This window comes from Zalophus californianus, chromosome 15 (assembly GCF_009762305.2).
Source record: "Zalophus californianus isolate mZalCal1 chromosome 15, mZalCal1.pri.v2, whole genome shotgun sequence".
Classification (NCBI taxonomy): Eukaryota; Metazoa; Chordata; class Mammalia; order Carnivora; family Otariidae; genus Zalophus; species Zalophus californianus.
In genome coordinates, this window is record NC_045609.1 from 43,372,325 (window position 1) to 43,660,682 (window position 288,358).

The following is a 288,358-nucleotide window of genomic DNA, read 5'->3' on the forward strand; positions in this document are numbered from 1 at the left end:
ACAGAAGACATGAACAAACATTTTTCCAAAGAAGACATCCAATTGGCCAACAGACACATGAAAAAGTGCTCCACATTGCTCAGCATCAGGGAAATCCAAATCAAAACCTCAATGAGGTACCACCTCACACCCGTCAGAATGGCTAAAATTAAGAAGTCAGGAAACGACAGATGTTGGCAGGGATGTGGAGAAAGGGGAACCCTCCTACACTGTTGGTGAGAATGCAAGCTGGTGTAGCCACTCTGGAAAACAGTATGGAGGTTCCTCAAACAGTTGAAAATAGAGCTACCCTACGATCCAGCAATTGCACTACAGGGTATTTACTGTAAAGATACAAATATAGGGACCAAAGGGGTACATGCACCCCGATGTTTATAGCAGCAATGTCCACAATAGCCAAATTGTGGAAAGAGTCAAGATGTCCATCGACAGATGAATGGATAAAGAAGATGTGGTATATATACACAATGGAATATTATGCAGCCATCAAAAGGAATGAGATCTTGCCATTTGCAATGACGTGGATGGAACTGGAGGGTGTTATGCTGAGTGAAATAAGTCAATCAGAGAAAGACATGTATCATATGACTTCACTGATATGAGGAATTCTTAATCTCAGGAAACAAACTGAGGGTTGCTGGATTGGTGGGGGAGTGGGATGCATGGGGTGGCTGGGTGATAGACATTGGGGAGGGTATGTGCTATGGTGAGCACTGTGAATTGTACAAGACTGTTGAATCACAGATCTGTACCTCTGAAACAAATAATGCAATATATGTTAAGAAAAAATAAAGAAGATAGCAAGAGGGGAAGAATGAAGGGGAGTAAATCGGAGGGGGAGATGAACCATGAGAGACGATGGACTCTGAGAAAGAAACTGAGGGTTCTAGAGGGGAGGTGTTGGGGGGATGGGTTAGCCTGGTAATGGGTACTAAAGAGGGCAAGTTCTGCGTGGAGCACTGGGTGTTATGCACAAAACAATGAATCATGGAACGCTACATCAAAAACTAATGATGTAATGTATGGTGATTAACATAACAATAAAAAAATTTAAAGAAAAAAAACTAATACATCTGTATGTCTGAATAATAATTTAAATAAATTTACAACCCTATTACATCTTCATTATGTTGTTTTTTTTTTTTTTTTTTACAAATTTTGGAGCATTTTATAATAATATCTAGTTATTTTGCCATTCCTATGGGCCAGGCATCGTTCTATGGGCTTACCTATATCAACTCATTATATTTTTATTACCACCTCATTTAATCCCCATTTACAGGTATAAACACTGAAGGACAGAGGAAAGCCTCACAGAGCAAAGTGTCAAGTGGCAGACAGGATTCAGGGCCAGGCGTTTCCATTAACACAGGGAAACTTGGTTTTTCACTTAAACTTACTTCCTGGTGGTTTTCCATATCAGTCCACATATAGTGACTGCTTTTGTTTGAAGAGCCATATGGAATTCTGTGTTTTATTCCAGGGTATAAAACTTAAACCTGCATTAGTGTCTTTGCTGCTTTAGCAAGTGGCCTTGTGCCCATAGTCAGAAACAGTGATTCATCTAGAAAGAATTAAGGCTTTTCTTCTCACCCCTACAGGAGCAGAGTGGTCATTGTGTTTCTAAGGATTGGTAGGCTCTCCTTAACTTAGCAGACACTTTTGCATTGCTAACAGAACTCCTTTTGAGAAGCTTTGGCTGAAAGGATTTTAAGCCACATTACCACCGAAAAGAAGCAAAATGAGGGTTTTTTTTTTTTTTTTTTTTTTTTAGGAGTGTTACTAGATGGATTTGGAGCCAGCATCCCAAGAAATGGCTGAGGGTAGAAGACAGGAAGGCCTTTCAGTCCTGAGGTCCAGTGCCTGGGCCATCTGTGAGTGGTCCCATCTGTGGTGTGTAGACTGGAAAGGGTCAGATTTAGTGTGAACAGGGCCAGAGGGGTTTTTTTTGAAGTGCCCAGGAAGGATATCGGACAAGAGAAGAAATAGCCAGGTCAGGCTGCCCAGAGGAGAAAGGAATGTACAGGTCTGCACTTGCCCTGCCTGCCCAGCCTCATGGGAGAGCCTACTAAGCCCTTATCCCACAGTGATTCATCTGCAGTGAGGGGCTTCTTCTTAGTATCTGAGGACTTTGGCCAACTTTCAGGAGACCTAACTAGATCATTTCATCCTGTATTCTCAATCTCTTTTTCTGTTTGTTATTAGTGTCTGTGAGATATTTTTTCAACATTATTTTTGATTCCCTCTGTTGAGTTTTCATTGTTGCTGTATCTTTTTCATTTTCAAGGGCTCTTTTGTGTTTTCAGAACATTTCTTTTTAATAACACCTATTCTTGCTTCATGGATGCAATATTCTTTCTTCTCTGCACATATTACTGATAGTTTTTTGGGGAGGAGAGTGTATGGAGGGGAGTTTTCTTCTTCCTGCAGAGTTTCTGGTTCCTTTCAGGTCTAATAGAACTAAAAGATCCTATAAAACTATACTGAATTCTGTACCTATAAAAAGAGACTATACCTTTCTTTGCAAGTGAATATGGAACATTCATAAAAATTGAGCAAATATTAGGCCACCAAGAAAATCTCAAGAAATTCCAAAGAATAGAAATATACAAATAACATTCTCTGGTCATAATGTAATAAAACTTTTAGAAATTAATGACATACTTCCTTAAAATGTTTTAATTTTCTTTTTCCTGGTAAGTTAAAACACTCTGTTAAACAACTAATGGGATAAAGAGAAAACAAAAAAAAAATAGTAGAATTTCTTGAAGATAATAATGAAAACAACGCAGAATCTCTGTCATACTGCTAAAGCACATATCACAGGGAAACTTAAAGCTGGAAATACCTGGTACAATTAAAATGAAAACATAAATATAAATTAATTTAACATCCAAATGGAAACCTAGAAAAAAATTAAGTCAAAAGAAAGAAGAAAGGAATTAATAAAGATACACTTATAAATAATAATTTGGAAAACAGAAAAGAGTAGAACTAATAAATCCAAAAGTTGGTTATTTGAAAAACACAAATACAGAAACCATTAGCTAATTTGAGCTTTGAAAGGGAGAGAGCACAGAGGTTCCTGGGTGACTCAGGGTTAAGCGGCTAGCTTCCACTCACATCATGTTATCATGTTCCTGGGATTGAGCTCCACACAGGCTCCATGCTCAGCCAAGAGTCTGCTTCTCCCTCTCTCTGTGCTCCTCCCCCTCACTCATTCTCTCTCTCTCAAATAAATAAATAAATAAAATCTTTAAAAAGGGAGAGAGAACGAGTATACAAAAATAGAAATGATAAGGAGGAAATAGCATAAAAACAGAGAAAACAGTTTTTAAGAAGAAAATACTTTTTATAACTCTATGCAAATAAATGTAAAAACATAGAAGATTCAATAGGTATATTTTTAGGCAAACACACCTTACCAAAACAGATCCTAATAGAGAGTCTAAAAAAACTAGTTAATGTAAAAGAAATGAAAAGGCTCTAGGTTATTCCACAAAAAGAAATACACAAAGAATCACAAAGAATATACAAAGAAGACAAATGGTTTCACAAGGAAATTCTACATAATCTTTAAGGATCAGATAATTCCATTGTTACTTAAATTATCTTAGAGCATTTTATTTTAGGAAGCACATATAATATTAATCCCAAACCTGATAAGGATTGCCAGGTTTTTATTCCAATAAACTTCAAATTTACTTGGAATAAGTTCCAAAGATTTTTATTCCAGTAAAAGGAAACCACAAGCCATTTTCACTTAAGAATGTCAATGCAAAAAACTTAATATAGAATCTAACAGCAAATTTAAAAGATACATTGTGATCCAGTGGAGTTTATTTCAAGAATGAAAAAGAAGGCAATATTAGAAAATCCATTAATATGTAAGCATTTCCACAGAGGTAGGAAAGGCACTTGATAGGATTCAACATCTATTTCTGTGTTTTTTTAAGTCAAAGCGCTTGGTAAACTAGAAATTGATATATATCCTTAACATGATAAATAAATAAATACATACATATATATATATAGAGAGAGAGAGAGAGCGCTATGGTAGATATATATATATGTACCATAGCTCAAAAGTTAGCTCCTTACTAGCTTTTCTACTAAAGTAATGAACAAAATAATGTCATTATGTCTTCTATTATATAATATAGAGTTGGAGGCATTAACCAGGAATATTTACAGAGAACAAATTGCATATGTGGAAAACCCCAAAGAGTTAATGAGAAAAGTAGTACAAACAAGATAATTTAGTAAGGTACCCAAAAAAGGCATCAAATTAACATATAAAACCCAATGACCTTCATCCATGCAAACAAGAAACAGAAGACATAATGGAAAATAAGTCGCCATATATTACAGTATATAAAATACTAAGGCATAAGTATAATACGTGCTATCCAAAGAAGGAAAGCTGAAATAACCAAGAAATCACAAATTTGAATGTGAAAAAATGGAAAGACATCAAGTTGCTGGATAGGAAGATACAACCTCATAGATATGTCAATTCTCCCTAATTTATAAATGCAGACCCGTTCCAATAAAAATATGTCTTTTTTTTTTCTGAAACCATGTAAGTTGATTGTAAAACTTGAGGAACAGAGGAGCAAAATTAACCAGCAAACCACTGGGGGGAAAAAAAGAGCAATGGAGAGGCTTGGAGTTAACCTTATGCAGCTTTTATATTTAAAACATTTTGATAATGGTCCATTAATGTGCAGAAAGATCAATAAAATAGAATTTAAAAATCCAGAAATAGACTCAATTCCATTCATAAAGTTAATATATGACAAAGGCAGCATCTCAAATTGATGAGATAACAAAAGGCAAGCTGAGGGCAAAAGGCAAACTGACACTTCACATACCCTCTGCCCGCAAGACGACAGTGCGATATATGCGACATTCCCCAGGCAGTCATGACTGCCCAAGAACAAAAAAAGGAAAAACAAATGCTGAACTGATAAAGATCACAGTCATGTGGAACACGAAACTGTCAGTTTGTCACTGTCTTAATGATTTACAAGAAAAACACAATCTTAATCATAGCCAGACCTCCAGAAACCTATAGATTCAATTTCCTGGAGCCCTAACATCATCTTCCCCCCTCCATAGGATAAGAAACCCTATGTAATTAGTCATTTCTCAGACTTATAATACAGATTTTTCTGCCCAGGGGTCTTGTCCCGTGCTTTAATAAAACCACCTTTTTGCACCAAAAACGTCTCAAGAATTCTTTCCTGCCATTTGCTCTTGGACCCAAACATCAAACCTTCATTATTTTGGTGCTCATTCTGGGGCTCAAGTCTTCTCATCTGGACTCTGAGCCTAGGGGCAAACTTGGTGAGTACTTCCTCTTCTCTTCCCTTACTTTGATTTCAGGGGCTTTTCAGGGAGTACAGTCTTATTGGAACACTTTCATGTTGATTGCTCAGGCTGCAATCCTCTAGCCCATGGCTACTCTATAGGGAGGAAAAAAGCCTGCCTTTTGGCTGGAAGTTACTACCAAGGCTGGAATGGTAATAAGACCCAGAAACTTGATGCCCTCTCATATTTCTGTCCTTATACAAAGTTGTCTTTTCTTGGGCAGAAGACAACCACTTAAGTCACTAGGACAGGTGCCAATCTTAAGACTCCCATGTGAGATTTCCTCCTCATTGGTCTAATGTGGTCCCCTTCACATCTCTGGTCTAACCACCTTTTGCCTCTGCCTGGAGCCAGCTGAAACCACCCAAGTGAATTAAAGCCCAACCAGGGTCCATTTCCTAGGGAAGTTGGCTGTAAGGACTACATGTGTTGAAATGTTGCTTAGATCATGGTGGATTTCTGTCTTTACTGTTTTTCATCAATGTCCCCTACTAACTACTTAAATTACAAAATTAGGTACCTTGTAAAACTTTTTTTGTGTGTTTTCCCTGAGTTAAAAATGGCAGGTTCTTCCTGGCACAGCATGGCATTTTGGTCCACTCACTGGCACCATTTGTAGCCTAAGATGCAATGGGGGATACCCACATCCCTCCCACAAGGCAGGGGCGGTGATCACAGCAATTTTGTTCGAGGGTCATCTCCAGTCTTTTTGACACCAGGAATCTCTGACATATCCTGCATGGGATGCCACCTGGGAGTCAGGGGTGGATTTTTTTTTTTTTTTTTTTTTTTTGGTAATGGACTTTCTCTACTTTTCTAGGAACGTGGGATCTTCTTTAGTTCCCAAGAATTCTCCCTTGGGATGCCTTTTAATCCCCTGGAATCAATTCAGATTGCAAGATTTAAGAAAGAAAAAGCTGATCTTCCATAACACTGCATGGCCTCAGTACTCCTTAAGAGACAAGGAAAAATGGCCCATTAATGGCTATCAGTTAGATCTCTTCTGTAAAAAAACAGGGCAAATGGACTAAGGTACCCTATGTCCAGGTCCTCATGTCCCTGAATCAGGACCCTGACCTAAGGGCCTCTTGCAGAATGTGTTTAACTACCAACCAGGTTAATAAACCCCCCTCAACATATTGGATGATGATTGTCTAAATAGGCCCATTCCTCCTAATATACCTGGGCTACTGGAGGAAACACCAGCCAGTCCAAACAAAGAGGACACCAGCTCTGTTGCTATCCTTTTTCCTTATAAATCCCAAGACCCCTCTGCTCCCAGCCCAGCTGGACATACCAAGAGTAGAACCCCCTATCATCTGGCAGCTCCATCTAAATCTCGACTGCATCCTCTTAGGGAGGTTGCTAATGGAAAAATGGGCACAATTATGTCCATGTCCCATTCTCCAAGGCAGACCTGACTCAGGTAAAACAAGAATTAGAATGATATTCCTAAAACCCTTCTCAATTTATGGAGGGCTTTCAACAATTATCTATTATGTTTGATTTGACCTGGCAAGATCTATACATCATATTAACTCATTGTTGCACCCCTGAGGAAAAGAACTGTATCTGGGCAGGGCCTCAAGAATTTGCTGATGATCTGGCAGCCAGAGATAGAAATTGTTATCGGGTAGGGGGCACTGCTGTTCCCAATATTGAACCTCACAGGAATTATCAAAAAAAAGACAGGAAAAGGAAAGATGAGACCATAATCACCTGTTTAATAGAAGGAATGGAAAAAGATTCTCTAAACCTGTAAACTTTGATAAAATTCAGGAAGTTACTCAAGGAGCTTGCAAGAATCCAGCTCTATTTCAGGGTCATTTGATAGAAGCCATCCATAAACATACAAATCTGGATCCAATCCCATCTGAGGGAACAACTATACTAAACATGCATTTCATGAGCTGGCGCCTGACATTTGCCAAAAAATGACTAACATGACTTTAGGTCCTCGAACACCCCCCCACCCCCAGCGCCTACTAGAGGTAGCTACTGGAAACTTTAATAATAAAGTTATGGCCTTACAGCAGGAAAAGGACTGGAGAGCTAAATTGCAGGATAAAATACAGGCTCAAATATGGGCTGCTGCTATTGCAGATTCCTCACAACACCAGACCAACCAGGGGCCAAAGAAAATGCCAGTATCAGACAAAGGACCAGGTAAGACCCAATGCCGTGAGTGTGGCCAAATCAGACACTGGAGTAAAGAATGTCCGAACAAATGCTTTCCACCAGGGCCATGTCCTGTGTATAAGGAAAAAGGACATTGGAAGAGAGACTGTCCTCAACTCCAGAGAAAGAGGAAGACAGGAACTCACTTCCCCACCTGAGAGCAGGCACCAGAGGATGGGGCCCTCAGGCTGGTCTGGCTCCCTTTGACATCAAGATGACTGAGCCCTGGGTTATCCTGGATGTGGGAGGTAAGTTTATAAATTTTCTTATTGATACAGGAGCCACTTAATCCATTCTTATTCAGCACTCTGGCCCTACTTGTCTTTCTAACCATACAATTGTCGGCATAGAACGATAAACTAAAATGTGCCACCAGACAATGCCTTTAACTTGTAAATATAGAAGTCAGTTGGCCACTCATATTTTTCTAGTCTTTCCATCTTGTTCCACTCCATTACTTGGACGAGACTTGATGTATAAACTAAGGAGCAGGTTTGCTCTTACTAAAGAAGAGGATGGATGGCGTGTTCTCTTTAACACCCAGAGAATTAAAAACTTACCCCAGTATCCTTTCTAATATCTGGAAGGAAGTAAATCCACAGGTCTGGGATTTCGATGTCCCAGGATGGGCTCTTAAAGCCCAACCAGTTAAAATGACCTCAAAGGACTCAACCACTATACCTCATAAAAACAATACCCCTTAAAACCTGAGGCAAAAGCTGGGTTACAATCACTTATTGATAAGTTTCTCAAACGTGGTATTTTAAAACCTTGTCAATCTCCTTATAACACTCCAATCTTACCAGCAAAAAAGTCAAATGGGGACTATCAAATGGTACAAGATATAAGAGCTATAAATGAAGCTGTTGTGCCTACTCATCCAATAGTGCCAAATCTATATACAACCTCACACAGGGCCCCGGTGATGCCAACTGGTTAATAGTACTAATCCAATAGCGCCAAATCTATATACAACCTCATGCAGGGCCCCGGTGATGCCAACTGGTTTATAGTACTTGATTTAAAAGACACCTTCTTGAAAAAATGAAGGGGGGGAGTTGGAGGGGGAGACGAACCATGAGTGACGATGGACTCTGAGAAACAAACTGAGGGTTCTAGAGGGGAGGGGGGTGGGGGGATGGGTCAGCCTGGTGATGGGTATTAAAGAGGGCACGTTCTGCATGGAGCACTGGGTGTTATATGCAAACAATGAATCATGGAACACTACATCAAAAACTAATGATGTAATGTAGGGTGATTAACATAACAAAATAAAAATTAAAAAATTTTAAAAAATGGGGTGCCTGGGTGGCTCAGTCGGTTAAGCATCTTGCCTTCAGCTCAGGTCATGATCCTAGGGTCCTGGGATCGAGCCCCACATCAGGCTCTCTGCTCTGTGGGAAGTCTGCTTTCTCTCTCCCACTCCCCCTGCTTGTGCTCTCTCTCTCTCTGCCAAATAAATAAATAAAATCTTAAAAAAAAAAAAATAAAAGGCACCTTCTTTTGCATTCCTCTAAGTGAAGAAACACAGCTACTACTTGCTTTTGAATGGACCTCACTTTTAAGCTCACAGTCTCCTCAATTAACTTGGACAGTCTTGCTGCAGAGATTTAGAGATAGTCCTCACCTATTCAGGGATGCCCTTAGTAAAGACCCCCATGCTATCTCCCTTTCTCAAGGGACTATAGGTTAATATGTGGATGATATTTTAATCTGTAGTCCCACAAAAGAAACATCTGATAGTAATTCTGTAACTCTACTTAATTTCTTGGCAGACAGAGGGTGTCACTTCTCCCCTAAGAAGGCGCAAATGTCTAAATAGAAAGTACAATATTTGGAATATGAACTAATACCAGGTCATTGGACCTTGTCTACTGACAGAAAAAAGGCTATATTAGATCTTGGAGCCCCAATTATGAAAAAACAACTCCATACTTTCCTAAGCATGCAGGTTTTTGCTGCCTTGGATTTGGGCTCTTAGCCAGACTATTGTATGATTCAATTAAAGACCCTGATGAAGAAACTTTACTCTGGACTAAAGCCCAGCAGACAGCCTTTCAAACATTCAGAGCTAAGCTTTCATCAGCCCCAGCTTTGGCTTTACCAAATTTAGAAAAACCTTTCATTTTACGTGTAACAGAAAAACAGACAAGCTCTGGGAGCTCTTACCCAGAAATTAGGAAGTGAAACAAGACTGGTGGGCTATTTTTCATAGTCGCTTGACAATGTAGCAGAAGAGTGGCAAGCTTGTCTTTGAGCAGTGGCTGCAACAGCTCTCCTGGTAGAAGCAGCTTCAAAACTTACTATGGGGCAATCCTTGACATTGATGACTCCACATCAGGTCTAAAGTGTCTTAGAGACCAAAGGCCACCAATGGATAATGGGAGGCTGACTTACTAAATACCAGGTGACGCTTTTAGACACACCTAAAATAATATTTAAAACCTGTCAAACTTTAACCCAGCTATCCTTATGCCTGTACCTGACCATCATACTTTTATGACTAGAACATGACTGCTTAGAGATTATTGATCTTGTTTCTTCCAGCAGACCAGATTTGAAAGATTTCCTACTGAAAATGTATATGACAACTGGTTTACAACCCACAGGTGCAGATGCCAGTAGCTTCATGAATAGGGAGAAAGAAAAGCTGAATATGCTATAGTTAGTTTAACTAAGACCATTGAGGCAAAACCCCTCCAATAAACACTTCTGCTGAAAAGGCTGAATTAATAGCACTTACCTGTGCTCTTCAGTTGGCAAAAGTTCTAAAAATTAATATTTATACTGACTCCAAATATACTTCCTGGTGCTACATCCCCATGGGGCAATTTGGAAGGAAGGGGAATTATTATCAAGCCATAACTCTCCAATCAAATATGTGCCTGAAATAATTACGCTTCTTAAATCTGTACACCTACCTAAGGAGGTAGCCATGATTCACCTCTGAGGACATCAAAAGGATATGACCTTAGAATCTAAAGGCAACAATTTGGCAGACGATGCAGCCAAGCAGGCAGCTCAAAATAAATATTAATTCATACCAGTCTTGACTCCAATAAAGTCCCTAACTTCAGTCTATTCAGACCAAGAAATTCACATAGCCCAGGAACAAGGATATTTAAAAAATGCATAGGACTGGGTTATTAATCATGAGGGAAAAATCTTTATACCCCAAAATAACACCCGACATTCAGGATGACTATCATTGGAAACATGTTCTCTGATCATTGCGCTCCAGACTACTGACTGGTTTGCTACTGATTGGATAAGGCGACCTGGAATTGGATGGCTAGCTCCAAATGGAACCCAATGGTTATGTGGAACTAACCTATGGCCCTGGCTTCCTCCAGGGTGGATAGGCCATTGCACCTTAGGTTTTACCTGGATTCATGTGCACATTATCAAAACCATCACTACCCCAGCTAATCTTCCCAATTTATTTATTTATTTTTAAGATTTTATTTATTTATTTATTTGACAGAGAGAGAGAGAGTGCAAGCAGGGGGAGTGGCAGACAGAAGGAGAGGGAAAAGCAGGCTCCCCGCTGAGCAAGGAGCCCGATGGGGTCTTGATTCAGAACCCTGGGATCATAACCAGAGCCAAAGGCACTTAACTGACTGAGTCACCCAGGCACCCCTAATCTTCCTAATTTTCTTTTTTTTAAAGATTTTATTTATTTGACATGGAGAGAGAGACATAGCGAGAGAGGGAACACAAGCAGGGGGAGTGGGAGAGGGAGAAGCAGGCTTTCCGCGGAGCAGGGAGCCCAGTGCGGGGCTCGATCCCAGGACCCTGGGATCCTGACCTGAGCTGAAGTCAGATGCTTAATGACTGTGCCACCCAGGTGCCCCATAATCTTCCCAATTTAAAACACAGATGAACATGATCGGTTTTCAATGGTATGACCATTTAGTATCCATTGTTGTTCCATCTGTAGGATTAGAAAGCACAATTTGGCATATCTAAGCCCTCAATAAGTACACCATGAAGGCACTCAGTGATTCACAAGACAGCATCTCCTTACTTGTTACTAAAGTCACACAAATGCACAAAGTGGTTCTACAAAATAGAATGGCTTTAGATGTCCTAACCGTGGCATAAGGAGGTACATGTGTCATTATTAAAACAGAGTGCTTTGTATACATCCCAGATCATCACAAAAATGTCACAGGACTACTAAAAGATATGAATACCCAACTTAAGGCTCTACAAAATCCTTCCCTCTCTTTCAATAATTGGTTAAGTTCCTGGTTTGGGGAAGGACTATGGTTGACTATTAAGGGTCTCTTTGTTGGACTTCTCATCCTTATAGCCATTTTAATTTTAATATATTGCCTTTTTCAAAGTTTCTCTGTTTGGTGCTGAGACTCCGTCGCTATAATAACTTCACATAGAGAGATGGCCTTACCACCCACAGAGATACTTCTTTGCTGTCCACATTGGACTCAGCTGCCTCCACCTTTCATAACTCCCCTATACATGCCCTGACTGATGTTGACCCATAGGTAGGGACATCTCTTTGCCCCTGTTTAGCAGAAAGAAGCTACAGAAGATGAGATCTTCCACCTTCAACAGTCTTAAAGATTTAAGGGTCAAAATTGTTCAGGGGGGAAAATAAGATAACAAAAGGCAAGATAATGGCAAAAGGCAAACTGACACTCTACATACATGCCCCCACCCCCAAGGTGGCAGTGGGATATGTGTGACATTCCTCAGGCACTTATGACTGACCAAGAACAAAGAAAGGAAAAACAAATGGTGAAATGATAAAGATCACAGTCATGTAGGACATGAAATTCTACCAGTTCATCACTGTCTTAATGATTTACAAGAAAAACACAATCTTAATCATAGCCAGACCTCCAGGAACCTATAGATTCAATTTCCTGGAGCCCTAACATCATCTTCCCCCTCCATAGAATAAGAAACCCTATATAATCAGTCATTCCTCAGACTTATAATGCAGCTTTTTCTGCCCAGGGGTCTTGTCCTGTGCTTTAATAAAAACCACCTTTTTGCACCAAAAACATCTCAAGAATTCTTTCTTCACCATTCGCTCTTGGACCCAAACATTAAATTACATCAGAATCTGTGAGGAAAGGATGGACTTTAAAAAAATACTCTCTTGGGGCACCTGGGTGACTCAGTCAGTTAAGCGTCTACCTTCAGCTCCAGTCATGAACTCAGAGTCCTGGGATCTAGCCCTGAGTCAGGCTACTTGTTCAGTGGGGAGTCTGCCTCTCCCTCTGCCCCTCCCCCTGCTCATGCTAGTGCTCATGCCCTCTCTCAAATAAATAAAATCTTTAAAAATGAATAAATAAATAAATAAATCTCTCTTTTTACCCAGAAATGATGATAGACTTCAATTTATAGTTTCAGGAAGCACAATAAACACTGCACAATATAAATAAGATGAAATCCATTGAAAACCACATAATAATAAAACTACAGAATGTTAAAATCAAAGCTATCTTAAAACATCCAGAGTGTATAGACAGTTTACCCCCAGATAATAAGAAATCAATAAAATATTATCAACAGTGAAAGTTAGAATACAGAATAATATCACCAAAGGTTTAAGAGAGAAGATTCTCACACTAAACTTTACCCCCAGCTTAATGTTAAATTCAAGAATGAAATAAACTAAAATATTTCATACTAAAAAAATAACAGAATTTACTATTAATGAACTTCACCTAAAATAACTTTTAAAGGATATACTTCAAGAAAATGGAGTATGATCCCTGAACAAATATGAAATGCGATAAATAGTAAGGAAAAGTGGTAAACATATAATTATAAGAAAACTTATACTGTATAAGACCAATTATAATGTCAAAGTCTGGAGGAAAAAATCCAAAGCTATTTAAAATATTGGACAGTCCTAACCTGAGAAAAAGCAGAGACGAAAGGAGTTACAGAGCTTTAAGATACTTAAGAGATATATATTTATGGTTTTCCCCTAAATATGTATACTATACTTTTAAGAACAATCAATAAACAATAGAATTCTCCTTAAATGTTATTTATTGCAGTTGAGCTGTTGATAAGTGTGGCCCACAAGGATTTCACTGAGCAGCTAGTCTATTTGCCACATGTAGCTTGCAGGCTTTAACACTCAGCCAGACCTCGGAGACCTCCAGGGTAAGAGCACTAGAAAGGAATGGAAGAAGGCTTGTGGGTGATGGAAGTTCCAACGGGAAGTAGGAACCGATTCCTGGCAATGGGAACTCAGATTGATGGTGCCATGGAAGATGCTGCAAATCTCAGCACTTGGGGGTGCCTCTTCCTTCCCCTCAGCCTCAGCAAGACCCCGTGTTTTGGTGTGGTGGGTTGGGTGTATGGTTCAGGCATGGCCCAGAGCAAGGGAGGGCAGGGAACAGGGATGGACACAAATACTGGAGATGCTCACACCACTGAAAAGGTGGGAGAGGAGCCCACGTCAGTCCTGAAGCTCAGACTATCAACTTCTCGGGGTCAGGAGGTGGAGTTGACAAGTTTGACCGCGGTCAAGCAGCAAATGTTATTAGTTCAAGGTGCCGGCTAAAGCTGAGGTCCGACGCGGTGCGGGCGTCACGGGTCCAGCCTAGCAGACACCTGAGTCAGGGGGCAGAGAGGCAAGGTCAGGGGAGGGGGGAGCGGGTCCCTAGGTAGGGGCGGAGCCTGGGAAAGGCCGGCGCGGGTGGGGGCGGGGCCAGAGGTGGGCTGAGGCTAGAGTCAGGCGGTGGGGGCGGGTCTGAAGGCGGAGCCTGGCCCCGTGGGGTTTGCGCCTGCGCACGGGGGTCCCGGGGGCGGGGTTGCGCGCGCGCGGTGCGCGGGCCCTGGAGGGCGGAGTCCAGGGCGGGCGCAGGCCCAGGGAGGGGGCGCGGTGTCTCTGGAGTCAGGCGCTCCCTCAGGCCGCGGGCGCGATGCTGGCTGCTGCGGGTTCCGCGGCGATGCCGGCGGGGATGTGACGGGCAGTCCCTCGCCTCACCTGCAGTCCTTGGACCCGTGGGTCACTGGGCGGCCCGCAGTCGGGCCGCAGCAGAGGAGGCAGCGTGACCTCCCCACGGTGAGAGTCGGGGTCGGGAGAGGGCCGGGGCCGGAGTCGGGGCGGGGCTGGCGTCCGCGACTGTCCAGGGCTGGGGGCGCGGCAGGTCTCGGGCCCAGGCACCTGGGGTGAGGCAGTGACGCTCTCCGGCCTCCCGCCCTCCCGGCACCTTCTTGAGCTCCCCGCGAGCCGCCTGAGGAGGGGCGAGCGTGGAGCCTGGAGGCCGGACGCCCCCCGCCCCCGGGCTGTGACAGGCGCGCCGGGGGCCTCGGGCGCTGGGGCTGTGCCTTTCTCTCAGGAGGACTCAGGGCGAGGCCAAGTTACCCAGGGATTTCAGGGCCAGGATGCTTGTGAGGGTTGACAGGGGAAAGTACCCGGGTGCCCCAGTGACGGTTTTTGTTTTTTTTTTTTTTAATTACTGGGCCAAAACAAAGACACACCCTAAAACACATCCTGAGATCAAACTTTGGTGGACCACACCGTTGTCACAGGTTCAGATGGTGCTTCTCTCTCCTTTTGACATCTGCTGTTTTTATACATGTATTTGTTTTTTATGCTCCTAGTTTTTTTTTTTTATCATAGTAAAAGGAAGAATGATTCCTTTGAGGTAGTCGTCGGTGGCTAAGCTTGAATTTGAATTTCAATAATTGCAAATTCATCTTTGTAGGCTACCCAGCCAGTTAGGCTTGCAGTTCCAAGACTAGGCCTTAGCAGTGTGGAAATTACTGATTCAGGGACTCTTCGTGGTCCCAGATTGAAATGTGGATGTTTTGCTCCCATTGGTGAGATAAAAATTGAGTTTTAGTCTTTTCAGAGTAGTCATTTGAGAAGGCATTCCTTTTCTCCTTTTTTTCTGAGCATTAATTTTGCCAGTTAAAAAAAACCATCATCTTTTAGGCTAAAGATTTTAGTGGTGGCAGCTCTTCTTTAACCAAAAGGAATTTAAGATACCCTTCTGCACAAAACATGTCTTATCTGCAATCAATATATGACAAGTATTTAAACATTCCTGAATGTTTACCTGAAGTCAGTCTTCTCAGACATTATTACTGTTTGCCTCTTGTGATTTTTTAAGCTAAGTATTATTTCATTGTTTTCTTTAGTGTTCTCAACAACATTGACTTCAAAGAATCTTTAGGTAAAAATACACACACTTTCTTGAATCCTTTAGCCATAATTCATACTCTTTCACTTCAGTGTGGTATTAATATGCTGTAGTAAGAAACTGCTAGAAGCCATCCGAAGTGCAGGAACTCTCCATTTGAAAAACAGCAACAACCAACCATTTATTCTCTATTTCCATATTGAGACCTGCATTTTTTTTTGTTTGTTGCTTTGACTCAACTCCTTTGACTGTATGCTAGAAGAAGGGGACTTTGCTTCCATCCATGACTCAGTATAGTTATTGAGTCCGTTAGTGACTCTCCATAATCTGTGTTTGATAAAAGTCGAAGTCCTTCACAATTTCTGATAACTTGTGTTTCTGATTTCATTTCTACCATTTTGCCTGCCTTTCCATACAAAGACTACATAAGAGTTCTCTGAGGATGACATCTTCCTTTGTGGTTTTACATTGTTCCCTCTGTTGAGAATTCTTCTCTACCTAATAAACAATTTGCTCTTCAAGACCTACTGAAAATATCAACTGTGAAAATGGTCCAGACATCTTATCCCCCTTGTCTTGACTGATCCAATATAGCACATCATATATTCTGCATTTAGCATTTGTCAGTTAGTAATGATTTGTTTATATGTCTGTCTCCATTAGACTTTTGGGTTTCTTCAGGGAAGGACCTTTGCAACTCTAGCATATACTGTTATGTAGTCAGGTACTCAACTGTTTATTGAATACATTTTTGAGAAATGCTCTTAATCCTGAATATAGGTTGAGGATAGGCAAACTTTGTTAACTATCTCTTTCAATATCAGAAAACATGGAAAAGATGGATGTGCAAGGTACTTTTAAATTTCCAAGAACACAGTCAAAATTGTTGTTGGTTGGGAATGAAACCCCAGTTATGACAGTGAAAAACCAATACATTTTATGATGCAAGATTAAAAAAGGCATGGCCAGTAAGGATTGCAGCTTCGTTGATTTTAGGACTTTATTTTGAGGCAAAGTAAATTGCCCAAGGTCATGCAGGTAGAAAGGGACAGACCTGGGATACAATTTTGACTATCTGTATTTTATGTTTGCTCCCATTTTCCTAATTCTAAGTCTTAATAATCGTTCTGAAATCTGAGTGGAAGGTTTTGAAAGTCATAGACATGTGTTAGTAAAGGGGGGTCTATAAATAGAATGTTGAATTTGAAGGAATTAGTACATTATTTGGTTCAGCTGTAAAAATTTTACCCATTAAACAACTAAAGCTCGAAAGGTAAGTGCCTTGTTTGAGGTTGCTTAGAGTCAGTCGTACCCCACATCTCCTGACCTCATGCTTGTGTATTTTTCATTACTTCATGGTGCTTGTGGGGAAAATGAGGAAGCTGCCAATTTTCAGAGGGAGAACAAATCAGCTTGTATTTTCTCCCTCTATGAATGCTTAGCTGCCATTCTTAGGAACTTAGAGCCCTTGAGTGATGAGAAACATGATTATTCATTTGGGGATAGAGGAGAAACCTGACCTTCACTACTCCATTGGCTGGATAGTTTTTAACCTCAGTGCTTGGGGCCGTCTTTCCAGATGCCCCATAACAAGTGGCTTCTGCTCACCATATGGAGATTCCATATACAGTTACGTTTTGATGGTAAAATGAGATTTTAATATAATAAGGTTACAGATGGTTAGTAGCATGGCTAAAATTACATGTATGGCTAGTCTGTATGTGAGAAGAGCCTATCTGATTACTCCTCTGTGATAGGTTTTTTTGGGGAAAAAAGTGGACAGTTGTGGCTTTATGCCTCTGAAAAGCCAGTTTTGAAATGTGTACTTATTGTAGTGGGCCTGATCAATAGCACATAAGAAAAAAAATAAACGTTTAGTTTTTCTTCTCATTTAATTCTTACCGTATATATGTGATTTTATACTATACTATTTTATACTATAATCAAAGCATAAATATAATGTTTAATATTTGTTTTCATATTTAATGTTTTCTTTTTGCTATAATTTTTGTACACTTAAATTATACATGTTACAGTGAACTGAGTTACTTATTTTTAATAGTTGGACATCTGAGTTGTTTCTTGTTTTGCAAGTAATGCAGTTATCATATAGCTGTGATGTTTTGCTTCTTTATTTTAGGCTAAAGACCCAGGAGGGGGAATTTCAAGGTCAAAGGGTATGAAGGTTTTTGTCACTTTTGAAAAATATTGCCGAATTTATTTCTGAATTTTTTTTTTTTATTGATTTACGCTGCCTCCTGCAGTTTGGTTGACCAGTTTCATCATAATTTTTTTTTTAAGATTTTATTTATTTATTTGACAGAGAGAGACATAGCGAGAGAGGGAACACAAGCAGGGAGAGTGGGAGAGGGAGAAGCAGGCTTCCCGCTGAGCAGGGACCCAGATGCAGCTTGATCCCAGGGCCCTGGGATCATGACCTGAGCCGAAGGCAGATGCTTACTTTCATAGGTTTTTGTTTTTAAAATTTGTGTTTTAGGGGTGGCTGGGTGGCTCAGTCAGTTAAGCATTTGCCTTCGGCTCAGGTCATGATCCCAGGGTCCTGGGATCGAGTCCCACTTCGGGCTCCCTGCTCGGCGGGAAGCCTGCTTCTCCCTCTCCCTTTCCCCCTGCTTGTGTTCCCTCTCGCTGTCTCTCTGTCAAATAAATAAATAAAATCTTAAAAAAAAAAATTAGGGGCGCCTGGGTGGCTCAGTCAGTTAAGCATTTGCCTTCGGCTCAGGTCATGATCCCAGGGTTTGGGGATTGAGCCCCACATTGGGCTCGTTGCTCAATGGTGAGCCTGCTTCTCCCTCTCCCTCCTGCTCATGCTCTCTCTCACTATCTCTTTCTCTCTCAAATATAAATAAAATCTTTAAAAAAAAGTTTGTTTTTTAAAAACAGGTGTAAGGGCATCTACTGTCTAACATCACTATCCACAATAGAAAAGCAAATGCAGTATTTTTCTAGTTTTACCTTCTCCTTTGTATGAATTGTCTTTTGCCCATAAATTTATTGGAACCTTTTTACCAATTTTCATTAACACTTAACATCATAAATATATGAACCTCTTAAAATATGTATCTGATCTGTTGTTATTATTGTGGACTTGGCAGTTCTTAAAATTATTTAAACCACTGACTTACAAAAAATTTTTGTGATTTCATCTTTTTGATTGTGAGGTCTAAGAATGAATGTCACTCCACAATCTGTCTGATATACACTTTTATTTTCTTAAGCTTCTAGAGTTTGTTTTGTTATATGTATATATCTTTAGAAAATTATATATGCAATTGAGATTGAATTTAGTTTATGTGGATTTTATACTATAGAGAATCACATTCTTAGAGATATCTGAGTTTCTATTGGTAAGCAGCTGTTTTTTTCCTTCCTGAACTTGAATAGAAAACCAAACATAAGTAATCTAGTTATTTTTTTTAATAAATGGATACTTGTTTTTAAATAAATTATAGTAAATTTCAACAAACGAAAATTTCAGGAAAGCATATTTTGGTTAATTGAAGTTTTTGTTGGTTCATTGTTAACGAGAAGGTCATTTCTGATTTAACTCTTATTGTTAATCATTCTAAAGTATATGAGAGTAAAACTTTGGTTATCTGCTTCCTTTGATGAGTGAGACATTCTAGACAGATGAGATATCCCAGGGTAGTAGTTAACATTAGTTGAATGCTGGATACTGTGCGGGTACTTGGCATGGAGTTGCTTACTTCATTCTCCTAACAACCATGAGTAGGTTGTTTTTATACCCTCACTTTGTAAATGAGGAAACTTAGAGAGGTAAAATGACCTGGCAAAGGTAACACAGCTAATGAACAGTGGAACTGGAACTCCATCTGCCTACTTTTAAAAGGCTCTGTTTGAGAACTGTATTATCTTATTTTCTGTGCTAAGGATTTGAACTTTATCTTGTAGGCATTGGAAAGATATTAGATGTTTCAAAGCAAGGGGATGATAGGGTATGTCATTTAGGGAGTTGGCTGATGTGGCAGTGTGGAAGTATATTGAATTGTGTTTCTGATAGGAAGTAGTTGAATAGGTCATATGAGAAATGAAGCCTGAAATGCAAAGTGAATTTGGAGATCAGGGGATATTATGGAAAGATACAGGACTGAGTAACTGATTTACAAGAGAGTGGGAAGCTGGAGTGTTGATTTGAAAGATATGGAGTAGGGTAATGACAGATAAATATCTGCTTCTAGCACTTGGTTGTATTTCTTTCATGGAACTGACTGTGATGTATTGTACCTAATCTAGTGACGCATCTACCTGCCCCACTGGATTATGTGCTTTTCAAAGACAGGGACTGAGTAGAAGGCATGTTCTAATACAGGATGAGCTAATACAGGAAGAGGGCAGAAGACTGAATTGGGGGTGGGAAACACCAAATCACCTAAATCAAGTAGTGCCTGGAGGAGAGGAGATCTAAAAAGTGGCAGCTGTCAGGGGGGAGCGGGGAGAGCCTTCAGTGCCAGACTGGGGAGGAGTGTTAAGGAGAGGGAAGTATTAGCACAGACGCAAATACAGAATGCCACTTTAGGCTACAAACAATTCTAGTTGTTGTGTCCTAGCAGTGATATGCTGCTGACCAGCAGTTATGTACGGCTAAGTTGTCTTTACTTTGTTACTGACTTTTTCCTCCCATACCTTTCTCAGAGCATCCTGTGGTTTCCTGCTTCTTTTAGCGTCTGACACACTTGCTACTGTGCTGATGCTGGGATGTGACTCAGCCTATGGAGAGCAACCACTCAGAACTCTCCTTCCTTTTTAAGTGAGTTGACAAATCAGAGTATGTTAGGTGTAATCTGTGAGTTTTCAGCTCTTCTCTGCTGAGTTGATTGCTTTTGAATGTTCCCCCAGTTACTTCTCTGACTTTCAAGACTTCTGATTGGTTGTTTTGAGATTTAGAACCTTGAGGAGCCAGAGGATTCTTAAAGACTGGATCCATGAAAGCTGAAGTTTTTTCACCTGTTTACTTTTCCATGTTGATCAGTTTGAATATAATTGGGTCATCTTTGAGGATTGTTGATCTTAAAAATGCCCCAGGACCATCATTCCAAATAGTTAAGAATCTCTGTTCTCTTTGTACAGTTCTGTAGTTATCTAAGGTGTGGGGGCTTGTTTTAAATTTCCTTGGTCAGTTCCTAACTTACTTCATATGACTGGTTTTCAAAGAGCCACTTAGAAAAGGAATTTGTGCTTGATTTCTTCTGCTGTTATTTGCTTCAGAGCATCCTCATTCTTCACTCTCTGCCTTCTTCCCGGTTTTCATCTATCTGGTTTCTATACTTGGTAAGTACAATAGGAAGGGGAAAAAGAGAAAAAAAAATGGGTATTACTTTTCTCTTCCCTTCTTTTCTGTAGTTGTTACCACACTCTTCACCCCAGTCACTGCTCCCAACTGTCCAATTTGTCATGGCCCCCTACCCCATATCTTCAGTTCTGTGTGTGGGAATGGGAGATGCAAGACAGCTTTTTAGCTGAGGAATGTGAATGTCTCAGGGTTTTGGTCCTTCTGTAATGTGATGTCTTATAGCTTAGTAGATGCTTTTCATTCCCTGGCAATCTACTTAAATAAATTTAGGCCCTATTTCTTTGAATTAATTCCCATTTATTCTCTCTCTCTCTCTCCCCCCTCCACTTCTCTCTCCTTCCCCTCCCTCCCTCCCCCTCTCCCTCTCCCTCTCCTCTGCCTTTCTCACTGTCCTCCCCCTAGCTTCCTCAAACGCACCCCTCCCCCCATACCAAGATACCATAATCTTGATGACAGAGCCCCTAGAGAATACACTAGGCACAGCTAACTTAGGCAGACACCAGAAGGTACTTTGAATTTTGTTGTCATCATATTAATGATATTTGGTTGCAGCCTGAGTGCTTTGGGGAAATTTGAGAGCTTTCTCTGACCATTATGTCTTGGCAGGCAGTGTTGGGGTTGGCAATTACAGTTTTCACTGACAATCATACTTTAGAAAGGCAGGAACTATTTGTAACAGCTATTTAAGTGTAGAATGGGTCTGGTGATGTTTTGGTCTGAGTTTGTAGGCCAGGTTATAGGAAACATATCCAGGGAGTGGGGAGGCAGAGATGGCCATTTTTTTCTTCTTCTTCTTTTTCCTTTTATTTTTATTTTTAAAAATTTTCTCAGGTTTATTTTCTTCATTTCATGGTTGCTTTTGGCAGTCAGCATTTTCCCAGGCCTTGAGAAGTTCTGCTGTATAAATTCCCTCAACCCAGTCTTTGAGACCAGATCCTGAGTCTAGATTTTCCTGATTCATGCCATCCATCCATTCAAGAAATACCCACTAAGCCCTTGCTAATAATAGTGCAGTGAAGAAAACATATTTTTTGCCCTGTGGAACTTTCATTCCAATGACAAGATACAGAAAATAGAGAAGTATATATGTAATATGTCAATTAATACAGTGCTGTGGAGAAAAAGCAGAATAAGGCAGAGAGGATGCAAGGAGGATGCTGCTGTGTTATGTAAGACGGTAGAGAAGGCTGCAATGATGAATGATATTTGAGCAGTTATATGGAAGAAGTGAGATTGTGATTTAATCTTTGCAGGTATTAAGGGAGAGTGTTTGAGGAAGATGAAAGGCGTGCAAATATCTTGTAGCTGAAGCATGCTTGTTTTGTTTGAGGAGTGGCAAGTAGGTCAGTGGAGGCATTGAGGGGAATGATTAGTGGAAGATGAGGTGGGGGGGCATAGGCAGTACTGGGAGAGGGGTATATGATAGATCATATATGGCCTTGTAGGCCAGTGGGACATTAGCTTTTACTCTGAAGGTGGGAAGCACTGAAAGGTTTTGACTTGTTTTAAATAGACCTCTCAACAGTTTTGTAGAGAATATCTGAGGCTAGGTATAATGAGATCATTCAGGAGGCTCCAGCAGCAATTCAAGCTGGGAGATGAAAGTGATTTTAGGCAGGGATTGGGAGAAGTGCTCATAATCTGTATACATTTTGAAAGCAAAGCCAACAAAATCTGATGGTGGATTGGATGTGGCCATTTGTCGGTTTTGTCCTGAACAAGTGGAAGAATGGAATGGCCGTTTATCAAGATGAGGAAGACTTCAGGAGAAGCAGGTGGGAAATAATGAGTTTAATTTTGGACATGATAAATTAGCAATTCAAGTGGAGATACTTTCCAGACAACAGGTATACAGGAGTCTGCAGTTCAGGCCAGAGGTCTGGGCTGGAGATACGTATTTCCAGTCATTGACATAGAGATAGTGTTTAATACCCTGGGAACTGATTAGGATAATCTAGAAAGGAAGTGTGGCTGAATAAGCCCAAAGATTTTGCCTTAGGGTCCTGTAATGTTGACAGGGAAAGGGAGAGGGAAAGGAAGAGCTAGAGCTGAGAGAGTAAGAGTAAGAAGCACTCCACGAAGGAGGAGAATTAAGAGTGAATGGTACAAATAATGCAATATATGTTAAGAAAAAAAAAAGAAGAAGATAGCAGGAGGGAAAGAATGAAGGGGAGTAAGTCGGAGGGGGAGACGAACCATGAGAGACGATGGACTCTGAAAAACAAACTGAGGGTTCTAGAGGGGAGGAGGGTGGGGGGATGGGTTAGCCTGGTGATGGGTATTAAAGAGGGCACGTTCTGCGTGGAGCAGTGGGTGTTATGCACAAACAATGAATCATGGAACACTACATCAAAAACTAATGATGTAATATATGGTGACTAACATAACAATAAAAAATTATTAAAAAAAAAAAAAAGAGTGAATGGTATCCCTGAAGCCAAGTAAATGTTTTAAGAAGGAGGGAGTGAGGGGCACCTGGGTGGCTCAGTTCGTTAAGCGTTCTGCCTTCGGCTCAGGTCATGATCCCAGGGTCCTGGGATTGAGCCCCACATCGGGCTCCCTGTTCTGCGGGAGGCCTGCTTCTTCCTCTCCCACTCCCCCTGCTTGTGTTCCCCCTCTCTCTGTCTCTCTCTCTGTCAAATAAATAAATAAAATCTTAAAAAAAAAAAAAAAAAAAAAAAAAAAGAAGGAGGGAGTGAGTGAATAGCTGTGTCAGATGTTATTAGATCCAGGACTAGGATATGACCAGATTGCTAGATTTAGCAATATGAAAATCATTAGTGACTGTAACAAGTTCCTGGTGGATTAGTGGTGATGAAAACTTCATTGGAGGGGGTTTAAGAGAGAACTGTAGGAGAGGATGGAGACAACTAATTCTTTCAAGGAGTTTGCTATAAACTGAAGATGAGAAAAACGGCGATAGCTAGAGGGGATGTGGAGTCAAGGAATTGTTTTTTTAAAGATGGGTGCTTTTCTAGTATATTTGAGTAAATAGAAAAATATTTATAGCTGATGTAATGATCCAGTAGAGAGAGAAGAAAATTGAAGGAGCTATTTCTTTGAAAAATAAATGAAATTAATTTAATCCTAGTCTGAGAACCCAGGGTCCATCATTGTCATATATATGTCCTTATGTATTGACCTATTTCTTTCAAATTAAGACAGTGGCTAGTGGGGAGAGGTGTTAAAGAATAACTTCTACCCCCAATTTGGCAAATTTTTATCAGTTCAAAACTAGTTTTTATATGTGAGTAACAAAGATTGTGTTTTTTTGTTTGTTTTGTTTTGCTAACCTATTTTTGTCTGGTAACTTCTCCCTGTTTATCGTTCTCAGCAGTTTTGCAGAGTGCTTGGCCTGTGGTTCTAAATTCTGTTTTGGTAATCTCTGTCTGATATGGTAGTTCCACTGTGAAGTATCTTTTTAAAAAAGGAAAAAAAATAGTTAATTAAAAAAAAACTTCATAAAGTGTAAGTGAAGTATTTTTAAGAGAAAGATTTGATGGCCATTCTTTTTCCTTTTTTTTTTCTAATGTACCTGACCACACTTTTTCTGTAATTGCTTCTGATTACTGAATTGATGTTTGAGATGACTTCACAAACTTATGTTGAAAGCCCATATTACAGTTACGTTACTTTATATGCCTCCTTCTGTGGTTCATTTATGTTTGAGTAAGTAGTTGTCAATATTTAGTGCTGAAGCATTACTGCAATTGCTTTTTAATCTTCTTCATTGGTTTGATTTTCATCCCTTAGCCACTTATCCATACTACTGACTTTTGAATTTCTGAAACACAGATCTGATAAGGTCTTATTGTTGCTTAAAAATCTTTTGTGGCTTTCTGTTGTCTTCGGAAGTCAGACACCTTTTTTTTTGCTTCTTGCCCACCTCTTGCCTACACCTGCAATCTGCTTTAGGGGATTTGCAGTGCTCCTTACTGGGTTCTAATGCATATCTGATGTTTCTTATCACAGGATAATGGTCAGATTTGCTGTCTGTGTACAGAAAAGTCCTCCATTTGCTGTGGCCCTTATCTTCTGTCATGGTTCCATGAAGATGAGAAACTCTTTGACATCTCTATGCTTTTGCACATAATATTCCTTTTTCCGGAATGCTATCCAACTTTTTAGCTACTTTGCTAATAAATCAGTTCATCTTTTTAAAAACCCAAATAAAAGTCTCCTCTTCTAGGAAAGCTTCTAGGCATATTTTTACCACGCCTCCTCTATCCATCCTCCATGGTACTCTTTGTTACCTGTATTTCTGTAACATTTTGCCGTTATTTTGTTGTAGTACTTGCTGTATTTTACTCTGTTTGCTGTCATGGCTGGTCTCCCTTGCCTCAACACCAAATTTACAGTCACTCAGTAAATTTTTGTTGAATGAATGATTGAGTAAAGCAGATGGTTATTCAACACTGACCCAGTTTTGATTGACCCATTTGGTTGTGCTTTTTACATCAATTTAATTTGTAAAGATTATACAAATGAGCAATTCTTTTTTTTTAAGATTTTATTTATTTATTTATTTATTTGAGAGAGAGAGAGCGAGCGCACAAGCTGGGGGAGAGGCAGAGGAAGAGAGCGAAGCGGGCTTCCTGGAGGGAGCCCAATGTGAGGCTCAATCCCAGGACCCTGGGATCATGACCTGAGCTGAAGGCAGATGCTTAACTGACTGAGCCACCCAGATAGCATTCTTAAAGAGAGTCCCATACAAAATGTATTAGGAAGTTAATATTTTATTAAATATTTGCTCTTCTGAGCAAATAATGAGATTTGTTGATTCCATTGTGTATCACAAATCTTTTTTTTTTTTGTCTGAATATCTGAATAGTTTTCCTTTGTGGTTTTAGTTTTTTCTCTTTGATGTTTCTATTTGGTTATCTTTACTCACCCTCTCTACCCTAAACATATCTTAAACTCAGTTTCTAAACTTGATCTTGACTTTTACATTAGTATTTTCTGTAGCACCATCTTGTAAGTTACTTAAGTTTCTGTCTAGCATTTTTAAGTCTCACTTCTGTATCTTATCGTTATTGAGTTCTATTCTAATTCAACACACATTTTTTGGCCACTTCTCTTGTTCCTGATTTGTTAGCACTTGTGATGAAAGGCTGAATAAGAGAAGGTCTCAGTCCACAAATTATTGTCATACATGATGAGTATAGTAATATAGTAAGAGTGGAATATTTAGGGCACCTCGAGAGTAGAGAATAGCTCTCTTTTATGTACTCCTTAATTCTTACTTTGGCTGCTACCAACCTCTGTCAGGCCCTAGATAATTTTAAGACTGCTTAATAGTTTGTCTTGCCTTAACTCTCCTGTCATTCCAGTTCATCATGAATGCTGTCATCAGATCAATTCATTGTCTTTGAAAGGAAAAAAAGAAGCTACCAGTCTTTCTTCTTCCTGCTCGTGGAATAAAATCCAAAATAGAATACAATCTGGAATGCAAAGGCTTTGGCCCAGACTTCCTTTCTTTTCTTCTGCTGCATGAACTCTCCATTCCAGCAAAACTCTTCTACATTCTGTTCCAAACATACTTCATACTTTTCCTTTTTTGCCTTGTTTGAGCCATTCTGCCATCCCAACAGTGTTGTTACTCATGATTCTTCTATTTACTGAAATTGTGTCTGTACTTGGATTTAGTTCCTGTTGTTAAATCTAGTGTGAACCTTTTAGATGATCATGCCAATGTTCGTAACACCCTCTCTGCCTTCATGACATCATTCCTGTTTCTCCTTCTTACTTATTCTTTCTCAGCTGTCTTTACCGACCCCATCCCTAAATGCTCGTGTTTCCCAGGGTTTTCAGTCTGACCTCTTTATCTTCATTCTGTCATGCTTTCTTGGAACACGTGTCGTTTTTCATTATCTCCTTTGTATTCATTTCTTCAGCCCTGTTTTCCTCTTGAGCACTCCAGTCCTTAGGTGAGCTACTTAGAATGCCCACCTGATTGTCTAGCAGAAAACCTGAAACTTAAAAACATCAAAAATGAAGTACGTGTTTTCCTACAGACTCGTGTATTCACCTCATTTTCCTATCTTGGTTAATGTTGCTGCCAATCACTCAGTTACTCAAATTATAAACCTGGGAATCATCCTGATTTCTGGTCTCCTATCCCTCATTTTCCATTAGCTGCAATGTCCTGTTGTTGGAGTTGTTCCCTCTCCATTCCCTTTACTGTTTCCTTGGTCCAGGCTCTATTATCCTGAGTAGACCATTGTAAAAAGTCCCTTTAAAGTAAGTTTTCTGCCTGATCCTGGATTTTGTGTAAGCAATGCATGTTGATTGTATTCTGGAGGAATGCCAAAGGCAAAATAATTTTGGGTCTTCTGCCCTAGAATAGCACCTGAACCATGGATTAATCTTTGTGTATCCATTAAAGGTCAATTTCGTAATATCTCTATAAAATGGTATTGTTAAGAAATAATTTATGCTTTGTACAAGAAATTTGCTTAAGGATTAAGAATGTTTTTTCTAAGGATTAAAGGGAAAAAGCAAGGAAAGATATAGGGAGACAGAGGTCTGGCTGGGACAAGTGCCAGAAATGATCTTATAGGGCATTTTCTTAATGAACTAGAAAAGAAATTGTAAGTTTGAAAATAACACTTGGTGCCTCGTGTCCAAATGCCAGTTAAAGAGCAGTTAACTACAGAAGGATCTTGAGACTGTGAATAGACAAAACTGAGAGCTTTAGGGTGGGGAATTATAAGCTAATATATTTGAGTAGTACTTTGAAGAGATGTTGTTTAACCATCAGTTAATACCCAGGAGAGACTCCTGATACCATTCTTGCATGTTCCTGGAAGATACTGGCCTAATGTGCTGATGCTACAGATATGGTACCATACTAACTACCTATATGTCATCTAATATATTTCATAAGCACAAGCCCTTTAGTATTGAATCATTATTTTCTGAATTCAGATATAGTCAAAGAAGAGCTCTTTAGTTTTTTGAATTTTTTCTTGGTTTGCTAATAGATTTTAGATAGAATTTGTCTTGCTTGTAACATTTTAAAAAGTCAGATTTGCAGAAGAAAGTACTTTAAAACTTGAGTCCTTTATGTTCTTTTTTTAATTTAAATTTTAGATAACATATTTGAGTCCCTTATATTCTGAATGAGTTAGCATATATTTCAAAATAATTGAATTTTATATATTGTGAATATTTTGCCAAGCTATTAAGTGTATTTTTATTAGTTTTTGCTGTTGCTGTATTGTTGATCTTTATTAATTTTCCAGTGAATTTCGGGTTTATGAGGCTGGCACTAGATCCTCACTTGGAAGTTATCTTGGAAAATCTATTTGAGCATTCTGTATTGTAGCATTTTGAAGTTGAGAATGGGGTGTGTGTATCATTTTGGCTTATGCTGTTCTGCCTCGGAGTTCCTCTGCAGAGGAAAGAAAGGAAAAAGGCTTCAGAGAGAGTTCTCAGGGTAGACCAGAGTGGCATTTTGAGCAAGGGAGTAGTGTGTACTCTGGTAAAGAGTCCTGAAAGATCATAGTCATAGTGTGAGACTGGGTCTTGGGTAGTTTGGCATGAAGTGGAAGGCAGGGTTTGTTGGGTAGTAGTCAGAGAGAACAGCTGCAAAGGAATACCAAAGCCATGTTTGGAGTCTTAGCTGTTCTTGCTTACTATCTGTGTGTTTGGGGACAGATTATGTGATTTCTCCATGTTGCAATTTCCTTAAATCTGCAAAGTCAGAATAATAAAATTACCCATGTTGTAGGATTGTTGTGAGATTTAAATGAGGTAATAGGTACCTCGTACACAAGTGCTCGGTAGGTACCAGCTGCTGTTGTTTGTACTGTTGAAAGGCATTTTTTTTTGAGAGCCATTGAAGGATTTTAAATTGAAGAGTGACATGATCAGGTTTATAATTTTGAATATTAAGTCTGGGAAAAGTATAAAGGGTGGATTAAGGGGAGGAAGCCAAAGGTAGGGAATTAAGGAAACTTATGCTAGAATACTGGCTAGAGATGATAAGAGTCTAGATTAAGTGGTGTTGGAGAACACAGGATGGATTTGAGAATTATTAAAAATTGACATGTGTGGGACATGTGACACATGTTAAGTGTTTAACTCTTGATCTCGGCTCAGGTCATGGTCTTGGGGTTGTGAGGTTGAGCCCTGCTTTGGGCTCTGTGCTGGGTGTGGAGCTTGCTTGGGATTCTCTCTCTCCCTCTCCTGCTCCCTCTGTCCACCCTCCTCCCCACCCCCCCAAAAAAATTGACATGTGCATTATAGTCTATGAGTTGGGAAAATCTAGAGGGAACTAGAAAAGTAGACAGCAAGGATGTAGACAGAGTACCCAGCTGGGTAGGAGACATTGTATTCTTTCTTTCTTTAATAGGAGAAGGCGGAAGAGGATGGTTAGAGGCACATGCTCACAATTGCCAGGGATCTAATGGCTGAGCTGGGCTGCCTACTGTTCTCCAGATGGGGCTGGAGTATTTGGGCAACTCAAGATGAGTCCAGAGCAGTAACTCGGGCAGCACAGAGGGATAATGTACCAAATAGCAGGAAGCTCTCATGAGTGCAGGAGAGACATGATAATAAACCACACATAGAGCTAAAAGCAGTACTAGGCTTGAAACAGAGGAAGAGCTAAGGTCCAAGGGACTGGAAGGAGATTTGAATTATGTTTGGATTTGAATCTCTGGGTTCTGTCCTTTCTAAGTGCTAAAAGAAGGTCAGGCCCTACTAGGGACTTAACTAAGTTTTGTTAATTTTACAAGTTCAGAAGTATCTTTTAAGCATTTGGTATTGTAGCATTTGATAGTTGGGACATTTTGAAAATGTTAACATATAGTCATTTTGCTTAAGGATGCATATCTGCTTTATAGTTTTGTTTTTGGAGTACTTAATGTATATTCTCATTTAATCACATATTCTTTGGCAAGATTAATTGTAGCATTTAAAAAATGCTGCCTTTCACAGTAAAATGATTAGTTTTTAATTTGTTTTACTAAAGTTGAATATTCTTACCTTACATAATTTTACTTAAATACTCTTTGATAATAAAGAACAAAGTTCTGCCTAGAATATTATGACATGTATTTTCTTGTCACTGAAGTGTTCCTTGCATTGATTGACCAGTAGCAAGTATAGGTTAAATATAAATGTACTTTGATTTTAAGGTGTGGTTGATACTTAGGCATCAGCCTACAATACCCTTTTACTTTTTATTAATCGTATTTTATAAAATTATAATTATCTGTGTTGTTGAAGTGAACAATATTTGGGGATTGTGCATAGTGTTACTGGCATTTTGAGTTCTTTATCAGCAACACTTAGATATTATGTCTCCGTTGCTATGGAATTAGAGTAAGACTCTTTCTATATACTGCTATGTCCAAGGGGAAGAAATGGAATACCTTCTAGTAAAGCTGCAGTCATACATATTTAGATTTTTCAGTAACTTTCATTTCTTCACTCATTAGCTTTCATTGAATGTTTTTTTTTCTACATATTATGATACTCTTTAGGAATTGAAAAAAAACCCAAATATATTATGGTCCTTGTTCTCAAGGAGCTCCCAGTCTAGTAGAGAAAGTAGAACATATGTAGATATGATTTTAAAAATAAAATAGGATGACAATTGCTATACCCAGAGATGTATGGGAGCATACAGGAGGAGCACTTAATCTAGGCAGGAGTCACATGAACATGCTGATTCTATAGTGAGCCTTATTGCTATTTATTACATGAGAAGCGAAAATACAAAACCTAAGAGCTGTCATCTAGCAGCCTGATATAGATCAGGCCATAGGACTTAGTACATTCCAGAGAGCAGAGGTATAGATATTGTATGTCATGGGAAATTGCAAATTGCAAGAAGCCTGTTGTTATAGCCCTCACTTCTTGTCGTGCTCTCTTTGTGGAGCTATTGTGTATGCTTCTTATCTCCCTGATGGAGACACCACTCTTGGTAATGGAAAAGACAAGATGGCTGGTTGGGGGGAAATACATATGAGATGGATCGAAAAGAATTAGAATTAGTTAGCATGAATAAGGTAAGTGTAGTATTGACTGCCTAACTTTTTTTTAAATTTGGAAATAATTTCATACTCAGAGGAAAGTTGCAAGAATGAAAATAGTACAAAGAATATTCACATAGTCTTAATCCACATTCACCTGTTGTCAAAATTTTATGCTGTTTATCATTTCCTCTCTTCCGTATACACACATGTACATATACATGTACATATATGTGTGTATACATACATATGGTCTTTTGTACACACATGCATGCATACACACACACACCACGAGCATTTGAGAGTAAGTTGCATATATTATGACACTTTACTCCTAAATACATCCACATGTATTTCCTAAGAATAGGGATTAAAAAAAAAGTCTAACCACTATGCAGTTATGGGTTTGCTAAATTTAACACCAATACAATAATCTACCATTTGTATTCCAATTTTTTTTTTTTAATTTTCACTGACCAAGTCTCCTTTATAGCATTTCTCCCCTTAAACAGACTGGCTTTTATTTTATTTTTATTTTTTATTTATTTTTTAAAAGATTTTATTTATTTGACAGAGAGAGGGAACACAAGCAGGGGGAGTGGGAGAGGGAGAAGCAGGCTTCCTGCCGAGCAGGGAGCCTGACATGGGGCTCGATCCCAGAACCCTGGGATCATGACCGGAGCCGAAGGCAGACGCTTAATGACTGAGCCACCCAGGCACCCCCAGACTGGATTTTAAAGAGCAGAAAATGAAGAATGAGATTTTTTTGATAGATAGTTTTTATTAAGGGTCTAAAGAAACTCATAGAAACTTGAAGTTGGATTCCCCTTTTACTCCAAATCTGTCTCTCCCCCATTCTTTCCATTTCAGAAAATGGCAGCACCATTTGATTATTCAGGCACTCAGAAACCTGAGTGTCATCCTTGATTTCTCTCTTTCCCTTTTTCCTCATCCCATGCATTTAATCTGTCAACCAAATGCTATAGCTCCTGTTTACCCCTGCCTGCATCTTCAGCTCTTTTACTCCTTTCCATCCGTCCACTTCAACCTGCCCAGACCATCATCATTTCTCATCTGGGCTCCTTCCTACCTAGCTTTTTTTTTTTTTTTTTTAAGATTTTATTTATTTAAGAGAGACAGAGGCAGAGATAGTGAGAGAGAGCACAGGTGGGGAGGAGAGGGAGAAGCAGGCTCCCGCTGAGCAGGGAGCCCGACATGGGGCTTGATCCCAGGACCCTGGGATCATGCCCTGAGCCGAAGGCAGACACTTAACTGACTGAGCCACCGAGGCGCCCCCCTTCCTAGCTTTTTAACTAATTTCCCTGCTTCTGTGTTTTCTCCCTTCCAATTCATTTGCCACAAGGCAGCCAGAATGATTTTTTAGAAATGAAAGTCAGATCGTGTCACTCTCCTCATAACCTTCAATGGCTTTCTATTGGGCTAGAGCACTAGAGTCTAGCTGGCTCTTCTTTCTTTAGGTTATAACTTCAATCTTTTTCCTCTGAGATGCCTTCCTTGATGCCCATTTTTCTCCAATAGCATTTTGTTGTTTTCCTTCAACAGGACTTATGATTTGTAGTTACTTTTTTGCCTGTTTTTTTTTTGTTGTTCTTTTTCTTTCTCTTTTTCTCTGTCTCCTACACTAGACCGTAATTGCAAAAACCATAGAGGCCATGTCTATTTTGTCTTCTTTTGTATATTTAGCAGCTAGCACATTGCTGGGATCATGGCAGGAGATTAAATATTTGAATATGCTTAGTGAAAGGAAACATGAGAGATTATCTGGTCCTACTGCCCATCCAGTGTAAGAGTCTGCACTTTCTCTGGCAGGTGATTATTCAGCTTGTTTTTGAACGTTTTCAGATGTACAGCTTAGTGTTTTATGTGGTAGTGCATAACCTTGTTGAATAATTCTGATAGTTTAAAAGGTTTTCTTTACTTTGAGCTGAAAACTGCCTTTCTGTTATTTTTATCCATTGATCCTAGTTCTGTCCCTCTCTGACATCTTAAACTATTTGATAGTAACAATCATATATTCTATTGGTTAGGCTAAAACATTTGTAAATGCTTTACATTATGTAACATGGTTCTTCACTTCTAGCCCCTCTGAACATAACCATTTTGTCAGGGTGACTCTAAAAGTGTGGTATATTGAAGAATAAAGATGTTCTTAATCTTTGGTCTAGTAATTTGTGGTTAAATGATTTAAGCATATTATCTTAATGTAATAAAGCGATTGAAATAATAAGTGTAACTATAGTAATATGGGAAATACTTTAAAATAATTTAAAAAGTAAAATGTTAAATCGTATCTAGTTTTTATAGCCAACTGACTAGTTTATAGTTAGTTTAATAAGGGGAAAATGTAATGCTAAGAACTATTAGTGTCATTCCAGCTAGAGGTAAGTGAGCCTTCAATAGTTGGCATTAACTCCTCTCGGCATTAACTCTTCTGATTTAGATAGTGTGTTTCTTTTAGTGTAGTCTAAGATTGCTTGTTTTGTGGCCTTATCACACTGTTAACCCCTTTGACCTCAGCAGCTAAAATTACTAAAGTTAAACTAAGGAGCAAAATTTGTTTCCTTGAGATTAAAAAACATTTGAATTTTTCATGGTGACTTCAAATTGGGTTAGAGACTTGAGGTACACTGAATGACCAGGGGATTATTTAGGGCATTTTTTTGCTGTCTAAATTATTTGTTGAAGGTACTGCTCGTATATTATTTGAATATTCTGTACCAATGCTGTAATTCCTGTTGTCCTGAAATAGGTTAATATTTTAATATTATTTTTAATCAAAACTAATAAGTAGTAATTATAACTAGAGTTTAGACAGTTATTTTTGAGAAAAGGTTACTTAATATGCTAAAAGTAGCATATTTAAGAGCAAACTTAAAAATAAATCCATACCTTGATTTTACAGAAAAATGTCTTTAGAATTGAATTATTTAATATTGTCCAAACTTGGAAAGCTTTTTTTCTCATAAAGACATTATTTTATATTTGCCAACCAAAAATAATAGAAAATGATACCACTGTATATTAGTAATTTAATGTAGAAAATAAAATTGAAATTATTCTTTTAATTGATATGTGAAGAAAATCAAGTTTTATTAGAGGAGCATTAAGGAGATAGGTGGACACTTGGAAAGAATGGGAGCAGGGTTTCTTATTATTCTTTGGATCTAGTAATTTGCTTAAGTGGTTGTTGAGTGAATTCAGAAAGAATTGCTGGGCCCATCCAGTATCAGAAAGGCTGGCTTTGTGGTCAGCAAACTCTGAATGGCAAATCTCTTAACTTTTCTGGACTCAATTTCCTGTACAAGCTGTAATTTCCCAGTTCTAAAATTCTGGTTTATTGAAGTACACTGTATGACAGGGTGGCATTTTCAAAGGTATAGAGGTTAATAGCACTTTTATTTATTACATCTAATTTCACTTCAAAATATTTTTCTTGCTAAGAAGTTATTTTTATCTGGTTTATCTATTTTTTTAATGTCCATTTTATATTTTTCATATGGAGAGAGTAATAAGTTTGTGTGTGTGGAAAGTTTTCAGTTTTCTAAAAGGTTTAAGAGGAGACTCCATTTCTGGTTCTCATGAGCTAGGACATTCCAGCCAACCTTCCTTCTAATAATAAATAAGCATGCTGGACAAAATATTTTATTTATTTAATCATTTTATTTTTTTAAGTTTTTATTTGAATTCCAGTTAGTTAATATACAGTGTGATATTATTTTCAGGTGTACAATATATGATTCAGCAATTCCATACATCATTCAGTGCTCATCAGGACAAGTGCCCTCCTTATTCCTCATCACCTATTTAACCCATCCCCCCATGCCCCTCCTCTCTAGTAACCATCAGTTTGTTTTCTATAATTCAGAGTCTGTTGATTTGCTCTCTCTTTCTTATTTTTTCCCCTTTGCTTGTTTGTTTTGTTTCTTGAATTCTGTATATGAGTGGAAATAATATTGTATTTGTCTTCTCTGACTTATTTCACTTAGCATTATACTCTAGCTCCATCCATGTCAACGCAAATGGCAAGATTTCATTTTTTATGGCTGAATAATACTCCATTGTATGTTACATCTTCTGTTTTTTTACTTTTTAAGATTTTATTTATTTATTTTAGAGAGAGAGAGCAAGTGCAAGTGGGGGGAGGGAGAGGGACAAGCAGACTCCATGCTTAGCATAGAGCCCGACGTGGGGCTTGATCCCAGGACCCTGAGACCATGACCTCAGCTGAAACCAAGAGTTGGACATTCAACCTACTGAGCCACCCAGTGCCTGTATGTGCTACATCTTCTTTATCCATTCATCTATTGATGGACACTTGGGCTGCTTTCATATCTTGGCTATTATAAATAATGCTGCTATAAACATAGGGATGCATGTATCCCTTTGAATTAGTGTTCTTGTATTCTTTGGGTAAATACTCCATAGTGTGATTGTTGGATTATAAGGTGGTTCTATTTTTAACTTTCTGAGAAACCTCCATACTGTTTTCCACAGTGGCTGCCCCAGTTTGCATTCCCACCAACAGTCCGTGAGTGTTCCCTTTTCTTCACATCCTCACCAACACCTGTTGTTCCTTGTGTTGTAGATTTTAGCCATTCTGACAGGTGTGATTTATCTATTTTTCAAGCTGTATCTATCTTCCACAGGCACATTTTGTGATTCATAACCAGAACGAAAATAAATAAGAGGTTTTTTTCCTCTGAATAATAACTGGTCAAGAATTTGAAAAGACAGAAGGAGAGAAGGATAAATATTTAGCTTTTATGTTTGTGTATAAGACTGTGCTTTCCATTATAGTAGCCACTAGCTGTGTACGTAGAGCTATTTAAATTTAAATGAGTTAAAATTAAATAAAAGTAAAAGTTCAGCTCCTTCGTCACCCTAGCCACATTCTTAAGTGCTCGATAGCCTCGTATGGCTAGTGTCTACAGTTTTGGATAGGGCAGATACAGAACATTTCCATTATCACAGGAAGTTCTATAGATAGTGCCATAATAAGAAATTGTATGGGATAGGATTACTCATGAGAGTGAAGACAGACAAAATGGTGACTTGTGTGCACACTCCTTTTAAGGCAAAAGAGACTCAATCTTGAAGGTAGAATGAGGGAGAGGTTTATGAGCAGGGCCCCAAGACATACATACATTTCTTTGTACTGGCCATAAGGTGGCAGTGTCCACTCAGATCAGCTGGTTACGGGACAGTCACTGGGGAAAGAGGAAGTATGAGGGGAGCAGTCCTCTGGATGAGTGGTGGCCAATGAAGATTTCTGTATATGCAAAAGTTTGTTGATAAGGTCTTTACATTTTAAGGAATACCTATGCAGAAAAAAGTTTCTTAGACATTACATAAAAATGTTTTATCCTTGTGTATTTTAAATCTTAGGATGTTCAGAACATATTACATGCTGCGCATGTCTATACACACATAACTAAAATGTCGTGAAATGCTGTGTATGCATGATGCCTTCTGATATTTTTTATTCTGTTCTGTTCTTGTATGTGTAGCAAGGATTTTATTACTAAAATAGGACAAGTCTGCCTTAGGATATTACTACAATAAATCTAATTTCCAAAATATAAAATGACTGAAATGTTGCAAAATTAATTTTGAAAATCCATCTGAACATTATAGAAACTGCTGAAGCTATAACCATCTTAGGTTCTGTATTGGTTTTCCTTATGTGAGATACTTACAAAAGCAAAAATGTTTACATGAAATAATTTTATTGTACTGTTTCAGGTTTTAAGAAACATAAGTCAGCAAGTTTCTGACTCTGAGTCCACTGAATGTGACATGCCTTGGTTTTTTGATCTGATAATAAGACCAGTACCAGGGGCACCTAGGTGGCTCAGTCGGTTAAGTCTGTTCCTTCAGCTCAGGTCATGACCTCCAGGTCCTGGGATTGAGCCCAGCTTTGTGGGCCCCCTGCTCAGCAGGGAGTCTGCATCTCCCTCTCCCATTGTCCCTCCCCCAACTCATGCTGGTGTACTCTCTCTCTCCCCCTCTCAAATTAAAAAAAAAAAAAAGACCAATACCACACACAAATGGAATCACTCCACATGAAGAAACTGAGTCTGTCACCACTTTATAATCCTTAATCTACTTTAATATTTCATTGACAGCTTGATTTATAGAATTATTTTGTAATTCACCCCAAATAAGATAATTCTTTTTCACCTTCAGAAAGTTTTGATTTTGATTTCTCACTTACATCAGAGTTTCTATTTGATGTTTTTTCTCTTTCAAACAATAAATACCTACATGTATGTGTATACTTTAACATCTTTTTGCCTTCTGTTTGTTCTTTAATGAGAAGTTTTAGATTTCCCTGAATTTCACCTGTTTCCTCTTTGCAAAAATATCAGTCTTCCTTCATCTGTCTTGTCTCACTGAAAATTTTCCCAGTTGTCATTTTATAGCTACTGTTTTCCTTATTTGTTCCTTAACTTCCTTAAAATGATGGAGCTGACTGGTTTCCAGTTCAGTGTCTCTCCTTTTGCTTAAGATTTCTTTCTCAAGGGGCGCCTGGGTGGCTCAGTTGGTTAAGTGACTTGCCTTCGGCTCAGGTCATGATCCTGGAGTCCCAGGATCGAGTCCCACATTGGGCTCCCTGCTCAGCAGGGAGTCTGCTTCTCCCTCTGACCCTACCCCCTCCCATGTGTGTGCGCTCTCTCTCTGTCATTCTCTCTCTCAAATAAATAAATAAAATCTTAAAAAAAAAAAAGATTTCTTTCTCAGACTGCTTTTCAGAACTTTTCTCTGCATCATCTGGGTCAGCCACGTCTGCTTCTAGTGCTCTCTTGTCATCTTCCTGTTTATGTATTATTATTTTTAATTATTTTTATTTTAATAACAGTATAGGTAACACACAGTGTTATATTTGTTTCAGGTGTACAATATAGTGATTCAGCAATTCTATATATTACTCAGTGCTCACCAAGATGAGCGTGCTCTTAATCTCCTTCACCTATTTCACCCATTCCTCCTCCTCTGATCTCTCTGCTGGTAACCACGTTTGTTCTCTATAGTTGAAAGTCTCTTTTTTGGTTTGTCTCTCCCTTTTTTTCCTTTGTTCATTTGTTTTCTTAAATTCCACATATGAGTGAAGTCATATGGTATTTGTCTTTCTCTTGACTTATTTTGCTTAGCATTATACTCTCTAGCTCCTTCTGTGTTGTGGCAAATGGCAAGATTTTATTCTTTTTTATGGTTGAATAATGTGTGTGTGTGTGTGTGTGTGTGTGTGTGTGTGTGTGTGTGTGATGTATACGCACAGCATATCTTCTTTATCCATTCTTCTATTGATGGCATTTGGGCTGCTTCCATAATTTGGCTATTGTAAATATTGCTGCAATAAACATAGAGGTGCATATATCCTTTTGAATTAGTGTTTTTGTATTCTTTGGGGTCATCTTCCTACTTAGAGCATTGCTTTTCATTTTCCTCTGCTGATTTCTTAGCCACCTCTAATTTCTTTATGGTGAGAAGTATCTTCTTTGGCTTAATGTAGAAGAGACTTTAATTCTTTTTTTGTTTGTAGTATTCTTATTTATATTTCATATTTCATTTTCTTAGCTTTAGCTATGTTTGCATAAAGAATTTTTTTAAGATACGTGGGGTGCCTGGCTGGCTCATTTGGAAGAGCATGTGACTCTTGATCTCGAGGTCGTGAGTTCAAGCCCCATGTTGGGTGTAGAGATTACTAAAAATAAATAATCTTTAAAAAAAAGTTATTTTAAGATACAGTTCCTGCCCATGTTACAATTCACTGTTAAAAAGTGAATTTTTTCATACTATGATATTCTTGAGAAAAATTGCAGTTTGTATATTGTTTGTTTTCAGTTCTTTAAAGACTCTGGTAACTGGTTCTCTTTTTCATTCTTTTAATTTTGCATACTTGTGTTCAGTGGCTTTGTTTTTTTTTTTTTCTTATTAGAGTTAAATTGAACGTCTTCAGCTTTCTGTTCTCAACTCCCCACCCTTTTCCTCATATTCTTCTAGAAGTTTCCCTGAAGTGTTGATTTCTTTAAAAAAAGTTATTTTTTGTTTCTTTACAGTTACTTTACAGTTACTTTGAATAACCCTAAACATTTTCTCTTATCTATTCCACAAAATTTTTATACTCATAAAAGAAGAGAGAGATTTTCTGATTTGTGCTCCATGAATAAGTTCTTGAATACTTCTCCACTGTTAAATTTGCTTCCTTCCCTACCCATTACAGAGCTAAACACATTCATTACTTAATGCTTTTCCTGCAGTTTGCCACCTCCAGGATCTCAGCCATTTTGTCCAGCACTAGAGAAGGTACTGGGAAAAAAACTGGAGGGGGGGTTCCATTTTATTTTAGTCTTTTCATTTACAACAAAACTTGCTTGTCGTAAACTAATAAATTTATGTCATGATCAGCAGTTTGTAAAACACAGGTATATTGAGTGTTAGCTTAAGAAAATGAATTGGAGAGAGGCTGTATAAGGTAATGGTTAAATTTGAATGCTAGCCCCACTACTACTAACTGAACACCTTGGGAAAGCTACTTAACCCTTCTCTGTTTAGTTTCTTTGTTTGTAAAATAAAGATCGTATTTACTTCTTAAAGTTGTTGTGAAGATTAAATAGGTTAATATATGTGAAATCCTTAGAACATTGCCTAACACACAGTAAGAGCTATGAAAGTATTAGATGCTGCTGCTCTTGCTCCCACTCCCACCACTACCACTACCACTCCACTCCACGCCGAGTCCCACTGACGAGTTTAGTGGTCTTGGTCCTGAATAGCCGTATGAACTTGGACAAGTTACATGATGTCTGCAAACCTCAGTTTCTTCAACTTTGAAATGAGAATATATGTACTTCTAATGTGTTGTCATGAGGTTAAGATATGATAATTCTTGTAACTGCTTAACACAGTACCAAGCACATACCGTTCTTGATAAAAATTAGCTGTTATCATTAAGGCCCCTCACAATCATGTTCTCTCTTGTCTTCAGCAGGGACAATTAGGTCTTTCCACCCTCCTGGTCCCAGAGGAAGAAGTGTTTCTTGTTCAAGTCATGGGGACACTGCAGAGCCTATCTTCCACTGATTTTTCTGTCTCTTGGGATTTTGGCCTGAGCTAGCCCTAGAACATCATTCATTTGTATGCACTGTTGTCTTTTATGTCAGACTCTATGCTAGATGCTGAGAATTTTAAAAATGAGTCTTTTAATTAAACTACTGATTATAGGTTATAGGCATTTTCATTATACTTACATTTTTTAAATTATTTGTATTGAGCACTTTTCCTGTGTGCTCATAACATTTAGTAAGACCCTACTTTCTCTACCACCATTCAGCTGCAAGCACAATTCCCATACCCTACAGGTTCAGCCAGTCCTCACTAAGGTGGGCTGATGGGACCTACAATCAATGTGGTTACTGTACTTGCAGTGTTCAGTGTTCCTGGGGGCTAGAGCCCTGAACAGTATGCGTTTTAAGCTGCCACCTTCTTTGCAGCTCAGCTATAAATCAGGACCTCTGCCTTGTCTTCTTGTCTAACATTCCAAGTCTTATAGTGGGACTGATGTCCACCTAGATCTTGTATCCTATGTGAGTTTGCTTTACCTATTGTTCCCACCATTTTTAAAAAAATTTTTAGCTTCCTCTTTTAGCTCTTTCCCTGCATCTTAGAAACAGAAATGAGAGCACAAAATTAGAAAAAAAACAAAACTATTGTCTTTTTCTTTGTCTTTAAAAGAATGGGTTATGTTTCCTGACTTTTTTTTTATTCTTGTGCTCATTGTAGTCATTTGTCTGTGCCTCATCTTGCATCCTGAAACTGCTCTGGCAAAAGTGACCAAATTTGTAAACTACTGAGTCAAATCATTCTTTTTAGATTTTAGATTTTCTTTCCTTATCAGTGGAATTTGACACTACTGTCACTACCATTTAAAAATTCTCTTCCAGGGGCTCCTGGTGGCTCAGTGGTTAAGCATCTGCCTTCGGCTCAGGTCATGATCCGAGGGTCATGGGATCGAGTCCTGCGTTGGGCTCCCTGCTCCGCCGGAAGCCTGCTTCTCCCTCTTCCTCTCCCCCTGCTTGTGTTCCCTCTCTCGCTGTGTCTCTCTCTGTCAAATAAATAAAATCTTAAAAAAAAAAATTCTCTTCCAGTTCTTTGCTTTCCTTTTGGATTATACATTCTCAGCCTTCTCTGTTGCTTTTTTTTTTTTTTCCTTCTGTTCATTCCTTAAATGTTGGTGATCCTCTGGACAGTGCCCTTAGCCTTTTTCTCCTTGTTCTTTTTTTTTTTTTAAGATTTATTTATTTTGAGAGAGTGAGAATGAGAGAGAGAGAGCGAGAGAGTGTGTACATGAGAGTGGGGAGGATTAGAGGGAGAAGCGGAGCCTGATGCGGGACTCGATCCTGGGACTCTAGGATCATGACCTGAGCTGAAGACAGTTGCTTAACCAACTGAGCCACCCAGGTGCCCTTTTTTCTCCTTGTTCTACATCTACCGTAGGTGGCCTCAACTGTTTCCGGTGGAACATTTGACCATTATCTCTGTGCTGACAATTCCCAAATCATCATCTCCATTGAGACGTTGTTCTTGGATTTTAGACTCCTTTACATGACTAGTAAACATCCCCACCTGTACCCTCTGTAGGTACCTCAAAGTCAGGTTGACATGCTAAGTTCATGATCTCTTTTTCCAGACATAATGTTTGCCCACTGTCAGATCAGACAGCCTGAAATGTTGAACCCTATTTTCTCTTTCATCTTCTACATTTAATCACTTACTCAGTTACTCATCCATTTATTCCAATTAAATATTGTGCTCTCATTTTATGCCCACTATTGTGATAAAATTCTTAAGATTCAATATTAATATCTTTTGTGTTTGTACCTTTTCTCTAACCTTTTTGTTACAGTCCTTGCCATCGTTCTCATGTTATAACCTGACCTATCTCCCTTTCTTCCTCTAGTCCATCCTCCATACTGAAATCATTTCACAGTTTCAAACATTTCAAAATTGAGGTCAGATCACTGTTTTTCTGACTTAAAACCCTCGATTTCCTAACTCCCATAGTAAAGTCCACATTTCTTAGTATGGCACATAAGGCTTTCCGTGGGCTTGTTTTCTCTCCAATGTTCTCTTTTCCTGCTGCATTTCTTTGAACCCTGTTCTCTACTCTTGTTTAATAATAGTTAATGACTGTTTCTTGAATGTGCCATGATGGTTCTGTGCTTTTGTTTATGCTCTTAGGCTGTATTACTTTTCACATTCAGTGTCTTTATTATTATTTGCTATTTATCATTTGAGACAGCTTAAACATTGCCTCCTCTATGAAGCTTTTTATGATATCCCCTTCTCCCAGTTAAGGAATTTTTTTGTGTTTTGTGTGTACCCCCATGTACTACTACTCTGTACACTCTCCTATAGCCATTATAGAGCTTCATTGCCCTTTTCTTGTCTATATGTCTTTTTCTCTGTGTGGAATGTCTTGTATTTGCACCCTCAAACACAGAACCTGACTTGTAATAGGCTTTCAATAAAAGTTTGATGACTGAATGAATATAAGTTATTACCATAATGAGACATTCTTTCCTTAGATAGGAATTCCTTTACTAGATCTTAAGCTTCTCCTAGCAGGTACTTTATCTTACTTTGTCTATTTTTCAGGATCTTGCCTCGTAGCTGCTTAATAAAAAAGTATTGTAGTAGTCAGAGGTGTAGGTATGCAGTGGCTTAAGCAGGATTTTCTTGCAGAGGAGGAAGTTGAATTGTGTTGGTCTTAAGCACAGTAGGATTGTTCTTATATTTAATGGTCCTTATGTTTTATCCATACGTCTTGATCAATTTATAGATGGAAACATTGCTTTGATATTTGCCAAATCAAGAAGATTCTCAGGGCAAATACTCTAGGGATTCATTAAATGCTGTTAACTAGGTTGAGGATTTTTACTTTTTAAAACTGTTAAAGTGTGGGTATCCTAGTTGCTGTTAAAAGTTGTGGGGTAATTATCTAAAATACTTTGTAACTAGGGGGACCTGAGTGGCTCAGTTGGTTAAGCATCCAAGTCTTGGTTTCAGCTCAGGTGATGATCTCAGGGTTGTGAGATCAAGCCCCACATAAGGCTCAGTGCAGAGTCTGCTTTGGATTCTGTTTCCCTCTCCCTATGCCCCTCTCGCTCATGCTCTCTCTCAAATAAATTAATCTTTAAAAAATAAAATAAAAAATAAAACACTTTGTAACTAAATCACACAAGGAGTTAACAGGTAAAAAGCACAATCAGACTGAGACTGTGTCATGTCCAATTTCTTTTGTAATTTAGTTTTTTAAGTGATGTTTTATACGAAAAATTGTAGGTTTCTTCTTGAAAAAGACTAAAGAGTTAGGCATCATGGATATGTGTAGGGATTGAGATTCCAAATTGGAATCAATTATTAAGCCAGAAAGAAGCTATCAGGAAAGAGATTGGTTTGTTAATTGGGTTTCATAACCCAGGGTGGTTTGTGGAGGGGTGAGAAAAAAACCAATATCATGAATTTGGGTACCTTTTTTGCCTAGGAAAAAAGGAACTTATAAACAGAAGCTATAAGCCAGTTCTGTAGGACCTCAGATATTAGTTGAAATATACTGCCTGTTTTCTGTCAAGCTGTCTTATGCTTTTTATACAAAAATGTTAATATTATAGGTTTGAAGTAAAACTAACAGTTCTCAGCAAGACACTGTTAAGGGATATGCTGTTCATTTATAAACAACCTACATTTATAAAACACCACTTTTGTGCCAGGCTGTGTCCTAGGGCTGGAGTGAAGAAACAGATGAGTGAAAGGCATAGTCTGGTTTCTAAAAGAACTTGGCCTCCAGTGGAGGGAGCATAAACCTGAAGTGGTATGAGGAGCATCTTGGTTTGTTGACAAAACGGAAGCCTACAACTTTAGCCTGCTGGACTGTGCCCTGCAAAGGTTGCTTGATACTATGAAGAATGTGTGAAGGGTGAGGGGTTGTGCATTCCAGGTGGAAGAAACTCTATGTTTAAACATATGGTAGTGGGAGACCTTGCTATGTTGTGGAAGCTTTGGGTCCCAAAACTCAACAAATCATCCATGAGCCTTTATAAGCAATTAGTGGAATAATCCTGGCCTGATGACTACCTACACTATCCATAGAAACCTTGAAAATGCCCTCATCCCCCCTTACCCTCCCATTGGACTTGGTTCCCATTGTATGTCCTGATACCATCTTTTATAACACTAATTATATTTTTATGCATGTTTTACTGTCTTCACATGCATGTTCAGTCTTTGCTGTGTGAATGCAAGGTTTATGTCTGTTTTAGTCACAACTGTTTCCCCAGAACCTTGTCCAGTGATTGGGTTGTAATGCGTGCTCAGTAAATACTAGGTCAACAAATAAATGATATTAAAGATAACATTGTAATAGTGTTATGGAAAGCATATCGTAATAGTTTTGTTGGAGAAGGGAGTGTGATTTAATGCATATTTTTAGCTGTGGGTTCTTTTCCTTTTAATTTCAGGCCAGATTTCTTCCCTTACCTGCTGGCTGTAGTTTAGCCATTTAGACTTCATAGAGAACACCCGTGTATCTTCAGTTGTTTATCTTGATTTCCTCTACCTCTAGTGATTCAGAAGACACGTGTAACGACAAAAGATATCTTGTTTGAAGTTAGGTTCTAGTTAGCGTGGAGGTTAAAAATCTTGTAATGTCACAATTGCCTTTGAAAAGTCAGATGGTGACCTAGGGTCAACCTAGTTCTTTTCTGAAGCTTTGCCTGAGCATTAGTTCAAGTAGTTGGCTTATGCAAGAAAACTCTACCTTCAGATAGTATCGCATTCCTGGTAATGTGCTCATGCCGACGGACATGTGCAAACGGAGACTTACTGAAGAAAGAGACTCGTCTCTTCCCTCCTATGTCCGCTTTGCTTCCTTCACATGTATAAAAGCTTGTGAGTTCAAAGCGGGTAGAGGAGCCTCTGTAGGTAGGTCTGTGAACCTATTTATTCTCTTCCCTGTGGCCCCAGGACCCCGACTGGCTTTGTGAAGTTTGCTCCTCAAAAGAATTCCTGTAACCTCTCTCCACTATTACCGATTCAAATGATGGGAACATCTAACTCCCAGCTATAGGTAGACCTTTTTTTTAGAGCTTTATTTCTAAAGGATTAGTTAATTCAGTCATTACTAATACTAATGTATATAATTCAAGAATTAACCAGAAACTTGATTTATCTGCTTTATGGTCACTTGCAACTCTGAAGGAACTAGAAAACATGAATGACCATTCTTTTAAAATTCTGTAAGAGTGGAGGGCTGCAATCCAGCTATTCTTTTAGCTAGAAATCTCTAATCAGTGGAATCTCTGTTTCAGTTTTTCAATGAAGTAACTGAATTTTGATAACTCTGAGAGAGATCCTGTGGCCTTGAGGTGCTTCCTGAATCATCAGAGAAAGCTTACATTAGGTGTTACTATAGCTCTTGCACCAAGTGTATACTATTCAATTCTGTATATTAGTATTTGGTTATCAGAACAATTTGTTACCTAATTTACCAGGTTGGTTTATTATTTCAATATTTGTTGTTCAGTTATATTTGAGATTAATATTAAAATATGAGCTTTATGGTATAATATACTGTTTTATATTAAATACTTTTTAAAATACTATTCTTAAAGCTTAAATATAGGAAAGAAGCTGGGACTGTTATAGGAAGTTCTGTACCATGCTGATAATGAAACTGAAAATGGATACACTGCATTGTGACCTAGACATTTTGGTGAAAACATTTTGTTTTACTTAAAAAATAATGAACCATGAGAGACTATGGACTCTGAGAAACAAACTGAGGGTTCTAGAGGGGAGGGGGGTGGGGAGGATGGGTTAGCCTGGTGATGGGTATTAAAGAGGGCACGTATTGAATGGAGCACTGGGTGTTATACACAAACAATGAATCGTGGAACACTACATCAAAAACTAATGATGTAATGTATGGTGATTAACATAACATAATAAAAGAAAATGACAAAAAATAAATTATTAAGTATCTCACTTTTGTGAACCACAAAGTAATGTGTGACACAGCCACTTCTGCATCATTTCTGAGCTTTGGAGTGGGGTAGCACTTTGGTGTGGTAAGGGTCAAGGATGCCTATTGTTCTTTCTACTTGGTAGTGTTTTCAGGAAATATCTCTTTGCAAATGTTAAAACAGCAGGTCCAGACTGGCTTCATCAGATTAGATTGTTATGTTAATCTAAAACAGCATAGCCTAGAAGAAAAGCCCTGATTAGGTACTATTATTTATCCATCATTTACATATTAAAAAATGAAATTTAATGAGAGACCACACTCCTAGGAAGTGATCTGAGTGTAAGATTCTAATCTGGGCAACTCCACAGCCCTCTTAACCATTACCCTTTACCACTTTACAAGATAGTTTTTCTCTTGATGGAAACTCTCAAGCCTTTAGGCTTATGGTACTGCTAAATCAAGACGCCTTTGTGGGAGAAGTTAAACGTAGAGATCCAGACATTGAGAGTTCTCTGAATGGAAGTACAAACTGAGACTTATTGAGGGGAAAAAGAGAAGTGCTCCTGAGTTGGTTGAGGGGAAGGGAAGAAAGAAAGGGAGAGGTGGGAGGGGGTTGGAGAGAGAATGAATCCTAAGAGGAGGAGGGGGAACATGTAGAATGTGTTGTATTTTATTACACCTCTTTTCCTCTTATGGAAACATCCTTATTTGAGGTTTACTTTTTTAAAATTTTACTTTTTATTTATTTTTTAAAGATTTTATTTATTTGAGAGAGAGAGCACACGGGGATGGGAGGAACATCTGGGAAGGAGAAGGAGGGAGGAAAGAATTTCAAGCAGAGTCTGCTGAGTGCAGAGCTGGACCTGGTGCTCAGTCTCAGGACCCTGAGGTCATGACCTGAGCCAAAACCCAGAGTCGGAGGCTTAACCAACTGAGCCACCCAGGCGCACTTCTCTTTTTTAAAGAAAGAATTATATAGAGAGTATCAAACATACTTCTCCACAGTATGGTGAATCCCCCACCCCTCCAGTGTCATCACTCAGCTTTTAGCAGTTGTCAGTATTGTTTTATGTATAACACTTTTTTTTATAAGGTATGAGCATTATACTCTTTAACACTCCCAACAACAAAAATAATAAAATCCATAATATGATCCAGTGCCCATTTCATGCTCAATTTCCCTGAATTGTCTCAAAAACAATTATTACTGGGGGTTGGATCTGTTATGATCCACACAAAGTCCACACATTGCATTTGGTTAATATATCTCTTAAACTTGTAACATTTTCTTCCTATTTATTTGCTGAGGAAAGAAACTTAATCCGTCCTCTTGTCACATTTTCACATTCTAGATTTGGGTGATGATGTCCTAATGTTTAACATATTTTTCTATCCCTTGTCCTTGCTGTAAACTGGTAGATCTAGAGGCTTGAATAGATTCAAGTTGAGTTTGTTTTGGCAAGAATATTTCATAGATGGTACTGTGTAGATCCTCTTGTCTTATGACAGGACGTTAAGATTGATTCAGAATCGGGTTCTTTTCACTTAATGGATTTAACAGTCATTAGTGATTGCTACCTGGATATATTAATTCCTTAGAGATTGCTTGCTAACCAAACAAGTATATCTGGTTGTCTTTATTTTGTGATTCCATCATTTTTTCTGCATTTGTATGGTTCTTCTGTAGGGAAAACTTTCATCATCAATTATTTGATTGCTTTGAAATATAAGAAATACTAGTGTAAAGACTTTTAATTCTTTAGAGAAGCTTTTTTTTAAAATTGAGTTATAACTTACATACAATAAAGTGCATAAATCTTAAATGTTGTACCTCTTAGTGAATTTTTACGTAAGTGTTCACCTGAGAAACACCATCCAGATTAAGTTACAGACTGTTAACCAACACCTCAGCCAACCTTCTCATAGAGGTAGTCTCTATTCCAAGATGCTAACCTCAGATCAGTAACTTCAGTATCACCTAGGAACTTGTTAGAAATACATGTTTTAAGACCCCATTTAGAAATATTGGCTTAGAAAGTGGGGTGGGGGTGGCGCAACAATCTTCTTTTAATAAACCCGCCCAGGTGATTCTGATGCACACCAGCATTGGTGAACCACTGCTCTGTCCTAATCCTTATTATCATCATTAGTCTGTTCTTGACCTTCCCTTTATATGAATGGATCAACTGAACGTTTTTTATGTTCCATTCTACTTCCCCAAGTGCAGTGGATTTTTCCCTGTGTCCCAGGGGTAAGAGGGTTTGCTGCCCCTTCCCTGGGAGTTTAAGGCTTTGCTGCATAAAATAGAAGGATGCATAGAAGCTAGTGGGGCTTTGTCCTTGTTCCAGCTTAGCGTCTTATCTCCTGCATGCTTGTGCCCTTGAGAGGAGGCTCTCTGGTGTAATTTTCCTTGAATAATAGGTTGAGGCCCATGGAAAAAAGCTTGCTATTCCAAGCTGACATTTTACTCCACATTTGGCTTTTAAGCATCCATGAAAATGTGAGGGTATTACTTACTCCTTATGATGGTCACTTCTTTCTTTTATGCTCTGCCAGAAGTGAAACTGTTAAAAAATGTCTTGTCTCTTCTTGGAGGTTCTTGGCCCCCTTTGGAATTTGGCTTACTTGGTTGTCTTCTGATGTTGGCTCTCCGATGGGCTCAAGAAAAGTTAGGATTTTGAAGACTATCTAGCTGTTCCAGGTTGTTAGGTAGTAGTGACATTCATTGCAACTTTCTGCATCCTAAGTGGAAGTGACATTCTGATCTTTCTATAAATGGAACCACAGTATATGTACTCTTAAATATCTGGATTGTTTTGTTTAAAGGATCTTGCTAGATTCATCGATATTGTTGCATGTAACCAGTAGCTCCTTTTTTAAATTACAATGTTGTATTCTATTAAGTCAAAATTACTAGTAAATTTATTTTTCTATGATACTCTTTCAGTACATCTAAATCTTAACAAAATGTTTCATTTTGGGCTATTTATTGAGTGTCTGCTATATATTGAACGAGCTTAGGGTTGCGTAATGTATACTGGTGTATCAAACTCAGCCTGTGCCATTCTTGAACTTTTATAGCCTAGCAATGATCCATCTGTGTTAATGTTACCCCTGTCACTTTTCTCCGTGACACTTGATTCTCTATAGCCCTGCTCTCGTTGCCTATTTAATTTAAGAACTTTGCTTGAGCAAGTCCTAAATAGACCAAAGTGCTAAAGGATTGCATACCGTGATTTTTCAATACCCAGTGTCTTATAAAATGTCTGGTTAATTGTTATGCATGTATACTATTTTAAAAGGCAGTGCAACTACTCAGGTGTTAGGGTTGGTCATTATTCAAGCAGCTTGGCACCTGTCATCTTTACTTAGCCCTTAGCACCTTAATGTCATTTGCATGCCCCACACAGTTATTTAAGTTTATCGGAACTAAATGGTAAAATTTGGAGAGAATTTTTGTGGTTTGGCCAGGGGAGCTTCTGGTTCCTCTTTATCTGCTAGTGTTCTCCTGTTCCTTAAATTAAAACTTCAGAAAGTAATATGCCTTGAATCTACATTTAATAACATTATTTAATGTTCCTAAGCCACAAATTAATTTAAAGCCTCACTTTCATGAGTTGCTTTGATTCCCATCTGCTGAGTAGTAAGTTGTAGCTGGAGGACAAAAAGTCAGCTTGATACAATAATGGGGCTTTCTATTGAGCTTGGTGTGCTCTTTTTAAAACCACAAACAATCTGCAAGGAATGAAGTACTGTTTTAAACCTTTACTTTTAGCTGAAGGTGTCATTTTTGTTTATTTGATTATTGTAATCAAGACTTTGAATCAGTTTATGCCACAGATGAAAGCTAGGAGAAACAGGGCAGAAGGGGATTTGGGGGAAGTGGTTGAGTAACACAAGGTTAAAAAAAAAAAATTAAATTAAGGTATATATATCTGAATGTGAAAGCACATATTAAGAAGTGACTGGTTATGGATATGCAGTCATCACCATTGCTGTTCAGTTAATTGCGCTGGGTCTCAGTAGTGAATTTATGCCTTTGTAAATCCCCAAAATGCAGGTAGTTCATACCTTCTAAAAAGCTATTTGAAAAACTAAAAAAAGAATGTGAGTGGGTGGTTCCTCAGATGATAAGGTAATGGATATGAAAGGAGTTTGAAAAGGTGAAAGCTTCTACTGTTGCTCTGCAAAACTTCTCATTTAATTATACCTAGGTTCCTTGCAGTCTTTATGCTTCCCTAACCTTAATTATCCAGTCCCTTCCTTCACTTTTGTACCTCTCAATAAGGCTTTCAGAATATTTCATTCCTGAGGTGCCTGGGTGGCTCAGTCAGTTAAGTTTCAGTCTCTTGATTTCGGCTAGGGTCATGATCTCTGGGTCCTGGGATCCTGCAGAGCCCCATGTCTGGCTCTGTGCTCAGCGGGGAGTCTGCTGGAGATTCTCTCCCTCTGCCTCTGCCCCTCTCCTGCACCCACATGCACTCTCTTTCTGTCTTTCTCTGTCTCACTCAAATAAATAAATAAATCTAAAAAAAAAAAAAAAAACACTCATTCCTTTGTCAGGAAGGCAGTCTGCATGGATCCTGGAATCAGGTAGACTTGAAACTGAATCCTTTTCAGTAGTTCATGATTTTTTGGACAAGTATTTTAGCTTTTCCAAATCTTGGTTTATCTATTTAAAATGGTAGGACATCTACAACCTTATAATGTTATGATGATTAAACAAGGATAGAGTGGTAAGCATGATACCCATCATGTAAATGCTCAATGAAGTTTGCTTTTTCTTTTCCCTTCCCATCCAATTGTGGATTCCTTTTAAAAGCATAAAACAAACAAACCAAAACCAAAAAAAACCCCAAAAAACTTTTATTTACTAGATTTATTTATGGGGGGGAGGGGCAGAGGGAACCAGAGAGTGAGAATCTCAAGCAAGCTGACTCCCTGCTGAGCACAAAGCCCAACATGGGCTGGATCCCAAGACACTGAGATCATGACCTGAGCTGAAATCAAGAGTTGGAAGCCTAACTGACTGAGCCACCCAGGTGTCCCTGATTTACTAGTTTTTTAAAAAGGAATTTATATGTAGTTTTGAAATGTGAAATACCAATACTGTAAATGTGCTCTACTTCAAAAATCATTTTACAGAAATTAAATCAGAAAATCTCAGGTATTTCCAAGCCCTGTGCTAGGTGTTATTCTTAGTTCAGCATTAAATTAAAGCTCACAGACAATATTGAAGTGTTTCAGAGATGATATCATTAGATTTTGTAGCCAGCATGTACTTTTTCAAATTGTTACAACTGCATTCTTTAATCACTTAACAGACTGCATATCAGGGAAAGTTCATCAGAGGTAGCATAGCTACTAAAATGAGGCAGACTCACAATGTTTGTTTTATTTCATTTCATAGTTACATAAGCAAATATAGGAGAAAGTTTCATGAATATTTAAAGATAATAGGTAGTCAATCAACTAATGAAGTGACAGTATTCATAATATAAGCAGATATGCAGGCTTTACAGTTGAGCCATCTGATTAGTTTATACTTAAGACCACAGCCCAAATGATTGATTTCATTTATTATAATCATTTGTGCATTTAGAAATAAATAAATACTCTTGATGGGAAATAGTGTATTCAGGTTCTAATAAATTTTTCTTGTTTTTGTTCTGAGTGGTGGCACCCCAAACACTTTGTAGCAATAGTGTGTCTTTCTTGTGGGCTTATTCTTGTGCCTCTAAATTATTAATACTTAAGATATTCTTGGGAGATAATATATATTACTCTCATTTACACAGTAAAATAGAGGAATAGAGAAGTGAGTCTACTTGTGATAGGGAAATGTTAAAGCCTTTCTGACTCATAGACTGACTCACCAGAGGACAGAATCTTTAATGTGTGTTATTCAGTGATTTGCAAAATGACCCTTATATCTAATATCGTTACCAGTTTCCTTATGGTTATCCTGAAAGTGTTTGTAGGTGTGGACGTATGTTTTGTGGTACAGACTATTATAAAAAAAATGGGATGGCCGTCATCTGGCATGGATACTCCTTCTGTCCTTTTTTTCTGGTCATGGCATATATTGCTGTTTGATCATGATAATTTATCAAAGAGTCTAGATTTTACTTTAGAATCTTTTTCAACATAATCCTCAGGGCAGCTGCTACCAGTTAATCACAGGCTTACAAAACAAAGTTATTTTTCAGTCTTGATTTAGTATTTATTAAATTAACTTGCACTAAGAGATTATGAATTTACTTAAAAGTTGAGGATCTTTCAAATTTGTGGTCCTGTGGGGCGCCTGGGTGGCTCAGTTGGTTAAGCGACTGCCTTCGGCTCAGGTCATGATCCTGGAGTCCCGGGATCGAGTCCCACATCGGGCTTCCTGCTCGGCGGGGAGTCTGCTTCTCCCTCTGACCCTCTTCCCTCTTGTGCTTTCTATCTCTCATTCTCTCTCTCTCTCAAATAAATAAATAAAATCTTTAAAAAAAAAAAAATTTGTGGTCCTGTGGCAGGCCCCAAAGTATATAACACTTAGTTTATGCTCTTAACAGGTTTACTTTCTAATAGGTCAAATAGACATGCCCACAGTTATAAGACAGACTCAGCTATATTATTGATGCGAAGGGAATAGAGAAAGATGAGAATCAGTTTTAACTGGAAAGGTTTGTGGATGTAGGGATTTTGAACTTTGAGCATGGGGCCTTCGAGGTGGTCTTTCCAATAGCAAAGGCATAGAAAGTAGAAAATACAGGATAGATTTTGGGGAATGACCAACAATCATCTTGGCTTGAATGTATAGTACTGCAAAGATAGTGTAGAACCAAATAGAGAAGTTTAATCTCTGTAGTGGATTTTGGTTTTTATTTTGTTGTTCCTGGCCATGCATAGTTTTTAATTGGTAGAAGGATATGATCAGATCTGTGCTATAAGAGTGTAACTGTTGACAGTTTGAATCAAAGTGAGATGGGAGTCTTAATAATGTAGGAAGCCTCTGTAGTAATACAGAAAGACATGATGAGGGTAAGAGCCAGAGTTACGGAATGGAAATAATGCATTTAGAATAGATTTTTAAAGATAAAATAGATAAGTAAAACATATTAAATTGAGGTTTAGGTCTGGAGAAACTGAAATGGTAATTTATGAAGATGTTCTATCTATTGAATAAAAAAATCTTTTGTTTTTTATTCAGACATCTTCTATTTTTGTGCCTTTTAAGTATGTTTTATGTAATATTAAACTTAGTTTTGAATAATTGTTTTGGTTAGATTAAATTGTTAAGTCTTGTTTTCATATTGAGGGGTGCCTGGCTGCCTCAGTTAGAAGAGCATGCAACTCTTGATCTTGGGGTTATGAGTTTGAGCACCCCATTGAGTGTAGAGATTACCTAAATAAATAAATAAATCTTAAAAAAGAGAATCTTGTTTTCATATTGAATAAATGGTTTTTATTTTTAAGACAGTTTTTTAGTTAAAACTTTTTAAATTGCAAAAATATGGGCATGTTTAAAATATTTAAATAGTAAAGATTTAAAGGTAAAAAGAAGTCTTCCCTTCACTTAATTCTCACTTCCCTAATGGTAACCACTATTAACAGTTTGTTGTGTTCAAATGTATGTGTGCACTCGTGTCTTTATGTGATTTCTATCATGCTACCTTTATAAAAGTGGGATCCAGTGTAGTTTCTCAAAGTAGCAAAAATAGTTGTGTTCATTTACATGTCCCAAATCTAGTCTTTCTCTATAGTAACAAGAAGCTTCTGTAATAATAAGAAGTGAAAGCATATAAACTTGAAATTATGCTTTGTAATCAGTGTTTTAAGCATTCTGTTTTACTTAGAAATGATCTAGTAAGTCAATGATTATTCATTAGTTAATTCAGTTTATTTTTTAAGTTACCTTTAAAGTTCTTGAAAATTATGAGTAAGCTGACACTATAAAACATAATTACTGTTGAAATAAAAAGCTTGTCAGAATAATCATTCAAATTATTTTTTTAAAGATTTTATTTATTTATTTGCCAGAGAGAGAGAGAGAGAGAGAGAGAGCGCGCGCACGCACAGTCAGGAGGAGTGGCAGGCAGAGGGAGAAGCAGGCTCCCCGCTGAGCAGGAAGCTGGATGCTGGGCTCATCCCAGGACCCTAGGATCATGACCTGAGCTGAAGGCACACGTTTAACCTACTGAGCCACCCAGGCGTCCCAAAATAATCATTCAATTTAAACACAGATTTACATTTTCATAATCTTAAACATTGTTGTATGAGTAAGAATGGTTTATTTGATCATCAAACGTATATGTGTTTCATTAAAGTTACTCTACTGGAATAAAAACAGATGCTTATGTTATATTTAACGCTGATAAAAAATCAGAAGACAGACTTGTTTCATTAAACTAGTTTTGTTTGCCAGATACTTAACCTTAATTATGTGAACTTGGTTCTTAAAACCTTTCTGAGTTAGTTTCTGTAAGAATAATTTTTAAAAGTATAACACATTTAAAATATTAGAAGATCAATTTTCTTATTTTCTGGGAATTTTGATAATCTGTATAAATGCATATTTATCTCTATAGGCTAATCAGAACAGAGCTGCTTTAAGAGACTTTATAATCTAATTTATTAATAACCTCCAGGGGTAGGAAAGTAATATGTACTTGAGATGAGAAATAAAAGACCTTTCTGAATTATAGATACATAGCCTTACAGACACTCAGAGAGTTTATCGTTTCCAATTCTACAATTTTAACTGTGGCTACAGAATTAACACAGAAATACAAAACCTGACCTGTCTAGATACCAAAGGGCTATTCTTCTTTCTGGTCCGTGTGAGATTCTTAACTGATTTGAATTCAGAATAGGTAAACAGAAGAGATAAATGAACAAATCACCAATGGATCAAATTCTCCTTTTTGTCTCACCCAACACAGAATAGGTCTCTATAAACCATCAGGGATTAGTAAATGGCAGTCCATGAAATCAAACTCTCAATCATTGTTACAAAGTAATTTTTTTTTCTGCCTGCATTCCTGGAGAATGACTTCTTTATCCATCCTTGATATTTTATTAACCTAGATATGTACTTAGATCTGTGGTTTAATTTTCCTTCTGTTCTATAGATTTTTTTTTTCTCCTTTATTTTTGGGACAGTTTCTCTTATGTCTACCTGCTTTTTCTCTTCTATTTGTTTAGTTTTTCTGTGTCAGGGATACTAATGATCTTTACATTCAATCTCTGTCCTACATCTTCTATCTCAGTGCTCTGATATCTTTTTTCCTCCTCAATACTCAGGTTATTTTAAGACTTTTCTCCTTGCCAATTAGTTTGATTTTTAGTCTTTGTTTCTTTACTTCCTAATTGATTTCCTTAGCTGATTTTAATTTACCTGTTTTGTTTTTTTATCTTTGAATTCTTGTTGTATTAAATGTTTGTTGTTATTAGGTTGTTCTTTGTTAGAAAGAACTCACTGGGAATTTCCTTATTTCCTTTTGTGTTTTCTTTCACTCTGGGTTCTTCCTTTGTTCTGCTTGCTATAGTCATTATTTGTTTCTCTCCTTCCTTCTACTCACTTGTTTATACAGTTGTGTGGCCATTTCTTTTTATCTTTCTAGGTAGAGACTTAACTAGCTAGATCAAGACTTGTATTTGCCCTGATAGAACATGGGTGAATTCCCATTGATTCCTTTTTCATCTTAGCTATGATTTTGTCTCCTCCTTTTACTGCACCCCCTCAATAGACCTTTTGAGCAGTTGTATGCTGTTCTCTGTCTGCTTCTCTGTGATCGAGGGGTATAAGGTGGTGTTGTGGGAAGAACTCTTCTGATGCTCCAAGCTCTCCTGTCTCCTTAGGTTTTGTTAAATGTCTACTAGCCTCACTCCATCCTGCTGAGGGTATAGTATAATTTTAGGGGCTTCAGACCCTTCCCTCAAGTCAGAATAGTGCCTTGGTAGTTGATAGGTTCTGGTCCCACTGTGCCTCAGCTGAGATTTCAGAGCTTCTATGCTGAAGGTGTTTTCCTGGACTTTTCTAAGGCATGCCAAACCAGTTTCTATCCAAACTGGAGGATGCTTATTAAAACCTTGAAGTTTTATCAACTCACCTATTTTCCCCATTACTGCTTTCAGGCAGTGTCATCAGGCTAGGAACCAGACCACATTGTACAGAATCTTTTTCTGTCCACTAGTTTTTAAAGTTTACAGGTTAAAGTTCAACAATTTTTGTTTGAAGCTGGTGACGTTTTGGCTAAAAATTGTATACACACACATGAATATATAATCTTTCTCTTTTATTAGTTACTGGGGATAGGAAGTTCTGAAATTCTGCTTCACCCCACCATCTTTACTTGAATGTCTGTATGATTTCCTAAATATTTACTTTTGACATAATAGCATATACATACTCTAGAAACTCTCAATTTTTAAAGTATAGGGATGGCTTACTAAAAAAACGAAACCAACAAATTACAGTGTTGTAAGAAAATGATTTTAAAAACCATCGGTGACCCTAAGGCATATATTTTTCTTTTATTCACATTTTGTACTTGTGTCTGCTTTTGTAGAATTTTTATGTAATCGCAGCGAGCATATAGTGAGCAGTAAGCATATAGCATATTATATTTCTGTTAATGTTAGGATAAACATTTTAATATTTCTATCTCATCTTTGTAATCTCATCATGTGACCATGACATAATGTCCTACCTTATTAAACAGTTAAATAAAGAACACTAGCTGTTTCTAGTTTTATGTTCTTGTCTGTGCATTGAACCCTTTTGTGTTTGTTGTTTTGTGTTACCTTTAAAATAAATTTGGAAGGTTGAGATTAGTGGACTAATCAACTTTATTAAAACCATTATACCTTTCACCATGACACCTACTGTAGTATCTATTTATTTTACCAGTTGGAAATTTTTTTGAGATAGTTGCTTAAAATGATACCTGATATCTCCACTGTTAATGTCACAGAATTTTTTTGGCATTACTGTATTTTTTTTCCTACATCCTACCATGATTTTAGTAATGAATTTTAAAAATGTATTCCAGTTTTTATAAGATCACATATGCTTTAAAAAATAACAAATCACATTTTCTTTTTTAAAGGAGATAATACTATCCAAAGTGAAAAAAATAATTCGGATTGGAAATTGAAAGATGTGTTTTTTATAGAAGTGTTTCTTTTTTTTTAAGATTTTATTTGTTTATTTATTTATTTATTTATTTTTTAAAGATTTTATTTATTTATTCATGAGAGACAGAGAGAGAGAGAAGCAGAGGGAGAAGCAGGCTCCCCTCAGGGAGCCCGATGTGGGACTCGATCCCAGGACCCTGGGACCATGACCTGAGCCGAAGGCAGATGCTTAACTATCTGAGCCACCCAGGCGCCCTTATTTGTTTATTTGACAGAGAGAGACACAGCGAGAGAGGGAACACAAGCAGAGGGAGTGGGAGAGGGAGAAGCAAACTTCCCGCAGAGCAGGGAGCCCGATGCGGAGCTCGATCCCAGGACCCCGGGATCATGACCTGAGCCGAAGGCAGACGCTTAACGACTGAGCCACCCAGGCGCCCCCGAAGTGTTTCTTTTTTTAAAAATACAGTCAACATAGAACACTACATCAAAAACTAATGATGTACTGTATGGTGACTAACATAATAAAAAAAATACTGTCAAAATTGGCGGTCTAGTTTCATTAATTCTGGATTTTGCTATCATGCATAGCTTAAGTTTATAAAAGTATTTATAAAAATGTTCTTTAGTTTCTCCTAACATTAATTTATTAATTACTGCATTCAATATTTATTAAGAGTTTTGTAGGAATCATAAGTAGGTTTTGGGCTTTGCTGCATTTCATTGTCTATGAATATACTTATTATGTAATAACCCATGTAATTTTGCTTATTTAGGAACATTTAATCTACTTTTTTGTCTCCTCAGATTCTGTCAAATTTTAAGAACAAATGCATTTTATAGCTCATGGAAGAAAAAACACAAATCAAGACATTTTTGGGTTCCAAATTGCCAAAGTATGGAGCAAAATCTGTGAGAAGTACACTGCAGCCAATGCCAAATGGGACACCTGTTAATTTATTGGGAACTTCCAAGAGTAGCAACGTCAAAAGTTACATCAAAAATAATGGCTCTGATTGTCCATCATCCCATTCATTTAATTGGAGAACAGCAACTAAATACCAGCTCAGTGCACAGAGTGTTGAAGAGCGTAACAGTACTCAAATTTCACACGATAAAGTAATTGATCCTGAAAAGCATGCACCTACTCAAGGAATGTTTGATAAAAATGGGATAAAGGGAGGCTTGAAAAGTATTTCTTTACTCACATCAAAGTTAGCAAAGCCATCCACTATGTTTGTGTCATCTACAGAGGAGTTAAACCAAAAGTCTTTGTCTGGACCATCTAGTTTGGGTAAATTCACCAAAGGCACATTATTAGGAAGGACTTCATATTCTTCAGTCAGTGCTCCAAAATCACAGTTGAATGGATTGTATGGGAACCGTTCAGCTGGTAGCATACAAAGGCCTAGAGCAAACTCCTGTGCCACCAGAAGCAGTTCTGGAGAAGGCTTAGCACAGTCCCTAGACAATATTAAATCTCTTACTTGTGAAAAAATGGTAAGGTCACAAAGTTTTTCACATTCCATTCAGAATTCATTCCTTCCACCTTCATCTATAACCAGATCACATTCCTTCAATAGAGCTGCAGATCTTACAAAGCCTTATCAGAACCAACAGCTACCCATTAGAGTGCCTCTGAGGTCAAGTATGCTAGCAAGAAATTCCCGACAGTCAGAAGTACTCAATGGAAATGATCACTTAGGGTTTGGATTTAATAGGCCTTATGCTGCTGGTGGAAAAAAGTTGGCTTTACCAAATGGCCCAGGTGTAACTTCCACTTTGGGTTATAGGATGGTTCATCCCTCTCTACTGAAATCTAGCCGACCTCCATTTTCTGGCACTATCACAGTTGATGGTAATAAAAATTCACCTGCTGATTCATGTGTAGAAGAAGATGCTGAACTTACGGCTGAGGACAGAGCTACTAATAAGGACCAAGAACTAATTGAAAATGATAGTTATAGAACAGAAAATGACCAGACCATGAAGCATAATGCTAAAATTAGATACCTGAGTGATGATGTGGATGATATTTCCTTGTCGTCTTTGTCATCTTCTGATAAGAATGATTTAAGTGAAGACTTTAGTGATGATTTTATAGATATAGAAGACTCCAACAGAACTAGAATAACTCCAGAGGAAATTTCTCTCAAAGAAGAAAAGCATGAAAATGCACCATCGAAGGATGTATTTGATTCCCCCAAGGAAAATGAAAAAAGTAAAACTGACGAGTGGATAGATATAAGTGTCTCTGGTAAATATTAATATTCTTAAGTTTGTTTGCTTTTTCTTAGATAATATAATTGAACTTACATTTAGGATTACCTTTTGATTAATTCCAAGATACTGTCAATTTTGTGGAGGGATGGATCTAGATAAAATTGGGGTAGGGCAACTTTTATCTTCCTGTGACTTTTGCTCCCGGTCTTATTTTTCACTATTTAAAACAACAATAAAAATATTCTTCCCTAATGTATCTTAACTTTGTTCTTCTTTGACTCTCATGTACAGGCCTATTCCTACTGCTTCAGAATTTTTTCTTTTCCCCCACTTCCCTAAACAGTGGCATGCCATTTTAGACCATCTCTTCCCTTATGGTAATAGATGCTGTTTGTTTAGAGTAAAGCTGTGCCAAAGGGTGAATTAGCTAATAATAACATAGGTTATGTCCAACCTAATGAATGTTTTTATCCTAGGAAATTTTCATTTTTTTTAAAGGAGAACTTAGATTTCTTATAGTTATACCTTCAGGGGAACTTTATTTTTTTAACTGAGGAAAGTGAGATTAGTACCTATTAAACATTTCCTCTTATACTTGGTCATCCTGGTACTAAAAGTCTGGAGAAAATATATCTTTGTGCCCATATAGCCTGAAAAAGAGCAAACTGAAGGGATTGGGTGTAGGCATGTGATCTCGTCAAGGGTCTAGGCCATGAGATGTGCATAAACCCTTGACTGTCTGAGGGTCTTCTAGTTAGAAGTAAATACCAGAACAAGTGTTTCTTTTATAAGGAGGCAACTGCAAGGTTAAATGATATATACAGAGTAAGGAGTCTCATGGCCAGTGTATAAAAGTAAATATCTTAGGAAATATTAAAAGACTATGAAGCTTTATAATTTTAGAAGTGTTGCAGAAGTGAAAGATGGCTCCATGAATTTTCTTTCACATAATGTATTGGGAAACATTTCAGTAGGTTATTTAAGATTTTATCTCTGGATCTTTTTTATTATTTAGGATTTAGAAAATGCTATAGTTACTAATACTTTTTTGCCATTTTTTTGCTATAATATGTTAAATTATTAGAGTTTATAATTTATTTTTGAGAAATGTATTTTTGTGAATTAATAACCTTTTTTTTCTTTTTCTTCTTAAAAAATCACTTGAAGACAGGAGTGAATGTACAAAACATACTTCTGGAAATAACTTGATTTCACCAGATACAGATTACAGAGCTGGTTCTTCATTTGAGCTCTCTCCATCTGATAGCTCTGATGGAACATACATGTGGGATGAAGAGGGTTTGGAGCCCATTGGAAATGTCCATCCAGTTGGGAGCTATGAGTCTTCAGAAATGAATAGCATAGTACGTATGAATTTATATATTCTTTTGCAACATTTTGTTTACCTTACTATGGAAAGACTTGTGATACTGCTTGGATTTTAAGTTTATAAATAGCTCTCCTAGTTTAAGAAAAGGAAATTCATATCTGTTACGAGCCTACAAAACATCTGACCTTAATACATAATAAAGCATATATTTGTGTCACATGACACGAGTTAAATACACTGTCATACATTATATACACACATGTATATATAAATAGATATACTGTATTCAGGTTAAGCTAAGCTAGTGGTTCTCAAATTTGGGGAGGAAGGCCACGTCTGGATCTAATTTTGGTTGTCATATTGAGGGGCGCTACTGACAGCGGGAAGATGCCAGGGATGCTGCTTAATGCCCTACAGTGGTATCCACAGCAAAGGATTATCCAGCCCAAGATGTCAGTAGTGCCACTATTGAGAAATCCTGGGCTAGGCTATGCTGAGGTAACATTTAAGTGCTAACTCAGTGGCTTAACACAATGAAAGCTTATTTTTTACTCTTCCGAAGTCTACTGTAGGTCTGGAAAACTATATAGGGCAACTTCAGTGTTCTCAGCTGCGTTCATCTTCACCATCTTCACCATCACCAAAACTAGGTGGCTTCACCATTGCCTTTTGAGGCCCCATCAAAAGGTCACTGTTGTAGAGGAAGAATGCTGCTAGGTCTCACATGTTGCAATTACTTGCCGTGGCCTGCAGATGGCACGTGGTACTTTTACTCACAACCTATTGACCCTATTAAGTACTAACTGGGCAAGAAGTGTAAATTTTCCTGTGTGCCTGGAGGGCAAGGGAACCAGATATGGGTCAGCACTAGAAGACCTACCATACATTATTATGTGCATATTTTAAGAGACATTGCAAGTAATGTGGTTAATATGCCACATGAGTAAAGTGTAGTTGGGGTGTTTAAAGTGACTCATTGTAATTACTCAGTATATAAAATACGATTTTCCAGTAGTTGTATGGGAAAACTGGTAGTCTTCGTGGATATACTAAATTCCAAGTGGATTTTTGGCAATGTAATTTTCTGTGCTCTCATAAACCTGTGCCTTGGAAAAAATAAACATTACCAGGGAATTGTTAAATTGCACAGACATAGAGAGGACACATATTTAATTTAGAGAGAGTATCTCTATCTCATTAGATAAAGGAAGTTTAAAAAAGTTGGTAGTTTTAGGGCCTTATGTGCTTGCTTACCAGGACTTTTTAAACCAAGTATGATCAAAGTGGGAGTGAATATTGTGTCCAGCAGATGGCAGCAATAATCCACTTAGTACCTGACATTTTTCAGAGGTTCCCACTATTTTCAGTTCACTGTTCCTATAACTTAATGATGCCTCTAAAAGAGTTCAGAATGCACCTCGAGGGGCACCTGGGTGGTTCAGTCGTTAAGCGTCTGCCTTTGGCTCAGGTCATGATCCCAGAGCCCTGGGATCGAGCCCGCGTCGGGCTCCCTGCTCGGCGGGAAGCCTGCTTCTCCCTCTCCCACTCCCCCTGCTTGTGTTCCTGCTCTCTCTCTCTGTCAAATAAATAAATAAAATCTTTAAAAAAAAAAAGAATGCACCTCGATTGACCATTAGTCTTTAAGATTTCAGAGCTTCTGATTTAAGAGGAAAACAGTCTGAGAAAGGATGGAGAATTGATGGTAGATGTTCAAAAAAGTGTTAAGATCTCCTACTGGGATGGTGGACTTAACATTTTTGTTCTGAAATTCTATCAGTTTTTGCTTTTTATATTTTGAGTGTATTTTGTTAGGTGTGTACCTGTTTAGAATTGTTTTCTTGGTGAAATTGGACTTAAAGTCATAATTTAGTGATCTCTATTCCTCATGCTTTCTGTCTTAAGGCCCTTTTTTCAGGTATTAGTATATTTTATCATTTTTATTTATATATGTTCCATGCTTTTACCATCAACCTTTTGATACATAGCAAAAAGGTTACAATTTTTTTAAATTACAATTTCTCTTTTTCTTTTAACCTGTGAATTTAGTCCTTTGATGTTTGCATTTATTGATATACTTGGACTTCATTCTGCCATCTTACTATTTTTAATTGTCTCACTTTTTCTCCTTTTTTTTTTGCCTAGAATAGTTTAAATGAATATTTAAAACTTAATCCAAAAAGAACTTTAACATATTCTCATTTTTCTTGGTCTCCCTGTCCCTCTCACCAAAGCCCATGTCCCCACCCCCTTCACCCCTAGTTCCCCAGCCACCATCATGGTTGTTCTCTACAACAGTGCTCCTTCCGGTCCAGGTCAAGATAAGGAGCTTTCATTAGAATGTGAGTCAACTGTGTCACTACTAACACAGTTTAGTTCAACCCACTATTTAGTTTAGTTGATATTGTTTTCATAGTAAAACTTTCTCTTTGAAAAAAGCAATGCGTTGATATGCATTTTGGTGGAAGCTCCTCATCTTTGTCATGGACCCTAACAAACAGTTTGTAGACTACTTTGCATAGTGCTTATCTAGAATCTAGGTGATTTTTTTTTAAATATGAAGAGTGTTTTGTTGAGGTGTAATTTACATTAAATAAAACGCACAAATATTTTTCATACAGCACAGAGAATTTTGAATATTTTTATATAATTGTTTAAGTTATCCACATTGTGATAGAGGATATTTCTATCACCCCAGAATGTTTCCTGTGCTTTTCAGTCATTCAACCCCTACCCCGAAGGCACACCCTGTTTTGATTTATATCACTGTAGATTAGTTTTGCCTATATTTCATATAAGTAGAATTATAAACATGCCTATTTTATATCTGGCTTCTTTGAGTCAATATTTTGTACTTTTTATAGTTTGTTTCTTATTATATGATACTCCTTTGTGTGAAGGTAGTACAACTTACTTTATCCTGCTTATTGATAGACATTCAGGTTGTTTCCAGTTTTTGGCAACTGCTACTGTTGGGAAGATTTTGCTACATGTTTTTGGGTAAACATTTATGCATTTCTGTTGGTAAAATGTGTAGGAGGCGCACCACTGGATTATTGGGTATTTATGTATATAGCTTCAGATGCTATTAGTTTTCCAAAGTGGTTGTACCAGTGTACAGTACCACTGGTAGTAAATGAGCATTCTAGAAATTCCACTTTCTTTTGGTGTTGTCTGTCTTTTTTCATTTTTGCTATTCTGGTGGGGGTATAGTATTGCACTGAGATTTTTGTCTTGCGTTTTGTGATAACTGCTTGTTGAGCACCTTCACCTATGTTTATTCACCCTAAGATATCCTCTTTTGTGACATGTCTTATATTGAGCTGTATTTTTTCTTTTTGGTTTGTAAAAACCCCTTCGTATATTTTGGATATAAATTTTTTTACATACATATATACAAACACATTTATATACATGTATGTGTATATATTTCATACATATGGGTTGCTTTTAAAATCTCTTAATAGTGTCTTTTGTTGAGTAGAAATTAACAATTTCAATATAGTGTAGTTTACATTTTTTCCTTTGTTGTTAGCTCTGTTTTGAACTGCAAAATTTTCGTTTACCCCAAAGTCTTAAAGATATGTTCCAGTGTTTTCTTCTAAAAGGTTTGTTTTTTAGCCTTTTACATTTAGATCTATGAGACATCTGGAAATTATTTTTGTGCATGTTATGAGGTAGAGGTCAAGATTAATTTTTTTTCTTTTTTTGAAAAGTTTTTGTTCCCTACTCTACTGCAGATTTATCTTTGTTTTAATCAGTGATTGTATCAATATATTTCTTGAGTCTCTTTTAGTTCATTGGTCTCTTCTTTTATCCTTGGGTCAGTGCTATACTGTTTTTATTTCTGTAGCTTTAAGTATTGACATCTGGTAATGTAAGTCTTACAGCTTTTTCTTTTCCAAGGTTTCCCTAGCTCACCTTTTGCAATCTCTTTAATTATTAGAATGAACACGTCAATTTCTACAAAGAACTTTCAGGGATTTTGAATGGGATTACATTAACTTTGTAAATCAGCTTGGGAAGAATTGACACGTTTACTATAGTGAATCTTCCATTCATGAATATGGTGTGTTCTTCCATTTACTTGGGACTTCAGAAATATTTCTTGCTAATGTTTTCTATAAAAATTTATACATATTTGCTTTATTTTTAGGTATTTGATTTCATCAGTATAAATGGTACCACTTTAAATTTTTATTTTCTTCTTTTTTGTTGTACGTACAAATATATTTGATTTTTGTATTTTGAGTTGTTTTTCCAGTGACCTTGGGGAATTCACTTATTAGTTTTAATAATTGCCTGGAATTTCTACATATATTGTGACATCATACTGTTTGCAAAGTCTCCATCTTCCCATCCTCCCTTTTATTGGATGTGTTAGGACCTCCAACATAATGTTGAATTGAAATGGTGATAGAATTTCAGCAAGGTTTTAATAGTCCACCATTAAAATTTCTGTGTGGTGGGGGTGGTTATAGATATCTTTCATCAGATTAAGCAAGTTCCCTTTTGTTTCATTTGATTTTTTTTTTGTGAGTAGATGTTAATTTTTCTCTACATTTATTAAAATCATCAAAATTTTTTTTCCTGTTATATGTTATCTGTTAGTGTGGTAGATTACATTTCTTAATTTTCAAATGTTAAACCACCTTCTATTCCTTCTATTCCTGGAATAAATTCACTTGGTTGTGATGTATTATTCTTTTAAATGTTGTTGGGCTTGATATCCTAATAGTTTATTTAGATTTGTTGCATTTATGTTCATGAGCAGGATGGCTCTATCTTTTCTTTTCACATTTGGTATCAGGGTTGTGCTGGCTTCATAAATGAGTTGAGAAGTATTCCCTGTTTTTTTGCCCTTTCAAGGAATTTATGGACGGTTGATATTCCCCTTTCTTAAATATCTACAAATTCACCAAATAAAACTTTAGAACCTGGAGTTTCCTTTGTGAGAGGTTTTTAATAACATATAATGTTTTAAGTAGATATGCCCATTAAGATATATAGGTATAGTTTTTTGTGTGTTGCTTTTTGAGAATTTGTCCATTTCATCTAAGTTGTCATTTCTTGGTGAAAGTTATTCAGGGAGCTCCTGGATGGCTCAGTGGGTTAAGTGTCTGACTCTTGATTTCAGCTCAGGTTATGATTTCAAGGTCGTAAGATCCAGCCCAGTGCTGGGTGTTGCACTGGGTGTGGAGTATGCTTAAGATTCTCTCTCTCCCTCTCCCTCTGCCTCCCCCCACCCCACCCCACTCATGTGCATGCTGTCTCTCTAAAAAAAAAAAAAAAGTTACTCAGGATTACCTTATCTTTTTTTTAAGATTTTATTTATTTGAGAGAGAGAGACAGAGGTAGTGATAGAGAGCATGCGCAGGGAGGAGAGGGAGAAGCAGGCTCTCTGCTGAGCAGGGAGCCTAATGTGGGGCTTGATCCCAGAATCCCAGGATCATGACCTGAGCTGAAGGCAGACGCCTAACCAACTGAGCCACCCAGGCACCCCCAGATTCTCTTATATTTTAACATCTTTATGGTATTGTAGTGATGTCTACTGAGCTCTTGCTATAGTCCTGGCATTAAGTATCTTATGTGTATGACCTTATTTAATCTTTATAGCAACCCCATGAGATAGAGATGATACTCAAAATACTCAACACCAGTATCACCATGGCTATTACACTATTCAGGCATGTACTTCCTAATACCAGCCCAAGAGGTAGGTGCTGTTATTATCTCCATCTTATTAAAAAATGGAATAAACATAGAATCCAAGGATACATAGCTAGTACATGATAGAATGGGATTTTTTAATTTAGCTTATTCCAGAGCCCTGGTTCTTAATCACTGTGCTATATTGCCTCTCAATATACAGTGACTTGAGCCGAAGGTAGCATTTAACCGACTGAACCACCCACGTGCCCTTAATGTCATTAAATTTAGTAATTTTTTTCTTTATGGTTTTTAGTCATGATCTCACGGTCCTGGGATTGAGTCCCACATCAGGCTCCCTGCTCAGCGGGGATCCTACTTCTCCCTCTCCTTCTGCCCCTTCCCCTGCTCATGATCTCTCTCTCTCTCAAAGAAATAAATAAAATCTTAAAAAAGTTAATTATATCAAAATTTAAAACTAGACATAGATAATAAAAAACGAAGTTAAAAGCTACTGGCTAAGAAATTATTTGTGACACATTTAATAAGAATTAGAAGTCAGACCACATGATAAATTTTCCTTATCAATAAGAAAAAGGCAAAATAATACAACAGATAGAAGATAATAAAATAGTAAATAGCTAATGTGTACTGAGACATACAATTTCATACTCACCAGACTGGCTAAAATTTTAGTCAGATAATAGCAAGTGCAGTGAATATGACGAACAATAGAAATCTTTCTTCACTGCTGGGAAGGATAAATTGCTAAATCATTTTTGGAAGGCATTTGGCAAAATCTAGTATAGTTGAAGATCCAAATATGCACTGATCCAGTAATGTTACTCTTAGGTTTATATCCTAAAGAAACCCTAATATATATGATCAGAGACATGAATAAGAATCTTTGTTTGCTGTACTGTCTTCTTCTTCTTAGGGATAACTTAAATGTCCATTAGCAGGGAAACAAATTAACATATTTAAGTGGTATTATAACAGTATATTATATATATTATACAGCAGTAAAAATGAATGAACTTACACTTATAGTACACATGTACCACAAAAATGTAAAGAAGTTGCAGAACATTATGTATCACTTATATAAGCTGTAAAAACACATATAAAACAATATTATTTACTGTTCACAAGTACATAAATGTATTAAAGGGAAAGAAAGCCATTCCTCCAAGAGCCCTGGTTCCTTTTAATGGAAAATGCTGTTTTTGAAGCCGAATTCTGGGAACTAGAATTCGGCTTCTGTTGTTGAAAAGTTGCTGCTCCCAGGCATCTTCAGTGGACAGAACTAGGGAATATAAGTGTGTGTGTTTATTTATATACATACACATTTACATCAATATTTGTTTCTGCTTTAGCTGTATATATTGAAAACCATGAGTTCATACTAATACCTCCAGTTCCAATCCAATGCCACAGGATTCATTCAAGTTTTCTTTCTATATTTGTAACCTCCCTTCTCTGATGGTGATAAACCTGGCTTCTGTTATCCTTAAAATACTTACTTATTTGATCTATTTCCCTCTTATGTAACTGATTTCTGTTCTTTGCCACCACTTCCTCTTTCCCATTTATGTCTTTCTCATCCTGCTTGGGCTCTGAAACCCCTACAGTGGGTCACACACCATGCATGGATAATGTTTCTACCCTGTTTGGGCTCTGATGTACCATATCAAGCCATCCCCCACATATATTCTGCTTAAGTTCTCATATCTCATACCAGGCCAACCTCCTGCCTCAAATGTTCCCTCTTCACTCTCATCATTACCCTAATGTGCCTTAAGCCCTGATGTACTAGGCCCACCTGGGCATGGATGCTCTTTTCACATTACTTGGGTTCTAATTTCCCATGTTCACTGTCCCTCTGTATGTATGCCTTCCTTAGCTTGCTCAGTCTCTGACTACTCATGCCTCACTCCTCCACTCCCAATCCTACCTGCCAGTTTGAAAGAATATTTATGAAGATGCTCTTGGACATGTCAATCTTAATAATATAGGTACAAGATAAACGTTCCCAGACCTGTACATGTATCTGTTTTATTATCAAAGCAAATGATAAAAAATTCATAAAAATCATGAAAAATGGTTCTATATGTAGTAAATTTTATAGAATCTGTATTATTTTATGTGACTAATATGAAAATTTGGGTCTGGAAGTATCCAGACAGCTAAAAGTTTCATTTTTTCAAATAGTTAAATTCTAAGTTTGACGTGAACTGCTCTGATTTTTAGAAAATGTGAATTCGATTATTATAATGGTCAGTGAAATTAATTATAACCAATGAGGAAAGTGAACGGTGTCTTGTGTTGGAAGGATTCATGAGAATCTGGGATTGTCTCAACCATAAAGATTTAAGAGGCATCTATTGCAAAACTGCTTTTCAAAGGGGAAAAAGTAGTATTTATTTGGAAAAAATATAGCACATATAATACTATCTTTGTTGTGTGTTTGTAGCAATAAAGAACTACATAATTGTTGTTCTTAGAAAAATCTCATTAAGGTTGCTGGGCATTCTGATTTTTATTGTTTTTGTAATCAGATTCAGACTTTAATTAAAAACACATTTATAAATCTATAGGTATATTAGTTTTTTCTTATTGCTGTGACAAATTACCAAAAATCTTAGTAGCTTGAAACAACACAAACTTATCTTACTGTTTTAGGACCCAGGCCCTCACTGGACTAAAAAAAAAGGTGGGCAAGGCTTCCCTTTTGAAAGCTCTAGAGGGTAATCTCTTTCCTTGTGTTTCTAGCTTCGAGGCTGCCACATTGCTTTGCTCATAGCCCCTTCCATCTGCAGAGCCAACAATGGCAGGTTGAGTCTCACCTCATGTTACTATGACCTTGTCTCCCTCTTCTATTTAAGGACCCTTGTGATTACATTGGGCCCAACTGGATAATCCAGTATACTGTCCTATTTTGAGGTCTCCTCATTAGCAATCTTAATTCATTTGTAACCTTAATTCTTCTTTGCCATGTAACCTAACATATTCACAGGTTCCAGGGATTAAAATATGGACATCTTTGAGGTGGCCGTTATTCTTCTGCCTAGCCTTAGAGTTTTTTTTAAATAATACGATTATTAATTTAAAGAAATTATTCTTTTGAAGTTGGCAAATTCAGCTCTAGAACTAAAAATAAAATAGTAAATTTTAAGCACAGTTTAGCCAAACTCATTTTTTTCAATTTAAGTTATTCTAAACTGATGACATAGTTATTGAAGTGGTCTTCACTAAGGTTTGTCATCACTGTAGCTAATCATAGGATTTATTATTTGGAGATATTTGAATATTTTTATTTGTAATATTTGATATCTTCCAATAACTGGAAATAACTTACAGCAGCTTGTGTGTGTGTGTGTTTGTATTTTCTGAAAATTGGTATGGAATTTAAAGATGACTGATTTCTAAGAAAGGCAACTAAGGGGATGATGGAATCATTGGTCTGTTAAAATTTAGGTATTTTTGATTCAATTTGTAGGAAAAATTATTTATAAACACTGACTTGAAAACGGTGTCCAGTACTGTACAGAATGTGTAACACTAATTAACAGTGTTGATTACAAAGTATAATATACTTTATTTGCTAACAGTGCACATGATAAATGTATCTGTTTGATATTATTGATTGCCTTACATCAACAGCTGCCTAAAATAACTACAGATATAGATTCCTTCTGACAGAGGTAAAAGCATTTTTTGTTGTTTATTTGTTCATTTTTGTCTTGTTCCTATGGACTATTTTCACTCCTTTGATTATTTTAATTGTCCTATGTTTCTGTTGTGTTTCTGTTGAGATGTATCTGTTCAGCATGCTAGGTGTGCTGCACTATGACCTATGATTTTAAATAAAAGGAGGATGGGATTACTTTATAACTCCCAGCTTTTGTTTTCTTGGACATTGGACCAGTATATACTCTGGCAATTTATACATTTACTCTGAATTTTCATTTTAGATCTGTTGGTCATACCTATCACAATGGAGATTGTATCCTACCCTTTCCCACCCTTTGTTATTCAGTTTTATGAGATTTTGCATTTGTTTCCATTCATCCACTTGGCAGTGCTATGTTGAGTCTTTTGTATACAGAAAAATTAGATGCTATAGAATTGAGGACATAGAGATCATTTACTCTTATCCACTAATTTTATAGAGAAGGATACTGAAGCCTAGAAAAGTTAAGTCACACAATCACTTAAGAGACACAGAGGAATTAGAAGTTGGAATAAACCAGCTCCCAGTTTATTGTCTCTACTGTATGATGTGGCACCATAAATTTATACTGGGTTTCTTCTTTAAGGTAAAGAAGGTGCTATTCACTGTTGTATTCTGTTTTCTCTTTGTTATTAAATGTCTGTCTGCCTTTTGGAAAATTGTTCCTTTTCAGTCTTACTGGAGAGTATCTTTTTTTATTTTTAATTTTCTTTACTTATTTGACAGAGAGAGAGCATGCACAAGCAGGGGGAGTGGCAGGCAGAGGGAGAAGCAGGCTCCCTGCTAAGCAAGGAGCCTGATGCAGGACTCAATCCCAGGACCCTGGGATCATGACCTGAACCGAAGGCAGATGCTTAACCAACTGAGCCACCCAGGTGTCCCTATCTTTTTTGAAAATTGAAACATACAGATTAATTGCTTCTCCTCTTGTCTCTGCACCAAACTATAGTAGACTAGAAGAATGAAAAGGGGAAAGGCTAATCTATGGTTGGGTCATTCATTTGTTCAGCACGTGTTTTAAATTTCCACTGTGTGCTCTGTACTCTAGTTACTGAGAAATACATATGAATAAAGAGACAGTTGCTGCCTCAGCATAAATTTATGATCCACGTTAAGAGAGGAGATATACTTAATTCTGACCATTAAAGGAAGATTCCATGTGTGCTTTTAATTAATACATGTTAACCCATTTTGAGTTCAAAGTTTGGGGAAAAGTTTGTATGGCATCTCAAGAAAAGCTTCTTTATGAGTTTAAAATGAAAGAACAGTTTTATTTTTTTTATTTGTTTAATTTCTTCCTCCTCTTTCTTTGGGATGTATTAATAGGGGCCAGCAAAGCCGTAGCCTTAGGCTGCCAACCTGTTTTTGTAAATAAAGTTTTATTACAGTGCAACCATGCCTTTAATTTATATATAGTCTGTGGCTGCTTTCATGCTGCTATGGCAGGATTGAATAGCTGCATCAGAGACTGTATTGCCCACACACCTAAAATACTTACTATTTGGTCTTTTTTTTTTTAAGATTTTATTTATTTTTTATTTATTTGGGGGTGGGTGGGGGACAAGCAGACTCCGCAATGAGCGCGGTGGAGCCCGATGTAGGACTCGATCCTAGGACTCTGAGATCATGGCCTGAGTTGAAATCACAAGTCAGATGCTTACCTGACTGAGCCACCCAGGTGCCCCTACTATTTGGTCTTTTAAAAAAGTTTGCTGACTCTTGCGTTAGAACATTACAGATAATTTTAAAGATTCAGAAATTAATTTTTCAAACTCAGTATAAATCTATGTAAGCTCTTTAGGCTTTCACTTTTCTTTTTGTTATTTCTAGCACCATTCTTTCTCTGGCCTCCAGTGGAAGGCATCCATCAATCCATTCGACATATTTGAATGACTGTTATGCACAAGATGTTGAGGATACATCGATCAGGCAGTTATAGCTTTTATTTTAGTGGTGCTTGTGTCCTAATGAGGCCGATGTGGTTGAAATATTTAGCTAACTTAGAAACTATCTTCAGTTAGTAAGTGGGGAAAGTTCTACAGAGGAGCATTACAAAGTAGCATGTTATTGGAAAAGCATGGTCTAGTGTGGGTGTTAGGTAAGGCGTTTTTGGAAATGATATTTAGGCTAAGTTGCCCTAGGGTTAAAAGGGTATATGTAGTTGCAAAGATGTTACCTCTTTTAGTAAACAGCACATGAGAAGGCCTTGAGGCAGGAAGAGATTATGGAATATTTGAGGAACTATGAGAAGGCTACTAGCACTGACATGAAAGGGAGGAGTGGCAGGAGAGGAGGCTATAAGTACAGGCTCTTATGGCGCTCAAAGGATTTGGATCTCTGTCCTAAAAATTGAAGGGGAACTGACGGAGGGTTTTAAGCTTGAAAGGGACACAATTTGATTTACATTTAAAAAATGCTCTGTATGAAGATTGAATTAGAAGGGAACTAGACAAGATGCTGGAAGCTACTGTTCCTGAAGATGGGTGGTAGTGGCTTGAGCTAAAGTGGTGGCAAAATGGAGATCTAGAGGGGTGGGTGATTTTGAAAACAGGTTTAGTGGGTACAGTTGGTGAAATTGGATTATTTGTTAACTGTAGGGGAGAAAAGTGTTACCTCCTCACTTTTAGAAGTTCTGACTAATATTGTTGGTTCTATTCATTCTGCCAAAATCATCCTAAATTGTTGGTTTGACTTGTTATTTTTCTGTTGGTTTTCCCATTACTTCTAATGTCAGATCTAAACTCCTTTGACTGGTTCTTATGCTGGTCTGTCTGGTTGCTTTTAATCTCCTATTATTAGGAGAATATACTGGAATATACTTGATATTTCATTATCTCTCTCATCACTCTTAGGTTTCTCGCACTAAGTGCTCAATATATACTTGTTGAAATGGGTGCTGTGATGACATGCCATTTAATTTGAGATAAATAGAAAAACTTAAAGGTACTGTTTAATGCTATTCAGTATTTTTCCATTCATATTGTGACATAACCTATTTACAAAGTAAGTTTCTAAGGTACCACGTGTCATAATAGCAAGGTACAAGTAACTAAGAATGTGACATTAGCATGGATGTCATAGTGGAGGGACAGCTTACAGAAAGTTGAGACCGTCTTAATATAGGTAAATGAAAATTTCAAACTGATACTGATACTTTCAGCTGTGCTGTGATATAGAATACAGAACTTGAACAGATAGAAGGATTTAATGCAACTCAGCTTTTGTTTTTTGTTTTTTTCTTAAGATAAGGGGATAAAATGAGATAAGGAAACTAAATTTTTTTTAATTTATATTTTTTTGCCAAACTAGTAAATCTTCCATTTGCATTTAATTATTAATGTAGGAGTTTTTTTGACCTGTTAATGTAACTTTTATATATGAAAAAAAGTTTAAATTTGTCAAATATTGTTTTGATGACCCTTTAAACACAATATTTTCCTCACTTTATTTCTTATAGATTGTTTATTACAATCTGAAGTTTAATTTAGTAATTATGTATTGAGCTTCTACTATGTTCCAGACATATTGTTAACTGCTGAAGTTACTGATACAGATAAGGTTATCTTTGTCCTTAATGAATACAAAGTCTAATATGATTGGCAGATATAAATAAATTATCATACTGTAATTTTGTAAGTGATGTGCATGCTATGATTAGTATGCATGTGGTCTCAAAATAATGCAGATGGGAGGTTAACTCCATGTTTGTGTGTTTGGAAGGTTTCAAAGAGGAAGTTATGTCTGAGTTGAGTTTCAATAAATGAATACAAAGTTGACCGGTTGGCCAAGGAAAAGAGAGGGTGAACATTCATTTTAGGCATTGAAAACAGCATATTAAAGTCCATTTGATGTAATGTGCAATAAGTCTGATGCTCAGCTAAAATGGGCACTCAGTGATGCACTGTAACTTGACTGGTTTTAAGGACAGAAAATTGAATCTCAAAGAAGGAAATTCAGACTACTGAAGGAGTTGGGGCCATTAAATACATTTCATTTTTCCATCATCCAACAAGAGTACTACACTAAATCACCAATGCATTTGGCATTTCAATTTATTAAACATTGTTATGATTTTGTTAAATCAACATTTTTAAGTAGAGCCCCCAGGATGCTGGATGGTGAGCCAAAAGACCACAAGAGAAGCAAAGAGAAGTTTACTACTCACAGGCCGTGGAGGAAGTATACCCCTTGTCTTGAGGGACCACCCAAGAAGGTCAAGGCAGGGTACAGGCAGAAAGTGTGAGGAACTGGGGCACATGCCTTTATTAGGGTCTATGGGTGGAGTGCTTTGGGGTTCCTGGGGTAAGGTGGATTGTCCAGTCAGACCATAAAGAGCAAGGGTTTTGGTAAGCTTCACAGGAGTTTTACCTAAGGGCCACACAAGGGGAAGGTGTTGGGAGGCAGGGAACTTAACATTTGCTTGTGACTGTGGGCTGTTATCTAGGGCTTGTACTTGTACAAGGGATTAGTGTCAGTTTAAGGCCCTTGCAGGCAGCTTGGCCAAAAATGTATGCCGAGGCAGCAAATGATGGAATAGCTCAGCTAAGCTCTCAACAAACATACATGTTAACTGAAATCTGCCACCCACCCTTATAATCAGTGTGGCTAAAATTATTCATCTGAAACCTGTAAAGGCTAAAGTAAATTTTAAAAAGATCTAAGTCAAGTCAAGCAGAATTTGACTTGGATTTTTTGCCAAAGTCTACAACGTATTACAAGACTGGCAGGGCAGACAGTTTACCCACCTCCAGGAGAAGTCCCACACAAGATCACACACTCATCTCTCCTTCCTTTTCATCAGGTGATGTGCTTATGTGTTGGTCTTTGTCTCTTTCAGCCCACTGGGAAGTACCACAGAAAGGAGGGAACAGATACTTAAACTATAAAGTTCTCAGGCAGTAGGAATAGGATTGGATTTAAAACAGAAGAAACATGGGGCACCTGGGTGGCTCAGTTGTTAAGCGTCTGCCTTTGGCTCAGGTCATGATCCCAGGGTCCTGGGATCAAGCCCCACATCGCGCTCCCTGCTCAGTGGGAAGCCTGCTTCTCTCTCTCCCACTCCCTGCTTGTGTTCCCTCTCTCACTGTGTCCCTGTCAAATAAATAAATAAAATCTTAAAAAAAAAAAAACAGAGGAAACAGAAGTAAGTCTTACTATAGAATTTAAAGAAACAGAATATATTTGATTTCTCTTGCTGTTTTCACAGATTACCACAAACCTAGTGTCTTAAAACAACACACATTTATTATCTTACAGTTCTGTAGTGAGAAGTCAGATACAGGTCTCAGTGGGCTAAAATCAAGGTGTCCGCAGGGCTGTGTTCTTTTGGGAGGCTCAAGGGGAGAATCCTTTTTTTTTTTTTTTTTAACTTTTTCCAGTTTCAAGTGGCTGCCCTTGAATTATGACCCTCCCCACTTCCTCCATCTTTAAAGCCAGCAACACTGCATCTCTTTAACCACTCTTCCTCTGCCTCCGTCTTGCACTCTAAAGATAATTACAGTGGACCCACCTAGATAATCCAGGATAAAATCCCTATTTTAAGGTCAGCTGACTGTCAGCCATAATTCCACCTGCAAACTTAATTCCTCTTTTGCTGTGTAACTTAACATATTCACAGGTATTATTCCAGGGATTCTTTTTATCAAGAAAATTATTTCATTTCTCCGGAATTCCTATTTTTATTGCAGTAGAATTCTTAAAATATTTTGTGAGAAATCATAATTTCAGCATGGAGATCCCAAAATGAACCAGTGAGTAGTCATTTCTTCCTCCGGAGCTCTTAGATTTGTGACCCTGTATGCTGTGTTTATTTTTGTAAGGTGTTCCTGGCTATTAAGGTAGGTTTGTTCCTGGAAAGAATGGAGGAAAATCTAAGATGAGCGTTTCTTGAGGGCAAAAGAGAAATTTATAAAGCATTGAGCTATAGCTGAAGTCTTCTCTTTCTAGTTGCATAATTCACAGGAAATACAGTGATGAACGGTCATTTAATTTAAAAAAAATTTTTTTAAGAGTTTTGTGTCATAGGGTATTCTTTGTAAAGAATTTGTGTAGAAATGTCAATAGAGCCCTGTTGTTCTGTTCTCTTGGTCTGGGAACAGGCTCTATTTTAAGGAAATTTCTTCTGTAAAATGTTTGTATTGTAGTGATATTTTATAAGCTTATTTAAATTTGGTCACTGTCATCACATCTGGCCATTGGAGTTTTGTTTACGGTTAGACTAGCTGCCTCAGCCTTTATTTCAGGTAGTCTTGTAGCAGTACTACATCTGAAATTTCTCTGAGCAGGGATTTTTTAATATTGTGGTGGGAGAGACAAGGAAGAACTCTGGATTAGAAGTTACTGAGGCTGAGTGTTACTCTGGATTCATTTTCACTCACTATGTTTTTGGTATCTATGAGATGATAATCACAAACAAGAATTTTTGAAGCTTTCTTAAATGAGTTTGATCCATTATACTTTTCAAATCTGGAAATTTTTGTTTTCTTTTTTTATTATTTTATCCCCTCCATTGTTTCTGTGCCCTTTTCCTAGAACTTCTAATAGTTGGTTATTATATCTCACATGAGCTTATGAGCTTCCATTCTTTCCTGTTTTTCTATTTCTGTTCATTCTTCTATTATTATTATTATTATTATTATTATTTTGTCCTTTGTCTTTCTGAGAGATTTCTTAGAGTCTGTCTTCTGGCCCTTTCTGTTAAATTTTTAAATCAGGCAGTTACTTAATTTTTTATAGAAAATTTCACACCTATTCCAACCTAGAGAGAAGAGTCAAGGGGGTTCACTATACCAGTTATTCAACTTAAAGGATGATCAAAATCATGGCCTTTTTTCATTTATATCGCTATTCACCCACTCCTCTCCCCGAACAGGATTAATTTGAGTGAGTCTTACACATCATCATGATTTATGTGATATAATAATGTAATATAAAATATTTATTTATTTATTTAAATTTATTTATTTATTTATTTGAGAGATAGAGCATGAAGGGGGGCGGACACAGAGTGAGAGGGAGAAGCAGACTCCCCGCTGAGCAGGGAGCCTGACACAGGGCTCGATTCCAGGACCCTGCGGTCATGACATGAGCCAAAGGCAGACACTTAACTGACTGAGCCACTCATAAAATTTTTATATGTAAATGTACACTTGTACATTTATATATAGATATTTCACTATGCCTTAATAATTAGTTATTTCTCAATGTTTTACTAATAGATGAGGACTCTTGTTCAGACATAGCTAAATTTCATTACTATACCTCTAAAAAATTAAGTCATTTCTTAATATTATTAAGATCCTAGTAAATATTCAATTTTTAGTAAACTTTTTAGTTTTAGGGTTTTTTTTATTTGAATTCAATCAGCCAACATATAGTACATCATTAGTTTCAGACGTAGAGTTCAATGATTCATCAATTTTGAGTTTCAGATTTACAGAATTATTGCAAAGATAGTATAAAGAGTACTGTTATATCCCACATCCAGTTTCCCCTATTATATTAATATGGCATATTTGCTACATTAATGAACCAATATTGATATTTTATTACTTAGAGTCCATATTATTTGGATATTCTCAGTTTTCCCCTTCTTTTTCTGTTCTAGGATTCCATACAGGATATGTATTATAATTAGTAGTCATGTCTTAGCCTCCTCTTGGTTGTGACAGTGTCTTGGACTTTCCTTGATTTCGATGGCCTTGACAGTTTTGAAGAGTACTACTAGTTAGATATTTTCTAGAATGTTGCCCAACTGGGATTTGTTTCATGCTTTCCTTATGATTAGACTGGGGAAATACGTTTTTGGGCAGAAGACCACAGCTTTTAACTTGTTTGTTTTAACTCTGGATCGTTAGCATGATAAGTCACTGGAGTTTGTGTTATAAAAAGTGAAATTTGCTTTATCAACCCTGACTCACTGAAACATAATTTGAGAAGAGAAAGGATGAAGGGGCAAAGGAGTGCAGAATTTTTTTATTTTTAGATGGCTATATATTCACTCATGATATGAAACTGTAGCTGTGCTGTGATCCATTACTAAAGGCAAAAGTTATGGGATGGAATTTAGAAATGATAATAAATTCAACTCCCAATGAGATGGTTCACTGGATACATACATAAGAAACAAACTAAATATATAATTTCTTGATTATTGTTATGTGTAATAGCTAAAATGAAAATAATGTAGAGTTCTGGAGCTGATTCTGATGCTGAGGCAAGCTTAGATTTCGGTCAGTTTGAACTGAAACCAGTAGTCTTGAAGCCACCTGCAATGGGAAAAATTATTCTAGGACAACACAGTATTGCTATGACCTCTGGTTAGCAGAAAAGTAGTCCAGTTGGAGGGAGGGCAAAACTAAGAAACTTCTGAAACCAGTGGTTATAGTGCCAAGGAGTTGTCTCATTTTGTGGATCTGTTCATCATCAGCTTCTTGAAGAATTTTTACTGAAATGGATTGTGAGAGTGACTAATTTAGGGATAGTATCTTTGGTTTTGAATGTTATAAAGAGGAAGAGAATGGTTGATATAAGACCCACAGCTTACTATATAACAGTCACAAATGGCTATATCCAGTGGGTTATTCCCAAGGGAGCAGGTAGCCTGGTGGACTGGATAAAAACTGCTGTGAAGTTTGTTTACCTGAAAAGAGAGACTGTCTTTCCTCTGTAAATGCCTAGTGGAAAACCCAAGATGAAGTGGCTGTACACCTTATAGCGAGCCATCCTGGACTGGCTTTATGGTGATTGGGATAGTCATCTACTGAATATGTTCCTTACCCAGATGATGGTAAGTGCTATGATTAAGGGGGCCCCTTTTACATGGCCATCCTATGTAACCATGCTGTAAAACCAAGCAACTGTTCAAGAAACTTTGTCATATTTGCTGTCTCTGTTTCCCTTATAGGTACTAAAGATCAAAAAAAAAAAAAAAAGAATCATTAACAAGAAAGGAGGGAAAGACAGAAGGGGAGAGAGCCTAGGGACTTGTTCTTTCAGGGCTGGATGTTTATTAGAAATGGGATGAATATATCAAACATTGATGAGGTTGAAGCAGAGGTGTTAATGCAGCACTATAGAAGATTAAATGTACCAATGGAAGCCAGTGCTGGTCCCATAACCTTAAAGGGCCCTAAATAAGTACCCCCTATTTATCTTAGTTTGGGAGAATTTAAAAGGTGAAAGGCAGAGATGCAAATGAGAAACCTGACCTGGAATTACCTGGGACAGTGGTCTGGTAGGTTAGTCAAAGTGAAGATTGAAGAAGGGTCTGGGTCCGTTGGCTCTTAATTCTTCCCCTCTGGGGACCTAAGGCCTTATGTATACAAATGGGTAAAATGGTGATTGGGTGTAAAGGAGACCTTTCTGGGACTCTTTAACATAGGAGCCCCATGTGCTTTGGTATCAAAACCTGTTGATGGGGCACCTGGGTGGCTCAGTCATTAAGCATCTGCCTTCAGGTCAGGTCATTATTGAGCCCTGCATCGGGCTCCCTGCTCAGTGGGAAGCCTGCTTCTCCCTCTCCCACTCCCCCTGCTCGTGTTCCCTCTCTTGCTGTGTCTCTCTCTGTCAAATAAATAAATAAATAATCAATCAATCAGTCAATCTGTTGATGATGTTCTAACTGTGGCTACTTTTAGACTGAGAGAATATAGTAATGTATGGATTGATGGGATTAAGGTAAAAGTTCAGATGAAAACTGGAATGTTTAAACAGGTTTTATGTGAAATGATTGGTTTTCTTTACCTGAATGTTTTATGCAAAATAATATGCCTTACCTAGTATTATAAAACCAGAACTGCTTGGTGAAGTCTTAATGATAGAGGCTACCATTGGGGATGCAACAGTTGATGGGATTGTCTTGTTCTATGAAGGTTTCAGAATAATAATTCTACCACTGATGATATAATTACTGAAAACAGTTTGAGGATTTTTTTTTCTTTTTTTCCTACTTGAAATAGTTTCTCCCTGAATCGTTATTCCATTAACTTGATATATAGTTGGGTTTGTGTATATCATTTTACTTTAGATTTTTAGGGATTCATTCAAGCATTGTTTGTATTAGTAAGAAGATTGGAAACAACCCAAATATCCAAATAATATCTCTATTACATAAGAATATATATTATGGAGGCTAAGTAGTGGAAGGGATATGAATATACCTATTTTTGTTTAAAATTTTTACCTTTTTTTGTTACTCCAGTGGTTTTAGAAAAAGTAAGCCAATATGTATATATTTACTTCCCCTCAACTTCTATGCATATGTAATATGCTTTTGCTATTACAAGTAAATATTTGATAAATAACTTTATCTTTCTGTATTTTGGGGATAGATACTTCGAATTATGGTGTTGAATCAGAGGTTAAACGCACAAGTAATTTTGTAAGATGTTTGAGCAATAATTTTTAATTTCCAAAAGCTTTTCTTCCCTTTAGGTGAAATTCACATAACATAAAATTGACCATATTAAAACAAACATCTCAGTGGCAGTACACTTTGCAATATTGTACAGTCACCACTCTGTCTAGTTCCAAAATGTTTTCATCACACCAAAGTAAACCTTGTATCTAGGTATTAAGTAGTTACTTCCCACCTGCCCCTCCCCCGCCTCTGGAAACTTCCACTCTGCTTTCTGCATGTATGGATTTACCTATTTTGGATATTTCTTATAAATCATACCTACAATATGTGACCTTTTCTGTCTGGCTTCCTTTACTTGCCATGATGTTTTTTTAGGATCATCCACATTATAGCATGTATTGGTAGTCCGTTCCTTTTTAAAGCTGAATAATATGCATCATATGTACATCCCATTATTGATGGACTATGGGTTGTTTCTATCTTTTGGCTATTGTGAATAGTGCTGATATGAACATGCATGTATGCTGATATGAACATGCATGTACATGTTTTTGTTTTGAGTACCTGCTTTACATTTTTGAGGGGCATGTACTTTGTAGTAATTCTGTCTAAGTTTTTGAGGAACTACCAAACTTTTTAAAGCAGCTGAATCATCTTATAAACCACCAGCAATGTATAGGGCTTCCAATTTTTCTATATCCTTGACAGTAGTTGTTTTCTACTTTTTTCCTTTAATTTTTTTACCTTAAAAATTTTTTTTAATTAAAGCCATCCTACTAGATGTTAAATGGTATTTTATTGTGGTTTTGATTTACATTTCCCAAATGAATAGTGATGTTAAGCGTCTTTTCATGTGCTTGACGACTATTTATATATCTTTTTTCAGAGAAATGTCTATTTAAGTTCTTTGCCCACTTTTTAAAAAATTAGTTGCTTGTGTTTTTACATATTCTGGATACTAGACACTTATCAGATACATGATTTGCAAATATGTTCTTCCATTCTGTAGGTTGTCTTTCTACTTTATTGATAATATCCTAAGATGCACAGTTTTGATGAAGTCCAGTTTATATTTTCTCTCATTGCTTTTGCTCTTGATGCCATATCTTAAGAATTCACTACAAAATCCAAAGTTACAAAGATTTACCTCTGTGTTTTCTTCTAAACATTTATGGTTTTAGTTATTATATTTAGGTTGTTGATCCATTTAGTTAGTTTTTGTGCAGGTTTATTATGGTGTGAAGTAACGGTCCAACTTCCATCTTTTGCATGTGGATATTTACCTCTCAGCACCATTTGTTGAGATGACTCTTTCCTTATTGAGTGATATTGGCACCCTTGTCAAAAATCAGTTGGCCATAGATGTATACATTTATTTCTGTTCTCTCAGTTCTGTTCTGTTGATCTGTATGTCTATCATTGTGTCAGTAGCACACTGTTTTGAATACTGTAGTAATCTGTAATCGCATGTTTTTGATTACTTCATCACAAAGATAAGTTTTGAAACCAAGAAGTATGAATCTTCCAAATTTGTTGTACTTTTTCCATACTGTTTTGATATTTGAGGCGCCTCACACTTTCATTTGAATTTTAGAATCAGTTTTTTCATTTGTACAATAAAGGCCATTCGAATTTTGAAAGATTTCATTGAAAATATAGATTACTTTGATTAGTAGCCATTTTAACAACATTAATTCTTACAGTTTATGAACACAAAATATCTTTTTATTTATCTAGGTCTTTTTTAGTTTCTTTCAGCAATATTTTGTACTTTTCAGCATGTAAGTCTTTTACCTCCTTGGTTGAATTTTTTCTAGGCTTTTGTTTTGTTTTGTTTTTTTGGATGCCATTGTTAATGGAATTGTTTTCTTAATTTTTTTTTGATTGTTCCTTTTGGTATATAGAAAAAAAATAACTGATTTTTCAGTGTTGATATTGTACCCTTCAACTTTGTTGAGTTTTTTACTAGCTCTAGTAGTTCTTTTGTGAATTCTTTATATCATCGTATATATGTGTGTGTATATATATATATATATATGGTGCCCCAAATATCAAAACAGTATTGAAAAAGGAAAATGATGTCATCTGTGAAAAAAGATAACTTTACTTCTTCTTTTCCAATTCAAATGCCTTTTTATTTAATTTTCTTGTGTGATTTTTCTGGCTAGAACCTCCAGTACATTGTTGAATAGCAATGGTGAAAGCATACATCCTTGTTTTGCTTCTGATTTTAGGGAAATAAACTTTTAGTCCTTCTCTATCGCGTGTGTTAGGTGTGGGTTTTTTATAAAAGGTCCTTTATCATGTTGAGAATGTTCCATTATATTTCTGCTTTTCTGGATATTTTTGTTATGAAAGGATGATCATTTTGTCTAATGTTATTTCTGCATTAATTGAGGTGATGTGGCTATTTTCTTTCCTTCTATAAACGTGGTGTATTATATTGATTGATTTTCATATGTGGAACTATCTTTGTATTCCTGGGGTAAATCCCAGGCATATAATCTTTTTGATATGCTGATTGGTTGAATTTATTAGGATATATTTATATTTTTATATCCATATCAAGGATATCAGTTTGTAGTTTTCTTTTTTTATAATTTTTTTATTATGTTATGTCACTATACAATACATCATTAGCTTTTGATGTAGTGTTCCATGATTCATTGTTTGCGTGTAACACCCAGTGCTTCATGCAATACATGCCCTCCTTAATACCCATCACCAGGCTCACCCACCCCCCCACCCCCCTCCCCTCTAAAACCCTCAGTTTGATTCTCAGAGTCCATAGTCTCTCGTGGTTCGTCTCCTCCTCTGATTTCCCCCTTCATTTTTCCCTTCCTTCTCCTAATGTCCTCCATGCTGTTCCTTATGTTCCACAAATAAGTGAAACCATATGATAATTGACTTTCGCTGCTTGACTTATTTCACTTAGCATAATCTCCTCCAGTCCCATCCATGTTGATGCAAATGTTGGGTATTCATCCTTTCTGATGGCTGAGTAATATTCCATTGTATATATGGACCACATCTTCTTTATCCATTCATCTGTTGTAGTTTTCTTTTCTTGTAGTATTTTTGTCTGGCAGTTGTATCAGGGTAATTCTGGACTCATAGAATGAGTTAGGAAGTGTTATTTTTTTTTTTGAAGAGTTTGAAAAGGAATGGTGTTAATTCTTTAAATTTTTGGTAGAATTCACTAGTTAAGCCATCTGATTTGGTAGTTTTTTTTTTTATTGGGAGGTTTGTGATTACTTATTGTGTCTCTTGTTTTAAGTTTGTTCAGATTTTCTATTTTTTTTTTTGGAGTCATTTTGGTAATTTCTATGTATCTACAAATTTTTCCAATTATTTTAATTGTCTAATTTTTGTACTGTTGTTCATAGTGTTTATAATACTCTCTTAAAATCCTTTTTATTTTAGTAAGTTTGGTAGTAATGTCCCCATTTTTGCTTCTGATTTTAGTTATTTTGTATAGTTTTGTCTTTTTTTCTTTGTCAGTATCGCTAATGGTTTGTCATATTTGTGCTTTTCAAATAACCAACTTTTGGTTTCATTGAGTTTTCTGTTTTCTATTTTATTTTTTTCTGCACTAATCTTTATGTTTTCTCCTCTGCTAACTTTGGGGTTTAGTTTTCTATTATTTTTCTAGCTCCATAAGCTGTAGTTAAATTATTGAATTTTAGATTTTTCTTCTCTTTTTAAGGTAGGCATTTGCTGCAAAAAAATTCACTCTGAGCACTGTTTTTGCTCCATTCCATAAGTTTTGGTATGTTGTATTTTCACACTAATTTTTCTCTAAGTATTTTCTATTTCTTCTGTGATTTTTCTTTGATCAATTGATTAAGAATATGTTGTTCAGTGCTCGCTTCAGCAGCACATATACAACAATTTGGAGAAGATTAGCATGGCCCCTAGGCAAGGATGATATGCAAATTTGTGAAGCATTCCATATTTTTAATAAAAACATATTGCAAAGTTCTTTAAAAAATGCATTGTTCAATTTCCATTTTTTGTGAGTTTTCCAGGTTTTTTCTGTTATGATTTGTAATTTCATTACGTTTGCACCAAGAAGATTTTCTTGTGATTTCAGTTTTTAAAAAAGTTATTGAGGATTATTTTGTGAATAACATGTTATATCCTGGAGAATATGCCCCATGCACATAAGAAGAATGTGTATTCTGCTTTTGTTGGGTAAATTTTTTTATTTTGTGTGTATACAAATGTATGTATGTCTATATAATTGAATTTTTATTTTATATATAATTTGTAACATGTAATATAAATATTATATGTTTAAAATTATATAAATATAAATCTGTATCATGTGTTATATATATTTAAATATTACATATCTGTATCTGTATATATCTTTCAGGTCAAGTTGGTTTATAGTATTGTTCAAGTTCTCTATTTCCATAACAATCTTTTATCCAGATATTCTATTCATTATTGCAAGTGTAGTATTGACATTTCCAGGTATTATTGTAGAACTCTCTATTTCTCCCTTCAAATTTGTCAGTCTTTGCTTCATATATTTTGCTCTGTTGATTGGTATATACATGTCTGTAATTGTTATATGTTCTTGATTAATTCATCTATTATCAATATATAATATCCTTAAAGTATTTTGTCTGATATTAGTGTGGCCACCCAGCTGTCTTCTGGTTCCTGTTTGCATATTTACTTTTAACCTTTATGTGTCTTTAGATACAGTGTGAGTCTAAGGTGACTATATGTATATTTACATATGGATTTTTTTTTTTTAAACCACTCTGCCATTTGGAGTATTTAATCCATTTACAGTAGTCACAGATAAGGAATTCCTTACCTGTATCTAATTTTGCTGGGTTTTTTTTTCTGCATGTCTTATACTTTTGCTTCTTATTTCTTCAGTTGCTACTTTATTGAGTTTAATTGATTTTTTTGCAATATACCATTTTGATTCTCTTCTAATTTTTCAAATGTGTGTATCTAAAATATTTCTTTGGTTACCTAGGAATTACAATGAAAATCCTAAATTTATGACAACCTAGTTTGAATTGATACAAACTTAGCTTCAGTAGTATAAAAAAACTCTATTCCTATATAATTTTGTTCCCCTTTTTTTCATGTTATTGTCACAAATTATATCTTAATACATTGTGTACACATTAGCATATAATTCTTATTTTATGTATTTGTGCCTGAATGACTCCCCTTAGCATTTTTTGTAAGGCAAGCCTACTAGTTACAAACTCAGTTTTTCGTTTTTGTTTTTATTTTGTAATCTCTTAATTTCTCCTTTATTTTTGAAGGATAGTTTTCCTGGATAGAGATTTCTTGGTTGAGTGTTCTTTAAGCACTTTAAACATGCGATCCCATAGGCTTCTGGCCTCCATGCTTTGTGATGAGAACTTGGCTCTTAATCTTACTGTGAATTCCTTGCATACGGTGCATTGCTTTTCTCTTGGTGCTTTATCTTTGGCTTTTGACAATTTGAATATAATGTGTCTTGGTGTGCTGTCTGCATTTATACTTTTTGTAATTCAGTTTGTTTCTTCAATGTGTAAATCCCTGTTTTCAAATTTGAGAAGTTTTTGGCCATTATTTTTTCAAATATTCTTTCTGCCTGTTTTTCATTCTCCTTCTGAAGTTCTTATCATGCATATGTTGGATGCCTTGACAGAAATCTATCAGGCTTTTTAAAAATTTTTTTATTTAAATTCAATTTAGTTAACATATAGGGTATTATTAGTTTCAGGGGTGGAATTTAGTGATTCATCAGTTGCATATAACACCCAGTGCTCATTACATCAACTGCCCTCCTCAATGCCCATCATCCAGTTACTGCATCCTCCTTACCTACCTCCCCTCCAGCAACCCTCAGTTTGTTTCCTATAGTTAAGAGTCTCTTGTGATTTGCCTCCCTCTCTGTTTTCATCTCATTTTATTTTTCCTTCCCTTCCCCTATGTTCATCTGTTTTGTTTCTTAAGTTCCGCATATAAGTGAAATCATACAGCATTTGTCTTTCTCTGACTTATTTTCCTTAGCATAATAACCTCTAGTTCCATTCCCATCGTTGCAAATGGCAAGATTTCATTCCTTTTGATGGCTAATATTTCATTTTTTACACACACACACACCACATCTTCTTTATCCATTCATCTGTTGATGAACATCTGGGCTCTTTCCATATTTTGGCTATTATGGACATCGTTGCTATAAACATTGGGGTATATGTGCCCCTTTGATTGACTATGTTTGTATCCTTTGGATAAATACCTAGTAGTGCAGTTGCTGGGTCATAGGGTCATTCTGTTTTTAACTTTTTGAGGAACCTCCATACTGTTTTCCAGAGTGGCTGTACCAGTTTGCATTCCCACTACCAGTGTAAAAAAAGTTCCCCTTTCTCTGCATCCTTGCCAACATCTGTTGTTTCCTGACTTGTTAATTTTAGCCATTCTGACTGGTGTGAAGTGGTATCTCATCGTGGTTCTGATCAATCTTTTTATTTTTATTATTTTTCTTTGTTCTGCATAGCCTGAATAATTACAATGGACAAATCTTCATATTTGTTGATTCTTTCTTCTCCCTGTTCAGATCTGCTATTGAAATTCTTGTGATTTTTTTTTTCACGAGGACCAAATCAAGGTAATTTATTTGAAATGTTTATCACAATACCTGGCATCAAGTAGGTATGCAAAAATATAGGTTTACAACTGTATAATCTCTTAATTCTCAAGAGTTAACAGTTAATTGTTCTTTCTTAATTTTTAATTGTGGTAAAAAATTACATAAAATTTACTATTGCAGTTTTAAAGTATAGTTCAATAACATTAACGATATTCATGTTGCTGTACAACACCTTTGGAACTTTTTTTTATCTTGCATAACTGAAACTCTGTATCCATTGAACAACAAGCTCTTCTTTTCCCTCTCACCTCCAGTCCCTGGTAACCACCATTTTACTTTCTGTGTCAATGAGTTTGACTATTCTAGATATTTCATATATGTGGAATCATGCAGTATTATCATTTTGTGACTGGCCTATTTCACTTAGCATAGTGTCCTCAAGGTTCATCCATGTTACTGCATTTAATAAGCTTTCCTTCTTTTTAAAGGAGAATAATATTCCATTAAATGTATATACAGATTTACCCATTCATCTTTTGATGGACATTTGGATTGTTTCCACCTCTTGTCTATTGTGAATAATACTGCAGTGAATGTGGGTGTGTACATAGCTCTTTGAGATCCTACTTTCAGTTATTGTGGATATATACCCAGGAGTTTCAGCAAATTTTTCATTTGTTATACTTTAACTCCAGAATTTCTTTTTGTTTGTTTTTTATATTCCTTCTTTACCCATGTTCTGTACTTGGTTAGATATTCGTTGCCTGTGGTTTTCTTGAGTTCTTTGAACATATTGTTGTTCAAAGGTATGTTCAAAGATAAAACAAAGACTGTTTTAAATAAGTCCTTGTCAATAGACAAAATTCAGTGCTTGAGCTTCTTCAGGGATCATTTCTATTATTTATTTTTTCTGTGAATGGATGATACTTTCTTTGCGTGACTTAAAGTTTTTGTTGAAAACTGGACATTTTGAATATTTTAATGTGGTAGAACTGGAAATCATATTCTTTACTCACCTTAGGATTTGTTTTGTTACTTGCTGTAGGCTATCGGTGTTCGCTTTTTAAGTAGTTTTTTTAAAACTATTTTTGTATCCTGCTCTCGCTGTGTCTCTCTCTGTCAAATAAATAAATAAAATCTTTAAAAAAAAAAAAAAGGGCGCCTGGGTGGCTCAATCGTTAAAACTATTTTTGTAAAGTCTTCTTGCTTGTCATGTTTGGTCTAAGAAGTTTGTGTTACTTTAGCATGTGTTTCTTTAGTGTTTTATGCAGGGATTTCCTTGAATGCCAAAAACAAACAAAAGAGACAAAAGGAGGAGAGAAAGAGAGTGAGAGTAAGAGAGAAGGGAAGGAGGGAAAGATGAAAGGAGGTTGACAGAGAAAGAACAAAGAATTCAAAGCAGGAGAATAAAAAATTCTCAAAGTCAAAATTAAAAAACCTTGTTATCTTTATCTTTGCATTTTGGCTCTTTGTTCGTGTACTCCTTCAGTGCTTAGCCTGATGATTTACAACCCTGCCTTAACCTTCACTTACTACTTTTTCTGAGCCTAGAGATTAGCTAGAGTTGAAAGCTTTGGGTCCTCTTAGGTCTTTACTGAGAATGCATCCTGCCCTGGGCTTTTTTGTGGCTTTCTAAATTCCTCACTGTAGGGGTGTCTGGGTTGCCCAGTCGGTTGAGTATCTGACTCTTGATTTGAGCTCAGGTCTTGATGTCAGGGTTGTGAGATCAAGCCCCGTTGCTAGGTGTGGAGCCTGCTTAAGATGAGAATCCTTCTGCCCCTCCCCCGCCATGTGCACATGCACGCTCCCTCTCTCTCAAAAAAAATAAATGATAAATTCCCCACTATACATGGCACCTCTGAATTATCTAATTTCCCAAGGGAACACTCTTTCTAGCCTTTTTCTCAGTCTTTCAGTATTCAATTATATGTGTCAACTATAATATTTTGCTCCAGGGTGATTGTGGATTGTTTGCTTCACAGTGGTTTTGAGCAATGTCCATTACTTTTCTACTGTGTGTGAATTCCAAGTTAGGCAAAACAAAGACATGCACTTTGTGTCAGTCATTCAGGTAACACCAGACAGGTTGGAACAGAGAAACACAATTTTTTGGAATAAGGTCTCCACTGAGCTCTTTGGAAACAGGGACCAAGGTCCCCTAAACTGGGAACAAGATCTGCTGTCTTCAGATTTGCAGTCAAGCTGTAGAGGGGCATATAGGAAAGGCCAGTTTCAGTGATAACTAGAATGCAGACCCTTAGAGCTACTCTGAGAAATGGTTTAGAAGTTTCTTAAGAAGTTAAACATATACTTACTATGTCACCCAGCAATCCCACCACTTCTGGAAATGAAAGTTTATATTCACATAAAAACCTGTACATGAATGTTCATAATAGTTTTATTTATAACAGCTAAAAACTGGAAAAACCAAAATATCCTTCACTGAGTACATGGATACACAAACTGGTACATCCATGTAATGGAATACCACTCAGCAATAAAAAGTAATGCATTATTGATGTATTCAATGACTTAAGTGAATCTTTTTTTTTTAAGATTTTATTTATTTATTTGTCAGAGAGAGATAGAGAGAGGGAAAGCACAACCAGGGGGAGCGGGAGGCAGAGGGAGAAGCAGGCTCCCCAGTGAGCAAGGAGCCTGATGTGGGCAGAACTCGATCCCAGGACCCTGGGATCATGACCTGAGCCGAAGGCAGATGCTTAACCAACTGAGCCACCCAGGTGCCCCGACTTAGGTGAATCTTAAAGGCATTCTGTTGAGTGTAAGAAGCCAGTCTGAAAGGGTTAAAAACTGTATGATTCCATTTATATGACATTCTTGAAAGATAAAACTGTAGTGATGGAGAACAGATCATTGTTGGGGATATGGGTGGGCAGCGGGTGTAACTATAACTGGATAGTACAAGGGAGATTTTTCAGGTGAAGAGACTATTCTGTGTCCTAATTGCATTGGTGTTTACACAAATTAATATGTATTTTAAAATTCATAAACTGCATACCATAAAAAATTTTACTGCATGATAATTACAGCAGATAGTGATAGTGCTATTCATTTGTCAAAAACTTGGAGGCTTTTGGGGAGCCTGGGTGGCTCAGTTGTTAAGCATCTGCCTTCAGCTCAGGTCATGATCCCAGGCTCCTGGGATCGAGCCCTGCATCGGGCTCTCTGCTCAGCGGGGAGCCTGCTTCTCCCTCTCCCACTCCCCCTGCTTGTGCTCCTTCTCTCGCTGTGTCTCTCTCTCTGTCAAATAAATAAATAAAATATATAAAAAAAAAAAAACTTGGGGAGGCTTTCTCCAATTTATTAGTGAAGGAGGGATTCATGGGAGGAAGAACTGGCACACCATCTCATAGCTCGCTCTATTTTTTTTTAAGATTTTATTTATTTATTTGACAGAGACACAGCGAGAGAGAGGGAACACAAGCAGGGGGAGTGGGAGAGGGAGAAGCAGACTTCCCGCTGAGCAGGGAGCCCGATGCCTGGCTTGATTCAGGACCCTAGGATGGATCTTGACTTGAGCTGAAGGCACATGCTTACTGACTGAGCCCAGGTGCCCCAGCTTGCTCTATTTGAATGGAAAAGTATTCTCTTCTCAGAGGTCAAGGAAATTCTGTGATGATTCTGCTAATATGTATTCAGAGTTTTAATTCCAGTGAGGCTTGTGGGAAGCCTCTGGGAGCCAGAATATACAGATTTAGGTTTTCTTTGTCATGCTCCCAGCTAATGGTCTTATTAGATGGTCTCCCAACCAAAACAGGTAGAAGTGGATATTGGCTCTCAATAAGTGCAGGCTTGCCAGTGAGAGGAGCCTGGTATAACAAACATGGGAACAGAAACTCTTTCTCACATTAACCAATCTCCATGCTACATGGTTTTCTTTCTTTCTATAATAATGATACAGCTCCTAACCTGTGCAGACGATGGATTTCTAAGTTGGTGAAGAGAAATTACAGTAGATCAATTTTTTTTTCTTTCTCTCTTTGCCTGGTTCCTTACTGAAAAGTCTCAAATAATATCTCTGATATAACTCAGAGAAACATAGACCTCCTATAAAGATGAATAGGGGGAAATTGTCTAAAACAGATGTTAGAATTCAGTCTTCAACTCTGTACTGTCCCTCTTGTGAAACTCCTTATTCAGCTTTCTATGTCATCAGTGTGGTGCTGACTCCCACACCTCAAATCTCTTTGCCCAACTCCACACTCATATACTGTCATCTGCTGAACATGTCTTCTCAGAGATGCAGTAAGCATGTCAAAATTACCAGGTTCTAAAATTATATATTAATTCTTTTATCTCCTACTAGATTTGGTTTTCCTTTTTTTATACTTTATTTCAGTGAGTAGGAATTATCCATTTGTTTCTTAAGCCAGGAACCAAGGAGCTATTCGTGGCTCCTTCCTTACCTCTCAGTGAGCTTTGGTTCTATAGATCCTAACTCCTCAGTATGTTTCCTAACTGCTTATTTTTCATTCTCACTGACACTGATTAATGTCAGACCACCATCATATGTCACATGCATTCTGCAATAGCCACAAAACTGCTTTTTCTTTCCTACTTAAATTCATTTTGTACACAGCAGCCAGAATAATATTTCTTTAATGTAAATCTCAATTTACCACTTGTGAAAGCTCATCAGTCATACCGCTTTCATTGACATAAAGTCCAAACTCCTTAATGTGGCCTAAATTGTTGTTCACGATATAGATCTACTTCTCTGTTTGAGTGTTGTCTTAGTCATCTAGGGCTACTATAACAAAATACTGTAGACTGAGAGTGGTTTAAACAACAGACATTTATTTCAGTTTTGGAGGCTGGAAATCCAAGATCAAGGTGTTGACAAATTCATTTCCTGGTAAAGACCCTCTTCTTGGCTTTCAGACAGCCACCTTCTTACTATATACTCACATGGTGGGGGGAGAGAAAGTGTGTGCTCTGGTTTCTTTCTCTTCTCTTCTAATCCCATCATGGGGTTCCCACTATCATGACCCTGTCTAAAACTAATTACCTCCTGAAGACCCTACCTCCACATACACTCATATTGTGGGTTAGGGCTTCAGTATAAAAACTTTGGGAAAATACAGATACTCGGTCCATAACAATTATTAACGAACTACTTGCAATTATTTGCATTGAGCAGGTCAGCAAACTGTGTCATATAAGCCACATCTGGCCAACCACCTTGTTTTTTACAGCTTGGGGAAAATGTTTTTTATATTTTAGGTGGTTATACTTTAAATGGTTATATAAGTACCTATATAATATACTGAGTTTGTCTGTGGGCCTGTAAAATCTAAGTATTTACTTTTGTCTTTTAAAAACAAATTTGCTAACACTTAGAATAGGTTATGCTTTTTGATTCCTTGCCTTTAGCATACTGTTTATGGATAAGGTATTCTCCTCTTCCATGTTCTAGAGGCCATATTTGCTTGTTCTTTAGATTTTCTCTGATTTGACTTTGTTTTAGGCTTTTTCTGACAAGCTAAGACTTAGATATCCATCCATTGGGCTTTCATGGTAGTTGAGCCACTATCATACTGTAAAGGAACTGTTTGAGGGAAGACAAGTAGCCTTGGAGGGTTGTTCAACTTTGTTAAATTAACATTTGTGAAGTAGAGCCCTGGAGTGTTGGATGGTGAACCCCAGTTCAATAAAAGACCACAAAGGAAATTGAAATAGAGAAGCGTTTATTACTAACAGGTTCTGAAGGAAGTATTTGGCATGCCTGAAGGGGCCATAAAAGTGCAGATAGGGAGTCACAGGATCTGGGATATGTGACTTTATTAGGGTTGATGACTAGAGTGCTTTGGGATTCCTGAACTAAGTCTGAATTGGTCAAGTCAAACCAAAAAGAGCAGGGTTTTTATAAGTCCCATGGGGGCTTATTTAAGGGGTACACAAGGGGAAGGCCCTGGGAAGCAGGGTGATTATTGCTTCTTATGGAGAAGTCATATCAGGAATTTACATTTGCTTTTGATGCTGAGGCTGTTACGTAGGGCATGAACTCATGGGAGGGGCTAGTTTCAGTTCAAGACCCCTGCAGGTCCTTTGACCACACTAAATGGATGCCAAGGCAGCAATATCATAGAGTAGTTTAGCTAAACTCTTGACAAAGACGTGCCTTCCATATATTGGTTTTTTTTGTGTTGAGTTATTGAGAGTGTGTCTTTCAGTTGCCACATGGAGGGACAGGGTCTACTTCCCTCCCCCCAAATTTGTTTAGATGTCAAGACTGTATACTGAGAAGGTATGAAACAATTTATTACTCACATAATGATGCTTTATGGGGAGAGCAGTGCAGGTACCCAACGTGGTCCAGAATAGTTTGAGTGAAGTTAGGAGGGACAGATAGCTCTGGTTTTTATTGTTGTTAAGGGATGTGCCAGGTTGATGGGTTCCCACACTCAGGCTAGATTTGTGTGGTTTGAACTTCTCTGCTGATCCCAAGAAAGGTACGCTTTTTCCAACATGAAGTTTTGCATATTATAAAAGCTTACTACAGAAAAAAAGAATATAAAGAACATAAGTACATATTATCTCACATAATGGAAAATTATAATAATCCTTTGGCTTTTTCAGTATTAAAGATGAAGTTATATTGTACATATGCAATCTTCTTTCCCCTATCCCCATGTTACAGACCATCTTCCCACGTGACTAAATTTATGAAACATCATATGCAGTGATTTATTGTGAGTGTTAAGTTGAGGCATAAATGTGGATGGTTTTTCCTCTCTTCTTTTCTCCCTGTAACTACAGATAACTGTGTTCCCCTTCCTTTTCCACTGGGTTTTCTTAGTACTTTCTCAGTGTGATATCATAATTATTCTATTACTTTTACGTTCATTGAAACAGGCTCATTCTCATTCTTTAAGATTAATTTTTAAACCTTTCATTATAAAATAAAACCTACAGAAAATAACACAAAACAAATGTAGGGTTTAGTTAGTTATTAAAAGTTGAACATCTTTTTGGCAGTGGTGACAGGGCTGCTTTTGCTGATTGGTGTGTCTCAGCAAGGCAAGTAAGTCCTGCTCTGGACTTAGAAAATGAGGTTCTCTATTGCCTTTGATTCTTTGCTGCATCCTTATTTATCAGCGATGGCTTGGGGCACCCAACATTATTTTGTTTCACACATACTTATATATACACAGACAGCCAAATGTTTTTATAGGAGATAGGATTTTTTTAGTAAAACTACATGTCAGTGCTTAATGCAGAAAATGAGAAAATGCAAGTACTCTAACAAAAACAAAAGAAAAACTCCATAACCCATGTTTTGGCTTCCTTTCAACTTTTTTCTTTGAATTTATACAGTGTTTTTTTTTCCCCATAAAATGTATAATTCTGTACATACTGTTTTACAGACCTAGTTTTTTAAGTTAATATCTAGGCCTTTTCAGTGGAAAAAATGTATTTTCTCATTTAAGATTAAAAACATTTTGTGTTCATACCATTACTTTGCACTTATATTCAGGAACATAGGGTTTTAATTTAATTTCATTGTTTTTTTACATCCTTTTTTCTTTTTCCTAATATGAGAATCCACTTTTCAACAAACACCAATATAACCGTTTTCATTTATACCCATGTATACACAACTAGAATAATGACACCATACTACCATCCATAATATAATTACTGAAAATAGTTTGAAAATTTTTCCTCACTTGAAACAGTTTGAGTATAATGCCATAAACTTAATATACAGTTAGACTTATGTATTTTAATTTACTTTTGACTTATAGGGGTTCATCAAAACATCTATAAGAGCAAAAGATTAGAAACAACCTAGTCTGTTTTCTCCCCAGTTGACATTTTTCCATGTCTATAAATATATTTTCATTATTATTTTTTAATAAAACATAATATTCTGTTGTATAACTGTGTCATACTTTGTGTTTAGTCATTTTTCTGTTCTTGGGCATTTCTACTTTTTTGCCATTCTAAATAATGCTGCAATAACCATATTTACACATATATTTTTGTTTATTTCTGAGGGCTAAAAAGACAAAGGAAGAACTTGTCTTTTTAAAAAGGTTTTAGTTAGGGGCGCCTGGGTGGCTCAGTCGGTTAAGCTTCTGCCTTCAGCTCAGGTCCTGGGATCGAGTCCTGCTTCGCGCTCCCTGCTTCTCCCTCTCATTCTGCCCCTCCACCCAACTCATGCTCTCTGTCACTCACTCTCTCTCAAATAAATAAATAAAATCTTTAAAAAGAATAATTAAAAAAAAATAAAAAGGTTTTAGTTAAATTTTGACCAATTGTCTTCCAGGAAGTTTATGAATCTAATCCTATCTGCAATATTAATGAGTACTAGATTCTTTTCAATTGTGTTGTCGCCATGGGTGTTAGCATTTTTTCCTACATCATATTTATTGGCTGTTTATTTTATATTTTGTGAATTGTCTATTATGGCCTTGCCAGTTTTTTTCCATGTCCATCTTTTTTTTTTTTCTTGGCTTTTAGGAAGACATATATTAGGGACAGCAGGTATTTCATGATGGAAAGAGGTTCTGTGAAATAATCCCTTTTTGTGTCAAGATTAAATAATTATCCAGAGGTGTTTTTTGTTTCTGCTTTTTCAGAAACAATTATTCCATTTGCTTTAGTCATCAGTGCATCCTGGAAGGAAGGCCAACAACACAAAACTGGAAAGTTTTGGATGGAATACCCAACATAGGAAACAAATTCTAATTTTATTCATATCATCTGTAATAAAGTAGATATCCCCCTTCTATAATGGTTTTTCAAGCCCATAATCTCTAAATTGTTTAAAAATTTGTGGATTTTTTTTATCTTTTTTTTTATATATACTAATGAAAGGTCTTGCAGTATTGAATCAGTTCTTGGATTGGAAGGATCTGCTAGTAGGCTACAGGTCAAACTAAGTCCTGACTTTAAACTTAGTTTTTATTTTGCTAATTTGACTTCAGAATAAGAGTCTTTGAAAGCAAAACATTACTTTTCTCAGGATAGGTGAGAGCTGGCGAGGTTGCAAATAGAGCCCAGGAGTGGCTGCTTATACCAATTTGACTAGTCCAGTACTATTTGTCTTTTATAGAAAAACAAAGTAAGGCAAACCAAGCCAAGGTAATAGTGGTACTGAAGTTAAGAGTAGGTGGGTTTGGCATAAGAAAGGAAATGGAATAATCATGTAGTTAAATGCTTTTGTTATTTACATGAGTGGTCCAATCCCTATATATAATCAAACACAACCTCACACCAAATATGAGTAAATTTTGGGAGATTCTTTACCATCTTTGATTATTCAAGGAGATTGGTAAAAGCATGGACTCAGGAGGTAGACTTTTTGTGTTTGCATCCTATTTTGGCTCTCTGTACATTAATTTCTAGTAATCATACTAGTCATTAAATCATAGAGTTATTTTGAAGATTAAATAAATGAGTTAATATTTGTAGAGTACTAAGAACAACATCTTGTGGACAGTGAGCATTGTGTAAGTTTTTAAAAATGAATTAAAAATTTCTTGGTGGGAGGAAGAGTAGGAGAAGAATGTTACAAATAGTTTAACAAGTAAACCAATTGAATCTTTTTTATTAAAAAATTTTTATCTTAAAAATTTATTTTTACAACACAAACATTGAGTAAATTCGGACTATCATGAGTGATGTTTTCAAAAGTAACGATTACATACGTTTCTTGAGGGAGGTTATAGCATTTTTTACTGCTTTTGTTCACAGGATATTCTGAATAATCTTGAATCATGTGACCTTGAGGATGATGACCTTATGCTTGATGTGGATCTGCCTGAGGATGCACCTCTTGAAAATGGTAAGTGAGGACAATATTGAAATTCCAGAGGCGTATATAGTTGAGCTGCTTGTCTAGGGCCAATTTACTATTATTTACAAACTTCTTAATCTCAGTGAAGGAAGTCTTTCAGACTGAGAATCAGTCTTAAGTGATATTAAATAAATTCATTTGCAAACTTATTTAAATGTTTAAAACCTCGATTTCGTAGGTCTTAGATATAATTCTGTATGATCCAATAAAATTGTATATCTATATTATAAAGTAAGTAGTAGATAGGATGTGTCCTTTTTGCCCCTGTGTACATATCCAGCTTTTCTTCCCTTTCATTTTGATTCTAAGAAGAAATACATTTAGAGAAACAGATATCATTTGACTTGTGATACAGCAGTAAAACTCATTAAGTTTTACTTATGATAAATAAGTTTTACTAAGAATAAATATTTTTAAAAGATCAATTCTGAGAAAATTTTAAAAAGATTAATTCTGGGAAAATGGTGACCTTCTGAATGAATCATTCCACTTTTTTTTTACTCCCAAATCCAATCTCTCATCCTCTCTGGATCCCAGTAATGCTGGAGTAGGGATTTAGACAATCCATATGCAAGAGAGGCCTAGGTACTCTTGCCCCCACTGACTTAATATTTGTAGGATTTCCTATCTTAAGGACTGATCTAGAATCAGATAGCAGCCTAAAAAAGCCCCTGGGGCAAGGGTTGAAATGGGAATTCTCTGGAAAGAGGAATGGCTCCAGAAGATCTGTGGATTCCCTGTCAGTCAACATTTGCCTGGTCTCTCAGGCCTCCCAGGGGCAAGAGATGAACCAAAGAAGGTGGTGAAGTCCTTTTTATACATGATGCTAGAAAAATGCAGGGATATTTTGAAGAGGGCAGGTGTTTGTTCTGGTGCTATTGAAGGTACTAGGAGCTCATGTTTGTCACTCCTCCCTCCCCCGCCCCATGCTGCCAGGATGCTCTGTTAACAATCTCAAAATCTCAGTGGCTTTCAAAATAAACATTTATTTTCCGTATTCATGAATCTATAGATTAGCTGGGACAGCTCAGGCTGTAGGATTGAGTTCAGATCTACTCCTTGTTTCTTCATTTTGAGACCAAGATTACCTGGAGCAGGTTGCTCTCATGGCAGATGGCAAAAGGACAACAGGTTGAACAGAAACGAAAATATATTATCTCAGGGTCTTGACTTAGAACCAACACACTGTTACTTCTGCCCACATCTGTTGGCCAAAGCAAGTTATTTACCAGTGGGACTGGGAAGTGGATTCTGTTTGCAGTTAGAAACTCTGTGGCAGAGGACACTGAATATATAATTCTACTAAAGGAGAGAGTGAAGAGCTGAGAACAATATCTACTCTACCACAGGGGTAGAGACTCTAGCACCTTCTCGTGGTTCTGCTGTCACCTGGGATACTCTGGCAACCAGAGTTGAGTTCCAGTCAACTGAGAAAGAAAAGTCGCAGCCAACATCCAGGAAGAAGAATAGGGAAAACAACAGAACTCCCAGGATTAGAGTGGCCCAAGGAAATAATAATGAAAGCACTTAAGGAAATAACAATTGCAGTACAGTGCTTTCTGGAGCTATAAAAGATTTCCTAATAGAACAGTTCAGTAGATGACAGAAAGCATAGCTGCTGTTGAAATCCAAATTAGTGTCCTGGGAGATCAAGTGGAAAAATACTGGAGAACAGGGGGAAAACATAAACCATTGACAATTATGGGGGGAAAATGAGATGATGATCTAGGAGAATTCATGTGAAGTTTTAAGGGCTGGTAGTGAGGAGTGAGGGATATACTTCCTTGAAATAAATCACATCCTAGATAATGCATTTTACTTTGACAGATTTTAACTTCTCTTTGGAAACTTTATACCCTTTCTGAGCTATAGGAATTGGTATTAGAACCTGCCTCATCTTTAGAGGACAACATAAAGTTATCCTCATGATAGATAAAATTGGAATCATAGGGAAATTTAAAATCTTCGAGGTCTTGGTTGGGGACTTATGAAAAGTAGTAGGGAACCCCTGAGGTATAACATCTCATATATATTGTAGATTTTCCTCAGAGAAGGCAAACAGATTTTGACTGTTTTGAGCTAACTGAACACTGAAGAAAGCAGAACATAAGTCTAAAATATGTAGCCTTCTGAGGCACCAAACATAAAATAGTATTCAGGTTTGGTACTACTGGGGAGTAAGGAGTGACTGTTCTCTTTATAGCTCTGAGGTCCTGGATGACTATACCCCCCCCCTGAGTTTTTTGATTGGGAGGATAGGAATGTTACAAGGACTGGTACTAGGTTTAAAGGAGTTTTCTAATATACTTTTGACTATTGATTTTCATTCCCTTTAGCTTCTGGTTTTGGTGGCTATTATTCAAATTTGGGTAGAGTTTTGAATGGGTCACTCTGAAGCTTGGTGTGTTCAGCATCACTAATTCTGCCAATATCAGTGGAATTTTTACCAACAAGAAGTCTGAGACTTTGTTGAGATCTTTAGTTTGGGTTTGACTTTGGACACAAGCTTGTTATGACTTCATTGTGAATAAGGGATCTTCTGGGATTTCAAGGAAAAGGCCATGAGAATATTCATCTGGCAATTATATTTGTGTAGTAAGTCATGACCTATTAGGTAGCATATGTGATAATACAGAGGAGGAAAGAATGTTTGTTGGTCAGGTGTTTCTTGGATTGTTATGGGCTAGGATTTGGGAAGTGAGAGTTTTCAGAAATATCCATAACTGAGTTGCTTGGTGACACTGAGGGGGGCGATTATACAACTATAGTAGGATTTAAGGTTGATATCATAGTGCCTGTAGCAATAAAACATTTGCAAGATTTTCTTTTAATATTTAGAGAAAATTTGGGGCACCTGGGTGGCTCAGTTGTTAAGTGTCTGCCTTCGGCTCAGGTCATGATCCCAGGGTCCTGGGATCGAACCCCGCATCGGGCTTCCTGCTCAGCGGAAAGCCTGTTTCTCCCTCTCCCAATCCCCCTTGCTTTGTATTCCCTCTCTCACCGTGTCTCTCTCTGTCAAATAAATAAATAAAATCTTTAAAAAAATATTTAGAGAAAATTATCTTTTGAGTGCAAGGATAAAATTGGAAATTGAGTACTTGATCTCCCCTTCAGAACACTTTGATTAATCACCTACTTTATTTTTTCTTTTATTTCATAGGTGATGCAGGACACTTGTTTTTCCAGTGCCCTGCTGTTGTAAGTGTACTAAGAGACTTCTTCCTCTAGTGTTTAATTGGCTGTGGTGGAAGCATCTAGTTGTGATATATGAAGAATATCATTTTATTCTGAATTGTATTCTACTTTTTTCTAAGGCTCTTTCCAAATATTAGAAGTCTGGCAATGAGGCTATATTTATCCTATTTCTGCCTTAAAATCCTTTATAGAATGTGAGAAGAGAGACTGGTCACATCTCTTTCAGAATCTACCCCTGAATGCTATCTAAAGGTGTTAGTCTACTCTTGAAGTCTGCAGTGGATTTATCCTTTCTTTCCTTACAGAACTGAATCAGAGCCCAATCTACATTTATAGAGAAGACTTTGTTGACAGCCTCTGAAAGTCCTTTTCTAACCTCTTCTAGTTTCTTATAAAATTGATGGAGTTCAGTATGGTACTACCCCAAAATATGGCACCTGGCATATTGAATAGTTTAAGCTCAAGGAGTTTGAGAAAATGGCAGAAGCAAGAAAGTCACTTTGACCTCCTCCCCACCTCACCCTCCTTCCCTGAAACAGATCATAAAACCCTTATGTGAGAGGTACCCTCCCTATACCCAGAGGAAAGGCGCATCCTTTTTTTTTTAATTTTTTATTGTTATGTTAATCACCATACATTACATCATTCGTTCTTGATGTAGTGTTCCATGATTCATTGTTTGTGCATAACACCCAGTTCTCCACGCAGAATGTGCCCTCTTTAATACCCATCACCAGACTAACCCATCCCTCCACCCTTCTCCCCTCTAGAACCCTCAGTTTGTTTTTCAGAGTCCATCGTCTCTCTTGGTTCGTCTCCCCCTCTGACTTACTCCCCTTCATTCTTCCCCTCCTGCTATCTTCTTCTTTTTCTTTTTTCTTAACATATGTTGCATTATTTGTTTCAGAAGTACAGATCTGTGATTCAACAGTCTTGCACAATTCACAGCGCTCACCATAGCACATACCCTCCCCACTATCACCCAGCCACCCCATCCCTCCCACCCCCCCACCACTCCAGCAACACTCAGTTTGTTTCCTGAGATTAAGAATTCCTCATATCAGTGAGGCCATATGATACATGTCTTTCTCTGATTGACTTATTTCACTCAGCATAACACCCTCCAGTTCCATCCACTTTGTTGCAAATGGCAAGATCTCATTCCTTTTGATGGCTGCATAATATTCCATTGTGTATATATACCACCTCTTCTTTATCCATTCATCTGTCGATGGACATCTTGGCTCTTTCCACAGTTTGGCTATTGTGGACATTGCTGCTATAAACATTGGGGTGCACGTACCCCTTCGGATCCCTACATTTGTATCTTTGTGGTAAATACCCAGTATTTGCAATTGCTGGATCGTATGGTAGCTCTATTTTCGACTGTTTGAGGAACCTCTATACTGTTTTCCAGAGTGGTTGCACCAGCTTGCATTCCCACCAACAGTGTAGGAGGGTTCCCCTTTCTCCACATCCCCGCCAACATCTGTCGGGAAAGGCGCATTCTTAATTCCAAGACAAAGAGACTCCCAAGAAGAATCCTAAAAAATAGGGCTTGCTAAGTTTCCCTCAGTTTACTACAGTTACCTCGTACTCCTTAACCTGTCATATTCCTCCATGACTGACCCCTTTTTATCAAACCTAGCATAAAAATACACAGGTCTGGGGCGCCTGGATCGCTGAGTCATTAAGCGTCTGCCTTCGGCTCAGGTTATGATCCCAGGGTCCTGGGATTGAGCCCTGAATCAGGCTCCCTGCTCAGCAGGAAGCCTGCTTCTCCCTCTCCCACTCCCCCTGCTTGTGTTTCTGCTCTCGCTATCTCTCTCTTTCAAATAAATAAAATCTTTAAAAAAAAGTACACTGTTCTAACTCTTTCTTTGGGTCTTTATTTCCTTGTGAAGGCTCCCCTGTTACATATAATAAATAAGTTTGTATGCTTTCCTTCAGTTTAATTTTCTGACCCTACAAGATCAAGAAAAACTCTTTCCTCTTCTACACAATCAATCATGGTTCTTAAGTTACATGACCTTCAGATTCTTCACACTGTGCCTTTTCCATTTTATTTTTTGCACCTGGGTTTCCCTCAGTATATGAACTAATAATGTGTAATAGGGATCCTGGATTATCAATTCCTGAAACTATTCTAAATTCCTCTGCAAATTTCTCCCAATCTTATTTAGATCTTAGAAAACATGCAGCCATGACTCTCAGCTTAGAATGAGTCCAGGTCTTAAAAATCAATCTTATGGGGTTTTCCCTCTTCTGAAAGAGGTTTAACTTTAAGAGATAATGAGACTGAGGTTTCTGGCCAGCTTCAGGGTAGGGAAACGGGTCAAGGGAGAGATGGGGCAGAACAAAATTGAGGAGCGTAGAATGAGGGAAAAAGAATAAAACGAGAAAGGACTTTAGGTTTCAGTTGTGATTAGGAAGGATCTGAAAGACAAAATTGTTTTAATTCTTTTAAATTTTTTCTTTTACCTTTGTCAAGGAATCTCTTAAGGAAACAGTTTTGGTTCTGAATTTCTTTTGGCAGACTGTTAAGTATTTGATATTTTCACCTTTTTTGTTCTAAAGTGTCTCACAAATGAACTGTTCAGGTTGTATCAAAAACACAATTGTATGGCTTTTTTCTCTTGCTGTGGAACATCTAATAGTCACTCATTGCCGACAGATTAAAGCCTAGCATTTGGCATATTTATAGTTTAATCTTCAGGTTTATGATGTTTCCATAGTATATACCTTGTTACATGTGCTATTTCATCTACTCCTTCTGTTTTTAAACTTTTCTCTGGAAAAAGGTGTCTTCTGGGGCGCCTGGGTGGCACAGTTGGTTAAGTGTCTACCTTTGTCAGGTCATGATCCCCAGGTCCTTGGATCAAGCCCTGCATCAGGCTCCCTGCTCAGCAGGGAGTCTGCTTCTCCCTCTCCCTCTGCCTCTCCCCCCCACCTCGTGCTCACTTAAATAAATAAATAAATAAATAAATAAATAAATAAATAAAATCTTAAAAAAAGAAGAGACGTATCTTTCTAATTACTTCCTGAATCCCACACCACAGCAAGTTATGGTTCCTATTAAATTGTACTTATTCTGTGTTATATTTCCTAAGGCCACATTTTTGCTTTTATTGAATTATATGAGTTCTATAGTATTATCCTTGATCACTTTCCAGTTACTGTGTTTTCTTCTGGAAATTTCTCTTTCTTTTTCAGTGCTAATTGTGTTTAGTAATAACAAGGCTCGCGATTATTATTATTATTTTTTTAGATGAGCTTTTCTTCTTTTGAACCAAATTTTAGTTCAGAGCTTTTCTGATCAGACTGTAAAACCTCCTGCAAAGCACATTCTTTCTAGGCTTTGTAATGTGTAATTTCTTCCTGCCATCTTCATAGCCAATTGTTATTCACAGGTGGAAATAATACCTATGTCATCCATTACCTTCCTATGACTTTAAATAATCAGAGAAATAATCTAGGTTACTTTTGGTGTTATATTTTTTCCTTTATCAAATCAGAAGAAATGAGTGTGATGAGTGGTAGATCTAGGCATCCCAAGTCCCATACCTTTCAGTTAGCTATCTATATTAGATCCTCTTTCCCTACTCCTACTCACAGTAAAAGAACTAAAATCTGCTGCCTCTTACTTTTGGGCGTGGAAACCTCCTTCACAGGCCCTTTCTTTTCTTTAAAGATTTTATTTATTTATTCATGAGAGACAGAGAGAGAGAGGCAGAGGGAGAAGCAGGCTTCCCGCAGAGCAGGGAGCCCGATGTGGGACCCAATCCCAGGACCTGGGATCATGACCTGAGCCGAAGGCAGATGCCTAACCATCTGAGCCACCCAGGCGCCCCAGGGCCTTTATTTTCTAGTCCTAAATGCATAGTTAGGGCAAAATCTGGTGTGTAGAGAGCTGTGATCAACATACTGGGTTAAAATTTTTCAAACCAGGATATGTTTTGGTTTGCCTCATCATGCCTTATGGTATTTCATGTTTAGAGGGATTTATTTCCTTTCTTAGTCTTCTTTGTCCTGTTCCATCATTGGCTATGGAAGTGGTTTTGATTTATCTCCATCTTGTAATTTTGCTTGCTTTCCATTTTCTTCTCTATGTTATTTCTTTCATTCTGTCAGAGAACCCCCTAATCTTATCTAAGAAACCACCACTAATATTATTTCACATTATCTTCTTAGTAACATTTTAAAGTACATAAATATATGTTTGATGGATGCCTCAGATAGGAGTATAGTTAACCCTTGAACAACACAGGTTTGGAATGTGTGGGTTCATTTATATGTGGGTTTTTTCAATTAATAAAGGACAGTACTGTAAATGTGTTTATTTTCCTTATGATTTTCTTAATATTTTCTTTTTTTGATACAGTGCAGTACTGTAAATGTATTTTTTCTTAAGATTTTCTTATTTACATTTTATTTTCTCTAGCTTATTGTAATACAGTATATAGTACATATAATGTACAAAACATGTGTTAAATGACTATGTTATTGGTAAGTTTTCCGGTCAACAGTAAGCTATTAGTAGTTAAGTTTTGGGGGAGTCAAAAATTATACACGGATTTTTGACTATGCAGGGGGTCCCATACTCTAACACCCACATTGTTCAAAGGTCAACTATATAAGCAGAAACCTTAAAAAGTCTTGGAGCAGTCTTTTATCTGAGAATTTAGGCCCGTCTATCTCAGTGTTTACCAGTAGTCTTTTGTGGTCATGGCAAATGTTTGTTTCCACCATTTATTTGCCATTGTGTCTGTGGTTGAGTTCTTGTTTCAATAAAGGGGCTTTAATTTGTAGCCTGTGTGTAGTATCAACAACCTCTTTAGCAAAAACAAAAGTGGCACATCAATTTTATGCACTTTAATTTCCCACAGTATTTAACCCCATCTCCTGGCCTATTTGCCTGGTTCATTTGCTTCTTGCTACTCTGTATGCACTGTGTTGATGATATCCTAATTACATATCAGATTTTTATTATGACAGAATTTCTTGTTTGGGGAGTGGAATTTTACTTGCCTGAATTAAATATGAATTCAGATAAAAGTAGATACAGATTATCTCTAGCTTTATAGAATTGCTTAAACTAAAGTAACATTTTAATGGCATGTAGAAATACTTGATGAGCTTAACTGAGTCTTTGCGTGTAATAGAAATGTGAACTAAAATCAGTTTTAAGCCTTTCTGGGATATTTTTAAATTTTTTTTTTTTTTTCCGATCTCATCTTCTACTCCTTATTTTTTTCATTATAATGGTCACCATGTCTTTATCTAAGTTAGGTTTTCTATAATGAACTTTAAAAAAAATAGATTGTAATTTATCTCAATAAAATGACAAGAAATTGAAATAATTTCAAATGTAAGGCTTCTTTAGAAAATGTTTTCTTTAAATTTGTTTGAACTATAAAATGTATAGTTTTCCCCCAAAATTGATTTCTTTAATGGTTATAAACAAAATTTCAAAGTGTTTTAAAAAGTTATACAAAATTATTATGCATTTAGAAGAAACTATGTTACAGTGAGTTTAGTGTATATGAGAATTGAACATCTGCACTTTAACTACTTTTTTGGAGTGGGGTAGTTTGTTTTTATCTGGTATACTGTAATGAAACACTTCCCTATTTCAAATTCAAGTTTTAGGTTAAGTGAAAATAATCACTTAAATAATGAATTTTTTTAAAATTGGGGATCACATTGATTTCTGTAGCTTCTTTATTCTAAGCATTCCGGATTTGAACTTTCTCATGTAATAATTCTAAGACTAGAGAAACCTTTTCTGTTCCTGGCTTGAGTTAGTGTTTAGTTGTATTTTTAGTAACAGTCCTAACTCAGTAGCTATGTAACCACTGAGCGAAGATGGAGTCACAGGGTAAACTGGGCTTGCTTCCCACAGGGAGGGCTGGGAGTTGAGCAGGAAGGAAGGCCTGTTTGTCAGTGCCCTGTATGCAACTATGTCTGAGTAGGCAGCCGGCGACACAATGTCTCCCTTGTACAAAGTAACTCTCTTAGTGAGTGCTCAGATATGTGAGGAAAAAGTGTTTGGGTAAGTGAAGGAGAAGCTTGGGGTGTTTGAAGGAGGTTCTTCTCGTGTTTTTGTGGCATTTGGATTTCAGGGAGTGTACTATTTGTTGCGGCAAAGTACTGGCTTTGTTTTCAGTGACATTTTAGACTTTTTGAACAAGCTCTACAGTAGGCATATTGAAGCTTCTTACTTTCTAAACTGTGAGTTTAATTTAAAAAAAATATGATTTGTTTGTGATGAAAACTTAATCTGTGCTTCTTGAAATCAGTGAAAGCTAATTGTGGCATTTATTTTTGGGAACAAGTTCTCTGCTAGACTTAAAATCTTATACTTTTTCTAATCATTTTCATTCTGAAGTCAGAACCAGCTAGTGATAATGATGAAAACCACTAAAAACTAATTAGTGGTGTTTAAAATGTATACTGTTGATAACAAGGGTAATTTGCTTGTTTTAAAACACTGGGATAGTTGTTACTTAAGTGCCTATGATATGAAAGTTTTATAATTTTCAGTTTGAATACTATAAAGTTCAGTTTTCACCAAAAGAACTGGTTACTTTTCTTCTGGATATTTTGATTTTGTGATTAGCTAATATAAATGGCTGGTGTTTTTAGCATATCATTTTTATATTCTGAGCAGCATTTAATTATCAAGCTATAAGTAGTTAACTTTAAGAGTGTGTGCATGTTTATAGTGTTTTGCTTTTGAATCTGTCTAGTGGAGTGTGACAATATGAACCGCTTTGACCGGTCAGACAGAAATGTTCGGCAGTCTCAGGAAGGATTTTGGAAAAGGCCACCCCAGAGGTGGAGTGGACAGGAGCATTACCACCTCAGCCATCCTGACCACTATCATCACCATGGAAAAAGTGACTTGAGCAGGTGAGTCTAATTTAGATTATATTCCCTATCTTTTGATTAATTTTGAATCCTAATATTCCCCTGCCCCCTCAAAACTATTTTTTAATTTGGTTTTTAGAGGCACCAAAAAATATTTCAAATTATATATGGTACTAATTGGAATAATTTGTCCAATTCTTTCCTTTTGGCCCAAATCTTTTTTCATTAGCTTTATCATAAATAAAAGTATTTTATTTATGTCTGCGATTTGTACTTCATATTTTGGTGTGATTTTCTAGTTCTCCTTTGGGAATGATTATATGTTGAATTTGTTAAAGTTAGTTATTTTTAAAATAATATATGAAATTAGTGCCAAGTGATTTGTCTTCTTTTGCTTATATAATAAATTAAAACTTAAAAGTTCCTCAAGTACTGTTAGAAACGAAGATACTGTACAATGCCAGGATTCTTTTCCTTTTTGAAGCATAGCATAGTTTTTAATTTGATAAGGTATGTAATATGGCTCTGTAGTCAGTCAAACCTGAGGTCAAACCATGGCCTGACACAGATTAGCTTTGTGAGCTTAAATAATTTATTTAAACCCTCTTTATTTCAGTTTATCATCTGTAAAACATAGTTAATAATACCTTTCTCTCACTGTTCAAGGATGAGAGACAGAAGTGCTTGAGCAGTATATGGCTTAGAGTAGGCACCCAGTGATGGTAGTTATTATTAATTTTTTTCCTTTTCACTTCCTCATCTCATTTCACTAGGGATTTGAGATCATTTGGGGGCACAGTTACCAAGCAGATAATAAAATTGGATAAAGAATCAATGGAAGGGAAATGTGTGGGCCCATATAGTTCTTGAAGTAAGAAAAAAAAACTGGCTCTAAGAATCCTTGCAGCAAAAACAAAGAACAAACCTTGATGCATTACAAGATTTATTCTATACATAAGAAAGAATGTGTTTCTCCTGAACTGATTTGCTTTCATGAGACAGAAACCTGAAAGAAGTTGCTTTGCATGAGTTCTTAGAGAAGGGGAATACTTTGTGATATAGTGAACAGGTCTCAGCTTCCCAAAGTAGAAATGATAAATTCCTTAAGTCAGTTTTTTACTTATGTTCTCCAGTGCAAGCTACAAAGAACTCTAGACTAGTGAGAAAAGGCAGTTCTGCAATGGGCACAAAATAATGAGGTTTAACTAAGGATCCCTTTGTTGGTATAATTGGATAAAATGATAAAATGTAGAAGATCTAGAATACACGGAGTATATATTTTTCCAGGCATTATTTTGGCTGTTGTTTTTTTATAGCAGCTTTTGATAAGGAGTGGACATCAGAGTTGTTATTGTCAGGCAAGAATATGATGTAAAGATAGTCATGATTGTAAATAATGAAGATTATGCTTCCCTTACTTTTGATGGTTGGTTTATAAGAAGGTAAATTTGAGGCCAACTTATGAAAATTTAGAAGCCTAACTAAAATATGAATTGCTTATACTTCTGATAATATTTATTCATCCATTTAACAAATATTCATTGAGAACCTATATGTTGAACTCTGTGCTAAATTCTCAAGCTGGGTTGAATTTGGAAATAGTGTGAGAGGTGATAGCTGTGGATTGGTAATGGCTTCTTAGAGCATTGTTCTGAGGATTCTAAAAACAATTATGTAATGCATGAGCTCAGTTGGAGTCATTACAGTTATTGGTTATGTAGAAGATTCATGTTCCTCTTCCATACGAAGTTGAGTAGTAAATATTTCTTGGATGTTGAGTCTGTGGGAGAGGCAGGTATATTACAATATTAGTGCAGTACAATGATGATGGGTGCCTTAATTAAAGTGATTTATATAGGACTCCAGAAGCATGCAGCATCTGTTTTTTGTCTAAGGTAGTGGTGTGTAAAGGAGGTTACTATTGAATGGGTAAGTGTGACTGTAGAGATTGCAGAGGAGTGGTTTCTATAGGAGAAGGATGAGTATTCAGATGGAAAAAAATAGCATGTACAAAACCATATATCAGTACTGTGGCATTTTTGGAGAACTAAGTTCATAGCTGGATTGCTAGGTCATTTGGAGGAGTGAATAGATGTGCTCTCTAACTCTAACAGCAAAACTCTCTATTTTAAGATAACAAGTGACAAATTGCAGCTTAAAATGGGATTATAAATCAGACTGTCCCAAATGGAAGGAGTTACCTGGATGGAGGTAGTAATCTCTGTCCCTGGGAATGATCAAGCTGAGACTGAGTAGTCATCTTTCAGAAAAGTTAAAGAACATTTTCCAAAAACCATATTCCTAGATGTTAATAGGTGTAGAAGAGCAATTATCTGATCAAATAAGTACAGGAATAAACAAATTAATATTAAATGAGTTTTTTGTAAAGTGGACTTTGCATTGCCTTTAATATATATAGTACTATGATTTTGCAAAATGTGGTAAAAGATACAATATGTAGCCATTTTGTAAAACATATGACTGCAGATTCCTTTTACACAGTGTATTTTGAGGGACTAGTAATTTGTGGATCACACTGTTGATTCTCAGGGAGGAGAGAGAAATGCACCATATTCTTGGGGGTTGCTCATTTGACTCAATGCAGAACTTCCCAACAAGTGGGCACACTGGTTTGTCATGAATAGTTATAGGTTAACCGTTTTATTGATCCCTTCAGGCTTTCGGGTGGCCAGCTGGGTTTGGGTTATCTAGATTCCCTAGAACTAGTTATGAAGTTGGGTGGTACAGAGGGAAACCCCATTTAAGACAAGGCTTACTCTCCAGTATACCTTAAAACTATTCTTTTCTCTCCATGCCTTGATTTTTAAAAGCTTGGATACACTAATCCCAGGGCCTTTTTGACATTACATGTGTAAAAGTATCTCTTCCCATTCTATGACTTCTTGAGTGTAAGTTCCCTTTCCTTTCTGTCCTTTAATTCCCATCATTGTCTTTTTTTTTTTTTTAATTATAGGAATCTGTCTTATCCATAATTTAGGGGACTGGTAGTTCAGTTTCCTTTATATTTTTATCATAATACTATGCTCTCTTTTCATCTGGCCTAAGCTTTCACTCCTTTTTCTCCTGCAACCTCCTTCTTTCCCTGTACTTTTCATTATGCTGTATGGAATTCTCTCACATCCTAACAAACTCACATTTTTTACCCCTTTGCCTACATTCTCCTGATTGCAACTGAAATCTCACTCTTTCCTAAATGTACTAGTTCCATAGTAGTATTTTTATATGAAGGATTCTTATTTTCCAATCACTCTAGTACTTTGCTGTTTAGAGGTGGGGTCTTTGTCCTCACTCCTGATTTGCTTCTAATCAAAGTATTCTTCAGTCTCTTTCCTCGAGACTTAGGGCATTTGGCTGTATCAAATCCTCCTTATTGGTCCCTACCCCTCGCTCACAAAAATCTTGACCCTTGGCTTATTTTCCCTCTTCATTGTAAGCTTTGCTGCAATCCTGAATGCCTCCAGCATTCATGTACATGATTCTTTAACCTCCTGGCTCCTTAGTTTCTTAGAATTCTCTGTATATGAGATCATGTCATCAGAGAATGGAGATAGTTTTACTTTTTTCATTCCCATCTGGATACTTCTCTTTTTTTACTCCTGCATAATTCCTATGGCTAGAACCTCCAATATAGTGTTGAGCAGGAGTGGTGAGAGCAAACATTTGTGCCTTTCTAATATTACGGGTAAAGCATTCAGTCTTTCACTGTTAAGTATGATGTTAGCACTGCTTTTTCATAGGTAGTCTTTATCAGTTGAGGAAGTTCCCTTCTATTCATATTTTGTTGAGTGTTTTTGTCATGAAAGACAGTTGGAGTTTGTCAGATGATATTTCTGTGACTATTGAGATAATCATTTTTTGGTGTTCATTCTCTTAATGTGGTATATGACATTGACTGATTTACAGATGTTGAACCAGCCTTGCATTTCTTGGATAAATTCTACTTGGTCATGGTATATAATCCTTTTTATGTATTGCTAGATTCAATTTGCTAGTATTGTGTTGAGGATTTTTGTGTATATATTCATAATAAGTATTGGCCTATAATTTTATTTTTTTGAGATGTCTTTGTGTGGTTTTGGTATTATGATCATATAGATTGAATAGGGAAGTGTTTCTTTCATTTCTGTTTTTGGAAGATCTTATAGAATTCACCAATGCTGTTATTTGGGTTTAGGCTTTTCTTTGTGGAAATTTTTTTGATTACTAGTTTAATCTCTGTAGATGTTCTGTAGATATCTATTGGGTTTTGTTAGTTTGTGTATTGTTCACATCTTCTATTTCCTTGCTGACCTTTTTTCTAGTTCTGTCCATTAATGAGGAAGTATTAAAGTCTCCAACTATAGTTTATCTTGTAGGGAAGGTCTGATAGCAACACATTCTCTCAGTTTTTGTTTATATGATGATGTTTTAATTTCTCTTTAATTTTGAAGACTAATTTTGCTGGATATAGAATTCTTGGTTTACAATCTTCCCTTTAACATTTTGACCCCCATGCTTTCTTATGAAAAATCAGCATGTCTTCTCATGAGTCATATTTTTCTTGCATTGTTCAGGATTCTCACTTTTTCTTTAGCTTTTGATAGTTTATGATGTGTTTCTCTTAATATATTTTGGAGTTTGTTGAGCTAATGACTAAACAATTTTTTTTTAAATGTTTTGAACCGTAAGTATCCCAGCCTTTGCCAAGGGGCTCTATATGTGTATGTGTTTAGGGATACTTTGAACAACCTGGTATTGCAGCTCTGCCTTAGCCTTCGTTTCCTCCTTGCTCAGAGACTCACGGTCAGTCAAATGTGAGAGGTGAAGGTCTTTCCATGTATTTCCTTGGCATGCATAGCCCTACATAGGTGTATGGCCTTCTCTATGTCCAAGAATATGTTGGGGCATTTCAAAGCCTCCTGTAGGCATCTCCTTCCTCAGGTTTTTCTTTAAGTTTTTCGATCACCATCTCTGGCAGCTTGAAATTTTAAACAATTGCACTGATTTTTTCCAACAAATGTGCTAGAGATAAGGCTGTTCCCACTGAGAAACCTTGGAATTGGGTCAAATAAAACAACTGAGAATGGGCCTTTTCTTAGGGAGGTGCTAGTTAGGTCAAATAGTAACTATTTTCTGGAAATGGTGCTTTTCCAAGAATTCCAAACCCAGTTTACCATTCACCCCTCCCCCTAGTGATTGCTGAATTTCACTGCTATTATGCTTGTAAGGCTCTTGTTTTTCAAGCTACCACGGAGCTGGGGAGATAGGCATGGCAATAGAGTAAATTAAAATCCACAGAGCTTGTTCTCACCAAGATTCAACTTTTTTTTTTTTTTTTTTTTGGTAAGTGCTCCTTGGTTGTGGCAGGCATTTGGTTGATTTCCATAGTACTGAATAAGTTGATTTTGACAAATTCGCCAGTGTTCTCAATGCTTTTATGGAGGAGTGGACTTTTTGGAGATCTTTATTCTGCCATTCTAGAAATACTTCCTTCTGTCTTTTTTTTAATTAATGGACTTCATTTCTTAGAGCAGTTTTAGTCTTAGCAATATTGAGCAGAAAGCACAGAGAATTCTCATATACTCCCTCACCTTCTTTTATACAATTTTTCCTATTATTAACATCTTGCATTAGCTGTTCCAACTGATCAGTCAGTATTGATACACTTTTTTTTTAAGATTTTATTATTCATTTGGGACACAGAGAAACAGAGAGAGAGAGAGAGAGAGAGAGCATGAGCAGGGGGAGAGGGAGAAGCAGGCTCCCCACCGAGCCAGGAGCCCGATTTGGGGCTCGATCCCAGGACCCTGGGATCATGACCTGAGCCGAAGGCAGACGCCCAACCATCTGAGCCACCCAGGCACCCCAATATAGATACACTGTTATTAACTAAAATCCATAGTTTACATTAGGGTTCACTCTTTTGTACATTCTGTAGCCTTTGACAAATGCATAATGATCTGTATCTACCATTACCTATCATACAGAATAATTTCACTCCCTTAGACTACCACATCCTCCTTGTATTATCCCTTCCTTCTCCCTCAACCCCCACCAATACTAATGGCAACCACTGATCTTTACTGCCTTCATAGCTTTGCCTTTTCCAGAATGCCATATAAGTTGTAGTCTTTTCAGATTGGCGTTTTTCACTCAGCAATATGCATTTAAGTTTCCTCCATGCCTTTTCATGGCTTGATAGCGCATTTGTTTTTATCACTAAATAATAGTCTATTGTGTACGTGTACTATATAGTTCATTTATCCATTCACCTCCTGAAACACATCTTGATTGCTTCCAAAATTTGGCAATTATGGATAAAGCTACTCTAAACCTTTACGTGTGTAAGTTTTGAACTCATTTTGATAAATATCAAGAAGCACAGTTGCTGGCTCATATAGTAAGATGTTTAGTTTGGTACAAAACTGCCAAATTGGCTGTACATTTTGCATTTTCTCCAGCAATGAATGAAAGCTCCCGATGTTACACATCCTCACCAGCATTTGGTGGTGTGTTTTGAATTTTAACCATTCTAATAGGTAGGTAGTGATATCTCATTGTTGTTTTAATTTGTAGTTCCCTAAGGATATATAATATTGAGCATTTTTTCATATGCTTATTTGCCATTTGTACATTTTCTTTAGTGAGATGTCTGCTTAGAACTTTTGCTCGTTTTTAAATTTGGTTTGTTTTCTTGTTGAATTTTAAGAGTTCTTTATATATTTTAGATACCAGTCCTTTATCAGATATTTTACAAATATTTTTCTCCCAGTCTGTGACTTCCTTTTCAAATCTCCTAATGGTGTTTTTTCAAAGAGCAGATGTTTTAAATTTTATGCAGTCAGGTTTATAAATTTTTTCTTTCATGCGTTGTACTTTTGTGTTGTCTCTAAAAAGTTATTGCCCAACCCAATGTCACCTGGATTTTCTTCTTTGTTACCTTGTAGTTTTACATTTAGGTCTTTGATACATGTTGAGTTAATTTTTGTGAGCAATGTGAAGGATCATTTTTTTCTGTATGGATTCTAGTTTTTGGAGTATCACTTGTTGAAAAAACTATCCAGTCTCTTTTGTTTTTTTGTTTTTTTTTCTTTTTGTAGGTTTTCTTTACTTTTTAATTGAAGTATAATTAACATACAGTGTTATTAGTTTCAGGTGTACAACATTTTGATTCAACAGTTCTGTACATTACTCAGTACTCACCATAAATATAGTCACCGTCTGTCACCAAAACAGCATTATTGTAATATTACTGACTAAATTCTCTGTGCTGTACTTTTCATCTCTGTGACTTATTTATTTTATAACTGGAAATTTGTACCCACGAATACCCTTTACTCATTTCACTCATCCCCCGACTTAGATTCCCATTGGCAACCATTAGTTTGTTCTCTGTATTTAAGAGTCTGTTTCTTTGTTTCTTTGTTTGTTTTTTAGATTCCACATATAAGTGAAATTATGGCATTTGTCTTTTTGTCTGACTTATTTCATCTAGCATAATACCTTGTAGGTCCACTCATGTTGCAAATGGCAAGATCTTTTCTTTTTCTTTTTTAAATAGCTGAGTAATATTCCATTGTGTGCATACACACACTTACACACACCACATCTTTATCCATTCATCTATCAGTGGACACTTGGGTTGCTTCCATATCTCAGCTATTATAAATAATGCTGCAGTAAACATAGGGTGCATGTATCTTTTCAAATTAGTGTTTTTGTTTTCTTGGGTAAATACCCAGTAGTGGAATTACTAGATCATATGGTATTTCTGTCATCCTGTCTCCTTTGAATTGCCTTTACTCTTTTGTCAAAGATCATTTGACTATATGTGTGGATATATTTTGGATTCTCTCTTTTGTTCCACTGATCTATTTGTCTATTTTTTCATCCGTACCACAGTCTCGATTACTGTCACTTTATGTAGTAAGACTGGAAATCAGATAGTGTCAGTATTCTGACTTTCTTTTTCTTTGTATTGGTTATTCCAGCTCTTCTTCCTGTTCATATAAACTTTAGAATCACTTTGTTGATATTCACAAAATAATTTGGTGGGATTTTGATTGAGATTGTGTTGAATCTAACATTGAAAAAATATAAAGCCATGAATATAAAATACATATATTTAACTTTTAATATACAATTTTTATTAAAGATGAAAAAAGAAACACTAAGGGTTTTGTGAAGTTGAAGTGCGACTCGGATTAGGAAATAAATGAAGAAGAAAAATTCTCTTTCTCCCTGTCTCTTACACACACATTTCCACTTGCTATTCTAACGTGTGAATCACAAGCCTTCAGATTAGCACAGAATCATACATCTTAGTAATTGAGAAGCTTGGGTAGAAGTGAAGGATATAAGTATATGGGTACAGCCACGTAATTTGGAGAGATTCCTTTAAAACTGCAATAATGATTATGCAGTGATGTGATTATTAGGTGTGTGGATTGAATATCAGGTGCTGCTATTGTATGGATTCAGTTTAAATGGGTTTTAAAAAAGCTTATCTCTTTGAGATTCCTTTTTAGTTATTCTGATCCCATTTCTGGGGGATGATTTTATTGGCTGTACTTCTAGAACAATGTTAAATAATATTGGTGATGGTGGACAATTCTTTCTCACGCTTCTATAACTACTGGACTCATTTTTGCTGTAACCCATACCTGTATTGGTTCACTTCTTCATATTCAACAGCCTGCTTGGCCTGTGGTCAGCTACATAGAGTCTGCCTGTGCCAACACACTGCTAACTGTCCAGGGTATTCCCGCAAACAGCATGCAGTCTTCTGTTGCTTTCACTGTCTGAGTTCTCTACCAGAAATCCACGATTGTTAAAATCTGTATACAAATACAGATTTATGCCTGTCAACTTATTATGAGGTGTTGGGTCCAATAATTCCTCTGTTGTGTCATATTTATTTTTCTTTACATTCTTTATGTCTTCAACCCTCGGGTTGTGCTTGTACTCTTGGAAAGTGATTTTGCCTCTCATTCTGTTTTAAAGGTTCAGATTTCCATGTGTGAACTGCATCATTCTCTCAGAATGTGGAATCTCAAAATCCTCATTATCTTTCTGTCCTATTTTTTTCCTCTCCTGTCTTTAATAGTGTCCTTTTATTTTCTGAAAATAACCCCTGTTTTATATTTGCTTTCTGTTCCATCTTTGTTTTCTTTTGCCTCTTGACCTTTTCAGTTATCTTCATTTTTTTCCAGCAAAGTTCAGTAAGGTGTTAATGTTATTTCCAATGTATTGTCAGATGGTTTCACACCAAATACACAAGTATAAACAAATTGTGTTAAAATTTACCAATTGGGGAATATAGGTGAAGGTTGTATGGCCTTATAGTATTCTTTTGACATTTATGTTAGAAAATTTTTTCAATATAAAGAAGTTGGAAATTATCGTAACAACAATAATACAATAGCAGTTAGTTTTTATTTAACATTTACTGTACGTCAGGCACTGTTCCAAACACTTTAACATATATTACCTCATTTGAGACTCATACCAACCTAATGAGGTAAGTACTCTTATTATCCTCATTTTATAGATCAAGAAAATGAAGGATTGCTAAAGTAACTTGTCCTGTTACTAGCTAATTGACAAAGCTGAGATTTGAACTCAGGTAATCTGTGCAGATAATATAAAAATAGGACATGGGCCTGCTTTCAAAGGGCGTGTAATCTAATTAGAGGTAACAGCTATATAGATTTCTTTAATTGTACTAAATAAATTAAGGATCCTAAAGTGCTAGTTTTATCTAGTTGAGGGGATCAGGAAGGGCTTTAGGAGGAAGTAGCATTTTAGTATGAGGAGAATATGTAAGTTTCATTTTGGATCTCATAGTGGAAGTATTTGAAATGCAACCTAAGGTATATCAACTTTATTTCGCACTGGAATTTCGCACAAGAACATTGAGAGTTAAAGAAATTATGGCCCAAAGATATTAAGTATTTTCAGTAGGTAGTTACTGTCAGTCAGGATTTAAACCTTAATCCTAGGAAAGAGGTGGCTCTTTTATACCATTGTGGTTTTCTAGATACCAAATCTTTGACCCTATATTATTAGTGATAAAGACTTGTGGCTCTTCCTTTGAACGTTTTTAATTCATTAGTTCCTTGCATGTGGTTAATATTTAGTAAACCTAAAATAAGCCTTACTCTGTACCTGTTTCTTATAGATTGCAGACCAGTCTCCTTCCCTCTCTAATCTTTGTTTTATTCACTTGGTAACATAGCAGGTAAAGTTTAATTTGATTATTAACTGGGATTTTTTAATGTAACTGCTTCCAGATTATAATTTTAAAGTAGTAGCTAAAGAACTTTAGAATTTCAGCGATGGAAGCTTGAAAAGAAACAACCTAGGGGTTAAAATCCATGATCCTTAATATTCAGTGAAAGCAACAGCAACAAAAATAAATAAAAAGCTAACTGGTCTCTGACATAGAGGAAAAGCATATATAGTCTGTGTCTTCATGGAGTTTATAATTTGGCACAGATTGCAAATGAACACAATATACTATGTCAGGTAATATGGTGGGGCATACTAGAAGGGCTCTATAAGGACACCTGTGGAAGTACCAAGCCCTGCTTTGGGGGATTAAGGAAGCTTTCCCTAGGAAATGCCAACTAATTTAAGATGAAGAAGAGTTACCATTCTCCAGATCCAGTGTGCAGTGGAGGGCAGGGTGGGTAGCCTGGCCAGGAGTACAGAGAGATTGACATAGGTTTGGAGATGGGGGAGATTGTAGCATGCTTCAGGCAATCTCAGGTAATTGACTGTGGATTAAGAAGTCAGTCTGTGGGAGGCAGATGTGTTAAGGGATGAAGTTAAAGAATAAATTGGATTCAGGCTATCTTTGGCCTCTTAAGCCATATTTAAGAGTATCCCTGTCCCTGAAAAACATGCCTTGCACTTTGTGCCATTGCTTTTCATTTTCATTCTCCAGAAAGCCTTCACTTTTCATTCCAGTCAAATTCAAACCTCATACTTTATAGTTCACCCAGGTTCTTTTCTGTCCAAGAAAATCTTCCAAAGTATGTCAGCTTTTTTCTCGGAAAACATCGCTTATCTCACTCTTCATAGGCCAGATGATTCTATATTTTTGTTTTACTGCTTTGCTACCTTATTATTACTATATATTTTTTATCATTTCATGTATAGATTGTCCATTTATTCAGTAATGAATGGTTAAATCATATTAATTGATCAGTATTTGAAATTTAATAATTCAACTATAATTTGAACCAATAAAAATAAAGCAGAATTATATATAAATACATTAGGTCTTAACTATGGATCAAAATTTAAAAGTTCTTAAATTTTTTTTCCTTGGTTAAAACAAAAATCAGACCTGAAATCAAATATGAAAAATAGTTTCAGAGAAATATAATCTTGTAAAAATCAAACTTATATTGAATATTTAAGAGTTTGGGGATTTGGGAATATTTGTTTAAAAACTAGAGAATTTAGTGAAAACCATGTTTCTACTTTTTCAGTCTGGTTAAAAATTAATGTGTGTGGCTTTTGCAAATTTAATGCATCATGAATTTAACTTTAATCCTGATATGTTAACATAGCCATTATATTGGAGAGAATACTCTTTCAGTGTGTTATTTTATATATTTTATATGTTTTTTATTTTTATATTTAAATATACATATATATGCGTATATATTGACATATATAAAAAGTTCATGTCTTAAGAACCAACTGGAATTATGTATTATGTGAATGAAGTAATTTCAAAATTGCTGTAGCTTAATGACTTCTAATTAAAACATTGTGTTTTTCACATCTTTGAAACACATCAGCCCTAGTTGTTTATTTTTTTTCAGCATGTATATTGTATGAAACTAAAGGGAAGTTTAAATTTTCTTAGAGTCAATTTTTTTTTTTAAAGATTTTATTTATTTACTTGACAGAGAGAGACACAGCGAGAGAGGGAACACAAGCAGGGAGAGTGGGAGAGGGAGAAGCAGGCTTCCTACCGAGCAGGGACCCTGGACCCTGGGATCATGACCTGAGCCGAAGGCAGCCACTTAACGACTGAGGCACCTATGCACCCCTTAGAGTCGATTTTTTTTAAATATAGTTTAAGATTAGAAATACATGGTGTATATAAGACTTTTTTAAAACCAAGTTTAACTTTGGGCGCCTGGGTGGCTCAGTTGGTTAAGCGACTGCCTTCGGCTCAGGTCATGATTCTGGAGTCCCAGGATCGAGTCCCACATCGGGCTCCCTGCTCGGCGGGGAGTCTGCTTCTCCCTCTGACCCTCTTCCCTCTCATGCTCTCTATCTCTCATTCTCTCTGTCTAATAAATAAATAAAATCTTTAAAAAAAAAAAAAAACCAAGTTTAACTTTTATTGGAAAAGAAGATTTATCAATAATGTAAAAACAAAATAAGAAGTAACAGTTCGTCTGTCTTAACTGTTTTATGGGACTTACAAGAGACTGGAATCTAGGGGTGTGTGACCAAACTGGGAATTAACATAGGCAGCATAGTTATGGGGCTAAAAAAAGATGTGAAGTTCAAGAGGCCAATTAAAGTCAAAAGCTAAAGCGCAGACAATCTGTTCAGGCAAGGAAAATAAGTATAATTTTTTTCAGGCAAGGCCTTTCCCTAGAGTTTTTTGTTTCTCTCCATTTCCTAAGGAATAAGGTTTATTCACCAATGTGTAAAATGCACAAAAAGGGGGAGGAGTGAGAAGATAATTATATTAATGAGAACTAGAACTGATATCATATCAAACCATGTCATTATGGTTTATATGATTGGAAATTTTGGTGGAAATAAATTCAGTGTCTGAGGTAAGCAAAAGTCAAAGGCTATGTGATAATGATAAATGATTTGTAATAATCACTGCAATAATTTCATTACCCTATTTCTTTCTGAAATTATATTGTATATCTTTTCCTCCAACTTCTTCCCCTGCCCTTCCAGAGGCTCTCCCTATAGAGAATCTCCTTTGGGTCATTTTGAAAGCTATGGCGGGACCCCCTTTTTCCAGGCTCAGAAGATGTTTGTAGATGTACCCGAAAATACAGTGATACTGGATGAGATGACGCTCCGGCACATGGTCCAAGATTGTACTGCTGTAAAAACTCAGTTACTCAAACTGAAACGTCTGTTGCATCAGGTGAGTATATGTGAACATTTTTAGCTCTGAAATTTTGAATTGCAAAATGGATTAACTTTACTTTTTTTTTAAGTTAATTGGGTTTCTAACATCTATTCAAATTTCTCTAGAAATAATGCTTGTAAATAATACATAACAAACTTTCGTTGGAGAAAACATGGGATTTTGTGTGATATTTCAGTACAGTCCCCAACATTTATGAGCTGTGTGGTATTTGGTAAGCCAATTTTTCTCCTGTTTGTTTATTTTCGTAGTACCCACATTTAAGATTATTGACAGAATTAGAAATAGTAGTTGTAAATTTAGAGATCTAATACCTGAAGTATGGTATTCAGGCATTTAGTCATCAGTGGCTGCTACTATAATTTCAGCTAAGTAGGAAATAAACAGCAGTTTTTACTTACATAATCATAGTCATATAATTTAATTTTTGTTTGAAAGCTTCAAGTTTAGTCTTCCTCAGTCCTTTCATTTTTTTAATTTTTTTATTGTTATGTTAATCACCATACATTACATCATTAGTTTTTGATGTAGTGTTCCATGATTCATTGTTTGTGCATAACACCCAGTGCTCCATGCAGAACGTGCCCTCTTTAATACCCATCACCAGGCTAACCCATCCCCCCACCCCCCTCCCCTCTAGAACCCTCAGTTTGTTTTTCAGAGTCCATCGTCTCTCATGGTTTGTCTCCCCCTCCGGCTTACTCCCCTTCATTCTTCCCCTCCTGCTATCTTCTTCTTCTTCTTTTTTTTTTTTCTTAACATATATTGCATTATTTGTTTCAGAGGTACAGATCTGTGATTCAACAGTCTTGCACAATTCACAGCGCTCACCATAGCACATACCCTCCCCAATGTCTGTCACCCAGCCACCCCATTCCTCCCACCCCCTGCCACTCCAGCAACCCTCAGTGTGTTTCTTGAGGTTAAAAATTCCTCATATCAGCGAGGTCATATGATACATGTCTTTCTCTGATTGACTTATTTCACTCAGCATAACACTCTCCAGTTCCATCCACTTTGTTGCAAATGGCAAGATCTCATTCCTTTTGATGGCTGCATAATATTCCATTGTGTATATATACCACATCTTCTTTATCCATTCATCTGTTGATAGTCCTTTCATTTTTTTGAGAAAATCTAGACTCATAGCAGTGATGTGACTTGTCCAAAGTCCAAAGACACAAGGTGAGCTGATGTTAGAACCTGGCTTCTCATTCAATAGTACTTTTTTTTGTTCAAACTTACAGACAAGGTCAGATAAATAGCAGAAAACTAAGGAATAAAATACTAATTTTAAATCATGGATATCTTTTGGTTAGTTTTAAAGCTGTGTTTATTTTTTGTAGACTAGCCACGTTTTTGCTTAAAATTATGGTTGAGAATGAACAATCTAGCTTCTCTGCTGAATTTATTTTCTAGATTACCTTTCTCAGGATTGTATGTTATAGCTTCTTATGAACAGGGACCAATTCTTAGAATTCCTGGTGTCAATCAAAACCAAACTCTTGATATATGCTCAGTAAAGGCTAGTTGAAGTGAAGTATGGCTCCTGTGTTAGTAATAGTAATGACGATTTGTGTAAATATCCTGTTGAATTCATGAAAATTGTTATGTAAGTACTTGATGGTGGATTCTTTGGACTACTCTTCTCCATTCTTGTGGATGTTGGATTACTTTTTGAAAATAAACTCTGTGCTATGGCTGGGAGCAAGAAAGTGGAAGATCTTTTTCAGATCTGAGATCCTGGGACTTCTTTAGAGGGAGAAAGAGATTTCATGATTGAAATATCCAAACATAGAGCTTAGGGTTTTAACTGTAACTAGGAGATATACTCTGGTTTATAGTATTTTTCTGCTCACTAGTCTGGGGAGATTTTCTTTTCTTTTTTTTTTTTTTAAAGATTTTATTTATTTATTTGAGGAGAGAATGAGAGAGAGAGAGAGCACATGAGAGGAGGGAGGGTCAGAGGGAGAAGCAGACTCCCTGCCGAGCAGGGAGCCCGATGTGGGACTCGATCCGGGGACTCCAGGATCATGACCTGAGCCGAAGGCAGTCGCTTAACCAACTGAGCCACCCAGGCGCCCAGGGGAGATTTTCTTATCAGAAGCTTCAGAGTCAAAGGAAAGAGAAGGTAGAAGTGGTGGGGAGTAGCTAAAATATGTTCGATATATACTTTGAATCAGTCCTTGTACTACCTATACCACATACCCTCTTTTTTGTCTGGGTTTATTGCTCTGAAACATGAAGCACGATAAATACCAGCTAACCAGACCAGGCCTAATCTCTAATAATGGGAGAAATAGAATAATTCAGGAGAGAATACATGAAATGATAACCAATGATAAAATACCATAAAAACAGAAAACTTTTTTTAGACACATTAAGAAAAACTGTGACTCTCTTAATGGGTTCTTTTTTGTCATTATGACCTCTGAAATGTTATAGTAAACACTGGTTAAGTTAACTTTACTTTTTGTTTATGCAGTGAAAACAAAATTATGAGAAGAAAAATTGCAGAATCTTTTTAGGGCATCTTTGAAATTTCCCAAAATGCTAATAGAAGTTAAAAGCTGAATGAGTTTAAGATTTCATATAACTATCTCTATTTTTTCCAGTTTAATATTACTAAATTTAAAGAAGTTCAGTATGATACATATACATAGTTTTAAAACATTCACATAGTATTTAGAGACTTAATGAAAATGCAGTATTTCTGTCCTTCTCTCCACCTCAATTAACCTTTTTAGTCTGAACAGATTACCATCTGAAGATTTCTCTAGAGCTATCATGCAGGGCTTTCCTTTTGTCATATTCTGGGATTGGGTATACTATTTCTTGTGTATCTTTTTTTGTTTGTTTGTTTATTCCCTCATTTTGCTAGAGTATATATTTAATTTACTTTCTAAGAGAGGGCAAATGGATGGTAAATTTTTTTTAGTTACTGCATTACTGAAAATTTCTTTTATCTACTCTAATATTTGATATTAATGATTTGGCAGGGATGGAAGAAATGAGTTTTCCTTTAGAAGTCTGAATGCATTGCTTTTCTAGGATTCAGGTTAGCCACTGAGAAGAGTCTACATTCTGATCCATTTTACATTTTATATTGCCCGTTTTTATTTTTCTGAGAGATTTGTAATTTTTTTTCTGGCACTTTAATCTTTTATTTCTGGCATTATGTAGTTTCACAGAGATGTCCTGGGATTTGAGTTTTGCTGTAGTTGTTTATATGTTTCCCACTTAATGTATGGATAATTTAGTAGACTCTTTGGAGATTCATATTGTGTGAAATTTTCTTTTTTTTTTTAACTTCACTTTCTCTGCATCTTTCTGGAATTCTTGGTAATTACAAACTGGAACTTCTGAGTTGATTTTCAATCTTTCATCTTTTTCTTTCGTATTTTCCTTTGGATTTGATTATCTTTTCTGGTATATTTGCTCAACATCATATTCCAGCTCTTCATTTCTGTGAATTACTTATCTTGGCAATTGTATCCTCATTTCCAAGAACTCTTTATTATATACCACTCCTTATTCATATCATTCAATTTTTGTTTCATCACTAACTATATTAAGTAGAGTGTTCCTGTTAGGTTTTGTTAAGATTTCTTAGGTTCATTGTATTATCTCTCTCTTTCCAAATAGTCATTTTGTTCTTTGTGTTTATTTTGGTTTCTTTCTTTTGGAATCTTTCTTCAAATATCTAATGATTATTTGTTGTTTATTAATATTTAAGAGTGAGGAATTAAAAAGTTGATTCAGGACTCTTTGTACATGGGCTGGGCTGGTCAACTGGCTGGCTTGATTTTATAGTACTAGATGGATAGTGGAGGACCCTGAGTATCTATTGAGTGGAGGATTTTTCTTTCTTAGGTTGTTCTATTTTCTCCAGAGAAGCAACCTCTGATTTTTTTTGCTTGGAATAGAGGTAGAAGACTGGAAGTCTGTTCTTGCCTTATGCAGACTTCCAGTTAATTCCCATCATCTTTAACTCTGATCGGTCATATTCTTACTTTTTTCAGTATCTAGCATTTTGACCCTGTTTGGGGTTGTGGGGAGCAAATTGGTTCTCTTTTTATCCATGTTCCCCATCTATACATACTTCAGGTCTTTTTCCAGTCCTGCTAAATCACTTATTAAAGTTTCTGTCCCCTTTGTAATGCTCTTTATCATTATGGTTTATATGTTTTTAAAAAATTTCTTCTCTGTTGGGAAGCCTGGGTGGCAAAGTGGTTAAGCGTCTGCCTTCAGCTCAGGTCATGATCCCAGAGTCCTGGGATCAAGCCCCACATTGGGCTCCCCGCTTGGTGGGAAGTCTGCTTCTCCCTCTCCCGCTCCCCCTGCTTGTGTTCCTTCTCTCACTGTCTGTCAAATAAATAAATAAAATATTTTTTAAAAAATTTCTTCTCTATCATTTTAATATAGGTTTAAAAGAAAAGATAAAAGTATCTCTAATCAGGGACACCTGGGTGGCTCAGTTGTTAAACATCTGCCTTCGGCTCAGGTCATGATCCCAGGATCCTGGGATCGAGTCCCTCATCGGGCTCCCTGCTCAGCAGGGAGCCTGTTTCTCCTTCTCCCACTCCCCCTGCTTGTGTTCCCTCTCTTGCTGTCTCTCTCTCTGTCAAATAAATAAATTAAATCTTAAAAAAAAAAAGTGTCTCTAATCAAAAGTCCTCTTCTTTTGGGGCACGTGGGTGGCTCAATTGGTTAAGCATCCGCTCTTGATTTTGGCTCAAGTCATGATCTCAGGATGGTGAGATCGATCCCTACCTTGGGCTCTGCACTAGGTGTGGAACCTGCTTAAGATTCTCCCTCCCCTTCTCCTCCTCCTCCCTTTCCCCCTGCGCCCCCCCTTTTAAAAAAAAAGTTCTCTTCTTTTTAAAAATATAGAGAAAATATTTTTAAAATTACTTTAGCTGTGTGAATGCTTCCTTTTGAAATTTCATTGTGTCACAGCTCAAAATTTGATTATTCTTTGTACGTTCTTGTTGTTTGCTGGATTTGCTATTAGAGAGGTGGGGTTTTGCACTCATTTGCAAACATAAGAACTTAAATAAGCACTGGTAACCAGTATCTGCTTGGGCCTACTCATAAGAGATTGATTATTATAGGGAGGAGTCACCCTGATTTCAGTAAAATATGAAGCCCTGAAAGATTTTGACTGAGTACTAGCTCAGAAAGAAGAATGTCCACAAAGAAAGAGGTAGTTGCATTATCTCTTATGTTCTTTTACTTTGCTGTTCTCTTTTCCAGATGGTTTACCTCAAGGCAATGTTCCTTAAATTTAGACAGAAATCTTTTCCTTGATTATTTTTAGCAGTTTAGTTAGGCTATTTCCCTTATAAGATTGAATTAAATTGGGCACCTGGTTGGCTTAGTTGGTCAAGCGTCTGCCTTCAGCTCAGGTCATGATTCCAGGGTCCTGGGATTGAGCCCCATGTCAGGCTGCTTGCTCACTGGGGAGTCTGCTTCTCCCTCTTCTTCTACCCCATGGAGGTTGTTTTGGTAGAAGTATTGTGAGCAGAGAAGCAAAACCATATCCAGAGTAAGTGTCTATTCCAGTAAGAACAAAACATTGTCCTTTCCATGATGGAAGTGGTCTAGTATAATCAGCCTGCCACCACGTAGCTGGCTGATCGTCCAAGGAGTGGTGCCATATCAGGGGCTCAGTTTTGATCTCTGCTGCTGGCAGGTTAGGCACAAAGCAATAACCATAGCCAAGGTGGCCATGTTGCTAAGTCTATGCGTAACCTTCATCTCTGCCATCATTGCCATTTTGTTCATGAACCTGTTGGGGGATGACAGAGGTGGCTGGGGAAAGAGGCTGACTGGTATCCAGGAATGGATCAGACTATCCACTTAATTTTTTAAATTCTCTTTTGCTGAGGTCACCCTTTGGTGAGCATTCATGTGAGACACACATCTTCATATTTTTTGCCCATTCACAGAGGTCTATCCACATACCTCTTCCCCAGATTTACTTGTCACCAGTTTTTCAATCATGTTTCTTCTAAGTCCCTGACCATTGGCCCATGTAGTGCTATATAATTGCATGTCTGGACATTTTTCCTTCTAAGTAAAGTGAACAACCCATGCAGTGCTTGAAGTTCTGTCCCCTGGAAGGATTTCCCTTCCCTGCTATCCTTCCAGGATGTACCAGAAAGGAGCTGTAGTGCTGCAGCTGTCCACTTTCAGATGTTGTCTGCGTATCATATGGAACCATCTGTAAACTACACCTGAGTCTTCTCTTCCTCTGTCAGCTGATTCTAGGGAACTCCTCATGAGGCCATAGTGTAGTTTGGGAGAGAGAAGACAGTGTAGGAGGAGTGGGGACCACGGGCATTTGAGCCACTTCTTCATGTGACCTATTTGTATCCTTAGGGCCCATTTAGGCCCAATCACATTTATACCACTTCCATTTGATAATGGAATGTTTCTGTGCACCTCCAACTTTATGACTTTGTGTGTCAGATAACACCCTGTTCACGATGGGCAGCTCAGGTAGCATGGTAACTTGGTGGCCCAAGATTAAGCATTCAGTCACTACTAATACACAGTAGCAGGCCAAAAGCTGTACTTCAAAAGGACAGTAGTTGTCTACAAAGAATGGCAGGATTTTGCTCCAAAATCTTAAGGGCCTGCACTGAGATTCACCTACAAAGGCCCGCTCTAGTCTCAAACAGTATCCCTATCTGTCATTGACACTTCCACATCATGGGACCTGCCGGGTCATATGACCCACAGAGCAGAGCAGCTTGCACAGCAGCCTGGACCTGTTGCAGAACCTTCTGGGCCCTACTGAAAACTAGCAGCTATTTGGGTCACGTGGTAAGTGGGCCAGAATAACACATCCAAATGAGGAGTGTGTTGCCTCCAGAGATGCCCACTACGTACTGTACATCTTTTTTCGTTATAGCAGGCTCCAGGTGCAATGACCTGTCCTTTACCTTAGAAGGGATATTTTGATACACCCCTGGTCCTTACTCCTGCACACTGCCTTCTTTCTCTACAAACAATTTTTTATATTCCTTTTGTGTTCCTGGCAGTTAAGGGTAAATTGATGATTGGACAGTGCTATTCAAAGTAGCTTATACAAGTATTTGTTATTAGTCCATGGAGAGTTAAAGGAGCTCTTGCCAGAATCAAAATAAACACATTTCATCCTTCTTCCAGAAATTCTTGCTATCAAATAAAAAAACTGAGCCAAAACTAAACTGTGTTTAGTAACTAGTTGATTTATAGTCTGGTGCAAGCTCTTTATTGTGTCACAGACAGAAAATAGTTTGTGCCACAAGTGATCTGCAAATCAAACTGTAAGTAACACTGGTGAAAGATACTATCCTTACTTCTGAAAGAGAAGTCCAGGAAATGAAAAAGATATGCGACCAAATATTACACTAGAGGTATCTTTTTTTTTAATTTTTTATTATGTTAATCACCATACATTACATCATTAGTTTTTGATGTAGGGTTCCATGATTCATTGTTTGTGCATAACACCCAGTGCTCCACGCAGAATGTGCCCTCTTTAATACCCATCACCAGGCTAACCCATCCCCCCACCCTCCTCCCCTCTAGAACCCTCAGTTTGTTTTTCAGAGTCCATCGTCTCTCATGGTTTGTCTCCCCCTCCGGCTTACTCCCCTTCATTCTTCCCCTCCTGCTATCTTCTTTTTCTTTTTTCATAACATATGTTGCATTATTTGTTTCAGAAATACAGATCTGTGATTCAACAGTCTTGCACAATTCACAGTGCTCGCTCACCATAGCACATACCCTCCCCAATGTCTATCACCCAGCCACCCCATCCCTCCCACCCCCCCACCACTCCAGCAACACTCAGTTTGTTTCCTGAGATTAAGAATTCCTCATATCAGTGAGGTCATATGATACATGTCTTTCTCTGATTGACTTATTTCACTCAGCATAACACCCTCCAGTTCCATCCACGTCATTGCAAATGGCAAGATCTCATTCCTTTTGATGGCTGCATAATATCCATTGTGTATATATACCACATCTTCTTTATCCATTCATCTGTCGATGGACATCTTGGCTCTTTCCACAGTTTGGCTATTGTGGACATTGCTGCTATAAACATCGGGGTGCACGTACCCCTTCGGATCCCTACATTTGTATCTTTTACACTAGAGGTATCTTTATGTAGTATACGAAATAGAAAAATTGCTCTGGGATTGGAAATGAAGAAATTCATTCTATGGCATTATGGAGAAGAAGTGAAACTGTAAGTTGAGTTTATCAGGTGAAGAATTTGAGGGAGATCAGTGGAATCAGTATGAACATAGTTAGAGGTTCTTGAGAGCATGAGCTGCATTTGTCATAATGACTTTGGGAAAACCCATGAGTACGTAAGATAATCAGTAAAGAGAAAGCCAGAAAAAGCAGTGCTCACTTGATACATTTTGAGATAACTTTTTTATTATTATGTTAATCACCATACATTACATCATTAGTTTTTTATTCTTATGTTAATCACCATACATTGCATCATTAGTTTTTGATGTAGTTGAGATAACTTTTAATACAACTTCTTACTTTAAAAATGTTTATTAATAAGAAGAATTAAGCATTTATATTGCATTTGTAGTGGTGTCTATATTTCAGTAACTAAATCCTTAATGAAATAGGATTGAATTTTGCTGAATGCCAGCAAATAAATGTAGAAAGTCTGATAAAATTAGAAAAACATTATTTTACAAAGCCTAAAGAAATTTCTGCTTTATGCCAGGATTATTAATTGTGGCTATAACTGTTAGGTGAATGGGCAGTGGGTTCCTAGTCAGTTCTTATTGTGCCAAAGTAACACCATATAAATTATTTATGATTGCAAGAGAAAAACATTCTTGTTCACTGGAGAGATCAAACTGTTTTTTTGTTTGTTTGGTCTGTTTTTAAAGATTTTTATTTGAGAGGGAGAGAGAGAGAGTGAGCGAGTGAGTGAGAGCGTACGAGCAGGGGGAGGGAGAAACAGACTTCCTACTGAACAGTGAGCCCCATGTGGGGACTCGATCCCAGGACTCCAGGATCATGACCTGAGCTGAAGGCAGATGCTTAGCTGAGCCACCCAGGCGCCCCAAGAGATCAAACTGTTATCATCCTAATCCAGAGATGGTTTTCCCATTACTAATGCGTTGAATTATCCAGATAATATGTATTTGCTCATATGATACATGTAATTGTGCATAATATATTCTAGCAAAACCATTTAATTTTAATTCCTCAAGCCATTGCTTACAACTTTCTTTTTATAGGATAAACAGGTGATAGAAGAAAAAGAGAGGAAAGAACCAGACAAATTCGTATGGTTGAAAACTCTAGGAAAAACAGTAATATCCCTTTAGCTTGTTATTGTCCTAAAAAGTTGATGCAGGGAGGTGAAAGTGCTACATTAAAAGAAATTTAACGGACAACTGGATGTAATGTGAGATTCTGAATTGGATGTTGGTTGACAGATCAACTGTAGAAGCCATTTTTGGCCAATTGGGGGATATTTGAATATGGCCTATGTTTAGATGAGGTAGAAATTTACTGAAATGGAAAGATAAAGATTGTTGACTGAAGATAGGTTATAAAACAGTATGCATTATAGTCATATATCTATATATGTGTATCTCCAAAAGGAAATGCACTAAGGTGTTAATAGTGATGATACCCAGATGGTGAGAATGTTATGCCTTTTTTTTAATCTACATTTTCTAATTTCTAATTTTCTGTAATATGTATTTATTTGGGGGGGAAAAAGGTATTGAAAAAGTACATGTCCGTATTTTTCGTATGGGATATGGTTAAAATGTAGGATGCTGGAGAAGAGGCAGTAGTGATCATTAGGTTTAGGGCAGATTATAAAGGGCCTATGTGCCACAGAAGGACCTTGAGCATTACTCTTTAGGCAGTAGTAAGCCAGATGAGTGACATGGCCAAATTGTTATTTTAAAAATATTATTTGAAGGAATTTGTGGAAAATGAATAGCAGAGGGAATGACTTAAATCTTAATATTTAAGAGACTGTTGCAGACATCGAAATTTTAGCCTAAATTTGTTAAATTTAATTGCTTTGAAAATAGTTAAAATTGTGTTCTCTTTCATGCATATGTGCTACAGAGTTGTGTATGTAAAACTTTTATATAGTTGTCTATATTGCATACTGGGCATTTTTCTAGGTTTTCTAATGTTCATTATCTCTCGTCCTTGAAAAGTAGGTGATCGTTGCTTCAACTCACAGCTGAAGAAGTTGAGGCTCAGAAAGCTAATTAGTGGGGCAGCTGGGTGGCTCAGTTGGTTAAGTATCGGACTCTTGATTTCAGCTCAGGTCATGATCTCAGGGTCATGAGATTGAGCTGAATAGGGCTCCGAGCTCAGCGAGGAGTCTGCTTCTCTAATCTTAAAAAGAAAAGAAAAAAAAAGATAGCTAATTAGTGATAAAACCAGGATTTTTTTTTCTCCCTCAGTCTTCATGACCCCAAGGCCTGTCGCACACAGTGGCATTCTTAGGAGATTCACGGAGGACAACAGGGAGAGGAGAATGTGAAGGCAGCTCCCAACCCCTCACCGTCACCCTGCATCCCCTCAGCCAAACCCACAGCTATGGAGTCTTTATTAAACAGGCCTCTATATTTAAGCATTCACTTGAACAGAGTTCTCATTGCACACAGATAAAATTTAAAATTGTGAACCATTTGGCCTTTGATCTATTTTTTGTTTTATATGTAGTTCAAGGTTATTTCATAGTTTAAACAGCACTTTCATGTACCCTGTTTTCTTTTCTTTTTTTTTTTTTTTTTTTTGAGTCAAAGTGTTTTATTAAAAAGGTTCCTGAGTGATTTTCCCACCATGTTTCCTTGCCAGCCATCTTGTTGGGTTCCAGGTGGCTGGCTTTTGAGAATGGAGGTTACTGTGTCTCCCTGTTCCACGGTGCTGGGGGCCACCTCCACGACACTGACCTGCCATTCAGCTCTGCTGGGGTTCCCTGCTGGCCTGCCTTCCCTTCCTTCAGCTACTATCCACTATTCTGGCCCCCCGCTTGCTTTCTATGATCTCCCTCCAGTTGTCACTCCAAGAGAGCAGCCGTCTCCTTGTTGGGCATAGGGCTAGGTGCTGGTTGTGGCAGCAGGTGAACAAGATGTGCTCCCAGCTTGGGGTCTCCTCTTGGCCTCGAATGGTGTCCTTGTCATCAATGAGCAGGTCCCCCAAGACCATCGTCTTGTCCCTCGTCAGGATAATGCGCTCCACAAACTGGGGCCCCAGGTGATTCTCCACCCAGCGGTACTTCTCACCCACACAGTGTTCATACTTCAGCAGAGGGCTGGAGCAGATGAAGACCTCCGTGTCCTGCATGTTGTTCATCTCCTGCATGGCTTCCAAGGCTCCAGGGATAGGCTCCAAGTCTAGGAAAAAGCCTGGGGCTTCATACACACTGGCAACTTTGTCCGCCAGGTCCGGCCGCAGGGCTAGGTACTGCTCGCGGGCGAGGAAGCCGCGGTGCTCTTCCAGCGTCACATGCGGTTCCCCAGGGAAGCGGCAGCGGAAGCCCCGCAGGAGGCCAGCCTCGAAGTCGGCCAGCACGCCGTCCATGTCCACCAGCACCCGCACGGGGCGCGCGCGCCGCGCCGCCATCGCCGCCGCCATCGCTGCGGCCGCCGGGCAGGGGAAGGATACCCTGTTTTCTTTATTACAGCGACACTGTGGGGCAGAGAGGATTTCAGTAATCTTACTTTAATGGCAGAGAATTGAGAGTCCCAGATTTAATTGTTTTTCTCAAGGCCACACAGTTGCATTCTAATGCAGAATGCATTTTAAACTCAGGGCTTTTGAAATTTTTTAGTTTAGTACTTCTCGTATTGTGTTGCCTAATTTAGAGATATTTAAATAAGAATTTTGATCCTGCTCTGGAACAAGGGGACATACAAAAAAAAAATAATCTTTCAGTGGTGTCTTGTCTCCTTACTTTAATTCCGTATACCCTATTTCAAACACTTGAGAAGTTACAGTTAATAAATGTCTATCTCTGTCTTCACAAACTGAAAATACACATGTAGACAACACCCAGTAAGAAACAGAACTTTACCAGAACCCCCAAACAGAAGCATCACTACCCCTCATTTCTTTTTTTTTTTTTTTTTAAGATTTTATTTATTTATTTGACAGAGAGAGACAGCAAGAGAGGGAACACAAGCAGGGGGAGTGGGAGAGGGAGAAGCAGGCTTCCCGCTGAGCAGGGAGCCCGACACAGGGCTCAATCCCAGGACCCTGGGATCATGACCTGAGCCAAAGGCAGACGCTTAATGACTGAGCCACCCAGGCGCCCCACTACCTGTCATTTCTAATGGTGACTACTAGTTTTTGAAAACATAGATTTGTTTGCCTGTGTTTTAACTTTATATAAGTGAAATTGTATATACTCTTTTTGTATTTGGCTTCTTTTGGTCAACATTTTGTTTGTAAGTCATCCATTTTCTGCATTCATTCACGTTGCTGTAGATAAGAGTATTACATAATGTGAATATACACAGTTTATTTGTTCTACAGTTGATAAGCATTTAGCAGTTTTCCAGTTTGGGATTACTATGAATAATGCTGCTATAATATTCTAATATGTGTCTTTTGGTGAACATATGTGTACATTTTTGTTGGGTCTATATGACTGGAGTAGCTGAATCATAAAGTATGTAGATATTCAGCTTTCATATATAATGCAAAAGCAGTTTTCCAAAGTAGTTATGCCCATCCATTTTCTTGCCTCCCATCTTTTTTCATTATTTTCCCTGTTTGCTTTTATCATATTATCATTGTCAGCATCTGTTTTAACCCTAGGGTAGGAAATGAAAACTCTAAGATGGAATAACGAGAAGAGCATGATGATATCTCTTTCTGACATTTTCTTTGGGATTGTAAAATATTTGATCCTGATGATTCATACCCTATCTACCTGTTTAGGGGATAAAAATAAGTGTATAACAGTGTTTTATGAACTGTCAAGTGTAATATACAAATGTTTTATTTCATTATTTCCTCTCACCTCCAATGTTGAGAATAAAACCATTAATTTTTCCCTCTTTTTTTTTTTTTAAAGATTTTATTTTATTTTGACAGAGAGAGACACAGCGAGAGAGGGAACACAAGCAGGGGGAGTGGGAGAGGGAGAAGCAGGCATCCCGTGGAGCAGGGAGCCCAAAGTGGGGCTCGATCCCAGGACCCTGGGATCATGACCCGAGCCGAAGGCAGACGCTTAATGACTGAGCCACCCAGGCGCCCCTAATTTTTCCCTCTTCTAATGCTTCTTTCTGCCCCTACCTTGGCTCTTGCTCTCTGTGTAAGTGAGTGAGGGAGAGTGTGTGTGTGTGTCTAATTGATGGAATATTTAAAGCAGCAGCATCCTGGGTGAGTGTACTAAGAATTAAGGAGCTGCTGAAATAATGCCTCTTGGTGGCAGAGAACCACAGAAAAGCCAGGGACATCATGCTTCTTTATCTCCGGACTTCTTTCATCATTCTAGGGGGAAAAAGTTTATGAAATATACATGGAAAGCATATACACAACATAAGGGTACAATTAAATGAATAATGTGAAACAGTTTTGTACTCACCACCCAGGCTAAGCTTAAAGGAGGCATTAAGAAGCTCCTCCGTACTCCTTCCTGATTACAGTGACTTCTCTTCCAGAGTCTAGCATTTCCCTTGTTTTTCTGTTAATTTTTAGCCATCTGTGTTTGTAATCCTGTGATACTGGTTTTGACTCTTTTATAAGTTTATATAGATGAAATTATACTCTAAGTGTTTCTCTGTGATCTTAAGGCATTTTAAGCATTTTAAGGTTCATTCACATTTATGTTCTGTTTCATAAATTTTCCATTTCTGTATTTTATGAACAAACAATAATTTCTTTGCCCATTTTACTCTTGATGTACACTTTGTTTCTTTCCAGTTTGGGGTTTTTTCCTGCTATGACAAATAATACGAACATTTTCCTGGTACACATGTACAAAAATTCTTCTGGATTCATTAGGAGTGGAATTTCTGAATCATGGGGCATAGAATTATTGTACTCTAGAAATATCATATTTTCCAAAATTGTTCAATCTGTTTCACTCCCCTTAAGTAGTTTATGCTGTTTTCCATTGTTCTACATCTGTGCAACACTTGCTATTATCCAACTTCTTAATTTTTGTCATGTGATGGGAATATAATGATACTTAATTGTGGCTTTATTCTGCATTTCTTTGACTAATAATAAAATTGAGCTTCTTTCTGTGTTTATGGAATGTTTGTTGCCTGGTCATGTCTTTTGTCTGTGTGTGTGTTTTAGAGTTGTTTTGTATATTCTAGATATAAGTATTTTGTTACGTGTTGCAGATACCTTCTTCTCTTCTGTAGCCTCCTTTTTCATTCTGTGGTATCTTTTCATGAAGAAATATTCTCAACTCTAATGTAGTTGAATTTATCAGACCTTTTCTTGTGTGTGTGGGTTTTTTTTCCTTTCAGAAATCTTTGTTTAAGAAATCTCTCCTTGCCCTGAGGTTATAGACATAATCTCCCTTTCTTTTCTAAAAAATTAAGAGTTTTGACCTTCACAATTAAATTACAAATACCTTGGAATTGATGTCAGTGTGTGTAAGTGTGAGATAGAGATCCACTTTCATTTTTTTCTATATGAATAATCAGTGGGTTCAGTACTAAAAGTATTAAGAATCCACTCTTTTTCCTTGGATATGCGGTACTTGTTCATATATGTGACATTATCCCAATGTCAAGTCACACAGTCTAACATTTATAATACGGCTTGATAATACATCATCATGGTTCCCTATCTTGCTCTTCTGCTAAAATATCTTAACTATTCTTAGTCTTTTGCTTTTTCATAAAATGTTAGAATCATTTTGTTGAGTCCTATGAAAAATTCTTTTGGGATTTTAATGGGAATAACAATGAACTAATAGATCAATTTCAGAAAGAATTAACATCTTATAATATTTATTTACTTATTTAAAAAAGATTTTATGTATTTGACACAGAGAGAGAGAGAAAGAGAGAGCGAGCATGAGCACAAGCAGGGGGAGTGGCAGAGGGAGAAGCAGGCTCCCCACTGAGCAAGGAGCCTGACATGGGGCTTGATCCCAGGAATAAAGTTTTATACTTTTTTATTTAGAAGACTTGTATAATTTTTTTAGATTTATTTCTACTACTTAAAGTTTTTGTTGCTATTTTAAGTGCTATCATTTTCTAACAGATTGTTGCTGGTTTACAGAAGTGCAATAGACTCTTGATATATTGAGTTTGTATCCAGCAACCTAGATACAGTTATTAGTTATTTAATAATTTATCCATAGATTTATTTGGAATTTTTTATTTAGATTATTATATAATTTGCAATAATGACAGTTCTTTTTCCTTTTCAGTGTTTGTATTTTTCCTTGCCTTATGGACTGGCTAGCAATTCCAGGTTAATACTGATTTGTTCCTGTCTTGCTCCTGAACTTAACAGGAGTATTTTCAGTGTTTGCCTGTTAAACATGATATCTACTATATCTTTTTTGTGGATATCCTTTATGAGATGAAGGAAATTTGTTTTTTATTTTATTTTTTAATATGAAAGTTTAAAAAAAAACATTCTAATTCTTACAAAAACATTTTAAGGGTCTCCTGGGTGGCTCAGTCGCTAAGCATCTGCCTTCGGCTCAGGTCATGATCCCAGGGTCCTGGGATCGAGCCCCGCACCGGGCTCCCTGCTCCACGGGAAGCCTGCTTCTCCCTCTCCCACTCCCCCTGCCTGTGTTCCCTCTCTCGCTGTGTCTCTCTCTGTCAAATAAATAAAATCTTTTAAAAAAAAGATACGTTATAAAGGGCAAAAGATAAGATACAAACTGAGTGTGTGATTGGAACGTATAGTTCTTCCCAGTATTATTTTTATAGATGTAATACCATTTCAGTCTAAATCAAAACACCTTTGTGGTGTTCATGAAAGTGACTCCAAAGCTGTTAACACCAAAAGAGCTTGCTCTTTGTGTTCTTTGAGAAAGACGGAAAGAGAAAGGGGGGTGGGAAGGAACTCTTTAGAGCAGGATTATAATACTGACACAAATAGAAACATAAAGCAGTGGAAAAGAATAGAAAATGCAGACATATGCGCCCAGGTATCTACTAAAAAACAATTGGACACAGATTTTAAAGGAAATGTTGAGGAAAAACTCAGTAGTATAGAAGCAGTTATTTAGTTCATACTATAGTAAACAGGTGGTTTGAAGAGTTTATTTTTTTTAATTAAAAAAATTAGAAGAAATTTACAACTAATATTTTCAAGTAACAGAAGAAACCTGTAGAAAAGGATATCCTGTCTCAGATATATATAATTAGGGCTCAATATAAAAGCTGAAACAGGAAATTTGTAAATACTATTTGCTTAGAATATTACAGACCTGTCCATATATAACAATGTTCTAGTCAATTGAAATGCCAGATTTTTCTGTTTTAAAAATATCTTTACCCCAACCATTTGTTAGGATCACCTCATCTCTGCAGCTGTTATTGAAAATCAGACTTTATAAGTTTGCGTTCTAGAAATCCTCTCAAGTATAGCTTCAATGATTAGATGTTAAATCTCATAGGTGAATTACAGCATTACTCAAAAATTATTCTCAGTGCACATTGTAGAGTCTATGTGATTGTTCATCCATATACTTTTGTTTTTAAAGAAACGACTTTTCAAAAAGAAAATGAAAAAAATCAATCTCTCCTCTTCCTCTACTCCCTTTCCTAGGATGCCTCTTGTGATTGTGTTGTAGCATATCTGAAAAACAAGGCAGCTTTGTTGACATCACTGATGATGCTTGTCAGCAGAGATTGGTCAACGCTGCCAAAACTTTTTTGTTAGTCATTTCAAGTATCCATGTCCATTGCAGCTGCTCTGGAACTCATAGGAAGATCCCAGTTTTTGCAAACTCATGGAAGAACCACTTGGGTAAGATGGAGTTTGTTATAGGGTTTTCCAGTAAGTTAATATGTGGAAGAGTTAAAATGTTAGAACGAAAGTTTACCTTGATGCTATGTCAAAAGAGAAAAGTGAAAGATGGCTTGCTGACAGTAGTCTCCTAATGCTCTTAGAATAAAGGAAAGTTTATCTATCTTTTTGAATCTTAAATAAAATGTGAATGGCACAAGAGTTAATTAAGGTTAATTATATTTAGAGTTTAAAAATCCTAACTAGAACCCATAGAAACTTCTGAGACACTTCACTTAGTAAAGCGGCCCAGCATACTTGAACAATCAGTTAACTATGAATTGCTTATTTTTTGTGCATTGGTGTGTTGTAGTTATGTATTTTTGCATCTGTGCATTTGTTAAATATGTTTATGCAAAATGCTTAGAACAGTGCCAGCATTGTCCAATAAATGTTAGCTTCTTAGTATATGTAATATGAAGCATGAACATTGCATGCATGATTGTTATTCAGTGTTTTTTTAAAAAGAGAAGGTTTTCTGTCCATTTTATATTTTTCTTCCCCCTCTAATGCTTAAAGAAGCTTTTCCTAATTTAGGCTTAGGCACTTTTCATTTGAATCAAGGTTTAATAGGGAGTACTACCATTGGTTAGTCTCAGAGTTATTTGGAGGGGAGATGGTTTAGTTGGAGATTTTATTCATAATCTTTAGGCTCTTGTACTCTGATGGAAATAAATTTTTCCCTGTTTGATTGCCTAAGTCTAGACTGCTGGACATTAATAAAAAGTGGAATTTTTTTTCTTTGAGGCATAGCAAATAACTTAAACATTAATAACTCTTCATTGTCTTGGCCTATACTATAAACTTATTTTATTTAGAATAATATTTTTTCAATTTTCAAAAATACTGGTTTATGTATGGGCTTTCATTTTTTATTGATTTATAGTCTTAGTACATTAACAGTAAAGAACATCTATATGATATAAGTCCTTTGGAATGTGTCAATATTTGCTTTTGTGTCCTAAAGCAGGGGTTGGAAGACTTTTCCTTAGAAGGCCACATAGTAAATATTCTCGCTTTTTGGAGCAAGAAACAAAATTGCAGCTCTTATGTTGATATTTATAAAATCATTCAAAGTGGAATCATTTAAAAATGTAAAAGCCATTCTTAGCTCATGGACTGTAATAAAAATAGACATCTGGCTGGATTTGTCCCATGGACCATAATTAATTATTCCCTGGCTTAGAGTATGTTCAATTTTTGTGACCATTCTGTGTTTGTTTGAAAAGAACATATATTCTCTATATTTTAGGTAGCGTATATCTATTATATTAAGCTTTTTAATTGTATTATTTATATCTTATTCATTCTTACTAAATTTTTATCTTTGATCTGTGAGTTTCTGAGAGTAGTGTTAATTTCCTGCTATAATTATAGATTTTTCAGCTTATTTTAATGCTGTCAGTTTTTGTTTTAGTATCTTCAGGCAATTTTATTAGGTATATAAATGTTTGTGATTGGCATATCATCTTGGTGGAGTGTTTCTTTGATCACTGAAGTTTTTTTTTTATCATTAATACTTTTTATCTTTAATTCTTCCTTGCCTCTTGTGTTATAGTAATATTGGTATGTCAATTTTCTTTTTCTTGTGATTGTGAGATTTATCTGGTGTTACACTCTCCTTTTGTTTGCTTTAAAATTTTTTTTAGTCAGGTCTTTTACTAATTTTATAGGGCTGCCATAATAAAGTACAAGCTAGGTGGCATATAACACAGAAATTTGTTCTCTCAAAGTTCTGAAGGCTAGAAATCTGAAGTCAAGGTATTGTCAGGGCCATGTGCTCTCTGGAGGATCTAGGAGAGGAATCTTCCTTGCTTCTTTAGCTTCTGGTGGTTGCTGGCAATCTCGGGCATTCTTTGCCTTGTAGGTACATCACCACTGTCTCTGCCTCCCATCTTCACATAACCTTCACATGACCTCTGTGTGTGTGTGTGTGTGTGTGTGTGTGTGTGTGTGTCCAAATTTTTCTCTTCTTATAAAGACACCAGTCATATTGGATTTAAGCTTGATACTAATCCATTATGACCTCAACTTGATTACGTTTGCAAAAACCCTATTTCCAAATGAAGTCACATTCCCAAGTTTTGGATTGGCATGAATTTCTAGGAGGACACTATTCAATCTAGTACAGCTCTTTTGAGGTATAATTTACAAGCACTAAAATTCAGCCTTTTTTGTTGTATAGTCTGTGAGCTTGACAAATCTGTACAATTGCACAGGTATTACAATCATCCCCAAAATTCCACCCCCCCCTTTTTTTAACTTTTACAGTCAATCCTTATGCCCACTGCTAGCTCCTGGCAACCACTGATCTTTTTTATGTCTCTGTAGTTTTGCCTTTTCAAGACTGTCATATAAATGGAATCGTATATAGTCCTTTGAGTCTGGCTTTTTTCACTTACCATAAGTAATTTCAAATTCATTCATGCTGTCCTCGTATCACTAATTTATTCCTGCTTATTGGTGAGTAGTATTCCATTGTATGCATGTATCATAGTTTGTTTATCCATTCACCAGTCGAAGGATATTTGTGTCACTTTCCAGTTTTGGGCATTTATGAATAAAGCTTCTATAAACATTTATGCACATATTTTCATGTGTACATGTTTTCATTTCTCTGGGGTAAGTGCCTTGGTATAAGATTTCTGGGTTTTATGGTAAGTATATATTTAACTTAAGAAATTGCTGAACTGTTTTCCAAAGTGACTGTCTGATTTTGTATTCCTACCAGTGATTAATGGAAGTCACAGCTGTTTTGCATCCTTGCCTGTGCCTGGTATTGTGTTTTTCCAAAAGCCCTTCACAGAGATATGTAATGGTATCTCACTGTGTTTTTAATTTGCATTTGCCTAATGACTAATGATTTTGAGCATATTTGCATGTACTTATTTACTATTTGTGTATCTTCTTTGTTGTCTCTTATTTTGCCCATAAACAAAATATCCGTTTTATTATTGATTTTTGATAGTTCTTTATGTATTTATGTATATAAGTACTTAAGCAGGCATGTGAATGATGAAACAAATGAATATTGAAAAAGTGGAATTTGCTTTTTAGGCAGCTATGTACAATTCTGAGTTAATGAAGTCTGTACAAAACCTCACATTATCATTATTTTTACTGTCGCTATTGTTTAAAAAGTAGCTAACAATTTATAAATGCTCTCTATGAGTTACACACTATGCTCAGTATTTTACCTGAATTATTGCAAATATTTTCTCCCAGTTCATAGCTTCTCTTTTCATTCTGTTAACCGTTTTGTAAAGAACAGAAGTTCTCTTGAAGTCAAAGTTGTCAGTTTTTTTATGGTCATTTCTGCAGTATCATATTTAAGAAATCTTTGCCCAACCCAAGGTTACAAAGATTTTCTGTTTATTTGGAGAATGTTTTAAGTTTAACATTTAGGTCTATAGACTGTTTTGAGAATTTTTGTATATGGTGTGCGGTATGAGTGAAGTTAATTTTATTGTATATGGATGGGTGTTCTAGTACCATTTGTTGAAAAAACTTTCTTTGTTGAATTGCTTTGGCACTTTGGTCAAAAATGCCTTTGAACATATATGTGGGTCTATTTCTGGACTCTTTTGTTTCTTTGATCAATGTTTGTCCTTTTGCCAATATCACATTCTCTTGATTACTATAGCTTTATACTAAGCCTTGAAGTAGTATGATATCTCCCAGCTTTATTTTTAAAAGTGTTTGGCTGTTTTAGTTCTATTACCTTATGGTATAAATTTTAGAAGCAGCTTTTCTATTTCTGCAAAAAATTCTGCTGGGAATTGGGGGAGGGCACTGATCTGTAGTTGAATTTGGAAGAGAATTGACATTTCAAAAATACTGAGTCTTTATTTTTTTTTTATTTTTTATTGTTATGTTAATCACCTTATATTACATAATTTGTTTTGGTGTAGTGTTCCATGATTCATTGTTTGTTCATAACACCCAGTGCTCCATGCAGAATGTGCCCTCTTTAATACCCATCACCAGGCTAACCCATCCCCCTACCCTCCTCCCCTCTAGAAACCTCAGTTTGTTTTTCAGAGTCCATCATCTCTCCTGGTTCGTCTCCCCCTCTGACTTACTCCCCTTCATTCTTCCTCTACTGCTATCTTCTTCTTTTTCTTTTTTCTTAAAATATGTTGCGTTATTTGTTTCAGATCTGTGATTTAACAGTCTTACACAATTCACAGCGCTCACCGTAGCACATATCTTCCCCAATGTCTATCACCCAGCCACCCCATCCCTCCCACCCCCGACCACTCCAGCAACCCTCAGTTTGTTCCTGAGATTAAGAATTCCTCATATCAGTGAGGGTATATGATACGTGTCTTTCTCTGATTGACTTATTTCACTCAGCATAACACCCTCCAGTTCCATCCACGTCGTTGCAAATGGCAAGATCTCATTCCTTTTGATGGCTGCATAATATGCCATTGTGTATATATACCACATCTTCTTTATCCATTCATCTGTCGATGGACATCTTGGAAATACTGAGTCTTTAAATTCATTAACAGAATATGCCTCTCAATTTATGTAAGTCACCTCTGATTTCTTTCATCGATTTTTTTTTGTTTTTAATATAGAGAGTTTATCTGTTTTGTTAGATTTGTACCCAAATATGTCTTTTTTTTTTTAGAATTTTGGATTTTGATTTTTTTTTTTTAGTTTTGATTGTTTTTTATTTCTTGGATTTTGGTTTAATGTAAATAGAAGTAATTTTTTTTATTTCAATTTTCAGTTCTTTACCACAGAAATGGTAGATTTTTGTATATTGACCTTGTATTTTGTGACTTTCCTAAATTCATGTATTAGTTCTAGTAGTAGTATTATAGATAACTTGGGAATTGCTATGGCTAAAATTATATTACTAAATGGAGATGGTTTTATTTCTTCTTTTCCTACTTGTGTTTTTTATTTCTATTTTTCTTGCTTTATTGCACTGGTTCCTGGTTTTAGGGGTAAAACATTCAGTCTTTCACTTAATATGATATTAATTTCAAGGTTTTTTAAGATTTTATCAGGTTGAGCAAGTTCCCTTCTAGTCCTAGTTTGCTGAGGCTTTGTCATGAATGATGTTGAATTTTGGCAGAAATGTTTTCTGTGTCTGTTGGTGTAATAATGTAGATATCTCTTGATATGTGGAATCACATTGCTTTTTAACTGTTGAATAAGCTTTACATTCCAAGGATCAACTCCACTTGTATACGATCTTTTTTTCCTTTTTACATATTGTTGAATTTGATTTAAAGATATTTTGTTAAGGACTTTTGTGTCCTTAGGACTTTTCATGAAGGTTATTGATCTATCAGTCTTCTTTTTTCTTTCTTTCTTTCTTTTTTTTTTCTTTAGAGAGGGAGAAAGGAGTGGGGAGGGGCAGAGGGAGAGGAAGAGAGAATCTTAAGCAGGCCCCACGCCCAGCATGAGCCTGACATGGGGCTCCATCTCACAACCCTGAGATTATGACTTTGAGCCGAAATCAGGAGTCAGATGCTTAACTGACTTGAGCCACCCCAGTGCCCTGATCTAGAAGTCTTCTTACACTGTCTTTGTTTGGTATCAGGAAAGTACTAGCCTCATTTTTTTTTTCTTTTTTTTTTACCAGGATAGGGGAGAGGCAGAGGGAGAGGGAGAATCTTAAGCAGGCTCCATGCCCAGCACAGAGCCTGAAGCAGGGCTCAGTCTCATAACCCTGAGATCATGTCCCCAGCCGAAATCAAGAGTTGGATGCTCAATCAGCTGAGCCATACAGGCACCCCAAGGCTCATTAACTTGATTAATTTTCTAATTTAATTTGATTTATGTTTTCGGTAAGAGATTATATAGAACTGATATTATTCCTTTAAACTTTGGAAGAATTTGCTAGGAAAACATCTGGCCTTCAATATTTCTTTTACAGAAGGTTTAAATTATGAATTAAATTTATTAATAATCACAGATCTCCTCAGGCTGTCCGTTTCATTTGGAGTGAGTTTTGATAGTCTGGTTTTTGAGTAATTCTCCATTACATGTAAGCTGTCAAATTTGTGTGCATAGAGTCACTCATAGTATTATTGCCTTATTTACTTTTAATGCCTGAGACATCTGTAGTGATATCCCTGCTTTCATTCCTGATGTATGTTTTCTGTGTCCTGGTATGTGTCTGATTTGTGCCTTCTATTTTGTTCTTTGGCAGTTTTGCAATTATCAGATAACCAGTTTTTGGTTTCATTGCTTTCTTTCTATTTCTTGATTTTCAATTTCATTAATTTCTGCTCTTTATTATTTTTTTCTTTCTGCTTGTTCTGGGTTTATTTTGCTCCAGTTGTGGATTTGACACCTTTGTATTAATATAAGCATCTCCTACAGTAATTTTTCCTCTAAGCATTGCCTTATTTGAATTCCACAAATTTTGATAATGTGGTATCTTCATTTTCCTTCAAATCAAAATAATTCCTTATTTGCCTTCAGGTTTCTTTTTTGACCTATGGATGATTTAGAAGATTGTTGTTTACTTTCCAAGAGTTTGAAGATTTCTAATTAAATTCCCTTATATTCAGAGAGCATGCCTCATGTGTTCTAGTCTTTTAAATTGAGATACTCAAATATGTAGATTTATGTCTTTAACCATATTTGAGGTGTATATATCCATTATTTCTTCATTTTTTTTTCTGCCCTCCACCCTTCCTTCTGTGACTTTAATGGTATGAGTTTTAGATCTTTCGTTTTTGTCCCATAGCCCCCTCAGCAGGCTGTGTTTTTTGTTTTTTGTTTCCACCAGTCTTTTTTCTTTTCATGGCTCAGATTGCATGATTTCTGTTGATCTGTCTTCAAGTTCAGTCTGTCATCTCAAATGCTGGTATTCAGCCCTGCTAGTGCATTTTAAAATTTGGCTATTGAATTTTTTCAGTTTTAAAGTTTGCATATGTTTCCACTTTATATATTCTGTTTCTTTGCTGAGACTTTCTCTTTCTATTCCCTTCAAGAGTTCTCTTTTACTTTTAGAGAATTTTTATAATAGCCCTTTTAAAATCTCTTTCAATTAATTCCAACCTCTGTCTTGTTGTGGCATTGGTGTTTGTTGATTGTCTTTTCCTGTGTGAGTTGAGATTTTCCTTGTTGTTTGTAGGTTGAGTAGTTCTGGATTGTATCTTAGATCTTTGCATGTTTTGTTATGAGACACTTAATTTTGTTTAAATGAACAGAATACTGTGGGATTTCTTGGGGTTTTTGTTTTTGGTTTTTGTTTTAATTTTAAAGCAGGTAAACACTCTGGTTGGATTCAGGCTATAATTTATAACTAGCCAGCTACCTTTTGTAATGTCAGTTCTATTTCAAAGCCTTTGCTGTGCTTGTCAGATCTGTTCTTAGTATACATCTTTCAGAGGCTAGATTAGGTCTGGGCAATGGTCTTAGTTTATTTCTCCAAGTCTTTGATATACTGTTTAGATTGAAGCCAAAGTGCTGCTGAGGGGTGAACCTAGAAAGTTACATACAGCTTTCTGGAGTCACTTTCCTGAGCTGGTACTTCGTGGTCTCCCTGATATTTTCTCTTTACCTGGGGATCCCCTTTTTGTTCCTTCACCCTGAAAGCTGATGTTTTATTTTTCCTGTTCTGCTACTTACTTTCCACAGCTATGACCATGTACAAGACAAAAGTGGTGTATACTTGTGTTGTGTCCCATTCTTTGGGGTTCCTGCTTTGTAGTGGGCAGGAAGATGATAACTGACATGTTTGAAAATAAGTGAGATTTTACAGCTCCTCTTTTCTCAAATATACAGTTATATGTAGGACTGTTTTTATATGTCAAGGTATTTACAGCAGAGATGAACTTTTACTGAGATGAATCTTGTAAAATTTCTTTCTTTTTTATTTTAAACCTTTAACATTCTAAAGACATTTAGTTATTCATTAGGACATTGCCTTCACTCTCAGGTCAAATTCTTAGTCTCCAAAAAATATAATTTATTTATTGTAGAAATTTGACAAATGCTTATTTTTTGCTGTCAGTCAATATTACCTATTGAACTTTACTAAATATACATTTGTAGACCCCATACCTAGAGGTTCTGATTCAGTGGGTATATAGTATAGTATATAAAGAAGAAAATGACCTACATGCTATGTCTTCTACTTTAACATTCTTCTTTTAATACAGGACATTTCTATGGCCTAGACTTCCTCAGAACAGATATGTCTGAGGAGGATTATGATAATAGCACTCTTGAAGGTTGTTGATTCAATGGGTGTCCCAAAGCAGCTAGGTACCATCTGAACAAACCAGGTGTCCAGCCACACTTGTGCTGCCTTGGTCAGGGGCTCAGTCCCTCACCATCATCCCAGGCATATTCTTTACTGGTTCATCTTTCTCAAAGTTGTCTGTGAATTATTTAACATGCCATTTCTTAGTTGGTTATTCCTAACCAGTTCAGCAAAGGGTAGGCCTTAATTCTTATCTTGTCATTTTCGTTATTGCATTTAAGGATGAGAGTTTAAGGTGCTTAAGGTATACCAATCGTAAGTGTATAACGAACTGTTTGTATATACTTACCCACATAACCACCATACAGTCAAGACATTTCCAGCATCCTAGTAGATTTGCTAATGCTCTTTCCCAGTCAGTAGCCCCTTTCCCCTGAGTCAACCCCTGTTCTTATTTCTAGCACAATAAATTAGTTTTTCCTGCTCTCAGGCTTCATATAAATAGAGTCATGGAATGTGTATACCCCTATCTAGTATTTTTAATTAAATGATTTTTGTGACCACGCCTTGTTGGGTTATTGTTTCTGACTAAAAAGAAAAAATACTCAAAAAACTATATTTAAACTAAAGCAGATTTAGTTTGACTTTCATTTTGTATTTTTTGTAGGTGAGTTAATCCTCAAATTTTCTAGGAAATTTTCCATATTCCTTTTCCCACTCTAAAACTTTCAGTGGCTTTTTGCTTCATCCACTCATGTAGTATCTTATTTATTTCCACAAATTATTCTTGCCCTAGCTCTCTTTTTTCCTCTTCCACATTTTCTTCTACCTGTGCATAGGGATAAAAAGGAGATTTCTGAAATCTTATTTCCTGTTTGTTCTTTGCCATTGCTAGCATTTGGTTGGGGCGAATTCAGGTTGAAATGAGTGTCTGCAGATACTGTATTAATTTCATGTTTTCCTTCTCTTCTGACAGCATGATGGAAGTGGTTCATTGCACGATATTCAACTCTCTTTGCCATCCAGTCCAGAACCAGAAGATGGTGATCAAATATATAAGGTATAATTAAGAGTCATGGTAAATTTTTCAAAATTCTTTTTTATTACTAAAATTATAAAGTAGTAACAAAACATTTAATAATAAATATGTTAAAACCTGAAGCTTTGCTGTGTTGAGTTTTAATCAGGTCTGTTTTTAACTTTTGCTACCTTACTAAGTTAAAATGATATCACTGTGGTACTTTAATTTGAATTTATTTTATCATTTGGGTAATTATTTGTCTATTACTGGTGCAGGATTCTTTTTCTTAAATCAAGAAATTATTAAATTTTTAAATTCTTTTCGATAATTATGAATAGCAGTTTTTAAAATATAACTACCAATTAAATGATTAACAGGTACTCCTCATATATAATCACATTGAAGAAATATACAGAAAATGAAATTAATTTATCTTTTTTCATGTTTGAAAGTATAATTAGAGAAACCGGATGCATTTTAGTTTTTGAAAATATATTTTTTATAATTTTCATTTTTAGTTGAAAAAATTTTTTTCTGGGTACCTGGGTGGCTCAGTCAGTTAAGTGTCTGCCTTCAGCTCAGGTCATGATCCCAGGGTCCTGGGATCAAGTCCTGCGTTTGGCTCCCTGCTCTGCAGGGAGTCTCCTTTTCCCTCTGCCCCTCCCCCCACTCCGCTCAGTCTCTCCCCCTCTCTCTCAAATAAATAAATAAAATCTTAAAAAAAAAAAAAGAAAGCTCTTTTCTTTTGCAGTTATTTCTGAACTACTATTTCTTAAGCACACTAAAGCATTCTTGGTTTAATGTTTCCAAGTAAAATTATTTTTTTCTTTTACATTCTATTTTCAGGGTTTGCTAGTCAACAAATAATCTTGAAATACTGGTGGCTTACAATGACAAGAATGTATTTCTCACTTGTTATTTTTCTGTATGTTACATATTGACTAGATATCAGCTGGGACTCTATGCTTCTCCTTCATTCTGGGACCCAAGCTGAAGGATCAGCCCCTATCCTGGGACATGTCTTTGTACCTGAGGGAAAAGAGCACTGGCAGAACCACGTGTGGATTCTGCTCGCATGTTGCGTATTTCACTTCCAAATCAAGTCAAGTAGCCAACAGCTGGTATTAGAGGTCAGAAAAGCATAATTTTCTCGTAGGATGTAGGGTGACTTATTGGGAACAAGACTGTATAAAACAACCAAAATCAAAAGAATATAGGATTAATAGTCACATCTGGTTATCTAGGTTTTTCAACATGTTATCTTACCTGTTTTTGCACAGATTTCTTCCCATCTCTGTGCTTCCATCCTATTGTGGGTATGTGTAGTATTCTAAATCAGCAGGTCTGCAGTAGGACATCTCTTTTTTTAAAAAAGCTTTACATATACACCAGTTGAGAACCATTGACTTAGATGGTCTCTGATCATCTCTCAATTTTGTTTTGTGACTGACATTTTTAAAGTAAAGTTGACTTTTCCTGCATTCTTTTTTGTGAAAAACTTTTAGAAATAAAATAATTTTTAAAGAAAAAATTTAATTCCAACTTTTTTACACAACTAGTGTCTGTTTTTTTTCTGTGTTCCTTTCCAGTTTGTCTATATATTTAGTGTTACATGATAAATATATTGTTACACGGCATTTATTTCTTGTCCCTATTCCATTTCCTTCCAAGCAGGTAGTTCCTAGTCTTCCTTCTTTTCCAAGGTGAGATGCTATAGCTGATACTGTTTCCAGTACACTGGACTCTCTTGCACTTTGATCATCAAATTCCCAGTTATGTCCCCTGTTCATCCAAGATGGTTTAGCATACAAATATGGCGACTTGTGTCATTGCAAATTTAGGGTCTAAAATCTCCACTGGACCTACCATATCTCTAATCTGTCTTTTATCTCAGGACAGCTCCCGCTTCCATTCCCCTGATGAGCTAGTCTCAACATTGACCACTCTCTTCAAGCCTCATTCTTAGCTGCTCTTCTGTTTCTGCAGGTGGCCTTGTGTTCATCAAGCAAGATCTGCTACCTTCCTTTCTGCCTTCTGACTTACCTGTGTCTGTTATCATTCTCATTCACTTTGTTCCAGTTATAGGACAAAAATGGCCACTATGCTGTGGAAGACCATCCTTTGTTAGGTTCTTGACTATCTTCTGCTGCTGTTAAGGACCTAACTAGCTCCTCCTCTCTCATCTCTCTTCTCGATGCTTTCTCTACTTTCTCTTCATTCTCAGTTTATAAATTTCTGTATCATAAATTTGTCATAAATTCAGTAAACCAAATAAACTTTTCCTTGACTCTCCTTAAACCTTTTTCCAGTTAACATGGAAGCCTGGAAAGATGAAAGCAGCTACTTATTTTAATGCTATAAACATTTGTGTGACTGTTGTCTTAAAAGCTTTATCCTTTATTTTTATGTCACTTCTCTCTAAAATTCCTTACACTCCTCAACATTTTTCCATTTTCCCATTTCCTTCGTAGGTTCCTTCTCTTCTGTAGAATAGAGATTTATATATTTTGTCCATTTCTTTCTGAACTTTTTACTGTCGTGATTTCATATATGATATATGTGTTGATAACATATACAATTTCCCTTTCGTACTTGGTGATCCACTTGCCTACTGGACATTTCCACTGTGTCCCTTCCACAGGTACCTCTAATAGTATATCTAAAACTCACAAATATTCCTCCTCTTTTATTTATGTATTTCTCCTCTTTTATTCTCCATATCTTTTGGTGGCATAACTAATCACCATATCACCCAAGCTAGAAATACAGGTAATCACTCTTGACTGCCCCTTGTGCTCTTTCACATGGAGACAATCACCAATATCTCCTAATTTTCATTCCTGCTCTTCCTTTTTCTCCCTGTTATCACTCTCTTGGGTCAGATTCCTACTGTCATCTGAAGTATTACAGCATCTTGGTAACAAGTTCCCTAGTCTAATTTTGTTGTTGTTGTTGTTATCAAGTGTGTTCTCTAAACAGCTGTCAAAGACATCTCAAATGCACTGTCACTCTCCTGGCTTATTAGGCCATGCTTGATGTTCATGGCCCTCTATGATTTAGCCCTTGCCTAGTTTACTAACCACATTGGTACCCACTCTTCGCTATAGCCTTTGTGTGACAACATCACTGCTTATAATTCTCCAAATATGCTATGCTTGCCTTCATCTCTGTATTGTATGATACTGAGACACTCTTACTCTAAAATCCAAAGCCTGACATACTTCGGTGTCTTCAGAACTTTTTACTTCTCCTTTAAAACTTCACTGGAGTTACCCATTTCCTGATATGTTTTTGCCCATCTTTATGTGTAAAATTCTTAGAGCAGTGCCTGTCATAAAGTTAAGTACTATGTACATGGTCATTAATACATTATCGCATTGTATTTGGATTTCATTTTCAGGTCCGTTTCTTCCAACACTGGCAGGACCTAGCAGTGACTGAAAGATGGCTACATAGTATTTCATCAAATTGCTACATTTTATTTCAGTTGCCCCCTTTTTGAACAATTATAAATTTATCTCTTTCATACTTGGTGATCCACTTGCCTACTGGACATTTCCACTGTGTCCCTCCCACAGGTACCTCTAATAGTATATCTAAAACTCAACATTGTTTCTTTTTTTCTTTTTTAAAGATTTTATTTATTTATTTGAGAGAGAGAGAATGAGAGAGAGAGAGAGCATGAGAGGGAAGTCACATTGTTTCTTTGGCATAGTTTCCAGGAGTGGGACTGACTGAAGCAGAGTGCAAGCATTTTTATGACTCCTTTTTGGCATAGTTTCCAGGAGTGGGACAGCTGAAGCAGAGTGCAAGCATTTTTATGACTCTTCTATGTACAGCCATGTGTTTGTCCAGAAAGGCCAGTTTTGATGTCTGATAATGTATCATTTTTTCCTGCAATTTTGTTAATCACATTGACTATTTCTCCCCCCAACTTAATACCTTTAAAATAATACCTTAATACTTGAATTTGTATTTCTTCAGTGAGTCATATAGAACATTTTACCAGTTATCTGTATTTGTGAGAACTGGTTTATTTGTCTTGGGGCCTAAAAAATGATCTGTATGTTTGAACAGGCTCTTAATATACTTGAGTATAAATCCTTTGTCATAATTGGATAGGTTTTCACCAGCTTTTAACTTCAATGATAACTGTATAGATGCTTTAAAATTCTATATAGTCAAATATACTTATCATTTCTTAATAGCTTCATTTGCCACATAGCTTAAAAGTGTATCCTTCACGATCTGCAATCCGATTCTCTCTTTGGTTGGTCTTGATTTATGATTAAAAAAATTAAATTCTTTAAATTCAACTGGAAATCATTTTTTATATATAATAAACAGTCTTGTCCAATTGCAGTATACATAACAGCATTACAAAAATCTTTTCTTCCCCATTTTTGTGATGCTTATATGTATTGTTAAAGCCTTTGTAAAATGTCTGTTACCGATCTCTTGTTAAAGAGACTGCAGTATTTTGTGTTTGTTCCCAATGTATCTGCAAGAGATGCCATACTTTGCTCAGTAACAACATATTATAATTATTTGCTTACATATTTTTCTCTCTAGAAAGATATATCATTCACGTATATATATTCTTATTTCCTTGCTTGTACTGTTTCCTCAGTATATATTTCTGGATAATTGAATAGTAGTAAACACGGTGGACTAACTATAAGGTAATGATACTTTACACTTCGAAATGTAACTGGATTCCTGCTTAAGAAGCTTGACAGTAGGTTTCCATTTAATACTATTAGGAATTTCTTATAGACTAAATTGACAGGCAGTTCTCAGGAAAGTGGCTCATGGAAAAAAGAATCTCCCTGTTACCCTGCCATGCATATTTATCTTTCTGCTGATTTCTGAACCAGCTGTGAAATGACTCTGTGCCTTTAATTATGCTGTTCTTCTGTTTGTTGTGCCCTGCATTGTTCTTGGTAGGCAACTCTCATACATCTCTTTAAATCTACCTGAAGTTTCTGTTTTATATGTAATTTATTTTACTATGGGCCTCTGTCCCTGTTTCCTTATCTGCAAAGGGGGATAATAGTATCTACCTCAGGTTCTCAGGGTCATACTCAGGATCAAATGCTTAGATATCTAAAAGTACTTCGTTCTTAGCACCTAAAAAGTACTTAATGTTAGCTGTGTTGCTATTATTGTTCATTTTTCACATGTTGGTCTCCATTACAAGATGAATTCTTTTTTTCAAAGATTTTATTTATGGGGCACCTGGGTGGCTCAGTCATTAAGCATCTACCTTAGGCTCAGGTCATGATCCCAGGGTCCTGGGATCAAGCCCCGCGTCGGGCTCCCTGCTTCTCCCTCTTCCCCTACCCCTGCTTGTGTTCCCTCTCTCACTCTGTCTTTCTCTGTCAAATAAATAAATAAAATCTTTAAAAAGTAAATATTTTATTTATTTATTTGAGATAGAAACAGAGAGCATGAACGGGGTGAGGGGCAGAGGAGGAGGGACAAGCAGACTTCTCACTGAGCATGGAGCCCCATGTGGGGCTCAATTCCAGGATCCTAAGATGACCTGAGCTGAAGTCAGTCGCTTAACCAACTGAGCCACCCAGGCACCCCTACACTATGAATTCTTAGAAGACCAAAATGGGTTTTTGTTTGTTTTGTTTGTGTATAGGTTAATAGCTGGCATATTTAAGAAGAGTTCTCCCTTTAATTTCCCCTTAACAAAAACCATTCATTCTTCAGTCTTTATCATTGATTTAATGATTGCTAATTTTTTAAATATTTCAGAATGAAGATTTAGTAAATGAGATAAAACAGCTTAAAGAGGAAATAAAGAAAAAAGATGAAAAAATTCAACTATTAGAACATCAGCTTGTAAGTATTATAGTATAGTACATAAAGTAGAGGCTTTTCAAACTACACAATATACGTGTTTGTTTGTTTTTTATAAAAGTCTGGCCAGAATTGAAATTTGACTTTATTTTTGGCTCTCAAAGTTGCACTCTTGTATTATATTTAGATTATATGCACTCTGAAAGTATGTGATCTACTTCAGTCTAAATATTAAGAAAGTTTTGTCTAAATATTAAGTATTCAAAGTGTAAAGAAAATCTTCATCAATCCATTTTCAGTGGCCTTTATTTGGAGGTTCTGAAATTCACCAACTTATCGTTCATGTTATTTGATGAAGGGTAAATGTCTTTCTTCATATATGTTAAAGAAATGAACTGGTGAGTTGAGAGCAGTATTTTTTTCTCTCTGAGAGCAGAAATTAAACTGGATTTTAGGGTTAAGTTTCTGTCAGTAAGACTGTCAGAGTGAACAGTAGTCCAAGAAAATGTTTCTTCCCATGGATGATATTGAGTGATCCCTCAGAGCCATGTTTGGATCTTTGTAATTTTATAATTGTTACAATTTCAAGTGTTAGTCTCATATAAAAACAATTTGTACACTCTTGAGTGTAATTATAAGTTAGTTCATAAAATCTAAAAGGCAAGGATAACAACATAATGGCATAAAAATGACAGCAGGCCAAGGAAAATCTTTGTTGGAAGTCAAAGGCATATTTTGGTATAGCAAAGCTTTTAGTAATATAAAATATTAATATCACTTAGAATATAAAGGATATAATATACTGAACTCTGGAGCCACTGAGGTCAGATCACAGAGATCCAATTCATGAATAAATAATAAGGCCAGTCAGATGTTATGTTTTAAGAGTATGAAGAAAACTTAAAAATCTGAAAAATGAATGAATGAATATTGCAAATTGAGGGCCTACCAAATATAAAATTAAAAAGGAAAATAATAAGACCTAATGTTTGTATTTCAAAACTAAAGATAAAAACCTAGCTAGTTTGCAGGGAGAAGAAAAACAGCATTAGGATATTACAGAGCACAAGAATTGTGTCTAGTACACTTCAGAAAAAGGTTATGCCCTCATATTTTATATCTAAACAAATTTTTATTCATATACCAAGATAAGTTTTCAGACCTTCCATCCAGTTATTTTTGTAAATTGCATTTTTTTTAAAATAATGCATTCCAAATACTTGAGGGAGAGATTTAAAAATAACTCAAGAATTAGGACGTAAAGGGGGCACCTGGGTGGCTCAGTCAGTTAAGCATCTGCCTTCAGCTCAGATCATCATCTCAGGGTCCTGGGATCAAGCCCCGCATTGGGCTCCCTGCTCAGGAGGGAGTCTACTTCTCCCTCTCCCTCTGCCCTTCCCCCTGGCTCATGCTTCTCTCTCTCTCTCTCTCAAATAAAATGTTTAGAAAAAAAATTAGGAGGTAAAGATTAAAATGAATGAAGAATGAAATGAAAACCATTTTGGGGGCACCTGGGTGGCTCAGTCAGTTAAGCGTCTGCTTTTGGCTCAGGTCATGATCCCAGGACCCTGCTTGGTGAGGAGCCTGCTTCTCCTTCTGCTTGCTGCTTCCTCTGCTTGTGTGCATGCTCTCTCTTTCTTTTCTTCTCTATCAAATAAATAAATAAAATCTTTAAAAAAAAAAAAGGAAAGACCATTTTTAGGTAGGCTAGATGAGAGAAACTTAGTAATGGGAGAAAATTTATTGCATCTTACGTAATTATATATCATTTGAATGTTGGACTTTTTGAATTTATACATTCTTATTTTCTTGAAATTGAAAGTTTTTAGTTTTTAAAATTTTAAATTACTATTAAATTCTTGAAAATGTTTACATTCAGTAAAATACAGGTTTGAGGAAGGAAATAAGGAGTATCCTGAAGAAGTCGTATTGAAGTTTTAATCTTCTGCAAATGGATATTAAAATTATTTTTAAAATTATTTTGATATGCTTACATAAATTATAAAATGTTTATGAAATGCTTTAAGATAACTATTAAGTTAGAATAATGTATCTTGCAAAAGATAAAATTTAAAAAAGACATAGGAAATAGAAAAATACCAAGGATATCTAAAAACAACAGAACTAAGGTGACAGAAATTAGATCAAATGTAATAAATATAGCAGTAAATGAAAATGGTCTTATCTCCCTTAGTTTCATTGAGGGTTTAATGCAAAATCCATTAATTTTCTTTGTATATAAAAGAAATTTAGATCAAGTAAAATGGTACAATAATGCTGAACATAAAAGGTTGGGTGAGGCAGAATGAAATTATTCTCATCAAAAAAGCTGGGGTTGCAATAGAAAAATAAGTTTAAGACAAAAAATTATGAAAAGAAGTCACTTTATATTGATATATGATTAATAAGGAATGAAAAGGTAAAGCTTTTTATGCTGAGAAGTTTTAATAGTGTTCTGTTAGTCTTAATATGTTTCTTTAAAAAATAAGAACTGCTTACAGCTGAAATATTACCATCTTAACCAACTAATATTAAATCCTTAATGTCTTCTAATATGCAGTCCATCCTCTGATTTCCCTAGTTTCAAAAATATCCTGTGCCTTTGTACATTACATCTAGTTGCATCTCTTAAGTCTCTTTTCATGTAACCATTCTTTTTTGTTGCTGCTATACTGACTTATTGAAGAGACTGGCCCAATTGTCCTGAAAAATATCTTACCTTGCAAATAACTTTTAGAAAGATCTTAGAAATATCTAAGAGAATCCTAAAGAAAGAAAACAGAAGAAAAGTGAAAACATTACTTTTCAGCAAAAGATGCTTTGGACTTCTCTATATTTGCTATGTTAATTTTTTTTGTTTTTTTTTTAAATTATGTTCAGTTAGCCACTGTATAGTACATCATTAGTTTTTGATGTAGTGTTCAGTGATTCGTCAGTTACGTATAACACCCAGTGCTCATCACAGCACATGCCCTCCTTAATACCCATCACCCTATTACCCCTGCCCCCGCCCATCTTCCCTCTGAAACCTTCAGTTTGTTTCTGGAGTCCAGAGTCTCTCATGGGTCATCTCCCTCTCTGATTTCTCCCCTTTCGGATTTCCTTCCCTTCCCCTGTGGTCTTCCGTGCTATTGCTTATGTTCCACATATAAATGAAACCATATGATAATTGTCTTTCTCTGCTTGACTTACTTCACTTAGCAAAACCTCCTCCAGTTCCATCCATGTCTATGGAAATGGTGGGTAGTCATCGTTTCTGATGGCTGAATAGTATTCCATTGTATATATGTACCACATCTTTTTTATCCATTCATCTGTTGAAGGGCATCTCAGCTCCTTCCACAGTTTGGCTGTTGTGGACATTGCTCCTATGTTATGTTGCCATATTAAACCTAGGAATCATATTTATTTTGGAAGAGCTCATCACCTATCTTTAGTTTAGTAATGGAACTCTAGGAAGTCACTTGTTCAAATCAAGATAACTTAAAAAGATATGGATAGGGGACTTTGTTTGCCTTCAGTATTAATTAGCTGAATGACATTGGCAGGTCCACCACTCTCCAGTGCTTTTCTTATCAAAAATGTGAAGGTTTTGGAAGCTGGGAAGGTGGCGGAGCAAGAGGACCCTAAACTCAGCTCCTCCTACAGATACAACTAGAAAATACTCCCATCAGTGTAAATAACCCAGAAAATGACCTGAAGATAGGCAGAACAAACTCCATAACTAAAGGTAGAGAGGAAGCCACATTGAAGAGGGTAGGAAGGGTGGAGATGTGGCTGGGAACGAAACAGACTGCAGCCATCTGTGGAGGGGAGGGAGCCCCAGGAACAGAGAAGGAGAGAAATAGACTATCATACTGGGACACCTGCGTGGGGAAGGTGAATCCCCATAACATTTGGCTTTGAAAGCAAGAGGGGCTGAATTTCATGAGTTCTTACAACAGGGGGACTTAAAGCCTAGAATTTTAAAAGTCAATGACCTTGGATTTGGGAGAGTCTGAAGGATGAGAGGAAGTTGAATCCCTGCCCTTAAAGAGACAGCATGACAACCCACGGAGATACAGTAAAGAAGCAGCAGTTTGAAAAACAGCTGGGACATATGTAAGGGAGAGCAGTTTACTTATTTTGGAGCATGTCCAGAGGGGCAGGGACTGCTGAGGGATTTCTACAGGAACAAAGGAGATGGCAGGCACCATCTGCCTCCTCCACCCCCAGCATAAACACATGACCACCTGTGTGAACTAGCCAAGTACTGACATTCACTACTTAACTTGGTAACACCAAGCCCTGCTCAACCCCTCGTGCTTTGGGGGATCTGCCCTTCTGAGTCACATTTGCCTCAGTCCCCAATACTGCAGATCCCCTCCCCCAGAAGACCTGTACAAACCTTACCAACACTGTCACCTGACCCAGGCATTTTGCAAGGCTGGGTTGGCAGCAGACCCATTGGCAGCAGGCCCTGTGGAAGCCCAAGGTGTTAAAATTGTGCACCCCAGCCAGGGACCAAACACTGCCCACAGCAGGCAAAGAGAACCTCTGCAAACAACTGGACTAAAAGAAAAAGTGACCAGGAGACAATAGCAGGGCACACACAACACACATAGGAGAACCCTCACCCCTGAAATGCTTGGAGAGCAGGGGACACTGCACTGCAGGGTACTATAGGACCTCTTCTTCATACGGGCTTTACTTTTCAAGAGCAGAAGACATAGCTGACTTTCCTGACATGAAGAAACAAACGCAGAAAGTTAGACAAAATGTCCCAAATGAAAGAACAGGACAGAATCACAGTAGGAGATTTCTAAGGGAAACAGAAGTAATATGCCTGATAAAGAATTTAAAGTAATGATGATAAAGACACACACTGGATTTGAGTAAAGAGTGGAAGACATCAGTGAGATCCTTAACGAAGAGATGAAAAAGAACCAATCAGAGAAAAAGAACACAACAAATGAAATTAAAAATACAACTAGATGGAATAAATAGCAGGCTAGAGGAAGTAGAAGAATAAATTAGTGGCCTGGAAGACAGAGTAATGGAAGGTAATCACGCTGAGCAGGTGAGAGAAAAAAATTTAGGCAAAATGAGAATGAACTTAGGGAACTCAGAGACTCCTATCAAGCATAATATTATAGGGATCCTAAAAGAAGAAGAGAGAGTAAAGGAGGCAGAAAATTTACTTGAAGAAGTAATAGCTGAAAACTTCCCTAATCTGGGGAAGGAAACAAGACATCCAGATCCAGGAAATATGGAGATCCTTGAACAAAATTAACCCAAGGAGGTCCACATCAAGACACAGTAATAAAATGGCAAAAAGTAGTAAAAAAGAGAAAAATTTAAAAGCAGCAAGAGAAAAAAAGAGACCCCCTAAGGCTATCAGATTTTTCATCAGAAACTTCAGGCCAGAAGGGAGTGGCATGATATATTCAAAGTTCTGATAGGAAAAATCTGCAGCCAAGAATAGTCTATCTAGCAAGACTGTTGTTAATAGAAAGTAAGATGATGAATTTTTCAGAAAAGCAAAAGCTAAAAGACTTATTGACCGTTAAACCAGCCCTACAAGAAATGTTATAGGGGACTCTTTGAGTGGAAAGGACAGACTATAAGTAAGAGTAGGAAAAGTAGGACACATAAAAGTAGTAAAAATAAGTATATCTGTAAAAATCAGTCAAGGGATTCACAAAATTAAAGGATATAAAATATGACACCATGTACCTAAACTGTGGAGAGGAGAAGAGTAAAGAAAGGGTTAAAACTTAACTGACCATTAACTTAATATAGACTGCTACATGCAGATGTTACATACAAACATAATGGTAGCCACAAATCGAAACCCAGTAATAGATACACAAAAAATAAAGAGAAAGGAATCTAAGTATATCACTAAAGAAAGCCAGCAAACTGTGAAAGAAAGCAAGAAAAGAAAAGATCAGAGAAGAATATAAAACAGCCACAAAACAAGTAACAAAATGGCAATAAATTCATATCTATCAGTACTTACTTTGAATGTAAATGGACTAAAGGCTCCAATCAAAAGACTTAGGGTGACAGAATGGATAACAAAAACAAGACCCATTTATATGCAGCTATGAGACACATTTCTGACCAAAAGAAACCTGCAGATTGAAAGTGAGGGGATGGAGAAACATTTATCATGCAAATGGATGTGAAAAGAAAGTCGGGGTAGCAGTACTTATATCAGACAAAATAGACTTTAAAACAAAGACTGTAACAAGAGATAAAGAAGGGTGCTATATTCATTGAGGGGACAGTCCAACAAGAAGATATAACAATAGTAAATATTTATGCACCCAACATGGGAGCACCCAAATACACAAAACAGTCAATAGCAAACATAAAGGAACTAATTGATAGTAATACAGTAATAGCAGGGGGCTTGAATGACACACTGGGCAGATGGACTTACCAGATATAACCAGAACAATTTGGGAGGAGGGGAGCAAGTTTGTCGCAGGATAGGGGACCTTGTTTCATCTGGTCCCTTGAATTTAGCTTGATATCTATCAAACCATTCCGAACACATGCGAATTCAACCTGCGATGTAAGAAGATTTATCTAGATCTCTACAGGCAAAAAAACGACTACTTTTTGCAAGGGAGGAGGTACAGAACCTTGAATCTTCGGGGAAAATACCAGAAGATAAATGGAGGTGGGGGAGAACCTCCATAAGCCGGCCACCGGAAAGTGATATAACACTGTGCAAAAAATCGGGACCTTGGAAATTTGCTCTAGTGAAAGACACCCCTTTCTGAAAAGGGCACAAGGGATGAATAGGGCAGAATTCTAGGTGGATGATTGTGGTCTCAGGATTCCGGGAGACTCAGAAAGAACAGGGGAGACTGGTTATGGTCAGTGAGGCCAGAAGGGACTCTCAGCTCCAGTCAGCATAAACTGAGAGTCGAGGTAGGGAGACCGCTCTCTGCCTGACCACCCTGAAAAGGATTAGAAGGTGTGGGCTGTTTAACATCCTAGCGGAGATATAAAACAATTTGCACCCACAACAGCGTAACAGCTCTCAGGGTGGTGTGACCCCCGAAGGGACACTAGGGCAGCACCCAGCGTGACCTGGGAGCTGTGAAAGAGGGTGCACATGAAAGCACACGGCCGCCAGCAATGCAAAGTCACAAAGTGCAGAGACACTCGCAGGTCCCCATAACTCCCCACGGGAGAGCTGCAGTGAGCATGAATAGTATGAGCTGGATATCTATCAAATCACTCTGAACACATGCAAATTCAACCTGAGATGTAAGAAGATTTATTTGGATCTCTACAAGCAGAAAAACGACTACTTTTTGCTCTGGGCCACAGATTCCCACATGGCCATATATGCTCTGACCCTCTAAAGAGAAGTGGAAAGACACCAGGGAACAAAAGCCACACAGCGGACCAGCTCACATTAAGCCCATCCCCCTGACAAGGGATGGGACATCTCCACCCAGGCAAAGATGCCTGAGAAGCCGAGCAGTAGACCCTTCCCCCAGAAGACAGACTGGAAGAACAGGTGAATGATAAGCTTAATTTCCCACAGGACTGTAAAACTCCAGCAACAGGGGAAAATAATATAGGAAGCTCCAGGTGTTCCCTCATGACTCGTTTATACTTCAGGCTAAAATTTTACATTTTTTTTTCTTCTTTTCTTTTCTTTTCTTTCTTTCTTTTCTTTTCTTTTCTTTTTCCTTTCCTTTCCTTTCCTTTCCCTTTCCCTTTCCCTTTCCTTTTCCTTTTCCTTTTCCTTTTCCTTTCCTTCCTTTTCCTTTTCCTTTTCCTTTCCTTCCTTTTCCTTTTCCTTTTCCTTTTCCTTTTCCTTTTCCTTTTCCTTCCCCTGTTCCTGTTTCAAATAGATTGTTCCCAACTTACGTTTTTAAGTTGTTTTTTAACTTTTAGGTTTTTCACATCTATGTTTTATAGATTTATGCCCCATACTAGCCCGTTTTTCACTCTATTCAATTTTATCTTGATATATATATATACATACATATCAAGAATATATATATATAATATTCTGATTTCTTTGCAATTTGGGAATATAGTGGACTTTAACATAGAGACCAAAAATCAGTCAGGAACAGGCAGATCACCCTGCTTTGTCCACCCTGAGAGATTATAATCTCTCTCCCCTCCCCCCCTTTTTTGTTTTGTTTTGGATCATCTTGGCTTTGGTTGTGTATCTCTGGTAGCTTTCGACCATTTTGGATTTTTTCTGGGGTGCATTTTGCTTGAGATATTTTGGACTCTGTTCATTCACTCAACCATCCCTCGACAGAATGACTAGGAGGAGGAACTCCAACAAAGAAAAGAACCAGAGACAGTTGTCCTCTGCCAGAGAACTAATGGATATGGATATAAACAAGAGGTCAGAGATAGAATTCAGGATAGCAATCATGAAGTCAGTCGCTAGGCTGGAAAAAAGCATTAGTGACAGTATAGAATCTCTAAAGGTAAAAATGAGATCCAATCAGGCTGAACTTAAAAATGATATGAATGAGATGCAGTCTAAACTGGTACTCTAACAGCCTGGGTAAATGAGGCAGAAGATCGAATCAAGTGATCTAGGAGATAAGCTGATAGAAAGGAAGGAAGCTGAGGGAAATAGGGATAGGCAGCTATCCCTAGCCCATGAAATAGACTTAGAGAGATCAGTGATGCCATGAAATGTTCCAGTGTCAGAATTATTGGGATCCCTGAGCGGGTAGAGAGAGAGGACTAGGAGGTATATTTGAGCAAGTCATAACTGAGAACTGCCCTAATCTGGAGAAGGAAACAAGCATTCCTGTCCAAGAGGCAGAGAGGACCCCTCCCCAAATCAATAAAAATAGATCAACACCCCAACATATAATAGTGAAGCTTGCAAATCTTAGAGCCAAGGAAGCTAACCTAAGAGCAGCTAGGGGGAAGAGATTTCTTACGTACGGAGGGAGGAACATCAGAATAACATCAGACCTATCCACAGAGACCTGGCAAGCAGAAAGGGCTGGCAAGACATATTCATGCAGGCAAGAACACTTTATCCAGCAATGCTGTCATTCAGAATGGACAGAGATTTAAAGAGCTTTCAGGACAGGCAGAAACTGAAAGAATATGTGACCACCAAGCCAGCCCTGCAAGAAATATTAAGGGGGGTTCTATAAAAGAAGAAAGATGCCAAAAGTAATATAGACCAGAAATTAAGAGAGACAATCTATAGAAACAGGGACTTTACAGGCAATACAATGGCACTAAATTCATATCTTTCAATAGTTACTCTCAATGTGAACAGGCTGAATGTTCCCATCAAAAGAAACAGGGTTTCAGGTTGGATAAAAAAGCAGGACCCATCCATATGCTGTCTATAAGAGACTTGTTTTGAACCTAAAGACCCCTCCAGACTGAAAGTGAGGGGATGGAGAACCATTTACCACACCAGCAGACCTCAAAAGAAACCTGGGGTAGCAATCCTCATATCAACAAATTAGATTTTAAACCAAAGACTGTAGTAAGAGATGTAGAGGGACACTATATCATACTTAAAGGGTCTATCCAACAAGAAAATCTAACAATTGTAAATATCTATGCCCCCAACATGGGAGCAGCCAATTACATAAACCAACCAGTAACCAAAATAAAAAATCATATTGATAATAATAATTGATGGCAGGAGACTTCAATACTCCACTCACAGCAATGGGCAGATCATCTAAGCAGAAGATCAACAAAGAAACAAGAGCTTTGAATGACACATTGGATCAGATGGACTTCGTAGATATATATACAGAACATTCCATCTTAAAACAACAGAATACTCATTCTTCTTGAGTGCACAGGGAACTTTCTCCACAATAGATCACATGCTGGTAACAAATCAAGTCTCAACTGATACCAAAAGATTTGAGATTATTCCCTGCATATTTTCAGACCACAATGCTTTGAAACTGGAACTCAACCACAATCAAAAATTTGGAAGGAATGCAAACACTTGGAGGTTAAAGAGCATCGTGCTAAAGAATGAATGGGTCAACCAGGAAATTAAAGAGGAACTTAAACAATTCATGCAAACCAATGAAAATGAGAACACATTGGTTCAAAACCTATGGGATACTGCAAAGACGGTCCTTAGAGGGAAGTACATAGCCATCCAAGCCTCTCTCAGAATATTAGAAAAATCCCAAATGCACAAGCTAACCTTACACCTAAAGGACCTGGAGAAAGAACAGCAAATAAAGCCTAAACCAAGCAGGAGAAGAGAAATAATGAAGATTAGAGCAGAAATCAATGAAATAGAAACCAGAAGAACAGTAGAACAGATCAACGAAACTAGAAGCTGGTTCTTTGAAAGAATAAGATCGATAAACCTCTAAATAAAAAAAATAAAATAAAAAAAAAAATAAAAAAAAAAAAATAAAAAAAAAAATAAAAAAAAAAAAAAAAAAAAAAGATCGATAAACCTCTGGCCAGACTTATCAAAAAAAAAAAGAGAGAGAGAGAGAAAGGACCCCAATAAAATCATGAATGAAAGGGGAGAAATCATGACTAATACCAAGGAAATAGAGACAATTATTAGAACTTATTACCAGCAGCTGTACGCCAACAAACTAGGCAATCTGGAAGAAATGGATGCATTCCTGGATACTTCTAAACTACCAAGAATGAAACAGGGAGAAAATAGACAATCTGAACAGACCAATAACCAGCAAGGAGATTGAAAGAGTAATCAAAAACCTCCCCCAAAACAAGAGTTCAGGGCCAGATGGCTTCCCAGGGCAATTCTACCAAACATTTAAAGAAGAAGAAGTCATACCTATTCTATTGAAGTTGTTCCAAAAAATAGAAAAGGAAGGAAAACTTCCAAACTCATTCTATGAGGCCAGCATTACCCTGATCCCAAAGACCCCATCAAAAAGGAGAATTACAGACCAATATCCCTCATGAACAAGCATGTCAAAATACTCAACAAGATCCTAGCCAGTAGACTCCAACAGTACATTAAAAGGATTATTCACCACAACCAGGTGGGATTTATTCCTGGGATGCAAGACTGGTTCAACATTCGCAAGTCAATCAACGTGATAGATCACATTAACAAAAGAAGAGACAAGAACTATATCCTCTCAATTGATGCAGAAAAAGCATTTGACAAAATACAGCATCCTTTCCTGATTAAAACTCAATATAGGGATAGAGGGAACATACCTCAATATCATAAAAGCCACCTATGAAAAGCCCACAGCAAATACCATTCTCAATGGGGAAAAACTGAGAGCTTTTCCCTTAGGTCAGGAACACAACAGGGATGCCCGCTTTCACCACTTTAGTTCAACATAGTACTAGAAGTCTTAGCCTCAGCAATCAGACAACAAAAAGAAATAAAAAGCATCCAGATTGGCAAAGAAGAAGTCAAACTCTCTTCACAGATGACATGATACTTTATGTGGAAAACCCAAAAGACTCCACCCCCAGATTACTAGAACTCATACAGCAATTGAGCAATGTGGCAGGACACAAAATCAATGCACAGAAATCAGTCGCATTTCTGTATATGAAAAATGTGACTGAATATTCAAAGAGAAATTAAGGAATCCATTTATAATAATAAACACCAAAAACCATAAGAAACCTGGGAATAAACCTAACCAAAGAGATAAAGGATCTATACTTTAAAAACTACAGAACACTTGTGAAAGAAATTGAGGAAGACACAGAGATGGAAAAACAACCCAGCAATTGCACTACTAGGTATTTACCCCAAAATACAGATGTAGTGAAAAGAAGGGGCACATGCACCCCAATGTTCATAGCAGCAATGTACACAATAGCCAAACTGTGGAAGGAGCTGAGATGTCCTTCAACAGATGAATGGATAAAGATGTGGTCCGTATATACAATGTAGTATTACTCAGCCATCAGAAAGGCTGAATACCCACCATTTGCATCAATATGGATGGAACTGGAGGGGATTATACTAAGTGAAATAAGTCAATCAGAGTAAGGCAGTTATCATATGGTTTCACTCATATGTGGAACATAAGGAATAGCACAGAGGACCACAGGGAAAGGAAGGGAAAATGAATGGAAGAAATCAGATAGGGAGATCAACCATGAAAGACTCTGGACTCTGGGAAACAAAAAAGGGTTACAGGGGGCGGGGGGAATGGGGTAACCAGGTGGCAGGTATTAAGGAGGGCACGTGTGGTGATGAGCATTGGGTGTTATACGCAACTAGTGAATCATTGAACACTACATCAAAAATTAATGATGTATGTTGGCTAATTGAACATAATAATAAAAAAAATACTCGGAACGTTTCATCCTAAAGCAGCAGAGTACGCTTTCTTTTCAAGTGCACATGGTACATCCTCCAGAATATAACACATATTAAACCACAAAACAAGTCTCAACAAATTCAAAAGGATCAAAGTCATACCATACATCTTTTCTGACTACAGCACTATGAAACTAGAAATAAACCACAAGAAAAAAATCTGGAAAGAGCACAGATTCTTAGAGGTCAACTAACATACTATTAAACAATGAGTGAGTCAACCAAGTAGTCAAAGAAGAAATAAAAAATTATATGGAGAGAAATGAAAATTGCTACCTTAAGCAAGAAACATCTCAAATAAACAACCTAACCTTACACCCAAAGGAGCTAGAAAAAGAAGAAACAAAACCCTAACCAGCATAATGAAGGAAATAATAAAGACTAGAGCAGAAATAAATGATACAGAAACTTAAACAATAGAACAGATCAATGGAATCAGGAGCTGGCTCTCTGAAAAGATCAGCAAAATTGATAAACATCTAATCCGGACTCAGAAAAAAAAAAAAAGAGGACTCAAAATCAGAAATGAAAGAGGAGAAATAACACCCAACAGCACAGAAATACAAATGATTGTAAGAGAATATTTTGAAAAATTATATGCCAACAAACTGGACAACCTAGAGGAAATGGATAAATTCCTAGAAATGTCACCTTGCAAAACTGAAGCAGGAAGAAATAGAAAATTTGAAAAGAGCAGTTACTCGGAATGGAATTAAATCAGTAATCAAAAAACTAACAAACAAAATCAGGTAAAGACATCACAAAAAGAACTTTAGGGCAGTATCTCTGATGAACAAATTTGCAGAATTCCTCAACAAAATATTAGCAAACTGAATCCAGCAATACATTAAAACAATCATTTGCCATGATCAAGTGGGATTTATTGCTGGGATGCAAGGATGGTTAAAGATTTGCCAGTCAGTCAATGTTGATACATCACCTCAATAAGAGAAAAGATATGATCATTTCAAGAGATGGCAGAAAAAGCATTTGATAAATTATAACATCATTCAAGATAAAAATCCTCAACGAAGTAGGTTAGACAGAACATATCTCAACATAATAAGGGTCACATATGAAAAACCCATGGCTAACATCATACTCAATGGGGAAAGACTGAGAGCTTTTCCTCTAAGGGCAGGAACAAGAAAGGATGTCCACTCTCACCACTTTTATTCAACATAGTACTGGAAGTCCTAGCCACAGCAGTTAGGTAACAAAAAGAAATAAAAGTCCTCCATATTGGTAAGGAAGAAGAAAAATGTTCACTTTTTGCAGTTAACATGATACTGCATATAGAAAACACAAAGTCTCCATCAAAAAACTTACTAGAATTAATAAATGAATTCAGTAAACTTGTAGGATACAGAATCAACATACAGAAATCTGTTGTATTTCTACGTACTAATAACAAAGCAGCAGAAAGAAATTAATAAAACAATCCCATTTGCCATTGCACCAAAAATAATAAAATACCTAGGAATAAATTTAACCAAAGAGGTGAAAGACCTGTACTCTGAAAAGTATAAAATATTGATGAAAGAAATTGAATATGACAGAAAGAAGTTGAAAAACATTCCATACTCATGGATTGGAAGAACAAATATTGTTAAATTGTACTACCCAAAGCAATCTACAGATTTAATACTGTTGCTATCAAAATACCAACAGCATTTTTCACAGAACTAGAAGAAGGAATCCTAAAATTTGTATGGAATCACAAAAGACCCCAAATAGCCAAAACAATCTTGAAAAACAAAACTGGAGGTATTTTAGATGTCAGGTTATATTACAAAGCTGTAGTAATCAAAACAGGTTGCCTCTGGAATAAAAGTAGACACATAGGTCAGTGGAACAGAATAGAAAGCCCAGAAATAAAACCACAATTATATGGTCAGTTAATCTACAAAGGAAACAGGAATATGCAGTGGGGAAGATCGTCTCTTCATCAAATCGTGTTGGGAGAACTGAACAAATACATGCAAAAGAAGGAAACTGGACAATTTTCTTACACTATACACAAAAATAAACTCAAAATGGAATAAAGACCAGGGTGCATGGGTGGCTCAGTCAGTTAAGTGTCTGCCTTCAGCTCAGGTCATGATCTCAGCATCCTGGGTTGAGCCCCACTTCAGGCTCCCTGCTCAGTTGGGGCTCTGCTTCTCCCTCTCCCTTTGCCCTCCCCCCACTCGTTTTTTTTCTCTCTCTGTCTCTCAAATAAATAAATGAAATATTTTAAAAATGGATTAAAGACCTAAATATGAGATCTAAAACCATAAAAATCCTAGAAGATTGCAAAAAAAAAATCCTAGAAGAAAGCAAAGGCAGTAATTTCATTGACATTGGTCATAGCAACATTCTTCTGAGGCAAGGGAAACAAAAGCAACAATAAACTATTGGGACTTAATCAAAATAAAAAGCTTCTGCACAGCAAAGGAAACAACCAACAAAACTAAATGACAACCTACTGAATGGGAGAAGATATTTGCTCATGACCTATTCAAGAAAGGGTCAGTATCCAAAATATATAAAGAACTTAAACAATTCAATACCAAAAAGATAATCCAGTTTAAAAATGTGCAGAAGACATGAACAGGCATTCCTCCAAAGAAGACCTACAGATGGCCAGCAGACACATGAAATGATATCATTTATCATCAGGGATAATCAAAACCACAGTGAGATATCACCTCCCACCTGTCAAAATGGTTAAAGTAACTCAAGAAACAACAAGTGTTGGTGAGGATGTAGAGAAAAAGGAACCCTTGTACACTGTTTTTGGGAATGCAAACTGGTGCAGCCACTGTGAAAGACAATATGGAAGTTCCTAAAAAAGTTACAAATAGAATTACTCTACGATCCAGTAATCGCACTACTGAGTATTTACCCAAAGAATACAAAAACACTATTTGAAGGGATATATGCACCCCTGTGTTTATTTTAGCATTATTTACAATAGCCAAACTATAGAAGCAACCCAAGTGTCCATCAATAGATGAATGGATAAAGAAGATATGGTGTATATATATAGATATATATATATATAGATATGAGAGAGTGTGTGTGGATGGTATGTAATATATATATGTGTAATATATATATACATATACAGCATTTTTCACAGAACTAGAAGAAGGAATCCTAAAATTTGTATGGAATCACAAAAGACCCCAAATAGCCAAAACAATCTTGAAAAACAAAACTGGAGGTATTTTAGATGTCAGGTTATATTACAAAGCTGTAGTAATCAAAACAGGTTGCCTCTGGAATAAAAGTAGACACATGTATATATATATTACACATATATATGTATTTCATTACACACATGCTCATATATATGTATATGTATTGGAATATTATTCAGCCATAAAAAGAGAATGAAATCTTGCCATTTGCAACAACATGGATAGAGGCAGAGTATAATGCTAAATGAAATAAGCCAGTTAGAATAAGACAAATGCCATAGGATTTCACTCATGTGTGGAATTTAAGAAACAAAGCAACCAAATAATGGTGGGGGGGGTGAGAAACAAACTCTTAACTATAGAGAACTAACAGATTGTTACTAAAGGGGAAGTGGGTGGGGGGGTGAAATACGTGAAGGGGATTAGGAGTGTGCTTGTCTTGATGAACACAGTAATGTATGGAATTGGTGGATCACTATGTTATACATCTCAAACTAATCTGTCACTGTATGTTAACTACACTGGCATTTAAGGAAAAAATGTGAAGGATTTTCTAGGTGATTTCAAAGTCCCTTTTTCGTTCTAGCTTTCTATGCATTTTATCTTTTTTTTTAAAATATGCACTCACCCCTAACCTGGATTTGCATGCAGACTTTCAGAAAAGTGACAATATAAAGTGTTGAATTCATATTTTATGTGAAATGTGCATATATAAAAGCAGATTGCAGTGCTCCAAGTATTTAACTGGATCGTATAGAAGCTCAGCCATTTAAACCTTATTTAAGATGCTGAGAATGCCCTTTTATTTTCCCCTCAGTATACTAGTTAAGTAATAGTTAATTTAGATACATTTACTCATTGAACCCTCAGAATAATCAGTGAAATTAATAGTGTAGAATTTTCTTTATAGAGCCATAGAAAGTAGAACTCCGCTTAAGCAGTTAGCACTGTCATATATTTGAAAAACTATGACCAGCTATGAAAAGCTGCATATATCTGGGTTCAAATCCTGCCCTGAAACTTAATAACCATGTTGTCCTAGGGAAGTTACTTAATTTCTCCTAAACCTCTTCTGTATGTGGGGGTAATAAAAATAATACCATATAGGATTATGATAGTCTAATAAACTATGTATGCAAACTACCTAATGCTATACCTGGACCATGGGTGCATAATAAATATTAACTCTTATTTGATGACTTACCCCAGATCACCCAGCTTAGTAAATCAATGCATATCTTAAGATGTTGTAAGTTCCAAGTAAAAGTCCCTAACTAAAAGTGACTTAAAAATTAGACCATTTGTAAACTCAAATAGCAAAATTGTATAGATCTCATGGTTACTTAAATGGTCATTTGGGTAATCATGAAGTTCTAGGTTGGCTTTTCTGGAATCTTTTTGTATGTCCTGTGATGGTTACAAGATGTCTTCTTTGGTTCTATGTGTCACATACTTCTGTATTAGTCCCCAAATGTAGGAAAAGGACCTGTTTTCTCTAGCATGCCTATTTTTTTTAAAGATACTTATTTATTTCAGAGAGAGAGAAAGAGAAAGTTAGGGAGAGGAAGAGAATCTCAAGCAGACTCCATGCCGAGCACAGAGCTGATGCAGGGCTCAATTCCATGACTCTAAGATCATGACCTGAGCCAAAACCAGGAGTTGGATGCTTAACTGACTGAACCACCCAGGCACCCCTCTAGCATGCCTATTTTTAAAATCAAGAGCACTTTCTCAGAAATTACCCAGACTTTTCACATGTTTTATTGTCTAGGTTTAGATTCTTTGTCCCTTCCTAAGCATGGGATTAATCTGATTGGTTCAGACTAATCAAAATGTATCACTGGGTCAAAAGGTAGGATACGCTTCCCTGAATAGGGACTACATAGAATGTGATCATCCAAACAATCTATTAGCAAAAAGAAAAGCATGTGGACAGGGAATGATTTGGGTAGTCGTTTTACATCTATTGAAGTGTCACTAAAAACTAGGTTTTTCAAATTATGAAAAATTCAAACATTTGCCAAGTAGTGTTCTTCATATGTTAGCAGATAGATTACAAAAAGGAAAGGAAATTACTTCTGGAATTTCAGTAGTCAGGATAGAATACATAATGTGCTTGCATTAAGATAAATATTCTATCTTTTTTATATACCTTCCATATATATTAAAAGTTACATCCTATTATGGTGAATTCTATGACTCTTTTTTTTAAAGATTTTTTTTTAATTTTATTTTTGAGAGAGAGTGTGTGAGCAGGGGGAGGGGTGGAGGGAGAGGGAGAGAGAGAATCTCAAGCAGATTCTGCACCACCCCAGACGCGGGGCTCCATCTCAGGATTCTGAGATAATGACCTGAGCCGAAACCAAGAGTCGGACGCTAAACCAACTGAGCCACTCGGGTGCCCCCATGAGACTCTTAATTTGCCTACTTATATAGTGAATTTTTTTCAGTCACTATCCCATTTCTTAGGAATGGGGAATATTTCACCTGTACTATAAGGAATGGAAAAATGTCTATACTACAGAGATTTTTGTTTTTAATTAGATCTTATTTTATATATGGAAAATAGAATGATCTGATTAAAATTAAGAAAAATGCTGAATTTTGGTAAATTTTTAAAAATAAAACACCTAATTTTAATTTGATGCAGTAGTTAAGAATTTGTTATGTGGGTTTTCCTACAAGAAAGTATGTTTACCTCTGGTGAGGTTGTTTAATAAATAATATGGTATATTCCAACTTCACACTAAGGAGAAATTCTCATTATCAATCTTTTCATTCTTTTTTTAAATTTGATCATTATTTATTTGAGAGACCAGAGTTTCCACGATAGGTACATTGTTTTGTGTTGTATAAATGACTAAATGAGTATGCTTTAAGTGGAATCATATGTAGAGAATTCATTTGTGAACTGAAATGGTCAGATATGTCTTGTCAAAAGGCAATGGTCCTTCAAATTCTTTAGTTCAATAAGGTCAACACATCATTAAGGAGGCTTAAAAGCACTACACACATGAATAGACAACCTTATCTGTAGACTGTGGTATTTAATATCCATAGAGTGCCATCAAAAATGAATTTAAGAAACTGGTGTAGTGACTGTAGTACCATTGTAGTTTAGATAAATACATTATATTTTGCAATTGTATGCTTTATAATCTGTATGTTGTATATATATTCTACATTTATATACAATAGTATTGTATATACTTATGTACATAAGATCACAGTGTGTTTATGGACAATGTAAGAAATTCCCAAGGTTAATTTTTACTATTCAAAATTTTAGGTTTACTGACTGACTCTAGAATCCAGTCTCTAAATAAGATGGGAGACTACTGAATAGACCTGGATGTTTGCCCTTTTTTTGTGATGGTGGTCTTTTACCCCATAAGAAAGCCTCTAATTATTTTTGTATGTATATGTGTGTTTATAGAATTATACCAGTGTAAAACTTTGTGGTTTTATTCAGGCAACTCGGTGTAACTGTCACCAAAAATCTAAAGAGGAAAAATGCACATATGCTGATAAATATACTCAAACACCCTGGAGAAGAATTCCTGTAAGTAACATGTGCCCTTAACCTCTTCTCATGTCATTTACTCTTTTGATGTTTGTTCCACTCTTTTTACTCTAATCTAATAATTTTGAATCTGCCATGGCTGTAATTTTTTTTTTTTTAGGTAAGTTGATTTTTCTTGTCTCTTAGGTGTTCATGTACTTTCTAAAGCTTCTCTTGTGTGTCTTATATAAATGAATGTGCATTTAGTAGCTTTTCCATTCTGCACACTATATAGCCCATTTTATTTGAGTGTTTAGTCTCCTCTCATTGCATGTATTTATGAGAGTAGTATCTCCCCATGCCCTAAAAGAAATAGAAATCCAAAAAAGCAGTCTTCCCTCTTTAGCAGCATGACTCTTTGGAAATATGTGATGTAGCTTATTCTTTTGTTGTTGTTGAAATTTTTCAAATATATTCTATTATAATTACTCAAATGTTGAGGCTGTTAAGTATAAATGCATTAAGATATAGGTAGTAAAGGTTATGTTTTAGGCATGGTTAGGGAATGGTTTCTTCTAACCATGCTTTCTTGTTTTTCAAAACATATTTAGGCTAACATACACTGAGGTCTGAAACTAAGTTCAGGATGTGCCTGAGCCAGAGAATCATCACATGGCCATCCAGTCATCATAATCCTGTTGTTGGGTGCCAACTAATAGACATTTTTTGTTAAGAGAATGCCTAATAAGCCACCTTTGACTCTTCTTTTGCCTTATTTTAGCAGTGGAATCCTAGTAACAAATGAACAGGGACCTATAATGGTTAGTATCAACAATCCAATATTTAAAACTTAGCTACGGGCTTTAAAGTTTGTAAAATACTTCTTTTCATTTTCATCTAATAAGTAATTATTTTTTGTGTGCTCTACATAAGGTATAATGCTAATAATTAATTTATTCAACAAAAGTTTGTGAGCTTCTCCCATCTCAGTTATTAGGTTCTTGAAGTAGAAGTAAGAATTGGGAAAGAAAATACACAGACCAATAAGGATTCCTTCCTCCATTAGCAGGTGTTTATTAAAGGAACTGGTGATGTGATACAATTAAAGTGTAGTGAGTTCTGTTAGGTTCAAAGGATTGAGAAAGTCTAGTTGGAAGAATCAAGGAGCTTGGTTAAAAAGGTGAAGGTTGTGGTTGAATTCTAGAAAGTAAAAGATGCCAGTAGACAGAGATGATATATTTCTTTAAAGGATGTGGAAACTTATCTATTTGAAGGAAATTGCAAAATAAGACTATGCCTCTTGCTTCTAGATGAGGGTTTAGGCTTTCCCTGTTTCTCCAGATGTTTGTGATTTCAGACACTTACTAAGTAGACTGGTGATTTCTTTAAATGTGAGAAGTTCCATTTTCCCATCCTCATGGGAGTTTTTATATACCATCTCTGGGTTCCTCGATCTTTCTGTTCTGAAAACTGGCTGTTAATCAGACAAAAGTAAATGGTACAAAACAACCCCAACACATTCCTCAGTTAGTTTTACTATAATTTTGGGTAAAATGAAGGTCAGTTTTCCAGCCTAGCACTGCTAACAAACCCAGACCTTAGGCTTCCTTGTCATCTACTACTATAGGAATCACCTGGCTTAGCACTTTTGTTTTACAGTTATCTAAGTTAATAAAAAGCAGGGAGATCAAATGGCATATTAAAGTTTCCATAATTAACAAGTGGCTGAGATAGTACTCTAACTTCAGGCCGCCGACCGCTAGTTCAAGGTTCCTTTCCCCAAAGGCACACTGAGGAGCCTTGCAGGATCGAGAGAGGTTTGGCAGTTTGAAATGGGAGAAATATCCTTTACAAAAGGAACAGTACAAGTAAAGGTGATGAAGTAGGAAGATGCATTTGGGCAATAGTAAGTGTATGATTTTGGTTGCAACACAGTTGTATGTTTAGGGAAATAGTTGAAGTTGGTGTAAAGTCCACATGAAAATAGAATTTAAAATTTTACCCAGGAATTACTGGAAAAGTAGTTTTACTGAGTTGGATGTAGTTAAAGAGGTCGTTACATATATTTATTTGCTTAGTTAAATGATGATTATTAGCTATTAACATTAAATATTGAGTTTATTCTCTGATTTTTATGTTTTTTGGACTTAGCATTCATTTGAAATAAAATTATTTTAGAAACCATTTACTATAATAAAGATTTTCTTTTCTCTTCCAAAAAGTTATACTTGACTTTACATGTTCGTTTTTTAGCAGGAACCCAACATCTTTAAACAAAATGTTGATGATGGGGAGGTGCAGTGGGATTCTTCTTTGGCCACAGTGAGTTTGTTAGGTAGCAATTTGGGGAATCAAAATGTGTTATGTTTCAAAATCCCCAGGTTGAGTGTAGGTAACATTTTTTGATCTGGCTAATAAGACTTTGGGAAGATTAAAAGTTATAGTCTGAGTCCTTGTTCTTTACCATTCCCTGAATATCTTGGAAAATTTAAATGCCCTTCTTGACACTCGTAGTTGAGGATCTGAAGTAGAATTACTTCAGAGGTTTGTGAGACATATGTAAGCATGTCCTCGGAACATTACCTGGCATCCGAGGAAGAAATCTGGTTGTAGTAGAAAGCAGAGAAGGATGGTGGACAAGAGAGAGATACCGTCCATAATACTTGTTGGCAGCCACTTAGGATATGGAAAGAAGCATGAAAAAAAAAAATGGACATTTTTGGAAGAAATGAAGGAAAATAAAGGAGATGGATTTCAAATTTAGGGAGGGAAAGAAAGGGAAGAGAGATAAGAATGAGCTATAGGAGAAGATGCTACTTTCAGAGGAGAGTGGATAAGTCTGCTTCTGGTGAAATATTCTCATCTGAAGGACAGAATACCAATAAAGTGGTGAAATGGGTAACATGGAAAAGAACAACAACAATGTGGAAGATATCTAATCATTCACGCAGAAACAGTTTAAGTAAGCTAGGAATCGTAGGAAGATGGTGATTATGTGAAAAAAGATGGTGATTATGTGAGAAGGTTCATGTTAAAATGTATAAACTTATAAAAGTTTATTTTTAAAGATAGTATGACATTATTGATTTGTGTACAAGCGTGTTCTTATAAATAGCATTATCTTGGACTGAAGTAAATATTTTTAATGTATTTCCAGTATTGTTTCAAAGCATTTAACATCAGTGTTTGAAGATTTGTACATTAAGTAAATTCTAAATTTTCACAATATATACATTTTACAGAGCCTTTGTTTAAATATCTTAAATGAACTAGAGAAGCCAAAATATCAAAAAAGAAAACATTTCTAGACTCAAACCATCAACTCTCTTATTTATCCCTTTGAATCTCAAAGAAGGGATTGTAAGATGAACCCAAAGGATCTACCTGGCCTGTCACATAATGGCCCACCTGTATTCTATTAAAATTGAGTGTAGAAATAAATGCTGTTGTATCAGTATCAGTGGGAAAGTTGCCTACCAGTTGAAATTCAGAATATACACAATTAGATCTGTTACTAGTTTTCTCTCATATTCTAAGAACTCACTTTATTATATGGCAAAGAGGTAAGAAAAGATGATTTTATATGCATTTTAAAATGTTCTCTTAGAATTAGTTTCTAGTAGTGAATCAAAGATTTAATCAATTTTATGGTGTATTTAATAGATATGTATGTAACATATAAATTCAACAATTAGAATATGGTCAGCATTATCAGCAATTCTTTGTGCTTACAATTAGGTTCTCATGTCTGAGATTTACTGGATTATGCATATAGTTCAAAATATCATAGTCATGTATGTTCCTATCATAACTATCTATAAAATAGAAAAGATAAAATCAGAAAACTTTATCACAGACATATAACAGAATTCATGTCAACTGTTCATAATTTCCAAAGGAGAAGGAGTTTGCCTACTTCCTAGCAGCATGCTATTATGTACTATTAAAGAACTCTGCTCCCTCCCTTTTTTTGCTTGCCTGGGCGATAAGATAAAATATTAAATGAAAGGAACATCACAACCTAAAGATTTGTCTTAAGAGGACTCTCTCCTAAGTCCTTTTTCTTTTATTCTGTACGTCTTCCTGTTTTGGGAGTGGGCAGCATTATTAATTTTTACGTGAGATTAATGTCCTGATTTTATACTTTGTTTTTCATTTTATCCCAATTGGAGAGGTGTTACATTACTACTCATGTATATTTCAGAGGGAATTAAAGATTTTATTTCTTTGTGGAGGTCTTTATTTATATTCACTATTGTTTATATATAGCATATGCCACTAGAAGTATTTTTTAAGTGAAATATACATATACTTTGGTGTTTAAACAAATAATTATAATGTGGGCATGTAATTATTTTTAAGTTATTGATGTCTAGTCATTTTTATTGAATATGGCCCATGTTTCAATGAGCTAAATGCTGACAGGAGCCATCTGTGTGACTGAGACATCATGCTAGCCGCATGTATTTATGACAATACAACAAGAATCCTATTATGTGTATCTTTACACTGATTTTTAAACCATTGTACTGTTACTTTTGTGGATGCCTCTGAAACCACTAACTGAAAAATAGAATTGTTTTTCAAGGCTAAGAACAAATTAAATGACTATTTTCGCAATTTAGTGATTTACCTGGTCATAAATTTTAAGGGTATCTAAATCGGTGCCCTCTAATACCAAATGCCAGAGCTATAGAAAGCATTTTTAGAACTTTGTTTAAAGTATCCATTGAAGAAGCAAAGTTTATCTACACTGTAGTTAGAAAACAGAGGATAGCACCAAAGTTTTCTACTACTGGGATCCATTTCATTTGTGTAATACAGAGTTTAATTTACTGACTTGTACACCAAGGGTATAGGCAGGACATAGATTTTACTCTTAGAAATTTAATGATAGCAATCACTAAGAAATGGATAATCCTGTTATCTTTCAAGAAGCAACTTGATCAAATCAGTCTTTCAGGAGAAGTTAGGTGGAGATGTAGATTCAGAGTGTGGAGGGGACTTGAGTGTATGGAAGGCAGAAATCTTTAAAGATAGAGCGTCATCTACTAGGAAACCTCAGTGTTGTAGTGCCAAATGCCACAGACCCTTTGGGAGCAAGTAAGACCATTCCAGGAAGCTTCCTAAACTCTCCCAGAAAAGGGAGAAATAGGCAAACTAATCATGAATCAGGAAGAATTTTATCTCTTCGGTGTTAAGATAAAAATCCCTCACACTCTAACTTCAGGTGAAAACTCTCATCTATTCTCACCTTTGCGTTTAGAAAAAGCAGCTGTTTAAGGGAAGAGCTACAAGTGTTCTGGAGGAATTGGCTCACAGTTCCTTGTCTTATCCCACACAGAGCTCACACAGTGTTTTATGTGAAGACTTGGTAGGCTTTATCTTGAGAGAAATGAAGTTACCTCTAAAACCCTGAGTTCAGACACTTCTGTTTTTCATGTTTTCTTCTTCCTTTATTTTTTTTTATGTCCCACCAATTTAAAGTATAATTAGAATATTATGCATATTGTTAAACTATATGTCAGATATCCCAGGTATGTTTTTCTACAACTAGATTTTATTTTTCCCCTTGGGTGGAATATATTCATATGCATACCTACTTCTCTTTGTTTGTAAAACAAAGTGTTTTAGAAAAACCACCGTGGTTTCTCTAGCAGAAAGCATCTCATATCTGCCATTTCATCTTGAAAGTCACCAGAAGCTTTAAAGTAGGCTCAGATGAGCAAAAGGTACTTTCTTGGCTAGAGCTTAGAGAACTTCATGAGTTCATGGCATCAACTAAGAAAGACTTATGCACTCTCTGCCCTCTAGATTAGTGCTCCAGTAGAAATATGTGAGCTGCATATGTAATTAAATGCCCTAGTATCCAAATTAAAAAGAAACACGTATTGCAATGAGCACTGGGTGTTATATGCAAATAATGAATCATGGAACACTACATCAAAAACTAATGAAGTACTGTATGGTGACTAACATAACATAATAATAAAAAAAAGAAGCACACAGAATTAATTTTAATAAAATATTTTATTAACCCAGTAGTACTATTCAAAAATGGAATCAATATAAAGAAGATATTGAGATATTTTACATTCTGAGTTTTGGCTTTTGTTTGTACTAAGTCTTTGACATTTGGGGGTATTTTACATTTATACAGCATTTCATTTCAGACTATCCATAATTCAGCTGTGTGGTCATCATTGGATTAGGCTTTAAACCTGAACTAAGTAGCAGGAATTAATGACCATCCCCCCCCCAAAAGGTACATTCCTTCAGCTTTTAAACCATAGGTTCATTCATTCATTCATTCAGTGAATCTTGACTAGTTTATTCTATATTTCAATCCCAGTGTGCTAAGGGTTTGGATACTAAAAAGACATTGCCTGATTCTTAGTTTATGATCCTCATGAGCAGGCAGCAAAGGGTAAATCTGAGATGATAGGAGGGTGAGGCTCTGTTTCTAGACCAGAGGAAGGTGGGCGTGTGTTCCAGACTTGGGGACTAGACCTTCTGGCTCTCAGATCCATCTTAAAACTGCCATCACTTAATGGTACACTTCAGTTCAGGAGTGTAGCATGTTCAGCACTCACTGATGGAACAGATCCGTGGATCTGGGAATTTGTGTTGCTTCTGCTTTCTTTTTGCTGAAGATCAGGTCTCCCACCCTTTCCTTATATCTTAAAAATCCTAAGTCTTCTAAGTTTCTAAGTTAAGTTCTTCTCCACAAGTTCTGTTTTATTTTAGAAACACTCCCAATGGATAGGGAATCATGGGGAGGCAATACCTGCTCTTAGTGCTGCTGCTTAGTGTTGTTCAGATGTGTAGTATTTCTGAACTGGCCTGGTCTTGGGGTTTGGTCATGTATTTTACAGCTATTTCAGTTGTTTACTGTTGAAAGGAGTAAATAATCTTTCTTCTTTTCATACTCAGGGAAATTACCTTTAGTTTATAGAGATGAGAATATCCTTAGACATGTTTTCCATCTCTCCCCAAGAAAATATGACTTTACCAATATAATCAGCATTTTAAATAATCTTCCTCTGTATTATTCTAATGTGCATTATGGTTTTATTCCTCTATTTTTTATTTTTATTTTAAATACTTAAGATTCATAAAAAGTTATAAAAATAGTACAGAAAGATCCTTTGTATGGTTCACCCAATATCCCACAATGATTACATTTTATATAAGTATAGTACAGTTTCAAAACCAGGAAATTGACAGTAGTATATATGTAGTTCTATGCCGTTTTATTACTATGTAGATTACGGCAACAACACCGTATTTAAGATGCAGAATTATTGCACCACTACAAAGTACTGCCTTGTGTGCTGCCTTTTTTTTTTTTTTAAGATTTTATTTATTTATTTGTCAGAGAGAGAGAGAGCAAGCATGAGCAGGAGGAGGGGAAGAGGGAGAAGCAGGCTACCTGCTGAGCAAGGAGCCCAATGTGGGACTCGATCCCAGGACCCTGGGACCCTGACCTGAGCCGGAGGGAGAGCTTCACCAACTGAGCCACCCAGGCGCCCCTGTGTGCTGCCTTTTAATAGTCACAATAATTCCCTTCTTCCTCTACCATTCCTAATGGCAACCACTAATCTGGTTTTCCACACCTATAATTCAGTCATTTCAAGAATGTTATGTAAGTGGGGCGCCTGAGTGGCTCAGTTGCTAAGCGTCTGCCTTCGGCTCAGGTCATGATCCCAGGGTCCTGGGATGAAGCCCTGCATCGGGCTCCCTGCTCAGTGGGAAGCCTGCTTCTCCCTTTCACACTCCCCCTGCTTGTGTTCCCTCTCTCGGTGTGTCTCTCTCTGTCAAATAAATAAAATCTTTAAAAAAAAAAAGAAGAATGTTATGTAAGTGATATTATATAGTGTGTGAGCTTTTGAGGTTACTTTTTTCACTCAGAATAATACCTTGGAAATTCATCCAAGAAGTTGTGTCTATCAATAATTTGTTCCTTTTTAATGCCAAGTAGTATTCCATTGATATGGGTGATCCATAGTTTAACCACTTCATCTGTTGAGAGACATTTTGATCACTTCTAGTTTTTAGCTATTACAAATAAAGCTGCTGTGAGTATTTGTGTAGAGGATCTTGTGTAGATGTACATTTTCATTTCTCTGGGATAAATGCCCAGTAATGTGATTTCTGGGTCATATGACAATTCTCTGTTTAGTACTCAAAAAAATTCTCAAACTATTTATCACAACTGCCAGAACAGATTCTCATCAACATTGTATGAGTAATAGTTTCTTTGCATCTTTATCAGCATTTAGTAGTGTTATTATTTTTTAATTTTAAGCCATTCTGGTAAGTGTATATTGATATATCAGTGTAGTTTTAATTTCTATTTCCCTAATGGCTAATAGTGTTAACTTCTTTTTGTGTGCTTATTTGCCATCTTCCTTGAAATATATCTTCATGTCTTCCTATTTTCTAACTTGATTTTTAATTTTTGTACTGTTGAATTTAGAGTTCTTTATATACTCCCCAAGTTCTGACATAAGAGTAAAGTATGTGGTTTGTGAGTATTTTCTCCCAATAGTTTGTCTTTCCATCTTCTTCACAGAGTCATTCAAGAGTAAAAGATTTTAATTTTGAAGTCCAATCTATCAATATTTTTTTCTTTTATGGATTGTGCTTTTTACGTTGTGTCTAAACTCTTTACCAAGGCCAAGACACTGAAAATTTTGTTTTCTTCTGAGATGTTTATAGTTTTACATTCTACGTTTAAATCTGTGGTCCACAGGGTGCCTGGGTGGCCCAGTCATTTAAGCATCTACCTTTGGCTCAGGTCATGATCCCAGGGTCCTGGGATCCAGCCCCTCATTGGTCTCCCTTCTCAGTGGGGAGCCTGCTTCTCCCTGTCCCTCTACTACTCCCCCTGCTTGTTCTCTCTCTCTCTCTCTCTGTCAAATAAATAAATAAATAAAAATTTTTAAAAGATTTTACTTATTTATTTGACAGAGAGAGACACAGAGAGAGAGGGAACACAAGCAGGGGGAGTGGGAGAAGCAGGCTTCCTGCTGAGCAGAGACCCTGATGTGGGGCTCGATTCCAGGACCCTGGGATCATGACCTGAGCCAAAGAGATGCTTAATGACTGAGCCACCCAGGCGCCCCATAAATAACATTTTTAACATAAATAAATCTGTGATCCATTTTGAGTTAATTTTTAGGTAAGATATGAGGTTTGGATCAAGGTTCATTATTTTCCTACAGTTACCCAGTTGCTTTGCACCATTTTTTAAAAATATCCTTTCTCTATTGAATTACTTTTACGGTTTTGTCAAAAGTCAGTTGACTATATACTTGTATGGATCTATTTCTGGATTTTCTATTCCACTGGTCTGTGTCTACCCCTCCACCAATACAGCACTGTCTTGATGGCAATAACTATAAGAAGGCTTAAGTTGAGTGATTCCTCCTACTTTTTCTCTTTCATAATTGTTTATATATTCTAATTTATTTGCTTTTCTGCATAATTTTAGAATTAGCTTGTGTTTATCTAAAAAAAAATCTTGCCAGGATTTTGACAGAAAATGTGTCATACCTAAATATCATTTTGGAGTTAACATCTTTAGTATGTTGAATATTCCAATCCATGAATAAGGTATATCTCTCCATTAATTTAAATCATTTTTTAAATTTCTTTAATCAACATTTTCTCATTTTCTGAATACGAGTTCTACATATGCTTTCTTAGATTTATTAAGTATTTCATCATATTGAGTGGGATTATAAATGGTATTGTCTTTCAAATTTCAGTTCCATGTGTTCATTGCTGGTATTTAGAAATACAAATGAGTTTTGTATATGGATCTTGTATCCTTTGAATTTATTAAACTCACTTTCTGGTTCTGAGTTTTTCCTGTAGATCTAGATATTCTATGTGGATTGTCGTCATCTGCAAATAGGAACAGTTTTCTCAATTTTTTTATCTATATGTCTTTTATTTCCTTTTCTTACATTATGCCACTGGTTAGGACTTTCAATAGTATGTTGAATAAGAATGATGAAAGTGGATGTTCTTGCCATGTTCCTGATTTATGGGGGAAAGCATTCAGTCTTCCCATTAAATAAATGTTAGCTATAGATATTTGAAAGGTGCTTTTTATCAAGTTGAGAAATTTCCTTTCCATTCCTAGTTTGCAGAGAATTTTCATCATGAATGTGTGTTGGATTTTGTTCAGTCCTTTCGCTATACTAATATATGAACATGTCATTTTTTTCACTTTAGCCTGTTGATTGCATTGATCATTTTTGGAATCAGTCTTATTGACCTAAACCCTCCTTGATCATGGTGTATAATTCTTTTATGTATTTCTGAATTCTAATCAATAATATTTTGATAAAGCTTGTTTATGTTTATATTCATGAGGAGTAATAGTCTGTTGATTTCTGTTTTTTGTTTTGTTTTGTACTATCTTTGTCGGTTTTCTGTTAGGGTAATTCTAGCCTCATAAATGAGTGGGGAAGTATTCTTTCCTCTAGATCTGTTTTCTGGAAGAGATTATGTAGAATTGGTGTTAATTCTTTAAACATTGGTAGAATTCTCCAGTGGGACCATCTAGGTCTGGAGATTTCTTTTTTGGGGAGTTTTTTAATTGTTATAGACCTATTCAGATGATCTCTTTCATCTCAGATGAGTTTTCATATTTTGTGGTTTTGAGGAATTTGTCCATTTCTTCTCATTTGCCAAATTTATGACTGCAAAGTTGTTCATAGTATTCCCTTTTAATGGTTGGAGGATCTGTATTGTGACCCTGTTTCATTCACGATTTTGGTAATTTGAATTGTCTCTCTGATCTTTATCATTTGTAGTGGTTTGTCAATTTTATCAAACTTTTCAAAGAACCAACTTTTTGTTTCCTTGATTACCTCTGTTTTTGTGTTCAATTTCTGTAGTTTCTGCTCTTTATTGTATTCTTTTTTCTACTTACTTTTGGTTTATTTTGATATTTTTTCCCAAGTTTCTTAAGGTGGCAGTTCAGCTTATTGATTTGAGGGTTTTTTTCTCTTTTCTGTTACTGTTGTAGCTGTGTTCTACAACTTTCAATATATATTTCTTTTGTATTCGGTGTGTGTGTGCATGTGTGTGTGTTTAATTTCCCTTGAAACTTCTTTGATCCATGAATTATGTTGTTTAGAATCCAAGGGTTTGGAAATTTTTCTGTCATTTTTCTGTTACTGATTTCATTTTTTTTTTTTAAGATTTTATTTATTTGACAGAGAGACAGTGAGAGAGGGAACACAAGCAAGGGGAGTGTGAGAGGGAGAAGCAGGCTTCCCGCCGAGCTGGAAACCCGATGCAGGGCTCGATCCCATGACCCTGGGATCATGACCTGAGTTGAAGGCAGATGCTTAATGACTGAGCCACCCAGGTGCCCCTCAGTTACTGATTTCTAATCTGATTCCATAGTGGTCAAAAAACACATTATGTGCAATTTTTATTCTTTTAGTTTGCTATGGCCTACACTGTGGTCTGTTTTGTTAAGTGTTCTATGGACTCTCGAATGTTTATTTGGCTTTTGCTGGATGGAGTAGTCTATACATGTTGAATAGATCCTGATTGTTGATGGTATCCTTGAGTCCTTCTATATCACTGCTGATTTTATTGTCTAGTTGTTTTATCAATTATTAAGAGAGGAGTGTTAAACTTTCCATCTGTAATTATGGGATTTGTCTGTTCTCCTTTCAGTTCTATCAGTTTTTCTTTCATGTGTTGCACAGTCCTATAGTTTGGTGCATACACATTTAAGATCACTATGTCTTTTTGGTAGATTGACCCTTTTATCATTTTATAAGGTCACTTTTTATACCTGGTAATTTGCTCTGAATCCTCCTTTATTTGATATTAATATAACAACTCTTACTATCTTTTGATTTTTTGCATGGTATAACTTTTTCCTGTTTTACTTTATTTTTTTTCTTCTTTCACATCTTTAATATTCAACAATTATGTCTCTCCTTAATATCCTTTGGCATTAAATTTAATTGACCCTGGTTGTGTCAATTAGAAGCACTTGTATTATTTATGGATTTTTTATGAATTGTCTTTATCAGGTCTGTAGAGCTTTAGGCCACTTGCTTATTCATCACCTTGTTCATCAAATCCCCATCTTAAAATATGGGGATTTCTGAAATAGTTTTTAATACAATAAAACATCCACTCTTACTACTATATCCTGATGTAGGTGGCAAACATTTTCTGTAAAGGACCAGATAGTAAATATTTTAGGATTTGTAGGTAACATACTGTCTCTGTCACCTCTTCTTCTTCTTAGCAACCTTTTATTTTTTTTATTATTATGTTACGTTAATCACCATACATTACATCATTAGTTTTTGATGTAGTGTTCCATGATTCCATGATGTAGTGTTCCATGAAACAAGTGTTCATTGTTTGTGCATAACACCCAGTACTCCACGCAGAACGTGCCCTCTTTAATACCCATCACCAGGCTAACCCATCCCCAACCTCCCTCCCCTCTAGAACTGTATTGTTAAATATAAAGTGAATTTCTTGTGTCCGGCATATGCTTGGGTCATGATTCTTTATCCACTCTGCCAGTCTGTCTAATTGGTGTCTATACACCTTTATATTTCATGTAATTACTGATATGTTAAGTCTGCCATTTTATTTTTTGTTTTGTTTCCTCTCTTATTTCTGGTTTCTTTTTCTTGCCTTTCTGTATGTTACTTATACCTCTTAGAATTCCATTTTGTTTTATACATAAGTGTTTTGAGTGTATCTGTATGGGACTGTTATGGTTGTTGTAAGTATTATACATACATATGTAGTCTACTACCCTTTAAGTCCCTTTCTCTCCCCCATTTATAATATAAGTGTCTTAAATATTTCCTATACATATATTAAGAATGACATAAGACAATATTAGAGCCAGGGAAGGATGGAAGCCTAGGCTCCCTCGTTGGGCTTTTCTGTTGGGAATAGGGATGGAGCTGCAGTTTTTCCTGTGGCATTTAGCAGGTTCTTGTGTACAGGTTTTGTGAACTGCTAGGCTACCTCTTTCCTAGTTCTTTGGCATGGTTCAGGATTTTCTTGACACTATTTCTATTTTCGTTTTTGTCTGTGTCCAGTGGTGTTTCTATGCTGGCTTCTCCATCACCTAGTCTAGGATACATTAGGCAAAAAGATACCTCAGGAATTTTCTACTATGTCCTCAGATTTCAAGGTCCCTAGCTGATCTATCTTCTTAGCTCCACCTTTCAGAGTTTTATGTTTGTTTTATATATAATGTCGAGAGTTTTGGCCTCTACTTTGCAGAAGGAAAAGGGGGAAATGTTATCTATTCCATCTTGTGCTAGAACTGGAAGTACTGCTTCGATTAAATTTTAATCAAAGTATATTTCTGCTCTGTGAAAGTCACTTACTGAAGCTATAGTTGACACCAAGAAAAGTAAGAAAGCTGTTATTCTTAGGATGGTTATATTTCGTAGAAGAATAAGAGAAACATTCAAAACAATATAATGAAAAGCAGAAGAAAAATTCCCTGAGACAAGTGCCCACCAAATGATGTAGATATTTATAAACAAGAATGATCATAATCAGTTCAGGTAGGATACAGAGAAGCTTCGGAAGGCTGGATAGGAATTAGGTAGATGGGGGTGGAGAGGTGGAAGGAGACATTTGAAGTGAAGTAAATAAAATGAGTAATATTTTTTGCCTTTCTAGGCATAAACTGAAATGACAGCTGTTCAACTGGTAATAAATGGGTGCCCCTTGGCAGGAGCAGGCAAAGCTATTTATGTATTTATTTCACAGGGTTGTCTCTCTTTCTCTCTCATGCTCAAGCCCATCCCAGAGATCAGGGTTTGTTGATCTTGGGTGAGGGAAGATGGGTATCATTGTTTTTGTTTCTAGAATTCTTAGGTGCTTGCAATGTGTATCCAATCCTGATGTTACAGCTTTATCTCTAGTTAAATACAATAACTTCATTTGTTTTTTAATAGCTTCATTTAATTCAGTTTAAATCCATAAACAGTTATTTAGAGTCTGCTGTGTGTTAGGGACTGTTAGGCAAAGAAGGTAGGACATTTAACATCCTTTAAAACTCCTGCCAGGTTCTAGGTATTGTGACAGATACTTTCACTTAAATTATTTCAGAGAACTAATGAATTATCATGAGACACCATTTAACACAAAGTTGGTTGTTTTAACTGCCATATAAATAGTTATAAAATTAAAAGATAGGGGCGCCTGGGTGGCTCAGTCGTTAAGCGTCTGCCTTCGGCTCAGGCCATGATCCCAGGCTCCTAGGATCGAGCCCCGCATCGGGCTCCCTGCTCCGCGGGAAGCCTACTTCTCCCTCTCCCACTCCCCCTGCTTGTGTTCCCTCTATTGCTGTCTCTCTCTGTCAAAAAATAAATTAAAAATCTTTAAAAAATATTAAAGGATAACAATGATTGGAGTGGGGATAAGGACAGATAAAGTGAGTAACTGAATTCTAAGAACTGAAAGTGAGAATCTTCTTAGAGATGAACCATTCTGTCTTATCTGTTTGGGCAGCTATAATAGAACACCACAGACTTATAAACAATAGTTTATAAGTTATAAATAGTTAAACTCTTTCCCACAGTTTTGGTGGTTGGGAGGTCCAAGAGTAAAGACACCGGCAGATTCAGTGTCTGGCAAGGGCTGCCATAGACAACTATCTTCTCCTTGTGTCCTCTTGTGGTGGATGGGGCAAGAGAGCTTTCTGGGGTTTCTTTTATAAGGGCACAAATCCCATTCATGAGGGCTCCACTCTCATGACCTACTCACCTCCCAAAGTCCCCACCTCCAAATACCATCACACTGGGGGAATAGGTCTCAACATATGAAATTTGGGGGGAACACAAATAATTCATTCTCTAGCACATTCTAATCCTGCAAATGAGGAAACTGAGGCTCGGAGAAGATCAGTGACTTTTTTAAGGTTATAGGACTTATGGAAGATCCAAAGAAAAACACAATTCCCCTGGCTCCCAGTCAGTACTATTTTCAGAAACCTCCAGAGAGAATTTATTTCTTTGAAAAGGAATCTCTAACTGCTGGTTTAGCTTATATACAAAATCCCCATCTGAAAGTGTCTTTACCCAGTACAATGGATAGAACCTTGGCCCCGGTGAAACTCATAGGAAAAGTGCAAGCCCCTTCTTGGTTGAGGATTTGTTTTGTGTAAAGCTTTTGAACCAAAACATATCTGAAACAGCAAAATAGAATTGTATCAGGCACTCCAAATTTGGAGAACACTTGGGATTATCACCCTATTAAATATTTTCTAAGCTACTTTCACAAACACCTGTGGCTAAATTAGTGGAGAAAAGATAATAATTTCAAAAAATAGGATCTTACTTACTAGGATATTCTAAAAATCATTAATTCCACATGGTTTCTGGGAGCTGTTTTTCCCCTTCATTAACATAGAAAGTGAATCATTCTGTTTTTGTTTTATAGTGAGCAGTGTAGATACAATTACTCTTAAATTTAAATTAAGTATCTGATTATACTGAACTGAGCCAAGAAATATTGATACAGAAGTGGAAAAAAATTTATTTGGACCAGTGTGTTTATGAAATCTGTAAACACCAATAAAAACTACATTAGTAATTTTCTAATTATTTCTATGTCAGATTAATTTGTCTGAAAATTATGCATACTTTTGCAAATTGAACTGGGTATGATGATTATATTATTTACAGCTCATTTTCCTTAATGATTTTGTTAGTGTTTTAATAGTTTTATTTGTGGCTATATTTCAGTTGGTGAGGGTGCTAGGAACAGACCTGAGACCCAATCTGGTTCTATTTGTGAGACATTGAACAAATCTTTTTCTTGATAACCCAGTTTTATCTGGAAAGTGAGGAAATTGAAGTAAATGCCATTGCAGATGTATTCCAATTCTGATAACCTGTTATTAAGTAAATCTAAGAAACCATAAGTTACTCATATTAAAAAGCATGCATGTTTAACCTGTGGCCTGTATGTCACATTCTTGATAGTACTCACTCTTAAAACTTCCTAAGTCTTTTTAATGCTGTGTTGGTTCTGCTATCTTCAGCCAGTGTTCTTTATTTTACCTGCTAATCTTCTGAAAACCTATGATTTAAAAATTTTTTATATGATAGTTTTTTTGTTGCCTGATTTATAATTGATGCAATTTCTGTGTTTAACACTTAAAAGTCTATCTCCCTTTTTAAATGCTTTCACATTTTAAAAAGACTGGAATCTGCTATTTAAAAAAGAGCTATATGATGATAAATGTAATGTATATGAGAAAGAATATATATTTCATTTCTTATGTATTAACTATGTTAGGGGAAAATAATTTTTTTCTTAAAATATATGGTAATACCTAGGTTTGGATTATGATGTATTTTTAATCATTTGAACTACCTATATTAAAAAAATGAAATCTGTCTTATTAACACTATTGTTGTTATTTTTTTTTTAAAGTATGACTTTGGTTTCTCTATTTTTCGGTTCCCTTTTTTATTATACCTCCCTACCCCATCTCTCTCTGCACAGGGTGGGTATTCTGCTCCCTCCTTCTCTCCTTGGCAGGGCTCCTTCCAGGGGATCCCACGGACTGTTCCGCCGCACCGCAGACAGAGTGAGTCTGTGTCTCTCACTCCTATCCTGCTCTGGCTTCCCGTTCATGGTATTTCCCTTCTGCATGACCTGTACCTCCCCCAGCACCCCATCTCCTGTCCAGAGTGACTTGCAGGCATGTGCTAAACCAGCACTCCCTGGGCTCTCTTCTCTTAATTAACCCTTCCTTTGACTGCATGTGAATAGACTTCTCCTTAGAGCCTTAGGAGAACTATCCGAAGTTAATCTCATTTTAATGCTGTTTAAACCTATTGCCAGTGACCCTAGATCTACTGACATGCATCTGCCTTTAATGTATTTTCTCTTTTTGTGACCTTGAGATCTATGAATAACAAAATTTTTTTATCTAGTTACGTCAAAAACGTACACACTATTTGCAGCGATATGGACAGATGCATACTGTTTGAGGGAGCAGGCTTACTAGACCATTGCACATTTCTTTAAATATTTCCTAATCAAGAAGCTTTGATTGCATTTCACTGTCATCTAAAAGCAGTCTTTTTATCTTTTTAATTTAATCATTTCAAGGGTTCTTTTTTTTAACAACTAATGTTTTTTAACAACATTTTTGTAATTCATCAGCTGCTTTACAGTACAGAAAAAATGGCTTTTGAATATGCATGGTTTACTAACATTTCTAATGATTTAGTAATTGTTTGACTTAAAAAATTTTTTGTTTACATTGAATCTGCTTTCCAAAACAGTGTTTATTATTTTATATTATGTGCTTAAATACACCTGGTAAGTTGGTTATATTTTATCTTTTTTGAAAAGTCACCCAAAAAAGCTAATATTAATGAAAAAGAGATATTAATATTGTCAATCAGTCACTTCTGTGCCTCCTGCATGAATTTACTCTGATTTTTGATTCAGACCAATTTTTTCATAAATTATCTTTATCCATGTGAAGTATCAAAGGTCCCAAAGTTTTAAGCAGTTAAAAATAAGAAATGTGATTTATTCAAATAAAAATTCATTTTTTGAATTAGGCAAAATTATGAGGTATCGGTATGAATTTGAGACAAGGTTTGAGGTTTATTTTTTGGCTATTATGCCTCTGCTTCCCTTTTGTGTTTTTTGTTTCAAAGAAAACAGAATAATAGAAAGTCTGTATAGGCTTTTATGTCAGATTATTTCGTAGCAAGTTAATTTGTTTAGTGGAAGCAATGAGAAGAGGGATTCTTCCTCCTCCTCTTCCTTTCCCATCCCCTGCCACCTCTGTACGCCTCCTTTTTACTTCTCTTGTCTTCAAGTACTTCCTGTTCCTTTCTCCTAGCACATAAAAAATTACTTTAAAATGCTAGTGAACTAATCTGACTTTCAAAGGGCAGCTATAACATGATAATATACTTTTAGGCTTATAGCTAGTAAATGGCATGGTTTGACAGATTTACGCCAGATTAACATCCCTGCCTTGAATTTACTGTAGCTCCCTTTTAGTTCCTGCCCTCTTTCCCTACGATTCTTCTCCCTCATTCTCCTTCCCTTCAGCTAGCTGTAATGTGGAATTGAAGTTTAAGGTTAATTATTCCATATTGCAAACAAAGATTTATGTTTATTTTTAAAACATGTTTCTCAGAAACACTCATTTCACTAGTTTCCTATTTGTATAGCTTTAGAACTTTCTTGTCTCTCCCTTGAGTCATTGGCCCTCCATTTTTAAATGTTTCTTCCTTCTTTCCTCTTGGGTTAGAGCTGCCTTGTTCATTTCCCAACTATGAAGGAGCACTGTCCTGCAACACTATCAAGATCTGTCTTTCTGGCTTTTGTAGATCAAACCTTCCTTATCCTCATCTTCACAGTAGTAAGGAGAAAGTTTTGGTTCTGTAGAGTTTGGATGTGTTAGCCACCTATCAGAAGGTAATACATATTGGAGTCTTTTCTTGAGTAAGTTCTCACGGCTTATGTAGCTAAGAGAACTGGCCCTGGAATTTGATCTTGGAGACTTGTAGGACCCTGTTTGTGGAAAGTGATAATCAGATGACTTGTTCATGGCTTTTTGATACCTCTTACTGAGTGGGGAAAGTTCCTTTAGAGGAAAAATATGTTCTAAACTACACTATTTTGGATTTACCCAGAGAACAGCTAAAGCAGCTTACTAATAAAATTATTATTATTTTAATTTTTAAAGAATATTTTAAATTTCTCTAAAATATAGAATTTTTATAGAATATAAAATATAGAATTATATATATTATATATAAATTATCTAAAATACAGAATTTTAATTTTTTTAAAGAATATTTTGAATTTTTCTAAAATATAGAAAAGGGGCGCCTGGGTGGCTCAGTCGGTTTAACATCTGCCTTTGGCTCAGGTCATGATCCCAGGGTTCTGGGATCGAGTCCCACATCTGGCTCCCTGCTCAGTGGGGAGTCTGCTTCTTCCTCTCCCTCTGGCCCTCCCCCTGCTTGTGTGCGCACGCACTTGCGCTTTCTTTTTCTCTCAAATAAATAAATACAATCTTTTAAAAATATAGAGAGAAGAAAGGTATGGAGTCCAGTGGTTTTCATAGGGTTTTGGAATAGATCTCCCCCTACCTACACTAAACTTATATTTAGTGAAATAATATTTGTCTCCGTGTTTAGTTAGTATATGATTCCTAGGGCTGAGTTTTGGAGAGGTTAATTCTGTAAGTGATAGTAGATAGTTGAGAGAGTTCTCCCTTATTATAATCTGTTTCATTAATAAGTTCTTTTTTGAGGCCCTCTTGAACATCAACATAAGTGAACTGACTTTTCTTCTAAATGCAGAAGTCAAGCAGGCTTTAGTAAGGGCAGTCTGGTTTTGTTTTTGTTTTTAATTTATAGGAATAGTAGACCTTCCAGCCTAATGAGAGCCTGTTCTGGTTATGTGGAGAGTGAAATAATTAACATTTACAGGGAATGCTTAGCTCTGGTCACTCAGGAAAGCTGCATTGGCCAAGGATGTTCTTGCTGAATTTAAGAATAACTCTAGAAAAATGGAGAAAAAAGGAAAATGCTGGTCTTTATATATTTTTCTCTTTCTCAGGGAATTTTGACTTCCATTTCTTTTCTTGAATATATTACTAGTCTCAACTTGATAATGCTTGTCCTTCCAATTTCAAATTAAATTTTTCTCTAGGTTAGTAGAAAATAATCTACCTTTGGACGTAGAAGGGGTCTTCTTGTTGTTGACTTAACTAACATTAGTTTAGTCTTTTTGATTTCCAACTGTATAAAATTAGAAATGATAAATAACCTACCTCGTAGTTGGAAAATTTAATAAAAATAATTGCTTTTGGCAAGTAAAAAGCCCTAATGGTAATCTGAAGTAGCACTTCTTGCCAGAGCATATACTTTTAGGAATACTTGACTTTTCAAAAAGTATGTTTTGAAGTAATAGTTCTATTTTGAAGTAATTTTTTGTCATGCCTAAAAAGACTATTAAATTTGCTCTTTAACACCTTGATTGGAAGAATTTAGAAACCTTATCAATCTTTACCTTTATCTTTAATGTGCAGTAACTTCAGTGAGACAAAAATTGTTTTTAAACAACAAAAATAAGACAAGTGCATCTACCTATGTCTTAATAGCTCAGCAGTTTCTTGTAGCATTAGTATTGCCTGATTTCTAAATTTATATTATAATAACTATTCCACCCAGAATTACATTAAAAATGATGATTACATTGTCTTATGTCCTCCTCCACCTCTTATAACCCTCGGAGGATATTTTACAAACATTTTTGACAAATGACACTTAAAATTCATTTTATATCACAACCCAGTATGTATTTACTAAACGAAACTATGTACTTAACAGCCCAGCACACATATGAGTATATTTAAAATTCAGATAAAAGTTAAATGAAATAGTACTTTCTCTTAGAACATATAATACTCTCATATTTTCTTCTTAATTTTTTGTTTTGCTTTTTTTCACATAGTATCATTATATGAACATTTTTGATATAGTACATATTTCTTGAAAGCATCATTTTAATGGGTACATGATAATACATTATTATGTGGCTGTACTATAATTGATCTTTTCCTATTGTTGGGCATTGATGTTGTTTACATTTTTCCCTGTTAAATAGAGATACGCTTGCAATGACGTTTATCCTTGTGTACAGATCAGTATCACCATCTCTCTTAGGTAGATTACTAGAAGGATGTTGCTTAATCAAAGGGTGTGTGCACTTTCTAAAAACACTTGATGTGTATTGTTGAAATGCCAAACATGTTCATAAGGTATACGTTAATGTAGCTCAATCTGATTGGTTCCACCATGTGACTGTAATCAATTTTATATGTAAGGGTAGCATTAGCTTCAGTGCTTTACTGAGAAATTAGCTCTGGGAGTGACTTTTCATAAAAATAAAATATTTTCGGTGAAATGGAAACTAGGGTAACTCAGTAAAAACAACAAATAATACAGAATATGACACTCTGTCCATTTTTGTAGCTAATTTCAAGGCTGTTTACTTTAGTCATTGGTTAATTGACTAGAAATGTGCATTAAACTCATGGTCCAGGAGGCTGTCCCATAAACTAGTTTCTTGGGCACTTTGTAATTATGAGAAACACAGCAATTGCTGTTTTCTGCATAAGACTTTTATGACAACCGGCTCTGTAGATTGCGGAACTGTTTTGTTAGCCGTATTTGTTGTACCATAATGCCTGCAGTATCGTACTCGGGATAAATATACCATGCATATTGGTCACCGCAATGGAATGGTACTATTATGATGTTTAGTTTTGTTTTCTGAACTACTCTGAATCCCAGAGGTTAAATGCTAATGGGTTCTGTGTCTTAGAGATAAAGACCTATGAAAATTAAGTATTCACACTGTGCTTGGGTCGTAAGTGCTTATTATTTAAGTCAATATTAATCAGTTTGATAGTTTTTAAAGAAGTTAACTGATCAACTTAGAAAGCCATTGAACTCCTTATTTCAGAATTTGTTTATATATAATTTCTGTTTATCAATCAGTTATCGTCTCTAAATTCTCTGAGATCTAGAGGCATCATTCTGAGATCTAGAGGAATAAGAGCATTCCTGGTTCCCAGAAAACTTTGGAAGTTGTGATTGGTTTCATGTGAATTACAGAGCAAAATTCTTTGAATCTAGTTATACTAGGGATCTAGTCATATCTTCTATCTTATAGTGATGTGTGGAGCCTCGCTTATAATTTAGAACATCATATTTAAGACAGACACATACATGAAGATCAGATAATACTTTAATTGGTCTTTAATGCAGCAGTAGTAATAAAGGTAAACTAATATTGAATTGTATTTAGTTTATAATGTACAAGGCTTTCTGAAATTATTAGAGAAATAATTTCTACTTGCTTTATAAGGGATTACATGTGGCTAAACCTTTTTTAGATCTTTGGAGTATGACTACTGTGTAAAAACCCTTTCAATATTTTATTTGGTAAGATTCTTCAAATGATTCCTTTTAAGTGTGAGAAGTTTTACATATACTATTCTGTGGTTATGAATATTTATATTAACTTGCAAACCTCTTTAGCAAGAAAGTATAAATTTATTAAAAATGTTTTCATTTTACATAAATATACTAAATAAAATAATACTGCCTAGAAAAACACAACAAAAGCTAAGCAAATACTGTTGGCTGCTATACCCAGTCATGGCAATTCCTTGGTGTTGTGTGTGGTCTCTGACACCATTGTCCTGTCTTTTTCTTGTCTCTGCTCTCCCATTATGCCATTGGCAAGGAGTTGAGAAGTTAGTCCATTACTTCTCTGACAAAGCGTGGTACAGTACAATTTCAGATTTTTTCCTACCACCTTCCTCATAGTCACTTTCTGTTTTTGTTTTTTTTCCAGTTTGCATGATGCATGTCAGAGCCTGCATGAAAATACAGGCATGTTACAGATGGCTCCATTTCCATCTTCCTTTTAGCCTTTAAAATGTATTTAATAATAATAAACTTATATGTACCAAGAAAATAATTTTAAGTAATTCCTGTGACTGCTATGCAGTAGCATTATTATGCTTTAGAACATTTCCTGCTTTCTACCTTACACACCTAGACATATTTTTCTCAGTCATGATTTGATGTTTCTAGCTGGCATCTTATCGTTGGTAACTCTAGAACAAAATGTTTACGGAAACTGCTATGAGTTTTTTCTTATGCTAATTCTAGAAATCTTTGAAATGGCAGGAAACAGTGAAGGTGAAGTTTTTCTCAGTGATGAGTGCTATTTTGCCTTTCCTTGTGTTCAGTGTATTTCCTCCAGTAGGTCACTTGGAACCATTTTTTTTCTCCCAAAATACTGCTGCATAGTGTGGCTTGAGTTTGGTGTCTGAGACTTAGCTTGTGTAGGATAGATCAGCTGAGAAAGACATAGGATATTATCCAGGAAAGTTAGTACCTGAATGTTGGTATTGAATTTGCCTATTAACTTTTTAAAATAATCATCCTGCTATACTGCATATTCTGAAAGTCTGTGAACTCATTGGAATTACCCAAATAACACAGAATAATAAAATTTTAGTGCTGCATTTTAAATTCTCTGTCAGTTCAAATTCTGGCTTTACCATTTGCTAAAGTATGTGAATTTCAGTATATTACTTAATTTCTTTTAACCTCTGTTTACTCATCTACAAAAATAAGATAGTACTTTCCACTGAGGCTCTTGTGATAATTAGAGATCATGGATGCAAACTTAGTGTTTGGCTATTTACTCTTGGGAGAAGAGAAATGCTGTTCTCTCAGAGCCCAGAATATCATTTCTCAAGTATTTATAATGTGTCAGGCACTATATTAAGCACTTTGGTCTGCATGTTATCATTTATTATTTACAACAATTCAGTGAGGTGTAAATACTGTTATTATCATCATTTTATAAATTATGAAATTCCTTTTTTTAAGATTTTATATTATTTATCTATTTGAGAGAGAGAGATAGCGAGAGGGAGCACCAGCAGGCTCCCCGCGGATGTGAGGCTTGATCCCAGGACCCTTCCATCTCAGAGTAGTAAGATGATTTACCCAGTATCTCACCAATAATAAGTGATGGAGTCAAAACTAAACCCAGATCAGTCTGATTCCAAAAGCTGAGTGATTCAATATTGTATTGTACTAGCTCCTCCATATAGCCATATATAAATTCTTTCTATACTTTAAAGTGCCTTGCATGTCCTAGCTCTGTTTTATTTTCAGGAAGGTACTTAAGGAACCTTGACTTCTATATCATATCAGATATGCCTGCTATGGATTTAAAACACTTAGATATAACTGACATTACTGAAATACTTACTTGAAGCCTAGAAAGCTCTTATTCTATAGCAACTAGTTTATTATACTGCTATAAAACTTGCCCCTTTTTTCAAAACCCAGTTACAAAAGGACCATGGGTTAAATTCATCATTCTCACACCTTTTAATAATCATAGGTGACATTTATTGAGCACTTTTGATGACTAGGAGGTCCTATGCTACATGTTTTACATGTATAATCATATTTAATTATTAGGATTAGAAATGGAAAATAGTTTAATGTTTGTTAAGACAGTTTTCCAACTTATTTCATCCAGAAATGTCAATCTCCAGGTAAAAAATATTTGTAGCTTAGGTAGTAGGTCATGGGAGGTGCTATGTTCTAGTTAACGTATAATTCTTCCTGCTGCCCTTCTAAGCATTAATCATTATGCTAACCCCAAACTTATTTAGAGAAGACTTTTTTTTTCCTAAGATTTCTTTTTCATCAGTGTTTTTTTTGTAAACTTGGTTTTATTTGGTTATTAGTGCTGTATCACTGACCTAATAGGGAAGTATCATTTTGATTATTTATTACCAAAGAAGCAATTTTGGAATATACCACTTACTAATTTCATTTATTTATTAATTTATCTAGAAAATATATATTTAATCCTGACTATGTGCCAAATACTAGGCATACCAACTACAACAACAAATAAAGCATGGTACACTCCTGTAAGGAGCCCATGTCTGGTTATCTTTGTAAAAAGCAGCCCAAAATAGACATTTAAGATTATCTTTTTTTTTTTTTTTAGATTTTATTTATTTATTTGAGAGAGAGAGAATGAGAGATAGAGAGCACGAGAGGGAGGAGGGTGAGAAGGAGAAGCAGACTCTCTGCCAAGCAGGGAGCCCGATGTGGGACTCGATCCCGGAACTCCAGGATCATGTCCTGAGCCGAAGGCAGTCGCTTAACCAACTGAGCCACCCAGGCGCCCTAAGATTATCTTTGAAGATCCTACCAATCCCCTGCACAGTTACCCAGTGTGCCTCTGGCTCCCTTGACCTTGATACCTGTAACTATTTTTCTGAGAATTCTCAGAATGGTGTGCTGAGGTATTTTTATCTAACTAAAGTAAGACATGAAATCACTGAGTCTAGTTAGAAGTACTTAGTTCTTCAAATCTGGGGATGTGTCCACATTTTGAAGCTTCAGTAACCAACCATTCTGTAAGTTGCAAGGATGGAGTACTAAAGCTCTACTTATTTGTGACTACAGGATATTTCCAGAAGTCTGCCCCACCCCCCAGTAGGTGGTGGGATTCCTTTTGCCCTCTGAGTCTTTTGGGCTGCTGAGGCTATGAAATGAATGGGCTGGTGGGCAACTTTTTTGGATATAGATTAGTACTTCATCATCCATCTCCAAAGCAAGAAACCTGTAACTAACTCATCTTGAATTCCTTCCAAACAGCTGCTTACCTAATCACCGTTAAAAAAAATCTCTTTCAATCCTTTCCAGTTTTTCTTTCAGTATATTAATTTTAGACCGTTATAATTTATCACCTGGGTTATTAGCAATAGCATACTGCCTGGCTGTTCTGCTTATAATCACCCTTCCTGTACGTTCCTCACTAATTCCACCAAAATAACATTGTAAAATACACATTGGATCTTAGGATTCCTCTGTTTAAAATTTATCTGCCATCATCTGTTGCATAAAGTCGAACCACTTAGCCTGATGAGTTTATTTATGAGCTGGCCCTTTGCCTATGCTTTCCCACCAACACTGTGATCTCCAAATTCAGTCTAACAGTTTGAAGTTACTAGAACATACCATATTCTTTTTTTTGCCTTTGTGCTTAGCATGTACTGGTGCTCTACCCCGAATGTTCTTCCCTTCTTGTCTACTTGGCAAACTCTTAACTCATCTTAAAACTCAGTTCAGATGTTTGTGATTCTTGGATGCCTTCTATGACCTCTACAATCAGGCATATTTTTTCTTTTTGTTCTCATATGTTGTTATGCTTGAGACATGGTCTCGTCATTTGTTTACCTATCTCCCTCACTAGGTCTCTAGGTTCCATAGGAACAACATTGTAAATCAGCTCCATATTTTTCTATACCTAGTACAATGCATGATATCTTGAAGACCTTTAAAAAAAAATGAATGGTCTTTGATGTTCCTTCCTATTAGTCTTATTATTGGTGAGAATATGGAGTCTTTTTTATTTATTTCTTTAGAATTCATTCTAAAGGTGTCTGAGGGCATAGAAGCAGTAATAAATGTGGGCAGGAAGAATTGTTAATATCTTGCCTTTTGTTAATAAAGTTGAGTGCTTAGAATTTGGAGGAAATAGTGCTGCAAGCAACAAGCTATCCAAACCCATCTTTGCTTTGTTTACTAGAGGTTAAGAGGCAGCTTGTTGTTTAACTCGCCAGCAGGTAACTAATGACAACTCAGTCCTTCATGGGCAACCAATTCTACACAGTCATCCACCTTTAGGAGAGGTCATTTTCTTGGTCCTCACTACTGTAGTCATTTCTTCATCTTCTTTGAGAGACTTTTTTCTTATGGTAATGGAATTGATTTCAAAACTAGTTTCCAAATAAATAATAAAACAGGACATTTATTTGGGGATAGGGAAATTAGCTCACACCACTAAAATTAACTTTTAATAAAAATGCAAAATCTGCATTATTTATAAAGCACTTAGAAACCACTAATTTATTCACTGTAGTTAAGTGATTGGCATCTTTTATATAATTGTTCAACCTAACTCCTCTCAGAAGACTCAAAATTTTATTATTTTTAAAAACCTGATTATGGGGCGCCTGGGTGGCTCAGGTGGCGGTTGAGTGTCTGCCTTCGGCTCAGGTCATCATCCCAGGATCCTGGGATCAAGCCCTGTCAGGCTCTCTGCTCAGTGGGGAGTCTGCTTACCCCTCTGCCTCTGCCTACCACTCCCCCTGAGTGTGCTCTCTCCCCTTCTCAAATAAATAAAATCTTTAAAAAATAAAAAAATTAAAACCTGATTATTTCCTAATTCTTTAATATTTGATACGGAGCTTTATTGCATTTAATACATGCAGCACATCTTCCTGCTGTCCTTCCATTTAGTTCTCAGATAAGCAGGAGTCAGTTGGGTAATAAAAGGACAGTAGTCACCCCAGCCTTATCCACAGTTTTGCTTTCTGTGGTTTCAGTTACCTGCTGTTGACTGCCACGTGGAAGCAGATGATTGTCTTTCTGACATGTTGTCAGAGGATCAATAGTAGTCTTAATGCTGTGTCACAACTCCTACATCATTCACCTCATTATGTAGGTCTTTTATCATCTCACATCACAAGAAGAAGGGTGAACACAGTACAATAAGATATTTTGAGAGAGACCACATTCACATAACTTTTATTACAGTTATTGTTATAATTGTTCTCTTTTATTATTAGTAATTGTTGTTAATCTCTTATTGTGCCCAATTTATAAATTAAACTTTATCATGGGTATGTACATATAGGGAAAAACATAGTAAATATAGGGTTCATTACTGTCTGCGGTTTCAGGCATCCACTGGTGATTTTGGAACATAATCCTGCAGATAAGGGGGGCTACTATAATCAATGCAAATGGATAATTTATCTGCAGTTCACAGTGCCCCTTTTCTGGAGGTTTGGTTATCTTAATGATAAGTTTATTACTTAATTAGGAAATCATACCTTTTTATGCTTTGAACTGATAGCACGTGTTGATACCTTTTTTTCTTACTAGCAATAGGAATATTACAATAAAGTCATTTTAAATTGTTATATTTTCAAAGGTCTTAAGTTGTTTTATGATTTTTTTTATTCAAGATTAGAGTCTCTTTTGATATTTTTGAAGGTTTTGAAAAGATAGGAAAAGGGAAAGTAAATCCCCATTTCAATCAGCCATTTGGTGCTGCACCTTTCCCTTTGGTTGCTTTTTTTCCTTTTGGTAGTTTTTGGTTTGCTTAATATGATCCTGCTCTATATTTTATTAATCTTTTTAAAATGTATGATCACTTTGGCACTGTCATTTTATTCTAGGGAATCCCAACTGATTGTTATTACCTGGTGATTTTAGTACCTTCCTTCTTGAAGGACAGTTTATTCATCTCTGTGGTGATTCATTGTGAAAATGCCAACTGGACTTTAAAGTTTCGAACATTTAGCTTGAAGCAGAAACTGAGATGGCTTATTTGTTTTAAATATTCTAAAATAAGACTTAATGTAACATATTCTGTATGAATTTTGAGTAGTCATTGTCTTGATTTTACTATTTTTTTGAATGGCCAGTTGGCCATCTACCGTCCTGGCCAGCCATCCCTCTACAAGTCATTAAACTTTGCTGTCAGTCATCCTAACCCTGCCATAATTTGCCTGACTCCTGGCCCCAGCAGCCATAATTAGTACTGGTCAAGGAGGTGAAAAAGTGACAAAACATGAATGCTGCAGTATAAATAGATTTGCCCCTTTTGTTGGAGAAGTTAGAGATACTGTGTAGATTTATTTGTGGATTAGTGTAGCAAAAAAAAAAAGTTATTTTATTAGTAAAAGCTGTCCCTTTAAAGTCTGTGTTTCAAAGCCCTTTGGCAAACATTTTTATATTTTCGGTCTACGTTATTTAATAGAAAATTATGTGTATTTGTGTTTATACATTGATAACAACCTCCCCTGTATTAGGACATGACCAGTAGGCTCTGCCCCATATACTTTGTCCAGGCCATTGAAAGATAACTTTAAGGTTCACATTTCTTTACTGACCACCCAAGAGTAATAGAAGGCGCATGTTTCCTCTGATTTATATAGAATATAATCACACAGTGAGCTCCAGGGAAGTGTGTGTGAGCACATTGGCCTAAAGAATTTTGTTATTATAGGCTTCTCAGCTTTAGTTCAAGTTACAGGTAATTTCACATTCGTTTTACTCTCAGTTGTTATTCAGAAAAGCTGATTATTTTAAATCTTAAATGAATGTTCACTCATAGGCAGGGTAACTGTTTTCCATTTACCAAAACCTTAGTTGATCCCTCATATGGCAGTGAGACAGAACAAATAAGCTGTGGAAACATTTTATTCTGAAACTTTTCAACAAAAATGTTAAAGGTAGGTTAGTATTAGCTAAATGTATTGACCTATTTTTGAGTAATTAGAATTTCACATCAAGGGAGAATATAATCAATCTAAGCCTTGTTTATCTGCTGGTAACTTTAACTCTTGATAGAAGTACAGCACCTTGACACTTTTAAATTAATACTTTCTCTAGCCAAGTGTGATAAAGTGTTATACATCTTTCCTGTTAAAAAAAAAAAAGTTTAAAATGGGTAATATTCTGAATGATCACAGTTTTTATCTGTGCTTTTTGAAGATTAAATCCAAGTGCTATACAAATCATTCTATCAAGCTATCTTACATATAAAGTTTTAAAAAATGAATCAAGGCAGGAAATCTTTTTTCTACAATAAATAAATACTTTAAGATTTTTCTTTTTCCCTGTTTGATTTCAAATCTTGTTCAGTGTTTACTGCCTGTATCATTTTTTGTTTGCATTATCACTCTTGTATGTGTCTCATGAATTCACTTGAATATTGCAGTTTATTTTTCTATTAAAAAAAAACCCACATACTTTTCATATTAAAACATAAGTACCAACACAGCCTAATTGGAACTTACATAAATCTGGGTGGCATTTGTAAAATGAATTGTTGCTTAATGTTTTTTTTAATTTTAATAGCCTCAAGTACTACAGCCTTCCAGCAGCCTTCCCAGACCCACAGACCACGCCCAGGGAAAACTAATAAAGCCGCAACATATCGAGGCCCACAGTGAATGCACAATCCAGGACATACAGCGGGGTGTTGCACATCTGGATGAAAGCTTTACACATGGCTTACAACAAGAAAGCAGCTATGGTCTGGAAGACCAGCCTTTTTCTTCAAGCCCACAATTTGCTGAGGATGTGGCTAAGAATACATCTTCTGAAGCAAACTTGAACATGACCACGAATGCTCAAGAGCCTTATCATTCGGCAAATAATCAAATTAGTGACATGCAATTTGTACCTACTTCCCTTCAGACACTTCCCCAGTCAAGTACAGTAGATCATACTAAGAGAGTTGGAAGAAATCAGTCTTCACTGGAGGGCTGCACATCCCAGCCCAAGTCCTTACCGCTTTTTAAGCCATCCATCTCAAATTCTTTGGTACCTCCTCCAGTTTCTGAATCATCTCCAAGTAGGACTCCCACTTGTAAAAAGTCACCAATAATCACACCATGGAATTCATCAAAACTTCAGCCAACATCTAGTCAAACAAATCTTGCAAGCAATCCAAATCCAAAAGCATCTAAGCTCCGTCCCCCTTCTGGCTCTTTCAGACAAAAACAAATAAGCAGCTCCCAACTAGAGCCTCAAAACTTCCAGGCCAAGACAAGCATCCCAAGGCCTCTAACAAGAAGAAAAGAAATCATGCAGAATCTGAACAGCAATTTGAATTCTGGGGATTGTTTGGCTTCTAATCGATACTCCCGTCTTCCTAAACCAAAGATACATTAAGTGCACAGCCATCACCTGCCAATTTGTTTTTTAAAAAAACAATCTGTTCTGTAATAGCTTTATGTGCAGTTTGCTACCATGATGGAGGTTTCATTGAAAGCTTGCAAATCTTAAAATTAAAATGTGGAAGCTTCTAATAGTTTGGCTCTTCCATTTTATATCCTGGTTGAAGTACACAGCATTTGAGCATATTTGTCTCAGGTAAACACAAAAGTTTGCTTACCCATTTCAGAGACCTACAGAAGGCTCTAATCATGTTATCCATCCCTCTGCACATCAGAAAGTTCATAATATTCCACTTAGCAGGCAAGAAAAGTGCTTTGTTCATTTAGTCCTTTTAAGGTCTGTATTAAATGTGGTTCTTAGAGCCTCACCCTTTTTCACTTGTCCCTCCTGTGAATATGGTTACTGTTTTAACTGAAGATATGGTGATAATTGAAGATGGTAGACTGTAAGTAAAATTCTGGCCAGTGCTTTGTGTATTCAAAAGGTCTATGCAAAAGCTTTGTGATGAATAAAAGAGATCAGGCTTTTAATGGGAAGTCTATGTAAGTTTTATTTTTCCTTGCTAGGATCAGCCAGTTAGTCTCAGTATTTATTTATTTACCACATAAAGAAACAAAGATGTTTCATGTGATATAAAAACCAATTCTATGTTGCTTTAGCATCTTGTTTTGCATGTGTGTGAGTACACACACACACACGTGCACACACACACACGCACACACACCCACCCACCCCATTTGTATTTGTTTTTGCTACTCCATAAATTTTGGAAAGCTTGGGTTACATTTTGAAGCCTGTACCTAAAGATGTATTCATTTTGTAACATGTGTTGTTGGTGCTAGAGTTTTGCTGGTAATTGTTTTGAACCCTGTAGGCTTATGGATCCATGATAACTGTTTTAAGGTTCCACAGCTTATATTTTAAATTAAGTCTTTATTATAATATTTATATTTATTGACTTTCTGCTAATATCTGAAGACTGGAATAATGGACTTGAAATGTTTGCACAAACCTTTGATGAGCTATAAATACCCCACAGAATAGGGATTGAAACTATTTTCTATAGCAAAACAGTTAAAATATTTTGAGAATAATTATAAACTTAAGTAAGACTATCTTGAGAAAGCTGGAATTCTTAATACTTTTTGTTTTTCTGAGTTTTCCAGGTTTCCCTTTTATGTTAGTGTGTTTGGCAGTTTCTTGAAAAGTAGATTTGGGATGAAAAATAGAATTGGAGAGGGACATTGTGTTTTATTAAAAGGTATTAAAAGCTATCTTAATGTTTTAGGAAGGTAGCTGGGGAACCGCCAAGGGACCATATACACCAACCGAATCATGGTGCGGGCCACTCATCAGATGGTTCAATAAATTTACCCTCTGTTCTCCCAAATCATGTCATCTTTAGGCAGTTCACCTGTTGCTGCTTTAATTAGAATTAATGTTTTTCAGATAGCCTTTTACAAAGTCAATTTTTGTTGTGATCAGCTGACCAAAACTGTATCATAAGGGATTATGACCAAAAAGTTAGTCACTCAAAGTTCCAGGGATTTCATTTTAAAAATGGACACTGGTGAAATTGCCCCTTTTAAGAAAAACAACAGCAAGTGCTTTTGTGGAAATTTCGAAAGAGCTGTTTACTGTCATTTTGATGTAGTCTTCCCTTGCCTACCAGAGGACCATTTGAGTGAATTTGCCATTCACTGGATACAAAAACCATTCTTGGATTTGGTAACAGGTGAGCGACACAAATCTAGTACCATAGTCTCATTCAACAGAGAAGCGCTAAAGTTCAGAAAGATTTTCACATAGTCCAGATATTGTTAGTGTAAAGTACTCAGACATATCAGCAAAGCTCTTCTTTGTTCATAGAGACAAGAAGTGATGGCTGGCAGCTGTAAGTGGGTACATGTGGTGTATCATCTTGAAGAGGAACAAAAACTGATCTCATATATTGCAAATGGAATGTTATCACACTATATTTTCCTAAAGTAAACATTGATGAATTGGTTTTGGTTTATTTAGAAGTTGGTGTAGACTCTTGTGAAATATTATTTACAAGTAGTCCTTTAATGGAAAAGTTCAAAGCTTTTACTTATTTTTGACCCCCTAGTCTGAGGGAAATATCTTTGTCATATAAAAATGTTGACTCCTGCAATTTGTTTATTCCAGTCTTTTTCCTGCTCTATTTTTTCTCCCTGATGAATTTACAGAAATATTAACCCATGAGTTTATCAACTTCTCTGTGCTTTTGTTGAGCCTCAGTCTTGGCTCAGCAATATAATTATGAAGCATAATATATTTAAGAGAAAAAAATCTAGTATGCTTGTACAAAACAAGTTTTGCCTGCAGTTTGCTTTTAAAAACTGCATGAATATTTCTTTAAAAACTGCTCCATAGTAATTAAGTCAGAAATGAGGTGAGGATGTAACTCACCTGAATAATCAGGGATCACTCTCAGATTTGGCTTGATCTCTGTTTAGTGCTTCTATAAGTCAACTCTGTGCCAAATCCTCCTCTACGGGAACTCAGATCACTTTTTTTCTGAGTTCTTGTGATTTGGGTGAAGATGGCTGCAGTATATGAATTGTAAATCCTGAAGAAAAAGTTTTGTGGGGGTTTAAGTTTCACATTTGTGAATGAGAAAAGTAATAGAGCATGTAGAATTTGACATTCGGCTGTTGATGGAATGGATGTATATCAAATTCTTTAGAGAAGGCTTGGCCTAAGGAGTTAATCAATACAGGTGCAGATGATTTTAAGGCATTAAACAAAGGATTATATAGTTATATCATTTAGAATGTTTCTAATAACTGAGACCCTCTAGCATTTTTCTTTTGGAGTCTCATTTTAATTTGTGCAATATTTTCAGGCATATAGACTACTGTTCATTGTATTTATATAGACGTTAGGGAACTTAGTAAGTATTTTAACAAGTAAAAATCTGAATAATGAGAGAAAGTATCAGATTTGCACTTTAAAATAAGCTTAATTGCTTGGAGTTGTGCCTGAAATATCGAAATGCCTCTTGGGCGTGGCTTTGTTGTTGAAATGAATTTCTCTATAACTGTTGCTGTTTGAAGTACAGCCTTTCACAGAATTATATCCTCAGCATGTCACTTTACTCATTAAAGCACTAAGTTCTTTGAATGTTTCATGGTACCCTTAAGTATTTTACTCAAGTGTGTCAAAGAGAACATGATCCACCCCCTCCCGTAGCTGTCACTTCTGGTCTTCCTGTAGATGGTTGTTACAGACACAGAAGTGCACTTCTCATTTCTGGGCAGAAGGTTTCCTGGTCTCTGGGACACTGACGATGTAATTTGGAGTCACCAACTAGGCTTGCAATGAAGTTCAGTAAGACTGCAGCATAGTTTCAGTTTACTCTTCTCCTACACAGTAGTTTTCGTGTTTATAAATTAGTTCAGGTGGTTATGTTTGCATGCCTATGCATACATTTGAAAATTAATTATAGCTGTAATACAAATACCTGATGTTTTTCCTTGAGGATGATGGCCTTGCTGTTTTTCTTAATTCTGATGCTTGAATTATATTTTCTAATTTTCTTTCCACACCTCCCTTCAATTTTTCTGCTGCAGCAATTTGAAAGAATACACTTGGATAAATGATTATGATGGTGGGTGCCAATCTACAACTATGCTATTAATTAAAGATACATCATATATTTTAACTGTGTTGGGGAAAAGCTACCCACTTTCTCCTCATTAGAGCGTCACCATAACAAAATAATACTGACCCTACAAATTTAAAGTCTCTAAGTCATTACTAACTAAAAAACACCACAGTCTTTAATACCTGCAGTATTGTTTTCCCCATTGATTTTAAAAACCAGAGTAAATACTGTATATTAGAATTTGCTTGTAAAATGAGTTATAAAAACTGGATGTAAAGTCTCTTTCCTGAAAATGTTGGCATAGTAAATAAAAATAAAGTTCATAATTATAAAAGTTTTCTTGTCCTCAACACTGCCTTCCATAGTGTACTTTTTCTCGGATATATTTTTCTCCACAAAGATCCAAAATGCTCTTCATTTGGTTGATTTTCAAACTGTCATTTTACATGCTCCCTTCTACACACGTATCACACTCCAAGCCCTGATTAAGTAGGAGGTGAACAATAATTTAGTGTTTCCACCGACTCTGTAAGTGATCTAATGCATCAGTTTCCATTTTAATCAAATGCCTGCTTTATCTCAGAAAAATAATTGGGATAACAGATAATTTTTACTTAAAAAAATATTAGCACCTTGAGTGAGAATACTGCATACAAGAGGAAGACTTTGTAATTTTAATTATTTTTTTAGACATATACAAAAAAAGCTTGAAGCAACAAGAGTGCTTAATGAAATTTTACATAGTTTTTAGGAACAAAAGGAACAAGGCATTTATAATTTTCCAATTTAACTATATGTGGTAATATATAATGAGATATAAAAAGCTGACACAGTGATATTAATTATTAATTCAAAATGGTTTTATAAATGTTGGAAAAAGAATGAAGGAAATTTCATTACTAATAAATTTAATAATGGCATTTACCACCTCTTAAGTCATCTCTATCAGTTTTAAGGCCCTCTGAGTTATTAGCAAGTACTTTCTTAGTTGGATTAACTCTAAATTTTTCTTTTTTAGGCTGTTATCAAGTGTAATTTCATTTTTTCCTCATGTTCATTCCACATTTTCCATTCTGAAAATCTTTTTTTTTCCCCACAGAAAGACAAGTAGAAGTTGAATCTGACTTATCCTTCTATTAATGGGGTGTAATTTTTGTGGATGTCTTATGGGTGTCAGTCCCTATGCTAACTGCTGGGTGTACTGAGGTTGAAGACCACGTGGTCCCTGCCTCATGGAGCTTAAGGAGCTGCAGGTGGTTTTAACATCATGCCATCCTATTCAGGAATGCCCTGTTTATCATCTCATTTAGAACATAACAAGAAAACTCCTTTCCCCCTCATTTCATTTTATTCTGGGCTTTAACTGCCTTTTACTATTCACATCTTTGCTTCTGTATTAATTATTGGTTACATGCCTTCATTTCCCTTTGATAATCTGATTTGATTCGAGAACTCCTTCTTTAGCCATATCAAATATTCTTAAATTCTCTGCCCTTTCTTATGTCATCAGCCAGGATTTAATTTTGAGGCTTCTCTCTTAAACCACCTTCCCTTTTAGACCTTGGCCCATAGGATCTCATATTCTGAAGTCTATCTTTAACATTCAATTCATACAGTTTACATCCAGGCTTCATTTTCCTTCTGTCCCATTATCGTATACATATAAAATCTAGTATGGCCTAGTTGATACTTTTGGTTACCTGCCATTTTTTGCTATGTGATCTGTGAGGAGAAATTTAGGTCATCTGGAAGAGCCTTTTCCTCATTCATGAATTCTTCCCCAAAAATCCTCAAATTAGCATCCATGTCTTAAAAAAAAAAAAACAATTCCTCACAGACCTTTCTTTGATTTTCCAACCATAGAAACGGTATTGCTGTTTTCCAGATTTGGGAGTATGACCTGTTATCTGATCTAATCCACACAAATTTATTCAGACATACATTTTGAATATGAATAATGCTTCTTTGGTGATATTTTAGGTGATTATAGTTTTCTGCAAAAGTACATCTCAAATGTTCATCTGTTAAAGTGAAAGATACCAGCTTTTCTTTGATTCCTCCCAATAAATATTGTTAAAATGCTTGTTGTGTGCCAAACCCTGGATTTGATCTTGTAGGGGATGAATGAGACACATTCCTGCCATGGAAGAGATCACATTACAGCAGAATAGGTCCCCAAATGTTGGAGGGCTACCTCCAAAACCATTCTCCCTTAACAAATGTGCATTTGTGTTAGAATTTTTTACTGAATTACAAGTAAAAATTAGATCATTATCACATATGTCATAGGTAATGATACATTCAACCAACTTGAGAACTTTTTAAGCACATGACTAGTTCAAAATACTTGTGAGTTCTAAGGAATTTTCACGACAAATTTTAGATGAAATGTTATATTTATGTACTGTAAATTAAAAGTAGTTTTCATGAATTGCAGTGAAAAGAAAAAATAGGATCTTTGATGAATTATTTGTTCATGGTTTTTCGTAAGTTGTATCCCAGACTAACGCTGAGATGCAAACACATGTACTCTAAGCACCTTGCTACCTCGGTCCTGTTCAAAGAGCCAGGGTTAGAGCTTAGAGGAGATGTTTGGGATTGGGTTTATGCCTGACCTGGGCAGCTCATCTCAGGACTCCCTGAGAACCCTAGACCTTGGTCTGATTGTTCTTCTAAAGGGAGCTTGGGCTGAGGGCAAGGGAATAAAGAACAGTGAACTCCTGCCTTTCAGAACTCCCCAAGAATCTGAGAAGCAGAGGAGACCGTGGATTTATAATCATTTCTGAATGTTGCAAAAAGCATTACTTAAGTTGCAGAATGGACCAACCACAGACAAAAGTACAATGAAACATAAAAACTTGACCTTTGCTAGTAGAGTGAGGCAAAATAGAATGGCAGGCCATTTATACACCTTTGTACGCAAAGATCTATTTAAATTAAGAATGGAAAATAAATTTCTGATGGGGTGATTAAATTATTCACATATGAAGGGTTCTGGAGGGGAGGGGGTTGGGGGGATGGGTTAGCCTGGTGATGGGTATTAAAGAGGGCACATTCTTCGTGGAGCACTGGGTGTTATGCACAAACAATGAATCATGGAACACTACATCAAAAACTAATGATGTAATGTATGGTGATTAACATCATAATAAAAAAAGTAAAATAAATCCTACTTCATCATAGTAAAAAAAAAATCCATTATGAAAATAATTATATGGTCTCTTAATGTCTTAAAGAATATTTACTCAGAGTGTTCACATTATAACATTTACTCAAAGTATTCACACCATAACTGGGACAAAAGCAAAATAACAAAGCTGTGAATGCAGTACACTCCCAGTATGTATGTGCCTATAAATACCTAGACAAAAGAACAGTAGTTAAGAATAGGGATAGAATTATGGGTCGTTTGGGCGCCTGGGTGGCTAAGTCGTTAAGCGTCTGCCTTCGACTCAGGTCATGGTCCCAGGGTCCTGGGATCGAGCCCCGCATCAGGCTTCCTGCTCAATGGGAAGCCTGCCTTCTCCCTCTCCCACTCCCCCTGCTTGTGTTCCCTCTCTTTGCTGTGTCTGTCAAATAAATAAATCTTAAAAAAAATTATGGGTGGTTTTATTTTTTAATCTTCATCTTTATATTTTCTATGTTTTTAAATTAAGAGACCGTGCTCTTATAATCAGAAAAGGGTTTTTTTTGTTTGTTTTAACTAGCCAGGTCATTTCTATTGCCTAGGCAGCATTTGTAAAGCACCTGGCACAAAGGCACTCACTAATTGATCCTCCTTACTCCACACCCCCCACTTCCCATAAAACACACACACTACTTTGAGCCTAGAAAATAAAGTTTTATGGAAAGGGAGAGTTGGGTCACCTTGTCCTTAGGAATTTCTGACTTTACTCATGGCTATCACCACAATCCTATAGTCCTCATTTAAGTTTTGAACCCAGAAGTAAACCTAGAGCCTTTCCTGAGCCCAGCTGACTTGGGCTATGACTTAGTGAAATTAAGGAGCACAGGAATCCTCAGTGCAGCCAGGCTTCCTCCAAGCTCCTGGTGCTGCCTGGTCTGCCTTTAAACTCTTACTCATCCTTCAGCGTTGCATCTTCTTGTCCAGCCTTTTCTGGTTCCACTGGATTTGCACACACCTGAAAGCTGTCTCCTCAGCGGGAGCCCTCAACACCCTGGAGGGAGCTGGTCCTCTCCACCACTCATGCCTCTCTATCTGGTTACTGATACATTGTTACATGAGTAGACAAATGGAAGGTCAGGATAGGACCTGCAGAAAGAGTGACCATGAATTTGAAAACCCCCAACCAATTGAGCTGAAGTTGGGAAAGGGTGAGGGATGGAGTGGGGCATTTCAAATTCTTTAAAATTTCTCTTATTAACTAGCAACAGCAAGTTAAAACATTTGAAATGGAAGATACTTAAGTTTTCTAGGAACAGGATATAATAGGATGTGAAATGTCACTAGTATGTAGTGACATAGACTACATAGGATGTAGTATGTCACAACATGGTCAAATTGGCCTCAGCTAAATTTTATTCCTGTGCCCCACCAGACTTATCTGGAGCAAGGACATGTTTGGGGCTATTGGACAGGAACTAGAAATGTTACTAAAATCCATGGGTACAAAATTGTTGCATTTTCTTTAATGGTTACCTTTATTAACTATGTTGCCCCACTCAACAAAATGTGTAAAACACTAAAGAGGAAGGCACTCAAAAAAGATGTGGCAGGTAGTGATGATCCTTACATGTAGAGAGTCAGAGCCAGAAGAAAATGGCAGGAGCTTTGGAAGCCTCCCTTTCCCAGCCTCTGGGCCCATTGCCCTGGCATAACCCTCAGTATCCCATCAGTATATTGGTCAGTATCCATTAGAGCCAATTCCTTCTCACCTACCTGTTTAAGTCTACCTGCACCTGTCCCCTTCCTATGGTTGCTTGTTCCCTGTCTCCTGTGCTCCTTTACACTTCCCTGGAGCAGGAAAAGATGTGTCCTGGGCTTCCTTCATCTCCCTGCAGGGTCCGCAGGCCCAGCAGTCTCTGGTTACAGGGCTACAGCCATGGAGGAGTGAGCCATCTTTGTTCACAACGTCCTGTTACAGGATGATGTGTCAGCAAATTTTAAGTCACTTATGCAAAGACACAGCTAGTGGCAGATCTATTTGACACCAAATGTAGTACTACTGCATCATTGTTTTACTCCATTTTGCATTCAGGTAATTGGGATTTGCATCAGAGATAGGGCCTCTATCAGTGACAAAATACATTTCTCCTGAACTTGAATAGTTTACACACTTAGCATATACTAACTGGGCCTGGAGATATTCATCTTATATCTACACCAACCCTTCTCCATGTAGTATTTTCTTATTAGTCATGGGTTTTATTTACAACCTCTCAAATGTGAGTGCCATGAGTGAAATTCTGTAGAGGTTGATTAATCCTTACCTGGATCCTACGGCATCATTAGGGCTGTTTGCTGTGGGATGTTAACTCTTCTTATATAACCGGAACTTCAGGGCTGGTATCATGCAATTGTATAGATTTTTAAAGTATGGTTCGGTGATGCTGGAAACCAGAACACACAAGTCTCAAGGCTTTGCCTGGCCATGCTTTGGTTACAGACCCAAAGACTCATCTGATCAATTCAGCTCTGGCTCTGCTGCCTCCTGTCTTGGCCAAACTTGGGCAAGCTCAAGAACAGTCCACCCAACTCTGCTTGTTCTGAGCCAAGGAGGAAGACCTCAGCCTTTTAGTATACCATTTATTTATGGTTTCCTTAACATTAAGTTTTTACTGCAGTTTGGGGTGAGTAGGAAAATCTGCCTGAGTCCAGGTGCCCAGTGTTGAACAGCCCAGGGTCAGCTCACAGTTTCTTGCCCTAAGGAACACCACACACAACTGCACACTGTTGAGAAGTAGAACAGGAAAAGGAATCCCTAACAAGCAACCGGGTGAAAATCCAAGCATGTATTCATTCAGTGTGCAGAGAAACAGAATTCTTCCCATGACAACTGTGTCTCTTGTTATCAATACTTACCTTTCTGTAGCTGGTGGCCCAACCTCACCCCCACTTCCCCAATAGCTTCTAACTGCAAATGAAGTTACTAGACCAAAGATTGTGTTTCTCTGCCTTAGGGAATGGTAATTTTTCCTTTTATCTGAATAAGCCCCCCATGCTTAACTATTTTGTCCTTATGCCACTCAGCCCTTGTAAATCATATGTGACAAGTTCAGCACTTCAAAGACAGGTGCCTTTGTGCCACGTGCATCCAACGTCTGATTCTCTGCAGAGCCTGAGAAGAGGGAAGAGACGAGTGTTCAGAGTAGTGAGCTGTGCAGATTAGGGTGTGGTGGCTCTGTGGGGAATGGGGCAAAGAACTGTTCCTCCTCTTCTGCATGATGTGGGCAAGAAGACACAATGCTCTTTCTAGCCCCTTTGAATTCCTGCTGACTATATTTTCTCTCTCCAGCTTCTGAGTGTTCCCAATATGCAAGAGAATTTTGCCCCAGCTTCCCTGAGTTCTTTGTATTTTACATTGATTAAGCATCTTTAAATAAGGTATCATTCCCCTGCCTGTCACACCTCCCCCTCCCAGAGTTGATACTCACTGGTAGGGAGATAAAGTAGGTTGTTTTTTCCCAAGCTGCGTGGCCTCACTTTACTTTATTTAAATGCTACTTGATCAAGGCATACTTTGCATATCATATAATTCACCCATTCCAAGCATACAAGTCAATGCTTTTTTAAAAATTTACCAGATCGTGCAACCCTCAGCATACATCAGTTTTAGAACGTTTTCCTCACCCCGGTGAGATCCCATATGCTCATTTAATATATTCCCTGCCCCTGTCTTAAGCATCACTATCCTACTTTCTATCTCCATAATTTGCCTTTTCTGGACTTTTTATATAAATGAAATCAAATAAGATATAGTCTCTTGGGTATAGTTTCTTCTACTTAGCATAATGTGTCGAGGTTCATCCAAGTCATAACATGAATCAGTTCATTCCTTTTCATTGCTAAATAACTTTTCATTTCATGGAAACACCACATTCAGCAGTTGACAGATACTGACATCGTTTCCAGTTTGGGGTTACTGTGAATTGTGTTGCTAACAACAGTCATGTGTAAGTCGTTGTGTGGACATACGTTTTCATCTTGCTTCGGTAGATACATACCTTAAACAGTGGAATTGCTGGGCCATAGGACAAATTTTTGTTTAAACTACCAAACTGTTTTCTAAAGTTGCTGTACTATTTTATGTCCCTACCAGCAACGTACAAGGTTCTTATTTCTCCACATCCTTGACAACATTTGTTATTGTTTGGCTTTTATTATAACCACCCTACCAGGTGTGAAATGGTATCTCATTGTGGTTTTGCTTTGTGGTTTCCTAACGACTGCCATGCTGAGCATCTTTTTGTGGGCTTTTTCACCATTCATAGATCTTCCTTGGTAAAATGTCTATTTAAATTATTTAAATCTTTTGTCCTTTTATTTTTGTAGGCTTGCTTGTCTTATTATTGAGGTATGGGGATTCTATTTATATTCTAGGTAAAAGTCATTTACCAGATATGTGTTTTGCAGGTATTTTCTCCCAATCTGCTGCTTGTCTTCATTTCAGGGGAATAATGTTTTTTGAAGTCCAAAAGCTTGCAATTTTAAATAGATCAATTTTGTCAATTTTTAAAAATATATTGTACTCTGGGTATCATATCTAAGAAATCTTGGCTTAATCTAAGGACTTGAAGATTTTCCCCTATGTCATCTTTTAAAAAGTTTTATTATTTTAGCTCTTAAATTTAAGTCTGTGATTCATTTTGTGTTAATTTTTGTGTAGGGTGTGAGTTAAGATTTTAAGGTTTATCTTTTCATGTGTGGATATCCAATTGTCCCAGCTCCATTTGTTAAAAAGGCTATCCTTTACTCAGTGGATTGTCTTGGCACCTTTGTTGAAAATAAATTAACCATAAATACAAGTAATTTTTTTTGGACAGTCAACTCTCCTCTATAGTCTACAGATTCGTATGTCTGTCTTTTTACAAGGGCCTTGCTTTTACCCTAACTATAACTTTATAATAAGTTTTGAAATTAGGAAGTTAAAGTTCTCCAAATTTGTTCTTTTTTTTAAGGATTATTTTGACCTTTCATGTCCTCTTATAATTCCATATATATTTTAGGATCATTTTGTCAAGTTCTGCAAAACAGCATGCTGAAATTTTGATAAGAATTGCATGCAAGTTATTCAATTTGGGGAAAATAGTCTTCTTAACACCATCGAGTCTTCTAATCCATGAACATGAAATATCTCTTGAGTTGTTTAGATCTTTTTTTTTAAGATTGTATTTATTTTTTTCTTTAAATTTTTTATTGTTATGTTAATCACCATACATTACATCATTAGTTTTTGATGTAGTGTTCCATGATTCATTGTTTGTGTATAACACCCAGTGCTCCATGCAGAACGTGCCCTCTTTAATACCCATCACCAGGCTAACCCATGCCCCCACTCCCCTCCCCTCTAGAACCCTCAGTTTGTTTTTCAGAGTCCATCGTCTCTCATGGTTCATCTTCCCCTCCGATTTCCCCCCCTTCATTCTTCCCCTCCTGCTATCTTCTTCTTTTCTTTTTCTTAACATATATTTCATTATTTGTTTCAGAGGTACAGATCTGTGATTCAACAATCTTGCACAATTCACAGCGCTCACCATAGCACATACCCTCCCCACTGTCTATCACCCAGCCACCCCATCCCTCCCACCCCCACCACTCCAGCAACCCTCAGTTTGTTTCCTGAGATTAAGAATTCCTCATATCAGTGAGGTCATATGATACATGTCTTTCTCTGATTGACTTATTTCACTCAGCATAACACCCTTCAGTTCCATCCATGTCGTTGCAAATGGCGAGATCTCATTCCTTTTGATGGCTGCATAATATTCCATTGTGTGTGTGTGTGTGTGTGTGTGTGTGTGTGTATATATATATATATATATGTATATATATATATATATATATATATATATATACCACATCTTTATCCATTCATTTGTCGATGGACATCCTGGCTCTTTCCACAGTTTGGCTATTGTGGACATTGCTGCTATAAACATTGGGGTGCATGTACCCCTTCGGATCCCTACATTTGTATCTTTGGGGTAAATACCCAGTAGTGCAATTGCTGGATCATATGGTAGCTCTATTTTCAACTTTTTGAGGAACCTCCATACTGTTTTCCAGAGTGGTTGCACCAGCTTGCATTCCCACCAACAGTGTAGGAGGGTTCCCCTTTCTCCACATCCCAGCCAACATCTGTCGTTTTCTGACTTGTTAATTTTAGCCATTCTGACTGGTGTGAGGTGGTATCTCATTGAGGTTTTGATTTGGATTTCCCTGATGCCGAGCGATGTTGAGTACTTTTTCATGTGTCTGTTGGCCATTTGGATGTCTTCTTTGGAAAAATGTCTGTTCATGTCTTCTGCCCATTTCTTGATTGGATCATTTGTTCTTTGGGTGTTGAGTTTGATAAGTTCTTTATAGATTTTGGATACTAGCCCTTTATCTGCTGTCATTTGCAAATATCTTCTCCCATTCTGTCGGTTGTCTTTTGGTTTTGTGGACTGTTTCTTTTGCAGTGCAAAAGCTTTTTATCTTGATGAAATCCCAATAGTTCATTTTTGCCCTTGCTTCCCGTGCCTTTGGTGATGTTTCTAGGAAGAAGCTGCTGCGGCTGAGGTTGAAGAGGTTGCTGCCTGTGTTCTCCTTTAGGATGTTGATGGACTCCTGTCTCACGTTTAGGTCTTTCAACCATTTGGAGTCTATTTTTGTGTGTGGTGTAAGGAAATGGTCCAGTTTCATTCTTCTGCCTGTGGCTGTTCAATTTTCCCAACACCATTTGTTGAAGAGACTAAGATTGTATTTATTTAAGAGAGAGAGAGAGAGTGAGAGTATGAGTAGGGGGAGGGGCAGAGGGAGAGGGAGAAGCAGACTCCCTGCTGAGCAGGGAGCTCGATGCAGGGCTAGATCCCAGGACCCCGAGATCATGACCTGAGCCAAAAGCAGACACTTAACCGACTGAGCCACCCAGGCGCTCCTTAGATTTTTTTAAAATTTCCCTTAGCAGTGTTTTATAATTTCCAGTGTCTAAGTCTTATACTTCTTTTGTTAAACTGATTCCTGTTTTTTATTCTTTTTAATACTATTGTGAAAAGAATTGCATTCTCAATTTTTTTCAGATTATTCATTGTTCATATATAGAAATATAATTGATTTTTGTATCTCGATCTAGTATCCTACAACTTACTGTACTTATGTATTAGTTCTAATAGCACTTTTGTGGGTTCTATGGGATTTTCTACATATAGGGTCATGTTATCTGCAAAAAAAAAAAAAAAGAGAGAGAGAGAGAGACAGTTTTACTTATTTCTTTCCAATGTGGATGTCTTTTTCCTTCTCCTTGACTGATTGCATGGCCCTCTTGAGGCTGATGCTGCTGATGTGGGACACACTTGAGAGACTCCCTGTGGCCATGAACTCCTTCTGTGGTCTTTAGTGGCCTCGAGGACAGCAGCAGTGAGTCAAGACAACCTTCAACCTTTGGGGGGCAAGGATGGTAAAGCCCGTGCTGTCTTTGTCAGAGGCCTGTCACACTGGCCCATGGAGCCAGGAAGCACATAAAGTGTGCAGGGCCCCTGGACGGACCCTCTTAGTTTGGCATCTCCTGGTTCTGAGAGCCCCACTGAAGGCTTTAAGTATTTTATTCCTACTTCATTCCTCCAAACACACATTGCCGCAGGTGCTGACTGCTTAGGCCCCAAATGGTGGCCCTACATTTTAATAAAATTCATCTTGTATTTTCCCTTATTGAAATATCCAGGATCTTAGAAATAAAGTATAGAGGCATTTGGGAAGCCGAGCGTGCCAGACTGTAGGGCTTATGGTTTTAGATATATGCTCCCCAAACAGAATATAGAGCCTCATGCCTGATACATATATTTTTTTCAGCACAGTAAGAGGTATAGAGATGAGGAGTAGGGGTGAGAGGAAGAGATTACTTTTCATGGGAACCAAGAAGCTTCAAGGAAGGTTAAGCTGCCTTCAGTGGGGCAGATTACAATGTCTGATGGGTACACTTTAAAGAAGGAATATTCAATTCTATAATTTGAATTTTGTTTTCCAAATCAACTCCTTTTGCTGTGATATAAACAAAAAATTAAATTCAGCAAAGTCCTCTTTGTTACTGAAAATTGCAGAAGATACAGCGAGTCTCAAAGGAAACATGGAATTGTATGGGTTGCTGTAGTTCTCGTAGAGACTACACTGGGGAAATACCATTACTGTGGCCCCCAGGCTTGTGCCCAATGAGGAAGTTTGGCACATAGTAAGACTTAATGTTTGTTGAGGGCTTTCTATTTGCAAGAATAGAGTTAAATGCTTTATAAATGCAACTGTTATAAATGAAGGACCCATTTTGTTCAGTGTTGATCCTAGGTGAAATGGAAAATACAAAACACAGTCTGGCTACCAAAAATAATTTCACACTAGTGTAAATTCTTTACTTGCCTTGGGAAAGACTACGATGGAATCCAAATACAAGTTCTTCACACAGCAACATTACTAAAGAGGTCTCTCCACCTGTCCAGCCCACTTCCTGCAAGCCTTCCCCACATTTGAGTCACTCTGAGGTATCTTTCTGCCCTGTTCACCCACTGCGTCCCTCCACATCCATCCTTACCCCAGGGCAACATGGCCAGGAGCCAGTCCCACAGCCTCACACACAGAAGAGCCTACAGGCCAAATGGAGGCCCCATTTCAAACATCTTAGATATTCACAGGCACAGTAGTATAAACCTTGGTGTCTAAGTAGGCACCGTGCCAAGCACTTTGATGGGTGCTTTATGTGTTAATTATAATGATAAAAGGCAATAACCCTGAATTCTGTGTGTGCCATTGTTCTAAGCACCTTATATACTGCCATGTAATTCTCAGAACAATCCTGAGGCAGGTGCTAGTACCTCTGTTTTTCAGAGGAAGCTGAGGCTCAGAGAAGTTAAATAACTTACCTGAGACCTCACAGTTATTAAATGACAGAATAGAATTTGAAAGCAGGCCATCTGGTTCAGAGTCCTTGCAACTAATCCCAAGGCTATCCCCACTTCTCAAGCTGTATTTCATCTCAGTTCATTTTCACAATAGCCCTTCCTTCCTCACATGATAAACTGAGACTTAGGGTATTAAAGGTCGCTCACCCAAAGTCACACCATTAGTAAATAGAATAGTCCTGACGCGGCTGAAACCAATATAGTCTATTACACAATGCTGCCATCTAGTGGTAAATATGGAAACTTCCTTACACATTTCACACCCTGCCCATTTCCGAAAGACTTCAAGGTTTCTTAAAATTTCAGAAGACAGAAACCCTGCAAAATCTCCAAAGTATTAAAATAAGAGTGAAAGCATAACTAGTTAATGATGAAGGTATTACTGAGGTGGTATCTTTGCACTGAGAACAGACCCGACTCTGAGTTTCCTAGTAGCTAAGGCAAAGAAGGAAATTTAAGTGTTCCATTGCACTCACCGCCCCAAAATAATAGATCAGTCGCAAGAGTTTGCCTGATCTTGGACCTCATCAGTCCTTCAACAACAACAGTACTGAGAAAAGCTGTCCATGTAGACATTCACTAACTTGGAAAAGGCAACCTAGAGTTTCAGGGTAACAGGTGTGCCTGTTTATATAGCAGCCCTACCCAGCCTCCTCCTCGTCTCGCTGAGCCATCGCTCCCAGGATGGAGATGCCCTGTGAAGGCTTTGGCAAACTCTATCCACTTGGTCTTTCAGCCCCAGTCTCCCACATTTCAATACTTTCGGCTCAGTTATGTTTTGAAAGCAGCACTGAGGACCTGACCCCCGGGGTTAGGACTTTGGAGAACAGCACTAATGTTGCTCAGTTGTGCCCTGGGCTCCCAGAGTTGGACTCCTGACCTGCACAGTCCAGTGGGGTAGCCATGAGTCACATAGAAAGGCTGAGTGTTTGAAATGTGGCTAGACTGAACTGAGATGTCCTGTAAGTATAGAATCCACACCAGATTTCGTATTTAAAGAGGTAAAATATTTCATTAATAATTTTTATACCCATTACATTTTGAAATAAATTATTTCATATTAGGTTAAATAAAATATGTTATGAAACTTAATTTCACTTCTTTTTAAATTTTTAAATGTGTCCTCTAAAAAGTTTTAAATTACCTATGTGGCTGGCATTGTATTTCTGTGAAACAGAGCAGGTCCAGACCATCTCCCCTCCCCTCCCTGGCTCCTACCAGAGGCCAGATGGACAAGGCACCGTGGTGGTCATGTGCAATGCCCAGGACCCCAGAAAATCTTCTGTGCCATCAAGGGGAGGAACTTTGTCCTTGTCCTCTAAACACAAGCTGGTTCAAGAAGGGATTTTCAAGACCTTGATAGGCACCACACCAAAGCTGGGTTAGATTTGGAGAACTCGGCTAAAATGTTCGGTACGCCCAAACAGCTTTGCTTTGCCAGTTGGGACATCTGGTTTGCTGTATGCGTATGCACAGTGCTGGGGAAGGGGAGTGTTGCCAGCCGTGGGAGAAGAGGAAGGCGAAAGCAGGTTTGTTTTCCTAGAGTCCAGAATGAACAACCTTGTGTACCTGAAGAGGGTCTCTCTTTTGTAAAGGGTTCCCTAGTCTCCAGGTATATATTGCTCAGTTCTCTGCAGGGTGTAGGCCTGGGGACTAGGGTTTGCACTATACCAGCTAAGACAAGCTCTGATTTGCTACTACATCAGTTACAACGTTTATTTTTTTTTTTTAATCATCAAGGTAGAATGTATTTCTCTTAATGGCATAGTCATACAACAGAACATTATATAGCAATGGATGATCTACAACCACATACAGCAATATGGATAAACTTCACATATATAATGCTAACTGAAAGAAACAGACACAAAAGAGTACAAACTACATGCTTTCATTTATATAAAGTACAAATATGGGTAAAACTATGCTATCAGGAGTGGTTAGTCTTGCAGGAGCAGTGACTGCAAAAGGATATGTGTTCTTTTTTTGTTTTGTTTTGTTTTTATTTCATTACTTTTTAAAAAATTTATTATGTTATATAGTTACAACTTTCAGAAGCAAATCTCTGCAAATTTCCATTGGATTTTGAAAAGGCTGGAGGTGGGGATGGGCGCGCCTGGGTGGCTCACTCGTTAAGTGTCTGCCTTCGGCTCAGGTCATGATCCCAGGGTCCTGGGATCGAGCCCCACATTGGGCTCCCTGCTCAGTAGGAAGCCTGCTTCTCCCTCTCCCACTCCCCCTGCTTGTGTTCCCTTTCTTGCTGGGTATCTCTCTGTCAAATAAATAACTAAACTCTTTAAAAATAAATAAATAAATAAATAAATAAATAAATAAATAAATAAATAAATAAATAAATAAAAGAAAAGGCTGGAAATGGGGAGATTCTAGCACACAACTTTCACAAGCTATCCAAGTCCCAAGTGCATACATTTTCAACCATGCAGGAACCACAAGTCTCCAATCACGAGCTCATCGAGCTCATCATTGCTGTGATTCTATTTCTTCTGCATTATATGCTACAATATTAAGAGTCAGTTTCCCAGGAGTTTTAACAGCTTTTCTCTGTCTGTATCAATTATATGAATAACAAACTCTCAGAGTCACATCAAGTGAATGTCAGGAGATCCCAGGGCGCCATGTTTGCATAATTACCAAAAGAAACAAAACTCCTTTAGAGACTTGTTGGAACACGACAGATCACAGATTTGGGAATCTTGCACAAAAATCTCAAAAATGGCATCAGGCTCTACTGTGTATCCTGGCACAGTGAAGGCAACTTGTCTGCATGAGCTTCCTCAAACTTTCTGGTTTACTCCTAGTGCATCTGAGGTGACACACCAACTCTTAGGTAAGATATGGGTAGGAATGGCACCGCCCAGATCACTGGAGGGCTGTGTGTGCCTCCCACACGATGACTCTTTCTTAAATATGAGTCACCGTATCAGAGGTGCATGGGGCCTTCTCCTGGGGCAGAAACCTCGGAAGGGAGCGATGAGAAGCCCCGTGCCGAGGTACACAGGATTCACAGTGGGGCTTTGGTCCTTTGCTAAGTCTGAAATTCAGTGGGTAGATTTGACAGCCTGTCATAGTAGGTAGCGTGCTGAGTAGGTAGGTAGGGGCTCAGTAAGTACTGCTGGATGGATGAAGGAAGCCGAGTGAGCTGTGCTCTGTCTTGTTGCCTGTTACTCTGGGCCATTGCTTTTGAGCTGCCCTTAAATCTCCAGGGAAACCCTGGCGGGGCCTTGTACCCAGACCAGGGTAAAGGTGTCATGGGAGGGCAAAGTCCTTGGAGAACAAGAACCTTGGGATACAGGAGTGGGAGCTGTGCCACCCGGCAGCCCTCTCCTCAGGGGAATGCTCCTCAGGGGGTGGCTGTCCTAGGAGATCCAGTGTTGGCAAGTGCTTTCCAATTTGAGAGGGGCTCCCGGCGGCCTGAGCCTGGGGTGGCCGGTTTCTGGGACCTGCGTTCCCAGGCACGGCCACAAGGGGGCCCGCGGCTCCCTCTCCTGAGCAGCTTCATCTTCGGTCTGGAGGGGGAGGGGAGGGAGAAAGGCCAGGCGGGATGGGGCAGGGGTTGGGGGGGTTGTGGTCAACGGTGTAGAGGAGGACTTCTCTTAGGGTCGCAGGAGCCCTGTCTGAGGGCGGGATCTTCCTTGAGCATCTGAGTGGCCAGGCCCCTGTGCCTGAGTTCTCTTCTGACTTTGCATCCAAGGATGCCAAGGACAACCCGGAGGGGACTGCTCACTGTTGGAGGTGGGATAATTCTTTACCCTTCAAGGTCTAAAAGCGGGATTAAGAATTAAATTTACATGAAACAGATTAACTGAAGGAAAAAAAAACAGTTTTATTATGTGCTCACAGAGGCCTAATAATGAAAATGAGACCCAAAGAAATGACCAAGGCAGGCAATTTTTATATTTTTTAGACAGAGACAATAAATTTAGGAAGAATTGACAGGATAAAGAAAATAGATGTTTGAGAGCTTCTAAGTAGATTATTAAAAAAGTGACAAGGTTTGTTTCTACAGCTTTCTTGGATTTAAAGTTCCTATCTGGAGGTGACTGCCTGGCTCAGTCAATGGAACGTGGACTCTTGATCTCGGGGTTGGGAGTTCAAGCCCCACGTTGGGTGTAGAGATTGCTTAAAACTAAAACTTTAAACAAATAATAAAATAAATTGGGGCGCCTCAGTGGCTCAGTTGGTTAAGGGCCCGACTCTTGACTTCAGCTCAGGTCATGATCTTGGGGTTGTGAGATTAGCCCTGTGTCAAGCTCTGCACTGAGCATGAAGCCTGCTTAAGATTCTCCCTTTCCCTCTCTATCTGCTTCTCCCCCCACTCATGCACGTGCTCACTCTCTCTCTCTGTCTCTCAAAATATAAATTAAAAATTTTAAAATAATAAAATCTTAAAAAATATTTTTAAGTTCCTGTCTGGTGATAAGGATGTCTTTTTACTTCTTAGCACCTGGAGGGTACCCTACATGTAGGAGATCTGTTTGCTGCTTTCAGGGGGCAGAGGAGGGTCTGAGTGTCCTTGCACCTGCCGTTTCCCAAGTAGCTTCAATTCAAAATAATCAGTACGCCATTGGGGTACGTTTTGGGTGGCCTGCCCTTGGCCTCTATAGCCGCCTGACCTGCAGTGCAGCCTGGCTTCTATCTGGTTATCCAGGAGCTTTGATGACAGTGCCCTCCTTGCAGGGTTGTGGAGAGATGAAAGATTTCACTAGTTAACAGGGCATGCTTCGTCCTTCTCAAGTGCAGGGAAGATGCAAGGGGGTCTATTCCAGAACAGAAGTTGCCGGCAGGGAGGAGGGGCAGTCCTGCAGACGGCAGGGTGGGCAGGGTACCGATGAGGACTGGGAACCTCAGTCAAGCAGAGGGCTCCATCAGGGACCCTCTGCAGTCTTGGCTGTACTGGCCAAATCCCCCAGGGCGGGGGTCTGTCTGTCTGAAGTCAGTAGGACCCAAGCCTGTGCCATGAGCTGGGGAGCTTCCACGGTTAGACAAAGGCACTAGCTGCAAGTTGACAACTGAAGCAGAGGTTTCTGAGCCTCAGTCCTGCCTTGAGTGATACTGGGAGTCACAGGAGAGGCTGGGGCCCACACAATGACAGCTCTAGCACCCAGCACTTCCCCTAGGCCGGCCCTCCATGCCTGGAGTCCTCACTTAATCCCACCACTGCCCCGGGACGTTGGTGCTCCTGATCCCTGGTTTATAGTTGAGGAAGTAGAAGCACAGTGGCTTAAGGAGCTTACCCATAGCTGCCCAGATGTAAGGGGTACCACTGCAGGACCGAGACTCTCCAGGACCCAGACTCACCCCAGGGTTGAATCCCCACTCTCCCTGTAGCCAGGCGCTTCTCAGCTTTCCTACCTGAGCTCAGCATCCTTGTCTAACAACGCCTAAGCCTTCCCTCACTGCCGGGGCGACATGAGTTTCTTGAAAGCCCGTGAGGGCAGGTCCAGGCCCAGAGTGGGGGTTTACGAAATAGTTTTTCTAGTGAGCCAGCAGGCAGCTGCCGAGAGCTCATGGACTCAGGGCACGGAGGTCTAATTGCAAAGGGTCAGGGAGGTGTCTCTTAACTCCTAGAGGGTTTTTCTGTGTCTTATAAATGAAAGTCTGAAGTTCATTTATTCAATAAATATTTATAAGGTGTTTGTTCTATGTTAGATCCAGTTCTGGGTGTTAGGGATGCACCAGTGTGTGTGTGTGGGGGGGGGAAGGCACAAATCCCTACCTTCATGAAACTTGCATCCTGGTCGGAAGGAGAGAAAATGTGTAAGATAAATAGAACTTTAAATGGTGCTGTGCGCTAAGAAAGAAAAGCAGGAGAGGAGAGGAGCATGTGTATGAACGTGTGAGTGTGGGATTCCTGTTTTGACTGGGAGGCCAGGGCCGGCTTCCCTGAGATGGTACTGTTTCATTAGATCCCTGAGGGATGTGCAGAGGTGAGCCAGGTGACCCCATCCTCTGACCTGAGGCTGCAAGGGCTGGAGAAGCACAGTTTCTAAGCCCTGGTACAGATGGGTGCGTAACGAGGCCCCTGGAATTCTCAGCGCTGCATCTGTAGAAAAACAGTGGGTCATGACCTCCAAGGCTCCAGCGACAACAGTTCTTGCAAAAACAAGGCCAGGGACGCGGAGACAAGAAACTCTACAAAAAAGTGAACATCTCTGAGACCCGTGGCTGGTTACAGTTGTTATATTTGACCATTTGATCCTCAGAATTTAAACATTTGGATAGCAGGCAGAAATGCTTGAATCTGACCTTCAAAAACTGTTTTATTTAAAAGCATTAGAAGTTTTGTCAGCTAATGTGCTGAGGAGGCGTTTGCAAGGCCCTCAGCCTGGTGTATGTGCCCCCAGGGTCCTACTTCAAGAACTCATTAGGCCTCCTGTGGATGGGCCTGCAAGAGGTCACCCTCTTCGAGGTTGCCCTAAAAGTCAGGGCTCTCTGCCAGCACGATTCTCGCCATCTCCTTGAAAGGTGGATGCTCCAGCCCTACATGTAACTACAGTCCAGGAGTCCAGTTCTCTGTTGACCGCCCAGAGTTTGGTCCTCTTGTCCTGATTTGGCCCAGCTCTGGGCCATCTGACCACCAGGGAGGTCCCCTCAGTCCCAGGAAAACGTGGAAGGTTGGTCACCCTGCTGCCCAGGAACCTTGGGAGACCAGCCATCCTCCTGGGCCCCTGCCTGCCTCCCCATCTGTGGCCTCTGGACAACCTCTGAGGGCCTGCGAAACACAGTTGCATTCCTGCAAGGGCTGTGCGCTTGGCTGACAGCCTAACCCAGGCCCCAGGCTCTGAGGGTCCCCCAAGGCTCACTCTAGACTAGAACCGTAGGGACATGATTTTGAGTTTTGTGGTCTGACCAATGTCAGTGCAAACCTATTGTGTGACCTCGAGCAAGTTCCTTACCCTCTCTGAGCCTCAATATTCCTGTGATAGTAACAAGAATAAGGTGAACAGAAAGGAGGGCTCAGGAAATGTCCTGGGCCCCATCGGCCTCCCTTTCCCCTACTATCTGAGAATGCGTCCCGGGCCTGGTACCACTGTCTCTCTGGCACTCTGCCTGGAGTCCTCCAGAACCTCCTCCTCTGAGTTCTCATTCCTGGGGTCTGCTTGGGGAAGCGTACCTTGCGCGCCCCTCTCTGATGGGTGCCCAGCGCCTGTGCCTGCCCCTGGCCTTCCCTTCGGCCTCACTCTCCCATATGGCAGACGTGCTGTCGGGCTGTAGTCCTGCCTGTCATGGTGGACTCTCCAGTGCCAATATTGTGAAGTTTCCGTGGTGTTTTCCTCCAATCCTGTAAGCTCTGGAAATTTCCTGGGTTTTCCTCTCCTGGGCGGATATCAAAGGCACCCACCTCACCGCCTGCAGCCCTGCAATCAATTTATAGGGAGGAGCCATCTTCTCCAGGTAACACCAGCCCTGGTGGCCTCCATGCTGCCCAGAAGGCCCTTCCTCCATCCTGACTGCCCGGTTCACCCCCCTGGGGGCTCACGTGTGCTACAGGGTCCAGGCACACTGTTAGATGTGAGCAGACCAAGGCTTCTGGATTGTGGACATTAGTAGATGGAGCCTAGGGGTGTTTGTGGGAGTGTGTTGTGTGTGCGTGTTTCTCTGTATGTGTTTCCATGTGTTTCTGTATGCGTATTTATGTGTGTGTTCTGTGTTAGTGTGCGCTATGTGTTTCTGTGTACAGGTGTGTATGCATGTGTATGTGTCATTCTGTGTGTATGTATATGGTTCTGTGTGTATGTGTGTGTGTTTATGTGTGACTGTGTATGCATGTGTTTGTGTGTGAGTGTGAGAGTGTGCATGTGTGTGTTTCTCTATGGTTTTCTGTGTGTGTATGCATGTGTATTCTGTGTGTGTGTACATGATCTACATGCATGAATGAGCCCAGGCCCTCAGCAGGGGTGCTGTGTGGCAGGTCCTGTTCCTCATTTTGCCTGAGGTCAGGAGCTTCTCAGCCTGTGTCCCCCTCTGCCTCTCTGTGCCTGAGGACTCAGCGGGGAGGAGGGGACCCAGCCCTGGTGCTGATGCTGCTTTCTCCTTCCCAGCCCCGCAGTGTGAAGGCTGGGGGCCATGGGTGGGACACAGAGCCAGCCCTCAGGCTGAGTCGACCCACCCTGTGCCCCTTCATGTGGCACCGGCACCCACGTGTTCACCACTGGAAGCAAAAGGAGAGGAAAGAATCTTAAGCCCAAGCCAGCCCTCCCTCCCGGGGCCGAGCAGGACAAAGGAGCAAGAATCTGGTCTGGCCCTTAAGCCTGGCACGAGGACATCTCAGTCCACACAGCAACGTCTGGGCTTCTTCTCTGGCCCTTCTCGGGCCCTCAGCCTCCAGTCAGGGAATAGCCTTTGTCTTCTTTTCCTGTGGCCTCAGGACAGCCAGAGTACCAGCTCAGAAGGGAGACAGTGCTGCCTCGGGAGAGCTGGGCCCTAGTGGCGTCCAGTCTCGGGGCACTTTCTGTCCTCTGGCCTCCGCTGGGGGGTCACTGGCCCAGCTGGGGTCAGGCGACCCTGATCCACCATCACCTCTGCTCTGCCCCCTCTTCATCCTGCCCCATGGCCTCTTCCACCCACCCTGCTCCTGAGGACCGACACACACGAAGGAGCGCCCCCTGCAGGCTGTCGTGCTGGGTCCTAAGCAAGGAAAGGCCTTCTCCACTGCTTGATGTTTCAACCAGTAAGAACCCAAACTGCTAGCAGTTACCTCTCAGTGAACAAAACCAGGCTAGGGATGACTCTGCTGGCATGCAGTCATGCTTCAGTGGGTGCCCCCCAGTGGGTCCTGGCCCATCCCTGCCTCTGAAGGAGAACGGGACAGTGTGAAAGAGGGAACACTGGATAATGAGCAAAAAGTGGAGAAGAAGTAAAAAAGCCCAAGGATGACCATCCTTCTGCCCTGGTAGGGAGGTCCAGGCATGTTTTTCTTTTGGGGGGTGGGGGGTTTGCCCAGGGTGACATGGTCTCTTTGGGCAACTATCACAGAATGTCCCAGGCTGGGTGGTTGTAAACGATAGAAATTTATTTCTCACGGTCTGGAGGCAAGAAGTCTGAGATTAGGGCGCCAGGCCAGCACAGCTGAATTCCTCACTGAATGTGGTCTGCTCACTATAACCTCACTTGGCCAAAGGGGTGAGGGCCCTTTCTGGGGTCTCTTTTGAGTGAGTGGGTGTATGTGTGCAGGGTGCCAGGGCTATTGTTCCCCAGACCTTCATTTACAACCTGGCCATCCATGCTCTCCATAGCCCTGCCATGACCCATTGTGATAAAAAGTTTCCTGGGTCTGAGTTCTTGAGCCCAAGCCCCCCAACAGGTACCCAATTAAAGCGTTGATTTTCTGCATTATCCCTAGCTTTAAACTCCTGTGTTCTTGTGAAAGTTGTCAGCTAACTGCTTAGAAATCTGAGGATCTCATCCATAAAATCCCTGAGAAGTTACCCTAGGTAGATTGAAGTAGTGGTCCTGATCCTTCACCAACCTGTAATAGGATCCTATACCTGCCCTTAACCATGCCTCATGCTGTGCAGAGTGTTCTTCCTGGCCCCAGACTTTGGCCTTGGCCATATGACTGTGGCCAGTGGCATGAGGTTAGCCAAGGCTTTGTAACATGCTTGACGGATTGGCTTTGCTCTCTTGCACTCTGGGGATCCAACATGAGACCAGCTTCCCCAGGTAGATGCTGGGCCCCAGAATGAGCACATGTAGCAGCAGAGGCTTGGTCCTATCGTGGGGAGAACACACCTGCCATGGAGCTACCCAGCTGAGCCCAGCCTGGCCAGCGATACTCAGAGGCCCACATTCGTAAGTGTGAAGATGGCCATACACCACTGAGAGTTTGTGCTGGTTGTGCAGCAAAGCTGACTGACTAGTGTCCTTTACTACCCAGGCCTGAATGAGTTACAGCCCAATTCCACGACATAAAAGACATCATTGGGACGATAATATTTTGAAGATTGTGCAAGGCAGATTGCTGTTGTCCTACCTAGGAAAGGAGTTTTGGTGTGTGTGTGTGGTATGTTCATGTGATATTGTGTGTATGTATGGTGTGTGTATGTGTGTGTGTGGTATATATGGCATATACATATACATATCATATGTGTGTGTATGGGTATGTGATGTGTGTGTACGATATATGGAAGGTATGTATGGTGTGAGTGCATGATGTCTGATTTGTGGTGTGTGTGTGTGTGTGTGTGTGTGTGTGTGTGTGTGTGAGATAGGGAGTCAGGGCTCAGGCAAATGGCCTACACACCAGTCCAAGGTGAGGAGCAGGCTTCCTGCCCAACATCAGTGGGTAGGGCATTCCTTGTGGACTTTCTAGATGAGATCTGCTCAGTGCTTGGTGCTACAACAGTGTTATTAGCCATCTCGCACTCCTGTGGCCTTCTGCTCAGGGAATGATTGACCCCCATCGACAGATTCTGATTCTGTCTTCTCTCCCCTGGCAGGTGGAGGGGGGGCCATTGTCCTGTCTCCATTCTGAAGTCACAGAAGCTACTGCTGCCCGTGAGATCAGTGTTTCCAAGTATTATGAACTCTGGTCCTCCTGTAATTTAAGCCAAACATGTTCTAAAGATTCCAACTTGCCTTGAGCTCACACACACTGGATAAGTGGTTTCCTTTCCGACAGCCGTAAAATACTGTGGCTGGGGGCCTGAGGGCTCAGTGCAGGCAGGTGTCCCAAAGCAATTCGTCACCAGCCAGGAAAAGCCATCACGGGAGCGGTGGGCCAAGGTGTGGTGAACAGGCCATGTCCTGTGCATATTTGCTGTGAGAACTCGGAGAAGTAGGAGGCAAGGCTGCGTCACAAGATTCTCTCTCTGGTTTGACAGGTGGGTAGACCTCCCCAGGCTTCATGCAGGCTGTTAATATCTGGACTTTGGTCATCACTGCAGGCTCCCCTTCCAACCTCAGAGCCAACCTGGACATGGTGAGTGACCTGGGGGACTTTCTGGTCATCTCTGGACCCCTCCCCTGTCTCCCCGTGCCCTTCTACTGTGTCTTCCCTGGGCATTGCTTTGTGCGGAGACAATGCATACCTGGGAGTTGTCATCAGAAAACGTACCCTTGTGCAGAGGCCCCATAGGATTCACTGCATGTGATGTCCAAGCTTCTATTTTGATATGTGGCTTCTAAAACTCAAAAAACAGGAGCAGATTTTAGCAGCCGCTCCAGTTCCTCTAGGTATGATGAAATAATAAGACAGTTGCCCCGTAACATCTGACACAGAACGTTCCTGTTTCCAGTTTACCCAGATAACAAGATAGTTTCATTTATAATGAGATAAATGGATAGCGATGCTCGGTAAGGCTTGGTGTCATTATAGAGCTATTTCTATGTTAATAGGGATGAGAAGAGAAGTGGCTGTCACCGCTGGAAAGGAGTGATGTAAAATATGCCTGTTGCCACGCAGCCATGGTGGAAGGCCCCATATCCATAAAGAGGGTGAGCAGGCAGTGTGTAACTTGCATGTTTCTTGGAGAAGAGGGTGTTTTTGCCTCTTCATGCCCCCTCCCCTGGAGTCTTTCAAGCAATTGCTCTGGACTCTCAATGGGCATTTGGCCATTTAGGGGCAGAGCTTCCTGGCAATGACCCAAGCAGGTACTTGAGAGAGATGCACACTGCAGGTCATCAGCCTGGGCACCAGCAGGCTAAGGAGGAGACAGACCATGGTCTTAGGGGCCACGCAAGGGCCCTGACATTGAATACAGAGAAACTGACTCCAAGCTGAGCCAGGGGTGAAGCCATGGGATAGACTCAAGTAGATGGCAGGAAACTAGATCCAAACTCGCTTAAGCAGAAGGAGTTCAGGTGTGGCTTGATTTGAGCCTACAGGAAGCCTAGAGGGGGCTAGTTCTCATTTTTCCTTCTTGTACTCCATTCCCTTCCACCTTGGGTCTTGTCTCAGGCTCCCCATCATGGTCAGGCTCCACCTCCTGGCAGTGTACTCATCCTGTCCGGCTCTGGGGAAACAGAGTGTCCCTTTCTAAGCACCCACTAAAAGTGTCATTGCTGACCTTTGACACTGATCGGGCCATGTGCTCACCCCTGACACAACCCCTATGCCTAGCAAAATACTTGCTGTGCTCAACCATGCCAGGGCCATGGACTCCCCCTGAACCACATGGTCCCCAAATGGTGGTCCTCCACGAGTCACTGTCAGAAGTCTAGCGACTCATACTTGCCAGCCACACTTGATGACAGGGAGGCAGGCTGGGTGAAGCAGGGTCAGCCCCAGAGCCTGCTGGACTGTTTTAGGAAGGTGGATCAGCATGGATCCCACAGATGTGGGGTTCCCTTCCATACAGCTCTTAGGTTTGTCCTTTTTTATGCCTGCATTGCTACAGGCCTATTTATTTGTTTATATTTTTCCCTCTTGAGTTACTCTTGTCTGAGAAAACTTTGAGGAACGCAAAGGAACCACTCCCCTTTGGATACAATGGTGGCTCCCACTCCCATAAGATGAGGCCCCAGGACTTTCGTGTGTCCCCACCTCCAGCCTTCTTGGACCAATCTAGGTCCCCTAAACATCATGCTTTTCCCATGCTTGGGCTTTGCACCTGCACCTACCTGAGGTGCCCAGCCATCTCCCTGACCCCTGCCAGCTAGAAAACTCCTCTATATCCCTCAGGATCCAAACTGTGTCACTCCTTCTGTGATGCCTCCCTCAGGTTCTCCCAGGCAGTTACCTTGTCTATGCTCTGGCTCTCTGTGCTGGCCCTTTATTTATCAGTTTTAATAGTTGTCTCCTTGTCTCCTGTCCCCAGGAGTCTGGAAACTTCTTAAGGACTGTGCTATAAAATATTCTTTTAAATGTTTTATTATGAAACATTTCAAACATTAGGAAACTGCAGAAAATAACAAATATGTATTCACAACCCAGATTTAATAGATAACAACAGCTTGCCACATTTGTTTTATCTTTCTCTTTGAAGAAATAAAAATTAGAAAATACAATTAAAACCCCAATCCCCCACTCTCTTTCCCTCTGCTCCCAGGCTCCTGAAATTGGATTGAGTCTCTATTCAACATCACACTCTTGAGAATTATCTGTGTTGATTTGCGTAAATGTTTTGTTCCTTTGAGCAACAATGGAGTGCTTCTTTTTTAAATTTTATTTTTTTATTTTTATTTTTTTTAAAGATTTTATTTATTTATTTGACAGAGAGAGACACAGCGAGAGAGGGAACACAAGCAGGGGGAGTGGGAGAGGGAGAAGCAGGCTCCCCGCTGAGCAGGGAGCCCGATGTGGGGCTCGATCCCAGGACCCTGGGATCATGACCTGAGCTGAAGGCAGATGCTTAACGACTGAGCCACCCAGGCGCCCCTTAAATTTTATTTTTTAAAAAAATTTATTTTATTATTTTATGTTAGTCACCATACATTACATCATTAGTTTTTTTTTTATTTTTTTATTGTTATGTTAATCACCATATATTACATCATTAGTTTTTGGTGCAGTGTTCCATGATTCATTGTTTGTTCATAACACCCAGTGCTCCATGCAGAACGTGCCCTCCTCAATACCCATCACCAGGCTAACCCATCCCCCTACCCCCCTCCCCTCTAGAACCCTCAGTTTGTTTTTCAGAGTCCATCATCTCTCATGGTTCGTCTCCCCCTCTGACATACTCCCCTTTTCTTCCTCTCCTGTTATCTTCTTCTTTTTCTTTTTTCTTAAAATATGTTGCGTTATTTGTTTCAGAAGTACAGAACTGTGATTCAACAGTCTTGCACAATTCACAGCGCTCACCGTAGCACATACCCTCCCCACTGTCTATCACCCAGCCACCCCATCCCTCCCACCCCCAACCACTCCAGTAACACTCAGTTTCTTTCCTGAGATTAAGAATTCCTCATATCAGTGAGGTCATGTGATACATGTCTTTCTCTGATTGACTTATTTCACTCAGCATAACACCCTCCAGTTCCATCCACGTCGTTGCAAATGGCAAGATCTCATTCCTTTTGATGGCTGCATAATATTCCATTGTGTATATATACCACCTCTTCTTTATCCATTCATCTGTCGATGGGCATCTTGGCTCTTTCCACAGTTTGGCTATGGTGGACATTGCTGCTATAAACATTGGGGTACACGTACCCCTTCGGGTCCCTACATTTGTATCTTTGTGGTAAATACCCAGTAGTGCAATTGCTGGATCGAACGGTAGCTCTAATTTCAACTGTTTCAGGAACCTCCATACTGTTTTCCAGAGGGGTTGCACCAGCTTGCATTCCCACCAACAGTGTAGGAGGGTTCCCCTTTCTCCACATCCCTGCCAACATCTGTCGTTCCCTGACTTGTTAATTTTAGCCATTCTGACGGGTGTGAGGTGGTACCTCATTGAGGTTTTGATTTGGATTTCCCTGATGCTGAGCGATGTTGAGCACTTTTTCATGTGCCTGTTGGCCATTTGGATGTCTAACCCAGTGCTCCATGTAGTACGTGCCTTCCTTAATAGCCATCACCAGGCTAACCCATCCCCCTACCCCTTCCCCTCTGAAACCCTCAGTTTGTTTTCCGGAGTCAGTAGTCTCTCATGGTTCGTCTCTCCCTCCGATTTCCCCCCCTTCATTTTTCCCTTCCTACTGTCTTCTTTTTTTTTTTTTTAACATATAATATATTATTTGTTTCAGAGGTACAGGTCTGTGATTCATCAGTCTTAGACAATTGACAGCGCTCACCATAGCACATACCCTCCCCAATGTCCATCACCCAGCCACCCCATCCCTCCCATCCCTCACCACTCCAGCAACCCTCAGTTTGTTTCCTGAGATTAAGAATTCCTCATATCAGTGAGATCATATGATACATGTCTTTCTCTGATTGACTTATTTCACTTAGCATAATACCCTCTAGTTCCATCCGCATCATTGCAAATGGCAAGATTTCATTTTTTGATGGCTGCATGATATTCCGTGTGTGTGTGTGTGTGTGTGTGTGTGTGTGTGTGTGTGTGTGTGTGTATCACATCTTCTTTATCCATTCATCTGTCGATGGACATCTTGGCTCTTGCCACAGTTTGGCTATTGTGGACATTGCTGCTATAACCATAGGGATGCACATACCCCTTCGGATCACTACATTTGTATCTTTGGGGTAAATACCCAGTAATGCAATTGCTGGGTCATAGGGTAACTCTATTTTCAACTGTTTGAGGAACCTCCATACTGTTTTCCAGAGGGGTTGCACCAGCTTGCATTCCTACCAACAGTGTAGGAGGGTTCCCCTTTCTCCGCATCCCCGCCAACATCTGTCATTTCCTGACTTGTTAATTTTAGCCATTCTGACTGGTGTGAGGTGGTATCTCATTGAGGTTTTGATTTGGATTTCCCTGATGCCGAGCAATGTGGAGCACTTTTTCATGTGTCTGTTGGCCACTTGGATATCTTCTTTGGAAAAATGTCTGTTCATGTCTTCTGCCCATTTCTTGATTGGATCATTTGTTCTTTGGGTGTTGAGTTTGATAAGTTCTTTATAGATTTTGGACACTAGCCCTTTATCTGTTATGTCATTTGCAAATATTTTCTCCCATTCTGTCGGTTGTCTTTTGGTTTTGTGGACTGTTTCTTTTGCTGTGCAAAAGCTTTTTATCTTGATGAAGTCCCAGGGATAGTTCATTTTTGCCCTCACTTCCCTTGCCTTTGGTGATGTTTCTAGGAAGAATTTGCTGCGGCCGAGGTTGAAGAGGTTGCTGCCTGTGTTCTCCTCAAGGATTTTGATGGATTCCTGTCTCACATTTAGGTCTTTCATCCATTTTGAGTCTATTTTTGTGTGTAGTGTAAGGAAATGGTCCAGTTTCATTCTTCTGCCTGTGGCTGTCCAATTTTCCCAACACCATTTAACAACGGAGTGCTTTTGATTTTAACAATAAACCTTACTTACCCTTTTTCCTCCCCATGAATGGATTTGTCTTTGATATTTCAATATTACAAATTTGCTACAGTGAATGTTGTTGCATGTGTCTCCTGGGCTCACAGGCAGGAAGGCATCAGCAGATATACCGGTAGTGGTGGAATTGTTGGCCCATATGTAAGTGGGTTCTATGCACCCTCAACTTTAATAAACATTGCTTGAATTCTCGCCGGGATGTTCCACCTGTTTACACAACCCCCCTAAAGGATTTCATTTCCATGCTGCCCTCAAATCTCACCAACACTTACTGTTGTGAGACTTTTAAGTTTTTGTCACTCTGACTAGAAGGCAATGATGTTTTGTTTCATTTGCATTTCCTCATGCCTGATGAGGCTGAGCCTCTGTCTTAATGTTTGTTGGTCACTAGAGTTTTCTCCTGTGAGTTGCTGATTTTCCTAATGGCTTGTTTGTCTTTCTGGGAGTGTTTTAAAGTCGACTTCTTTGTCTGTTATACACAACCCTGTCTGACCCATCATTGCGTCCCTGCATCTCCCTCAGTGGTGGACAGAGGGTCAGCCCTTGGTGCATGTCTGCTGGAAAGGGATATTAACCTTAAAAATAAAATAGTTATTTTACTGGAAAAAATACATTTGGGAATAGCAGGGAATTGCAATTTAGGACATGCAAGCTGTGGCAAAACCTTAAACAAGTCCAAGGAACAAAGGAGAAGAATGTTATTTTATGAAGAAGGAGGAAACTGGGTGGGGTTGCTTTGAATGGAAGTCCATTGTAGAAAAGCAGGACTTCAGGATGATGATGGTTTCTCATTGCCTGAATTGCAAGGGTGGTCGATTTCTTGCAGGAGATGCAATGTACATCTTTCCTTGTTGGGACCTGAAACTGATGGTACTTTCCAGTCTAGGATTCTTCTATTAGAGTCTGTAATTGACAGTTTTTTTCCTGTAGTTGACATTGACATTGGCTCCCCCTTCCAGCCTCTGGATTCCATTTTAGTGAGGTTTTCTCTTATTAATTTTCTCAGGGAGAATGAAGGAGGTGAGCCCAGGGGTCCGGAGAAGTTAGTAGCCTCACTGTGCATGTGGGGTAACCTGCATGAGCACAGGGCCTGCTTAGGAGATGGGTCTGCCTGGAAGCCACGTGCTAGGGACTAGAATCTGAGTGAATAGGAAGGAGATAATAGCCAGTGGGGGCAGGAAGATGGAAGTGGAGGCCCTGAGAAGGGATTTGAGCCAAGGGTAAAAAGATGTGCTTTAAAGAAAGCATCTGTTGAGGAGCAGGTTGGGAAGGAGAAATCTGAGGGGTCAAGCAGGAGCAGCTCTCCTGAGAAATGAGACCACAGCTCCAGGAGGCCAGGCCAGGAGGTGGGGAGGCTGCAGAGTCTAGGGGCCCTTCACAGTTTTACCCTCCATGAAGAGTCTCTGGGTCTTGCTGACTTTGTCTGCAAGTTATTCCCTAACTTCTTTGGGAGACAGTAAGAAAGGTGCCCGGACAAACCAGGATCTCAGTCCACTTCCTAAGGTGAACCCATTTGCCACGATCCTCAGGACTCAGATGTAGACATTTTATTTCCAGTTTCTTCCTATCTTGCTACTGTTCTGGGTCATTAAACAGGCTCCTATGCACTCTCCATTTGATCACACACACTCAAGGGAGGGCAGCCCCCGGGTGCTTTTCAGGGACAGTGAGCTAGCAGCCCTCTCTTCCTGTAGTCACCATAGGAGAAGTGGGGAATGGAGTCATGAGTCCTGATCATGTCCTTTATTAGCCAAGACCCACTTGCACTCACAGCCGGAATTCAACTCTTACCTATGTGTAGAAGAATTCTTTAAATAAATATAACGTTCAGAATAAGCTTTGAGAGGACAGGAATCATTGCTGACATTGCCCAGTTCCCCAGCACCTGCATTACACTTGGCACAGAGGAGGCCTGGTAATGATTTATTCAGCCAGTGAATGAAGGGACCAGAACACTCAACCCTCTAAAGGTGGCAGTCCTCCCAGAGCTGTCGATAAATAGAATTCCAGTTCAACTAAAATATTACTGGGGCCTTATTTTATTTTTTAACTTTTAACAATGTTCATCTAAAATAATGAACGCGGACCAGCCAAGAAAATCCTGAGATGAAAAATTTTCAGATATTAAGCTTCTTCCAGATATTAAACCATTATAAAGGGACAATAATTGAAAGAATATGGTACTGGTAGAGAAATGGTTACATTAGTGGGCAATATTAAAATGCAGAAATAGACTCAAGTAATATCAGAATTCAGTTCATAATAAAAATGGCATTTCAGAACAATAGAAAAATTAACTAACCGATAATGTTGCAACCCCTGGCAAAATATTTGGAAAACAAGAACATTTAAGTCTTGGCTTCATCCCATGCACAAAAATAACTTAAGGTCCCAGGGGGAGTCTTTTCTAGAGTGCATTTCCAATTCCCATCAGGCCAGGCTACATTGCTCCTTGCCTCCAGCCTTCCCAGTAGAGGGGTCTTGGGCCTATCCCCCCTTCCTTGGCCTGTCATGAAAGGATGGATGTGGGTCCCTCGATCCACACCTGTCCTTTCTGTTCAGGAGGCTGCAGTCTTGTAGGGGTGTGAGGGATCAGAGGGGGGGCAACCAAAGAAAAACGTATGACCTCAAGATGCAGTAATACACAGTGAGTTCTGTTGGATGAAGCTTGAACACGGTTGCATTTCAGGGAAGGAAGCTCATTGCAGCAAGAATCTGTCTAGTGGCTGTGGCAGTTCAGGGTCACTACTCAGAGGGGAGGGGGCAAGAGAACTCCCTGGGAGAGAAAGTAGTCTGGAAGGGAGTTTATGTGTCTGGTGAGGTGCTGAGCAGCATGGCATGGTGGGGAGTCTGAACTCTGAAGGGCCTTAGCAGCTTGGCACCTTCTAGCTGCAAAGCCCAATCTTATCAATAGGTAACAGCTGTTGGGTGAGGTGGGGTATGCAAAGCAGGCAGGCTCCAAATGGCTAAAAACTTGCTTGTTTGACTATTTTTTAAAATAACTGGTTATGTACATATTTGAGTTTGGCACCTGCAGGCTTTTGAGCTAATTGGCCTCAGCCTGCAGTGAAGAAAGACACAAACTAGAGGTCAATACACGGAGCCCATCTTTGGCTGATTTCTAGAACAAGCACCCCTCAGGACTTTCGGTGGCTGTGGCTGGCAGGGCCACCTCCTCCCTTGCCAGAGGAGCTGTGTACGAGCAGACCCTGTGAGTAGGGCCCACAAGCTAGGATTTTTGATTCTAACGTTTCAGCCGGTATTGAAAATCACAACCCTATGTCCGTGGTCCCCAGACCTTGCTGAATATCCAGCTATTTGGGGCAGAGGCATGAGGTGATAGTGACAGAACTTTCTGGACCTATTAAAACCTGGACCCTGCTCCCGGAAGTTCTAATTTCATTTTGAGATCAGGCAGGGCATTGGTGGTGTTTTGACTGTGGTGGGGAGTGTAAGGTGCAGGCATGGCTGAGAGCCGCCGTGCAGGACCTGGGAGGGAGGACAAGCTTTTATCAGGAGGGTCGCGATGCCCAGAAGTCCAGGGACCGAGAGCCACCAGTTACTGACTACCTACACGTTACACGTGCCGGGTGTCGTGCTGCTCGAGGGAGCTCGTGTCATTTCATACACGACAGCATCCACACCTTCTCCTACTCCCTTCTCCATATCACAGGCTTTGCCAAGTTTCCCCGTAACTGGCAGCCACACGGCCCAGAGCTGGGGTCCCTTGCAGTGGTCATGTCTGCAGAGCTCCTGCTACCACCGTTTGGTGGCTTTTTCCAAGGTGTTTGAAGGAGCTTGTCCTTTGCCTGGATATACCTCCAGGTTGGTCAGAGGAGTGGTCAACTCACTCAGCTTCTTAGGGAGGTGGTTGGGAGGTGTCTCTGCCCAATGGCTCTGTTCCAAGTGCAAAGTGCCACTGGAGGAGCCTGAGGATATGGGAAGGGCCACACACTCAGTCCTCAACCCCAGGGACAGAAAGCTCCGCTGGGCAGTGGGAGGGTACATCCCAGGTTCCAGGAGGGGTTGGGAGCCCTTGCCAGGGCTATGCACTGACGTGGCCCAGAGAGCTCCCCACTCGCAAGGCTTCAGGGTCAGGCGAGCTGAGTGCATCACTTCCTCTCAATGCAATAGCTGGCCGTTGCTGGCCGTGTGGTCCTGGGCAAGCTGTTGTACTTTCTGCATATCACTTTCCTCTGCCCTCTGATGAGGATCGTGACGACCATCATCACGATAATAGGCAGCATGTACTGCACATTGCTATGCCAGGCCCTCTGCCAAATGCCTTCACTTAACATATCATTACATAGACGGAGCAAATTTAGGTGGCACGGACTGCTATTGCCTCTGTTTTACAGATGAGTAAACTGAGGCATAGGGAGGCTAATCCACTTGCCCAAGGCCACAGACAACAAGAGGCAGAGCTGGGTTCAACCCCACAGGCTAACCCTCCCCACCACACCTGAGCAGGTGGGCTTCCTCACCCTCATCCCTCACCCCTCATTTGTTCTCCTTTTGGTACAGGTGTTTCTCACGCGGCCCTCTGCAAGGACGCCTCCTGGTTCTGGTCCAATCCTTCTGTAGGGGTCCGGAGCCACAGGAGCCATTCGAACAGAGAGCTCTGAATACGAAAGATTCTCACCAGACACAAAGTTGTTTGTTGCATGACTGAAAGGGTCAGAGGACTCTAGGGTGTCCCAGAGGAAGTGGCTGGAAGAAGCCAGACGCCACACCACTCCTAGGGCTGGAGCAATGGAATTGGTTAAGACTCCAATCTTGGAGCTGGAACTCGGCTTGCTGGGAGGGGCACAGGGCGCAGCGGGGTCTCTGCCCGGCTGGCAGGACAGGTAGAATGGGACGAAAAACCCGCAGACAAACTCAGCTCCTGCTCCAGGAAGCAACTGCCTCTGCCAGGGTGAAGACACGATGCTGGGGAGACCATCCCAGGAACAGGAGGCAAATGGAAAGGAGCAAGCCCGGCTCCCACTTCCAGCCTCACGGTCTCTGCAGCGTCCCCTACCGGCAGAGTCTGATGGGAGCCGCCGTCCACACGGGCCCGGTACCCGCTTCAGCATCGTAGAGCTGAGACAGGACGGTGGGTTTGGAGCTGAAGGACACTTACTTACCAACTGGCCCATCATCCCTTGTCTCTCATATCTCGGGACATGCCCCGGACCCAGGTGGACTCTGCTTGGTTGCAGTGCCCTGCAGTGAACCCTGAAATGCCTCAGTTTCCACACAGCCGTTGTTACATTTCCACGGGATGCCGGTGGCCGAGAGCCAAGGTCTCTCTCCAAACCGAACTGAGGAGTGTCTGTGATATGTCCTCATGCAGGGACTGAGCCTCCTGGGTGGCCCGGAGCCCGTGTTCAACTGTGAGTCCCTGCAGTGAGCGAGCCCCTTCCCGGAGACGGTCAGTCTGGGCAGGGAGGGAGGGAAGCCGAGTCCGTGCTTTTCGCCCTTCCCTCCTCAGCCTGTCCAGCCCCTTTCTGTCACATGTGTTCGCCCAAGCGTGGCACCAACACCTCCAGTGGAGTCTGACCTTTACGGAAAGGAATAATTTGATTTCTCAGGAAGGTAGAGAACATAAGGTAGACTTTAGCGATATCAAAGCCGCATATCAATTAAATATCTGCCTAAGAGTTCTCCCTGGATTTCCATATTCCAAAAGGCTCACAGTAAAATTAACTCCAAAGTTACTGAACTGAGAAATGTACAATTACTGTCTTGTTGATGCAATAAAATAGAAAGGACTGTTTAGACATTTAATTGGCATCCAACAACAGGCGACGGTATGTTAATTAGACATCAATTACCACAAAGTACTAATTGACATTTGATAAGCATTCTAACTGATAACCAGTGTTTGCTCTGCCAAATTAAATGGTTTGGTGGGCTGCATTTGACAGCTGGGAGGGGGTTTATAAAAGGACCGCAAGTGCCTGGCGGCCTCCAGGAGGCAGGGGCTGTCCTTAGAACATCCTGCCCCTCCTTGCGAAACACCTGGCAAGAGTCAAGTGATTGTTTTCTGGTCTTGGGTCTTCCTTGAATGCTGCCTCAGACCCAAATTTGAGCCCAGTTTCTGTAGGCTCTAGAGTCAGACCTATTTGAATGCTAAGCCTGACTCTACTTTGAGGCTGTGGGCCCTGAGCAATTCTCCAGGCTTGAGTTTCCTTCTCTGTGCAACTGAGACATATTGTCAGCATTGGGGCTATTGGGAAGAAAGTTCTGGCCACAATTCCTAGCACAGAGCAGTAGCTCAGTACCTTACCGTTCCTCTTCTCTCTCCTCTCTCTCCCTTCTGATCTCCTATTCCGACTCCTGGGCCATGGCTTTGTTCCACACTGTTGGACTGTGGCCCAGGCAACATCTTTCCCAAGGGTCCATCTGAGCTGAGATCGAGCCTTGACAACTACCAGAGAAACAGTGTGTCTTGGCCTCTGGATTTAAATGCAGGTTCCAGGGGCGCCTGGGTGGCTCTGTCGTTGGGGGTCTGCCTTCGGTTCAGGTCATGGTCCCAGGGTCCTGGGATCGAGCTCCGCATCGTGCTCCCTGCTCCGCGGGAAGCCTGCTTCTCCCTCTCCCGCTCCCCCTGCTTGTGTTTCCTCTCTCGCTGTGTCTCTCTCTGTCAAATAAATAAATCTTTAAAAAATAAAAAAAAAATTTAAAAAATAAATGCAGGTTCCACCACTCGTTAGCTGTGTGACACTGAGCCAGTTACTTCACTTCTCTATTCTTTGGTTGTTGTGGGGATAATAAGAATGCTCACCTTCCAGAGTTGTTGGGAAGACTAGGATGATGCCTGTATTTATAGAGTACTCACTATGTGTTGGTTACGATAATCATCAGAACTGGTCATCAGCGTGAAGCCACTGAACTTGATTCTGAACCAGGTAATTTGTTTATTTTTTAGCAACCAACTCTTGAATATATCCAGGCTTCCACAGTCCCTTGTTTCTGGGTGGCAACATGCTACGTGGCCTCATCCCAACCTCTTTGCCTCCTTTCTCTTGAGGACTGCCAGATCTGTTCAGATAGACTCTGGCTGCTGCAATGTGGCAACTGCATCCTTTGTTAAAAGTGTGTGTGTGTGTGTACACTCACATATTGGCACACACACTGATTAAGAGTTAGTGAGTCCCGGGGCGCCTGGGTGGCTCAGTCGTTAAGCATCTGCCTTCAGTTCAGGTCATGATCCCAGGGTCCTGGGATCGAGCCCCACATCGGGCTCCCTGCTCCACGGGAAGCCTGCTTCTCCCTCTCCCACTCCCCCTGCTTGTGTTCCCTCTCTCACTGTGTCTCTCTCTGTCAAATAAATAAATAAGATCTTTTTTTAAAAAAAGAGTTAGTGAGTCCTCTTAGAGTATAAGAAAAATGTGACTCTTTCTTTGCTACCAGTTGGGATTTTGTTCTGAAATACCACTTGGGAACTTAGATTGCCAATGGAACTAGGTCAGTTCGATGAAAGCTAATTTATTGAATGGCTAATTGCCAAAGCCAATTCACCAAAAGTTAATTTGCTGAAAATAAATTTGCTGAATCATTAAATAACTTACTGACCAATTCACTGAATAGTGTCCAACCCTCAACCATGTTTTAGGTGACTGGCTGCAGACACTGTGCCATCAGAGCAAGAGGCACACGGAAAGAAGACTCAGAAGCAAAGTAGGGGTTAGGGAAAGATACTTAAAAATAAAGAAGATAGGAACTGAATTTAAAAGAAAGTCCAACTGTTCATAGTTAGATGCTGTTCATTTTAAGCAGTGCTCTGCCTTTGAACTGTGAAACACAGAAGGATTTCAAATTCAGTTGACCTGAGCACTCTGCTCTATAGTTAAATAGCTGCAAGAAACCTATGATGAAACTAAAGCAAAAATTAATTCTCAATAAGTTGGTGGCTCAATCATTTACGAATTGACTTCGGCAAATTGATTTTCAGTGAATTAGTCCATATTCTTCCCCAGAACAGCTTAGCCCTCAGGTATGCTGAGAATGAAGTGAGAAAGGACAACTGGGAGAGGCTGACTGGCTGTCCACAGAGAATGACAGGTAGGAGGCTTTCGGTCTCAGCTAAGGCTGGGCAGGGAATCCTGAGAGTGGCATCGGGGCTCAACAGCCTGACTGATGATTAAGTCAATAGGAGTTCTCTGTTCCTGGGGGCATGCTTAGAGGGATGCCAGACCCAGATACTGCCAAGACTGGGACATGTAAAAGCTTAGAGGAGGTGACCTCAGCCCAAGAAAATAGGCAGGGCTCTGGGGAAGGACGCTCTTCAGTCCCAGAGTGCCTATTAGAAGCAAAACAGAATTGGCAGGGACCTGGGGACAGCACTGGCACGCCAGACTGAGCTAAGGACCCCAGGCTCCCTGAATGTGGGCTCGTTTATTGAGGGGAAAACAAACTGTTGCGTGCATCTATGGCAAAAAGAAATACTACCTGAATATATTGGGCATTCACTATGTCCCAGAACCATGCTAAGTATTTGCGTGCATTGTCTCCCTTAGTCATGGCAATGAATCTTTAAAGGAGTTGTGGTTTTTATTTCCATTTTACAAAGAACTGAGGCTCAGAGATATGAAGAAGTTTGCACAAATTTACAAAGCTAACAAGAGTCAGAGATTGTTTTCACATCTAGCTCTGTCTGGTCCTAGATCTATGCTCTGGACCCAAACCTCATCTGGCCTTCTCACCATGAATCAAACTTTGAACTGGGTTCTGGGAACAGACCAAGCACACCTGTTTTCTGCTTCATAGAGCTTATGTGCCGTCACATGTTGTCACCAGACCTCCCATCCTATGCCAGTGGGTCCTTCCAGGCATTTGTAGGCCTTGGACAGAAGGGACTGAGCCCTGAGAAGGACTGAGTATGCAGTGAGCAGGTGTCAGCAGCAGGCAGAGCTGATCTCCCACATCTTACCTACTCAGCCTCATACTTCCCCTACAGGCTGACGACTTCTTTTCCAGCAAGCATTCTCCAAGTGCTTGCCGAGTACTGCTAGACAGAGTTAGGATGGGCTGGGAAATACCTGGGAAAAGAGCTACGATGAGCTAAAAGACTGGCTAAAAGTGAAGGGTGGATAGTGGAAACAGAAAATTTTAATCACTAAATATGGCCTCATACCTAGTGTAGAAATGAGGATTGCAGTATCCATAATATTCATCTTTATGTTTATATATGTATATTTTTATTTACTGATCAATTTTCCCTCTCTTCTCTCCATACTAGTTTGTATTTTATGTTATTTGGAGTTAGTCTTGTAATATAGTTTAGGTTACGCAGGAGAGCAAAAGGGAATTGTGACTAAATGATATGAAGAAATATCATCCAAATATGGATTTAGTAACTTATGGGTTTTGGGTCATCCCTTTTTGGGGAGAGGGCTAGCGTATCCTTATTTGTGCTAGTTGCCCTATGTTAGGAGGAAGCATGGTATTTTTTGGAGGTATAAATACAGGCACTTTCTCTTTGCAATATCATAGATATAATGATATATTTTAGCTAATTATATTCGTCCTTCATCTTCCTTTTTTGGTAATTTTATGTAGGGTGTATTATGATGTTGGAACTCTACCATTTAGTCCATGATTTACAGAATGTCAATACATGATTATCACAGAACTAGAGGAAGAATGGGCATTTTTCGGTAAGCCTAGATAAGGGGTTGGGTGAAGTATCTAATAAGGCTTTGTATTGTCTCTGTTTTAAGGAAGATCATGAGTACATCTTTCTTGGACAGATAGTTTCATTATTCTTAGTGGGATCATTATCGTTGTGATTTGGAAGTTTAAGGGAGAAAGTCGTATGTTGATGTTGGATAATTAAGGAGTGGACTACAATTGACATTCCTCATTCCCTCTGGCTGCCCAGGAACATTGCACTTATTTTCTATCTTTGAGGAATTTCCCACTTTATGCAACTTAGTGGGAGGCAGAGACCGTCTCTCATACTGAAATTTCCTTGCCTCCCTTGTAGTTGGGACTCACGCATTTGACTCTGGCTCTGCCACTTAGTTATACTTTGCCAGACTTGGAGTCCGAAGCTAATGACCTAGAAAAGCTTTACTGAAAGTCTGGCGTGGTTTGAAGGAGCCACACAAAGTTTGCGGAAGCACATTTTCTAGTTGTGACATACAGTGCCTAGTATCCATGGGCTTGATGATGCCAGCTGCAATGTTTTCTCCTAGCAATGGTGACCCTGTTGCTCCAATTCTGTGAAGTAGTTTGACTCTAACTAAATGCCAAGCCTGACTCTCTGACCCTCTAAGAGATTTCATATCTTTTAATACATTTCTTTTCTGTTTAAACTAACCCAAGTTGGTTGTGTACATTTAAGAATTCTGACTGCTACAGGGGGAAATAAAAACCAGAACAAAACAGTCTAGTGATCTTTATATAATTATCTTGTATCTAGCCACCATATCCCATTCACTTATTCTTCATAGTAGTATTTTAAAAATAATTTGTTTATCAAGGAATACTGTTATTTTATATATAAATTTAGATAATTTGGGGGTTTTTTACAAGTAATACAGTTAGTGAAAGTACAGATGGTAGAATTAGCCCAGTTACCATTCCTGAGTTCTGCTGAACTGGCTGCAAATCCTAGGTTCTGATATACCTTTGCTCAAGGTTGTCCTATGAGTAGAGTAGGGACGCTGTGGTCTAGAAAAAAGCAAGTTCTTGCCCAGATATAATCAGTACTAAAACTCCCCTGTAGATGCTATATAGACTTAGCTTGGTTTTGGCCAAGGGTATTAGGACTGTGATTTGGGTCTTAAATAGTAGAGAGTGGTTACCTACCCAAGTCAGCTAAAAGTTGAAGGAACCAAATTTTTAGATATAATAAAAGGCAAATCAAAAAACCAGACAGTGTTGAAATGATAAAAGTTAGGTAAAAGCAGAGATAAAGCTAAGAAAGTGAACCCAGAGTTAAGTACCAGGAAGGACTGGGATGGATCAGGAATAAGGTTAGGATCAAAACAAGGGTAGTAGTAGGGGATAGGCAATGATGGATCTGGAATTTCTCTGGATCACTTCTATCAGTAGAATAGTGTATGAATTATTTGGTCAAATCATAGGCATCCAGAGTGTACTAAGCTGAACCCTCACTCCCTCTATATATAGGACTAGACTTCTGCTTTGACTCTCCACTCTGCAGTTACCTTGGTGACCTGCATGTAGCAGGACTATGCTTCTGAATGGGATGAAATGTTTTATTGCCCCGAACTAAGGCTGTCCTCAGAGGCAGATTGGGCTATTATCTAATCATTGCCAGAATTAGAGATTAGGTTGATATTCTAAACCTCAAGTCATTTTTTAAAGATCTATTTACTTATTTTAGAGAGAGAGAGAGCACAAGTGGAAGGGGCGGAGGGAGAGGGAGAGAGAATCTCAAACAGACTCTGTGCTGAGCGCGGAGCCCAATGCTGGGCTGGATCTCATGACTGTGAGATGATGACCCGAGCCAAAACCAAGAGTTGGACATTTAACCAACTGTGCCACCCAGGCGCCCTCCAAGTCATTTTTAAATAAACGTCTGCCAACATATAGAAGTTTATAGTAACTTTAAAACAAGATTTAGACATTAAAGCAAAGAATGCATGAATGTGTGTGTGTGTGTACATGTGTGGTGTATATGAGTATGCACACACACAAACACATATGAAGAAATATATGCACATGTTAATTCAAACACTATGAATTATTAGAGCTTCCCTCTATCCTCTGTTCTATTCCTTAAGAGAAACGGCTACTAACACTTTCTTGTGTATATTTACAAAAAAGTTTCTATCATTGTAAGTGTATTAAAATATGTAAATATATACACATACCTGTATCCTTTCTTTTTTTAATACATATGAGATAATACACTGTTCTTCCTTTTCCTCTTCTCATTTAAAAATATGAATTGGAGTTCTCCCTATGTAAGTACATATAAATACCTCATGCTTTTTATTTTTTTTTAATTTTTATTGTTATGTTAATCACCATATATTACATCATTTGTTTTGGTGCAGTGTTCCATGGTTGTTTGTGCATAACACCCAGTGCTCCATGCAGAACGTGCCCTCTTTAATACCCATCACCAGGCTAACCCATCCCCCTACCCTCCTCCCCTCTAGAACCCTCAGTTTGTTTTTCAGAGTCCATCGTCTCTCATGGTTTGTCTCCCCCTCTGACTTACTCCCCTCCATTCTTCCTCTCCTGCTATCTTCTTCTTTTTCTTTTTTCTTAAAATATGTTGCGTTATTTGTTTCAGAAGTACAGATCTGTGATTCAACAGTCTTGCACAATTCACAGCGCTCACCATAGCACATACCCTCCCCAACGTCTATCACCCAGCCACCCCATCCCTCCCACCACCGACCACTCCAGCAACCCTCAGTTTGTTCCTGAGATTAAGAATTCCTCATGCTTTTTAAAAAACTGTGTATTTCATTGTGTGGATCTACTGAACCATAATTTATTTAAACGTATATGAGGGTTCCACTTGTTATACTTGACAATGCTTGGTATTGCTAATCTTTTTAAGTTAGCCATTCTGGTGGGTGTGGAATCATATTTCATGTGGTTTTAATGCATAATTTCTTGATTACTGATGAAGTTGAGGAGATTTTCATATGTTTATTGGACATTTGTCTATACTTTTTAATGAAATACCTTTTCTATTGCATTGTCTTATTCCTATTTACTTGTTACAGATCTTTATATATTCTGGATTAAAGTCTTTTGTTACATATATGTATATTGCAGAAGTTCTCTCATTCTATGGTCTGTTTTTTATTTTCTTTTGTTTTTGTTTTTGATTCTCTTAATAGTATCTTTTGGAGAATGAGCTCTCAATTTTAATCAGATCCAGTTTAGCAATTACTTCCTTTAAAATTAGTGGTTGGGTCCTTTTGGGTCCTACTTAAGAAATCTTTTTTTATTCCAAGATAATGATGAAATTTCCCCATATTATCATCTAGAAGCTTTATTGTTTTATGTTTTTATTTAAATGTATGATCCAAATGTGTTTACTCTTTGTGGATGGTGTAAAGTAGAGGTCAGGATTCGATTTTTTTTTTCCAACTTTTTTTTCCAATTTACCCAGCTCCACACTGATTAAAAGAGCATCATTTTCCTCCCTGGCATAGAATGTTACCTTTGTTATAAACCAGCAGTCACATTGTATGGGCCTATTTCTGGACTCCATGTTCTGTTCTATTGGTTTAATTAACTGCCTTAATTGTTTTGGCTTTCTAAGTTTTTATATTTATTATCCTACCTGGTTCTATTTCAAGAGGTTCTTCCCTTTCCTTGGACATTTGCATTTCCATTTAAAATTAAAAATCAGCTTAACAACTTCCAAATTGAATTGGAAAATCCTGCTGGAATTTTGATAGGAGCTGCACTGAATCTCTAGACCAATTTGAAGAGAAATTAATATCTGTATAAGACTGTCTTCTGGTCCATATATACAGTGTGTCCTTCCATTTATTTAGGTCATCTTTCATTTCTCACAATATTTGGTAGTTTTCTGCACAGAATTCTTGTAGCTTCTTTGTTTAATTTATTCTCAGGTTTATATTTTATATCTTATAGTATTTTTGTAATCCTGTAATTGAAATATTTTAAAATTTCATTTTCTGCTTGTTCATTGGACTATAAAGCTACAACTACTTTTTTGTGTATGAACTGTGAGTTGTGTATTGATATTGTATCCAGTGCCTTTGCTAAATTTATTTATTAATTTTAATGGTTTATCTATATATTTTCATGTATTTTCTATCATATATATCATAGCCTATGTAGTAGCTTGTAATGACTCTTACATCTTTCTTTTCAATCCTTAACTCTTTAATTTATTGTTCTTGCTTAATTGCACTGTTAGGATGTCTGGTATCATATTGAATAGAGTTGTGACAGCAAGTATTCTTGCTTCATTTCCAACTTCGGAGGGAAAGATTTTAGGATTTCACTAAGTGTAGTGTTGGTTGTAGGTTTTTTGTACCTATCACAGATTTAAAAGATTCCCCTGCAACTCTAGTTTGCTATGAGTTTTTATTATGAGTGAGTATTGAATTTATCAAATGACTTATCTTTATTTATTAAATTATGGGGCACCTGGGTGGCTTAGTTGGTTAAGCTTCTGCCTCAGGCTCAGGTTGTGATCCCAGGGTCCTGGAATGGAGCCCTGCATTGGGCTCCCTGCTCAGCAGGGAGTCTGCTTCTCCCTCTCTCTCTGCCCCTCTCCCCTGCTCACGATCTCTCTCTCTCAAATAAATAAAATCTTTAAAGAAATTATTATGTGATTTTTTTCTCCCCTATTCTGTTTGTGGTAAATGAAATTAATTGATTGTCTAAGGTCTAATTTTCTTCCATTCCTGGAATAAACACATCTTGGTTATGATGTATTATTTTTTTTATTTGTAAAGATTTTATTTATTCATCTGACAGAGAGAGAGAGAGCACAAGTAGGCAGAGGGGCAGGTAGAGGGAGAAGGAGAAGCAGGCTCCCCACAGAGCAGAGAGCCCGATGCGGGGGCTCGATCCCAGGACCCTAGGATCATGACCTGAGCCGAAGGCAGACGCTTAATTGACTGAGCCACCCAGGCGCCCCTGTAGTATTATTTTTATATATTGCTAGCTTTGTACAATTTTTGATTCTATGTAAGAGAGATTAACTTTGATTTTCTTTTCTTGTAATGACCTTGTCAGATTTTGAATTCAAAGAAGAAGTAGGGAAGTGTTTCCTATTTGCTGTTTTCTGGAAGAGTTTGGGCATGACTGACATTATTTCTCCTTTAAATGTTTAGAAGAACTTACCAGTGTAGCTCTCAGGGCCTGAAGTTTTCTTTGAGGAAAGGTTTTTAGTTATGGGTTTAATTTCTTTAAAAATGCATTGTACAGCTCAAATTTTCTATTTTGTTGGGTCTTTAAAAAATGTATCCTTTTCATCTACATATTTAAATACATTGGCAAAAGGGTTTTTATCATTATTTCCACTTATTTTCTTTTTAATACCTGTCAGATGTGCAGGCTTACCCCTTTTTCATTTTTTTTTTAAGTTTTTAAAATTTATTTGACAGAGAGAGAGAGCACAAGTAGGCAGGCAGGCAGAGGGTGAGGGAGAAGCAGGCTCCCCGCTTAGCGGGGAGCCCGATGTGGGGCTCGATCCCAGGACGCTGGGATCATGACCTGAGCCGAAGGCAGACACTTAACCGACTGAGCCACCCAGGTGCCCCCCGTTTTTCATTTCTGATATTGATTTATTGTGCCTTCTTTCCCCCCCCCATCATGTTTAGTCTTCCCAGGGATTTATAAATTATATTAGTGCCTTTAAAGCTTTGTTTTAAGCTTTCTTGATTTTTCTTTGTTCCTCATTTGTTTCCTTTTTATTATTTTCTGCTCTGTTATTTTCTTCCACATTCTTGGAGTTTAATTTGCTGTTCCTTCTTTCACTTCTTAAGATGGATGTTTAGATCCTTATCTTTGGGTATTTTATGTTCTCTCATGTATACATTTAATGGTAAACATTTCCTGCTATTCATAGTTTTTACTGAATTGCAATACATTGTGATATGCCATGTTCTCACTGCCATTCAGCTCCAAATATTTTCTAATTTCCACTGTAACTTTTTCTTTCACTTATGTGCTATTTAGAAATATACTGCTGAATTCCTAAGTATTTGAGAAATTCTAGTTAATTTTTTGTTACTGGGTTCTAACTTAATTTTCATTACAGTCAAGGAATATACTCTGAGATTTTACCTCTTAAAATTTGTTGACACTTGCTTTATCAACAGTATATGGTTGATATTGGTAAATTTTCTATGTGCACTTGAAAATAATGGCATATTTTGTAGTTTGTGATACAATGTTTCATGTCAGTTAGGTAAAGTGTGCTAAATAAGGTTGAGTAGTCTCTATTTCTGAATTTTTGTCTACTTATTCTTTTGGTTATGGAGAGAGGTGTGTTAAAATTTTTCACACTGTGGGGCGCCTGAGTGGCTCAGTCGTTAAATGTCTGCCTTTGGCTCTGGTCATGATCCCAGGGTCCTGGGATCGAGCCCCCCATCGGGCTCCCTGCTCATCTGGAAGCCTGCTTCTCCCTCTCCCACTCCCCCTGCTTGTGTTCCTGCTCTCACTCTCTCTCTCTCTCTGTCAAATAAATAAATAAAATCTTTAAAAAAAATTTTTTTAAATAATAAAATTTTTCCACACTCAAATCGTGGATGCATTTTTTTCCTTTTAGTTTTGTCAATTAGTGAATTACATATTTTGATGCCATGCCATTAGATGTATACAGTTTTAGACTTTTTCCAATATTACTGATGATTGATTCTTTTATTGTTATGAAATATCCCACATTATCACTTATATTGGCCTTGAAGTTTATTTTTTTCTGGCATTACTGTAGCTATACCAGCTTTCTTTTAGTTAGTGTTTGTATGGTACATTTTTTTCCCTTTTCCTTTCATCCTTTCTATATGCATATTGTTTGGGTATATCTCTTGTAAGAAACATATAATAGTTGAGTTTTAATTCATACGATAATCTATCATTTAATCAGAGTATTTAGTTAATTTATTTTAATGTAACTGTAATACGTTTCTTTCTCGCAGTTTTTATTTATTTCCTTCTTTTTCTATTAGTTTAATAGCGTTATACTCTTCTACAGTTTTTTTAAATGGTTACCGGAGACATTACAGTAGGCATCCTTAATTTATAAAAGGCTAAGAAATCATCTTTCATATTCTAATTAGTCTAATTTAGAATACGTTACCTTAAGGTACCTTCAGTCTTTTGTCCTATTCTTTTAAAGATTTATTTATTTATTTTAAAGAGAAAGAGAGAGCATGAGCAGGGGGAGGGGTAGAGGGAAAGAAAGATCATGAACCTAGCCAAAATAAAAAAGCGAATGCTTGACAGACTGAGCCACCCAGGCACCTCTGTACTATTTTCTTTATGTGTCTTAATTGCATGTATCTTTTTGCAGGTATATTTTAAAACCCCACATGATGTCATTATCATTTTTGTTTCATACAGTCAGTATTCACTGAGCTCTGTCTGTCTTTCTGTATCTGTGGAATTCTCTTCTTTTATTTTTGGAAATCCGTGCTTCTATCTAGAATTATTTTTCTTCTGCCTGAAGAATTTCCTTTAGTGTTTCATCTAATGCAGCTCTGTTTAGTTTTTGATTATCTGAAAGAGAGGTATTTTGTCTTTATTTTGAAGGATAGAAAGGATTTTTATTCTCATGCAAGATTCTTGGTCATCAGTTACTTTGCTTTAGCACTTTACATATATCATTTCATTATTTCAGACACTCTTCTCTTGTTCCCATTTGGGAGCAACAATCCTTTTTCCCCGTGATAATCAGGATCAGGTAGCCCAGTCTGTGTGGTTGGCTCCACTTACTGCATGCTGCTTTAATGGCATGTGGAGCTCAAAATTGCCGTGTGGGAATTTCAACTTCCAGCTGTCTCAGGTAGAATAATTTCTCCCTTTGTAATTAGGAGCTTGAAACCATTAGAGCTCCACATTGCGTCACATTAAACTCATATCCCTGGGTTATGCTGGGATCTGGTCTTAGTAATGGGTGTTCAAGACAAGAAGGGCCCCCCGGGTGGCTCAGTCGTTAAGTGTCTGCCTTCAGCTCAGGTCGTGATCCTGGGGTCCTGGGGTCAAGCCCCGCATCAGGCTCCCTGCTCGGTGGGGAGCCTGCTTCTCTCTCTCCCCGTCCCCCTGCTTGTGTTCCCTCTCTCACTCTCTCTCTCTTTCTCTGTCAAATAAATGAAATAAAAAACACACACACACACACACAAGGAGTGGTGGAGAGTAGATCTTAAGAATGAGACACCTCTTGCAATTAGAATCCTCTTGATACCAAGTAAGTTCAAGAGTCTTTAAGCAAGGCAGAATATGCATGGTCACTGAGGGAAGAGGGGAGACTTCTTTTGGCAAAGGGTGACTCAGAAGGATTGGGGAATTCCAGGTGTTCAGATGTAGCTAAGTCTACCCAAATAACCCCATTCTCAGAGTGCATCACCATTATTACGCTGACTTTCCCATAAGAGACGTGGTAGGGGTGTGAATTTAACTTACATTGTGATTCTGGTTCTTCAAGCTACTGATGCTTTGAATTGGGAAACTGTGGGAGACTTTCTTACAACAATTACACAGCCTTAAGGTGGATGAAATGGAAAGTTACTCGCAAGTCTGAGGAGAGCAGAGTCATAGACGATATCAAAAAAGCCAATGGTAGGGCTAAAGCATGTGTGCAACATTTATGCTGACAATGGCTAACACCCTTTTTTTTTTTAATACAGTACTTCCATACATTGTTAAATGTAGTAGGCAGTCTCATGGCTCCCAAAGATACCCATGCTGTAATCCCTTGAACCTGTGAGTAAGTTGGTTTATGTGGCAAAATGGCTTTGCAGATGTGATTAATGGACCTTGAGTTGGAGGTATATGCCTGGATCATCCAGATGGGCTCAATCTGGTGAATCCTTAAAAGCAAAGAACCTTTCCTGGCTACAGAGAATCAGGGAGAAGGCAGTGTGAGAAGGAGTTGATTTGTCATTGGTGGCTTTGAAGATGTAGAAAACAGCCAGAAGCCAAGAAATGTGGGTTGCCTCTAGAAGTTGGAAAAGGCAAAGAAACAGATTCTTTTCTAGGACCTCCAGATGGGAACACAATTGGTCACCATCTTGATTTTAGCTCAGTGAGACCCATTTCTCACTTCTGACCTCTGTAACTGTAAGATAATGAGCTTGTGTTGTTTAAGCTACCAAGTTTGTGGTAATTTGTTATGGTGGCAATAGAAAACTATACAGTAAGAAAAAGACAAATAACTCAACAGAAAAACAGGCAAAGGATATGAATAGACAATTCACGGAATTATCCAATTAACATTTGAAGAGATGCTTAATCTTACTAATGAAGCAGGTAAAGGTAAGTGAAAATGAGATGCCATTCTTCATCCAACTGGCAAATGTTACAACAATTGATGACACACCTTAATAGTGAGAATAATAGTGAGAAATAAATACTTTTAGATATTGCTGGTGGGACTGTGAATTTCTGTAACTTTTGGGAAGGTAATACAATGATATCTAGTAATATAAATAATACACAAATCCTTTGACTTAAGAAAACCAATTTTGGCTACCTTTGTTACAGAAATTATAGGGTCATTTATTTTTCCGTAAACGTACCAGAAAATTTATTGTGGTGTCAAAAAGCTGAAACTAATCTGAAGGTTCATCTTGGGGAATGGTTAAACAAATTTTGAAAAAATCCATAAGATGAAATATTATGCATAAGGTAAAATTAACTATATTTCTATGCAGAGGTCTAGAAAGCAGTCCATTTTATACTATTGACTAAAAGAGCAGGTTGCAATATAACACCCATAGTATGAATCCATCGAGATTAAAAATAATACAACCAAGCATTTGCATACATATGTTTATAGACATTTTTGTTTGTGTAGAGAAAGGTGTGGAAAGAAACACACCAAGCAATTAACATTGGTTATCTACATACACTGGAGGTAAAGGGGCATGTGGGAGAGCAAGAGAATTAACTTTTTCCTTACACAACTCTATTGTTTAACTTTTTACAATGGTCATCTAGAACTTCTATAAAATTAAACATTTTTTTAAAGATTTTATTTATTTATTTGAGAGAGAGAGAGAGAGATAGTGAGAGAGAGCATGAGCAGGGAGCGAGAGGGAGAAGAAAGCTCTCCGCTGAGCAGGGAGCCCGATGCGGGGCTTGATCCCAGGACGCTGGGATCATGACCTGAGCCGAAGGCAGATGCTTAACCGATTGAGCTACCTAGGCACCCAAAATTAAACATTTCTAATACAATATTTAACAAAGGGAAGAAACCTTGCCATTGTTGAAGTTACACATTTGCCCATTAGCTGATAAATGACCCTTTCAGAGGGGACTTGTGGTCCACCTGCCAACAATCTGGTTTTGGCCACAGCACACCTTTTTTGTCTACACAAAAGCATACCTTTATGCAAGTACTTGAGCATTTTGTGGAATTTTGTCTCTCTTTTATAAAAATGAGGGGAAGATGGGAAAAATGAAAGTACATATAAGAAATGTAGTTTTTATAAGTTTAAAACAGTAGAATCAAAGACCAAAATCATTAGGCATACCAAAAGTAATCCATCTCTTACCTGAATCAGATACTCACTGGACTTGAACCAGCTGACTGAGTTTGGCTGTGAAGAAAAAGAACAAATTTAAGGAACAGAGGCAAAGATGCTGTGTCTTTGAGACAAGTCACTGGGGATTACCTAATATATTTATTTTTCCTCTCCAAGATGGAACTGCCCCTAACCACACTTAAAAATGCATAGGTCTGTTACAGGTTTTTCTCACATGAATATTTTTCAGGTATGTGTTTGGTGTGTACAATAATAATTTGAAATATTATTCTTATTGTTTTCCCCTGCCATTTCTTTGTACACATTGCCTGATCCCCACCTCTAGTCAGTCAAGACACTCATGTGGTCTTCAGGATGAATAAGGTAAATAGGAAGAACACCAGCCAGAAATAGTCAAATTTCAACTATATGATTCCCCAAATAGGCTTTTAAGATTCAAAGGGGCAAACCCAAGTGAAGGTACAGAATTTGTACCACAATGCTAGGACGAGAAAGAAAATAGAGGAAGGTAGAGGCTGCTTCTCTCATGACAACATGGGAGCTGAGAGAAGGGTGGCCTGGGCTGGAGAAGAGGGGACGAGGAAGGGGTCTTCACGGGGGTATGTGTGTGACCAGACAGGGAGCTATGACAGCTGTCAGGCTTTGCTTTCAACAGTAATGAGTATGCACCCCCCCTTTTTAAAACACAGACATCTTTGTTTATTTGTCAAGAGGCAAATCTGAGGTGCTCAGTAAGATTATTTATGCTTTAATATTATTTGCATTTTTTTCACTTCACTCCACTATATTTTTTTAATTTTTATTGTTATGTTAATCACCATACATTACATCATTAGTTTTTGATGTAGCGTTCCATGATTCACTGTTTGTGCATAACACCCAGTGCTCCACGCAGAATGTGCCCTCCTTAATACCCATCACCAGGCTAACCCATCCCCCCTCCCCTCTAGAACCCCCAGTCCATTTCTCAGAGTCCATCGTCTCTCATGGTTCGTCTCCCCCTCTGATTTACCCCCTTCATTCTTCCCTTCCTGCTATCTTCTTTTTTTTTTTTTTTCTTAACATATATTGCATTATTTGTTTCAGAGGTACAGATCTGTGATTCAACAGTCTTGCACAATTCACAGCACTCACCATAGCACATACACTCCCCAATATCTATCACCCAGCCGCCCCATCTCTCCCACCCCCCCCACCACTCCAGCAACCCTCAGTTTGTTTCCTGAGATTAAGAATTCCTCAGGCCGGGTTCTAGAGGGGAGGGGGGTAGGGGGATGGGTTAGCCTGGTGATGGGTATTGAGGAGGGCACGTTCTGCATGGAGCACTGGGTGTTGTGAACAGACAATGAATCATGGAACACTGCACCAAAAACTAATGATGTAATATATGGTGATTAACATAACAATAAAAAATTAAAAAAAAAAAAAGAAAAAAAAAAAAAAAGAATTCCTCAGGCCATATCACTTCACTCCACTATAAGCATTAGTGACCTGGTGACTCCTTTGTTTGCCTATCACCCACCTTCTCATATTGCTGATAGAGAAGCAGTGACTAAGCTAACCACACCCCTGGCTATCACCCTCATACATTGCTGGTAAGAATGTAAAATGGTGCAATCACTTTGGAAAGCTGTTTGAAAGTTCCTCAAAAAGCTAAGCATGGATTTACCATATGATCCACTAGTTCCACTCCTGTGTATATACTCAAGAGAAATGAAAGCCTATGTCCACACAAAACCTTGCCCATGACTGTTCATGGCAGCATTATTCATAATATCCAAAAAGCAAAACCCACTGAAATGGCCATCAGTTGAGGAATGGATCCGCACAATGGGATATTATCGACAATAAAAAGAATGAAGTACTAATACACACTTCAAATGGATGAACCTTGAAAACATTATTCTAATTGACATGAGATGGTCACAAAAGACCACATGTTGTACATTTCATTTATATGAAATACCCAGAAGAGGCAAATTCACTGAAACAAAAAGTCAATTAATATTTACCAGAGCTTGGAGGAGGGTTCACTGGGTAGTGACTGCTATTGGGTACAGGGTTTCTTTTTTAGGGTGATGAAAATATTCTAATATTAGATAGTGGTGATGGCTGTACAACTCTATGAATATACTGAACCCACTGAAGTGTACACTTTGAAAGGATGAATTTTGGCGATAAGAAGTGGAGGTAGCCTGTGTTTGAGTATGTCAACAAGAATTGAAACTTTATCACTTCCTAAAAATCTCTTCTAATTTAAAAAAAAAAATGAAGGTGTACAAGCATTTATACCAATGCCTGTTTTGGAGAGTTTGCTTCATCAAATAATATTACGTATTTTGAGAATATATTTCCTCATTCAAGGCCTTAAATATTTTAAGAGGTGAAGCACTTCTTTTGCCACAAAGAAGAATTCTGAGAAACTACAAAGAAACAAAAATGAAGTAGAGATGAAATAAAATGAACCCAGACACTTGAATGAAATGCTGGAGTCGTGAGGATCCGCAGAGCACACTGAGTAAAGAGGACAATACCTGGGGTAGAGAGGAATGAGGAGTCCCTTAAGACCAATCAAATGACAGGACCCCGTCTAAAATGATCAGCAAGCTGGAATGAGCAGACAACAATGAGGGAAACGTGTTCCAACCCAAAGATCAGCAATGCAAGGCACTGCAGATAGTAGTTGAACACATCCAACACCTGTAGAACTACCTAATAATAACTACTGAGATCTGCTGGAACTATTTAAATTATACTAGGTACAGCTAGCCAGATAAGGAAAGGCTTGAAGAGCAAGTATTCAATAAATGTTATTTTTCTCCCTCCTCCCTGTGCACATTTTCCTAGTTAGACTTCCTACAGTTAATGTTTTGTGTCCTTTAAGTCGTCCATACTTTAAGCCATTGTCAAGGGGCTTATTTTCCACTGACAATGTCCAGCACACTGTCCTGCTTCAGTTAGGGAAACAATTCATGGAGAGCCAGGATTGCTGCTGCAGTGTGAGTAGAAATGATTGGTGGCTTCTGAAGACTCGGTGAACTGGCTGTGTGTGCATTTTCATGTCTCCTTTCAGGCAAAGTCATCAGAGGTACATTCATGAAAGCCTGCACAGCTGCAAGGATTGCCCTTCCTTCTGGTCTTTCAGGACCACCCAAGTGGGTGTAGTGCTGCTGCAGTCCACCTCTGCAATGGGCAGAGCCTGGCAAATCGACTGTTGCTTCGCCTCTTTGCTCTGTTCCTCCTCTTCTCTCTTCTCCTTCTCCTGATGCCTTTTGGGCAGTGATCACCACAGAGAAGAGTGGCCCTCACGTGCCCACCACAGTGCAGACACTCTGCACAGGGGCAGTGTAGAGTGACAATCTTGAGTGTGGCCAATCAGCATTAATCTGTTCCTAACCAGTCTCCAGAAGGTCTGTGCCAAGTCCCTGAGTAGAGGTGTCCAATCATCTAAAACAGAGGCATATGAAAGAGCTGTAAGAAAAAGTTCTTGGGGCGCCTAGGTGGCAGAGTCATTTAAGTGTCTGACTCTTGATTTTTGGCTCAGGTCATGATCTCATGGTCATCAGATCTAGCCTAGCATCAGGCTCTGTGCTCAGCAAGAGTCTGCTGGAGATTTTCTCTCTCTTCCTGCCTCCCTCCCAAACAAATAAATAAAATCATAAAAAAAAAGAAAACTAAAACTTCTCTTACTGGTCAACCCTGACCAAGGAAGAGAAAATCCAAAGCTGGGGTGTTAGAACACTTTTTCTTTCTTGAGTGCTTTGGTTAGAAATGAGGAATGAGAGAATCCCAGCTCTGCAGTGGGGTGGCACCAGAAGCTACAGGGACAGCCAGTAAGGATGGGACCCACTTACTGGTCACCCAGTAGTGGGTGACTGAGATAGATGTTGGGGGGGGGACTGAGGTAGATGGGGACAGTGGAAGTAGAAGTGTGACAGCTACTAAGGAGCACCATGGGATGCTTGGCACTGAGAGGCAAGATCTTGACTGATTGCTTTTGGGGATTTCACCCCCAGAACTGAAATCAGGAACCACATTTCATGGTTTTGGTTTTCCAGCCTGGCTGGTGGAATGGACACTGTTTCTGGTCTTGCTGGCTGCTTCTCCCTCTAATCCCTGAGGATGCCTCCCACCCATGCCTCTGGTGGTTTACACTCATGCGCGCGCGCACACACACACACACGCACACACGCACGCACGCACCTACACACACATTGACCAGGAGTCTGTGAATACCTGAGGAGACCATCTACACATCTCTGGGAGTCTCTCCCTGCACCTCTGTCCTGTGAACTCCAGGCCCTGTGGTCTTCCATGGCTCTCCCCACTGTCTCCTCAACTCCAAGTGACTGGTGGGCTCTGCCTGGGCTTTCCCTAGAAGCTCTCTCAAGGCAATAAGCTCACCGTGTTGGTTTCCCATCTTTCAGGGACCACAGTCCTTCGCAGCTAGACATCCAGCATCTTGAAAGCCATTGTTTCATCCATTTTATCTGCTTCTTTTTTGGTTGTTTCAGACAGGAAAGTAAATCTAGTCTGCTACTCCACCTTTTTCAGAAGCAGAAGAAACCAGGTTTGAACTTGAACAAAGCTTACCCTCAGTGCACTCCTCAACCACACTGTTCCTCAAGATACTCTCCATATAGACTACTTTCAGAGCTAACACCTGTTCAGCAAATCCCAGGGGACATGTCACCTCCCCAAGCTCTTCCTGGTCCCTGAGTTTGGCCTCCTCTTTTGTGCCTCCAGAGCTCCCCCCCTGGCCCCTGTGGCTGCTCACTGACAGGAATCTCCCCCAGCCTGAGCTTCTGGGCTTACCACCTCCCCTCATGCTTAGCAAAGACTGATCCAGTGGACAGATGAATGAAACTCAGCTCCTTGGTCAGGTGAGCCCTGTGCAGACTGGAAAGGAGACACTTTGGAAAGGAAATGAGCTGTTTTGAGCCTGACCTAATAATACTGGAAGAAATTCCCTCTGGGATACACAGTCTCTAGGCTGGTTGACCAAATCTAGGGAGCTGTACCTGTGAAAACATAGGGGCATTTTATAGAGAAGGCTTTGACTTTCTGTCTGTCTGGCATGTTTTCAAATGGTAAGGCATGGTCCAGTGAGGTCAGAATTGTGGCTCATGAAAATGATCTGCTTTTGTGGCCACCTTCTCCATGGGGGACAAGGAAGTAGGGTCAGGCTTGAGAATGTTTGGCATGATTCCCAACGTCCAGGGAAAAAATTGGGAAATGCATCGCTGATGATGACAAAGCCAGGCTCTGGAGGGGTGAAGTTGAGAGAGGAGGGCCTATGCAGAGTGGGATGAATTGGGAACATCACGGAGAGAAAGATGAGAATAGTTTGTTTTTAGGCAGGGGCAGTGTAATCTCTTCTATTTGTGACATAGTGGAAAGAGTGTGACTTTTGTGGCAGACACACCTGGGTGTAAAGTGAAGAACATTTGAGCTAATTGCTTCACCTCTTGGAGGCTTGATTTTGCTATCTGTTGAATGGGTTGCCTGTATAAGAGAGACAACAATGGGAAGCACCAAGCTCGACACCATATAAGTTCTCTTCCTCTCCCCACCTCTCTCATCTTCTCATTCACAGAAGATAGGGGGAAAAGGCACCGGATGTATATGGTTTCAGTTCCTTAAGGACATGATGACAGGGGAGGGAATTATCTCTACCAGCCCATCTGGAGGCTCGGGGATGGATGACTGAGTCAGTGCTTCCCTGTAACTGGCTGGCTACATACCATAGAGGGTTACATACCCAGAGGGGTAAGAACATGAGCAATTTTATTTTTCCCCAGTCACTTATTTTGTCCATACCCTACTGAATCTCTTTCCCCTCTTTAACAGTATCTTGGTCAGATCTGTAACTTTCAGATCTCTTTTGGGTATTAAAATTTAATCCAAATTTATACCTTCAATCTCAACCTTGATTTAAATCTCATCTCTTCAGAATATAGATGTTGGTAGTGGGGGTCCTAATCACGAATTCCTAGGCAACAGGAAGAATGTCACTCAACAGTGTGTTTTGGTCCTTTGTGGTGGAAGGGCAGGGATGGGCTCCTATGGAGCTCTTAGAGGGACTGCACTTTTCTCATCACTTTCAGCTGCTGGTGACTACCCAGGAGGGAGGAGTGGAATCTGTCAGGTGTGGTTGTGAGTGGGGAGAGAGCACTGTCTCTTGCTCTTATGCTCTATTCCTAGGCACGAAGCTCTCCATCTAGGAATTGGGCAACATCACTTACGACCTACTGAAATCATCTCTACCCCATGTTCTAACTAGACAGTTTGGTTGTCCTTCTTCCTGGGTCACACCTTCTGCTGAACCATCAAGAAATATGCTTATCAAGTGGAGAGGTGTCTGCTTCATAGACCCACCACCCTTTTCTTATCTGCTGGTAATTGTGGGGGATCTGGTGAGGGCTCCTGGGAGGCCATTTGGTCCTCTTTTTTCTACTTCCAAGCATCCACACTCCTTTCTGAACTAAAATCACCCATCCTGGCTCTACAGGGGCTCCTGTCATTGACCTTTGTAGTCTGATCCATTCATCACTCCTGAGATAGTGGCCATTTGTCTGACCACCTCTCTAGGCAGGCTGGGCCCACACAGGTCAGGGCAGATACCTGGCCCCTGGGTCCAAAGTGAGCACCGCAGTAGTGTGGTGCATGGAACTAAGGAGTGTCATCCAAGGGCACAATGCCAAAGGCATCATTATCCAAGGGCAGGGAAGAGAGTGCAATTCTGGGTAAGGCAGTAGGGAGACTCCAAGGGTGTTGGAAAAGGCAAGAAAGCTCAAGAAAATAAAAAGGTACTTTTCTGGTTCCATGCCCCAAGCTGTCTCTGAGACAAGCTGGCGGGGCTGGCTTCCTCTAGCTTCCAGCGGAGGCTGCTTCCCACTAAACACGTGGCAAGGGATCTTTTCTGCTCCTGTGGGGGGTCCCATGCCTGTGGTTTGGTCCCCGGCCTTGGCTGAGTTCCTGTTTCCCCTTGGACCTACTCACAGATGCCTGCCCTGCCCAGATAGGCAATGACTGCTCTCTTGGTCACTGCTCATTACACTTATTTTTATCCTCATTGTGTACACCAGACATAAAACAATCTAATTTATGTATCTGGAACTGAACATGCTCAGGAGCCCTCATTTCCTTCGAAGGCAGGACCCCCCACCACCACCCCCACCTACCTACCAACCAACCAACTTTAATATTGGTAATGCAGTTTCTTCTGGTTTAAGATATTATAAATTTGGTTAAATATTCAGCCAAACTTGTAACTGACCCCTTCCCCTCCTCTTTTCTTCCCCTCTGGGGTTAAATAAGTTTTCAGTGTGTGTTTCTGTGTTGTCCTGGCTTTGGAGGAAAGCTGCAGGTCAGGGTTCAGGCAAATACAAGGAAGGCAGGGTGAAACAAGACACCACACAGAGCTGTCCCTTTTTGGATGATAGCTGAGCCCTTTTCAACTTGGCCATGGGCATTGCTGCCACCAGATTGCTGGACTTCATCCCACCTCAGCCACCATGGAAACCAGCTACCTGACCCTGAACCCATGTGTCACTCAAGAACCAAGACCTGGTAGTAACACCTGATTGGCCACACTCATCTCATTCATATATATATCACATCTTTTTCCATTCATCTATTGATGGATACTTAGCCTGCTTCCATATCTTGGCTATTGTAAATAAATAATGCTGCAATAAACATAAGGGTGCATATGTCTTTCTGAATTAGTGTTTTCATTTTCTTTGGGTAAACACCCAGCGGTGGAATTACTGGATCATATGGTATTTCTATTTTTAATTTTTTGAGGAACCTCCATACTGTTTTCCAGAGTGGCTGCACCAGTTTGCATTCCCACCAATAGAATGTGAGGGTTCCCCTTTCTCCACATCCTCATCAACACCTGTTATTTCGTGTGTTTTTGATTCAACTTTATGCTGTATTCACAGAGCTCTGGTTCCTGATTATCCAAGTCAAATATATCCTTTGAAATTCAAAGGAAAACCATTCCCTTTTAAGCACCCAGCTCTTGGAATGGGGCTCAAAGGTAAGAATTTACCTTACCTCTTTTTTCTGGTCTAAATCTTATCTCCCTTCCCCAAGGCAGTGCTGAGGAAAAAGCCAAAGGGAGAGAAGGGTCATCGGACGTGTAGCCTTTTTTTTTTTTTTTTTTTTTTTTTTTTTTTAAAGATTTTATTTATTTATTTGAGAGAGAGAGAATGAGAGATAGCACGAGAGGGAAGAGGGTCAGAGGGAGAAGCAGACTCCCTGCAGAGCAGGGAGCCCGATGTGGGACTCGATCCCGGGACTCCAGGATCATGACCTGAGCCGAAGGCAGTCGCTTAACCGACTGAGCCACCCAGGCGCCCGGACGTGTAGCCTTTTAATATCTGAAGATATTATACTATTACATTTTATTTTTTGTTAGGTCACATTTTTATTAATTATCTCTGGAGGGCTTATTAAATTTTGAAGATTATGGTATGAAATTATTAAAGATGACTTTATAAATGGTAATGCATTTTCTAGTCCAGATATTAAACTCAATCAAAGACACTCAATCCCTAGATGGAGATGCATTTGTGGGAAAGTCAGCTAGAGATCCTGCTTGCCTCTGGGGAGCAAATGTGCTGGAGCCCAGTATTCCTACTCCTCCTAGCCCTTCCCTGCAATGCCCAAACTGGAGGGCTCATGGCTACTGCTGTCCATGGATGGCACCCTAGTCACTCAGAGTCCTTCCTCTCCCCTCCCCCCCGGGCGAACCCCTGGGATTTGCCCAGAAGTGGATTCAATCAACCCAGCCACAGTGAAGCCATAATGAGGAAGAGCAGAGCCCCTGTGGGGGAGACAGAGCGCTAGGGGTGGGCAGCTGGTGCTGATGGACCAGAGGAGCCTTAGAGGAAGTTTCTAGGCCTGCCTCCTGTGCCCTCAAGCCACAAGTAGCGGAGGCCAGAATGATCTCTAGGGGGAGGTAAGAAGCTTTTGGTGTCCTTCTAGATCTCCTCTTGAGGAGAGATTTATGGGCATCTAAGGGCAATCAGGAGCTTGCATCCTAAACAACGTGAGCCAGCTGAGGCTTGGTGACCTGGGATGGCACGGCCACAGAAGGCCCTGGAACTGGGGGTGGGGTAGGCAGAATTGGGCAGTGAGCTGGAGCTGGCAGCAGGTGAGAGACCTGACCCAGGAAGCAGAAGGGGTGAGCTTTCTAGCAACAGTGTCCAAAGAGCTGGTACTCCCTTTGGGTATATATATATCACAGTCCTGCTTTCCTCCCCGCCCTGGCCGGAGGGTCCAGAGGTAGGTTCCCAGGACCGTGATCTCTGTGGAGTCTGTGACAATGGAGCAGATAAGAGGCACTGTGATGGCTGGCCTGACTCACAGGCAACAGGGTTAGAACTGAAGAGGGAAAACTGGGCAGGTGGAGAGGGTGTCAGGCCCCCTCTAGCACCTGGCATATGGGATAGGACCCTGCTCTGCAAGGAACAGGGCGCAGGAAATGAAAGGGGCACGTGTGTCGGAGTCCAGCCAACCTCCTGCTCCCCTGAGAAGGAGTGGATGCAGCAGGCCAGCCCAGGAGCTCCTCTCTTCACACATAGGAAGTGGAGTCACTGGACAGATGGAATCAAAGGTCGAACCCCTATACCTGGTGCCTTCAGAAGGTGGAGGCCGCAAGGACTGTCCTTGGAAAGATCCAAGGAGGAGCTTCCTGTCTAGTCCTGCGTTCATTAAGAATGGTTAAAAGTAACAGAAAGCCACTCACACCCATTCAAATGAAAAGGGGGGAGATATTTAAGAAAAGCCTCCCCCAAAGGCCACTGGGGCTGTCAACCCAAGAGACCTTGGCCAGGAAAAGGGGAGGACCTATCCTGCAAGACTAAACACTTGCTCCTAGGATTTAACCTGAGAAAGGCCGTTTTCTCTCAAAACAGATGGACTCCCCTTTGCCTGGCAAATAGAATGCCCTCCCCACCAACTCACACCTATGCGGACGTGGAGAACCAGGAAGGGCTGCTTCAGGAGCAGGGAGGACACTTCAGGGAAGATGAGGGTAGAGATGAAGAATAAGAAAGCTATTTTGTTTTCAAATCTGAGTGATAGGACATAATTTTTGACTCTGATACATAAGCAAAAAGAAATTGTTGTTTTTAAGTAAGTCTGGGCTTGGGAAGGGAGGGAGACCCTGAGCTGAAGAGCCAATGAGAAGAGCCTCTCCCCTCTGCCTCTTTGACTGGTCAGCTTTATTTTTCTTTTGTAGTTGGTCTTTATTTGCCTCTTGGCCCATAGGATATAAAAATACTGGTCAACCACAGTTCCAGTTTACTTCTTCTCCATTAAAAGCCCGGCTCTCTTTCTCCTAATTCTGAATTTTCAGAGACAGAATCTCATCAGATTGGCTGAAATTCAGAGTCCATACCAGATACAACCAGCCGTGGGCCCAGCGCAGCGTTACGCTGATGAGTGTACTAGGGAGGTGGGTCCTGACTTTCATGGACATTGTCTTGTTCTGATTGGTTGGTCCCATGTCATACCAGTTGTTAAATGTTTCAGCTGTCACCCTGGTGAGACTCTGAGTACACACGTGCGTGTGCGCATGTGTCCTGGTTTTTCTCTGCACACACATGGCTACCGGGGATTCACCTCTATGGGAGGGGGGCAGTTCATGGAATATGGTGCGCTGAGACTTGAGGTTTTCTGAATGTTGAAGCCATGAGAGCCAAGGAGACACCCTGGCCAATCCCAGGATTACACAGGAAACTGACAGATTAAGGAGGGAAAGGGTAGAGTTGCTATAGGACATCTCAGCCATGTTCCCTCTTGGCAGCTGGTCATTCCCAACACAACACACCTGCCTGCTGATGCTGTCTCATAAAGCTCCCACCCACATGACCCCGTGTCTGACAAAAACTTGGCACTTGGAAGTGGCTTCAGGAGGCCTGCTGTGGTTGTCCCCACTGTGCCTGGGACAGCATCCCCTCTCCCACCCTAGTCTCCAGACAGACGGACTGCAGAAGCACCTTCTCCTAGTTTCCACCTGGGCTGGTGGAAGGAACAAAGGCTGGGGCTCCAGAGGCCTGGATTTTAACTGTGACGCTAAGCCTTAAAGATATGCGGCCTGGAGAGAGTCACCAAGACCTGTGAAGCCTCAGTTTTTCAGTCTGTACAAAAGGTTCAACAATATTCTCCTCATACCAGGATCGTGAGAAGCAAATAGGATGGCCTTTTAAGCGCTTCTGTTTCTCCGTCTGTCACTTGCTAAGAGCCTTTGAATCTGTGCTAGTTTTCTCCCCCTGCCCCGCCCCCACGCGGGGAAGAGACACCTTTGTCACTTGTAATAAGAAATAGAAGAGTACCATTGTGTTCTTGGCTGCTCGCAGTGGAGGGAAGAAGAATGTATTTTTTCCCGAATGTCTTACCATGCCAACTTCTTATGGATAATAATGAGACTTGCTTATGGCATTTCGGATTTTTGCTTCAGAATGAGCGCAGGGGATCTTGGCCACTTCCCACTGCCTGGCTCTTGGGTTCAGGTTGGCGTGACCAGGGCCCCGGGGCTCAGCTGCTGCAGTACAGTGGGGCAGAGGGCATTCCTGAAGGAAAAGCAGAAATTCGGGCCTCAGGATCAGAGGGCCAGAACCAGGTTGTTTAGAAAGCACCCAGCTCTAGCTGGAATTCAAACGCTTGAAAGGAAGCCTGAAGAATCAGACCAGGCAGGCCGCTTTGTTCTCCCCAGAGCTTCTCGCCGCTGAAAGAGGCTTTCCGTTCTGCATTACCAGCCGCCTGGAACACCAAACCCCCAGAAACCAGTTTTACTGCATCAGAAAATGATTTATTCTCTGAAGTTAATGATCTGGAACAATAGATTGGCCTGGGTCAGAAATCAATTTCTTATTATTTGGAGAAGGGGGCTGGATAAAGTCTCCTTTTCATTATCAGACCTGCAGATGACAATTCTAAATTACAATTGTTCAAGGACAAAGCTTCATTTGGATTGTGGTTTGGGCACATTCTGCAATTTTTTTCCTTTCATTAATTCTTAAAGCTTAAATCCATACTTGGTGATGACTTGTGTAACTCTCACTTAAAATAAATCAGTTCGATTTGGTTTCCACCTAGAGAAGAGTGGCCGGGCACTCTTGGATACAGTCCTGACTGGGTGGTTATTAAGCGGGTTGTTTGCTCGCGGCTGCCCAGAACAAATCGGGCCGGCTCTGGGAGCTCGCAGCAATGAGCTACTCTAGCTCCTGGAAGGCACTTAAATGTCGTCCCAGGACTCACACAAACCACAATTCACTGGGTCCTTATATCTGGGGTGAAGAGGAGGAGGGGCAGGGTGGCTCCTGCCTAACAGAGGAAGAGACAGGAGCCCAGGAGAAGGTACTAGACTGCCCAGAGCCCGCGAAGACACAGCCTTTTCATTCCTGACGCTCCGTGCTCCCCCTCTAGCCCTTCTTCTGACTGGAGCAACTTTTCCCCGGAGCCAGGAGTCCTAGTGGCATTCCTGATACTTTCTGCTTTATGAGGACTCAAAGACGCCCCCACCTTTTCTCTCCAGCCCGGCCCCCTAACCCCAAAGACCTTCCATGGACAGACCACCACATCTTGAGGTCTCTGTTGTTTCTGCCCCCCCTGCTTGAACTGTCCCTGCTCCTTTGCTTTAAGCTTAGAACAACTGTCACCTTCTGAAGGCTCTGTGCCTCCCTCCCACCTAGGTGGCATGAATGGTCCTCTCCTGTGCCCCCAGCCCCCTGAGGGACCTGAATCAGAGAGATTGTCACAGGTCCACAGTCAGTTGTCCCTATAAGGCTCTGAGCCTCTTGAGGGCAGCTCTGACTTCCCTCTGTGTTCTCAGAGCTTGGAGCAATGCCTGGCACACTCCTGGGAAGTGTTCCATAAATATTCAGAGAAAAGAACAAACACATTTTTTTTTCCTAAAATGCCTTCCTGGATTCCTCAGCACACCCTGACCTTGCGCTTTTCTGAATTTCAAATTTCTTGTTGTCTGTGCTTTTCCTTTGGCCTTAGACTATGGGCTGTTGTGTGTGGTTATAGCTGGTTTCCCTGGCCAAATATAAACCCTGTCCTTCCTGCAAGCAGCTGTGTCCTTGGAACCATAGCTCAGTGCCTAAGATGGTGCCTCTTTTCTTTGAATCTCCTTGAAGAGGGGCTAACCCCATATGTGTATATGATCTGAATGGATCCCAGGACCATCAGCAAGCAATCACAATAAGATAACTTCAACATTAATAACCCAAATGCTGGTGGCTGATTACTTCCGTAGCAAAGGCAGGATCTCAGCCTTCTAATTGTGCTTAGAGATCTTGGAGTCCCTGGGGAGTGTCAGATGTGATCTCAGCCCATCCACTCATTTTCTTCCGTTCCAGTATCCTTGTTGGGTCATTTTTGGCTGTCCCGTTAGAGAGGTCCTTCACCATTTTGACCCTCCCTGACCTTTGTTAGAGCCTCATTTTTGCTCCGACTCCTGCTTCCCAGTGCTCTCCAAATGGGGCTCAGTGTTGCATATGCTTCACCCTTCCTGAAGCTAAGTGGGCCCTGGGCCAGGATGAAATGGAGCCCAAACTCTGTTCCACCATTTTACCTGGGCCCCCAGCATCTCAGCCTGTGTCTGGAGCTTTACAGGTGTTCATGAAAACAACTTTGTGGTCACTTTGTCCCTGCAGGCTAAGTTAGAAAAAGACATCAATCTAGCCTTCATTGTTTCATCTCTACTTTCCTCTTTTGCCTAGAAAACTGTGTGCCAATTTATGCAAAAGTCCCGGGGCAGAGGGGCGCCTGGGTGGCTCAGTGGGTTAAGCATCTGCCTTCTGCTCAGGTCACGATCCCGGGGTCCTGGGATTAAGCCCCGCATCAGGCTCCCTGCTCAGCGGAAAGCCTGCTTCTCCCTCTCCCCGCTCCTTGTGCTCTGTCTCACTCTCTTTCTCTCTCTCTCAAATAAATAAGTAAAATTAAAAAAAAAAAAAAAAAGTCCTGGGGCCGAAAAGTGGCAAGAGGAAGCTGGCTTGACCAGGAGTCTTGGCTTGTGTGTAGTGAGGACACTGGCTCTGTATGGCTCTGTATGGCTCTGTATGGCATGCCTATAGCTTTTGATCTTCCAAAGCTGATTCCATGGATCCTTTGAATTTGTTTATCTAAGCATTTTTTCTCCATGGATGAGATTATTAGGCAAAAGGAGGTTGTGCCAGGGAAGAATGCCAGTTGGAGTCTGCAAGTGGCATAGGGAGGAAGGCCAAAGGATGGGTCATACTGGAGAGGCTGAGCTGGCCAGGAGCTCAACAGCATGGGGTCAGTGCTGAGGTGGCTGGATATGAAGCGAAGGATAGGTGTGTGGAGAGAGCAGGGTGGCCACCCCATCTCCTGGGACTTGGTGACATACCCTATGGGTCCACACTAAGATTTCCTGTAGTCCCTTCTTTACCCTCAGTAGCTTTCTTTTTGCTGTCACCTTGGCCATTGTACTGTACCTTCAACACTGTCTCTGAGTTCACTTTGACCCTGGGTCTTTTCTTTATCACCACTGGGATTCCCATTGTCTTTGCTGTCCTCCATTTCCAGTGGGAAAGAATCTTGCCTACCTTGGGCACTTTCCCTATGTCTGGACCTCTTTTCAACAGTTAGGTACATCATCTCATTCCTCATGAAAAGCCTGTGAAAGGTAAGAAATTTTAAATCATCTGCCCAAGGAACACAGCTGGTGAAAGGCAGAGTGAAGACCCAGGTTGGCCTGATAGCAAAGATTGTGTCACCACTTCCTCCTGCTTCTGCTCAGTGATTATCTACCCTTTTCTTTACTGAGGCATAGGCACTCTTCCAGTTGTAGTGCTCCTAGATTGAGGGATATCAGTCGGGAGAAGAGTGGGGCTGTACCCAGCAGTTGGTTCCTTGTACAGGATGATCACACCCTTGGAAAGACATCTCAAACAGGTAGGGGGAGGGAGGTGATAAGAGACCCTAATCAGAAAAAGAAATTTAAGTACATAGAAATTCTTAAGTTAGGTAATATGAGGGGGAAATTTATCTCATCAGATATTTGTGCTTAGAAATATTTTGTATATTATGCTTTTTTAAGAAGAATTAGGATGTATTGATTTAGCGAAATCAGACAAATCTATCTAGGTCAACAATATATTAAGAGAGGCAAACACAAAAAGGTGGAAGAAACTACCTTTTTTTATTCAAAAAAATCTTTCCATTATGAAGAATTTAATACCTACACAAAGGCAGAGAGGAGAAATTCATTTCCTCTATGTGTCTATCACTTAGTTTCTGTAATTATCAACAATGGCTGACCTTGTTTACTCTATTTCTGGATTCTTTTGAAGCAAATCTCTGACAAATGATATGGACTTGTAAAAATATATATAATTATTACATCTAATAATTTAATAATAATTCCTTCAACATCAAAACCCAGTTAACATTTAAACTTCCCTGAATGTTTAAGAAATGTGATTTTTTGAAATAGTTTATTTGAATCAGGATCCAAACGAGGTCCCTATTTTGAGATTAACTACAGTCTTTTAAGCCCTCTTTTTAATTCATTGCTTTTTGTTGTTGTTGTCATCTCTTTATAAAGTTTCCCTCAGTCAATTTGGCTGATGGCATCCTCATGGAATTGATTCCATGTTCCTCGTCCCTTGCATTGCCTGTAAATAGATACAGAGGCTTGACCAGATACAGGGGAGATTTGATGGCAAGACCACGTACTTAGGTGGTGTTGTGACTTCTGTTGGAAGGCATGGAGTGTCTGGTTGTTTCTTTTTCATGATTAGCAGCCATGATGATCATAGCCTAGGCCCATTAATTCATTAGGGCTTGCAACATAGTGTCATTCTAAATTCTTCATTTTCTCCATTTATAAGCTGGAAAACATCTACAAAGAAAAACTTCAATTTATTGGCTGTTAGATTACCCAGAAATCAATTTTTCTTTTTCTTTCCTTTGTATAGGAAAGAGAATTATGCTTAATTCTTCCCCTTTACTTATAAACTTTCAAAATAGTGATTCTATAACATCCTTCAAAGGTAACCAATGTAGATCTTTACCTTCTATTGAGCATTCTCATGGAACATAGTTCTGTGCTGCTATTGATGCTGTTGAGCACCATCATGGAACTCAATAGATTGAAACATATTTGGTTGAAGCTATTATCCTTACTCATGCTCAAATTGTCTCACAATACCTAGGAGAACCTATTCAAATTGCCTTGAGTCCAGTTGATGTGACCTGACTAGTCACTGATAGCTTCCTTACTTTCTGGTTGGACGAGATGTAATAGACTAATCTTGTTCATGTCCTGATCCACAATCTGCCATTTCTACTTGGAACTCTGACTCTGACTCCATTCATGGGAAATGCTATTTGGAGACCACCATCTGAGTGCTAAGGATGCTCATTGCTATTGGATCAGTTGTTGTTTTTAGATGTTTTCAGTAAACATAGCTAGGAAATGGGTGTTTGTTTTTAAATAAAAGACATCATGAATTCATAGTGCTACTTCCAATTCTAATTCAGGATCACTGAGTTTTTACTTAACCTTTACTTATCAGCCTGATATCTGTATCTCCTTCCTCTTACGCTGAAAATTCCCCGTCTCATTGATACCAACATAGTCTTCTAGCATTTTTCTATAAAATGCACAACAGAGGCTGAGTTTTTAATTTTCTGGCAATCACAGGAGAGAGAGGAACTTGTTTAGAGTTTGGGAGGAGTCTACAAGAATGTGTATAATTATTCCATGTGTATGTGGGCCAGTTTGATTTGAGGGTAAAGAAAAAGGAGTGTATTGGACCTGAGATATTGAAAACTCTTGAGCACTTCCAGTCTGTGGTTTATCCTACCAGTGGGGTCTCAGGTCACTGAGTGTTTCCAAATGCACCTGTTCTACCTATCAGCTCCACTTCATGAGGAAACTCTGTCCTGGGAGCAGTAGAGCTCATGTTGCTGGTGACTCTAGTTAGTATGGGTTACTCATGATGGTGGTAGGTTGGTTGCCTCAATTAATCTTTTGTCCCTTGTTTCCACCAAAGGAAGTTGAGCTTATTCATCCCTCAAGGGTAAGATAAATGGGATGAACCTCCTTCAGCCACCATACAGATGCACTATCTGTTTCACATTGCCAGCTTGTTTTTAGCAAAACCATACCCTTGTTGCCTCTCTGGGGTCCATTCCTATTTTTACACGTGCCATGCATATTTGGGTCCTTTTTTATGCTATTAAAATAGCTGAATATTAAAGTGGGGTTGGAGAAACACACAGTTACCTTCACATGTGCCAAAGCTTTTCTCTGCTCACAATCTTCTTAGGTTTTTTTTTTGAGGAAGAAGCAAAGATACTGATTTTGCGTGGTTTACTAGGGGACAGGGTCATCATTCACTAATGGTTATGCATGGAGTGGGAAAATCTCCTTTGGCACTTTCAGATTACACTCTGTAAAATCACTCACTATCACTGGAGTATCCTGATCATAGCTCCACAGGATGACCAGACAATAAGGTAACAAGTTTTGCTTTGTAACATAGGAAAGAATTGAAGGTCTGGTTTGATCAAAAGGAATGAGATCTTGCCATTTGCAACGACGTGGATGGAACTGGAGGGTGTTATGCTGAGTGAAATAAGTCAATCAGAGAAAGACATGTATCATATGACCTCACTGATATGAGGAATTCTTAATCTCAGGAAACAAACTGAGGGTTGCTGGAATGGGGGTGGGGTGGGAGGGATGGGGTGGCTGGGTGATAGACGTTGGGGAGGGTATGTGCTATGGTGAGCGCTGTGAATTGTGCAAGACTGTTGAATCACAGATCTGTACCTCTGAAACAAATAATGCAATATATGTTAAGAAAAAAAAAAGATAGCAGGAGGGGAAGAATGAAGGAGAGTAAATTGGAGGGGGAGACGAACCATGAGAGACGATTGACTCTCAAAAACAAATTGAGGGTTCTAGAGGGGAGGAGGGTGGGGGGATGGGTTAGCCTGGTGATGGGTATTAAAGAGGGCACGTTCTGCATGGAGCACTGGGTGTTATGCACAAACAATGAATCATGGAACACTACACCAAAACAAATGATGTAATATATGGTGATTAACATAACAATAAAAAATTTAAAAAAACTAATGATGTTATGTATGGTGATTAATGTAACAATAAAAAAATTTAAAGGAAAAAAATTTAAAAAATGAAGGTCTGGCTTGTGCTCAACCTTCAGCCAAATATTGGAGCCAGATTTATCAGAGCTCTACTCTCTGGGTTCTAGACACTGTCCCTGCCAATAAAGAAAGTGACATTTTGATTCCTGTCTTCTGTTGTCATTATCTGGGTCTTCAGGATCCTTAGGGTTGGGCAAGACTTTCCCATCTCCTATATCCTGAACATGATCTTATTTAACAGCTTTCAAACACTATCTTTATTTTTACTGTAAGAATCTGCAAGGTTTGAATCTTAAAGGAACTGTCTAATACACATCAGGTCTACTTTATGGGTTAGGACATAATGAGCTGTGGAGGTGGCATCAGTTTTTCAGTGGGGTGGTTTGAAGTAGGACGGAATAGAGATTGATTCTGCCACTGCCACTTACCAACTGGATGACCTTGGCTAAATTAGCTGACTTCATCAAGTCCCAGTTCTTTATCTATACACAGAAATGTTAGTACCTACTTTATAAAGTCCTCAGAGTTTAATGAGTCAATGGCACAGACAATCGCAGACTCAGTAGATGTGAGTTTCCTTCCCTATCTGGATTGCCACCTGAATTATTGAATAAAAATAATAAAATGATTGAATGAAATCGTTTCCACTTGCAAGACTACCCAAAACACACTAACCTTGCTCTGGAAGAATCAGCTGAGGGCACCATCAGTCTTGTCACTTCATCCCTAAAAGTGCCAAGCTGGTCTGGGAGATGAGTCCTTCTACCCTCTTCCGTTGCTTTGAAGTTGTCTTTCCCTCTTCCCTTCCCTCCTCTCTTTTTCCCTTGGCCCCTCTCTCTGACTCGGTTATCTCTCTCCCTCCCTTTCCCCACCTCTCGCTCCAACTGAAGTTGAAATAAGACCATATTACACACCATGACATGGCTCTTGATTAAAACAATAATGCTACAACTCTGGAAGTGCTCAGCTCCAGGGGCTTTCTGGAATTTCCAAGATGAAATATGATCAGTTTTCATCTGCCGCCTTTCTTTATTAGAGAGTCAGTGAATTTGGCAGCGTCACAATGCAGGATGTGCAGAAAGACCATATTCTACAACAAATCTACTTTGTGGCTTGTGTTCTAGGCTCCCTTAGCTCTGTGTGCAGGAACAATGGCTGGAGGCAAGGTTGCTGCTTGGTTCCCAATGCTTTATCTGTTCCTCTTCTAGGAAGACAATTTTTTCCTCACCCAGCTTTCTGGGGCTTATCCAAATATGAACTGGGTAAAAACTGAGAAATGAAGTCAAACTCATGTCTTCCCAAATTCAAGGAGCAGACATTTATTTTTAGTTTCCCTGTTTGCATACATAAGGTATTTCAAGTCCTGGTCTTCAACTTACATAGGGATGTTTTTTCAAACACTAATTTGGGGCCATGCCAAGTTAAGCTCCATTCTTATCTATAGGACTGAAGGACCACCCCATCCATCCATCCATCCATCCATCATCCATCCATCCATCCATCCACCCAAGTATCTACATGTCTGTTTACTCAATGAACCATTCATTAATATATTGAACAAATATTTACTATGAATCTGAGTTGTGCGGGACACTGTCCTAGGCACTGAAAGTTAGTATAGAATAAAATTCATACTAATCCTTCCCTGAAGGAGTTCTCAGTCTGGTAGGGAAGTGGGGACAAATGTACATTTTTTAATAACATGACAGACCATGATAAATCTCACAGTGGTATGGGCAAAGGTAGATAGGAGTACAGACAAGGGAGGGATCACTTCTGCCTAGAGTTAGGATCCAGTTATGTGTCATAAAATAGGTACCCCTTGAGTTCGAAGAACTGGGTGGAATTTCAACAGGGGCAAAGGAATGAAGAGCATTACATGCAGGGGAAATGAACTTATAAAGGCAAAAGTGAGAAAGTGCAGTATATTTTTAAACATAGTAGATGGTGGATATTAGGCAGTGCAGGGGTGAATTAGACTAGAAACTCAGGATGGGATCTGACCCTGGAGAGTTGTAAGCATTCAGCCAGGGGGTTTTGACCTGCAGTGGGAATCAGTCCACAGCAACACATTCCTTTATTTCTCTTAATCAGGATTAATTTGCCCTGAGGCCCCACCTGTCAAGCTGGCAGGAGATGCAGTAGCAATTAAAATGAGACTTCATTCCCTCTTGCATGGTTTCATCAAAGAATCTCAAGCTTATCTGCTGTCCGAAAAATTGGGAGAGAACTCGGGTCTGTCTTCCCTCTGGCGATCTTCTCCAGCTGCCTAATGCAGCTGTAGCTCTTATCCCCATCCTCAGCTGGAAGTGTCTCCTCTCTGTGGGCTTCTGCTTCTTTTCAGAAAGCTTTCACTTTATCGTCTCCTCTTACTGAACACATGAAAGACTAATTCTCTTTAATGGACCTATAGCAGGTACGTGTGCACACATATACACACACTTACTCATGTGCAGACACACACACTCATGCATTCACACAAAACTCTTAAACTGTCCCAAGAGTAGGGAGAGGTGATGGTAAAGACAGCTTAGAGTTTCAGAAACAAGACTGGGCTCTCTCTCCTGGAGTGGGGATTGGGAAAGGAGATACAGATACCAGTTAGTTTCTTTCTAAATAACTCCCTTAAGTACAGAGCTACTTCATGAGATAAAGGGAACTGTCTAGAAATTTTGAGTAGGAAAGTGACAGGTTAGCGCTGATCTTTGGTAAGAGCTCCCTGGTTTGCAGCAGCAGAAGTACCTATCCTCAGGGCCTAGTTCAGGGCATGGCCACAGTCACAGCTCAATGCATGCTTATTCAGAGTGTGTGCATAAAAGAATGGCAAACTAGACTAACAGTGTGGAAGAAGAGCCAATCCCTGAATCACAGATGTTACCATGCAAATGAAGACAAATCACCCAACAAGGAATTTCGAGAAGTGAAAGGACTCTGGCTGGAAATGAACGGGAATGGCCACAACCTCTGGGTGGTTTCCCCTATGAAGTGGGGCTATAGAGACACCCTGTGGCTATGTATCAAAGACTACTCCTACCCTTGGTTTCCTCTCAACATGGAGTCTGTCATGGGCTTTGAATGACTCAGACAGGAAACTGGGGAGCTGGGAAGAACCAGAGGAAATGGAAGAATATGGAAAGGAAGATAGAGGCTTCTTTGCAGGGAGAGGCATACTTGACTTTGCCATCTAAACTCCAGGCCAGAAGGGTGGACCAAAACAGGCACTGAGGCTGGTAGACTAAGTGACAAGGGCCAGCTCTGACTCAGCAACCTCAGCTCCTGGAGTCCTGATTCGCTTAGGGTCTGGGAGGGATGGGCTCTGCAGGCAGTGGCATTGATGGCCACATCTTAGAAGAGCTGAGAATATAAAGGAAATGAGATGGGTTGACCCCTCTCAGACTTTAGGGAGGATTCTAGGATTCAGGGAACCATGCTTCTACCATCTCAGTAGGAATTTTGACTCTTTGCTTCCTATGAGCACCAATTTAAGGAGGCTCTGGGGTTGGGTCTTGGATCAAGAATGGGAAACTTATTACCAATCTAGGGGGAGTCTTGCACTATTGCCAGAAGTTGTGGCCAAGGCAGTCTGGTTCCATGCTTACTCCCTAGTCTTTAGTTGGAGATTACCGCAGGAGCCCACCTTTCCTCTCCTTGAAGGGCGCCCTTCCAAGGACCTCATGACCAGATCAGGTATCACAGGTGCTTTGAGACTACTTTCCTTTGATTCCCTACTCAGTTTTGGCAAGTTAGATTTAAACCCAGCACTTTCCCATGCTGGGAAGGACCAGGGTATCAGATGGCAATGAACACACTGTCTTCACTTCATGCCTGAGTAGCTGTCCCATCTCCTCTCCTTGGGCCTTCAGATTTCCCTGAAGCACAGGGTATTTCCCCCTAGTCACCTGGAAGTCAGTCTGTCATCTGCATGACATGTGAATCTCAGACCTGGGCACACACCCAGCTTCTGAATGGTCAAGGACAACAAGTCCTTGGATGTGTAACCCTCCATAAGAGGTTGTGTAGCCCTTCATAAAGGTAGAAACCCATGCTGAGGCTCATGAGCAATAACAAGAAGGGTTAGCAATAAACAAAGTTGGTAGTGAAGCTAAATGGGCAGGCATTTTTTTAATCTGCCCCTGGTCTGATTATCTGGCCTTCATAGAAGCTTCCAGTGATCATGTTGTGCTCAGGGGCTTTTCTCCCCTCCCTACCCCCTTCCTCTGCCTCTTCCTCCTTTCTTCCTTCCCTTCTTCGTCTTCCTTCTCCGCTTCCTCTTTTCCCTTCTCTTTCCCCTGATGCTGCTGCTCCTCCTCCTTCTTCCTCTCTGTCTCTCCATCTCTCTGTCTCTCCTGTCTCTCTGTCTCTCCTTGTCTCTCTCTCTGTCTCTCCTTGTCTCTCCATCTCTCCTTGTCTCTCTCTCTGTCTCTCCTTGTCTCTCCATCTCTCCTTGTCTCTCCGTCTCTCCTTGTCTCTCCATCTCTCCTTGTCTCTCTGTCTCTCCTTGTCTCTCTCTCTGTCTCTCTTTGTCTCTCTGTCTCTCCTTGTCTCTCTGTCTCTCCTTGTCTCTCCATCTCTCCTTGTCTCTGTCTCTCCTTGTCTCTCTGTCTCTCCTTGTCTCTCCGTCTCTCCTTGTCTCTCTGTCTCTCCTGTCTCTGTCTCTCCTTGTTTCTTTGCCTCTCTGCCGCTCTTTCCATCTCTCCCTCCTACTCTGTCTTTCATAATTGCTTTATTTTTTTTAAAGATTTTATTTATTTATTTGAGAGAGAGAGCATGAGAGAGGGGAGGTCAGAGGGAGAAGCAGACTCCCCGCTGAGCAGGAAGCCCGATGCGGGACTCGATCGCAGGACTCCAGGATCATGACCTGAGCTGAAGGCAGTTGCTTAACCAACTGAGCCACCCAGGCACCCTTTCATAATTGCTTTAGAAGTCCTTTGTTAATTCCAGGACTTCCTGGCCAGGTACCCAGCCCCACCCATACATAGAATTTACATAACTTGGCGTTCCAGAAACACAATGGTAACCTTATTGCTGGGGTTGAAAATTGAGAATATCCTAGAAGGTGATAAATCTCCTGGACAGGATTTCACTAAGACCCTCTTCTGCTGCCCACCTTGGGGTGGGGCAAGAACAAGGATCCTGAGAATGTTGATTGAGTTCTAAGTTTGCCCTTCTGTGCTTTATTCTCAGACAAGACTTTCTCTGATACGTTGTTTTACTTAATCTGCTCAACAAAGCAGGAAATAAGGTGTTTTTAAAGCCTTCTGCCCTTTTTTATTATACCAACCTTTAAACTATAGAGAATTTAAGAGACTAATATAGTGAATACCTATATATCTCTCACCTAGATTCAACAATTGTTAACATTTTGCTGAATCTGCTTCTTGTTCTATCCTTTCTGTTCTGCCCTGAACCATTTCACAGGAAATTGCAAGCCTCATAAAACTTCACCTCTAAATACTTCAGCATGCATCTCCTAAAAATAAGGACCTTCTCCCACATAACCATTATGCTGTTTTCACACTTGAGAAAATTAATAATAGCTTGATATCATTTAAAACCTAGTTCATACTCAAATGTCCCCAGTTGTTCTTCAAATGTCTTTTCTGGCCTTTTTTTGTTTGTTTTTTAATCAAGATCCAATTAAGTTTTGTGCATCAAACATACAATTTTTTTTAAGGATGTGAAAACTAACACTTCCCCAGCCATCCCCTGGAAGCGAATAAGCTTGCCTAAGATCAAGTAAACCCCTGGGCAGTGAATCTGGGGTTCGCAGCCATGGCTGTAGGAATCCAAGTCTACACATTCCTTATATCAAGAGTCCCCAGATCTGGCTTTCACAGGCCAGCCCCATTTCCAGAAAGAATTTCAGATACTGACCCAACGTTGTCAACTTTTATTATGACACATGTAAGCACTAAAAAAAAACTATCATCTATTATTGCTATCACTTAACATAAATAATAACATTTTAATGCCCAAATCAAAGACACAGTTTCAGAATATAGAATGGTCCTACAGGAATCCAGCTCCCACGGTGGCTGTGGGATCACAGGGCTGGGTTGGAGAAGACTCTAAGCCTGCCAGATGGTTGAGCTTATCTGGAGGGCCTCTGAGGACCAGGAGCTCATTAGTTGGTGCTGGGAGCCATGGAGTGGGGGCTGAGGACCTTAGGGATTTTCACATGAACTTCTGTAGCCCTATATTCTCCTGTCCTCTGCAGATGCAGATGTGCCCCTGCCCTACCAGCGTTTTATTGTAACAAGTTTTGAACATCTTCCACCACTGCCAATGTTTATCCAATGTTTTTAGCTGGAGCCCTCTCTGTGTTTCTGCGCAGAAACTTGTAGTCAGCTCCTCAGTTGTGGGGAGGCTTCTGAATCCCGACTGTCCTGGTGGTAGGGTGGCCTGCCCTCCCGCTTTCATCCCCCGTGTCTGGGAGGGGCCGTGGGACGGCTCACAGGGAACCTGACTGCAGCCCCTACATCATTCACACACTTTCCGGCGTGTTGCGTGAAGGCTCATTCGCATTGCAGAGCAGGGTGAAGGCTGACCAGCCCCGGCCCACGGGGAAGTCCTCCCTCCAGGGACATGCTGGCCTCCTTCCTGTACTGGTCCTCAGTCCTCAGCTCCGTCTTACCACCTCTCTCGGCCTCTCTTGGGTCAGACCCCTGCAGCAGCACCTGCTGGGCAATCCTTGAAGTTTGTTGTCCATCGTGGAAGATATTTGGGAGAGGGAAAGATTTTGGATAGAGCAGAGGCCATGATTTTCTGCCCTGACAGTGCCTCCTAACTCCTTGCTGGGGGCAGGTGATCCCCCAAGGAGGCAGGCTCACCCTGCTTTGCCCTCTGCACAGGGACCTCTTATCCTTCTATCAAACCACCCCACGCCCGGGGAGGTGCCACCTGGGAAGACAGTCCTGGGCTCTGGCAGACCATTCCTTGCCCGGAGGTATAGGAAATCTCTGGGGCTTCTGCTTGCTTCCGTCTCGCCACAGTGTTGAGAGCAGGCTGGATGTGCCACTGGGGAGCCCTGCCTCTATTTGTGGGTGTGGGTTCATCTCTCACAGCCCCTGCCTCTCAGGAGGGAATCCAAGGAGTACACGGGGAGGAAGCATGGGGACCAGCAGTCATCAGGGTGCAGGGGTCGGGTGAGGGCAGGCTAGTCTGGGAACCCACCCGAGGGCCCATGGGACAGAATCACAAAGTGCAATGGCAGGCTTCCCGCCCCGAGCCAGAGATGCTGCTCCAAACGGTAGGCCGGGAGGCTGAGACGACAGCTGTCTGCAGACAGCGGCCTTCCCCTCCCAGCGCAGGGGGATTGGCTTGGCCCCTGGGAGACTCCCCAGTCCCCTAGAGGCATGGAGACAAAGCCCCACAGGGTCCTGTGTGGAAGCTTGATCCAAGAGAACAGGAACCTTCCTTCTAGGGCACCACACCCGCTGTGAGGTCCAGGAGGCCCGGGCTTTGGTTCCCAGGCTAGACGAGCTATGCTCTGCGTCCAGCCTCAGCACTGAATTCTCTGCCCGGGAGGCGGTGCCCAGCAGACAGTGAGCCACACAGAGGCTGGCCCGCCCGCTGGGCAGCTTCCCAGACCCCGGCTTCAAGGTGAGCTAATCAGAATACGGGGCCAGATACCACCTTTCCACATGCGGCATGAAGGTTATTAGCTCCATTGCTTCCAGAACGGAGAGCACCTGTCGGAGAAACTGCGCGCACACACACACACACACACACACACACACATCCATCCCCACACACATTACACATAGACACACAAACACCACACACTACACGCAGACCATGCACAGACTACACGCATACTATACACACCATAGCACAGATACACATACCACACGCTACACACACGTACTCCACACAGACACCACACGCTACACACAGCCCTGTTCTCAGTGGTCACCTCTCCCTCTCAGGCCCTGTGTGCCTGGAATGGGTGGTGCTTGCCCTTGGGTCCCCCTGTGCCAGTGTGACAGAGAGAGGCCCTGGGGCCTCCCTGGTGTCCCGGTGGAGAAAGGCAGGGAGACAGAGAGGACCCCATGGAGGTGGTGAGGGATCTCGGTGCCTTGGCCTCCCTCTCGCTTGGCAGGCCTGGTCTGCCCTTCAGGTGCACGTGTGTCAGGGTGGGACCCGCCACAGGGCAAGCGAGAGGTGTAGCACCTGGAGAGCTCAAGGAGCTTCAGTACATCTACTTGGGGAAGTCTCTCGGAGCCAGTCTCGAGATCTGGCCACATTCCTCAGAGTCTCTTTCTTGGCTGGTCGTGGCTTGACCCCACAAAGCTGACCATTTGGCTGCCTCTGGACCAAAAACAGGCAGAATATTCATCGTGTATACCTGTTCTGCTGTGGCTTTCTTCACTGGAGGGGTTTGAAGGGTAAAGAGACTTTGAATCCTGAAAACGCTTGACTGCTCTGGAGAGGAAGAAAAATCAATGTCATAAAAGTTGGAATGAAGAGAGGGTGTCTGGTACGTACTAAGTGCTCAGCGAACATTCAGTGAAGGCACAGTGGAGCGTGCTCTGTCAGAAGACATGAAAAGCTTGCTGCCTGTTTGCAGCACACAACCACCCTGAAAGGCTCTGCACGCACCCACGGAGGACACAAGGTAGACAGCTTCAGGAGTCGAAAAGACCACCACCTTCCTCAAACCAACAGCCCCTCCTCCCCCTCTGCAGTCTTGGCAGCTATGTGGACCCTTCCAGGGCCTTCACCTCTGCTCTGAACTTTGAGGCTGCTTCTGTAGATAGGTTTGGGGGCATTCATTAGAAAAGGATTTGGAGGTCCAGGCAGGGAAGGAATTTCTGCACAAACCAGAACTGGCCTCATAGTGTAACCCATCTGAAACCAGAGAGGAGAGAAAACACGTTTTCTTTTTTTTTTTCTGCAGGAATGGAAGGGAGACTTTTCAGCTTAGGGAGGAAGGACATTTATACTGAAATATTTCCTGAAACTCTGGTTTGTGTCTAAAGGAGAAAATCTGCTGCGAACCTGCTGCGAACCTGAATTCTGTGAGTGGAGGTAGGCCTTTGTCTTGGCTGACTAGAGACGCTTTGGTTAGAAGTCCAGAGGATGAGGGGCTTGGGGATACAGCAAGTTTTTGCAGAGAAGAAAGGGGCTTCTTCCAGTGCCCCCCAGCTGCATACATCTTCCTGTTCATCCAGCATACCTGGGATGCAGATTTGGGTCAAAGTTGGCAGAACTCCAGCCATCTGGGAAAGGCTACACCTTTTCTTGGGTTTGGAGCCCGTTTCCAGAAGGTTCCAGGGCCAAATTGTGTCGGGCTGAAGCTTGGCTTTGCCCTCTTCCTGTTCTCTTAAATGGGGCCAACCAATATACTGTGGTACTGAAGTCTGAAAAATCTGGAACAGGTGAAAGATCTGGGCAAGAATTTTTTTTTAAGATAGAATACTTCCCAAAATCAGGCTGCTGAGCTTGGTAGATAAAGTGTGAATACAGGGGTTTCTAATGGAAGGAATAAATGACTTCTGAGTGACACTTAAAAACACAGGAGGAGTGGGAGGAGAGTGGATGTCTTTATTTATTTATTCGTAAAGATTTATTTATTTATTTGAGAGAGAGAGAGAGAGAGAGAGCAGGGGGAGGAGCAGAGGGAGAGGGACAAGCAGACTCCACGCTGAGTGCAGAGCCCAATTCGGGGCTTGATCCCATGACCCCGAGATCATGACCTGAGCCAAAATAAAGAAATCAGATGCTTAAGAAACTGAGCCACCTAGGTGCTCTTCATTTTTTTGTTTCTTAAATGCTACATATGAGTGAAATCATATGGTATTTGTTTTTCTCTGACTGACTTATTTCGCTTAGCATTACACTCTCTAGCTCCATCCACATGTTGCAAATGGCAAGATTTTATTCTTTTTGATGGCTGAATGTATTCCATTTTATATATATATATCTCACATATATAAAAATTTATATAAATAAATATATAATGTGTTATATGTATACTTATATATACATATATATACCATTTCTTCTTCTTCTTTCTTTTTCTTCTTCTTCTTCTTTTTAGAGAGAGAGCATGAGTGGGGATGTGAGGGGCAGAGGGGGAAGGGAGAGAGAGTCTTAAGCAGACTCTACACCCAGCACAGACTCCGACACGGGTTCAATCTCACGACCCTGAGATCATGACCTGAACCACAATCAAGAGTCAGACACTTGACCGACGGAGCCACCCAGGTGCCCCTATATACCATATCTTCTTTATCCATCCACCTATCGATGGACACTTGGGCTGCTTCCATAATTTGGCTATTGTAGATAATGCAGCTATAAATATAGGGGTGCATATATCCCTTTGATTTAGTGTTTTTGCATTTTTTGGGATAAATACCCAGTAGTGCAATTACTGGATTACAGGGTAGTTCTATTTTTAACTTTTTGGGGAACCTCTATACTGTTTTCCTCAGTGGCTACAGCAGTTTGCCTTCCCACCAACAGTGCGAGAGGGTTCCCCTTTCTCCATGTCCTCATCAACACCTGTTATTTCTTGTGGTTTTGATTTTAGCCATTCTGACAGCTGTGAGGTGACATCTCATTGTGGTTTTGATTTGTATTTCCCTGATGATGAGGGATGTTGAACATCTTTTCATGTGTCTGTTGGCCATCTGGATGTCTTCTTTGGAGAAATGTCTATTTATATCTTCCGCTCCTTTTTTAACTGGATTCTTTGTTTTTTGGGTGTTGACTTTTATAAGTTCTTTGTATATTTTGGATATTAACTGTTTATTGGGTATGTCATTTGCAAATATATTCTCCCATTCTGTAGGTGGCCTTTTAGTTTTGTTGACTGTTTCCTTCACTGTGCAGAAGCTTTTTATTTTGATGTAGTCCCAATAGTTTATTTTTGCTTTTATTTCCCTTGCCTCAGGAGACATATTTAGAAAAAAGTTGCAATGGCTGATGTCAGAGAACTTACTGCCTGTGCTCTTTTCTAGGATTTTTATGGTTTCAGGTTTCACACTTACGTCTTTAATCCATTTTGAGTGTATTTTTGTGTGTGCTGTAAGAAAGGGTCCAGTTTCATTCTTTTGCATGTAGTTGTCCAGTTTTCCAACACCGTTTTTGGAAGAAACTGTCTTCTTCCCATTGGATAGTCTTTCCTGCTTTGTCAAAGATTAATTGACCATATAATTGTGGGGTTATTTCTGGGCTTTCTATTCTGTTCTATTGATCTATGTGTCTGTTTTTGTGCTAGTACCACACCGTTTTGATGACTAGAGCTTTGTCTCATTTCTCGCAGAATAGCTCGCTCTATGCTGTGGTCTGTGGTGGCAAATAAGACCACCAGCTTCTTTCATGTTCATAGTCACAGACCAGGGCCTCCACGGAGATGGGCATAAACTTCTCTGGATCCCAATGCCAAGTGTCCAGGCATAAGACTCTCTGGCCACTCAGGGCAGTTTCCCCAGCAGGGCCGGGACTGTGAAAAGCTGGAATTTCTCATTTCAGGACTAGAGCCCAATAACTACGTGGCTCTTACTCCATGCTAGATCTCCAGAGCAGTGTAGGGGGCAGGACAGACAGAATGTTGCCACCCCCTCCTCCTCTTGCCCTGCGATTGTCCCACCCTCGGGTCTGTCTCCTGTGTGGCTGCAGTCTCCTGAGAACAAGCCTGCTCCCAGGTCCTCTGCTTAAGGACCCAGCATGCTCCCTCTGCCAGAAGGAGGGACTCCTACCTCCTCGGTCCTGCAGGCAGAACTGGAGGTTCAGCTCTAACCACTTTACCACCTGCCAAACACCTCACATGCTCGCATTTGTGTGTCCCTTCCTTTGCTCATGCTGTTGCCTTTGCACACAACGCTGACCTTTCTCTCTTCTGTCTGACCACCCCTCATCTATCAGGCATCCAGCCCCGACACCCTATTCCTGGCCAGCCTTTCCCAGACACGGGGTCTGCCCCTCACCAGGCCACCCCACCGGAAGTGGCATCAGTCCTCCTGCTAATCCAGTGTGTTGTCATGAGTCTCCCCTAGTGGAACTGACCCCTCCAGGCAGGGGCTGCTCAGCTTCCCCCCGCCCACCGCCCCGCCCCCGGAAACCCTGATTAAATGCATGTCAAAGGAAGAAGTGAGTGCACAAGGGCTGTTGCTAAAGCCTCATGCGTGGTCCTGGGTGACAGCAACTGACAAGAGGGGGAGCGGACAGTCCCTTTTACACTCTGGGTTCCCAGATGCTCTTTTGGGCACTGTCCTATGAGAGGGTGGGACACACTGCAACACAGCGCAGGGGAGTTTTCCGGAGGCGCCCGGAACGGACGCTTCAGCGGGCAGGCACTTGTAGGGGGCAGTCGGGGCTAGGTGTCTGGTTTGGAGGCTGCAGAGCTGAAGACGCAGACTGGCGGGGGAGGGCAGGGTTGGATGCAGGCTGCAGTCTGGCCCTTCTCCAGGGCCTACTCAGGTGAAGCGAGAAAGGAGAACAGGAGGGCGGAGAAATCAAACCCAGAGGCCCACCCCCGCAGAAGGCCTTGTTTTCCCCGGGCGCAGAGGCCTGCTGGGAGGCTCTGGGGCAGGCTCTCCATATGGAACCAATCCAGTCTGGACCTTTGAAGTGCCTGGGAAAGGGGTGCCACACAGTTTTCAAGCCGCAGTCAGGTATTAAATATGCCACCACCCTCCTCCCCTCATTGTAAAGCCATGCATGTGTATTGTGGGAAATTGAGATACAGAAAAGTCAAAAAGAGAAATAGGCACCGGGTAAGTCCATCATCTAGAAGTAACCACTGTTAGCATTTGGTGACTTTCCTTTCTGGCTTTTCCTCTTTTAATTTTTTTTTTTATATTGGTGATCTCATGCTGTAAATATAAATATTTGTCTATTATTATTATTAGTTTTAGATATAAGCATTTATTTTCATAGCCATAAAAACACTCTAACTATGCTTTTTAAGGGCTCCATATTATTCTATTTCTGTATGAATCAGAATTTGCTGAATGATTTCAGGCCAGGATTTAAAAAGTCCATTTAGAACGCTGCTACCACCCTCAGCCTGCGGAGAAAGGGCCGTGTCCCCACTCGGTGGCAGAGTCTGGCTTGGGTAGCTGCAGAGTTTGCCCAGAGATGGGGACTTGGGTCCAGGCAGCCTGGGGTCACACACCCTAGTTGTGACTGAGAATGAGACCAATCCAAAGAACAGATACAGAGGAAAAGGCACAATCCCATGTTGCAGGGAGAGGTAGATTTGCATTCTGTTCGTCACTTACTAGCTGCAGGACTTTAGCTAAGTTATCCAAGCCTGCTGGACTTCCATTTTCTCATCTGAAAAATGGGATGATAAATAACGGGTTCAAATGACTGTAAAAATATGTATATAAATAAAATATACAATAGGTAACACGGGATCCATATAATATTTAAGTATATAAAAACTAAATGAAATTGTAATACATCATGTATGATACAGTTTTATTCCATATAACATGAGATATAGAAAATACAGTGGAGACCATAGGAAACAGATATGGCTTAAGGGAGAGAATGTCTGAAAGCCTCACCAGTGTCTGGCACAGGAATCACGTCCCAACGCCTGTTGGAAGGAGTGCTCCTTGTTCGCTGAGCTGGGGTAGGTGCAGGGGTGCGTCCAGTCCAAGTCACCAGGCTAGTGAACTTGATCTAACAGCAGACGCAGGACAGTCAGCGAGCCTGGCAGCACCTGACCTCTTCCGGACATTTCTGTGTCGAGCTAAACCAAGCTCTCAGAGGCCCTGTGGAGCAGGAGAGGATCTGAGGGTCCTTCCCAGCTTCCTCAAACCCTTGACCTCCCACTTTATTTCCCATCGGGCTGTTCTAAGAGATTGAAATCCAGTTTAGGTTTTCCCCCGTTGGCTCTCTGAATTAATCAGTGGAAAAACTTTGTAAAAAGTATTAACTTCTCCTTCAGAGATAGGTGTGGAGTTGGCCTGGCATGGGCTGGAGGGACTCTCTGGAAAATAAACAATGTCTACTGAGGTGCTCTCATTCAGGGATTCAGTGAGATTCCACTTGAGAGGTGGGTGTGTGGGAAGAGCTGGGCTTTGTTCAGACCTTCCAGTATCCCAGTTTCTGTGGTCGGGTCTCTGTGGTTGACCTTGGTTATGGGTGTGGCCTGAATGAGAGCTTCGTCACATACGAATGGTTGTATGTCCTTTGGCAATTCAACAATCCTTTCTGTAGAATGGGTGTAGTAACACTCGGGGTGCAAGGTTGGGGTGAGGACTGAACGAGGTAACGTGTAACATGTCTAGCACAGTCCCCTTTCCCCCTCCTCTTTCTCCCACGAGACACTCCTGTCTCACCATCACTATGTTCACACAGAGACACTCACGTGGACACACACACACACACACGACGGCACCTATGCACTCAAGGGACACACATGGTCACACGTCCACATGCATGCATGCCCTCAGGCACATGCATCCGTGCGTACACACTTGCACACACAGTCACACACACACAATGCCACATACTCATGTGCACATTCACACGATGCACATCCAAACACACACACACACACACACACACACACACACGCACACTGTAGTCTATCCACATTGATCCATCCAGTTCCTTAAGCATGTGGTGCATTTTCACATTCATGTGTCTTTGCAAGGGTGCTCCTCTCAGCAGGAAAATGTCTTTGTTTCTTCACCCAGTACACTCCTCCTCATCTTGGATGAGCCCTGTCAAATGCCACATCTTCTGTGAAGCATTTCCTGGCTTTCCTCGACAGAACCATTAGCTCCTTCTTCATTTCCCTGGAAACTGTGAACAGAAGGAGAGAACGTGTCATGCTCTTTGGATCCTCTGGATCTGACATGGAGTTGGGGCTCCCAAAATGATAGCTGAATAATGAAAAGGCAGGTGTGAACCTTATTCTATCAGGTTCCTCAGTCTGGGATCCCCTGAAAGAAGTGCTGTTTGAGAAGCACTTGGAGGGACAGGTAGTTTGCAGGATGCAGACTCAAAGGCTGCCACCTGTGGCAGGAAAACAGAAGAGAAGGAAGAAAGACACTCTGTGCCCAGAATGTTATCAGCCCAGCCCTGCCTGGGGCCAAGGGCACAAACTGGGGTAGGGTAGAGAGATGAGGGAGGGAGGGCACCCAGGGAGAGAGGAGCAGGGGAGAGTAAGAGAGGGAGAAAGAGAAAGGGAAAGAGGGAGCACTGTGGAAGGGTGCTAGATGTACCTCCATGAATAAAGAGATGACAGAGGAGGACCATCCCCTGTAGGTGGGGGAAACTGGCAGGAGATCATGTCAGGGCCAGGCAGGGGTGGGGGGGAAGGCCACAGAGTGTTGAGCTGGAAAGTCAAATTAGAGGTTCTCAAATTGTTTGGTCTCTGGATCTCTTCATGCTCATAAAAATTAATGGCAATCCCAAAGAGTTTTAACTTATGTAAATTACATCAATGACATTTACAATATGATGAATTAGAAATGCAAAATGATATATATATACTTATTTGTGAACTTATTAAAAATAAAACGATAAGCTGTAAACATAACATTTAAAAGAACTATATTTCCCCATTTAAAAAATTAGAATAAAAAATGAGAAGAGTGGCATTGTTTTATATCTTTGCAACTTTATCTAATGTCTAGGTGGATAGAAGACCGCTGGTTTCTCATCTCTGCCTTGGCATTCAATGGAGGAGATCAATAGAACCAAGTTCGCACCTTCCTTTTCATCATTCATTTGACAATCATCTCAGAAGCCGCATTCAGTGTGTTGCGACATCACGTCAGGTTGCCTTTGGGAAGGTCCTTTGTATGCTCATGCAAGAATGAGAATAAAGAAGCCAAACTGTACCTTAGTATTTTTTTTTTAAGATTTTATTTATTTATTTGACACACAGAGAGAGAGAGAGAGCACAAGCAGGGGGAGCGACAGGCAGAGGGAGAAGCAGGCTCCCTGCTGAGCAGGGAGCCCGACAGGGGACTCGATCCCAGGACCCTGGGATCATGACCCGAGCCAAAGGCAGATGCTTTACTGACTCAGCCACCCAGGTGCCCCAAACTGTACCTTAGTAGTCATATGGAAAAAGTTTGGATTTTGTAGACTGAGTCTGTGGGAACTCCCAGAGCACACTTTGAGAACTATTGGATGAAATCATATAAAAGTCCTGGTACTCAACTGTTTCCTTTCTCAAGTGGAGCTCTACAGTATGTCTTCATGTGACAGAGGGACAGGAAGACCCACCAATACCACCTGAGCTTGGCTGCTACCTACCTGTGGGCTTCATGGAGCTGTGGGTCCTTGCTGTGTGTGGTGAGCTTCTGGCCACAGCGATGGGAGGTGGTGAGCAGCAAAGAGAAAGTAGGGGCCCTGAGTGCAGCAGGAGTGAGGTTGAATCCTGAGGTCCAGGGGGGGCTGTGTGTCCTTGGGTGAGCCGCTGCCCCTTCAACAGATCTCACTTCTCTGGTCTGAAGTACAAGGTTGGGTAGATTCCCAAGATCCTCCCAGTGTGACAGATGCTGAGTCTCTGATCCTGAGTTTTACCTGGTTCCCGGACCTTCCCCCTTGGGGGAGGAGCTTCCTCATGGATGAGACTGCCAATCAGAGTGAGAGACAGTGGGCAGCTTCCTGATCCCATCACTTGCATTGTTATCTCTTTCATTAAAAAGGTAGTAAAAATTCATTAAAATAGATGAGACAGACAAGCAGACAGACAGACAGAAACCTACAAATAAGCACAGCCCCAGAGATAACTACTGCTAACGTTATGGTGAATATCTGCTCAGTTGTTTTTCTTTCTTTTTTTTAATTCTTTTTTTATCTTTAAATTTTTTATTGTTATGTTAATCACCATACATTACATCATTAGTTTTGG

At 38.8% G+C, this 288,358-nt stretch overlaps 2 protein-coding genes and 1 pseudogene across 12 annotated transcripts; 2 read left to right on the plus strand and 1 right to left on the minus strand.

Annotated features, from left to right (window-relative positions):
• Positions 1-14,387: 14,387 nt before the first annotated feature.
• Positions 14,388-205,501, plus strand: CCSER2 (coiled-coil serine rich protein 2). Of its 11 annotated transcripts, XM_027590149.1 has the most exons (11): positions 58,015-59,425; positions 60,559-60,755; positions 96,800-96,890; positions 106,847-107,009; positions 119,913-120,108; positions 146,283-146,366; positions 152,094-152,180; positions 171,112-171,201; positions 187,681-187,765; positions 193,474-193,513; positions 200,712-201,305. In XM_027590149.1, the coding sequence occupies exons 1-11, from the start codon at positions 58,015-58,017 to the stop codon at positions 200,773-200,775; spliced, it is 2,508 nt and encodes an 835-aa protein (XP_027445950.1). In that variant the 3' UTR covers positions 200,776-201,305. The 11 variants fall into 11 exon arrangements, with proteins under 11 accessions (XP_027445918.1, XP_027445934.1, XP_027445967.1 ...); XM_027590117.1 differs by lacking the exons at positions 187,681-187,765; positions 193,474-193,513 and adding an exon at positions 14,388-14,605 and having other exon boundaries at positions 57,976-59,425; positions 200,712-201,530; XM_027590140.1 differs by lacking the exon at positions 193,474-193,513 and having other exon boundaries at positions 187,681-187,813.
• LOC113923971 lies at positions 84,322-84,419 on the plus strand (annotated as a pseudogene).
• LOC113920054 (5'(3')-deoxyribonucleotidase, cytosolic type-like) lies at positions 130,922-131,760 on the minus strand. Its single transcript, XM_035724120.1, has one exon. The coding sequence runs from the start codon at positions 131,758-131,760 to the stop codon at positions 131,125-131,127; it is 636 nt and encodes a 211-aa protein (XP_035580013.1). The 3' UTR covers positions 130,922-131,124.
• Positions 205,502-288,358: the final 82,857 nt, after the last annotated feature.

What these genes read in the sequence shown, in the direction of transcription:
- CCSER2 (XM_027590117.1), top strand. Translation starts at nt 58,015, where the DNA reads ATGGAAGAAAAAACACAAATCAAGACATTTTTGGGTTCCAAATTGCCA. An exon ending in GATAGATATAAGTGTCTCTG is followed by an intron (nt 59,426 to 60,558) that starts GTAAATATTAAT and finishes AATCACTTGAAG; the next exon opens with ACAGGAGTGAATGTACAAAA. An exon ending in AACTATTAGAACATCAGCTT is followed by an intron (nt 152,181 to 171,111) that starts GTAAGTATTATA and finishes GGTTTTATTCAG; the next exon opens with GCAACTCGGTGTAACTGTCA.
- LOC113920054 (XM_035724120.1), bottom strand. Translation starts at nt 131,760, where the DNA reads ATGGCGGCGGCGATGGCGGCGCGGCGCGCGCGCCCCGTGCGGGTGCTG.